The 259509-nt window shown below is 38.1% G+C and overlaps 1 protein-coding gene across 2 annotated transcripts; it reads right to left on the reverse strand.

Annotated features, from left to right (window-relative positions):
• Positions 1–123356: 123356 nt before the first annotated feature.
• On the reverse strand, positions 123357–241654 carry WDR72 (WD repeat domain 72). 2 transcript variants are annotated; one of them, XM_064456439.1, is made up of 19 exons: positions 241497–241654; positions 240307–240413; positions 237326–237404; positions 234207–234381; positions 233444–233520; positions 231657–231776; positions 229638–229783; positions 229189–229285; positions 226068–226209; positions 225342–225587; positions 224584–224804; positions 223030–223225; positions 201454–201659; positions 180906–181723; positions 176318–176409; positions 173273–173355; positions 166830–166941; positions 130794–130892; positions 123357–124974 (listed from the first exon to the last, which is right to left on the reverse strand). In XM_064456439.1, exons 1-19 carry the CDS (start codon positions 241647–241649, stop codon positions 124919–124921), a joined length of 3225 nt encoding a protein of 1074 aa, XP_064312509.1. In that variant the 5' UTR covers positions 241650–241654; the 3' UTR covers positions 123357–124918. The 2 variants fall into 2 exon arrangements, with proteins under 2 accessions (XP_064312509.1, XP_064312510.1); XM_064456440.1 differs by lacking the exon at positions 241497–241654 and having other exon boundaries at positions 240327–240413.
• Between the last annotated feature and the right edge of the window lie 17855 nt (positions 241655–259509).

Genomic DNA, 259509 nt, shown 5'->3' on the forward strand with positions numbered 1-259509 from the left:
CAACTGGATTTAGCTCCATCCACCACAACTCTCTGGACTTGGCCATCCAGCCAGTTTTTCACCCAGTGAAGAGTACATCTGTCCAAGCCATAAGCAGCCAGCTTTTGTCAAAACCTGCAAAGGATGATAAACTTCATCTGTTGCTTGAAGAAGAGACAGTAGAAATGTGAAAAATTCAAAAGCCTTGAAAGGAATAATGTCTAAGGGAAACTATCAAAACCTCAAAATTAGGTACTGCAGTCTATTCTCGGGTTTCTTTCCTACTCCTATATCACAAAACTATTATTAAGAACACTTGTTTCTCACTGTATAACCTTAACATCCTCTGTGTTGCTAAATGCCAGCCTTATAGTCAAATCTGAGCATTCTTTTACAGTAGGTTTTGTTCCAGGCACACCCTCTTTGAAATACTTTAGGAGACTGGCTCTTACAGGGAATAGAAATCAGTCAACCAGTGCATCCTACTTTGATAGACTTTGAAACACAAAAAGGAAGTTAGTCCCTGAGTATCTTACAGATATCCAGGATGAGGACAACCTCCATGAAATCCATTTTGACAAGTGACAAGAAGTTCTGAAGATCGTTCTATGGTTGGTCCAGATAAGAGACACAGCAACAGAAAGATTAAGAATTCTAAGTAAAAAAGACCTAGAGACTGGACTGCAGATGTAAGGAGTGTGAGAAGTCAGCCTTTCTTTTTCTTTTCTAAAGAATTCTCAGATGGTAATCAAGAAACATATGAAAACCTCTTAGATCACATGGAAACACAAGACTTTGAACCTGCAGCTGCAGTGAAGACCCAGTGTGTCACCCAGCAGATCATCTGTTTTCTAAACCATGAAGTGGTAAGCATTAAGGGCTTAGATGAAGCTCCCAATGAATCGTTGTACTACTGAGAAATGGAGACCAATAGGGTGAGAAGGTCTGATAAGTGCAGGCGGGTAAGAGCACGTGGACCTGTCTGCACTATCTTTTCTGTGGTGTGATGCATGGAGGAAGTTCAGCATTTAAAGGTGGGCAGAGGAACAGCTGCATCATCTTTTTTTTTATGTATTCAGTGTGGAAATTTACCTAGAGAGAAATTACCTACAACTGATTCCAACTCTTTCCCTGCATTTTCTAGCATCTCTTAACTTCTTAGGTTGCAAATGTTCACATTTACTTGTATAAAAGTGCTCATTCTAAAGGCAATATTCTAAAAGCATTTTAAAATTTTCACACAATATGGGAGAAGATGCTGACACAAATGTTGTTAGTAAAAACGTTTTGGTGTGGTTTTTTTTTTTTTTAATTTCAAAGACGATCAAGTAAGATTTATGTCCTGGTTTCAGCTTGGATTGAGTTAAATTTCTTTGTAGTAGCTAGTATGGGACTATGTTTTGGATTTTTGCTGGAAACAGCGGTGATAATGTGGAGATGTTTTAGTTGTTGCTAAGTAGCACTTACACTGGTCAAGGACTTTTTCAGCTCCCCGTGCTCTGCCAGGCACACAAGAAGCTGGGAGGGGACACAGCTGGGACAGCTGACCCCAAACTGACCAACGGGATATTCCATACCATATGACGTCATGCTCAGTATGTAAAGCTGGGGGAAGAAGAAGGAAGGGGGGACGTTTGGAGTGATGGTGTTTGTCTTCCCAAGTAACCGTTACACGAGATGGAGTCCTGCTTTCCTGGAGATGGCTGAACACCTGCCTACCCATGGGAAGGAGTGAATGAATTCCTTGTTTTGCTTTGCTTCTGTGTGCAGCTTTTGGTTTATGTATTAAACTGTCTTTATCTCAAACCATGAGTTGCCTCATTTTTACTCTTCTGATTCTCTCCCCTGTCCCACCAGGGGGGAGTGAGCAACTGGCTGTGTGGTGCTTGGTTGCTGACTGGGGGCTAAGCCACAACAATTTAACAAAATAATCAAGAGGTATGATACTCTAATGAAGAGTATCATCTACATGGTGTCATCTTCACAGAAATTTTTAACAATCTATGAACTTCTATCAATCAACAACTGGTATATAGATGTACTTGAACTTCTTGATATATTTTAATTGTCGAATATTTCAAGAGAAAAGTCTTAGATATGTTTGAGAACCATGCACATTTCATTCAGGTGGTAGGACAACAAGGGATTATTTCCTAGTCATGAAGAATATAAAAACTTAATTAAATTCTTGTCAGAGGTGAAAGAGCTCTTTTCAAATTAAAGATCGTTGGCAGCCAGCCTATACTTGCATAGTTAAAATGACAGTATATAAAAATAATTTATCAAAATAAGCACACAAATGCAGTCAAAGTTAACTGATTAAAAGTTCATTGATTAAACACATGCAAATTGTTGTTAATATAATAAAGAAGAAATATCACCACTTACAGAAAACCTGTATGTTGCCATTTAGGACATGTGAGCTTCTGTTGATAGATCATTTATACCTTTAATTATCTATTGTTGCTTTTGAAAGCTAGCTTTATGCTATGTCTGTAGAAAAACCATTATGAACCTTATCACCCAGACCTCTTTTTATTCTTCAATTTCCTTTCATTTTAAATTTCTCAGAGCATACCATTTGCTTCCATAACATTACCTCCCTCCCTGTCACTGATAGCGCCATGTTTTTAAATTAAAATTATTCTCCTTTTCTATTAGAAATATTCTTCACTTATACTGTGCTTAGAGTTATCTTTTAATAATGTCAATGTAAGTGTTATCAAAAAAAGAAGGGCATGATACAAAGCAAATCCCAAGTCTAAAAAAATTATAAACATGTCATTGTGACCAAACCCCGTCTCTGTTTGAATAGTGCAGATCCCTGGCAGTCTCAGCTCAGAGGGCAGAAATGCAGCTAAGGAAACATGAATATCAGTTATAACTTCTACCTGAAATAATCAAGATTTGAGGACCTAAACAACTCCAACATGTTCCTTTTGATAGGATTGACTGTGACTTCTGTGGTCAGCATGAAGCATTTGATAAGGTGGTTTGAAAAGGTTTTCTTTCTGTCTCGGGCAGATCTAAAGGGATACTGATCCTCAGTTACTTCCAATGAGATTTGGAGTCATCAGTCAAATACAAGCTCTGCATTCATCAGCCCACGAGCTATCAAGTTAGAAAGTCTATGCTCAAGCTTGTCTATTCTTCTAATCTGGCAATCTGAAGTCAGATATTGAATTGGAACTTTGCTAAGTACTTGTGTTGCTTGTATGCTATTTTTCTTTCCTATTTCTGGGAATGATCTACTCCTGGAATAACCTGTGGGGCAAGGACAGCTTTATATTTTCATGTGATCAAGCCTCATCCTGAAGGACAAGTGCATGAGGTGCAGCTTTAGTTGCATTCTTGCAGATTTTGTTTACAAAGAAACAGTCTCTATGTGGCTACAACTTTGCAGTGGCATTTAGCTGAGTTGTGTGTGGATAACTTCTCAGGTTAGCCATACAGAATTGCTCTGTGGTAAAATCTTAAGTATTTAATGGTGTTGCTTAAGGCTCAATAAAACTGCAGATTATCTTTTTTAAATTTAGGGAAATATCCTAGATTTAACCTAAACTAGGATCTTCTATCAAGAAGCAAGTTGGAAAATCTTATTCAAAGACTGATAAAAAGCAGAAGCTGCTTAGAACTTTCAGGTTGAAGCAGCAGTGCAAGATCTGATGCAAACACAGTTGTCTCTCTTTCAAAACATGGTATTTTATATATTTTTCATTTGTTGACTTGTCTGAATTATTTTATACGCTCATACCAACTGACAAAGAGAAAACACTAGATGAAATTGTTTAGATAGAAAGAATTCCATTTAAGCGTAATTCCCCTGATAGCACTAATTTGGTAAAAGCCCTGGTACATGACCCAATCCTAACCTTATATTGAGCAGTCAAAGATAGCAAAAAAAATTCATTGTCAATTCCAAGCTGCAATTGCACTTGTTTGCCACCAACAAAGGCACCTTATATCACATGGGCAAAGTAACTAATAAGTGCCTGATTGAAGTTTTGACTTCTATTAGTCTAGCAAGGCCAGAGCAATTTTCTGGGTTTGAATGTCCAGGGTTTAGTTGGATTTCCCTGAGGATGAGCAGGAAATACCACTAGACAAAAGATGCTCTGTGCCTGAACTGCTTCTTCTGCATTCAGTGCCATTGCACTGCTCCAGCTGCTCTAGCCTAGCTACTAATAATGTTTTTGTATGTCAGCCCTGGCTCCCGATAAAGACAAGGACATTATTCTTAAACAACATATGAAAGTGTGATAATCAAGACACTGCATTCAGTCCTGGTGCATTTTCATAAGGATTTTGATAGTACCGCTTCTCCAGATTATACCATAATCTTCTGTTCAGGTGCCACAGTAATACTTAAAAGAGTGTAACTTGCAAACAGGCAGATGAGGACTAAAAGTTAACATCTGTGATGCTACACTTTTATTGTATTGGGGAATCAGTGGAATTATAACCACACTAACACAGAATGATTGACAATTCTAGAAACCTTATGCTGACCAGTGAATGCACAAACTACCCACCTGATTCAAGTCTGTGTAACAAGCACAGACTTCAATAGGATTTGAATCAGACTTTCCAGGTTTACTATCTTAACTATGAATTGCCTGCACAACACTGGTATTGAAAAGTAGAGTAATTTTCAGCCAACCTTCTCTCTCCTTATTTCTTGCAGGGTTTATGCTGTGTTGCAGGTTACTACATGTTATTATTGAATCCATCCTGAAGCCCAGGGACTAAATCCTAAAGTCCTTGCCCAGCCTTTCCCTTCTTCCACCAGAAGAACATCCTGGGTATAAAGGAAAGGTAAGGCCTTTCATGTTTACAGTCCATGCTAAATGGAGGGGGAATGATGGAGGTTATTGCATAAAAGTTTGCCTCATACCTGCTGCAGTTACATCCAAACTGTAACAAGAGAATAGACACCCACTGACTCACAACTACCTACATGTTTTTGATGAATGCCAACACCTTCAGGGAAAATCAGAACATTTTAATAGACAAAACCTTTTCAGTCCAGTGTAGTTGCTATAGAAGTTCACCACTTGCACATCTATCACAGTGTTGGAAAGCTTTTTAAAGAAGCAGTGATAAGTGAAACCATGAATAAAATTGGTTAAAATTGAACCTTGTTGATCAGCTGACAGAACAGAAATATGCCAGTTCATTTCCAGAAGCCTTTAGGCATGTATTTATTACTTGATTTCTAATCAAAATTATATACAGAACAGGTAAAAATGAAATTACTGGTCTGTTGTAATACAAAGCAAATCCAAAAAGCTATGGATATTTGCAGCTGCACATTTATAAACTAATATACTTACATGCTGCCAAGACTAATACACTTTGATTTCTGGCTCCAAAAACCCAATGATATATGCTAACCTGGATATCTGATTTTCAGCGAGGATACCTAAGTACTATTTAACATTGACAGCTTAGCATTTAACTGGAGTCTCCCTTGACCTCAGTTACCACATTAAAAATTGTTAACAAATATAGAGTAAAATTGGTGTTTATTATACAAGATTAGGTTCACGCTGAGTAATTTACATATTGTCACCAGGGCTGCCAACTGCTTACATCTTCATGTAGTTTGGGGAAAGCAGCCAGTATTAATATTAGCAGGGCAGATGCAATGACAAATAATAAAGTTTTATGCCTATGGCAAAGCAGAATTTTCCCTTTGACAGCAATGGACAAGGATTTCACCCACACAAGCTATTACACTATACATTGCCTCCATCCTTTATGCCACAATTCTAAGAGTGCATATATATACAGAGGAAAATTTCCATAATTTTTGACCCATGTGAACTATTTTATGATAGTTTGAAGTGGTGCAGGTAGCACTGTATGCCTGATGCTTTTGTGGCACTGATTGTTGTGTTACTTATTTTGGTATTAGTATTTCATCAACATCAGTATTGCAGATGACATAACACTAAGTCTGTTTTCCATATTTTCGCATGCTTATGCATTCATGGTGACACATAAAAGATGAGAATGAAAATATGTGCAGGTTTACTCATGTATGAAATACATGAAAATACATATGCATATGTTTCACTTAAGCCTCTTAGATTAACAGGTTTTCCAATATTTTAGAATTTATGACTCTCTCCTGTTTCAACCTATTTTTGTGCCCTTTAAATTTTAGTCATAAGGGAATAAGTCACACAGCATTAGTAATCTAACTTTGATCAGCCGTCAGGGTCCCATGAGGAAAAGTCATGAAGCCCCTGGTCAGTTTACAGTTGATCCCTAATCAGACAAAATGCCTAATGATTTCAGTAATGATTTTATAAGGACTCTGGGATTTGTCGTACTGTTATTAAGCAATGAAGAAGAGGGATCATAGAGTACTTCCAGTTTACCCTCAATCTAAAAGGGCATTTAGTGCATTAGGGCAGATCTCATAAGAAATTCTTTCTTAAAGGCAGATTCGGTAGTGGAGGAGATTTCCAAGGTATGTAATCCCTTCAGCAGAAACATCAATTTATGTCAGCATGCTCTAAAAAACCATAATAGCAAACAAAACGACAAATCCAGAGATCAGTTTCTGCCTGATATTAAATCGTAAGTGCTTTCTGAGACCTGCAGATACTGACATTCTGTGCAATGCTTTGGTAGCTGCTAAAATATTATTTAGCTTAGTTTCACTGTAAATCTTTGGAACTGCATGCAACTATATGGCTAGTTCAGTCAAACCGCTTATTTTATTGGTGGCATATTTGCAATGCTTTCATTCTAGCTTGCCAAACTCTGTAGACCTACCATTCTTTCACCTTGCCTGTACGTTGGTTTTTTTTTGTGTTGTTGTTGTTGTCTTTTTTTTTTGAAGAGGGGAAAAAAGTTTTAGGGTAAACTAAAGAGATAAACTTTGTGTGGAAGTTCATAGAGGTTCTCAGAGAACTTAATCTGCCTGAAGACATTTTCTACATGCATCAGTCAGAATCTAACAGTCTTTTAGAAGCAGAGTTATCACAGAATTCCCTAAAGACCTTTCTACTTGCAAAAACCAAGACAATCCTCTTGCTCCTGAACTTCTACTGAAAACCAAAATAAGGCACATTTCAACTCCAAGTGAGGTTCTGACCCTAAAAGAGACTCTGTAAACTTAAGTAGGATCTTTGGATCTAGAACTGGAGTCATGTAGGAGTTTTGCTAAAACACACATACATTCGTCAAATCTAAAATACTTCTTGCACATAGATAGAGATAGGTCAAAATAACAGCTGTTGTGTTTTTTTGTTTGCCTTTTTTTTTAAATAAGGAAAACTAATAGATTTTGAAATAGCTATTCCTATATTACATGTTTAAAATTAGCAAGTTTTCACAAAAGACAGCTTACATGTGTGAAATCAGAAAAATATGCAGATTTATTATAAAAGGTGAGAAACTCTCCTTTTTATTTTAACAGCATATTCTGTTTATAAAGAGTTAGAATCCTACGACAACCTTGTCTCAAGAGGCTGTGCTAAAAGATATGCTGAGGAAAAAATCCGAAAAGATTCCAAGTAGTGAAAATTTATACTAGTGCACATTGCTAATTCTTGAGCAATATTTGACTGTTGAGAATTGCCTCAAGTCCTTCATGTCCATAAACCAAAAGAATTTCAGAGTCAGAATGAGTGACACTACCAGATTGGCCTTACAACTATATGTTTAGTCTTCCTTTATCTGAGTTTTATCTTTAATTGCTAATTTAACACCTCACTGCACTGTCTTTGTGTTTCCACCTTCCTCATGTTCCCATTCATATTTTATTGTGTAGCCTTAAATTTAAGGCAGGAAGCTAGAATATAGGACTCCCACGATTTAGATCCAAATATGCCTGTAACTACTATTTGGCCACTGGAAGTCACAGATTATTATGGAGATCAGTTTGCTCTTTCATTTTTGTTGTGAATGGCCTCCCATGACAAGGGCAAAATGCACAATCATATGATTATGATTTTGCTTAGAGATGTTACAAAATAGGTCCTAGGTCATGCTAAGTGTTGTCACAATGATTGTTTCCAGTGGTTGTGGTGAGGAACAGAGGAAGGCAGGAGCTTAACTGAACATCTGTTCCGCGAGGACCAGACTGGAAGTCTCTGCACAATTTTGAATTTCAACAAGAACAAGTATAAGGGCTTGCACCTGGGAAAACATAATCTGGGAGTGCAGCACAGACTAGGATCCACCTTGGCTGGAGAGCAGCTCTGTGGAAAGGGACCTGGGGGTCCTGGTGGACGGAAAGCTCAACATGAGCACAGAGTGTGGTGCTGCGTCCAAGAAGGCCAACAGGATCCTGGGTTGCATCAAAAAGGGCATCACCAGCAGAGAGAAAGAAGTCATTATCCCACTCTACTCAGCGCTTGTCAGGCCACACCTGGAGTACTGTGTACAGTTCTGGTCCCCGCTATACAAAAAGGATGTGGACAGGCTGGAAGAGGTCCAAAGAAGGGCCACCAAGATGATCAAAGGACTGGGAAGCCTGCCATATGAGGATAGGCTGGGATAACTGGGTTTGTTCAGCCTTGAGAAAAGGAGGCTCAGAGGGGATCTCATCACTGTATACCAGTACTTAAGGGGGAGCTGCAAAGAAGATGGAGGCTCCCTTTTTACATGGACTCACATGGAGAGGACAAGGGGGAATGGACACAAGTTGCTCTTGGGGAGATTCTGATTGGACATGAGAGGAAAATTTTTCACAGTGAGGACAGACAACCATTGGAATAATCTCCCCAGGGAAGTGGTTGACTGAGCCACGTTGGACACCTTCAAGAGTCATCTGGACAGGGTGCTGGGCCATCTTGTCTAGCCTGTGCTTTTCCTAGAAAGGTTGGCCTAGATGATCCCTGAGGTCCCTTCCAACCTGCGATTCTGTGATTTTTCACTATTACATTTAGAGCCAAGCAGAATGCCACTGAATTAATGGCTTGCTCCAGTCAGGAATGCCTAGTCTTCTGGAGCATGGGAGACTTTGATAACTTTGGATAATATGTTCTACATAGTGGCCTCTGTGCAAACACTGGCAAAAGGCACAAACAGATATACTTTTGTTTTAGATTACCTACAATGAGATAAACTGACGTACTACCCAGAATATAGCTTAGCTACCTATGAAAAAGAACAACAAAAATCTAACTGCTGTCCTGGAAATACTGCATACTGACTAATCACTGGTAACTAGACTGACACAGTAAATCTAGCAAAATGTATACCCATACATATGAAATGTACTCTACTGCTGAAATCCACTTAACAGACCTTAAAGTCAGGTCCACCTGGACTACTAGTGCGTTGCCAAGCCTATTACTAGCCTCATTGTGGAGACAGCAAATGCGATGGGAGAAAAATTGCTTCCTATGAGCTGAAATACCAACTATGGCACATTGTGAGGATGTGCTGCTCTAAAAAACCTTATTGGATGGATCTCCAACAGAAAGCACAAGACTTCCCTGGTGCTTTCAACACTTGCCGTCTTCTCTGGTGAGCAGAGAACTGAGTGACAGGTTCACAAGCTGCAGGTTTCTCTCCCTACAGCCTCATGATTTGGATTCTGTACAAATGAGCTCTCATCAGTTTGCTGTAGCACTCAAGTAAACCAGTTTACGGCATGGTTTGCCAGTGGATTAGTATTCAGCTGCTTTATCCTGGGCCCTCTGCTTCAGCTAGGCATTTTTCACAGATTCTTGATCTTTCTAGTCCTCAGAAAAGCAAGTGTCTTTATATGCATCCTGAGTTTTTCAATGGAACTTAATATGTTTGCTGAAAATCCTTACAATACAGAGCATAGGTGCCCAGTCACAACAACAATGGCTGCTGTAGCATTACAGTAAGATTTCTTGCTTGCCATTTGTAACGTGAATGTGTGCCTCCACACTGCCTCTGAGGAACCAGGCAGTTCTTATACAATTACAGTGCCATCCTATACACCTCAGAGTCAACCTTCCTGTAGATCAGCAACTCTCACTATAAAATGCCAGTAACCTAATAACAGTACATTAGACAGTTTATGAACATCCTCTCACTCTTCAAATATATCTTGCAAAAGGAAAAGGGTCCTAAAACAAGCCCATAACTTGACCATTTCAAGTCAGGCCTAGATGTCATTCCAGAGCCCAAGAGCCCTTATGGAGAAAGCTGTTGCAGCAATCTATGGACTGAAAGGAAGACAGATGATTTTTCTTACCTTTCTATTTAAAAGACTTCTCTGTGCATCACAGAAGCTTTTCAATTTTATTATAAAACCTCATTACTTCTTTTTATTGCAGACTTAGTGGAGCCTTGTTGTAGAAATTCATCATATGATTAACTGTGAGATGGTCTTTTAATACTGTATAGACCATATATTGTTAAATGTCCTTCTTGACCCTTTATTTGCAACTAGCGTATTCTCATAGGACAGAAAATGAGACAAATCAATGCAATAAGATATTTCATCCAGGGCTTCCTGCCCTACCCTAAACTCACATTATTTTAAATCTTATTATTCAAGGAAGGTATGGGATCAAATTCACAACTGTCAGAAACCATTAGAGTCAGTGGAGCACTACCTGCTTATTCTAACAGGGAATCTGGCCAACGTTATACATTTTATTCTTGATTACCTTAACTCAACACCTTAAACAGGGAAAGTTTTGCAATACAATGGTGACAGAGAAAAGAATCTCCAAATTTAAGACACTGTCCAAGACAAGATGCACAACTTTAATGGCAATGAGCCTTCATATAAGATTGCAGATAGAGGTTATCTAGAGCAGAGATATTCAGAATAGACAAAATGTGGGACACCGTGCTCCCCCAGGCTCTGTTACCCCAAAGGCTTGGGGAGACATTTCATGGAAATGGAACTCCTGTATCTATGTGTGAGTCTACAGCTGCACAGAAATAGCTCAATTTTTTCAGTTTGCCCTTTAAGTGGTGGAGCTACAGTTGTCATTTTTTCAGGAAATCCAACCTGCAAATTTAAAATGGAACAACAAATGCTTCCATCCAGTTGAGGTTTTTAAGAATTCATCCACCACTGATTTCTATCTGTCTCTTGGAGGAGTCACACTGAATGAGCAGATCCCATCCCACATTGCAGCAGCTATCCCAGGACTCTCTTCCTCCCTCAGTTCCGATCATTATCACAAGAGTTGGAGCATTTGTCAGCCCATTAATTGAAGCAAATGCCAGTCAAGTTTTCTATTACACCTGAGAGATTTTTTCACAGCTTGAAGTCACGGCACCTGAACTGTGCTGTGAAAGCTCTAGAGGCTTTTTGGGAAAGAGACTGCCTTTTTGTTGTGTATTCACACTACATCCTGGGTCCCAGGCAGTGATGCTGCAGCCCTGTCATTACAGCATCTTCTCTGTGCTCAAGGTAGACAGCTCTCACCTGAGCACCTGGGGCATGCGGTAGCTGAAATTCCCTTTGAGTTGGAGTAACATTCTCACCCAAGGTGAAACCAGTTCCACTAACCACCACAACCTCTGAGATTACTTTTCGTCATTTCACAGGTTGTACAAGAATCTACTTGTTTTGATCTGCAGGTGTCTTTAATGGCCAAAGCAGCACTCTGAGGGCAAGAAATGAAAGAGTTCTGAGAGCTGTTGAATACTTTTCAGACTTTTTCAGTGGGTCAGCACAAGGACTTTTAGTTTTTTAGTGCTTAGGGGTTTAGTTTTGAGTTTTAGTTATTTTTAAATAGAAATATTTAGTGAAAGACACATATGTTGTAACTGTAACTTTAGTTTATGCTGCTATCTTAAACATTTTTTAAAAAAATTTATATCCGGCATATTCAATCGAGGATTTATACTAACATATTTCAAATTATTCTTTTCTTTATCTCAGTTAATATATTTGTAGACTAGCCCCACTAATCGAAGGTATGCAAGTGCCTAAGAGTGCAGACAGGTGTCTGATTAAACATTTGCGCCAATCTACCATGGATTTTCCCTGACATCTTAAAAATGCCTAGTTTTGTAAACCTGCCCTGGAGAGTGGAGCTCATCACTGGTCAGTGCTGATTGTACCCGAGAAAAGCCTTTATAAGAAGTCCTTAATCTTTTAAGTCAGCTATCTTTGCTGTTGATGTAATGTTGTAATAGAATCTTTTGCATGCAAAGGTGCTTAGGAGTTTCAAAAGTGTATGGAAAAGTCAGCAACATTAATTATTTTACAACCAAGTAGAATACAAACTGCAGAATTAAAATACTGCCTGCTAATCTTCTACCACTTGTACATTTTCATAGGACTGCAGGATTAGGCAGGGCTGAAATGAAGAATTTGTAATGGGCTGGGTACTGCAGTGAGAGCTGAGATACCCCCAGAAGGGCTCATCACCTGGCCAGAACAACAATGTTCAGCATGTAGATGACGGGAAAAAATTTTCAGTCTGAAGAATGAGATTCTCTTCACACCACAAGTATAAATCAGGAATAACTCTTCTGAAATCAAGAGAGGTTGATCACAGAGAGAGGAAAATCAGACTTGGATGTATCTAAATATAAACCCAACATATACTACATTTACCAAAACCCAGCTACCATTACTTTTTACTCCCCAGAGAGTGTATCCAAATCTGCTGCTCACCCTTACTGCATATTATAGAGAAGTGAAAGCTGCAAGTGAATATGCATAGTGAATATGAATATGCATAGTTTTGGCAATCTTTAATTTATTTTGGTGCATTGCAAGACAGTCCAGTAATATGCAGTTCAGTATAAACTTGTCTTTTCAGCTTTTTCTACAGAGAACGAAATATGTGCCCTCTACTGCAGTTCTACTCAAATCCATCTATCATTTTATTGACCTGCTGGGAAAAAAAAATGTCACCTGTTTTCCAGCTCACAGATTAGGGTTCTTCATGACCACGGAGCAGAGACATTTCTAAAGGTTTTTAAAAAGCGGTAGATGCTTTCCCTTTGTGTAAATGTGTGATGCAAAAGAAAAAAAAAAGGGGGAATGACACACAAATAAGTCTCCTTACAGGAACTGGTCACAGAAAACAGTGACTTGGTTAACAAATCTTGAGTTCAACAATGATGAAATGCTTACTGTAGATTAAAAAAATACATAGAGGAATTCAGCACTGATAGAGAGCCCAACATAGGAGCTAAGCAGCACAGGATTTGCCAATCCTTTATTCTAGAGCACCTGAGCCTAGTTTGTCCCTGGAAGAAGGCACCATGTGAAGAGATGCCCCATTCTGTATTTGCCTGGTTTGTCCATGGCCATAGATCCCTGAAGCTCAGATTCACCCCATCTCTTTCCTGGCTCCTCCCCTCCATCCCAAGTCAGCTCAGACCTGCCTGGGAGAGGCTCTATGGCCAGGGACTCTCCAGGACAGTGCGGGACTTTCTTCTCATGGGAGGAAGACCCTCCTCTGTGGATAGGAGGGAAAAGGTAGAAGTTCCATAGGTCATACTGCAGCAAGGAGTCCAAATGCACATGCAGCTCATGAAGCTCTGCCATGCAGTGCCAAAGAATTGAGTGATCGGGGGACTTCGTGGCTTCAGGAGGTTTAGACGTTGTATTAACCCCAACCATCTCCTTTATTAAGGCAGTATAAGGAATATCAGTTGAATATAGAAGATAAAACACCACTTTACTATAGGCCAGTTAATTGGCAAAAGCTGACATGACGTTGCAATTTGTTAGCAATATAGGCCTTCCTTCAATTCGCTCTTTGTGCTCTTGCTACCCGGAACGCATTCAGATGTTTGCTCCCTGTTACAAATTCTGCACTACAGATGGTTTCATGAACTGAAACCATACCTCAGCTGCTGAAGTGTTTTCAGTGCCATTTATTCTCTCAGCGACTTCCAAGTTTGGTGATGTACGTTAAGTTTCTTGCCTATAAGCCAGCTGGTCCTCGTCTGCTTTGTTTGGTAGATGGATAGGAACACATGACAGAAAAAGCAGAATATGGTTCTTTGATGTTATCGGCATTAAACTTGTACCTGTGCTTTACCAGTCATGAAATCCCTAGCCCAAAATGATACATCAGCATTTTTCATAAGATGATGGTGACGGGAGACAGGATATTAGTCTGAGTAAGCTATACCATCTCTCACAATTTTTTGTGTGATTATGGTCGCACCATTTCATTTTTCCATCCACTTTTCCAGACAGCAAATAAGGAAAAATAGCATATCAATACTTCCCAGAGCTGGATATTCATGTTTGTAGGTCATTCAGATATTCTTGGAATGGGATAATTTTATTCCTAAGATTGATGAACATCAAATCAAGAAAAGGCTAGATATTTATATTGTCTATACTGATTTTGTTCCTCACATGAATGCAAGTATCCTTATAAAGTTCTGAAATTCCAGATTCTCACATGGCGTGAAAATGCTGTTCATCTCTTCAAAGCAGTGATCTTCCTTTAAAATTTAGGGACTGTTACTTAAAGTCCTTTTACACCTTTTGTTTGATCTCCCATTTTCACTCCCAGTACCTGTCTTTGTGCTTTTCCTAGCAATGCCTCTTTTCAGGCAGAGAGCAGGTAGCTTATGGCTGGGTGAGGAATTATATCACCACCCAGCGGCTCCTTGTACAACGGGGAAACTGGAGCTATCTTCTTACTACTGAGAGAGTGAGAAACCTCTGTTCTGGGTCATGCCTCTATCACTGTCTTTGCTATGTTTGTGTTTGAAAGAAAGCTACAATTTGGAACTTAGAAATCAATGGTAACTGGTCTTTGTACAAACTCACTTTAAGTGAAAGACTCAATTTCATGTGATATCATACCAATTAGAAATCAATTTTTACCAGCAAAAAATATTTTTACGCATCTCAAAAACTCATTCTTAAAGACCTGGATCATGACCATGTTACAGGGCAGGAGCTTTTGTCTCTATATACATAAATATTCAGACCTTAAAACTTCAGAAAAATCAAAAGTGAAATGTTGATGCAAATCACCAATCATTTGAAGCTCGTTTAGCATCAATCCTGTTGTAGGTTTGTGAAAACAGAACAAAAAATCATAAATGGAATTGTTTCGAAATTTTTCCCACTACAGATAATGTACAGCTGCAACACAATAAATACACTGTGTAATCTCACTCTGAGAGGAGCAATGGCGACATCACACATCTTTCAAGATCTAAAATGCATAGCTGGCTGCTACACACACCCATCCTTCCCTGCTGCACCAGTCTTTACAACTGGACAAGAGTTTAGGGAGCTGAACATACAAACCCATCAGTTCAGACTCTACTCTCCATTTAGCTGAAGTACAAGCAGCAAACAAATGAATCGTCCTGAACTCTTAGATTCTTAGCCAGTATTATGCTTCTTCACAGCAACATTCAAATAATGCTATACCTTCTGACTCTATCTATTTGGGATCCTACTTCAAGATCATTTTCCATGTCCTCTGACCCCCTCTAACACTCTTGGTTTGGCTCCACCTTCTCTGAAATAGAAAAGAAAACACACTTTTTCCTTTCATCTTTACAGGGCACATTTTATTTTCCCTACATCTACTGACTCTCACTGCCAGAAGTCAGTTCCTACCTCTCCATCTCATCCCATCCCATCACCCTCTTTTTGTCTATTTTTTTGAAAGAGCATGTCTTCTCCTGTGTTGTCCCTCTTAGCTGGGTTGGGCTTTCCCAGGAACCTCTGGAAAGGAGGATTTCATCACCCTCACTTAAATGTCTGTTGAAGTCACGTTCCCTATGATGCCAGCCAAGCCCTTGGTAAAATGAGTTCAGGCCCGTGCTGAGCTACTGCCTGATGTACGCCTGATATACCAATACTTTGGAGTGGAAGGAGAACAAGTTGAGAGCTTGTGGATAAAAATTAAGGGACAGCCAAATATGGGCGACACTGTTGTGGGTGTTTGCTACAGGCCACCTGATCAAGAAGAGGAAGTTGATGAAGCCTTCTACAGACAGCTGGAAGAAGCCTCGCAATTGCAGGCCCTGGTCCTCATGGGGGACCTCAACCATCCTAATATTTGCTGGAAAAGCAACACGGCGAGCCATGCATGATCCAGAAGGTTCCTGCAGAGCACTGAGGACAACTTTTTGATGTAGGTGGTGGAGAAGCCAATGATGTGAGATGTGCTGCTCAACCTTATCCTGACAAACATGGAAGGGCTGGTTGAGGATGTGAGAGTTGGGGGTACCCTTGGCTGCAGTGACCATGAGATGGGTGAGTTTAGGATACTGCGAAGTAGAAGCAGGGCTACGAGTCAGGTTACAACCTAGGACTTCAAGGGGGCCAACTTTGGCTTCTTCAAAGACCTGCTAGGAGGAATCCCATGGTCTAGGGCTCTGAAAGCCAGAGAGATGGACAGTAGTCAAGGACCACTACCTCCAAGCTCAAGATTGGTGCATCCCTGTGAGGAAGAAGTCAGGCAAAGGAGCAGAACATCCACATGGATGAGCAAAGAGCTTCTAGAGAAACTCAAATGGAAGAGGGCGGTTCACAGTATGTGGAAAAAGGGACTGGCCACTTGGGATGGGTATAGGAATGTTGTCAAGGTATGCAGAGGTGCGACAAGGAAGGCCAAGGCCCCCTTGGAATTACATCTGGCAAGGCATGTCAAAGGTAACAAGGACAGCTTCTTTAAATACATCAGCAGTAAAAGGAAGACTGGGGATACAGTCGGGCCCACTGCTGAACAAGGAAGGGGCCCTGGCACCGCAGGATGCAGAGAAGGTGGAGTTACTGAGTGCCTTCTTTGCCTCAGTCTTTACTGCTAAGGCTGGCCCTCAGGCATCTCAGCCCCCAGAGAAGAGAGGAAAAATCTGGAGAAAGGAAGGCTTACTATTGGTTGAGAAGGATTGGGTCAGAGATCACCTAGGCAAACTGGATCCTCGCAAATCCATGGGCCCCAATGGGATGCACTCGTGAGAGCTGAGGGAGATGGCGGATGTTCTTGCTGAGCCACTCTCCATCATCTTTGAAAGGTCGTGGAGGACAGGAGAGATGCCTGAGCACTGGAGGAAAGCAAATGTCACTCCAATTTTCAAGAATGGCAAGGAGGACTTGGGAAACTGTAGGCAAGTCAGCCTCACCTCCATCCCTGGAAAGGTGATGGAGCCATTCATCCTAGAGGTCATCTCCAGGCACGTAGAGGACAAGAAGGTTATCAGAAACAGTTAACATGGATTCACCAAGGGAAAGATCATGCTTGACCAACCTGGTAGCTTTCTATGATGGCGTGACTGGCTGGGTCGATGAAGGGAGAGCAGTGGATGTTGTCTATCTTGACTTCAGTAAGGCATTTGACACTGTCTCCCATAGCATCCTCACAGGCAAGCTAAGGAAGTGTGGGTTGGATGACTGTACAGTGAGGTGGATAGAGAACTGGCTCAACAACAGAACTCAGAGGGTCATGATCAATGGAACAGAATCTGGATGGAGGCCCATAACTAGTGGTGTTCCCCAGGGGTCTGTGCTGGGTCCAGTCCTGTTCAACATATTCATCAATGACCTGGACGATGGAATAGAGTGTAACCTCAGCAAGTTCGCTGATCATACCAACCTGCGAGGAGTGGCTGATACACCAGAAGGCTGCACTGCCATCCAACAAGACCTGGACAGGCCGGAGAGCTGGGCCCAGGGGAACCTGATGAAATTCAACAAGAGCAAGTGTAGGGTCCAGCATCTGGGGAGGAAGAACCCAATGCACCAGTACAGGCTGGGGGACGAACTACTGCAAAGCGGCTCTGTTGAGAGGGGCCTGGGAGTGCTGGTGGACGACAAGTTGAGCATGAGCCAGCAATGTGCCCTTGTGTCCAAGAAGACAAACAATATTCTGGGCTGCATTAAAAGGAGTGTGGCCAGCAGATCGAGAGAGGTTATCCTCCCCCTCTACTCTGCCCTGGTGAGACCACATTTGGAGTACTGTGTCCAGTTTTGGGCTCCCCAGTTTAAGAAGGATGTGGAACTGTTGAGCAAGTCCAGCTACCAGGATGATTGGGGACTGGAGCATCTCTCTTATGAGGAAAGGCTGAGAGACCTGGGTTTGTTTAGCCTGGAGAAGACTGAGGGGGGATTTCATCAATACCTATAAATATCTAAAGCGTGGGTGTCAAGGGGATGGGGCTGGACTCTTTTCAGTGGTGCCCAATGACAGAACAATAGGCAATGGGCACAATTTGGAACACAGAAAGTTCCACCTCAGTATGAGAAAAATTTCTTTACTGTGAGGGTGACAGAGCAGTGGAACAGGCTGCTCCGAGAGGTTGTGGATTCTCCTTCCCTGGAGACATTCAAAACCCGCCTGGACACATTCCTGTGCCCCCTGCTCTGGATGTACCTGCTCAAGCAGAGGGGTTGGAAAAGATGATCTCCAGAGGTCCCTTCCAACCCCTATCATTCTGTGATTCTGTTCTGGCCCAGGTGCTTCGCAGCCCCCATTCTCCTGCCTGCTCCCTGGCTGGGCACAGCACCAAGCACAGGGTCTTGGATCAGCAGTCATCCACCTTATGGTAATGCAGTTAATAGTGGTCTAAATTAACCTCAGACATGACATAAATTTGGTGATGCTGTATGATCTGTGTGGAGCTGTCTGTCTCCAGATGACTTCAGTATTTTTTTGCCCATACCAGTATTCTTCACACCTTCCAATCTTTTTTTCTCTAACTTACAGAATACAGGTTAGGTCAATTTTTCTTTATAAGTCATACTTTCAAAACCCTAAATCATGTGTTTGTTTGCTTTCCACTGCACTTTTACAAGCTCAGTCAGCAATGTCCTTCCTATAATACATTGCAGAATTGCAGATATTCCAAATGAAGTCTGACTAGTGATTTTCAAAGTGGCAGAGAAACTGTAGCAGTTGTAACACATGCTTGCTTGCATTTGTACGTCTGCCAACGTTTTCTGTTCAAGACCATATTTTGAATCTGGTTTCCCAGAGCAATATAGGAACTGGTGCATCTCTGAATGCAAAAGCAAATGGCCTAAGCCATAATGGTAGGGATTCCTTCCCAATGTATTTCTCTGAATGTGACAAAACCCCTTTCAGATTAATTCACGTGTCTAATACCCCTACAAGCAAGAATATATCCACTGAATATATCCACAGCAGTGATTTTAGGTGTTGTAAGAAGCATCAAAATTAAATCAGTAACATTCATATCCAGTTAATCAGCTGGGTATGAATCCAGAGCCAAAACCCCAGAGCACCTCGAAGGGCTTTCATCCTCTTTGATTTCCTATTCTTTGGATGAGACGCATGCTACAATCTCTTTAGTAAAAATCCCTTGGAGAACTTTGCAGCAACCCTTCGTTACAATACTCTGGCTCAGATCCATCTCCTACAATTATATTTCATTATCAATAGCCTCTTCTTCCCAGTCTTACCCTACCATCCTGAAATATATTCTAATATACAATGCCTAAGAACGGCTGCATTATACCTTGGAGGGGCATGATTTTAACACTGAAGATATTGATTGACATTTAAACTTTGTTTAAATTGATGCTTTAGGACAAAAGACACCACGTGGAATCACTGCTAATGATCGCCACCTCTCCCCCAACATCATATCCATTGATGGGTTACTGTTTGGATCTGTCAGAGCTTACTTACTCCCCATAACACCTAAACCTGATGCAACTAGGGGTCTTCACAGCCTGTGTATATTTACCTGTTGAGATGGTGTTGTGGTTTAGCCGGCAGCTCAGCCCTACACAGTCGCTCGCTCACTCCCCCACTGGTAGATGGGGGAGGGAATCAGAAGGGTAACGCTCGTGGGTTGGGATAAGAACAGTTTAATAATTAAAATTTAAAAAAACAACAACAGAAATGCAACGTAAGGGAGAACAACGAGAGGCACAAAACCCGGAGTGGGGTGGGGGAGGGAGGGGAATGAACCGCCGAAACAAACCGCACATGAAGCAGCCACTTACCGCCCGCCGACCCTACGCCGCGCCACTCCCGAGCCACAAACTGCCCCCCCCCAATATACCGGTCATGGTGTCACATGGTATGGAATGAACCTGCCATTGGCCAGTCGGGGTCAGCCGTCCCCACCATGGCCCTGCCCCTCCCAGCCCCTACCACACGGCAGAGCTCAGGAAGCTGGAAAGGTAGCCGACCCCCCACGGTGAGGAGAATTAACCCCTTCTCAGCCAAAACCAGCACATTCTCCACCCCTTATTCCATACCATTTACACCATGCCCAGGTCCCATACGATGCAACACAACCATACCAACCACCACCCCTCCCCTTCCCATCCTTTAACATAATACACAGACATCATCCCATTAGGTTATGGACCTTCCCTGTAAAATGTCCATTAAAATGTCCATTGAGTTCACCCAGTCCATGACTCTGGGCTCCATCTGTTGTATCAGTCCTTCCGGGTGGGAGAGATGGTGTGTGGCGGTGGGTTGCTGCATACCGAGTCAGTCATCGTTCCATGACTACTGCACGGCTTGTTTCATAGTTGATCTTCCATGGGTTGGGAGGCTCATACTCTGATATTATTGATACAACACAGAGGTGACATACAGTATTATATAGCGGTTCGCATCGTGCCATTCAGTTCATTGACTGTTTTCGCCCAAAATCAAATCCCCTTGAGGCACACATCAGATTTCTCCATCCTCCCGCATCACCCACCAAGTGCACCCAGGTCCTCGAGCAAAAGCAATCCCACAAATGGGTTTGCCTTTGCCGGAGGCAGGAAGAACCCAGACTGTTTTGCCCAGCATACTTTTTGTGTGCACTACAGGGACTCCATCCCCTTCCACAGCATGTAGGATTTCTGACTGGGTAGGACCAGCTCAGTTGGCAGATCCCCTTGTGTTGACTAACCACGTGGCTTTTGCTAGATGTGTATCCCAGTGCTTGAATGTTCCACCCCCCATTGCTCTCAGTGTAGTTTTTAACAGTCCATTGTACCGTTCAATTTTCCCAGAGGCTGGTGCGTGATGGGGATGTGATACACCCACTCAACACCATGCTCTTTGGCCCAGGTGTCTATGAGGCTATTTCGGAAATGAGTCCCATTGTCTGACTCAATCCTCTCTGGGGTGCCATGTCGCCACAGGACTTGTTTCTCAAGACCCAGGATAGTGTTCCGGGCAGTGGCGTGGGGGACAGAATATGTTTCCAGCCAGCCAGTCGTTGTTTCTACCATTGTAAGCACATGGCGCTTGCCTTGGCGGGTCTGTGGGAGTGTGATATAGTCAATTTGCCAGGCCTCCCCATATTTATATTTCAGCCATCGTCCCCCATACCACAGAGGCTTTACCCGCTTTGCTTGCTTGATTGCAGCGCGTGTGTCACATTCATGGATAACCTGTGCAATAACATCCATGGTCAAGTCCACCCCTCGATCACGAGCCCACCTGTATGTTGCATCTCTCCCTTGATGGCCTGAGGTGTCATGGGCCCACCGAGCTAGAAATAGTTCACCCTTGTGCTGCCAGTCCAGACCCACCTCAGCCAATTCAATCTTGGCAGCCTGATCCACCTGCTGGTTGTTTCGATGTTCTTCAGTGGCCCGACTCTTGGGGACGTGAGCATCCACATGCCGTACCTTCACAACCAGTTTCTCTACCCGGGCAGCAATATCTTGCCACAATGTGGCAGCCCAGATGGGTTTGCCTCTGCGCTGCCAGTTGCTTTGCTTCCACTGCTGCAGCCAGCCCCACAAGGCATTTGCCACCATCCAGGAGTCAGTATCGAGATAGAGCACTGGCCACTTTTCCCATTCAGCAATGTCTAAGGCCAGCTGGATGGCCTTTACCTCTGCAAACTGGCTCGATTCACCTTCTCCTTCAGCAGTTTCTGCTACTTGTCATGTAGGACTCCATACAGCAGCCTTCCATCTCCGGTGCTTTCCCACAAGGCAACAGGACCCATCAGTGAACAGGGCATATTGCTTCTCATCTTCTGGCAGTTTGTTATACAGTGGGGCTTCTTCAGCACATGTCACCTCCTCCTCTGGTGATAATCCAAAATCTTTGCCTTCTGGCCAGTCCATAATCACTTCCAAGATTCCTGGGCGACTGGGGTTTCCTACTCGAGCCTGCTGGGTGATCAGTGCAACCCATTTACTCCACGTAGCATCAGTTGCATGGTGTGTAGAGGGGATGTTTCCTTTGAACATCCAGCCCAGCACTGGCAGTCGGGGTGCCAGGAGCAACTGTGCTTCAGTACCAACCACTTCTGAAGCAGCTCGGACCCCTTCATATGCTGCCAATATCTCTTTTTCAGTTGGAGTATAGCGGGCTTCGGACCCTCTGTATCCCCGACTCCAAAACCCTAGGGGTCGACCCCGGGTCTCCCCATGTGCTTTCTGCCAGAGGCTCCAGGTAGGGCCATTCTCCCCGGCTGCAGTGTAGAGCACATTTTTTACATCTTGTCCTGCCCAGACTGGCCCAAGAGCTACTGCATGAACTATTTCTCATTTAATCTGTTCAAAGGCTTGTCGTTGCTCAGGGCCCCATTTGAAATCATTCTTTTTCCGGGTCACTTGATAGAGAGGGCTTACGATCAGACTGTAATTTGGATATGCATTCTCCAAAAACCCACAATGCCCAAGAAAGCTTGTGTTTCCTTTTTGCTAGTTGGTGGAGACATGGCTGCTATTTTGTTGATCACATCCATTGGGATCTGATGACATCCATCTTGCCATTTTATTCCTAAGAACTGGATCTCTTCTGTAGGTCCCTTCACTTTGTTTTATGGCAAAACCAGCTTTCAGAAGGATTTGGACTATTTTCTCTCCTTTCTCAAAAACTTTTTCTGCTGTGTTACCCCACACAATGATGTCATCAAAGTATTGAAGGTGTTCGGGACCTCCACCTTGTTCCAAAGCATTATGGATCAGTCCATGGCAAATGGTAGGGCTGTGTTTCCACCCCTGGGGCAGTTGATTCCAGGTGTACTGGACGCCCCTCCATGTGAAAGCAAACTGTGGCCTGCATTCTGCTGACAGAGGGATTGAGAAGAATGCATTAGCAATATCAATTGTGGCATACCACTTGGCTGCCTTTGACTCCAGTTCGTATTGAAGTTCTAGCATGTCTGGCACAGCAGCACTCAACGGTGGAGTGACTTCATTCAGGCCACGATAGTCTACTGTTAGTCTCCACTCTCCATTAGCCTTCCGCACTGGCCATATGGGACTGTTAAAGGGTGAGTGGGTCTTAACTGATGACTCCTTGGCTCCTCAGTTGGTGAATGAGTTTATGGATGGGGATCAGAGAGTCTCTGTTGGTGCGATATTGCTGCCGGTGCACTGTTGTGGTGGCGATTGGCACCTGTTGTTCTTCGACCTTCAGCAACCCCACCACAGAAGGGTCCTTTGAGAGACCAGGCAAGGTAGACAGCTGTTCAGTTTCCTCCGTCTCCAAGGCAGCTACACCAAAAGCCCACTTGTAACCTTTTGGGTCCTTGAAATACCCTCTCCTGAGGTAGTCTATGCCAAGAATGCACGGAGCCTCTGGGCCAGTCGCAATGGGGTGCTTCTGCCACTCATTGCCAGTTAGGCTCACTTCGGCCTCCAATACAGTTAGCTCTTGGGATCCCCCTGTCACTCCAGCAATGCTGATGGGTTCTGCCCCTATATAGGTTGATGGCATTGAGGTGCACTGTGCACCAGTGTCCACTAAAGCTTTATACTCCTGTGGGTCGGACGTGCCAGGCCATCGGATCCACACAGTCCAGTAAGCCCGGTTACCCCTTTCGTCCACCTGGCTGGAGGCAGGGCTCCTCTAGTCTTGATCATGGCAGTCACAACTCACTTCCTGTAAATGTGAATCAAGAGTCCCTCTATTACGCTTAGAAATAAAATCAGCACTTCTACTCCTCTGTCTCGGGGCTTGCTCGCTGGAAATTGGAGCAGCAGCTTTCCTGGAAGAGCCTCCCTGAGTGATTGTTCTTCCTTGCAGTTCACACACTTGTGCCTCTAGGGTTGAGGTAGGCTTGCCATCCCACCTCATCATGTCCTGTCCGTGGTCTCACAGGCAAAACCATAGGGTGGCCTGTGGTGTGTATCCTCTCCTTTGAGCCAAAGGACGCTTATTCCTAACAGCTGAGACACTACTCTGTAGAGGTGGGGAGCAGGACATATCTTCTTTGAGTTGCTGGACCTCTCGGGATAGTTTCTCCACAGCAGAGACTAGTGAGGAAGAGATATTTGTTTCATAATCCTGGAGTCTATCAATCACCTCCGCCACCGCTGGTGTCTCGTCATCTTTCCAGGACATTACAGCCAATGAGTTTGCATGCGAAGATGGTGCGCTCCATACAAACTTCCGCCGCATGGGTCGTGTGCACTCGGCTTCATCTGGATCTTTGGATGACCGTTGATCGTCCAGGTCACCATAAATCACCTCAAGCACAGCTAATTCCCTTAGGTACTGGATGCCTTTCTCCATAGTTGTCCATTTTCCTGGGCGATATGTAACATCTTCTTTAAAGGGATACCTTTCCTTCGCTCCAGACAGGAGTCGCCTCCAGAGGCTGAGGGCTTGTGTTTTTTTTCCCAATTGCTTTGTCAACGCCCCCTTCCCCAGAAAGGGATCCCAGTTGTCTGGCTTCTTTTCCCTCTAGTTCCAGGCTACTGGCCCCATTATCCCAGCATCAGAGCAGCCAGGTGACAATGTGCTCACCTGAACGACGGCTGAAATCTTTTCGCATATCTTGCGACTCACTCAAGGACAGGGATTGGGTGGTCTCTATTTCATTTATGACTTCTTCCTCCTCTCCCCACGATGGCCCTGGTTCTTCATCATCCCATTCTAAACAAGTTGACATCCGCTTCCAATATTTTGTCTTGTGTATGGGGGCAACTGATACTGGTACGGGTTTATTTTCTGAGCTAGCTCCGGTACTTGTTGTGGGGGTTTGAGTGGCTGCAGTGCCTGTTGTCAGGGCTGGATTGTCTACAGTGCCAGTCACTTTGCATTTCAATCCAGAGACCTTCTCTTCCCCTTGGGAGCACTGAATACTCTTGAGCAGGGCTCGGTATGCATGGGCCAGGCCCCAGCACGGTGCTGTTATCTGTGTCTCTCTGGAGTTCCCAGCGTAACAACATACTTTCTCCAAATATTCTACTAGATTTTTAGGATTCTGCACTTGTTCGGGGGTGAAACTCCAAAACACTGGGGGTGCCCACTGCCCTAGGTATTTGCCCATGCTATCCCACATGCCCTGCCACTCGTAACTGTCAAGCCTTGGGGCAGATTTCTGGGTAATATTCTTAAGTTGCTTAGTCAAAACCAAAACAACATGCCCAAAAACTAACAATAAGTGCACCGTAAGCACCCAAAGATGTTCGAGATACAAAAAGGTTGTTGTAACAAAGGCACAGACATTATAGAACAAAGTTGCAAAGATACTATTCTGTATTTCCTCCATATAAAATCTCTCAGAGGAGGAGGTATAATTGCTAATTGCCTCAACAAGGTGGTATCCCAAGTACAGTAACGGTTTCAGCAAAAACCCCAAATACCAGATAAAGCTGAAAACGAGTGTTTGTATAGAAATCTTGTAGGCAAAACATTACTAATCACAGCAGAACACAGCAGACTCAACAAACCAACACCGATTTTTAACACCAACTGCAAAAAGGACAACATGGTGCTGTGACCAGCAGCTGTTATTATCTCCAACCTTTGAGCCCCATGTTGGGCGCCAAAAAGACTGTCGTGGTTTAGCCGGCAGCTCAGCCCCACACAGTCGCTCGCTCACTCCCCACTGGTAGATGGGGGAGAGAATCAGAAGGGTAACGCTCGTGGGTTGGGATAAGAACAGTTTAATAATTAAAATTAAAAGAAACAACAGTAGAAATGCAATGTAAAGGAGAACAACGAGAGGCGCAAAGCCCCGGGGGAGGGGAGAGGGGGAACGAACCGCCAAAACAAACTGCGCGCGCCACAGACCCCCGACGCCGTGCCGCCTCCGCGCTGCCACTGCCCCCCCACCCCCACCCCCCAATATACTGGTCATGGTGTCACATGGTATGGAATGAACCTGCCATTGGCCAGTCGGGGTAAGCCGTCCCTACCATGGCCCTGCCCCTCCCAGCCCCCCCCGCCCCCCCCCCCCCCCCCCCCCGCCACGCGGCAGAGCTCAGGAAGCTGGAGAGGTAGCCAACCCCCACAGTGAGGAGAATTAACCCCTTCTCAGCCAAAACCAGCACAGACTTTCATGTCAAGAGCCTGTGAAAGTTCACTTTTATTGTAAGGATTTCTGTTTGCCTTACTTGGCTTAATACTTTAGATACAGACAGTTTTTCCTCACTACTTTAATTTTGGCTGTAGATGAATTGCCTCTTCCTAGAAAGAAATAAAGATGAAACGATAATCCTTCTGTCACAAAAGAATATAGTTTCTGGTGTTAATTCTTACAGACTGAATAGCCTATTTTTTTAAAAGAAAACAGATCATCAGCCCAGTGTATTAGCTTCACTTGACTCTACCATTCCATGGTATTCCTATAAAAGGCAGCAATATTAACTTTTCTGATTTTTCAGTTCTTAGTGTGCTGAATTACTTTTTTTTGGGGTGGATGGTTCTCTCTGGTTCTGGGTGTACTGGCTATTTGAGTCTACTGTTTCACAGGTGCTGTTCCTATAACAAATGGAGAACACTTTGCTGAAAATATTTTTTTTGTTTAATGCCCTAATTATGACTTTTAATGAAATTTGAGAAGCCTTGGTTGTTTTACTTTGTTAAAATTAAAACTGCTTTTCTACCTTTTCTGAGGTCTTGAGAAATGTGTCTAGTTGCTAACAGAACTGTTTCATTTCTCAAAAAAACCTTTCCTTCCCTGGAAAGCCAGTGTAATGGGGAGTGCTCTCTTTCATAGCGCCTGCTGTTTGAGCTTTGTACCCTAGCTGAGCTCATATCCTCCCTGGCATAATCTCCAGCCTCATGGGTAGGCTGGGGATATCTGCTGCATGATTCAAAGCAGTAAGCAAGGAATATTCCTTTTTCCCTCTGTAATGATCACGTTACTATTAGACAGATGAGAGATTTTAATTGGCTTAGTTTTTCAAGGTATGGCTTCTTCATCTGTTTTTATCATCTTCCTTGACAGTTACAAGCACCTCTCCATCAGGAAATGTAGTGATTACATAGTTCCTTTTTTAATGTCATACTTTCAGACAATGATACACCACTGTAAAGAGAGGGCTTGTAAAGAGGCAAGGGTGGCAATGTCTACAAAACAGGGAGGTGTCTGAACCCAGGAAGGACCAGCCCAATTAAGAGATCCTGTAGGGCAGCTATTGCTTAAGAATACAATGTGAAAGAAGCAAAAATTTAGACTGGAGCCAATGATGTACCAGGTCTGCCCATGTACCTATGATCTCCCTGCTTCTCGGTGGATGCTGTATATCCATGTAACGTCTCCCAGGAAAGAGAATTTTACAAGGAGAAAAGCCCCACTCACACTGCAGGACCCTACCAAGTTTGTCCTCAAGAAGCCTTATTTCATAATCTCAATCTGCAACTTTTGCAATGAATTCCAATACCATACTGATGAAAAGATGAACAGTGAAGTTCATCCCCATTTCTTCTTTGCATGTATTTGTTTGGAACATGGAATTTCAAGCATCTACGCATGTTCATTGTTGACCTCAATTTCAGATTAGTAAATCTTTGTTGATATTATCCTGTCTGAGCTACTGGCTGCAAAAATGATGCAGTCTTCATTTTGTTGAGCTTATTTATCATAATAGGGGGAAATGCAGTATTTTTTCCTTAGTTCCAACTTTATAAGCACATACAAGTCCTTCTTCAGCTCCATTTGAAATCAGTGTGAAGAAATTGATTTCAAAGCCCAGTGAATTCAGTAGGAGTTACTCCATTGACTTTTAATGTGCTTTCAGGTGTGCTCTGTAATAGTGGTATGATCACACGCGAAACAGGAAAAATTCAATTTAAAAATATACAATATGGAGATGAAATTCTTATTCGAATAAGAACTATCCTGCAAGGACTTTTGGGGTAGTGTTTGCCACAATTTTAAGCGTACACAGTCCCCACTGAGGAAATAGTCTATTTCAATCAGTTAGTGTAGAATCTGAATCCCCAAGGGCTGCGGTAGGCCTTCTATAAAATTGAAAAGCTAAAGAGAGTATTCCTGAACTTCCAATATTTTGTCTTGTGTATGGGGGCAACTGATACTGGTACGGGTTGATTCTCTGAGCCAGCTCCAGTACTTGCTGTGGAGGTTTGAGTGGCCGCAGTGCCAGTCACTTTGCATTTCAATCCAGAGACCTTCTCTTCCCCTTGGGAGCACTGAATACTCTTGAGCAGGGCTCGGTATGCATGGGCCAGGCCCCAGCACGGTGCTGTTATCTGTGTCTCTCTGGAGTTCCCAGCGTAACAACATACTTTCTCCAAATATTCTACTAGATTTTTAGGATTCTGCACTTGTTCGGGGGTGAAACTCCAAAACACTGGGGGTGCCCACTGCCCTAGGTATTTGCCCATGCTATCCCACATGCCCTGCCACTCGTAACTGTCAAGCCTTGGGGCAGATTTCTGGGTGATATTCTTAAGTTGCTTAGTCAAAACCAAAACAACATGCCCAAAAACTAACAATAAGCACATCTTAACCACCCAGGGATGTTCGAGATAAAAAAGGTTGTTGTAATAGAGGCAGACATCATAGAACAAAGTTGCAAAGATACTATTCTGTATTTCCTCCATATAAAATCTCTCAGAGGAGGAGGTATAATTGCTAATTGCCTCGACGAGGTGGTTTCAGCAAAAACCCCAAATACCAGATAAAGCTGAAAACCAGTGTCTGCCTAACAAATCTTGTAGGCAAAACATTACTAATCACAGCAGAACACAGCAGACTAAACAAACCAACACCAATCTTTAACACCAACTGCAAAAAGGACAACATGGTGCTGTGACCAGCATCTGTTGTTATCTCCAACCCTTGAGCCCCACGTTGGGTGTGTCGTGGTTTAGCCGGCAGCTCATCCCCACACAGTCGCTCACTCACTCCCCCACTGGTAGATGGGGGAGGGGATCAGAAGGGTAACGCTCGTGGTAATAATTAAAATTAAAATAAAACAACAACAGAAATGCAATGTAAAGGAGAACAACAAGAGGCACAAAACCCGGAGTGGGGGGGGGGGGGGGGGAGGGGGAGGGAGGGGAATGAACCGCCGAAACAAACCGCATGCGACACAGCCACTCACTGCCCACCGACCCGACGCTGTGCCGCAGACTGCCCCCCCCCCCAATATACTGGTCATGGTGTCACATGGTATGGAATGAACCAGCCATTGGCCAGTCGGGGTCAGCCGTCCCCACCATGGCCCTGCCCCTCCCAGCCCCTACCACACGGCAGAGCTCAGGAAGCTGGAAAGGTAGCTGATCCCCCACGGTGAGGAGAATTAACCCCTTCTCAGCCAAAACCAGCACAGATGGCACAATGCCTGGCTGCTCACAAATTGGTCAGACACTGCCTCTAAGACATAAGTTTCCAGGGAACGTGAAAGCTCAGACAGGAGGCCTAGATAACATTTAAGTGCCATCACTTTTACAGAAAATCCTTTCCACTGTGACAGTTCTGCCACACTGGTGTCACATCCCTCTTTACACTTCATCATTCCTGTTCACACTTTGGTGCATTGATGAATCAATTAAAGCATTTTCTTGGCTTTTCCTCTCTCCCTTTTGCATCAATATGGGACAGTTGGCTCACAGCATGACCAACTTTAACATCTAGATTTTCAAACTTTTCCTGGAAGCTAATGGGAATACATGTTCCACAGGTAAATCAACTAGTAGAGCAGGAAAAGAACAGAATATTACTCTGGCTTAGTTTTGGTGTTGTGGTTTTTTTTTCTTTTTTTTTTTTTTTTTCAAATTTACAAAATGGTGTCTCTGATCTCCCAGAGCTGGTAGACTGAAAAGGGGGATCTGGTTTACTTTTTATCAGTATAGGACTTGCAGCAACTACTGCTATGAAAGATATTATGTTTGGACTGTGTGCTAAAAATACCATATTCTTGGGATCTCACCAAAATTTCGAAATCTTAATAAATACATGTTACCCTCCGAACTTAATTTGGGTTCCTAATAGAAGTGACTTGAATTTCAGGAATGTTACATGCCCATGAATGCCACTGCCATTACTGGCACTTGACATCTTGGAAAATATAGATTCTTCCAGGTCGATGTGGGAATATGGATTAGAATCCACATTTAGGTACCCATGTTTAAAAATGTTTATATCATTGATGTTACCATGTACATACCAGTGTAATCCATGGGCAGCCTTTTTAATATCAAGTCTACAGAAAGCCTGATTTTCAGAAATACCAAGACATATTGCTGTATCTCCTTGAAAATCAGACCAAAAAAACCACCAAAAACAAAAAAACAACGCATTCTAAAGGTTTTCAAAGCTGCTTAAACAGAGTAACCACAGAGAGCTCACCTCCCACTTGAGTTTGCCCACTTTACAAATTGTGACGTGGAACGTCCCCAAAGGGAATTAAATGAGTTTTCAGACCTGCTGCTCCAGTCCTGGCCTCACACACTCTTACTGTAGAACCAACTCTGGAATTGGCAGGAGATGGAAGAGGAGTCTTCTTTTAGAGATTATACCTACGTAAATACACACATATATACACCTTTATATATATGTGTGTGTACACATAGACACACACATCAGAAAAATACAGTGTGAAAATAAAGATATTCTTCATAACTATAATTAAAGAAAATTTATCTCTACCCAGTTTAGGATAATGGAGGTCCACCCAAAATTATTTAAGCCCCAACCAAAGATTTACCAGTGTCACTCAAAGCTAGCATAGCAAACTACCACTGAGACCATGAAAGTACTTTCCTTAATATATGCAAAGTAATCCACTTAAATGGCTATTTGATTGTGAAATACTTTACTAAGTAAAAAAGCAAACTAACATGTTCTTTGAATCCTTTAAATAAAAGGATTTTTAGGCTATACTCCCCAACATACATGAAGTGTATGCTCTTCATAAAGATACAGCATTTAATCGTACGGTTTCTTTCTTATAAAAATAGCCCTTACTATCCACTAGTAATTTTTCTAAATATTCTAAATATTTTTTGCATGATGGGTGCAACCTCTGACATGCATTTTTATAACGTGGATGTTGAGATACAGGTTTTATCCTAAGCATGATTAAAACCATGTTATCGATTAAAACTTTCCTTAACCTGTTACAGCTGCAGAGGCATTCTGAGCCTTTCTCACAACACTTTTTCAAGAAGATAAGGTAAATTAAATTTGTGTTAAAGCTTCTGTAACTTTTAATTCACTGAATTAGGAATTTCCCAATTACAGAATAAAGTTCCAGGAAAAGTGACATGTGAGTATTTCTGTTTAAAGAGTTTTTGATTAAAAGATATTGGAACACATCACACAACAAAATTAGGTTTTGCTGTGATGGTGAGGTTAAGGTTTCTGCTGTTGCTAGGATATACTGCTCTATCGCAGCCAATCTTGATGGTGAAAATTGGTGCCTTAATTTCCCAGTGGTCCGTGCTACTTCTGACTTAGGCCTTATTCTGGTTAATCATGCTGTCATTCTCACTACAGATTGCCTTTTGACATCTTCATCTGCAAAAAAGAATCTACAGTCAAGCCTGACTATGGCAAGTCAATTCAGTGTTTCACTGGTGGTCAAGACTGAACTCGTGGTTGAGTTTCTTGTGAAAAGAAGAGCTCCACTAAAGGACAAAGAATAGAGTGATTGAAGAATTATTTTGCTTGGCAGAGGCAGGCATGGACCATGTCTGAGTAAAATCCAGTTGGAGCAGTGATCACATATGGCTCCCGGCACTGCAGTGTCAGGAGCCATTTACACTGTTACTGGAAGAGTCAGAAGACAAAGTCTTCCTCTGCTTGCTCTGGTTTAAATACCAAGCCAGGATAGAGCTGCTTCTGATTTACACTTGAGAACCGGAGTATGCATAACACTTGGTATTATCTTGTGTCAGATGACAGATCCTGTTGAAGACATGCGTTCAGACAGTTTAGACATCACTTTCCTAAAAAATAATTTCTCAGATTTTGCTGTGATTTCTGTTACACTGCTCATAATGTGTTATAGATTGTTCGTAATGTGTGATCCATTGGAACAATGGATCATCTGTATTAATTTCCTCACAAAGTTGCAATACATGCCCTCAGCTTCCTACACATTTGCCCCCTAGAAGGCAGTTTCATAGTGCAGTGAGATGTAATATATACCCAATAGACCATACCCTGCAAAGACACGGCTGCTGTCAAATACTGCTTAAAAAGCCTTTCTGAGGATGAGTGACAGGTTTCTGACTACAGGCTTCGCCTGAAGAGCAACATAAAAAACCTGTGAGATCCAAACAAGGTGACTTCTAGCAGTCTGAAAAGTGGGAATCTGTCTGAAAAATAAAGCTAACGTGTATGTTATACAAGGTAAGAAATTGTTAGAAAATTAGAGACTGTACTTTATATGCAATTATATCCAAACTACATGGGGTTTTTTCTAAAACATGTTATTGCTTCCACTGCTGTATTAGTTTAATGTGTCCTCAACTACATTAGATCCCAATTTCCACCAGAGTATAGATGCAGATGTCATCGAAGCTATACCAGTAGAGAAATGCAACAAAACACCATGCTGTTTTGCTACGGGTAGGAAGGAACAGGAAGCATTTTAGTATTTTGAATAATTTATTGATGCTTTTGAAAAGCAGATGTGCTCTCATTAACAGTGACTTTCTGATAACTTCTGCCCTTACTACCAAGATTTCTTCTGGTGCCAGTCATCTACTTTTTTCCCCACAATTATGAAAGAAGACCACTTACTACAGAAAACTACAAAGAAACAGCACAGCCAGTCTTGCAGAAGATTTTTCAATAATTACTATTACTTTAGAAAGGAGCAGAAAGAGCATCTGATGCTCTTAGCACCTTCCTTGCTACCCACAGGTATCTCAGCTGTGAAGGTATCAATTGAACTAATGGGGAAAAAAAAAAAAAATCCTTATTTCTAGAAAATCCAGTGAGCTAGACTGTTCTATTCCTGCTTACAGTGGCTAATAGTTTCACTAAGGGCACCTAAGTTTAAAACAGTATTTCTTAAAGAAAGATTAAGTAGAACTCCTAATAACCTAGTATAAGAACTTAAAGTTTCTAGAAGACAGGATAGTTCATAATGAATCTGGCTAATAAATCTAGCTAAATGGAAGTACATATAGTTGCAGGGCACTAGAACAGGGAAGCAAGCAAGGAGTCGATTGAAAGAGTGGCTAATGAAGTAACTCAAGTTGTTCAGAATATATAACCCAAACACAGAACGAAACCCAAATCTCTGTATAAACATTCTTCTTTGCAAAAACACAAAACAGCAAATAAAAGGCACATATTTTTAACAAAGCATAAAGATCTATTTGGGCAAAGAGTTTCCAGAAAGGGTTTCCACTTAATACCATTACAATTCCTCTGCTAATTCCTACCATCTTACTAGTAAAGACACCACCACTCCCCTTTACAGCAAGGCCAAAACCAGTATTATCACTCATATAAAATAATTCAATACACCATATATGCAGCAGTGACATACATGTACTAAACTCTGAAACCAAATGATAAATTGCATTCCTCCAGCACCTCTGACCGCCTCACCTGCGCTCTGCCCACTAATCCATCTTTGCCAGGGCTACCTCTAACCTTCCAAACCTATCAGCTGCTTGCAGACAACCATCATTTTTTTCAGATAATAACCTGCTAAAGAAAATGTTTTCTTCCTTCCTATAAATGAGGAATTTGCCCCCAAAATGCATTGGTCTGAGGTTCAGGGCACTCTTAGAGCACTGACAAGTGTAAAGTCCAATATCTCAGAACACTTGAAGGTTAGAAATGAGTACTTTATATCAATGGGGAAGAGCTACAAATCCACACCCCCTACATCCCCCCCATCCCCATTGTTCAGTATCAGCTTTACCAGATGTAAAAGTTTTTATATAAGTCCGTCCTAGTAGATCCTAAATGTCAAATTTACAAATTGCAGTGTTGTGAGGCACAGAAAGGCTCTCAGCTCACACTTAAATTTCTAAAGTTAATTACTCAGGTTCTCCGCCATGAAAGGCCTGTAAAACTAACTTCACAGCACTGAGGAAGGTTGGTACAAAGCAAGTAGACAGAAGGGTGCATACATACATGATCCTTAAAAATTGCAGTATACATCTACTGCTATGTGACTATATGCTTTACCAGTCTGAGTTTATTCACATCAAATCAGCGCCAAGTACAAAAGAAGTCCACACAGTCCGTCAGACCCTTGGATTTTTTCTTCCAGGGCGTAAACAAAATACCAGGAGATGCTGCCAACATTTCCAGTAGCTAGGTGCATGTATAGAGAACTAGTGAAATCAAGGTGTCAGCAGAAGTCAGGCATTTCTCATAGTGAATTTGGGCTGAGCAGCACATCCCTTCACTGTACACAGGTGTTTCAAGCAAAACACCAGTAAAACCATCACCTCCCTTCCACCTTTATGTAATGCACTGTGATGGAAGGATGTAGGACACTGTCGAGCATCAAAGTGCCTGTATTCCAGGAATTGGAATATTCTATTCCAAAGCTGTCATACACACTCTTAAGGAAAGCTCTCTTCATCTCATTTCCCTGATCTACGACTGGCAAGATAGCATGATCCAGCAAATTGTGAGACCTCAGGAAGGAGAAGGCCTTCCCATGCAGTGCTATCAGCAGGCTACTTGTCCTCCTTCCTTATTGCCCTATTGATTGCCCTTTTTCATTTACAAAGAGTGCAGCACTTGGGAAAGATGACAAATGGCCAATAGTCTGCCCTGACCCCTCCCCTCCTCCTAACAGAGCAGGAAACAGGAGCCTGCGGAACATGACTTTGGGTCAATGCTGAGCGCACCTGCCAATGAAAAGCACTGGCAGTGACCTGTACAGCAGCTGAGGAGGGAAAGGCAAATTTGCATGTGCTGTCCCTGCTGATGCAGCTCACTTCACAAGCACCTGATGTGCCTGTACTTCCTCTTTACTACCTCTTAGAAAACTCATGTTTTGTGGGGATATCACATCTTGTCCTTTTCCTTCATGGGAACTGACTTTTTTGTTTCTTTTAAATCCTAATACAACCAGGGATACTGTAAACAGAGCAAAATATTCTAGCCACTTTTGCAAAAGTCAGATAACTATCTAAATTATTTCCTCTGAATAGCTGTGTAATACTGAACTTGTAACAGCAAAAATGCAAGGATTCCTGTTTGAGAGTTTCCTTAAAGCCCTAATGTTTTCCTCCCTCTTTATGGTTTGTGAAAAATGAAGAAAATTATTCTTCCTTCTCCTTAGTAATATTTCAAAATGGCTTTGATGACACTTCAAAGTAATTAGGTAATTATTATAAACTCATTTGCATTCTAACAGCAGTAATCAGGGTGCACCAATGTGACATTAGTGTAATGCTGACAGGTTTCTAAAAAGAATTTAAAAAGACAAGATAAAGGAATAAAATTAATAGACTAACACTGAAGACTGGAAAGAAATACTTTTCCCATTAAAAAAGTTTCACTGTATCCTGGTTTCAGCTGGGATTGAGTTAAATTTCTTTGTAGTAGCTAGTATGGGACTATGTTTTAGATCTGTGCTGGAAACAGCGGTGATAATGTGGAGATGTTTTAGTTGTTGCTAAGTAGCACTTACACTGGTCAAGGACTTTTTCAGCTCCCCGTGCTCTGCCAGGCACACAAGAAGCAGGGAGGGGACACAGCTGGGACAGCTGACCCCAAACTGACCAACGGGATATTCCATACCATATGACGTCATGCTCAGTATGTAAAGCTGGGGGAAGAAGAAGGAAGGGGGGACGTTTGGAGTGATGGTGTTTGTCTTCCCAAGTAACCGTTACACGAGATGGAGTCCTGCTTTCCTGGAGATGGCTGAACACCTGCCTACCCATGGGAAGGAGTGAATGAATTCCTTGTTTTGTTTTGCTTTGCTTCCGCATGCAGCTTTTCCTTTACCTATTAAACTGTCTTTATCTCAAACCATGAGTTGCCTCACTTTTACTCTTCCAATTCTCTCCCCTGTCCCACCAGGGGGGGAGTGAGTGAGCAGCTGCATGGTGCTTGGTTGCTGACTGGGGCTAAACCGCGACACACTGTGACTGAAATATTTCAGTTAACTTCTATGCAGATTGTTCCTGGCTTTGAAATAAATACAATTAATTATCATCTACAATATATCAGTGTTATGTTATAATAAGTTATAATGTATGGATAGTCAAAATCCTACTTTCCAGTCAATTTCAAAGGCTGCTTCCAGCTAACTTCGTGTTTGTGACCAGAGCTGATTAGGTGTCCACAATTAGTTTTTCCACGTGTACTCTTGGATTCTTGCATAACAGGTTTTTGAAGGTGTGTATTTTTTTTTTAACCATTTGCAAACCACATGGTCTGAAAAGATTTGAAATCTTGATTTTCCAACTCAGTGATTCAAAAAAAGAGAAAAAGAGAGGTCATGTTCATTAGGTACCATCACAGATACTGTCCTTGGCTTGCTTTGTTTCAATGATCACAGATAACAAGATTGCAGTATAATATTAGCTTTGAGATTTAGCAACTAGGCTTTGCATGGATGCAGTGCAGAACACCTTCATCCCAAGAAGTTTCCAGAAAGCGTAGGATGGCTCCTTCCTAGGTTCCCCCGCACAACCACACTGTTAGGGACAATACCCCATTGCCATTTGTGCTTCTGGATTTATGGCCCCCACACTTTCCATTTTCCAGGTAAACCAAGGACCTTTGTGATACATAGAAATATTAAACTGAATATGAAAAAGCATGAAAGCAAACATAAGATCCAACCCTTAAACTATGTATTATGAATATATGTAAGCATCAGCTCGTTCACCACTGGTGACACAATCCCTTCTGGCAGTTCCTTAGACCCCTGGGACAACAGTAGTAAGGTTGAAGCAATTAACACCATTCAGACTGAAACATAAAAAAAAAACCTACATAGAAAAAACATTAAGTGCCAGAATCATGTTTTCTCATGACAGTATTTTAGGTTAGCATGTTTGAACCATACTTAGTTCTACAGAAGCTAAGGGTGGGAGTTAAATACAGATAAATACCTAGTGGGTCAATTCTAAACAGTTATTTGTTTTTGCATAGAGTTAATTAGAAACTAATGTAAACCTCAGAAGAATCTAAGGGTGTTGGTTGATATGATCCCTCCAGAAGGCCTGTATGTGGATGAATTCTAGAGTCCTCAGTCTCTGTGAAACAAATTTCCCTTCAATTTTGGTGAGAGTTACATTTCCATAAGACACTGCACACAGACCTTATTTTATTTTTATTGTAAGGGAGCATTTAACAGCTGGGATTCACACCTTGGGATCAAAGGAACATAAGTACTTGAAACCTGATGCTTACAACATTAAAATACCTGCTCTGCGACATGCTCTGTATGTTTTCCCACTTTCCTTTCACAAGATACATTCTGTAATAAAAACTTTATCTTCTCAAACTTTCTGAATGTCATAAATTTACCAGAAATCTCTGCTTTAAAAGCAAAAACCTAGTCTGATGAGCTTTGGATGACATGGATTGACTTTTAACAGCCTTTCCTGGACCTCCATGTGATAGCAGCATTAAGCTTAATCATAGGGACAAAGATATGTTTACGTTCTAAAAAAAATTAGTAAGTTCCTGTTGACAGACCTTAAGCCAAACTGGAGGAAGGGATGAGAAATCAGTGACAAATAAACATTTTATTTGTTAATTGTTTAACAGGAATTGCTTATAATTACCTAAGTTTTAATGGTTTTCTAAGGGAAATGGAACAATTCTTAGCTAACACTTCGCTTTGTTAGAAGTGAAGAGGGTTGTAAATGCACTGTACTATGACTGGTGCCTTCCTTCATATGTTGTGATTATGTGTTCAGTAAATAGCATCCAGACTAAAAAGACCTTGTGAAATCAAGCAACATTAACTCATTAAGTCAATAATTCATGGATTCTTTTATCTAAAGTGGCAACATCACACCATCAATTCACAAAACAGCCACTTCTCCAAAGTGTATGTGATGATAATAATGGATTTTCTAACAATACACTCTCAGAGCAAGGTCATTGCGCACAGATGCGGTGGATGCCATGATCTGACCTAGGTCAGCAAAACAAGCTTTATTATTGAACCTAATTATGAACTATCAAGATAATGGCCTAGACTAAACTGTTTCCTAGGGGATTATTTAGAAACTAGTCAGCCACTTTAGGTTCAAATCTACTGTACAACACTACCTTCAGAGGTAGAGCAATCACTGCTAATATGTACTGTGCATGCTAGGCACAGTATCTATACACACAATACACATCTGTTTAAGTATACCAAGAGTTGCCAAGGATAACTCATATTGCATAGCACATATCCAAATCAAACTGAACTGCATTTTTGATGAGAATAGTCTAGTCAAGTGAAAGCACAAGCAAAAGGAGGTGTACAAATAGCATGGACATCCACTAAGGGGTAATAATCCAAACTCTGCACTTGGCTTTGTTTAGGTCTAGACATAAAAAAACCTTTTAATACAACAATTTTTTAATAGAGTCTGATTGTAATACAATGCTAGTAAGTGAAGAGAAATGAAGCAAAAAATGTTTGGGACACCATTGGCTGCTTTCAGACCAACCACAGTAAAACTCATGATGTTCATAATGCATTTCAAATTTATTTCTTAATAGAGATCATGTAGGAAAAGTATTTAATGCTTCCTACATTTCCCTGATCAGTTAAAATTAATGCATGGGATCAAAACTGCCTAGCTGAGGGCAATTTTACTTTTTTCCTCCCCCTAGAAAGATAAAGCATTTCAATCAAGTTTACCTCTACAGCCAGAAGAGTCATTAAAATGTTTCCTTCAGTTGTGTGTCTCACACTATAATTCTCCCAGGTATATAGAACTGACTCATTATTATTTTATATTTCAAATCATGTAATTATATCCAAGTTTCAGAAAGGAATAGTTCCTTGAGATCAGAGTTCTTGTTGTGTTAGAAGTGGAGCCAACCTCTGGGTATTCCTGGCAGGGGAAGATTGATTCCCTGTATGATTCCCTCAATTATTTAAAATGATCTGTTTTTATTTAAGGTTTTGATTCATATGATAATTAGAGAGCTTTTTAAGAGATGTTTGTTCTTCTAAGATCAGAGTTCTGTTGCTGTTATAAACTTCTCACCTTTAATCCAGCTTCCAGTCCCAGTGAACCTGTATGAATTAACATGATGTGATTGACCCTGTACCTTGCCTGTGGGTTTGTAATGAGATCCAATCCATGGTAAAATACGGAGGGAGAAGGGAGGGGGCGGCTCAGCCTGCAACCTTTCCTTTAACTGGTTGGCCTGTGAACCCATATGAACTGGATCTCCCACAGAAGTTATGATTTGAAAGTAACCCTTTCAAATCACACTTGGAAAGGTTCACATAGCTCTTGTGCTAATACACTGAGGCAATTCGCAGAAAATTTTGTATTCCTTCACTCCATACTGACAAAGACTGAAGGTTCACGAGCTCTAGGCCAAAAGAAGCCATAAGGGAAATGCAGATTTTCACAAAAATCAAGATGAAAGAATGACTTAGTCATACATTGATGGGAAGAGTCTTTAGGAATAATGTAGAGGGAAGAAGGGGAGAAAAAGCCTACTTTGCAGGGCACTGCTGAAAAAGCTGTCTTTAAGAAATAGAGCTTTCTCCATTTCATGTCCTGAAGAGCCAGGCTGCATTTATTCTGTATCACACATACTTGTATAACAAGGCTTCTGATTTTTTGTGTAATCATTTAACAAAGTCTGGAGCAAATTGAGAGTTCTGTTAGAAGTTGCTGCTTAGGAAAACATTCCCAACCATGCGAGTTGAAGGATGTTTTAAAGTATCTTTGAAAATTTTGTGTAATAATTTATGTACTCCTTCTATTAATATGTCAAGGAGAAAGAGCAGAAACTTCCTGATTAGAATTAGAGGTGCTGGTAGCAACATTGTCACAAAGTACACTGTTAGACAGCAGAAAGGTATACCAGGTATACTATGTACCAACAAAGGCACAGAAAAAATATCAAGCATTCATTTTATCTAGCTCCTAAAGGACCCCAAATCATTATTTTAGAAGGAATTCAGAAGGAAAAACAAAAATCAGTTAAAAAAAATTTAAAAATACACAGGGAATTGGCACAAAACTGCCCCCCCCAAAAAAACCCAAGGCCCTGAAATCCAATGGAATAAGTTTGAAACAGCAGCAAAATATTCAACAACTGAAAACACAAAAGGGCAGAGAAACTTAGTGAGGAAAAAGTACAGTTGCACAAGGCTACAGTACAGTAAAGAAAACACTGATGAAACCAAATCTTTTGAAAGAAGTTTTGAGAAAACAATTATGAAAAAATGCCTAAATATAAGGACTAATTACTCCTCATCTGGAAATAAATGAAACTATGCTGATTTACAACAAAAAAAGGTCTGGCTTTCAAGTTAAAAACAGCCCTCAGAGGTATGTTGTTGTATTTTAATAGCCCGATAAACAGAAGAAACAGTCCTGCTGTGCTATAGTCCTGTTTCTTCCTTTGCAATACCAGCTCAGATACCTTTCAATGAGAGTTTGATCAGCATTGCTAAATTTGGAACTGAAGTCTGTCTAGGTCTCCAACCTACAAGATTACTTTTGTACATGCTGTACATTTACAGTTCTCATGGATCTCAGGGAAGCAGGGAGCTACCAGATAATGTCCATGTAGATACCTAAATATGGTTTTAGACATCTAGTCATAGGCAAATGCAGTTTGGAAGTGAATTTTCCCTGCAATTCAACCTTCTGGAGCAATCCTGCTAACAGTCCCACCCCTTACCCTCTTGCTTCTGCCCCTTTGCTCCCCACCTTGCCATGGCAGCACAGGCTGCCATGTGGCTTCACAGCAAACGACACCTCGAAATGACAGCAGCAGAAAGACAGGGAAAGGCACAGCAGGGAGCCAAAGCATCAGTGCTTAATAAAGTTTTGGAGCGAAAAAAATGCTATACTTCTATAGGAAACAGAATGCCCAGGTTCTGCATCCTTGCTCCTGCAAGCCATTGATACTTCAACTACGTTTTTAAGACAAGATGATAACGCTCATTCTTTTGCACAGTGTCCTACTTTTCAGCAAACTGTACACTGTTTCCCTGCCACAAGCAACAGGGAACAAGAGCTCTGATCAAAACATCACAGAAAAAAATAGCAAGAATGTTCTCATTCATTTAATTAGACTTCAGTGTGTGTTTGTGGAGCAACATTAAAACACTGAGCATGGAAGGTAATTAAGTTACTGTATTGCTAATTAAAATTTCAGGAATCTTTCTGTAGAAAGCTTTTAAAATTGAGCCAACTCCAAAAAGTATTGGGTGCAGTAAATTTCTAAGATATAAATGACAGTGGGAAATGTTGAGCAGGCTTGCATATTTTGCAAGAATTTTAGTAAATTCAATTTTCTCTTTTTTGTGTGTGCACCCACCAAGCTGGTTTTACATACACACACCCCTTTGGTAAACTGAATTAGCCTTTTCCATAACCTCACAATAGATATGTGCTGAATCAGGCCAACACATTGCTTCATACATAAGTGCAAACAACAAAATCAATTGTCTGGAGCATTATCTGATGTAGTCAGCCAGTGGAAGGCACTTTACATTTTGTTTATGCCTATTCATGTTCACTGTTGTAAAATAAAGCATCTCAAAATGGTGTTAGCTTTTCACTATAATTCTACTAGACTTCTAGATTCCAGATAAGGAAGGAAGTGCAGAACAGACATGATTACAAAATTTGAAGAGGCAGAATACTTTAAAACATTAAAAACTTAAGTGTTATTTAATTGCATTTCAAGGAATGTAAAATATCTCTCTCCTAGCTTATCTTGATTTCAATATTCAAAATACAGGTAAAATGTAAAGGCATCAGGCAATTCCTTTAACATTAGTAATGAGAAACTTCTTGACAGGCTGGATTATACTTCTAACATTACTGTTCTTGTCCTTTCTGCTTTCCTGTAGTCCTTAGTTATTCCCCAGCTCCTGGCTGTAATCAACTCTTTTCATCTGATTGTGACTGTAGATAAATATCAGAGTAGTAGAGTTACTAACTACAATAAGAGGATACACAGCTTTTGTGCTAATAAGCACTTCTTTTTAAATGCTAAGAGCAATTAGTCCTTTTGTCTCAACTATTGATTATGCAGACTGATAGACAAAAACTCCACACTGCCTCTTTCTTCTTTCTCCTCGATTTCTGAAGAGCAAAACTGGCTTAAAGCAATTGTAAAGCAGAGTGATACTCCATCTTTGGAAATCAAGAGCAGCTTAGCTGTTTTAGAGAGCAACAGTGATGGGTTTGACTATGAATAAAAAAAGAAATTTCTGATTTTTTTTTTCCCAGCACTATTTCATGAAAATATTAACTTTCTAATTAGCTTTCTAGACCAAGTAGGAAGAAGGTTCTTTGATAAACTTTTAACTATTAATTAGAAACTACTAAAATTATTAAAACTATTTTTTTAATTGACTTTTTGCACAGTTAATCTACCTGCATTCAATTTAAAATTTGCTTTCTAAAGAATAAACACTCATGGTTCAAAGTTTGTGCATTTAGAATCATCTTCTGACTTAATTATGCAACTCTGGTATGACTATGTCCTTAACTGCCATAATCCATGACCACATGCTTATGGACAACATTACATCTTGAAGTGCTTGGTTTATTTATAAAGCATGTAACTTCAATAAAATAACTTTAGAGTATCTTTTATTTAAAAAATTTAAATAATAAATTACTGGTATATTGCAACAGCACAAATGCATGTTCTTTCTAAAATGTAAAAATGCTCCTCTGTTTATAAAAAGATACTCCTTCAAAACAGCATTTGCATCTTATGACATCTTTCTTACATGGACACTGCTAAATCATCACCAGGTTCTTAATGCATTTAAGCTAGGTATACAGAAATAGTGAAAGACTACCTGGTTTAAGAGTCACCTAGTTTTCATTGGTAACAACACATAGTCAAGAGTTACAGGAGGTGTTACAAACCTATTATTGTATTAACTGACTCCAAGTGTTTAATAGTCCTATGAGTGTTCCTTTAGGCATATTTTCAGCAAAATACAGGAACCATTGAAATCCCAGAGCAAGTGAAAGGTGGAATTCAGTACCTCCAAATGTTCAGTTATTTGTTGAGGATTTCTTTTCAGGACAGAAATATAATACTTTCCTACACAGATTAATAGAAAAGCATAGCCTTTTATAATTTCATGTCAAAAGCAGCAAGGCATTTAATTTTGTATGCAACTGCAGCTACTTTTTCCTGTTTTTTATATTGCTGCACTGCTGCTTCACACAAGTGACTGTGAAGCTATTTCATGAACTACTCATTGACTCAATTTATTACAAACACTCTGAACCTTATTATAACAGCATCCTTGAAAGACAAGCATTTTGAATTTCACAAGGAGATGTTGCTATAATAAAGGAGAATGTAATAGGCCTTCATGCACAGTATTTGAGAGCCAGAATATTTTCAAAGACAATAACTTAAGTGCCTTATAAGGAAGGTGGGTCCTATACATACTGCAGTTTGAAGATTTCTTGATACAGCACACTAAATCCATAGAAGGATTCTATTTTCAGACATACACCTGAACATACTAACCTGTATCATAGTCATGTTTTGGAGAGAGTACGCAATTTGCCAAGAAAATTAATTTACTTTTATTACTATTTTCCCACCACAAAGATGAATACAGAGTACGAACATAAGGTACACCAAAACAAATGTGAGCATTAAGTTCCATGAATGTATTAAAAATTTGTACAAGTTGATCATAATTTAGATTTCAGAGGTAATTGTTTGATACTTCTGCTGCTAGACATGTGTAGGACCTCTGTTCTAAATACAATCTTGGGTGCCCCAAACCCCCAAGTGCTCTAACCAGCATTTGGGCCCATATCACAACCATCCATGCAAAGGAATTACAAGTATAAAAGCTAAATATCTATTCAGCTAACACATAAATGTCTTCAAGATTATGGATATCTGACACATGCAGAAGCACTGCAATATATTTTGTTAAGTGTCTATTAGCACATTCATTTTGAAGTTTGAATATTTAGTATTGGGTTATTCATATCTGCATTTAGAAACCAAGTATAGTATTTATATGAATCTGCCTTATCTGATTAATGTTTTGTTTTGCTAGGATTTCTTCAGATTGAGAATACCTTCCCTGTTGTTTTGCTCTCCACAAGCACTGTTGATCCCATTACTGAAATCTCTACTCAACCATTAGGTTACTTTTTGTAAGTGCACACATTGGTTTTGAAAGCTGTTGAACTTCCAGATTTATGACACACAAAGTCTAAGTCATTGATCCACTGCGCAAATACATTACAGAGAATGCTCGCAGCGTACAGTAGCTACTTTACTGAAGAGCTATTTCAACATGCTTCAGCACTGACCTAGCACCTGTCTCTGAAAGGGAGGAAAGTTAAGTCTTCTTGTGTCATTGAACTTCTCAGTCAGACCAAAAAATGCACAAATACTATATATTGCTATGGTGATGTTGACATTACTGAAAGCGTAGTATACCTCTGTCTGTAGTAGTCCTCCTGTTTCAAGTCTATGATCTATGGAAGAGAAGTTCTGCACCTCTTCCAAATTTCACTGTGGACTTTACAGCCTTTATGAAACAACTAGCAGCCTAAGCATCATTTAAATGACTAAAATACCATACAAGTCTATTGACGAAACCTTCTGAATTTCTAAGTAAGGTGATCTATAAAATTTATTTTAAAAAATCTTTTAAAAAAATCTATAAAAACCTTATTTACAGGGTTTCTTCAGGAAATGTTTGTGATCATGCCATCTACGTGGTCCTGCAATTTAAAAAAAAAGGGGCAATTTCAACCAAAACTGATACAAATATAAAAAATAGTAAGTCACTGGCAGTTCTGTGAAAGTCAGTGAGCAGATAGAGGATAGAAACCTGTATTACTGTTCCACCCTGAAGAAAAGGCATTCTTATTTCTATTCTGAGAATCAGCAGCCACTTATCTAATCCCCATACATATACTCTGGCTTTTTAAATCAATATGTATGCATGCAATTACAAATTAGACATAGCAATAACTTTCAATGGCCAAATAGGGAGAGAAAGCTGGGACTGTGGGGATACCCAATGTTGGGAGATGAATGCAACCAAACTTCACAAGAATTCAATCTTGATTCGTTTCACCATCAGTTCAAAAATACCTCATATATGTTAATGCTTCTTCATAGCTCATAGACTTGGGTTTCTGAAAATAATGTACTGGTGCAAAATAAGCCTTAAACTGGGGGTCTAGGACCTAGTTTCTAGATAAGGTGCAGGTAGAAAGGAATGTACTTATGTGATTTTTTTATTTAAATCTGGTAACTTGTGGGTTCACTTCTAAGATGATAGAGAACAGTTTAAGAAATTGCAGATCATGTTTACCCTTCTTCTACACTGTAAGTAATTTGAAAGCATATCTCATTAAAAAACCAGCAACAACACACAGGTATGCAAAACTGAGCCTAAGAACAAAAATCGTGATAGCAAAAGCCTCTGAATACTGAGTAAAAAGGCTGGATACTCAGTTTTCAGCACTGAAAAAATGAAATAGCTCAAAGAAAACTTTAGATTATTCCACTGTTTTTCTTCTGTCTATTCATGTGCATTAGACATGGTTTGTCTCACAAGTCAATCAAATACAATAATTCTTGCTGAACAATGATTTCTATGCACTCTGTGAAGTCCTGTTTCCTTTAGCTTCATTGGTCCATTTTAGAGGTCTCCTAAGCAACATGTTCAAACATCAAACTGGAGTTTAGTGTTCAATATAAGACCATGTCAGTGCCTCACTGGCTGCAAAGAACATTGTTCTGATCCATCTGTGTTGTTTGTCCTTATTACAAGCTTCCCAAAGGGCCTAAGAAACCAACTGAACTGACTAACTCCAGAGGTCAATCCTGGTTGAAATGCACCTTTCTTCATATTACAATTATTTCTTTTCCCCAGAAAAAAAAAGCACATTAGTAGCAATACTCCATTAGATTTAAAGGAAACGTTGACAAAAGTTGATTATATGTAGAACACAGTCTCATACACTATGTTTATGGCACAGCATAGTATTAGTTGCATGAAATTGGAGAGAAAAATCTAGACTTAAGTAGAGCTAACTTTAGATGCAGACATTTAGCTGCAGAAACACCACTAGCACAGATTTCCCAGAACCTGAACTTCACTTCCTAATGCCTTTAATCAACCCTTTAGTATTATTCTGACAGTCAAATTCTCAAAAGAGCAGTAGTGTACCCAGCTCATTATTAAGAAGGCTGGTTAGACCTTGGCATTTGATGCAGCTACGGCATGAAGGCTACACCTGCATAAGGAAGGCTACATTTGATGCATACATACAAAACACTGGACCTTAACTGGAAATACAGCAGTCCTTTTCCTGAAGATACACCACATACATAAAAGCTTGAGTAAGCTTTTAAATAACACACTATTGAGACATAAATCTGAAATCATACCATTTCTGGAAACAGATGCTGAATTGGATTGCCTGAAGCAAGTACTAATCTTTCAAGGACAACAAACAAATACGGTGGTTCTTGAAAAGCTTGACATCAAAAGTAATAACATAATATAGGACAATACAGCTAAGTAAGTCTTGGTCCTGCTGTCACTTTTCAGTGATATTTTTACATGAACAGTAATCTGAAATGCAACAGTTAGTTGAGCAGCCAACATACACTAACTGAAATATGAAGGTTTCTGAACAGATCCTAAAACATATGGAGAAAATTACATACAACTCGAGTTTTAGTAGTCCTCCATATTTTACCTAATGCATAATAGTTCCTGGAGGATACTTGCCTGTCAGATTTACTTTTATTCAGCTGTAACTCAGTGTTCAGAATGGTACACATTCACGTCTAAAGAAAATATTTCCTCCCAAAAATAAGTACTCCAGCATACACTAACTAAGCAAAAAGTATCGTACTTGATATCTTATATATATTACGTCATTACCTCTGACATAACAGAACAAGCTGTACTTAGTTGAATATACCCTGGGGATAGGAATAACACTTGTAAGCAACTTGCTTGAAAACTCACATCAGGCTTTTTTGTTGGCAGTGTCAGCTATGTTTGATATAGTGAAATAACTTCTGCTGGTGCAGAATTGTCTTAATCTTCCACAATAGATGTGTTTGCTTGCATAAACATATCCTGCAGGAAGAGACTATAGCCAAGAAATTACTCTAAGTCAATGGTACAAGAAAAAAGCAGGAACTTTACTCAAAGTATTTGCTTTTCCCAAGAACCACACAACTGAGGAAAAGGTATGTATCTCCATCTTTCTATTCTGGCAAATCAAGTAAGGAAGGGCTTGGACAAAGGATGAGATACAGCCATGAGGCGTATTTCTGATAATCTGGGAAGGGACTCGAGCCAAAAACTTAACTGCAGATTGACTTTTCAACACAGGTACCATTTAACAGTGTGGTTGGGAAAATGTAAAGTACAAGCAGATAACTGCTAAGAGCAGTTTTAAAATACATAAGTAAGCAAGCATATTTGTATGGCAAATGTTAGAAATGTCATGGGATATCTGTTTCTCAGGAGAGCCCTTCTTCAATAAAAGGAAAGCTTCAAACTTCAGAGAATGAAAGCCTCCCCCCCCACCCCCCCAAAACTCCCAATTGCATATCAAACATTTAAAATGCTATTTAACAAAAATTTATTTGCAGTGAATTCTTGCATTATCTTCATGACTTAACTGTTGGAAGGTGGTCAGAAAGAGGCAAGATATAACATTTAAATTAAATTTGCCACTTGAAAGAGTTGTGTATAAACATTAAGAAGTATGCATCTGTTATTTAATATTAGAGAGGAATACACTAATAATTTCCTGTAAACCCAGCAATTACAATGAATAACCACTATTGTGGGAAGCAGATAAATATATAGCCCAGATTAGATCATTCTTAGATTGGGGTATTTTTTTTTCTTGTGAAGTTTTCTAAATACCTAGTATTAGTTTCTTTTTTTCCCTGCCCCCCCCTGCATTAATGCAAGTGTTCTCTCTTGGTTTATGCAATTGGTTTACTAAAGAAAAATAGTAACTTCTATATAATGTAATTTAGGATAAATTAGAAACTTTGAAATATGCTTTTCTGTTGTGAGAGTCATCTTAATCAAGGTTTACCACTAATATATTGACAATAATAATGTCTGAAATGTCTTCCTGGAATGAAAGAGAAAAATTCTCATTTTCATAATGTATCATGTGACCAAAAAAAAAAAAAAAAAGAAAAAGATTTAATTGCACTACCATTTCTGACCATTACAGTTGCTGTAGTGACTTCTGGAGAAAGTCTTCTACATTCATTGGCTTTCTAGAGGCCCTAACTCCTGATCTCAGTAATGATTACAGTCCTGTTGCTGTGAGAGCGCTGATCACAGAATCATAGGGCTTGGAAGGGACCTCTGGAGATCATCTTGTCCAACCCCCCTGCGTGAGCAGGTACACCGGAACGCATCCAGGCAGGTTCTGAATACTTCCAGGGAAGGAGACTCCACAGCCTCTCTGGGCAGCCTGTTCCACTGCTCTGTCACCCTCACAGGAAAGTAGTTTTTCCTAATATTGAGGTAGAACTTCCTGTGTTCTGGGAAGTGTTATGGAGCTCACCTGGAAGTGTTAGGGTCCCTTCCCTGTCCTGCCAGCACATGCAGAGCCACTTGCACACTCTGAGGTTCTAGGTGCATGGTTTCAGAAAACCTTGTTCAACCTTTCAAATTGGTACAATTTATATAAGTGAGTTTCTACTCAGGGGCAGAAGAGACACTGTGTAGCTGTCTAGAAAACAAGAGCTAAGCTCAATCTTCTAAGCATTTTTTTCCTTAAGAATTAACTAACTTAAAACATTGTTCCTGCGGCCAAAACTTGATACACTGATGCAGAAAGATTAATACAGCTAAGCATCATAGAGATGAAGAATTTCCTTCTAATTAAAACTTTCTGGCAAGATAAATGAATGGCCCTCATATTAAAGATTAATGCTTTTGATAGGTTTGATGGCTCAATATCCCCTGTAAATCATAACATAAAGATGCTTAAAGAATTGATTCAAGCTTATTAATAGCAAAAATAAATATCACAGCATCTGCAGCAAATATAAAAAGCTGAGTACTAATAATTCTTAAGTTAATTTTTTTTTTAATGAACTGCTTTAGTGGAGTAACTAAAGCATTGCTGCCTCAAGGCTGCATTTTGCAGCTTCCCCTTAGGTATGAGACACACACTCACTGACCCATGTGGCATTATGGAAATGCTGTGTTTACAAGAATAAGCTTCTTCCCTTCCCTTTGGCAGATCTGCAGCTGGGCATTAACCTGTCCTTACCCAGCGCAGCTCTGATAGGGTATATGCCAACCGGAAAAAAACAGGTTCCAGCTAGTGGTGACACAGAATCTCTCCAATGCTAAAGCCCCGAGGAATTTTTTGTGCTCTCATTGCAGACTTTTCTCCTTGCTCTTATTTATTTTTGCATTTATGGACTTTTCTGCCACTTAACTGATAAAAGCAAACCCTTAATCCAGATAAAGACTTGTTCATTTGAAGGTGAGAAGTATAATTTATTTCAACATGAATTCAGATGTCGTTAGTTTTATGTACTGTTCTGCCAGAAGTCCCATGTTAGAAGTGCTTGAGTTTGTGTTTATGTTGAGTTTGACAATATTAATCTTGAACTCTAAGGGACTGTTGACTGAAAAATATTACACACTTTAGAGATTATCTTTTTTTATTCTTCAAGAGATGAATGACAAATCAGCTGAAGATCTGAGCATAATAAAATTCAGGCCAGAACTTGTTTAAAATTGCATATTGGTCCTTCCTAATTTCCTGCCTTTGACAGAGTTAGTTTAAGAAAGAATAGAAAGTGTAGAAATATCATCTACCTAGGCATATTTCCAGTTCACAGTCATTTAGAAACTTCCTAGAATTCAAACTTTTCAGCAAAACAAGTGGAAGCTTTGTCTTCTTGAGGCAGGTGGTACAGAACACTTCCAGTCTTCCTTTTGTGAGTGTCACTGGATAACAGTTTTTAGAAATTGAAATTTAATTTTAACAGGAAAAATTTTGGTATTCCCTCATACCTCTCATATTTGTTAAGTCTGCCCATGGAAGACTTACAGAAGCAATGCCAGAAATACAATAAAAGCAAGTCCATATTTCATTATGCAAACACTTCCTGGAGATGTAATTTTTTTATCTAACCTGCTTACCGTTTATCCAGGTTCGTTTTAGTACTCATTTTAATTTTCTATTCCAGTGTGCTATATGCTTGCAATCTTTTATATTAGTAGGTATTAGAGGTAAAATAGAGCACAATTTAATTATGTATGCTAAATAACAGTACAGGAGGCATTACAAAGTTCATTTTCTCCTGCAGGATTGGGAGAGATAGTACCTTCTTATGTGCATCAAGTCCAGTTCTGATTCCATGACTCATAAGGAAACTAAAGTTGATTGCATGTACAAGAACTAGCTCACCATTTTTACCTATAGAAAACCTTTCTAGTTTTTGTTACTGCTTCTCCAGTTAAATAAACACAAAATATCTCAGTTATTTGTCTGAAGAAATAGTTGCTTTCTTTCAAATCTAATCAGTAACATGGAAGATAGAAAGTATTCTTGGAGTCAAGTTTCTGGTCTCTTGTTAAGAGACCTGGGGGCCTGAGATAAAGGAAACCAATGAAAGTCTTCAGAGTTGAACCCAATAACAGGCACTGATATTTATTTGTACTCTTATTTGAGCACTTCATGTTCACAACCATTTTCACATCAGCTATTATAAATCTGAACTTGAAGGCTGTCTCTATGTAATTGCAGAAGGAACAATAACCTATAGCCTGATCCAATACAGATGACATTTGCCCTGTTCACTAGGAAGTATCTCTTTAGTGTTTGAAGCAGCAACTGCCTACTGCACTAATTTAATGGTTGCTTTGGAATAAATCTGCAGATACGGTTAGATACACCCTGATGCAGGAAAGAAAAAACCAGAAGTGGTTAACACTAAACACTGAGTACAGGAAATAACACAAGTATCTGTGTCACTGTGAAGCCAGTATGAACAGGTCCAGTTCCCTAAAAGCTGTGCTATAATGCTGTCTCTGCAAACAGCTCAAGGTCTTAAACATGTAAACACAAAAAAATATTGCTTTAACATTTCAATTTGCATCTCAAAAAGAGAGACTCCAAATAGCTTAGGGTGAATTTTTTCTTATGTTTTGTCTAAATACAGATGGGATTCAGCACAGCCCGCTTTGATAACAAAAAACCAACTCAGTCTTAATATTTTTTTTTCTAAATATTAATACTTGCTTTTACATACAGGCATCTCCAGGCACTTCAAAGGTACTGGAGCAACAGGCTACATAATTTAACTTTAAGTGAGGTAAAAACAGCTGAAAGAATCCAGAGTACTGTCCTCGCCTTTGAAGTTCAGGAATACTCTCTTTAGCTTTTCAATTTTATAGAAGGCCTACCGCAGCCCTTGGGGATTCAGATTCTACACTAACTGATTGAAATAGACTATTTCCTCAGTGGGGACTGTGTACGCTTAAAATTGTGGCAAACACTACCCCAAAAGTCCTTGCAGGATAGTTCTTATTCGAATAAGAATTTCATCTCCATATTGTATATTTTTAAATTGAATTTTTCCTGTTTCGCGTGTGATCATACCACTATTACAGAGCACACCTGAAAGCACATTAAAAGTCAATGGAGTAACTCCTACTGAATTCACTGGGCTTTGAAATCAATTTCTTCACACTGATTTCAAATGGAGCTGAAGAAGGACTTGTATGTGCTTATAAAGTTGGAACTAAGGAAAAAATACTGCATTTCCCCCTATTATGATAAATAAGCTCAACAAAATGAAGACTGCATCATTTTTGCAGCCAGTAGCTCAGACAGGATAATATCAACAAAGATTTACTAATCTGAAATTGAGGTCAACAATGAACATGCGTAGATGCTTGAAATTCCATGTTCCAAACAAATACATGCAAAGAAGAAATGGGGATGAACTTCACTGTTCATCTTTTCATCAGTATGGTATTGGAATTCATTGCAAAAGTTGCAGATTGAGATTATGAAATAAGGCTTCTTGAGGACAAACTTGGTAGGGTCCTGCAGTGTGAGTGGGGCTTTTCTCCTTGTAAAATTCTCTTTCCTGGGAGACGTTACATGGATATACAGCATCCACCGAGAAGCAGGGAGATCATAGGTACATGGGCAGACCTGGTACATCATTGGCTCCAGTCTAAATTTTTGCTTCTTTCACATTGTATTCTTAAGCAATAGCTGCCCTACAGGATCTCTTAATTGGGCTGGTCCTTCCTGGGTTCAGACACCTCCCTGTTTTGTAGACATTGCCACCCTTGCCTCTTTACAAGCCCTCTCTTTACAGTGGTGTATCATTGTCTGAAAGTATGACATTAAAAAAGGAACTATGTAATCACTACATTTCCTGATGGAGAGGTGCTTGTAACTGTCAAGGAAGATGATAAAAACAGATGAAGAAGCCATACCTTGAAAAACTAAGCCAATTAAAATCTCTCATCTGTCTAATAGTAACGTGATCATTACAGAGGGAAAAAGGAATATTCCTTGCTTACTGCTTTGAATCATGCAGCAGATATCCCCAGCCTACCCATGAGGCTGGAGATTATGCCAGGGAGGATATGAGCTCAGCTAGGGTACAAAGCTCAAACAGCAGGCGCTATGAAAGAGAGCACTCCCCATTACACTGGCTTTCCAGGGAAGGAAAGGTTTTTTTGAGAAATGAAACAGTTCTGTTAGCAACTAGACACATTTCTCAAGACCTCAGAAAAGGTAGAAAAGCAGTTTTAATTTTAACAAAGTAAAACAACCAAGGCTTCTCAAATTTCATTAAAAGTCATAATTAGGGCATTAAACAAAAAAATATTTTCAGCAAAGTGTTCTCCATTTGTTATAGGAACAGCACCTGTGAAACAGTAGACTCAAATAGCCAGTACACCCAGAACCAGAGAGAACCATCCACCCCAAAAAAAAGTAATTCAGCACACTAAGAACTGAAAAATCAGAAAAGTTAATATTGCTGCCTTTTATAGGAATACCATGGAATGGTAGAGTCAAGTGAAGCTAATACACTGGGCTGATGATCTGTTTTCTTTTAAAAAAATAGGCTATTCAGTCTGTAAGAATTAACACCAGAAACTATATTCTTTTGTGACAGAAGGATTATCGTTTCATCTTTATTTCTTTCTAGGAAGAGGCAATTCATCTACAGCCAAAATTAAAGTAGTGAGGAAAAACTGTCTGTATCTAAAGTATTAAGCCAAGTAAGGCAAACAGAAATCCTTACAATAAAAGTGAACTTTCACAGGCTCTTGACATGAAAGTCTGTGCTGGTTTTGGCTGAGAAGGGGTTAATTCTCCTCACTGTGGGGGTTGGCTACCTCTCCAGCTTCCTGAGCTCTGCCGCGTGGCGGGGGGGGGGGGGGGGGGGGGCGGGGGGGGCTGGGAGGGGCAGGGCCATGGTAGGGACGGCTTACCCCGACTGGCCAATGGCAGGTTCATTCCATACCATGTGACACCATGACCAGTATATTGGGGGGTGGGGGTGGGGGGGCAGTGGCAGCGCGGAGGCGGCACGGCGTCGGGGGTCTGTGGCGCGCGCAGTTTGTTTTGGCGGTTCGTTCCCCCTCTCCCCTCCCCCGGGGCTTTGCGCCTCTCGTTGTTCTCCTTTACATTGCATTTCTACTGTTGTTTCTTTTAATTTTAATTATTAAACTGTTCTTATCCCAACCCACGAGCGTTACCCTTCTGATTCTCTCCCCCATCTACCAGTGGGGAGTGAGCGAGCGACTGTGTGGGGCTGAGCTGCCGGCTAAACCACGACAGTCTTTTTGGCGCCCAACGTGGGGCTCAAAGGTTGGAGATAATAACAGCTGCTGGTCACAGCACCATGTTGTCCTTTTTGCAGTTGGTGTTAAAAATCGGTGTTGGTTTGTTGAGTCTGCTGTGTTCTGCTGTGATTAGTAATGTTTTGCCTACAAGATTTCTATACAAACACTCGTTTTCAGCTTTATCTGGTATTTGGGGTTTTTGCTGAAACCGTTACTGTACTTGGGATACCACCTTGTTGAGGCAATTAGCAATTATACCTCCTCCTCTGAGAGATTTTATATGGAGGAAATACAGAATAGTATCTTTGCAACTTTGTTCTATAATGTCTGTGCCTTTGTTACAACAACCTTTTTGTATCTCGAACATCTTTGGGTGCTTACGGTGCACTTATTGTTAGTTTTTGGGCATGTTGTTTTGGTTTTGACTAAGCAACTTAAGAATATTACCCAGAAATCTGCCCCAAGGCTTGACAGTTACGAGTGGCAGGGCATGTGGGATAGCATGGGCAAATACCTAGGGCAGTGGGCACCCCCAGTGTTTTGGAGTTTCACCCCCGAACAAGTGCAGAATCCTAAAAATCTAGTAGAATATTTGGAGAAAGTATGTTGTTACGCTGGGAACTCCAGAGAGACACAGATAACAGCACCGTGCTGGGGCCTGGCCCATGCATACCGAGCCCTGCTCAAGAGTATTCAGTGCTCCCAAGGGGAAGAGAAGGTCTCTGGATTGAAATGCAAAGTGACTGGCACTGTAGACAATCCAGCCCTGACAACAGGCACTGCAGCCACTCAAACCCCCACAACAAGTACCGGAGCTAGCTCAGAAAATAAACCCGTACCAGTATCAGTTGCCCCCATACACAAGACAAAATATTGGAAGCGGATGTCAACTTGTTTAGAATGGGATGATGAAGAACCAGGGCCATCGTGGGGAGAGGAGGAAGAAGTCATAAATGAAATAGAGACCACCCAATCCCTGTCCTTGAGTGAGTCGCAAGATATGCGAAAAGATTTCAGCCGTCGTTCAGGTGAGCACATTGTCACCTGGCTGCTCTGATGCTGGGATAATGGGGCCAGTAGCCTGGAACTAGAGGGAAAAGAAGCCAGACAACTGGGATCCCTTTCTGGGGAAGGGGGCGTTGACAAAGCAATTGGGAAAAAAAACACAAGCCCTCAGCCTCTGGAGGCGACTCCTGTCTGGAGTGAAGGAAAGGTATCCCTTTAAAGAAGATGTTACATATCGCCCAGGAAAATGGACAACTATGGAGAAAGGCATCCAGTACCTAAGGGAATTAGCTGTGCTTGAGGTGATTTATGGTGACCTGGACGATCAACGGTCATCCAAAGATCCAGATGAAGCCGAGTGCACACGACCCATGCGGCGGAAGTTTGTATGGAGCGCACCATCTTCGCATGCAAACTCATTGGCTGTAATGTCCTGGAAAGATGACGAGACACCAGCGGTGGCGGAGGTGATTGATAGACTCCAGGATTATGAAACAAATATCTCTTCCTCACTAGTCTCTGCTGTGGAGAAACTATCCCGAGAGGTCCAGCAACTCAAAGAAGATATGTCCTGCTCCCCACCTCTACAGAGTAGTGTCTCAGCTGTTAGGAATAAGCGTCCTTTGGCTCAAAGGAGAGGATACACACCACAGGCCACCCTATGGTTTTGCCTGTGAGACCACGGACAGGACATGATGAGGTGGGATGGCAAGCCTACCTCAACCCTAGAGGCACAAGTGTGTGAACTGCAAGGAAGAACAATCACTCAGGGAGGCTCTTCCAGGAAAGCTGCTGCTCCAATTTCCAGCGAGCAAGCCCCGAGACAGAGGAGTAGAAGTGCTGATTTTATTTCTAAGCGTAATAGAGGGACTCTTGATTCACATTTACAGGAAGTGAGTTGTGACTGCCATGATCAAGACTAGAGGAGCCCTGCCTCCAGCCAGGTGGACAAAAGGGGTAACCGGGCTTACTGGACTGTGTGGATCCGATGGCCTGGCACGTCCGACCCACAGGAGTATAAAGCTTTAGTGGACACTGGTGCACAGTGCACCTCAATGCCATCAACCTATATAGGGGCAGAACCCATCAGCATTGCTGGAGTGACAGGGGGATCCCAAGAGCTAACTGTATTGGAGGCCGAAGTGAGCCTAACTGGCAATGAGTGGCAGAAGCACCCCATTGCGACTGGCCCAGAGGCTCCGTGCATTCTTGGCATAGACTACCTCAGGAGAGGGTATTTCAAGGACCCAAAAGGTTACAAGTGGGCTTTTGGTGTAGCTGCCTTGGAGACGGAGGAAACTGAACAGCTGTCTACCTTGCCTGGTCTCTCAAAGGACCCTTCTGTGGTGGGGTTGCTGAAGGTCGAAGAACAACAGGTGCCAATCGCCACCACAACAGTGCACCGGCAGCAATATCGCACCAACAGAGACTCTCTGATCCCCATCCATAAACTCATTCACCAACTGAGGAGCCAAGGAGTCATCAGTTAAGACCCACTCACCCTTTAACAGTCCCATATGGCCAGTGCGGAAGGCTAATGGAGAGTGGAGACTAACAGTAGACTATCGTGGCCTGAATGAAGTCACTCCACCGTTGAGTGCTGCTGTGCCAGACATGCTAGAACTTCAATACGAACTGGAGTCAAAGGCAGCCAAGTGGTATGCCACAATTGATATTGCTAATGCATTCTTCTCAATCCCTCTGTCAGCAGAATGCAGGCCACAGTTTGCTTTCACATGGAGGGGCGTCCAGTACACCTGGAATCAACTGCCCCAGGGGTGGAAACACAGCCCTACCATTTGCCATGGACTGATCCATAATGCTTTGGAACAAGGTGGAGGTCCCGAACACCTTCAATACTTTGATGACATCATTGTGTGGGGTAACACAGCAGAAAAAGTTTTTGAGAAAGGAGAGAAAATAGTCCAAATCCTTCTGAAAGCTGGTTTTGCCATAAAACAAAGTGAAGGGACCTACAGAAGAGATCCAGTTCTTAGGAATAAAATGGCAAGATGGATGTCATCAGATCCCAATGGATGTGATCAACAAAATAGCAGCCATGTCTCCACCAACTAGCAAAAAGGAAACACAAGCTTTCTTGGGCATTGTGGGTTTTTGGAGAATGCATATCCAAATTACAGTCTGATCGTAAGCCCTCTCTATCAAGTGACCCGGAAAAAGAATGATTTCAAATGGGGCCCTGAGCAACGACAAGCCTTTGAACAGATTAAATGAGAAATAGTTCATGCAGTAGCTCTTGGGCCAGTCTGGGCAGGACAAGATGTAAAAAATGTGCTCTACACTGCAGCCGGGGAGAATGGCCCTACCTGGAGCCTCTGGCAGAAAGCACATGGGGAGACCCGGGGTCGACCCCTAGGGTTTTGGAGTCGGGGATACAGAGGGTCCGAAGCCCGCTATACTCCAACTGAAAAAGAGATATTGGCAGCATATGAAGGGGTCCGAGCTGCTTCAGAAGTGGTTGGTACTGAAGCACAGTTGCTCCTGGCACCCCGACTGCCAGTGCTGGGCTGGATGTTCAAAGGAAACATCCCCTCTACACACCATGCAACTGATGCTACGTGGAGTAAATGGGTTGCACTGATCACCCAGCGGGCTCGAGTAGGAAACCCCAGTCGCCCAGGAATCTTGGAAGTGATTATGGACTGGCCAGAAGGCAAAGATTTTGGATTATCACCAGAGGAGGAGGTGACATGTGCTGAAGAAGCCCCACTGTATAACAAACTGCCAGAAGATGAGAAGCAATATGCCCTGTTCACTGATGGGTCCTGTTGCCTTGTGGGAAAGCACCGGAGATGGAAGGCTGCTGTATGGAGTCCTACATGACAAGTAGCAGAAACTGCTGAAGGAGAAGGTGAATCGAGCCAGTTTGCAGAGGTAAAGGCCATCCAGCTGGCCTTAGACATTGCTGAATGGGAAAAGTGGCCAGTGCTCTATCTCGATACTGACTCCTGGATGGTGGCAAATGCCTTGTGGGGCTGGCTGCAGCAGTGGAAGCAAAGCAACTGGCAGCGCAGAGGCAAACCCATCTGGGCTGCCACATTGTGGCAAGATATTGCTGCCCGGGTAGAGAAACTGGTTGTGAAGGTACGGCATGTGGATGCTCACGTCCCCAAGAGTCGGGCCACTGAAGAACATCGAAACAACCAGCAGGTGGATCAGGCTGCCAAGATTGAATTGGCTGAGGTGGGTCTGGACTGGCAGCATAAGGGTGAACTATTTCTAGCTCGGTGGGCCCATGACACCTCAGGCCATCAAGGGAGAGATGCAACATACAGGTGGGCTCGTGATCGAGGGGTGGACTTGACCATGGATGTTATTGCACAGGTTATCCATGAATGTGACACACGCGCTGCAATCAAGCAAGCAAAGCGGGTAAAGCCTCTGTGGTATGGGGGACGATGGCTGAAATATAAATATGGGGAGGCCTGGCAAATTGACTATATCACACTCCCACAGACCCGCCAAGGCAAGCGCCATGTGCTTACAATGGTAGAAACAACGACTGGCTGGCTGGAAACATATTCTGTCCCCCACGCCACTGCCCGGAACACTATCCTGGGTCTTGAGAAACAAGTCCTGTGGCGACATGGCACCCCAGAGAGGATTGAGTCAGACAATGGGACTCATTTCCGAAATAGCCTCATAGACACCTGGGCCAAAGAGCATGGTGTTGAGTGGGTGTATCACATCCCCATCACGCACCAGCCTCTGGGAAAATTGAACGGTACAATGGACTGTTAAAAACTACACTGAGAGCAATGGGGGGTGGAACATTCAAGCACTGGGATACACATCTAGCAAAAGCCACGTGGTTAGTCAACACAAGGGGATCTGCCAACTGAGCTGGTCCTACCCAGTCAGAAATCCTACATGCTGTGGAAGGGGATGGAGTCCCTGTAGTGCACACAAAAAGTATGCTGGGCAAAACAGTCTGGGTTCTTCCTGCCTCCGGCAAAGGCAAACCCATTTGTGGGATTGCTTTTGCTCGAGGACCTGGGTGCACTTGGTGGGTGATGCGGGAGGATGGAGAAATCTGATGTGTGCCTCAAGGGGATTTGATTTTGGGCGAAAACAGTCAATGAACTGAATGGCACGATGCGAACCGCTATATAATACTGTATGTCACCTCTGTGTTGTATCAATAATATCAGAGTATGAGCCTCCCAACCCATGGAAGATCAACTATGAAACAAGCCGTGCAGTAGTCATGGAACGATGACTGACTCGGTACGCAGCAACCCACCGCCACACACCATCTCTCCCACCCGGAAGGACTGATACAACAGATGGAGCCCAGAGTCATGGACTGGGTGAACTCAATGGACATTTTAATGGACATTTTACAGGGAAGGTCCATAACCTAATGGGATGATGTCTGTGTATTATGTTAAAGGATGGGAAGGGGAGGGGTGGTGGTTGGTATGGTTGTGTTGCATCGTATGGGACCTGGGCATGGTGTAAATGGTATGGAATAAGGGGTGGAGAATGTGCTGGTTTTGGCTGAGAAGGGGTTAATTCTCCTCACCGTGGGGGGTCGGCTACCTTTCCAGCTTCCTGAGCTCTGCCGTGTGGTAGGGGCTGGGAGGGGCAGGGCCATGGTGGGGACGGCTGACCCCGACTGGCCAATGGCAGGTTCATTCCATACCATGTGACACCATGACCGGTATATTGGGGGGGGGCAGTTTGTGGCTCGGGAGTGGCGCGGCGTAGGGTCGGCGGGCGGTAAGTGGCTGCTTCATGTGCGGTTTGTTTCGGCGGTTCATTCCCCTCCCTCCCCCACCCCACTCCGGGTTTTGTGCCTCTCGTTGTTCTCCCTTACGTTGCATTTCTGTTGTTGTTTTTTTAAATTTTAATTATTAAACTGTTCTTATCCCAACCCACGAGCGTTACCCTTCTGATTCCCTCCCCCATCTACCAGTGGGGGAGTGAGCGAGCGACTGTGTAGGGCTGAGCTGCCGGCTAAACCACAACACCATCTCAACAGGTAAATATACACAGGCTGTGAAGACCCCTAGTTGCATCAGGTTTAGGTGTTATGGGGAGTAAGTAAGCTCTGACAGATCCAAACAGTAACCCATCAATGGATATGATGTTGGGGGAGAGGTGGCGATCATTAGCAGTGATTCCACGTGGTGTCTTTTGTCCTAAAGCATCAATTTAAACAAAGTTTAAATGTCAATCAATATCTTCAGTGTTAAAATCATGCCCCTCCAAGGTATAATGCAGCCGTTCTTAGGCATTGTATATTAGAATATATTTCAGGATGGTAGGGTAAGACTGGGAAGAAGAGGCTATTGATAATGAAATATAATTGTAGGAGATGGATCTGAGCCAGAGTATTGTAACGAAGGGTTGCTGCAAAGTTCTCCAAGGGATTTTTACTAAAGAGATTGTAGCATGCGTCTCATCCAAAGAATAGGAAATCAAAGAGGATGAAAGCCCTTCGAGGTGCTCTGGGGTTTTGGCTCTGGATTCATACCCAGCTGATTAACTGGATATGAATGTTACTGATTTAATTTTGATGCTTCTTACAACACCTAAAATCACTGCTGTGGATATATTCAGTGGATATATTCTTGCTTGTAGGGGTATTAGACACGTGAATTAATCTGAAAGGGGTTTTGTCACATTCAGAGAAATACATTGGGAAGGAATCCCTACCATTATGGCTTAGGCCATTTGCTTTTGCATTCAGAGATGCACCAGTTCCTATATTGCTCTGGGAAACCAGATTCAAAATATGGTCTTGAACAGAAAACGTTGGCAGACGTACAAATGCAAGCAAGCATGTGTTACAACTGCTACAGTTTCTCTGCCACTTTGAAAATCACTAGTCAGACTTCATTTGGAATATCTGCAATTCTGCAATGTATTATAGGAAGGACATTGCTGACTGAGCTTGTAAAAGTGCAGTGGAAAGCAAACAAACACATGATTTAGGGTTTTGAAAGTATGACTTATAAAGAAAAATTGACCTAACCTGTATTCTGTAAGTTAGAGAAAAAAAGATTGGAAGGTGTGAAGAATACTGGTATGGGCAAAAAAATACTGAAGTCATCTGGAGACAGACAGCTCCACACAGATCATACAGCATCACCAAATTTATGTCATGTCTGAGGTTAATTTAGACCACTATTAACTGCATTACCATAAGGTGGATGACTGCTGATCCAAGACCCTGTGCTTGGTGCTGTGCCCAGCCAGGGAGCAGGCAGGAGAATGGGGGCTGCGAAGCACCTGGGCCAGAACAGAATCACAGAATGATAGGGGTTGGAAGGGACCTCTGGAGATCATCTTTTCCAACCCCTCTGCTTGAGCAGGTACATCCAGAGCAGGGGGCACAGGAATGTGTCCAGGCGGGTTTTGAATGTCTCCAGGGAAGGAGAATCCACAACCTCTCGGAGCAGCCTGTTCCACTGCTCTGTCACCCACACAGTAAAGAAATTTTTCTCATACTGAGGTGGAACTTTCTGTGTTCCAAATTGTGCCCATTGCCTATTGTTCTGTTTTCCTAGTACTGGAGAACAATTCAGAGGCAGACAATAGCAAGGTTCACCAAACTCCCTGGATCTGCTCCAAGAATGTTTCTAGTAGGGTGCAGTTTGGTTGTTAGAAAAAACCTAAAATGTTTATGTTCAGGCAGACTCATTTCACTGATTAGAAAGCACATTTCATCTGGATTGAACACAGATTAAGAAATTCTGATTATTCACTAGTAATAGGTACACAGGGCCAAAATGCAACAAGGCAAATTCATGGAAGGAAAAATCCACTGAGAGCCTCTCTAAGCTACAAATCACAGCAGTATATATCAATTTGGTGAAGTATCACTACATTCTTGCCCTGTTCTGGTACTATTTCTTAGTTATCTGCTTTTGGTTCCTCTTAGAAGCCAGAAAATAGACTCAGAATCACCTCAAGGCAATCTTGGTATGGCCATTCTTACATTCACTGTGTCTCAGTTAATCTAAATTAAATACACAAGAAAACAGTATGTCTTTTATTTCCAAATTGCAAAGAACCATTTCTTCAGCACACAGTTGTGCAAATTAATCACTTTTGCTGGTAAAGCACTAACAAGTTCTTTAGTATTATTCACATGACTACTATCTAAGGTGAATAATTGTGGAATCGGGCCATCTGCCAGCTGAGAAATTCTGTCACTTTTACTGAGTATTACTTTACTTTGCAAGTTGACCTGTAATGAGATTCTGATGGGGATAGATAGAAGCTTTTCAGCCAGCATAATTCAACGATGAAAAATGATAGGTATGAAATTACATTTCCTTCATATCATTCTCCTGTTCCTTCTACCGCATCTCTGTAGCTTCTTTTTTAAGCTATAGATAAGTTTTATATTACTTAGGGTAATATCAAGCAGAAAAAATTGACCATCTGAACAGTAAGACTTGCTGTACTCAATAACACAGGAAGAGTGCTCTCAAAGCTTTACTAAAATGCATTTTATGAAAGGGTGTTGTGTTCCATTGCCTGGAATTTCACACAACTCAACATACCCAAAGTCCTGCTTGCCATCACTGCTCAGTGCACAAAGAGTAGAAGCACACAATGAAACTCAGGGAGTTTTTGGAGAAAGGCATGTGTTGATTGCTGCCTGCTCTGTTTCGGCTCAAGGTCTGGTGATTCTGGATGTACCCTAGCACCTGACACAGATCAGGATGAGCAATGTCAGATCTGCTCAGCACATGCTTCATGTTAGCAAGGAGTCGACTGAAGAAGCAGCCTGATACCACCATCACACTTGCTTTCCTAAGGCACAGCTGACTCAAAGGCCAGCTACATATTTATTGTCAAGGTGGCTTAAAATTGCAGAAGGAGATTAATTTCCAGTACTACCACAATGTTAAGTAATGCAGGAGAGAAATGTGATTATCAGCAAGAGGCCAAATTAATTTTCTTCTAACCATTACCAAGCTACAGAAGAAGTTGGCTTTGAAATGAACTGAGGTGAAAATGCATGGCAGGTAACTTATTTCCAGCTCTCTTCCAAAGCCTAAAATAATTATACGTACAAATCAGAAAACTTTATTTCCATAGATCTGAAACCACAAATTCTATTCTTTTTCTCCTCATCTGAAAGAAAGATGCACCATAGACCCTAACATACAGCAAGAGGTGAACCATCAGTTCTCAGAAAGTCCCTGCCACAATTAGTGGCTTTTGCTGCTTTGCTGGAGTAGTGCCCTTTTTCCTGGGCAGTGTTCTCAGTAGTAGAAGCAGTCTAGCATAAGAAGCCATATACCTTTCTCCTTAGAAGTTAGATTATAAAAAACACAATGAAAATAAGTGCAAGAAATGAATGTAGCTGGTAAGAGGAAACAGGCAAGATGTTATGGAAACAGGTTTACTTCAGGTACAATTTTTTGGAAGTACAAATACAGGCAATAGGTCAGTGAAATCGTAAGCATTTCCATTAATAGTTGTGCAAAAACCAGCTACAACTGCCTGGTTATATTATAGTTATGTTATAAAATAGTTATTAGCTTTTTGCTTCAGAGCAAAGTGAGGTCTCCAGAAAAAACAGAGTATGACAGCAGTGTGGCCTTCTGTAGGAAGGGAAAAACATAAGGAAGTTTTGGGGAGAAGAGCAATTTCTTACTATTTTTTTTAAAGCACAGATCAGTCATCTTGGGCCCCTTGGTTATTTCAGGGTAGTTCCCATATTCTTTGTCCAAAAGGAACATGTTGGGCTGGCTGCCTCTGTGTCTGTTCATCCTCAGCTGTGCCAAGAGTTAGTTTTATGCTGCAAGCAATTGACCACAGAGGCTATCAAATAAATGATTTCTCAGAGCTTGTGTGGCCTCAAAGAGGAGAGTGCTGAAGCAAGACAGAGTTTAAGGCTATCCCTAATTCTGCAGCTCAAGCCACGATGAGAGACAGCTTTATGGGCATTTACAAACGTATGGCTCTGCAAGCAGCCAAATGTGTGAGGACTCATAGTTGAGGCCTTGAAGAACATACTTGGTATTATCATTCTCCACCTGTGCTGGACACAGTTTATGGCATAACTTTTGTTGTCTGAGTGTTTTCTACTTCCTTTCAAATGTGAATAAACAGCAGGATTTCCCTAAAAAGTTTGATATTTTTTATTTTTAAAACGCTAACATAAAACACATTATCATTCTGTCTCTAAGACCATTGAGGCCTGTGACTGATTTTCATTGTCTCCAGGAAAACATGAAAGTCAGTTCTAAAGATTTCTCAGTGAAGGAAAGAAGATAGATTGCCTGACAAAGCAACTCTTAAAATTTACCAGTTTGTTTAGCAAAGTCCTTCAAAGTGTTCAGTTAAAAGCTCTGTGGCTTAGTTTTCTTGGAAAAAAAAAAAAATTTAAAAAATGCACCAATGACCTAAAGGTGCATTAGCTCTTAAGTTTGTCTTTGCTATTCTGCACAGCAGAGGAATGCTAAAGATTCACCCAGGAAAGCACTTCTGTGTCTATTGCTCAGAGGCATTTCAGAGTACCTATCTTAGTATCTCTAGGCTCTTTTTCAGCTCTTCATGATTTCAGTAAAACATGAAAAAAACCTCCTAGAGCTCAAGGCTCTCATGATTGATAGAATTTTGTTAATGTACAAATTAACTATACATATGGTTTTTAAATTCAATTTAAGCCTGAAAATCTAACCTTAGGGGTTTGAAATAATGGGACATTAACTTCACTGCCTTCTACAAACTACCATGAAACATAAGTAAATGACAAAGATGAATAAAATCAGAATGATAAATGTTTTATAGTTGGTATTTTTTTTTAATAATGTTATTGCCATTGAAAACCTAAGTGAAATGAATTCGGTCATTTCAGCTTAGTCCCTGGTGGACAATAGTCCACATTTCAAAAGCATCACACATAATTTGGCAAAATTGGCAGCTTTGGCTCAGATGTGGCTTAGGGCTGAGTAAGCATGCAATTCCCCTAGTGCAAGTGCCCCTTTCCTTCAGGGTTAAGGTCAATGGCTAGTCACTGTGGGGTAGAAAGGCTGATATTGTCTGCTTGTATTCATCTCAACTGCAGACACAGAATTTCAGCTGCCGGTGATGCATAGCCTTCCAGTGCCAGCAAATATATTATACTCTTCCCTTAAACATACATGCACCTTCATTCTCTTCTACTCTCCCAGATAAAACACACACCTTCCCTTCAGTCAGTTTTATAATCCTTGTCTTTCCCCTCCTCAGTCATATTTCACCTTATACTAGATTTAAAAGATTGCCCATTCTTGACCCAGAATACAGCCAGGCAATATACTAGTTTAATGGCAGGAAAACAGGGGCATCAATGGAAATTATAGAAAATCAAATTGAACAGATGTCAGGAAGCACATCAAGCATTGTAAATGTGAGGGATGCCCATCAGAGAAGGTTATGGAGGTGAAGAAACAGAACACACAAAAAAAACAGAGCAAGAACAAGAAAACCAGCCCTCCCCTGCAGCTGCCAGTGACATGTTTTAACTGATGCATTGGAAGGGCTATTCTGTGCCACACTTCAAAGTGATAATAAAATCTACTGGATTATATGGTTATAAAATAAGTGTTACAATAACATCAATATTACAAAAAATAGTTTTTTCAAACTTTAATCTCATTAAAAGTTAATGGAGAGTTATGTCCAGTCCTAAAAGTATTAAGACATATTTCACAGGAATTTTCCAATGATTGTAACCTACAGAAGGCCAGATATTTTCAAAAGGTATTCAGACATTTAACATAGTAGATTGTGTCCAGTGGTATTTTTAAAAGAGCCCAGAATTAGGTAATTCCCATTAGTGACAGTTTTGAAACACCCACTGTCATCTCACTGGCATTTAAATAACTTTACAGACCCGGGTCAGATTGGAGATTTTTCTGCCTTTATGGCTGCATTTAAGAAAGACTGTAGAATCAGTTTAAAATACTACCAGGACACAAGAACTTCTGCTTTTCTTTAGATCAAGTAACTCCATTCATTGAAATGGCATCACACTAGGACAAGTTTTGCTTTCCTTTATCCTACTAAGTCAAATTTAACTGGAACAGTAGTCATTTTAGGCCTTGAGAAAGAACAAATAAACCTTGATCTATCTTTTGAGATAACAAATGTCTCACTGAAAGTAGTGTGTAATTCACAAGGTGTGTTTTTTCCTAAGGTTGCCAAATCACATATTATTGTATAGAACTTTCTGTTAATACTTTTTATGCTTTTTAAAAGAGTATGCAATGCACATGAGAATACTTTGTTCAGTCTGTCAAGAACTGTATTAATACACATATATGACAGACAAATGGTTTAAAAGCTGCTTCAACAAGAAACAATATCTTGGCCAAGTAGCTTTAAAACATTCTTCGGTTTGTTCAGATATTTACTTTTTTTTTTTTTTAAAAAAGGTAATGTATTCTTACTTTGTGCCAACTATTAAAACCTGAACAAGCTGCTCCCTTAACAGTGGGCCATAAGGGAAAGGGAGGGCCAGCATGCCACCCCACCCATGAGCCACAGGGTGCCCAGCTAGAAGGCAGGTAGACACTCCAGACTGATGGCCCTAATGAGCTGAAAGCAAGAAGAGACAGGGCATATCTCTCTCTACACAGGTCAGGGCTGTCTAAATAACTCAGAAAAATATATGTTTATTTTAAACTGTAAATTTGTACCTGGAATCCATGGCATACAACTATCTGTTCTTGAAATGAAGTTCAGGCACAACAGTTTAGAAGGGTCTTGTGGCGCTGGGCACAGAATAAGACAGACTGTTTGACAGCACTGTCACTTATGTATTTTATTTTCTTAAAAACACACAAATCATACTTCTGCCCGTAAAGGTATTGCCTATTATCATCAGCCGCTCCAATATTACTATTGCTGAAAAGGATTGCACAAGGCATTTTAGTTTCTCCACATATTGAGCAGCACTGTGTGCTTGCTCCTTGCTTCTACTGCATATAGTCAGCTGCCCTTGACCATGACTCAGCCAGTTTTAATCAAGACAACAGTTCAACAAAATATGTAATTTCAGATGTTTCAGAGTAATGAGAGAAGGAAAATTAAAGGAAAATGGAAAACAACACAAGAAAACATGGCCAGCAGGCTCTGAAGCAGTTTCAAACTTTTTATTTAAAGCCAAAAATGCTAATAAATTTTTCCCTTAATTGAAGGTGTGAAGTCAAGTAGTGTGCAGCTCAGACCACGGTATGAAGTGATTGTGCAAAGAATTTCTGGGTTTAAGTGCACTAAGTTATCCCAGAACATTTCCCTTTCTACCTGCATACAGCCAAAACTAGTTTCTTGCTAGAAATGAGACTTGCCAAAACCGTGATACCTGAGAGCTCTTAGAGACCAGCATGAGGAAAAAAGTTGTCAGGAACCTAACTTTCTCCCCATCAGGTTGAAAATTTACAAAAATACCTGTTTACTATCACAAGGTTGAATGTTGCTATGAAACCACTTTGCCCATACTTTTGTTCATTACTTCCAGTTCTTAATTGCTTGGACCAAGCCAGGCCAGCTCATCTTTAATTGGAATAAAGAGTTAATCTTTTATACAAAGGATCCAGCTGAGTCTTTGCATGTGTTTCAGTGTGTAAAGGGCTTTTGGCAGTTTAGAGTGTGTGTGGTGTTAGTGGGATTTAGCTCATTAGCAAACCACAAAGGCTCTGCTGACACTGTACTCTAGGTAAAATACATGAGGCCAACCTACACCCTGTGGATATGTACAGCATAACTACATAATAAATAGGCATTTATTAATAATTTTATCTGTCACACATGCAGAAGGAGAGGGTGAGAAGTCAAAAGCTGTCATATGTTGCAACTAGAGAGGCATAATTAAAATGATAAGTGTCATGTGATTATAACCCTTGAGGAATTAATCTAGCATGAAACAACAATGGTATAAATACAACAGCATATGTTCCAAAAATTAATTTCACATAATAGGCAGCTGATGTAAGCACTTAGACCCAATTATGTATGGTCATACAATAGCAGCTGATGCATGGAAAATCCCTTCTATAGTGTACACTAGAATAATCCCATTACAAATGAATGAATAGAAAGACTCCTTTAAAGTCTTTGTACTGGTGTGTATTTACAGACAAATTAGAAATTATGGAAATATTATGTCGCATTAACTTCTCCACTAATGTGTTTTCAAGGTTTAACTTTTCAAACCAGATACTGCTTCCTCAGTATCTCAAACCATTAGCTGCTCTGCAGAAGCAGGATTTCTGGTGATAGTTATAACCTACATATTTGTTTAACCTCAATTTTTTAATCTAATGGTTGGATTTCATAATTTCTACTTCACTCAAATAGGACTTGATTCCTAGTATTGTTCTATCTGATTCTCCCTCTGATGTTAAATGAATCAGAATACTACATACTGCAGAGATCAGAATTGAAGAGGTTTATCTTATAACATTCATTGGTTGTTAATCTTTAATATTTTGGCTGTACTTATATTAACATTCATTTTAATACTCTGATTAATATTTTTCTCATAGTGAAAGCATGAATAGTTCATACATAACAAAGCATGCTGGTGTTTCAATTTACACCGATTGTGTGCACATGAGCTTTGCTGTCTATTGACCTCAACTCTGGTTGCGTGCAATGCAATGTCACATCCCAAGTTGCAGCTTGAGAGCACAATAATGTGGAAGCACTGATAAGAATCCAGATGCACACAGATTACCTCCTGACAATGACAGAAGTAAACTTTTTCTAGAGACAATCTGTATTTATCGATTAAGTTTTGGCCCTGAAATCACTTCAGATGCTTGGAAGGTCAATCAGAATGACCTACTATATGTTTTAATAGCCTTCTGTTCTCTTTCAAATTGTTCAACTTTTAGTTATGAAACTGTGAACATATCTACTACTCCCACTGACCAATGGCACTTCATGTGTTTCTGCTTAGAAAAACTAGAAACAAATTTCATTCACTGCGTCTCTAGAGTAGATGTAATAAACATGAGGAAAAACAATGGAAGAATTATAGCACTGTGACAAGAGAACAATGTTATTTACTTCCTAGAGTTAATGTTGTACTGTAAAACAACACTATTCTGGGTGCCATGCTAGGCAAAACAAATTTAGAGGTAGACGCAGACATGGAATTATCCATTCAGCTGGTCACATAAAGGTATATCTGACAATAAACATTTAATGAACAAAGTCTTCAGCAGAGAGAAAAAAAAAAGTATAATGTGTCTCCAAAAATTCACTTGCAATGTATGCTAGTAGTTCTTTTTATTTGGATACATATTTTATTCTTTCAGTGTGCTGAAGAATAAGAAGGAATACATACAGCTCATTAAACTGGTTACTAACACAGCTCTTATGGACTGAAGACACGTGTGGACTTTAAAAAGAAACAGCCAGAGGTGGCCAAGATTTTAACAGCAAACAATATTTGGTTAGTAGACAAACTATATTATTGTAGCAGTTAGCCAATGACCGAGTTACAAGTCCTTTTTGAGAAAGTAAATAAAGTGTTAACTCTGGAGAAGCAAAGTTTTGTTGTCATCTAATGAATTTCCATGTGGAAGCTGCAGCACACCCAGGTGTGCTTTCACCTGTTACCTAAGTAGAGCTAACCCTTAAAGTTTTACAAGGAGGAGGCAACAGCCCTTGCACTCAGGGGGTGTACTGCACCACAGGGGAGTGGCCTACTGGCTTAGGGACCAGTGAACTGCCTGAACCAGCAACTTAGGGAGAGTGAAATGAGCAAAATGAAATAAAACTTCACCAAAATACCATGACTTTCTTTTTTCAAAGTGTCGTGGTTCAGCCCCAGTTGGCAACTAAACACTACGCAGCCGCTCGCTCACTCCCCCCACCCCTGTGGGATGGGGGAGAGAATCACAAGAGCAAAAGCAAAAAAAACCAAACTTGTGGGTTGAGGTAAGAACAGCTTAATAATTAAAATAAAACAATTATAATTATAATAAAAACAGTAATGGTAATATTAAAAAGGGAAAAAACCAAACCACAAATGATACAACTGCTCACCACCCGCCAACCAACGCTGCCCGTCCCCGAGTGGCGATTGCTACCTCCCTCCCCCGGCCAGCCCCTCGCAGTTAACATACTGGGCATGATGTTATATGATATGGAATATAATTTTGGTCAGTCTGAATCTGCTGTCTTAGCTGTGCCCCCTCCCCTCACAGCATGGGAAGCTGCAAAAGTCCTTGACTAGTACAAGCACTACCAGCAACAACCAAAACATCTGTGTGTTATCTCAACATTGTTTTCAAACTAAGTCCAAAACACAGCACTATGCCAGCTGCAGTGAAGAAAATTAACTCTATCCCAGCTAAAATCATGACACAAAGCACAGTATATTCCTGATCAGTCAGAAGAGGAACAAAACATTTTAGGGGGGAATAAAGACACTTGAAGGAAAAACAAAATTAGAGAAGGCCAAACACTAATTGCTTACCTGAAATAGGAAAGGAGAGCTTCTGTTTAAAGTTAATGCATTTACCCAGATTTTGAAATTTCACTTGACATTTAATTCCAGCCATTTGTAAACTATTGATTAAATTAAGGTTCTGAAAACATTGACACACAGGCAAATGACAAAATACTACTTTAAGAGACTACTAGTTACAAAACAAGCCTTGCTTCCTGAAGGTAACTGCCAGCACTACATTCTTTCAGGAAAACACCCTATAAATGCCACTTGCTTCCATTATAAAAGTGTTCCAACATACTGCTTCTAACAAACTGTGCAAGTTACTCCAAGGCAAGAAGCCACACATAAGGTTTATACTCCAGGACAAGGTGTTCACAAAAGTAGCCCTATAAGACTTCATTTCTCTGCAGAGCAGGCTAGACCACCCCAGCCAGTTCAGTAACAGGGCTGGGCTCTGCAACCTCATAAAACACAAGAAGAGCCAGCTGATTGCTCTAATATAGGCCAACTGGATTGACCCCTTGGGGACCCATTCTGCCAGGAAGGGATTATTGGACTTTCCTAATGTCCTTTCTATGCCTGGACATGCCTTTAAAAAGCAGACCTCTACAAGGGCTTGTGTACCAATATGGCCTGCAGTCCATGAACTTGTCTTTGCACAGGAATAGTATGTCCCCATGAGTGTGATGCAAAAGTTAACTTCAGCTGAGGATCCATCACAAGTCCTTCAGTTTTCAGCTCATTTTAGTTCAAGAGACTCAAAATAGTTCATTACTAAAGGACAACAGGAATTTTTCCTATTCTACCCTGCCCTACTCAGGATTTAACATATACGATGGTGCACTGGATGGCTGCGTACACGTGGTGCATACAAGTGACCTGACTATTGGTTTGATCATTTAGTGCTTCAGCTACAAAGGTAAGGAGAAACTACACATAGGTTTTCCTGAATGAAGTCTTATCTTTATCAAATATTTTGGCCTGGAAGTAGTAACAGCTGTAAGTAAGCAAATGCTATTAAGAAAGGAAATAACAAATTGGGAATTATTTGAAGTTCTGGCCTTTCATCCCTAGCGCTATGATTCAAGCTAACCCTGAAGACCTGACTATGATCTATCATTTGTTTCTCTTTTAGATCCCCAATAGTTAATTTATTTCACACCGGGAGAAGTTGCTTGATATGGTTTAAAGGTGAGGCTGTTAGTAATGGCACATTACCTATTTGTGCCAAGTTATGCACACAAGCTTGCCTTAAGCACTGAATAAAATAGCAATATGTAAACATAGCACCGGATTCTGGAAACACTAAATGGAAACACAGATTTGAATTTTGAGAATATGAGTTATGCTAGATTATTTTTCTCTCAGTAGAAAAGTCTTGAGTGAATGAGCAAGATTATTACTGGACTTCATGCCATTAAAATTAAAATAATGTCAGATGAATTTACAAGTACTAGACACTTCAAAGGCCACTTTATTTTTCAAAAATATTGCTCTGTTAGAGATGCATTTCATCAGTTAGAAGGGTGACGTTACTCACTATTAATGAAATACAGCAGACACCTGAAGATGTACATATCCAGTTTTAAATGAAATAATTTTTTGTGTTTTCATGGATAATAAAGAACATTCCTTCCAAGTGGGGAAAAATCCTAAGGAGCCAGAGGTTACAGGAGGATCGTTCAGTGATGTGATAAAATCCTGGCAGCACCAAAGTGATACTAAGTGATGCAAGTTCCTTTCTTAATAATTGTAGAAAGGCTACACACCAGAGCTTTATTCATGCAGTTCACATGATCTTCATTTAAACTGAATAGATTTTCTTCCTTGCTTTTCCTCCAATTTTGGTGTCAAGTAAATATTAAAACTTCTCTTTGGCTATGTCATACAAAATTCACAAAAGATCTGAATACAGTAGCCAAGATGAAGGGATAATGTTTAATCAGCAGTTCCTCCCTATTAACTGTTGTTTGAGAACAATCCTGAGATAAAAAGGAAAGGTTATTGCACTCGAAGAACCTTAATTCTTTAGGGAGAGATGCACAGTTTAATAACAGCAGCCAGCCATCTGCTGCTCCTGAGGTCTGCATGCAGATGGAGCAGCCTTGCAATTGTATCACCCTCTGTGCCAGCTCTGAGGCAGAAGGTATCCTTTCTAGGGCTGTGAAAAAACCCTGCCAGGACATAATCTCTTCTCACCAGCTGCAGGGGCTCAAGAAGCAGTGGGACTCTGGGTACCACTGCTGTGAAACCCTAGTGTTCGCTTCACTACTGTGGCTGCATCCAGGCTGTAATCTAACACTTTAAAAGACAGAAAAAGCTGGATTTTCTTTTTAATGCCATGAGTTTAAAGATAAATTAACAAATTAAAGGTTATATTACATGCTTAAGTTTAGATTAGATGGTTACATGGCTGAGTGCATAGCGCATAGCACGACAGCTGGGCATGCAATGTTATACGAGACACAAGTACCTGTTTTCCTACAGTCTAATGGGTCACTACAAGGAAAGGACATGGCAGGCTGGGAGCCCAAACATGCTGTACAGGCATAGATCTTGGCCAAGGGTCCAGGAATTGACAAGTTAACACTGAGGAGAGACATGGACACATTGGAGATAGTCCAACAAAGGGCCACAAAGAGGATTTAGGGATTGGAACATCTCTCTCATGAGGGAAAGCTGGGAGAACTGGGATTGTTTAGCCTAGAGAAGAGAAGGCTCAGGGGGGAGCTTATCAATGTATATAAATACCTAAAGGGAAGGTACAAACAGGACTGAATCTGGCTCTTTCCAGTGATGCCAAGTGACAGGACAAGAGACAACACAATAAACAAAAGCACAGGACGTTCTGTCTGAATACCAGGAAACGCATTTTTACTGTGAGGGTGATCAAGCACTGGCACAGATTGCCTGGGGGGTTATGGAGTCTCCATTCTCAGAGATATTCAAAGCCATCTGGACAGTTGGCCTGGACAACTGGGTCTATGTGGCCCTGCTTGAGCCGGTGGGTTGGACCAGATGACCTCCAGAGGTCCCTTCCAAGCTCAGCCATTCTACGATTCTAAGAGTAACGTATCAAACTGTTAAGCAAGCTTTAAGTTTATATTCATTAAGAATTCAGTTCTTAGGAACAGAATTTTACACACTGGATGCCAGATTCAGAAACTGGTTATCCAATGAGGCATTGCATGTTTACCCATACCCAGAGACTTTTGATACCAACATTTCCAACCAGGTACACACAGCAAACAGATCATACACACTCAGTAGGTTTTAAGTAGAAAAAGGTTTAACTGTGGTTTTCCTAAAAGCTCTCAGCTAGAGTAAGTATGTGTTTCTGAGAACATAAGACCTAAGGATCACAGCCTTGCTGTATTTCCCCAACCCCTAGATTTCTTACAGACACACTGGAAACATTTTTTCTGCCAGGTTTACATGTAGTGTAAACTCTGCCAGGGCATCAGCTGAAGTGACCAGTGCAGTGTGGGAAAGCAGAGCTAAGCCTATCCCTTTGCTTATCCAGCAGCTACAGCAGCTGTTTTTTTTTCCCCACCAGCGGCAACACTGTTGAACATGGTAAAGGCATAAGACAAAATTTTCTGTTTCCTTACACTTTTGCATCAGTATGTATTACCCTGTGTACTATACCATTCAAAGGCAAAGAAACTCAGGAATGTCAAACTTCTGTGGACAACTCAAAGGAAAGGGGAGAATATAAGCTATTCTCATAATTAAGGGTTTTTTTATTAGCTAACATCAAATAAATATTACTATAACAATACCAAATTTGGATCTGAATTGACTGAGGTAACGATAAGAAACTGTGATACTTAAACTTGGGTTTTCCCGAGGTTTGCTCTAACCCTTACAGGTGTTTTATAGAGAAGATTTGGAACATGCTACTGTATTCTCACTTGCTGTTTGAAATAACAAGGTATAAGTGAGGGTCTCCTTTCAAAGTATGGATGCCAACATGAAATGTCACATTTCAACAGGTTAAAAACTAATTGCTGCATACAACACCAGACAGATCTATCTGTGAATATCAGGTCAGAAATTGTGAGCCTAGCCACTTACAGACTAGCAGGCACAGGGGTCCATGGGTAAAAACACTAGTGAAAAGTTGCAGTTAACTGCTTCCCTAAACCCATGACAAAGCACTGGAACAGCATCTTCCTGTAGAATCAGGAAAGGACTAAATAAAACCTCTCTTCATTTTGTGCTGTTGCTCTGCTATAAAGTGCTGATGATTACCATTGCCTCCTGTAGACTGGAGCGATATGAACTTCATCTGACATTCTGAGCTAGCTTTCTAAGTCAATATTATCATTGAATGGGACCGACTGATCAACCAAGTGAAGCACTGAAAAAATGGATTCCTGCTTGAGGAAAAATTCACTTGGGAAGCTGCAAGCCTGGCTTGGCAAAGCTGAATTCTTTCTGCTTTGACTGGGTTATAACTGCAGCCTGCACAGCCAGATAAACTCCAGGCAGTTACAGCCTAAATTTAGCAGCATGCTGCAGTTAAAGTAGCTTCCAGACCAAGATTTCACTTAGTGAGGTCAGCAGATGAAGCTTGACCTGGCTTGAGTAGACTGAGCCAATGACATAGTTTGACACAGTTATGTGGTCAAACAAAACCCTACTTAATTACAGCCTTGCCAGGAGCTTGACTTTCTAATGAGAGGTTGGTTGTAGCATTACTGTTTCCCTGACCTCTCTTGCCTTTTGGTTTATCACATTTTAATAGAGAAGAATAATAGATGAGAAGGGGAAGGAGTGTGAAGCAAAGGATGGGACTACATCCCAGCTGGACCAGCAGAGCTCACAGTGGTAGAAGTACCTTCTAAAACAAGAGCTGCTCTTTGTAATAACTGTCTAGATCTGTCTTGCAGACAACAAACACTGTAAAGCTTTTTATCATATCTTTGTGGTACACAGATGGCTTGTTCCTTCAAGCAGCAGGGAAAAAGGTCTACAACAAGTCATCACACAGGGTTCCTTTAAGGTCAGTATGTGATAAGTACAGCGAACTAAGGCTGAACCTGGATAACAAGCTGGGAAACAGAAATAATGGTTACATAGCTCAAATTACTGCATCCCCTTCTGTAACTGAAAGTGCACTATAATAATTCATTAGGAACATGGATATTTCTTTTTACCATTGTCGTGCTGTAACTAACCCTGAAGATGACTACTAATTATCAAGAGGTGTTCTCAGGTGAAGCTATTTATTCATATCCCACTGAAAAGCATTGTAGGCCATTTATTATCACTTAATCAAAGGAGCTTTTCTAAACCTTCTGTAACATTATCCTTAACTAAAAAAAAAACAACCCCAAAGTGTTCTATGTTCAGCTTTCATTTGGCTTGGATATACAGCAGAGGGAGATTTCAAGCGTTAGCAATACTGTGGGTCCCTAGCTATGACAAATAACTACCACCAAACCCACCTATTTTTATACAACAGACATGGGAGTAGAGATGTTTTCTCCATTTTGTATGGGTTACTATATTGCCTTCATTACCATAGCATCTAGGCAGTTTTCATTAATATGTTAAATGACACTAATAACTTGCAATATGCAGTTGGCTCCTCTGACCATCTCCCAGAGAAAACAGTATATTCAACATGTGCATGCAACATGATTTTTTCTTTGTTCATTATTGCCTCTCTTTTCCAAGAGGGTAAAAATTTTCTATTAGCCTGCAGTCTAAAATATTAATAAAGTGTTTTATCAAGATTACATCACATTAAAATCTTAGCAGTAGAACCACACTAAAAATTCAACCACATTTTCTAATCGTGCCCACTCTTTCAATGAAATTCCCCCCAAATCTAACTGGCTCCTCAGAGTCAGCTGAGGTATCCTAGATTCATGTTTAGATGTTTCTTGCACTGCAATAATTGCAGTAACAATCACTACAGAGAATAGAGTCCGTTATTCACATCTATAGGCTATTTAAGCATTGCCAACATTAGATAAATGACAGTGTGTGCTCACTGGTGTACAAGAGCCCCAACCCTATGTAAGGGGTCCAAGTCCCACTGTCTGATTTAGCTTCAAGGCAAAGCACTACTGCACTGACTTCATCCAGAAAAATATTTAACACACACATTTCAATTTTGGGCACTTTATTCAAATCTGAAGGCACCTAGTGACAGAAACACCCTGGAAGATTGATACAGTTTGAAGTACGTTATGTATGGCTCTGCTGTTCAACTTGCAAGTAATTTGTAAAGCGGGTCTGTCCTGACTATGAAACATTGTATCAGTGTGATTGGAATCAATAGTTCCTGCACTGTCATTTGTCACATATTTACAAGCCTGAAAAATAGTTCATTTTGTCCTGATCCTATAACTCAAAAGATTGAATCAGAACCCTGGAGGGATCTTCAAGTGCGACACATTCATTACTGGTCACTAGTCTTTGGTGATGCTACGATCACCGCTGCACCAAGAAGGGAATGCAACTTCAAATTAAAACAGAGGTGCTCTCATATGTGTTTTCTGCTCAAATATATTTAAAGCCTATTGGTAAGTTGTCTCAGCACTGGTTTATTTTAGCTAACTTAAAATAAATAGAAAACCAAAACCAACCTTTATTTGTATTGTAATTTACTTTTCAGTTTTAATTGCCCTTTTCAGAGGAGCTTTCAGAATTTTTGCCTCAGCTTTTTAACACATTCCAACTAGCACAATAGTTTTAAGGAACAAACTTGAGCTATGGAATAGTCAAACTCAGTTACATTTTCTATTAAAATTTCCCTTCCCCCCCTTCTCAAATTAACTTCTGTGGAAAAAATTTTAGTTTAAAGCCTTCTTTATTGAAAGACTTTTACTGCAAACTGTATGTCTCCTCCTAACACTGTACTCTGAAAGCATGGCCCAGCAGCTGAACTTCCCATTACATCTCCAATACCAAGAATCATTTATAGCCTTAAAGCAGACTGCAGTCCAAGTTAGCAGCTCATTGCCATGAGGTAACACTCACTTTCCCATAGGAACAACCTTAGATTCACTTTCACAGACCATCCCCATGCTCTATGAACGGCCAGGATCTCTCCATCATAACCTTGAACAGCAGGCAGAGAGATTCTGTACCAACCCTAGCTAAAGTGAAGCGCAATACCCTCTGGGATGTCTTGTCATCCTGGTGCTGTTCAGCCTGGAAGCCACCCTCTGCCCTCCTCTAGCCTCCAGAACTTGAGGGATCCATAAGTGGTGCCCCTTACAGGCGGGGACAGCTTTCCACAAGCTCCCACATTTATCCAGATAAACCAGCATCCAGCACAGAGGAGGCAGGACTCCGTTTCCCCCAGTCCTCTCTCACACTGCATATTTGGCAAAATATTGCTTATTTGGCAAAAAAGCCCTTAGCATGGTCAGTAATGTGAATACGAGTAATAAGGTTATAGAAGTATGAAAGGCAATGCGGAGAGCCTGTGCTCAATCACTGGATACCCATATGGTCTGCATATGCACATATGGCCTGGGGTGAAAATCCTTCACTGCTATGTAGTTTTCTGGTAAGCCACATTTTCTAATAAAATGATAATTACTTTTAAAACAATCAGTAAGACTTAGTAACTCAAGTATAATGCAGCAAGCAGAAGTGTCACCTATACCAAAGCAAAATGCAGAGTATTAGCTCTCAGATCAGCTCTAAAATAAGAACCCAACTCTGTATGAACTAAGAATTCAGTCACCATTCAAGCAAAAAGTTCCCTTGAAACTATTGTCTCCGCAAATTAACAAAAACATCAAAGTCACTTTTCAGGGTATGTAGCTTAAGACTCTAAGAATCTCAGTTACAAAAATTCTGTTTCTCAGCTAACATGTCACACAGGCATGAGGAGGTAATACCTGAAGAGGCTGGATTAACAGAACCAAAAGTACTTAATTTCTGACTCCCGATTGACAGTCTACAAAAATGAAGCAACATTTCCAATGGTGCCTCAGGAAAAAAAAAACAACCCGCTCTGATCAGCACTGTGAACCAGGACTCTCTGACAGTGACTGTGGAGGCCCTGCTTAATTAGGCTACACCAGGAGAGAAACCAGCCCTTTATTTTTCTGGCTATAACTGTTAGAATACATTGATAACTGCAGCACTTTAAACATTACCTTAAAAAGGTTTGTGAATTCAGTTGTAACAGTCACCCTGATTTTCAATTTTTATTTTTTGTAATCAAGGGCCGTAATAAGGCTGTATAACATTTTTACAGTATACTAGATCCCTGCAGTAGTATTTTGAGCACAAAAAGGAAAAAGCAAGCAGAAGTTTCAACATGAAAGCTACAAGACGAACAATACCCTTGACTGCTCACAGAAATTTCATTCACTTTGCATTTTCACAGATGCAAAAGGACTCATCAGGGATGGTGTGGAGGGGCACTGAGCAAAAGTGAAGGAGTCAGAAGAAACAAGGTTATGACTACGGTCATGATCAATGGCACAGAGTCTGGATGGAGGCCCATAACTGGTGGTGTCCCCCAGGGGTCTCTGCTGAGTCCAGTCCTGTTTAATATATTCATCAATGACCTGGATGAAAGGACAGAGCATACCCTCAGCAAGTTTGCTGTTGGCACAAAACTGGGAGGAGTGGCTGATACACCAGAAGGCTGCGCTGCCATTCAGTGAGACCTGGACAGGCTGGAGAGCTGGGCCAAGGGGAACCTGGTGAAATTCAACAAAAGCAAGTATAAGGTCCTGCACCTGGGGAGGAACAACCTCACACACCAGTACAGGTTGGGGGTTGACCTGCTGGAAAGGACCTGGGAGTGCTGGTGGACAGCAAGCTGACTACGAACCAGCACTGTGCCCTTGTGGCCAAGAAGGCCAACAGTATCCTGGGGTACATTAAAAGGAGCGTGGCCAGCAGGTCGAGGGAGGTTATCCTCCCCTCTACTATGCCCTAGTGAAGCCACATCTGGAGTGCTCTGTCCAGTTCCAGGCTCGCCAGCTCAATAAAGACAGGGAACTACTGGAGAGACTCCAGTGGAAAGCTACCAAGATGATCAGGGGACTGGAGCATCTCTCTTATGAGGAAAGGCTGAGACACCTGCGTTTGTTTAGCCCGGAGAAGAGAAGACTGAGGGGGGGATCCTGTCAATGCTTATAAATATGTAAAAGGGTGGGTTCTGGACGACAGGACTAGACTCTTCAGTGGTGCCCAATGACAGAACAAGGGGCAATGGGCACAATTTGGAACACAGGAAGTTCCACCTAAACATGAGGGAAAACTTCTTTGAGTGTAACAGAGCAGTGGAACAGGCTGCCCAGAGAGGCTGTGGAGTCTCCTTCCCTAGAAACATTCAAAACCCACCTGAACATGGTCCTGTGCCCCTTGCTTTGGGTGTACCTGCTCAAGCAAGGGGGCTGGACAAGATTATCTCCAGAGGTCCCTTCCAACCCCTACCATTCTGTGACTCCGTGACTAGAGAAAGGATGGAAAGAAGCCAGTGCAACTCTTGTGCTCTTATCAAGCAGGGCAGCCTTGGAAAGGAGGAGAGGAAAAGAACACATCAGGAAAAATGAGTTTGCCATTTTACTCCCCTTTTCCTCCCATAAGGATAGGGGAGAGTGACACCCACCACCACCATTTCCTCTCACATCAGCATTTCACCTTGCCTTGACATTGTTTATTCTCTCACTAAAACATCCCTCTCCATCATATCTCAATGTTTTTCATACAGTAGCCTAGAATTTACTGCATCCCCAGCCCTGCTATGGGACTTCTCCCCCTTTCCCTCTTCTCCACAATATTGCCAGACCAGTGCCAGCACTACTCTGGCACCAACTCCTTCCCACTTCCCTCACAATAGTTACCAGCTCACTACTTGCAGCTGCCTTTTTCTCTTACCCTTACAGACTTTATCTCCAGGCTTGGTGGGTGATAGATTAAATTCTTCTTGCCACATACCTTATATCTATTTCCTTCATTTCAGGCTTTTTATCTCCAAGCACACGTGTTTGCCTATCTTCCTCCCCAAAACTTCAGAAACCCTTTTTTCTTACAGTCTCTTTTATTTTTTGTCAAATTTCAATCAAGCTCCTCTTTGCACATACACACCCCCCGAGGTCATCCGTATGGTTGAACCTTCTCCTTTTGCTTTCTCCAGTAGTGCTAGAGTAGGACCCAGAAGAAAGGTGGGATGACTGTTACCAAATATTAGTTGTAAGAATTCTCTGATGCTGAAATGCTTCTAGCTCAATAGGTAAACGTGCCAAACATAGAAATCCTTATATTTCTGTTAGTTCTGTAAAACTTCTGCCATAATTTTATATTTTACACTGACAACAATGATTTCTTCAAAAACACATTACGTCCACATTATAAGTTCTTTTTGCTGCAGCTGAAGGAAGAATGGAGTGCCAGGACAGGGTCTATTTGTTATTTAGAAACCAGGTGACCCAGGTTTCCCTTTCAAGTCTGACTTTGTGCAGTCTTAGGCAACCAGGTAATACCCTGCAGGCCACAGACTGCTTCTCAACACTGTGCAACCAGCAGTAGACATATAATGAACAAATTCGGAGCTAATAGGTCACGGGAAGAGAAGAGAATAGAGGAAGGGCATCTACAGAGCAGGGAGTTTGTCAAAGTTAATTTTATCCTTGCAATGATGTTCAAGGCCCAGAATCAAACCAAGCGGTCCTAGCTCTGCCTGTTTCAGTGCCCCTTCCAACCACATTTGTGCATATCCTTTGTGTATTGCTTGTCATTTAGTCAGAAACATTAACAGGGTTTAAAGCCTGTAAGCTTTCTTTAGTCATTACTCATGTTAATCTGCACACTTCTAATTCTTCATCTGTTACCCTTAAACATCTGATGCAGTTTAAGTAAATCTCCACCATCTTCATTTGTAAAATGAGATGCAAAATAGTTAATATCTCTGCTCTTTAATATCTTAGCACTTAATCTGTACTACAGCATCAACTCCTAAGATGATCAGCTGTTTTAATATTTGTCTCCTGACTTTATAGTAAGCAATAACTCTAGCAACAGGTAAAATGCCTTACTTTATTTATACCCCATTGCTTCTGAATTCCCTAGCCTTTGCTTTCATAAACAAGCACCCAAGGAAGCAAAATGAAGAAACCAAAACTTGAGAATGGTACTGGAGCTAGAGAGATGTGGTAACAAAGTCCTGCTCCCTACATTTCCACTGGATTCTTAAATATTTTCTGTTGTCAGTTGCCTGACTACTTGTAGCTTTTCATCATGGTATTGCACACTCCTTCAGTCCAGGGGGATTCAATTATATGAACTGAAGCAGTAGTACCCAACATAGTACCCAACAGGTCTCTTACCTGTGTCTGAACTGCTCTCCCTGACAGCCCAGCAGGTACCATATGCCACTTCAGCTTTCAAGTGTCCTTAGGCAGTCTCCCATGGAAAGGCATAAGATGCCTTTTAGCTGTCCTCTTTTGTCAGTGCAGCTCCTTGAAGTATTCATTTTTCTGTTCCAGAGTCATTATGGCCACTATTGCAAGCTCCTCAGTTACACAAAGAGAGCTCTGTCGGCAGGACAGAGGAGAGAGGCTGCTGCTCACTTCAGTCATGATGGCCTCGCAGGGAGATGAATAGCCTGGGCCACCACGGAGCCCTGCAGCCCGGCAGGAACAAGCAGGAAAAGCTGGGTTTGCACAGCCCTCCAGCTTATTCACATAAGGGCAAAACAGCCACCCCCCACCTTGGGAAACTACCAAGGCAGGATCTACACAGTTGCAGCAGCCGTTCTGCAGCATGAGGCTGCTGCATGCTGTGCATGCAAGTAATTTTTCCACAGCACAAAACAGCTCCCTGAGGTGACTATCAGCCATCCTCTGGCAGCACAGCAACACCTCCACCCTCACAGGCTTTGGCAACCTCAGGAGCATACAGCTCTCCTCATCCCACTTCCAGTCTTCTACATCAGCCCCCTGACATTGCTTTTTCTTGTAGCCTCCCCCAGGTGCTTGGAGGAGGCTGACAAGGCCCATTAGCTCATTTGCACTTCCTAACAACTTTTGCAGAAGCAGGATATTACCCTAGTGCTAAGAGAGGGAAAGAAGAGGTTCCTGTCACTGAGAATGTTTTGGGTTTCTGTCACAGTTCAGACAGGATTTGATACTGTGCTTATGTAATCTTTCTTAAAATCAGCAGCTAGGATTCAGAGTACCTTTTCTTCCCCCCTCCACATCTGAGGTAACTTGCAGCCTGCGTGATATGCACACCAGGTAGGCTCCAGATCTACACACTTTACTGCAGCAGGTTGAAAATCCTGTCCCCCTCAGGCAAGGCTGTGGCGATGTGGCAGCCTGAGATTGAAGGGTGAAAGCAGGCCTGGGGCTGGGCAGGAGTCCTGCACAGCTGAGGCAGGGCCAGGCTGATGTGGAGCTGCAGGGCTCCCCAGCCAGGGTGTGGGGAGGCTCCGTTTCAGGCTGGTTGCTGCCACCAAGGCCTGATAATGCTGTGACACTGCTGTGCCCAAACCCCAGTCCCTAGACATCTCACAGGGCCTCATGGCATGTTCTGGGGTGGACGTGGGCCTCGGGGTGAGCCTGGGTCTTGGTTGTGTCCTTCCAGTAAGCTGTTTTAGTGGTGTGTTTGTATCATGTGCTGTTACAGCACATAAGCTCTGTCTTAGATGAAGCAGATATTTCATCAAATTAACACAGTTGATTCACCAGGGAAAAGTTTTCATATTTGTAATAGTGACAACATGTTCAGCTAACTCTAATAATTACATTTTTAAAAAAAATGTTGCTTTTAAGAAATTTGAAGTGTAAAAGTGTTAATGGGGCACTCCAGCTGCACCTACAGGTGAGGCTGATCAGCACTTAGCAAGTGCTGGCTGTTTCAGCAAGGCATACTTTATCCTGTATATAGCTTTCATGATATGAAATTTTCTGTTCCACCTTTGTTTAGAATGTGATTTTTTTTAAGGCACCATTTGTCATCATTATAGAACAGTATGAGCAGCTGTTGCAAAACCATTATAAAAATTGCTGAAGATGGCTGCTAATATCCTCTTTGCCCATTCAGAAACAATTTCCTTTGCTATAGACTCTTGTCTCATATTTGGGATCACTCAATAGTAAACTAAGCAAGTAGAAAAGAACATTAGATTTGACTGAAATTGCCAAGAAACATGGAGGTTCTTGACATGAGAATTAGTCTAATAGAGATGCACACATACACACGCTCACACACATACACACATACTCCCCCACAGAAAAATGTCACCAATTTTTGACACAGGAAAGGAAATATTAATACTGTGGATTATAAATAGCTTTTCAAAGTTATTACAGACATAGAAATCACCTACTAAATTTTTTTTCCAATTGAAATGTGTTTTCACTAATGTCTGCTCCAGTGTTTTGGACAGAAGAAGCTTGCACTGGAGGAACAGCCTAGCAATTATCTCCCATGGCACTGATGTATCTGCATAAAACTTCATTTTATGGAGAAGCAGAGCATTCACATAATTCATCAAATCACAAACAGCTGACAGGTCTTAACAATGGCAATCATATAGCCAGACAGCCAGAAAGTCAACACCCCCAAGCAAGCTAACACCACCCTGTGAGTTAGATGTATTATTTACATCAGTGCTTTCTCTCAGTGTGAACCATTTTTTTTTACTAGCTTTAACCATGATTTCCTGTACTTCACATCTGTGGAAGATTTCACAGAATATTAAATGATATCAGAACCAGTGGCATTGCTATCACCTTGCCACACTCAGTCTGGGAGGAGAGGGAGGTTTTGACTAGGCTGAGATGATGGGAGGAGGTTGTGACCACTCCTTCAGTCCATTGCCATCCTTCTTAACTTTAGATTCTGGACACAAGCAGCCCTTTAAGGGTGCCAGCAAGGGGCATTTTGTTGGCACTTACTGAACCTCCATTATTTTCTTGTGACCACAGTGATAAAGCCGTGATCACTGTCATCATGATGTAATTACAAATGGCATGATACATACAATGGGATGTCTAGTATTTGCAGAGGTAAAGAAAGGGTTGCCTTGAGATGACCAGATAGGCTAAAAACAGTCAGGTATTTTTTCTTTGCAACATCAGTAAAAACAGAACCAATGAGACTCAAAAGCTAAATTTTTAATATGGCCCAGTTAAATGACGTTTTAATGAGTAAAGGTCATTTTCAGTAACAAAGGTCAATGTGATCGAGTCGCTTATGGCCACCTGGGTAGATAAGGAGCTCTGGTCAAGGGCCATTGCCACAGTGTTAATGTTAAGATAAACCTTGAGGTTTGGAAAAAGGGATGGGCAGCTTCAAGGCTGCATCCACCTAAGGTCAGAATATTATGCTCTCAGTTCAACCAGCCTACAGGGAGGTGGTATCTGCTGAACTATGAGGAGCATTTTCTACATTTATCTGACTTCCAGACAAGGCCAAGTATCATGGCAAAGCCTTACACTGTAGATTGCATTAGCACTTAACAAATTCCTAATCACTGCTTCCAAACTGTGGATTTAGTTAGAGAACACAAGAATTCCAATGAAGGGAGCATTCTCTCTTGGGTTTTGGTAGCAGGAGAGGAGGTGACTAGGTATATGAATGTTGGGGCTCAGAAAGCAATTTTTCTTCACAAGGAGTAAAGGAGTAAAACGGGGCGGGGGGTGGGGGTGGAGGGTGGGTAAGCAGAGAACAAATCAAGCAGCAATGTACTCCACAGCAAGAACACATTTTACGAGGAGGAGCCCATAACACATTGGAAAGCAAAACAGGTATGCCACATCCGGATCATCACTCAGTCACACAAATACAATGTGTAAAGCTGGTGATAGACTTGACCCAACAGGACGCTGATCACTGACAGAGAAAGGGAAAGATGAGCCTGCCACAGACAAGGCAGAAAAAAGAATTTCACAGGTTGTTTTTGAGACTGGTATATATATGATACCATTCAGCTTCCATTTACCTATTAGTAAAACAGAGGTTTCCAGAGCTTAAACAGCTAGTTCTTAGGAAGGTTTTTTGATATGAAAAGCTCTCTAAAGGAAGTAAGCAGAAAACACAAGAAGATATGAAGAAAATGCCAAGCTCCATTACAAGAGCTGAATGAAAGCTGGACAAAGCTTTGTCAACTATAAAATTACTCCTACTCTTGTGGCTGTCATTCTTGTATTACCTAAGCATTGCTACATTGCAACCTGAAGCAGGAAAAAGTAACTCCCTGTGGTAGGTAGGTTTATTAACTCCAAGACCTCAGGAGTAAGTTGTGACAGAGCCAGGATTCACATCAAGGCTTGCTTAGCTCTCCAGCAATGGCTTTTTCTAAAGATTATGTTTCTAATGCCAGTGAAGGAAGCAAACCTGATACTTATCTTCCTGTTTCCCTCTGCTTCGCAGCCTTCTTTGGGAGTTTGTATTTCCCTTGCATGTCACTTGCACAGTAGCTTGCATTTTGTATGGCAGAGAGAGATTCAAACTCTTTTTCCAGTGCTGGCAGTCTGTAAGTCAAACTGCCTCTTTAAACCAGAGCTTTGGAAATGGTATGTCTGATGCTGATGAGACACTCGTCTCGTGACTAGGTCAATGATGAAGGTGAGAGACTGACCTTTGGATTGTAAAGTTAGTAATGTGAAAGAAGCCTTAGATGCAGGAGTCCATGGATTAGTTTCCACGCAGAGCTCATGCATCTGCAACACTGGGGTGTTCATTAATAACACATTATTGGGTTTCTCCTGAGTAAATAACTTAGAGGTGAGGTATATCTTTCCCCTACACTCCATTTAATATTCTCCAAACATGTTCAAAGGGGCCTAGCACTCCTGTTTATACACAGTTCCCCACTTTAATATTTGTCACTTGACTATTCACAGTGGGGATTTCGATACAAATAGCGATGCTAAACAACACGCATGTTTTAAATAGAGACATGTACTCCCAACAGAGTTGCAGCTAGGAAACTGCAGAAGGCATGTTAAGTGAATTTTTATAAGCATATATCTCAGCTGAACAAAAAATACAAGATCAGTTATCTACTGTTTCTGAATGTCCTCAGTCTTCAAGTTAACCACTTACTGTTTGGATCACAAATGCAGTTTCAGCATCTGTATGCACCATAGCCGTCTCTCTCCTCATGTGTATCAGACTTCAAGCACACCTATACTCTGCCAACTATATCTTTCCACATGAAATCAGACTAAGCATTCTAATAAAAAAATTATTTCCCCCCAAAATGTGTGAAGCATTTAATGAATTTGTAACAATTTTAGCAAATTAATTGGAAAGGAAAAAAATAGTTTTTGTAAAAATGAAAATGTTAAATTTGAAAGCCAATTACTTCAGTTTAGATCAAAAAAGAAATCTTCAATGTGCAGAAAAGTGGCAAAAGCCTGCAAATGTGCTGAATAAAAAAATGCTTCCACATTTTCACTGAAAAATATGTCCGAAGCAGTATATCTTTTTCATCCCATTCCTTGTTTTGTTGTCTCCAGTCTGCAATGATGTAACGCTTCAGTGTACTAGCTCAGTCCCGGACCTCTCCTAATAGCAACTGCCAAATATGCCAAATAGTGGCAATTACATAATGGCTTTGTGATGTGGACCATTGCCCATTAAGGACTCATCTTTGACAACCAAACTGATTTAACTTAGGACCTGAGGACGGATTATACAGAGCTTCCAAATACAAAGGCCTCTACTATTAACATAGTTTAATTGCTACTATTAACATAAATACAGGCTTAGAATTTGTTGTATCTTCTTACGGTTGATATACAGGATGCAAAATACCTTGAGTATCATGACTACTGGCTTAAACTTGCAAAAAAAACCCACCTGACTTTTAATGTTAAAATTTTTATTACATTAAAATGTTTGTTAAATTGGAAAATTAATTAAAAAAATAAATGGGTGAGGTATTTACTACTTGTTCTCTTTATTCAACCTGTTATTTTAACTATAGACTTTTTTTTTTTTTTTTCTCACTTGCAAAACCTCTGAACATCCCAGAACTTAGCCATGGACTGCTAGACTCATGTTCCTCACAGAATGCACCCTGGGTTTTCTAGTTGTCGCATATATTTAATTTAATGACAATTAATGAGTTACAATTTACCCTAAGGGAAAACTAGCTTTTGTTGACAAAGAGGTGTTTAGTGAATGGCATTCAGATTCATGACCTAGACCTCAAATTAACAGGCTGTCCATTAAGAATGCATGAGTAGCTTTAAAGACTACATTTATCTGTCATGGTCCTTTAAGTCCTCTGTGATGTCTTAAAAAAGACAATCAAAACTGTGCAATACTATAAAAAAAAGATTCAAACACTACTTTTGATGATATTTTTTTCACCGCAAAATATTATTGAGTTCTACTGGATTATAGTCCCTAAAGAGACCACAGTGAAGTAAGGTCTTACTTTTAAACCCCGTTCTGCTTCTAATGCAGCACACCTAAATACTGATGCCACCTTCCTTCATACAAGATATAAAATACTAGGACTCCAATGAAGTAAATTATCAGATACACTCTTCCCTGTTACCTAAGCAGTAGGGAACTGCACTGATATATTTGGAAAAGGAAGTGTGGGCTCACACAAATTTCACACCTAAGTTAAGCAAACAATTAAAATAACATGTCCTTGGAGGCTCTCATTCTAACTACTGTACCACAGAACTATTTTCAGATCTACTTTTTTAGATGTTAACCGGGTACGAAAGTTACGAATACCAATTCCAAATGACATGGAAAAATGGTTTCTATGGTATTTCAGAAATCCCTATGATCAAATAGCAATGTCCAGGAACCTTTATATGATGCAGTAGAAGATACAGTCTAGTTTTGAGAGTTCAGCTTACATTTAGCTAACCAATGCCTGTGTCATTCAAATATTATTTTATTAATTCAGGACTGGGTGAACAACCTGTAGGATCACATTCAGCCTACGAAAAGCAAGCAAAGCTGGAGGTACCCTAAGACTGTGTAGATAAGGTTCCAAAATATTTTGAATTAAATTGTTATAAACACTAGATTAAGGTTATTAAAATGTAGATTTATATGCACAAAATCAGTGCAAAATGGCCACTCATGTGCCATTGGTGTTTTTATCCCTCTAAATCAAAGTCTAGGGCTGGCATATACCTTGAAGTTTCTCAGAAACGCTTATGTGTTTCCGATATTTTTTTTTAAATATTAGTTTATTAGCTTGTGCTATTCAGTGGTTTCACAATTTCAGAGCCACAATTTCTGACAGATTTCTGCTTCATTCTGCATCTATTTCTCAGTCAAATATGGTAGTAATCTGTAGAAATAAACACATCATTAACACAACACAAACACCTACATAGATTCAAGCTGCTAATGTACTATGGCAAATTAATATTTCAAAGGGTTGCTGAATTTGTCCAAATTTGCCTGAATTTCCGTGACAGAACATCCCAGACCCTGTTGATGGGGTTCTCTGTTGTTTATTAGAATACTAGGAAATTAAATAGTGTCATGAGTAAAGGCTTGCAGGGAACAGCCATGGATCATTATTAGCACAAGTGGGAAGCATCCCTTTCCTATAGCATGCTACAAAACTGCCACAAGGACAGGTCCTACCTGGTTGAACTGAGAATGAGTTTGCTTTTTGTTTCTGCTCTTTCAAAGGATTCAGGTTTATCTGATGCTGGGTACTTGTGTGTGCCTGCTGTCTAGGACAGGTGTGAGAAGGGCTGAGGGCAGTAGGCATCACAAGAAGGTGGTGTGCTGACACCTCTTCTCTCAGAGTGGTGCTCTGGATAGGCACTGCCCTTGCTACAACTTATCATCTAGACAGACATTATCACAGAGTCTTGACTTGCAAGTTATTTATTCATTTGGATCAGGGGTATTTCTGGGATTCAGTGACAGTAGATGTACATGTGACATAATATGCTTGATTGTGACAAGTATAAAGTTGATCCTATATTTAAAAAAAAAAGAAAAAACCACTTTGGGAAGCAGATGGATTCAGTAGTATTAAAGTTCCTTTCAACGTGACTACTTTCAAAGTGTTTTACAATTTAAAAAGTTAATAATTAAACAAATATATTCAAGTCAAACTTTCCATATAAGGAAATCTGAGATGCTTCTATATCAAGTGATCAACAAAAGGTATTTTTGCCCTGATATTTATCCACAAGTATCCATAATTTTCCTTTACTTTGAGATTACTGTAAGTTAACAGCATTAACTGTAAGTTAATTTTTGGTGATAAAAATCAGGCTAATGATGGATGAAAGTAAGAATCCAAAAACCGAGACACTTTTGAAAAATATGGTGAAGTGTAAACCCTTAAGAGTAGAATACAGATCTTCTGTCAATATGTAGACAACAAGTACTTTGTTAAGCCAAGTTAACTTTGTTAACGCCAGATAATAACGCTGCAGGAAAATGGAATTATAATCACCCTGGGCTGACTGGAAAGAACCAGGCAAGAAAACAGAGCAAATTGTGATGCACAGCATCCAGGCATTTAAGTTCAGCAAACTCCTATACCTAAGATATGTCAAATCTTTCCCACTTTTGTTAAGTGGAATTTACCTCAGTTTTTAATAGCTTCTTAAAATACGTTCCCTGATTTGGATATTGCAGAATATTTGGTAAAAGAGGTCTAGGGAACATGATTCCATCAGTTCACTCGTATTTCCTATGTAATCTTGTTTAGAGTACTACAAATGAAAAAGACAGTTCAGAAATTGTTCAGTGTAAATTCAACTAATCTGTAAGAGTGCATTTTGTTTTAAGTTTACACATGTACAAAGCTGCTGTCTATACTGAGGAACCATTCCAAGAAAGCTCAGGTTAACTGTTCTCTCAAGATATCCACTAAGAATCTGTAAGTGTCTGAATGGGAGTCCTCCGCTATTTAGATAGCGAGAGATAAGATTTCTTTTTAAAATATTAGCTGTCAAACTGTGTTATGTCTTATTATGTTTCATCAGATTGGCATTCAGCATGATGAGGTTTAACAGCACATGCTGATAACGCACAAATAGTGTAACATAACTTAGGAATAAAATTAAAGGGCAGCAGACTATTTTCAGCTCAGATACCTGCTTATCAATGTTTTGAGAGAGAACACAATTCAACCACAACAGGAAATGTAATTCATGTTGACAAAACTGGCAAGTTTTATTTTCACCAGCTAGCTAAATTAGAACAGCAGCTGTGCAGACTGCAGTGGGGTTTGTGACTGTTTTCAATCGCCATAATATTTGCACAGTACTTTCAAGGTAACTATGTTTTGTAGTTCCCAGAAGAAAAAACCTGCCATTTGAGATGTATTCTTTAGGTTATATGTTTCGGATGAGTGTATAAGGGACATGTGTTCTGTGTCCACTACAAATACCATCAGCTTGAGAAGCAGCAAAGTGCAGTTTCTAAACAGTTCAACCAGCCTACTGAATCTCTCTTTTTTAGACATGCTGAGTTCATTCTATGCATCACAGATTATATACCTTTAAACCCCTTTCATCAAGAAGAAATTTTAGCACTCCATTGAGATAACTCATGGAAGTGAAAAAGAGACTGACTGCTGATTTTAATAGGTTACTCAAGTCTGTAGTCAAATTCTGTCACCTAGACTTGGGTTCCAGAGTTGTAAGATCTCAGCTGGACACAATTTTTAGTACATTTCTTCCATGCAAAGTTCTATTTTCTCCCAGTTGTGACTGCTAATGTATTAATGTCAGATAATTTTTCATCTCCCTCCCTTTCTCCCCTAAACCTCAATTACAGGTTGCATTCCAAAAGATGAATATTTGTGCATGGTTGGGAATTAAAACACTGACCTTCTGTAGACATTGTTTTTCCTCAGTGTTTTTCTATCTGCTCTGTACCTGACAAATGAGGCAGTGAGGTCCCTCCATATTCTGTTTGGGGTCTATTGGCTGAGGAACTCTTGGTCATCCTACCTGCCTGATGTCTAGGATCATGATGAATTGTCTCCAACTCTAGCCTCAGATTGTTTTTTAACATTTAATTTAGTTTCTTCCTGTGCTTGGATGAACATGGCCATGTTATGGATTTCTGCTCTAATGTACACCAGCAGGTTGGAAGAACAAGCCTCAGCAAGCTGTGGAAATAAGAGAAGCTGGATCAATAGTCAAGGTCACAACCCTGGCTCTGATTTTGTACACTGTCCTGAGATTTTCTCCCCTTAAAAGCCTTCGACTGCTTCTAATGTGGATCCAAGTGCATATTGAGAGAGAAATTCTTAACAATCAACCCCCCAAAATCGTAGGTGTAGCTGGATCCTCTTACCTTTTGCATCTTACATACAGAGCTGACAAGGAATGTGCCTCTCTGCATTTGGTCTAAAAAAATAACTTAGTTTAAACATTGTTCCAGGCAACCTTGTTGATAAAGAGATAGGACACGGTAAATTTTGTCATCTTGTGCTGTAAAACCATTCATTCATTCAGTCAGAGAGTAATTCAGACACTACTAGAAACAATTTCAGATAGATATTAACTGCAATATCCAATTTTAATGAAGATGCACAATTGTTAGATAGCTAAAGAGCAAAAAATATTCATTTCACAAGTATACCTTGATTATAATGATTAGAAAATGCTGCCATAAAGTATTGTGATAAAGGAACAAGGATGCTACGTCATTTGCTGAGCTTGCCTTTGTGCTGCAGATAGAGCTTTGTGTCTTCAAATATATGACTGTAATGCAACAAGGCACATTTCTGAATGGGTAGTAATTTTCCACTGCAGGATACAGTCATGCTGAGATTTAGTGCTCAAAAAAAAGAAAGAAAGAAAAAATTATTTCAAAGGTATTTAATGTATCAAAACAGCACACACACACACCCCACCCCACCCCCCAATCCTTGATACAGGTCATAGTTGTTAAAACCCAGCCCACAATGATGTGCAGTTAATACAATAAACAATTCAGTCTCCAGTAGAGATGAGCAAAAGAATTTCTCACATAAAGAAGTAATCTTTTTGTTGTTTCTGCAAAAGAGTGAAAAAAATCACTTTTCACTTGGCCCCTGTTTCTGATTTTCACTTAGCAGAACAGAAAGCTGTATATCACAAGGGAGGGAGAGAGCTCAAGGTCAGTCAAGAAATTCAGCTTGTTGCATCACACTGTCCTGATCTGAATCTGATCTGCATGCTCAGCAGCAGGATGGCTGCAGAGAACCGCAACAAATATTAAAATAAAAAGAAAGCATTGCTTACAAAGGTTTCCCACAATAGCTGAAAATTGTTTACATGTAAAATTGGCCTCCTAATCAACGGAACAGGAACTTGGAGTGTTTCACATGGTAAAAATCAGGAGTTTGGACAATGTGAGAAAGAGGAAGATAAGTGAGCTTTATAAGTTGACACAGTAAGGTTGTCCAGAGATATTTAGGTGTCTCATGGGATCTTCAGTCAATGCAAATTAGATGTGTAGTGGTTTTGAAAAATCTCACTATACCTATTGCCTGTTGAGGTGCCAAACCACTTCTAATAATAGTCACTGAGCCCTGTTACCCATTAAAAAGGAAAGGTAGAGGACTTTGCTTTAGCTTTGAAATTGTCCTTTTGGTTCCAACCTGCAGCTTTGAATTTAGGTATTTCTATTCTATATGGTGAGGACTAAGCAATCAGACTCCTCTCTTGTACAAAAATTTGTACCTACATACCTGATGGTAGGACGACCACTCTAATCTCCTTCAGCAATAATGTCGCATTTTACTTGCCCCAAATACACCATCTCTATCTGTAATCTTCAGGAACAATATGCAGTAATATTTCACCAAATCTGGTGCTACAGAATTATCAGATATGGCTGGATGAGATGACTGAGAGGAATCCGTTAAAATTCATGAAAGAAATAACACCTTATTATAAAAGCTACCAAATTCTGCACCTTTTAAAATAGATAAACAAGAAACAGTATACAGTCTGTAGTACTATAACAGGATACAGAGACATAGGTATAACATTATTACTGCTGTGGGGTTAAATTTTCTCTTCCATTATGTCCCATTTACACTGCTCCATCAGCAGAAAGGGCTTAGTAACCTAATAGATATGATTAGCTGAGATACAAAGGAAATCATTTACATGGATGTGCAACACAGTCTACTGCATTGGTCCACATTTACTGGATAGCCCCATGACATTCCAGAACTTCCAAGAGAAGGAGGAGAGGGAGGGGACCTGTGTCACAGGTGGAGTACTCTACCGCAGTAAAGTACACCCCTGCAAGAGATCTAGAAAAAGCTTTGCCCTAGTCTTTGGAATATTTTCTGACGTTTTTCTTGATTCTTACCTTGGCTGTGCCAACCACTTCTCCACTGTTGTTCAGGGTAGCCGTTGTGTTGCCTGATGGTTTGTTTCTCATTTGACAATGTATTTTGTTTCAGTGATTCACTTGGCTACTAAGAGAAATAATATTTTCTAGTAACATTATCTCATGCTGGCAAACTGCCCACAGAGAAATATATCTGGAAGAACTGAGCATAAAACACAGAACTAGGAAATTCTGTTCCTTGATTCTGGCTTCTTGAGCGATGTTTTAGTCAGACCCAAACTTTCAAAAGCAACCTTGTTGGGTGGGCCTTCTTTTACCATCTACTGTGTTTGATTTTCAGCACTTAATTTCCAAAAGGAGAGAATACCGTGGCAACAGCCACAGTTACGTATCTGGAAATTATATACTGCTCTCTTTTTCTAAATATGTTATTTTCCATTATATAAGTTTCATTTAGGGAAGTAAGCCTTGCAAATAAAAAGACTTTTGGAAAAAAATTCTATCATATCAGCTGAAATTTTTATTGTAAATAGGTCTCTGAAAGTCTATGCTATTTGCAAAACAATGATCTAATACACAAAACTTTCAAGTTATCAAATTTATATGATGAAAGGGTTGTTTTTACTAATCTCTCTGTTTACAATTAACCCTCACTTATCATAACTTTCTGGGTAAAATCCACCTCTGTATGGTGAACTGCAAGGGCACAAGAATTATTTGCATCCCAAATAGAATTGTTTCTATTTGGGGTACTGCCTAGCTAGGTTTTTAGTGAAAAGCTGTTAAGATCTGCCATTTTCTGCCATTCTTGAAAACCTGAAAATCTCTGCAGATGTTAGTTAGGCAGTATCAGCTGTGTCTGCTCATGGGATTCTCAAACTGTCACCATGTAGGTGGGGATTTGATCCTTAATAAATAGTATTTTTTTTATTTTGATGATGGAAAAATGTCTGAGAGAGAACGCAGGATCTACCAAATTCTAAATCTGTAGAGATCCAGGGAAATAAACAGGAAAGGAAAGGAAAAGGAAGGACAAAAAACCGTAGCCTAGTAGAAATGATCCAGGATTTAAGAGTGCAAATTCTCTGAGGAAAACCAGGCAAATATTAAGGATGACAATGGCAAATATTTTTACTTTCCTTTATGGACATGGCATAAGATATGAATGGAAGCGTTGGAAAACAGCACTTTCACAAATATTTTTTGCATAACTATGTAGCAAATTTTTATTTTTCCAGAACATCAGTTTCTTACCCTTCCACTTCAGACTTTTATTTCAATGCAGTTGTCCTATTTTGACTATGAATGCCAGCTACTTATATGACAGTTATATTCAAAGAAACAATGCCTTTTGTAAAACATTTGCTAGTTGAAAATTTGCTCCCCCCTAAGGGCTGTTGGCCAGACAAATCTAGGACGTAGGTGACTTTAGGTGGTAAATTTGAGCTGAATTAGGAAGAACCAAAAACCTTATTAGCATTTAATAAGGTACATATTCATCAGCTTTTTTTTTTTTTTTTAAATCTGTCTGCTGGGTGAAACTGGATAGTCTCCAGTGCTCCAAGGAACCCTGAAGAACTGCACTTTGACAACCACATTCCCTGTCTTTTGGAAAAATCCCTAGGAAATTGTTTCATGTAGAAATGATCTGTTAAAGAGCCAGAGTCCAACTGGATCGCAAGCACGTTTATTGATTTCCATACACAAGCCGGACCAGGTTCCATTCTCAGTTACATGTGTGTGAGCTTGCTGAAGTGAACAGAATTGCTCAGATGCAACTGATGGTAGAACCTGGTCTACTCAGTACCGAAAATAATTTCACAGTGCTATCCACTATCCCCATATGGTTTTCCATTTACACAATAGAAGATACTGCAGGTGTCTCCCTTAAAAATTTGGGGAATAGGAGGATAGAGAGTGTGGACTACGCATAACCATGTAATCTTAAGTTTTCCAAGCATCCCTGGCTCCTGTGTACTCTTTTTCTGGATGATTTCAGCATCCCAGTAGACACTCTCTGCTCCCTTTTGCCATCTCATTTCCCATCATCCACACTCTGCTGTAATGGGTGATTGCTCCCAGCATAGCATATACCAAACTCCAATTCACATTTCCAAACAGTCAACAGAGTGGCAAAACACAGTCCACGTAAAACACGTTCATCAGGCTCCAAGATCAACTTAGGCTTCTATTGGCTATCCAGGAACATTTCAGTGTGTTTGTGTCTTTCCTTTCTCTGAGGGAGAACAGCAAAAGTCACCAATATTGCCACTGCTGGTATCGTTGTCACCTCAGAGCCAAACTTTTTCTTTCTTATACAGTTTGCTGCAGTAACAGTCAAGAGGAGAGCTCAAGAGTGTGTCTATTCTAGGAAGAAAAGGAAAAGCCTCATTCTAGCATCTGTTTCTGCCTCTCAAGTGCCTTCTTTTTATGCTACAGAGCTTGCTCTATCTGATGAGACATAATGTCATGTCTACCTCTCTTTTGCTCACTCCGCCAGAAAGCGTTTCTTGCTTTTGATTGCACATGCTCTTTCCATTTTTATTGGCAACTCTTTCCCAACACTTCTAAACACAGTACAGAATTCCTTTTGTCCTTAAGATGTACTTGCCTTGACTTTGTATTTTCTCCACTAGTTCAGCATGTGAAAATCATGCACAGGGGAACCTGTGTGTTGTACCTCAATAAAAAAGCAAGAATTAGCAGTAACTCAGACAACTGGTCCCATCTATTCTCTCATACACCAAGCAGAGAACACAAAATGAAAAAGTCCTCTTGTAACTAAGCCTTCCCAACACTAGCTATGTAAAAGATACAGCCTTTCTTCTTTTTCAGTGCTTGCTGCAATCTAATACACTGACATTAAAGAAAATGATGAGAACTCTGATTTTATTTATATGATATTAATCAAAAAGTACCTTCCAAGTCAAAAAGAAAGAAGAACTCCTTTTCTTGGCTCTGTGAAAATTTCTGTCTCAAAAACAGTTCTTGTGATTTTTTTCAGCATTACCCTTGTTCCATGACTTACTGCCTCCTGTTTATGTCTGTGGTGAAATGATCACAACCTACCTGTCTGAACTGACCTCCATCTCTCTTCCCTCTGAGTACAGATGAAATAAGCAAAGAAATCACAAGATTAACTCTTCTGCCAAATACACATCTTCTGGATGTTGTGAACAGTGGATATATAACATGCAAGGAATGGCCAGACTTTCAAACCACTATTGTCTTTAAATGTTAGCAGCACCTCAGCATCTTAATTAACCTTTGCACTCCTGTGTTACTTTTATGCTGGATTCTTGCATGTATTGTCCTTATCTATAAGCAGAGGAAAGTCTGAAAAATATCTGATTTAAAGAATATCAACCATTTCAGTTTCAACCAGCCTTTGAAAACATGGAGTATCATAAATTTATGAAGAAATGCAGCCAAGTAAAAACCATCAAGCCATCAAACAGACTAAACTGTCTCACTTACTTGAAAGCAAGAGAAAACTTCATACTTACATGATACTGTGTTTCAGTCAAAATAATGGCTATTCTTTAGTCCAGGTACTAGACTTAGGTCAGACTCATAGTGGAAGGATTGTTCACGCTTTGTCTCTTTTTCAAACACTCTTGTTCAGTGTAAATTCTGGAAACACAACTTTGATTGGGCACAATTCCCTTGCCACTCCACAAACCAAACTGAGATGAGGCCAATTGTGGGAATCTTTCATCTGGTAGAAGTGAGGAATCAAAGAGTGTAGTTTTACAGAGGCAAAAACTTCTAGTGAGACAATATCATGTGTGTTACACTCACACGTGGGAATATGGACATAAAAGATCAATATAGAAGAGTACCAAAAGGTCAATTTTCAGGATTTCCTGAATATTCAAGGATTTAGCACATATTTTAGTCATGCTGTTGAACAACCCCCATTCATATGAAAAAACCCTGCTTGCAGATTTCCATGTCAACTTCCCAGACCTTCTCCACTTGCCAATGTAGACAGTCAAAGAAGAATAAACATTTAAAAAATGTCTATTATATATCTAAATAATTTTTAACAGAAGACTCGGCCTTAAGTAGCTTAAGCCTATAGCTCCTGTATTTTCCCAGAAATGGAAATATAATAAATAGAGCTACAGGATTGGTTAAGGATAGAAGAGATCCTCCTTCAGAAAAAAATAGTTTCTTTAATTTTCTTTTTCATTGGTGTACTGTGATTAGAGTCTCTAAAGAAATGTAATTTTTTAGAATTTTATTTATATAAACAATTTCCAAAACTATTGTTTAAAATCATACCAGAAAGTTAGAGAATCATGTCTAAAAACAGGTGATTGAGAACTAGGGCTTTAACTATGGTCATTTTTGAAAAGAAGCAGCTTGACTGAAAGCTACCAATAGAGTCCTAAATTTTCCCTGAGAAAACAAACATTTGTGTCCAGGAAGAATTTGTAGATTTGCAGAACTTCTTAAAGTAACTTCAGTCTTTCCAAAAGCTGTTTTTTGCCTCCTTTCTCTCTCCTTTTCCCAGAAATACACATACGCACAGAACAGATAGGAGAGATGTTTGTAAAAACTGCAGTTTCCACAATCAAAAGTACAACATTTACTATGGCTTTTATCAAAGATTTCAATTCCCTCATCGTAAGGAAAATGACCCTTTTATTTTGTTGTGGACATAAAATTATGGCCCAGGGAAAATTGGAAGCATTTCTGTTGAGGGAAATCAATTTTCTCACTGCCATTTATGATCAACATGTCACAGCCATCACCTAGATAATAATAGTAAAGTGCAAGTAAAATGGCTGGTAATACTGGCTTCAGGAAAAAAAAAAAAAAAAGAGCAAGATAACACCTTTTTCCCCAAACAAGTTTGCAATAAGAAAGAAAGAATGCAAAGGTTTCTTCTGTGATCATAGCCTTTTAGAACAAGAGTGTTTTATTTTGTATATTGATAGTCTGAATTGTTTGTTGATGAAGCTGATGAGAAATTTCGTCTTCCTGGAAAATAGTCAGCGCTTTGTGTAAGCTGTGCTGGGTCCTTTCAATCACCTTGTTAATGGGTGGCTAATAGTAAGGAGATGTGACCAGCCTTAGATTACCCAGGAGTATGTTTAGGTAGAGGCAACACTCAGAACACAGAAGCGTCTTCTTAATTTGGATACTATAAACAAAGGAAACATCAAATCTGACCTTGCTGGGGAAATGTTAATGGCTTCTACTCATCCTCCTTCTACCACTTAGCATCTCTTGTGCCCCACCTTGGGAAGCTTCCTGGCAGAATTGTGCATTAGCAGAACTCTACCCTTACAAAACCCTGGCCCAGACAAGGAGAAAACATTACATGCGATTAAATGGTCTTTTGATGTTCACTTCAACAGATAGAGTACATCACCACAGTTAAGCGCATCTCCAGTGATGCCACGGTAGTGTATACAAGGTAAATCAGAATTCTGTTAAACAAAAGGAAATAATTTATTTTTTCAGGTTAAAATTCAGATGGTGCCAAGTAAAAATCAAAAACCTACAGCTGAAAAGGCTAAGGACTGCAACACTGGAAATACCAATGCCCATTTTAATTAATTAAAGAAATCTAAATGGGATAGAATTCCTCAAGCCCTGGTGGTAAATGATAATAAGTAGTTTCTAGGAAATAAAATTATAATATTCTCCAGCTCTTCTATCTCTGTTGCACTTTGAACTTTACAAAAATTTATAGAGGAGATGGTGTCGTTCACATCATGCTGCAAGAATGGCAGTGGGTTACAGAACAAGCTGAGAAATTACTGTAATAAGGTTTGTCTTAAGTCAGGAAAAGGACAAAAAAGAAAATTAGGGTTTCTCAATCTCCCATAGTTTTTGCTGATGCTTTTGGATTTTGCCACTGTTCCTAACTGGCAAATCCTGAAAGGTCATTCTTATTAATGGGTTGCCATAACATCCACACAGTTTTTACCTTTGCAAATCTTGTAGGTTGTGCACTCCTACGAGCTTACATGGGATTCAAGAGCAAAAGCAGTGGTATCAGATCATTAGATGAATTAGACTTTTTGAAGGAAGATATCATCAGATTGTCCCCAGAGTTTCAGGGCTAGGTTTTTAGAACCAGTTAAGCACTGTTCAGTGTAGTACATGGATGAATAGTACGGAAAGATTTTCCATGGTTGTGCTTGACCGATACCCTAAAACTACCCCCTCCAAATATGTTCCGAGTGGCATAATTATGTAAGGTGATGTAAACTGGCATGATTGTATAACAGGATATGAGAAAGAAATGACAGCACCAGATTGTGGTCACTTAAAAGTGTAGCTTTTCCAGGCTGTCTGTGCCTATAATTTCTTTTGGAGAAGCCCCCATTTTTTCTGCAAATGGAATGCTACTGTCCAAAAATAAACAGTGATCTGCAGGCCTGGGGAGTAATGCCATCAGTGTAAATCCAAGTACTACATTATCAAACAGCCATTCTTTTATATGCTTTATAATAATAATAATAATAAAAAATAAAAAAGACCCAAACCAACCAAAAAATAAAAAAACTTCCATAAAACGAACTCTGGCAGGTGACAGGCATTTTATGCCTTTGAGCTTCTGTAATACAAAAGTATACTGGAGGTTTCCTCACAGTCTATAATACAATTACCATAAATACAATTCAAACAGACATGGTGATTCTTGGCAAGTAAATTATAAATTCTGCATTATGTTGTTAAAGGAAATAACCTTTTCTGAAAGTAAGGTGTCTGTATCAGCACATTTTTGGGATCAGAGCTCTGGTATTATTGGATTGACATGCATTATAATAAATCATATCAAATATATCTTGGTCAAATCTTGAGGTAAGAACATTTATTTGAATATTAGTAGTTTAGAAAAACATAGGAGCTGAGCTCAGCCACCAGTTATAGACCCTGTGACTTTAATATTTGCTTGAAAAACAGGATGGAAGTTTATCAGTTCTTCAAAATACAGCTTAAGCAACAATGGTCAAGCATATTTCTCATCATATATTTAATTATGGAAATCAACTAATCATGCCTGGAAATAACATGCTTCCTGGGTAAGTTAAGCCATTTCCACACCGCAGGATAAAATGGTACAATTACTGACAGTTTTAATCCTTGCTATTGCAGCATGAAGACTCTGAGCAAGAAGTCAGTACATTGCTGATGAGGATGACAGAAGACAGCCAATATTAACAAGTTCAATTAACAACAGAGCTATCACTTCCTTCTTGCTGTACTACTGAGGTTTCCCCTAATATAAGAAGTAGAAGCAGATAAACACTGCAAAACCCCATTATTCTTTTTTATTTCTTTTTGGCTGAAGAGGGGTGATGTTTTCTTAAAGCCTCAAAACTACCCTCCCCCTGTGTAAGACAAGCCCATGCTCCATGTGCAGAGCACTTCACAGTAACAAGGCCCTATTCACAAACACTCAACACAAGTGGAACTTGTGCTTTGACTGTCAGATTCCCATGAGAATTCCTGTGAGAGGCAGTGAGAGAAAGGACCCGATTTGTGTTCTTACTGATGACAAAAGTGAGGAAGAGACTTTCTACTTATGTTGTGAGGCAGCAAAAGCATCTAATTTACACACTCTGGTGGTCACATTCATTACTAATATGAATAAAACAAAGAATATCTTTTTTGCAGGACTTACCGTGGATTTCATGAAAGTCCACTATGTCCTCAGTTTGGCAAAGTGTTTAAGAATAAAACTAGTGTGGCTACTAGCATGCTTTCAAGCATCTGCTTTATTAGATGAGGAGCATTACTGTGTTTCTCAGAGTATAGACTTATTCATTCAAAAACACTTCATCTGATTTATATCAAAATACCTGCTCCTGGCTACAAAGACTAAGTAAATGTCCAGCTCAGACAGCAAACACTGCTGTCTTGAAATCTTTCATTCTGGTGTATTATCATTCATTTATCATTATGGTGTTTCATACCACATACCCATAAATATTTGGGTTTGGTTGTAGGTAGACCCGAGTGTCATGGAAAACTGACCTGCAAGTAAGTTAGAGGAAAATCTTATCTGTGGCCTTGGAGAAAAAGAGATAAAAATGAAGGGAAAGTTTGAGTAGTGTGAGCAAAACTTTTTTTAAAGCTAAATTAAGTAAATGTCCTGTAGTCAGTTATTAACTTCACATGGTTAATGTGGCTGTTTGGTCTAGAAAGGTTATCTGCTGTAACATTTCTTAACATTTTCATAATGTTATCAAGAATTAAAAAGGTAACACTTATCAAACATTCACAGTGTCTGTGAGTCAGAACAAAGAACAGCCACACAGTTGTGATAATGTCCATGCTGTCAGTTAGAAGCAAGTCCAAATACCTTGGAGATATTTGCTTTTGGATGATGCATTCTTTGTATGTAAAAATGTAACTTTTCAAAGTAATCTTATTTCCTTCTAATTATCCCTAAAGCCCTATGCAAAAGATGGAGAAGGATAATCAACGGGATGATCCAGATAAGAGAGCGCCTTAGCATGAAGAGAAATCAAAGGTCCCAATCCCCCAAATCCTTCTATGATTGGTCTTTAATCTGCAGTGAGACTGCTCATGTGAAACAGAATTTACAGGATCAGATCTTAAATCTCCCGGCTGCATTTTTTCCTAAGAAAAGAGGTGGATTAAAATCCAGACCTAATGTCTCATTGTGTCTGGCAATGTCAGAGAAACAATGGCAGCAGCCATTGAGTCTAAAAGACTCATACTGTTCCAGTAGGCTTCAATTTGATCAGCTAGGACTAATCCTCAATGTGGTGAGCGGAAAATTTTTGGTTATAGCACTTTATGTTAGTTCCCTTGCCCACAAAACAAGTGAATCCATACAAGTGACCATGCTAAAGGCAGCCAAGAAGCTAGGAATTCCCAAACCTTTCCTCTACACCAAACAGCATAACCTCTGATTGAAAAGCTTACTATTGTTTCAAAATAATAGAAGGCAGCTAGCTTTGCCTTCTCTTTCTAACCTTTCCAGCAACGGCTATCATTACTGCCAGGGTATTAGAAGTGGCTTGGGTCTAAGACTTTGTGTTCTGATTTACATTTGAACAATTGCACTTATGCGGAGACCAATCCAAGAAACTGCAATGTGCAAGTTTGGAAATGGAGAGGCTTGGAAAAGGTGGAAGTAAACAGCCTCACTAAAACCCAGATCTGCTTTAGGTTCACCTCCAACCATTCACTCCCCAATTTAGATCTAGGCACAGCTCTCATCCAGTCCTATTTCTGGTCAATAATAAACAACTTGTGAAGAATAAATAGGTGAATAGAATTGCTAGTTACAATCAAAAACAAATTAAAAAGCATCAAATCAATATCAATATGTTTCACTGAGACTCCACACTTTCCAATTCACTCAATACTTCCCAAAATTATCATTTCACTAGTTAATCAGGGATTATTTAAATTATGTGTTAGCTATGGCTTTGCTGTCATTGTGTCTTCCATTAAGTCCAGTAAAACCTGCATCAGGAAGTGGGACTGGAAGGATGAGAGACACCTGCTCAGATTCCTTTGTGTTGTAGGTGCATACAAAGGCCACAGACTGGATTCTGCACTTCTCTCCTTGGCTTGCAGCCCCTCTTACCAGAGGAATGAACGGACAGGCTGGCTTTGCTTCTGTGTAAATGGGACAGGAGGCATGAAAAAATGGAGCAGCATCTGAGATCTCCCCTTACTTCTAGGTGTAGATCTCCCTAGGACTCACAAATACCCCCATTTCTCAGGAAGGAGAATGTACTTCTGTTATGTGTTTTTATTCTTTCCCAGACTTGCTAATATCTTAATGTAAAATAGATAAAAAATGATAGATGGCTTGTTGTCTTCATTCTGCTTTGGAGATCATGTTACTTTGCTTTCTGATGTCCTGACTCTTCTGTACAATAGAACAGGTCTTAGAATAAACCTACTAATCAGATCTGTACCCATTACTGATTCTGCTTCCCTTCCTGATAAGCATTACACAAATCCCTTTTCAAAATATGTTGTGGGCTTTGTAGCAAAATGCAAAAGTAGTGAAACAGCACTGTTAATTCATTAGGGTTTTTTAATTATGCACTTGAAAATATTTTATACTTTATGTAATAATTGATACTAATTACAACCACTGGTGTCTCCTTAGAGAGCTGTGATTACTATTACCAGGGCTAGTCCAAGATGAATAACCGATTCCAGGCCAAATTCTGATCCAGGTTATAACCAACAAGTACAGGATGATCTTTTTATTTCAGTAATGTTGCTCTAGATTTACTCTAGACTAACTAAGATCATTATCAAGCTTTCTTTAAAGACATTGTTCTCTCAGATGCCTTTACAGATTAATTGGAACAATTACATCCTCCTTCCCTCTTCCCCCTCAGGTCAATCTATATGTCAGAGGCTTACAAGCTCTGTTGATTCAGAGCTGAATGAGTGCTGTACAGAAATGAGTTACAGTGGTCCCCCTCGTCTCTAAAGGTCCAAACTCTTTTGGTTTTGATGTAGAAGTCACAAAAATACACTAACTTTTCATTCAATTAGACTTCCTTTTCTTCATTTGAAGGGTAAGAGACGCTTCCAGAATGCAATGGGCTGTCTCCCTTCACCTGTGAAGCACTTCATGAAACCCTTATATGCACTTATTACTTCTTCAGCTACCAGAATAAAGAGACTATTGGCATTCACAGTCAGAAAGTAATTTTTCAACTGGAGAATTGCTAAGCCAGAGGGGATAGCTTAGTCATCTAAACATCTAGGATCAAATTAAGCCTTGGTGCAAGAGAAAGCAACCTGGCTGACTTCAATGGACTGTGCTTATTTACATCAGAGGTGAATTTGTCCCACAAGACTGTATGGAAACACAGGTTCAAACCCGAGAACCCAGGAATGAGTTAAGAGTGGTTTGTCAACTCAGCAATATGAGAGAAGGTTTCTTATGAATGCTAGGTTAGGAAGGGCTATTATGAATAAAAGTGGAATCCTTATTTTCCTGAAAGATATGGCACACCCAGAAATGAAGAAAGCTTGAGGTGGCAATGTGTTTGCGAATATACAGCATTTCATAGGGGGGGAGGGGGAATCCCTCTCCCTTTCCTTTCAAAAATTCTAATTTCTTTGCTTATTTCCTCCAAATATTATTTGCTCTTCAAGACATCTTACCAAAATATGCTCAAACAGTGGTTTTCTTTAAATAAAAAGTTATTTCATCTAGTAAAAAACCCCAACAATTAAACAACATGAAATATAAAGAGAAGATTACAGTTTGCCATGTGTTTACCTAAGATCTAAATGGTAGCAGCCAGCAAGATGCTTCTGTTAACTTTTTCTGGAATCTGTTAGTAACGTTCTAGTGATAATAGTGTTTTGTCCTGCTCTATTTTATCTTTCAAAATCATTTGCTCAAGTAGCTGACAAATTTTCATCAGAACAGAAAATGCTTCTAGACACATTTCAATTGGCTACCCCATATGCAGTATGAATAATTTAACTTAAAAATCCATTAAATAAGAATTTTCCCCACTTTTCTGCACTGTTTCAGTTCTTATTTCCATTGTGTTAAAAAAGAATCCTTTTAGACCACAGGGGAGAAGTTAATACTGCATTTTCTTTTTTCCACTGCACTTTAACTGTATATTTTCATTATTCATCAAGGCTAAGTAATCAATATTTTCATTTAAAAATAAAGAAAAGATATTACTATTAATAACATAAATGTAATTTTCAGGCATGCTGTATCACAGTTTCACAGGGTAAGTGGAAGGGGGAATGAACAGCAGCTCCTATTTTCTCCTTTCCTGCTTAGCCTTCCAGGGGAAAAGGCTGTGGATTAGTAGCGTGCAAAGACAATGTTCCAATATTAGAAATCTCCCAACCAGAAAGTTGTATTTTGGGCTTGTGTTTCCCAGACCTCTGCAATAGCAAAGTCCCTAAGTGCTGTTAGATGGCAATTACACCTTAAGCAAAAAGATATTGCAGATCATTGATTCCTGCAAATCTCCTCTCCTTTGAAGTAGTAGCGCTTGCTTATGAATGAAGTTACACACGCTTTCACCTTGAAATCACACTAACCTATTTTCTCTATTTAGTCCAGGAAGCGCATGAATTAAATGTCCAAATTGGATACATCTTATCTTAGAAAAGAGGTTTGATCCTGAAAGCCTCACTTTAAGCAGGCAAGATACTTGTGTGAGTAGTCTCAGCAACGTGACTGAGACTATTTGTGGGACTGAGAGTTAAGAATATGAAGTTTACAGAACACAGATCATGTTTGTCTTGGACCTAAACACTTGGATCTTACTCACTTGAGTGGAACTACAAGTCATGCTGCTGCCTCCCATCTGAATGGTTGCAGGTGCAAGGATTCCTTCAGGGAGGAAGGCGTGCAGAACTGCGCTGTGTGAAACTACACAGTTGATTGGCGGAGAAAAAAATTGTAGAATTAAGCTCTTCTTTGATTTTATGGAACATTGACTTTTGTAAATGTGACCCTAAATTCAAATTGATTTGATCTTAAATGCAGGAGATTTCATCTACCTTCCAGGCAAATGTGCTCCATAAGTTAAATACCAGTAAATATAGCTAAGTTCTTCATTGGATATGAATGGAATACAGAACAGCTTTTCTGTGAAGACCAGATTCTCCCTTGGCAGCAGAGGATTTCAAAGGTCAGAACTAGTAATGATCAGCTGAAAACAAGGGCTTGCCTGAAAGCTGTTGGAGGGTTTACATTTCCAGTAGGTCCTAAAGCCTACTACTTGACAGTCATTACAGAAAAATTCAGGTTGTTTTTTTTTTTTTTTGCTGGTGATACTTCTTTCCTTCTTTTGTTTCTCATCATCAGAAGCTAAACTGGAGTGTTATTTTTAGGAAATATAATCAGAAGTCAGATAATTCCTCAGAGTTATCCTGGGAAAACTGCCCCAGCTTCAGGATTTAAACTGACCACTATTAGGTGGGGTGAGGAAAAAAATATTTCTTTTTATTAATTATCTCACAATTCTCACTCTAAGATTTTGTATTTTTCCTTAAGTATATTGTACTGCTTACCACCTGAAGAAGATTTTTTCAATAATTTTGGCTACTTATTTGTTATGCAGCCCTCTGATATTGTTCTGGATAGCCTTTAGCTTTAGTTCTTGGATCATACATCTTGGGGAAGAAAAGCAATGCTATTCTCTCTCCCAGAGACAGATTGTCCCTGAGTGCCAAAAGCTGGCAAAGGAAAAAAACAAAAACAGCAAAGTGCTCATGGCAGAAGGCTTGATGGAAGCTTTAGGGGACTAATTCTGATATGTTTACTTTATTTTCTTTTTAATGGGTTGTCAGATGTGGAGAACAAACAGCTCTTCCTGCATCCAGAAGCATAAGCATTTATTGGTCCAGATAAAGCACAGAGGAGAAATATTATTCAGGATGTACTATAAGTCATCACCATGCCTCTTCAGGTAAAATGCCGAAGTATTTCTGTTGTAGAGTTTTCACTGTGCTGCTCTGTGCAACACAGATTGGTAGTAAAATGTACTCGTGGCCACTGGAACACTGCATAGTTTAATACTGAACATATCCTCTTCATATTACCCTGTAATAGTCTCTCAGGTAAAAGTATTTCTGATATCATTAACAGAAAAAGCCGTTCCCTTGGGAATGATACATATGTACTTTCAGCAGAAGGCTGCACACTCATACACATGCTCTGAGCCCTCCAGAAGCTAGGAGGTGTTTGGGAAGGCTTGAAGAGCTAAGGATTGCAGGGTCCCAGCTCTGATAAACGTACACTGTGAATCTCTATTGTCATGATGCTGCTTAACCAGTCCTTCTTCCTGGGCAAAAGGAGCTCGCTATGTTTTCCTCTTGTCAATCCATATCACAAGAAAAGCCTTATTTTTTTTTACATTGGCATTGGATTAAGCAAATGATATACATGGAAATCACTTTCCCAGCTTTTCAGGATATGGACCTTAGCACAAACATATGGGATTATTTTCAAAGTGTCTGGGAAAGGAAAACACATTAATACTGTTTAGATATGTTTCAGAATGTTGTCAGCATAAAGTGCACAAATACATCTCCCCGTGCTCCCACTAAAGTTGGCTGGTAAATGTACTACTGAGCTGACATTCAGTGTCCTTGTAATGAATCAACTCTATGTCTTTACAGAAATTGGGGTTTACAGAGGTGCGCTCTGGGTTTATAGCAGAGAGTAGTCTTACAGATCCATGTTTCCTTCATGTATTTCAAATTGCTTTAAACCATAAGCCTTTCTTTGCAAAGGATTCTTTAGAAAGTAAACGTCCTAATCGCCTTGTATGTTCTGGATCTGCTCCTGAGCTCTCACACTACGTTTCATTATGACTACATCTGTGTTGCTGTGTAAAATTGCCCAGAGGGAGACCAGAATGGCAAATAAATCTTATTTCTCAAAATGAATATTCTTCTGGTCAACTTTGGTGTGACTCAGTTGAATTGGCCAGGAAGAAAACTTGTGGGCGCTGGTCCTTTTTATAATCTTCACTATCTATACCCTTGGCGTGTTAATGAGTCAAACACTCTGAGCAGCCTTTGGCTATCTCATGTGCCTTTGTGGTGACAATGACATTACCCTCAAAGGCAACCCAAGTACATCCCCAGATTGTCACTAGTTGAGCAAATAGGTTTTGATGGTAGCCTAAACACATGCTGGTGCCAGGCTCCCAGAAGAAACAATAGAGATGCCAGGTGTTAGCTCTCAGAGGTGCTCTGGAATACAGGGAATTGCTGGAGCCCTGTCAGACACAGTGGGAATACAGCCAACAGGGATCCACAAAACCAAAAACCAGCTGGATAACTCTTACGTTCCGCTCTTTTATGGATGTGAGAAAGCTACGGTTGCCATTTTATCAACAATATCTAATTGAGAAACTGGCAACTTACTTTAAGCCAATTATTAATGGCACCATTTATACTTTTGAAGAATCTGTGCCACTGTTGTATAAATAATTCCAATCCCAGACTCTGCTCAGGCATAATCATTCATATCTATCAGCTAATGACAATTTAATTGCATATCCTTGTATATAATGATATGTGCTAAAGAACACACCGAATTTCAGTTTGCCATTAATTTCAGTTTGCCATTAATTTCAGTTTGCTATTTGTATACAGCATATGGATTTCAACTTTTCCCTTGACACTGGCATTGTTGAAACAACCACTTGATCTGTTAAATTTTTTGAGTAGCTCTTTAAATTATAAATAATGCCCAGTTGTTTATTTCAAGTGCTTTCAGTACTCCAAATGTAGTTTAATTGTATTTGAAAACTGCCAAATATCAATGGAGATCAATCCTGTCCCATTGATCTGTTTATGCAGTTAAACATGTAGAATATCAGATTCAGGCTCTAACATATTTAAATACTCCTCTATTGATCAGCTGCTGCCATGATCCTGCACAGATGATGGCATAGATGATTACAGGAAACTCCTGCTCTGGTTTGCTCAACTGAGGCCTTCATCTTTCAAAAGGCATAATGGAAAAACTGATCCGCAGCTCAAAAGCAGAGGGTGAGTCAGACAGACATACAAGCTTGCTATACAAAAATGTTCAATCCATGGAAAGATTTTAGCATCTGATGTAGGAAACTACAAAAACACACACTGAAAAGTGTGGGAAAGTACATTAAAATCCGGCATCTTATTACCTGAATGTGACAAGAGGCGAGTTAAGGCGCTCAATTTTTCTCCTTCACAAAAGTAACCATCTACTCCCCGCAGCTGTTTGCCCAGCTAAAGGATAAAGGTCTAAACTTATGACACATAACTGTCTTCTGTAGAATATTATGGGACAAAATGCAGAAATGCCAGATCTTGCAATGATGTTACTTCTGTGTTTTGGATTAGTATGTGATCCTGGTTAGGTAGCTCTACAAACAAGCGAAAAATACTTTTTTTCAACCCAAAACACCTATGAACAGATTTTCTAGAGCTAAATGAAAGTTCCTTTTATTTGTTACATGTTTGAACATCCATGAAAAAGCTGACTGAAAAAATACAACTTACTGTATTTGTAGTTCAGAACAAATTGGGCTCAGACAGAGTGCGTGGGGAAGGATAAAGTGTTTGTTCCCAATACTATATACAGATCAGGGCCAGATATCAAAGGAAAATCACTCTCTTGCCAGTGATGAGGTTTCAAGGAGCAGTTCTGTGTTGGCACCTCCCAGAGAGCAGAGGGGAAAGCACCTCTTATATCCCTCAGACATCCACAGCTATGTGAATGCAGCAAAAGGCAGAAGGAGATGAGGGTTTGTATCTTGGGAAAAGAGAAGGAGTGGGATGGATTAAAAAGAAAAACTGCTCTAGAGGATTGGCTGAGCCTTTCTAGGTAAGGAAATAAAGGAAATCCATGTATAGTTCCAAAAAGCACCCAATGCATGTGACAATGTTGCAGAGAGAGAAGTGATGCAATGAAGTGCCAGGAGTGTGGTCTTCCTACTCCTAAGCACAGGGTCTCAGAACAACTCAGCATTGGTGTGGATGAATATGCATAGCTTTATCCAGTTTAATAACTCTTTCTGAGAGCTGAACGCTTTATTTCTTGGGGTTCTTTGAAAATCCCACCTAGCTGTGTAATACTACGGTGAAAGCAAAGAAGAAATACATATAAATTGCTCTGTGGTGTTTTAGGTGAGTGAAAGCTTGGAATGCAACCACCCATCATTATCATTACTGTGCTTTGTCAGCTAGTAAAGGTAAGTAAGAAATTGTCCTTGTCAAGTTTTCTTCAGAATTGAACCTTGCTTCAGGCCTTAAGTAAACAGCCTTCTCTGGGAACGGGTTCATGTGGTGCAGTCATTATGTTATCAGATATGTACATTTTCCTGAACTGTACACAAGACAGTCTTTGAACAAAGTCTAAATGTTTTTAAACTTTTCTTCGCATGCTAAAATAAGACTAAATCTATAGTTTAATATAACTTACATACATGCTATTCGGTCATATTAACTGCTTCTGAAATGAGTTCATATGATACTGGGTTAAAAGAAAAAGACTTTTTCAATATTAGTGATAATTATTGTAACTATATTTACTTACAATAATTTCTGAGGAGGATACTGCATCTGCTTTGGACTCAGGACTCGCTTTATAGTTGACGACTGTCTTTGGCAGGACTTGAAGATTTTAGCAGCTGCTGAAAATGAATTTTGACAGAGATATAATAATAACAATATTTTACACATACAAATATGAAATAAGGAAAAGTAAGATTGTGTTGAGTGTAGAAGACTTCCTTCTTAGCAGGAGTCAAGCATTGCGAGTAATACTCTACTGGTAACAGCAACTTGAACTAGCATTCATCAACATTTCTGAATTACTAAGAAGAATCTAGCTAATCATTAGTTTCTTTACACCTGCTGTCAACCTTGTAAAGGTTTCTATGAGTTAATATAAATCCCATAAAGTTAACAAAATGTCCTATGACTACTGGAACTTTGTGGGAACCACTAATTTAATAACCAACCAAGAGGTTACAATACAAAACGTTTGTTGAAGGTACCTTGGTATCTGAGTGTGACTGACAGTGTGATGAATGATGTTTGCTGGGCTAGCTTTGAACAAGCGTTCTTCCTCCAGCAAAGTCAAACAGACCTTGCAGAGGAAGTTATGGAACTTGGTTTTTGTTAAGGCAACTCAGAGATCAAAATCCATTTGCCAAATCTTTAAAACTCTGAATCCAACCTCAGAAGTGATGATTCCTCTCAAAAGAATCTCTCTGGAGTGCTCATGTCATTGCTACGTATTGCCTAAGGACTCTGATACCCCTGTGCTCACAATAGCAGAGGCTTCACCAGCAAAGCCCAGCGCCACATTCAGGGGACGGTGTGCTGCCTGTCCTGTCCACCAGGCAAACTGCAACATGTCTGTCCAGGATTGGTCTAAAAAATATTTTGTCTACTCGGCAGATTCTTTGCTGAGTGCTTCAAAGCAGGCAAAGAGGGCAGTAAATGCTGTCTTTGTATGTGTGAATTTGAAAGCCTCTGTTAAACTTCATCATCTATGTTTAAAGGCTTAACATTCACAGTATCCCTTTTCTTACCACAGACAATACACACCATAGCATTCATTCACAAATAGAAACCAGACTCACATAAAGTAGAAAAATAAGATGGAAGGGGGTAAAATATGCAGGAAGCTATTTTATCCCCATATGGCCTGAAATTTGCTCAGGGTATTATACATATGATTAGCAACTGTCTGTCAACTACGGGAAAAAAAACGGAAAATTTAAGGAGGATATGGCTTTTACTGAAGATGCAGTAGTCAAATGATAATTAAATATAAAAAGCAGAATTATAAATTTCTGCCTTAAAGATGAAGTCTTTGAAGACAGGGACAATAAGTGGTAAGATTCTCCTCTTTTTTGTTTGTTGGTATATTTTCTAAGACCTGCCTGGTAACGGGTTACCATTTCAAATGTGGAGCCAAATCTATCAATTGTATTGTTCTGGTCCAATTGTCAGGACCAAAATTAGACCCATTTATCTTTAAAATATCTTTAAAAGTACTAAACATATGTGTATATAAAAGTAGAGAAGAGTTTGATGAGGCAATATTATTGATTATGAATGGACATGGGCTAATACACATAAAGATTGGTGTGTAATACATACGTGCAGTGGGAAGAGTTAAGCTCTGCCACATCCATTCTTTCTGCAGTCCTACAGCTGACGTTTCACAATGTAACTGCAATCTTCACATTCACTTTTAAAATAGGACTCATTATGGAATATACAATAGTGGATATAAATAAATACATATTCATACACACACACAAAAATATATATACATACATACAAGACTTGACTCAAAATACTTTAGAATTGGTGAGCCTGCTTCAGTGGGGTCACAGCAAATAAATGTGATGCTTTTAATAGAATTTTACAACTTTAAATTTTGATGCATTTTAAAACCTACTAAATATTTTCATTTAGCATCTCTAATAGGAGATATTTTACATACTAACATATATATTTCAGAGACCAAGCATTCATCATAAGCATATATAATTTTGTTTCTCTGGCTATAGAATTTTTTTGATTTATGCGCAAGATAAATGCCAATAGCATATTCACATGGTGCTTTCTGAAGACGCCACTCAGATATCTAATAGTGGATTCAGAGTTATTGCTGTCACTTTAGAATTCACTCTACAGTTTGTCTCTATTTTAAAAGTATGATGAAGCTTCCTGAGAGAAGAAAAATTACACTTAAGCACTTAATATAATGTTTCTCTTACTTTTACAGTAGTAAGTGGTTGACAGCATCTAACTCTGACATTTTATTTATCTACATAGTTACCTAGCTCCCCACACTATAGTATCTAGCTGATTCACAAGCCTTAATGAACTTACACTCACAAAACTCCCATGAAGCTGGAAATTATTCCTGAGTTTACGTGGGAACAGAGACTTAAAGAGATTCACATGGCTTGCCCACAAGCAGATGAGAAGTTTGACCTTGAATCAAACTCAAGTCTTCTAAATTTTGGTTCAGAAGAACAGCATGTCTTTATAAATGGCTCTTATACTCAGGTTACATATAAAGTGACTTGTTACTGCATATTTCATTCACTTCAGTTTGTCTCTTTTATTGCTATATAGCTACCAAGTAAAAGCTGTAACAAACACGCATAACTTCCTCATCTGTTATTTACATAACCATATCAAGAATAAAAGCTACCTTTATCGTTATGCATCATGTCCTATCAAATACAGTACTTATATTTTGTCTACATTTATGTACAGAATGAGAACTTATCTGAATCAGTTTACCTGCATTTGTCCTATTAAAGAAATATCACAGCTTGATTTAGAAAGGTCAGTAACTTCTTCTGAAACAACACTTTTGATTCTCTTTCTTGTCTGTAGCTGTGGAAGAGCAGAGATCACCATATTCTCAGTGGTAAAATGGTTCTGTCTGCTTGGCCAGCTTCACCAACACACTCTGTAGGCTCAGTGGTGACATGTCCAATGTTTCCCCGGGCCTGAAAGGAACTTTCGTTCTGCCAAAGAACAGCCAAGACCAGAGAGGAGATTAAATATAAGATAAAGTAGTAACACTGCAGTGGAATGAGCCCATATGGGACCTTGATTTTTTAAAGTGACATATTACAGATATAAACCTGAGTTGGAGGGATCAAATCTGTATCAGTAGCAAGAGCTAAGCTTTCCAAAATTCAGCATGGTTCAGATCTCCTGCCTGGGCTTGCTCCCATCCTTCTGTGAGATGAAAATGTAGTAGGACATTCTAGCAAGAACCTGTATTTTCAGCTCCATGATTTGATTAATATTGGTGGAGCACTTTCAAGATGACTCATACTGCATACCATGTGCTTCTCTTGAAGATGATTCAATCCACTTTTATACTAACTTTTATCACATCCAGGAATACACAAATACTACACTTAACATACACCCTATTATTCTGTACATACCCTTTGTGTATGTATCTGTATTAGCAAGTTAAATGTGCCTAGGAGTGTTTTCTGACAATGAAGCCAACTGGTAGAAGAGCTGAAAGAAACACTGAGTGAAAAACTCTTTTACCCTCCAGAAGAGTATGGACATGTTCAAACATTTCCTAGCAGGTATGGTCATCAGGAGTGTATCAGTTGCTGTAGATCAAGAACATGGCAATTGTCCCATCATTTTATCAATATACATGAGTTCTCATACCTGAGAATGTTCCCTTACTCTAATTTACCAGTACAGATACAGCATCTGTTTCTACAGTCACCTTACTGTGAGGGTTCAGGCATACCTGCTCATATAAATACATAGATATAGTACTAAGACTGTGAAAAAGAATATAAATACCTCATAAGGAAAAACATATTAGTACTTAATTTTACAGAGTTGGGCTCAGACCAAAGTTGTCAGAGAAGAACAGTCTTTATTAGTTATGCCCATTTTTTCCTATGAAATTTTAAGCATTCTGTTTTCATTATTACATACTTTCTAAGGATAACTCTAGGCACCCTGGCTTACCAGTGTGATTTCATTAGTAGAACTTCATTCATTAGTAGAATTTCAACTGATAGTCATTGCTGGTAAAAGGTAAGAGAAGCAAAGTCAGACTTGGGCACTGTCAGTATATTTGCAGCTGCTCTTCTCATCACGGGCACAATGTTCTGAGAAGAGCAGAAACAGAACAGGAGTGTGTTGGTTGGGAAGGTAGCATGTGAGGGCAGAGGAGGATAAAGTATCTGCTGGTTTTGGGTCTAGATGCCAAACCAAATCTTTAACTGCTGGCTGTCACTGAGGAACCTATGATAGCTTTCACAAGAACAGTTCAATGCATTTCATTTAGTTGTCACTTTTTTTCAAAAACACTGTTGCACAATGGCAATGCTGTGGAATAAAAGTTGAATTTCATCATGGAGATAGCTACATTTCAGTGGTGGGTGAAGTGATCCCAGCAGACTTTGTGAAGCACTTTGGGATTCTTACAGATGAAAGGTGTCAGGTATTGTTCTACACCACTTAGGAGAAATGTTTCCTTTTAGTCCTCTGTATTTACTGTTGAACATTCAGAGGTAATCATCATTGCTGATAATAACAGTAAGAATAGCATCTTGAACACTGCAGACTGAATAGATCATTCTGTATTCTGCTTGTCTGTAACAGGACATCGCATACTGATAAGTAGGAGGAATTTTTTGACAATGGAATTATGGAGAACTAGCTGTTTTTCATATTATATGGTCAAAGTGCAACTGTGCAGTTATTTACATGGCTGCATCATTTACAGCCCAGGATTATCGAAGAGATTCAGCAAAAACATAAGCTGCTTTCATGAGATATAGAAAACAGCATAGTACAACATCTTCCTGTGGTAGGGCCACTTCTTTATTACTTCTCTATATTTGTCTAATTTCTACTTGTTCATTTTATTAATAGGTTTCATTGAAATGCATGACAGATATTTCTAACAATGCTTACCCAAGCACTAGTTAGAATTTGTTAGAGACTGTTTATACTAACATGAGTGCCTCTGGATTTTGGTGTTTTGTTTGGGGTTCGGGGTTCGGGAGCACGTTTCTTTTAGCATAACAGAGCTCCGAACGTAGTCTAAAATGATTTTTATAGGAGTGTAAAGGCAGACTATTTTTGCCAGGTAGATAAGTAATTTCAGCTATGCTCTAACAAATCAAATAGTCTTTATAATACTGGAAAACAATTCTGCCCCAGCAATTCTCCCAACTGAGTAACACCTGAATATAAAGACCCTCACATTCCCCCTTCCTCTCCTGCTTCTCCTCTCAGATTTCTGCCTTCCAGTGGGGGTGTTTCATTAACCTGCAGCCTCTACCCCTGACTCTTTATCTTCTCCTGAACATCTGAGAGAGGCAGAAGCCAGGCTGATTTAACCCAGTGATTACTGCTGACCAAGTGAAGCCCCTGAGCTCTCTTGGAAGCAGCTTTGGCTGAATGAAAGCTGCTAGAGGATGTAGCCTGGGACTGAATATTGGATAAGAAAATAGGAGCAACCTACTGTGGGGATTCATTCTGTCAAAACCTTTGTGTGCAAGGGAGCTGAATCTACCGCTAAGGAAGCCATGCAAGCTTCCCTCTTATACCCAGCATCTTTTAGTACAGAAGCTGTAAAAGTATTAAAATGTACAGAACCACCTCCTCTGCTCCCTGCTAGCCAGCAAGGGCACTTTCCTGGCTAATCCAGAAAGATTACTCCCAGGAAAAAGGACTACATGCTTAAGAAAATTTAATGTTACTGAGATTAATTTCCTAGTCCCATCCCTCTTTCACGAAAGCCACATGTGAGCTCAGTACAGTGGGTACTGTACCCAACACCTGCAGGATTGTGGTTACGACTGTACATACCCTATGCAAATTGCCAGAAATTCCCAGTCTTCCTAGAGTATTGACATTTATATCTACCTTCAGCAGCTCTGTTCAGAATTACCATAAAAGATCAGAGTGCAGCTTAGAGGTCAGCATGGTCATAATTTGGCCATGCTAGTATATTTACTCTTGCTAATAGAGTTTACTTCTCTTTATTTTTCGTTATTGCTGCTTTTACCTTGTTCTCTCTGTGGAAGTTTAACCACTGCCTATCATGGGAGGAAGAAAAAACTCAAAATTCTGGAAAGAGTGTGATAGAGTTATCCCACACACGTGGAAGAAAAGAAACGGACAAATAGCAGAAACACAGTTGAGCCTCTACAGATTTAGGCATTGTAAAAAGTGGAGGCACACAGGGTGCTACGTGTTTTGTGGGTTAAGCAAAAAGACAATACCAATAATATCTGCTTAAAGGGCTTAAATATCAGAGAAGGCAATTTTTAATAAAAAAAATCTAGAATGAAACCAATGACGTACTCATGCAGTTAGTCAGATATGTGACTTAGGACATGATGAAAGACATTTCTGAAATCTCTAAAAAAAAAAAAAGCTAAAAGTTTACCACAACAGTATCATAAATTCTCCTCATGTACAGGGTTAGTACAGAAGAAACCAAAAGCATGAAATGTCTTTCAAATATCAACTTTTCTCAAGCGCCATAATATTCTTAAGTATTTACTTGAATAAACATGTAAATATAACAAGACACATCATATGATAGATGGTGGATCCACCTAACCCTTCCCAGAGATTTCTTTATGGAAACCACCAAAGAACCTCTGTAATTTAATCACTAGCCACTGCCTGACTGCCTGTTAATTGCTTGGACAATACCCAAACTGTCAGACCAAAAGACCACCCAGTGATTCATTGGACTGTCACTCCATATAATGAAAGCAACAAATATTAGAAACAGTGCCTGGAACAAGTCTTCGCTTGTGATGTCTTCTCTGATGTTTTTCTCAGTATCCAATCCATTAAAATTGTTCATCACCTTCTTTAAAAGCTTGAGATCTTATTGCCGCAAATCTCAAGTTCCTAAGGAGCAGTTACACTCCAAGGTGAGTCTGCAAAAATATCTCTAAGGAAAGCCATGTTTGGTAGTTCTCAGAGTTTCTATATCATATTGCTCAGGTAGTTTTGTTGATTCAGCCTACCAAGTTTGGGCAGGGATAACATTAATCTATCAAGCTTTTTATTATATATTTTTTGTTGTGTATTTTATTTACAAAATGCCATGACCACCCACATAGCCCTTACTGTATCATTACTAAACTTGGAGATAGGGTCTTGCAAGTATTTCCATTCCACAGACAAAATCCTAACACATAGAAAGTTAGTTAAAGTTTCCAAGAGCTTTTAAAATATGTATTCCTTACAGGTCATGAACAATCAGCATTAATATGAACTTTGTTTCAATTTAAATGCATTTTGGTTGCAAGGCACAGAAGTCCCCAATAACTACTTTGAGTGTACTACCAGCATGACAGAGAAAAAATGAAACAATATTTTTATTTCTTAAGTAATGGCATAATTTTGAAAATACAAAAAGAAAAAAACACCAAACCGTGTGGATTTGGGAGACAGAGGAAGCTGCTTTCTGACAAATATCTGCTCACTGGAATGGAATCTAAGATTGATTTAATTGATGCAATGAAGTGGAGAGTACAAACCCCCAAATCTCCAAAACATGCCCTATAAGCAGTTAAACTATATTTGCTCTAGACATGTATTTATGTGGAAGAGATTTAAGAAGGGAAGTGTGTTTCCTGTTAGCACTGTCCAATGTAGCAGCTGTAGCATTGTACTCAACAGCATGCAGGACAGACTAAAGCTGGCTATCCCACTGTGTTGATTTGACAGGTAACCTGTTGCTGCTCTTTATGATACTTACCATCATTAATTCTACTTTTACTGTTGTCACAAATTTTATCAGCCACGAATTCATACTTTCCCTTTGTTAGTCCTTTACCTGAACCACTCGTTAAGCAGGAGGAATGCTATCGCTGCAGGACATGTATCACGACACCTGTAACGGCATTTTGGTCATAGCCCCTTTAGGCATTAGGAGCCTGTTTGGTCGCAGATCATCCGCTGACTGCAGCTTGAAGCTGTAGTGGACCCTCCAGTGTGGAATTCTGTCCTCTGAAGACCATCTGCCTGACTACAAATGGCTAGATGATACACTGGGCCGAGGGTTTCTACTTCATACCACATAACAAAGGTATCAGAGGAATACTGGTTCCTGTTTATCTCCCAGCATCTGCATAAGGCTAGAACAGACCTGTCCAAATCTGCAGCTGTGGCAGTTGGATGAGGATGGTTAAGTGCCACAGTCTGCCCACTTTCCCAGTTACCTTAGCTGATTCCATGCTCAGCATGGATTAAACCTCCACCAAATACATCTCCAGACAGGATCCTATGGAATGAGAAACACTGTTCACTAGGTATTTAATCTCCCTGTTACTTCAGCTGCTACTGGTAAAAAAGCATTGAGGGAATTACTGCTGATCTACTTCATATCACAGGTTACTAAAGCACTACCATTTGCCTCCAGCATTTAAACTGTATTTCTTAGTTCAAGGACTACCATCATTATGCTTTTTTTTGTGCTAGTGTTTTTCCTTGGTGCACAGCCACGTGTGAAACACCTGCTTTTATCTCCCAGGGCCTGGAGATGATCCCACAAAGCCTCCCTGAAGTTTCAGCTAATTCTGCAGAGACTGAGGCTGCCAGACAGCTTTGATTCTGGTTCTTCGGTTTGTTGCTTCTCTTTCAAAACCTCTCTCTATTTCTTAGCCAAAGTAAATGTCAGAGTGCAGACAATCCCACTCTAGGCCAAGCTAAAGATATTTGGACCTTAAAAATGTTTTTTTCCAGGATAATGAATGATATTTTTTATAAAGCACTATGAATAGTACAGCCCATAGCACAGAATCCTACACTCTGTATACCACTACCTTTCTCTGTCCTTCCTTTTTGTATCATCAAGGATGCCCACAGACAACAGCTTTCCTGCCCAAGCACCTGCTAGCTGCTTCTCATTCTGCAAGGAAACAAATGTGGGGACTATACTAGTAAATGTTAACATTTTTGAACTTTCAGAAACACCCTGTGTGTCCTGAAACCTACTGAAACAGTAGAAAAAATACTAGCAATTTAATTTACAGAAAGAAAATACATCATAATGCACAAGAAATAGTAGCATCTATATTCGTACAGACAGATATGACACATTGCCTTTTAAACATGGATATTACAAAGTTACAGGCTTCTTTAAAGGTACATATAGCTAAACTGATATCCAGCTTTAAAGTAATCATACTTTCAGTTCATTCTCAACAATAATATTCTTAAAACATGGTGTTTCATAATAAACTCAAGAAAAAGCTGGAATTAATTTCAAGGCTTGAGTGCTGCTGCCACCTACATGGCAGGAAGACTATAAACCAAAACAAACAACAAAAATATATATGTTGCATTTACTGGCCAGAGCTGGAAGTCTGTTTGCCAGTGTGATTATAGAAAATCAAGTTCTGAAACTGAACAGAATCTTTTATTATCCCGAGTTTCTGTGTGGAAACTCATAATGATTTAGAGTACAACCTCCCTAGGTTCTTAATGCCAAGAAGTTTACACATTATTTAGCTCAAATTTAAGAAGAAATAAGGAAAATATTATCTCCCTAGCATTGGATAGTCTTAATATTTTTCTGCTGCATATTAAGCTTTCACATGCTAAAAAAAAAGGGGGGGGGGTAATGTACTTAATGTACATATACTCCTTACTCCAGGGATGCTATTTTTCACAGATATTTTATTGAGAGTATTGCTAGAGGAAGAAAAACAGCCTTTATCCCTATGTTTGCAGGACAAAATGTAAATTCAGGCTGCAAAATTCTGTCTTCTCAATCTAAAGTTTCTATAAATAAATGACAGAAAAAGGTAAGTGCAATTAAATTGATACTGTGCAACAATTTTATCAAATGCACAGTCCACTCAAAAAATTCTGCAGGTGTTTATTACATTTCATAATGTTTAATATTGTTTAACAACTTGCACTGCTTCACCTTGACAGCTATATTTGCACTTACCCATCATCCAGCATATCCTGGACACTCAGATTCATGGGAAGATGGGGAAAGTAGTCTTTACATGATGTGTCTCTACCCTGCAGCACAGCTCTTGGACACGCTTTAGACTTCCCAGCAGGTGTCATTCAAGAAACAAACTTCCCATTGTCCCCAGTAAGACAATCCTGGGTTATTGTGTGAATTTTATGTTGAAAAAGGGGAAGACCAGCCCTTTTAAATTCCTCTGCATCCTTTTCGCATGCAAGAAGAATGGCCTGCCAAAATTCAGCAGAAATATCCATTGCAAGAAGCAGGACTTTGTCTTCACAGATCCCCCATCAGGATTGTGCATGCTTGCTAGCTATTCAGCATTGGCACACTGACTTTAGATTTGTGCTCCAGCTCACTGCCCTAGTCTGCCCTCAGAGAACATGCTCCTTCAAAAGGAGTAAAAGCCTGGAGAGAAGTGATGCTGCTTATTGCACCTGCACATTCTTTTCCAAATTTTCAACACTTCAGGTCAGTCCAACTTGCAAAATCATTTCCCTTGCTAGATTTCTAGTGCTGTCTGGAGCTTGTAGCCCTATTACATAGTGTTTTGTTAAAGTGCCTCTTTTTTTTTTTTAAAAGAAAACTGAATCATATATATATATTTCAAGTTCTATGCCAATTTGCTTTCAGAACATCTTTCACTGGATTGGGGTAGAGCATTGCTGAACAAGATACAACCCAGAAATGGAAGTAGTTTATTTCAATGATCAAATTTAAAATATCTAAATAGCAGAAGAGATTTCAAATTATAATGTTTGGATTTGGAGCCATAAATGAACAGTTCAAAGTTCAGGGATGTTTCCAGGGAGGAATCAAGGTCAGTGACCATTTAGCAAGTATGAATCATTTGGAAAACTCAAAATCCCACAAATCAAAGAGACATCAATGAGTTTTGGTTTGGTCTTATGCTAAAGGACCGGTAACTTCCCCTTTTAATTTTTTTGTAATGATATAATGAATTATACACATAATGTAAAAAATGCCTATGGGATTTGAAAGCTGCAAATCTATTTCAAAGAAAGCCCCCTGCATATAACACCCTAAAACTCCAATTTCATGCTGAGATAATGCTGAAGTATGTGTGGGTTGTCCCACACCTACATGATATCTCTTGTCTTCTTTCTACCCTGGCTTGCTTGTTCCTCCTCTGCTCTTTGCACTGAGGCCAGTGCTTGTCTTGACATGTCCTCATCATACAAGCACTAGCACAAACATAAGTGAAGAGACATAGAAGCATATGGCTGGAGTGGGGAGAAATTGCCCTGTTTAGTGGCAGGCTGTCCTAATACTGCTTAAAACTATGAAACCACAACTTGAGCCATACGGTTTATTGGACCCAGTGATTTCTGGATGGAAGTAAAAAAAATAAAAAGACCTTGCTCCTTATGCAGTTTAGGCATTCATTAATTTTCACCTCATATCTAAAAATTAGACAAATACTATTAGCATATTTTGACAGGATTCCTTCAGTGCAACACAAAAGAAAAATATATTCTTAATTACCTTGCAACTTTGTTGTCAAATCAGTCTCTATAAGCATGTGGTACATCACACTGCATTAGTACGGAAATGTTTCTTCAGTTATGGCTTACAAGAAACAATTGCAGGAGTTTAATATGTATTTTTGTGTATAGCTCTAAAATTATCACTTTGATGCAAAAAGATTGTTCTAAGCAAGAGTTCATCTTGAGCATATACTGTAAAGTTAGTTGTTTGAAAGACATCCAAAACCACATGGGAAATACATTTTCTTTACTGGGAAATAAATGTACCTAATAAAAAAAGTTCCTGTCTTACCTTACTGATATTGTAATTACAATTAGCACAAAGCACGCATAAGCATGCACCAAACACCAATCATCACTGCCCAAACCATTCTAAAGGGCTGTCTGTATTGGCAGTCTGCTAAAGTGCACTGCTTTGCAGAATTAAAGGCAAGCAATCAAATATTGTGTTGCACAAATGTAATTGCTACTACAGCAGTAGGCTGTTATGGATAATGCCAATTCCTTGAGCTATGAGACCTCTTTGAACACATTGGTTTTTAAAATACCTAGCAGAAATAGTTTTAAGGAGATTTGTTACCCTGACACTAAGAACAGAGCTGGCTCAAGTGAGCAGATGCTGATGCAAAGCAGTAATATTTGTCGTGAAGGGAAATGGACTTTTCAATGCCAATGGATGACTACTGCAGCAAACTAGAGGTGACTTTTGACAAGGATGTGTGGCAAAGGAGATAGCAAGGTCCATCCTTCATTTTCCATTTGTTTCACTGTCTGCAAGGTTACTGTGTGTTACTAGGTTCCTGTAGTTATATTTGCCATTTTATTTTTACCTTCTTGATGTTTGCAACTGATTTAACCATAGAAGAAGAGAATATATTGTAGCTGTACGCTTCTACGGGAGAACTTATCTTGGGCCGCATACCTCCGGGACACAGGGCTCTGCCCGCCCTGGGGACAGTGATGCACAGACATCAACATGATGGATACAAAATGTCCGTTTATTTGGCTGCGTCACACGCTTATATAGCTCTTGCGGTTCCTGTTCCTGCCACTCCTATGGGGAGGAGTCTATCTTTCCGTTACATCCCGTGATCTTCCGGTCGCCGATCCCTGTCTATTCCCCTACAATATATGTCATAGAAGAATAGAAGACATGTTTTGCTCTCAGTTGTGCTGTACAAGTATAAATAAGTCAATGAAAATATTCCAGACATCCAACACAATAAGTGAAAGAATGAAGCTATAACACTCAACATCCACACTGTTCAGTCACTGCATTTCAAATACAAGCTTATATAGAGAAAAGATAAGTTTTAGATAGGAAATTGTCTTCTAAGAATAAGGAAAGTTCTGAAAAATACCAAATGTGTAAAAACCAGTGACTTTGCTGTTAAAAGATGTCATTTTCTTCTGCATGGTATTTACAATTACAGAAGAATAATATTGAACACCTTTATCTTCTCTAGATTGCAGCCTATTTTCATGAGACATTCTTTAGTTGAACAAAAACTGAAATAATACTCTGAAGCTTGGCTGCCATTCACTGCACTTAGATATGGACTATTAAAAAAGCAGAAGAAAGGTTTCACGCCTAATCAAATTCAAGCCATAGTATGGGAACAGAAACCTGTTTTGTCACTCCTGCAGCCATGACATTTCTCCACAAGTAAGACAGACATTCATTGCCAGAGACTCTTTCTCCACACTGAAGAAGTCTTTAGTCTCCTAATAAAGGCAGCTTATGGCAAATTGACAATCAGGAAGGATAACATCAGATCATGATTTCCAGATACAGATCCAGAAAAGCACATCCTCAAGTCCCTTTGCCATAGCACTCCAACTATTGGTAATATAGAAAGTGAGCTTACTGCTCTGAGTGGCCATTCTTTGTCAAACCAGAACAAATCCCCCAGAATGTTAGGCAACAAATGAGCCTAATAAGCTGCAAATATTCTCCAAACATAATGACATATTTTTTAAAACACAAAAACGTATAGCTGTTTTTCCCAATGAGCACAAATCCAATGAAGTATGTGATTTCAGAAGAGGACTCCACTGGGCTTCTCCAACTACATATTGGTACCTCATTTCTACAGATGACAGTATTTGCAGTTTTTATAGAAAATGAACATTTACATCCTAGACATGACCAGTTTTATAATCAATTTTCCATGCTGCCCTGTGCACACAGCATTCTTTATATTTTAGTAGTTTCTAAATATTCCATGTTTAATACAAAATGTGCATTTTCCTTTAAACGCAAATTTTCTAATTATTTCAAATGCACTTAGTTTTGCTCAGTCTTAAAATGTTATTTCTAATAAAAGTCAGAAACAAAGAGAAAGAAAAAATTAAATTTGATATATGTAAAAGAATATTAAAATTGACAAAAATGTTTTATGGTCAAAGATGTAAGATTAGGGATCGCTGCCTAAACTAGTGAAAAACATCTAAAAGTTTATATTTTCTATATTAGAACTATCTAAATTTAATTGATAAAATGTAAATCCATTTGTGATAGAAGTGTGAATTGAAGTCAATAAATCAGCAAAAAGAAGCTGATCTCACGGTAGGTAGCTTCTGCAAATGAATTGTTAAAGGTATACAATAATAAATACAACAAGCCATTTCATGTCCATGCCACACATGTCCTATTTCTTGGCTGTTCTTGTGCATCTTCTAATTCTTCCGGCTAGCAGGGTTTTTTAACACACCTTACAGGAGCACACCTTAGATATCCAGGGATGTGGCTTCATGTCATCTGGAAAAGAAATGGGAAAAGAATCTGGCTTAGTGATTTTACAGTTTGAGGTAATAGGCAAGATTTTGTTTTTAAAAAATAAGTTATTTTACTATCTTTTTATAGAATAATAAACTCTATTATTTTTGTAATGGAATGAAAACTTTTAGCACCAACATGCTAGTGTTAAAAAATATCACAAATCTACCTCCAGAAGTCTGTTTACGTTATCATTGCTATACTACAAGAAACAACATGGAACCCAAAACAGCTCAAGAGAATGACGGCATTCCTCAAAACTTTTCTCCTGAACAGCCTTGTCTTTCTTCTTCCTTTTTTGTTTTAAAGGAAAACATTCCGGTGGATCAGCAGAAAGATAATGTCTGATTTAAATTAACAGGTTGTTTATGTTTCCTCTACAAATATTATTTTCAAATTATATATATTTCCTTTTAGCGGAACTAATCCTACAATAGCTATAAACAGAAGCAATAGGAAGTTATGCTAATAAGGTGTTATATTTTAATTCTGTCATGGCTTATTAGAATTCCACAGAAAAGCTCTCTCAATCATCAGTTTTTACATTCATGATTTCTTCTTATTTGATGTATGGTAATAGTTACAACCTGAATTTTAAATATGACTTTTATTAGAAACACTGCTTAAACAGATACAACACCTTTCATGAGTACAGAACATCGAGAAAGAAGCACACACTATTCTTTCCCAGTCTAATGGATATCTTGCATATTTATCATACCTATCATCTTCCTATCTGTGTCATAGACACCAAGAGATACACACTTTCTTGATGTCCACTATGTAGTCTTCTGGTTTTAGAGTTTGATTTACTATTTAAAAAAAAAAACCAAAACAAAAACTACAGGTCATGATAATAGTAACCCAGAATGCTGACAGGATGCAAGACTACATCTACTGCAGTGAAATTCTTACAGATTCATGTGTGCCTACATTAGAAATTCCAGAAAATCTTCCTGGAATAATTCCTTGGCACTAACATTTTATACACAGTTGCTGAGCAGTATGGGCTATCAGTGCCTGTGATGACTGGCTGTGCCTACATTGCATCCTCTTCCTGCCTCATGCATCATCATCATAAACAATCTCCAGCACTCCATTCCTGAATCAGTCCTCATTTACTGCTACCTACTTTTCATGATGATGCAAATACAGAAAATCATGCTTTTCTAGGGTGCCTCATAATTGGAAATTTACTGAATATTTACAATTACATTCTGTCTGTTTACTGATCAACAGCCACATAGGTGACACAGTGCTGATATTTAAATAACACACTCTCCAGTGGATGGAACTCAGAGCTGATAAGTGAATATTCGATAGAATAATTAGAACTTGCCTGATAATAAGATAGTCACAATTTTAGTGCTGTATTTTTAACCACATTGTGGATAATAAGAATCTGTTGTTCTTGATACATGTGCTTATTCTCATTTCTATTTGCTGCAGCTCTGTCTCTCACAGACTGTGTTTCAGGGACAGTCAGAGGTCTTTCCTATCTCTGTGCCAAAGTCTATCCAGGACAAGCAACTAAGCAAGACTGTGAAAACTGCTCAGATTTTCACTATTATCTGTTATACACCCAGAATACACATCCTGTCCTGAAAAATCAAAAAATGAAGTGGGAGGAATTTAATATGGATAATGTCTTTGGGAGAGAGATCATGAGCTGCAGAAGGAACCAATTGACTCAGGCAGAGACTGTCTGGCTACTGAAGACCATGTAGGGTTCTTACCATTTACACAGTTCTCATTCAAAAGATAAAAACCACCCTGTAGTTTCCATCTACAGCTTCCAACTTAAGCTTCCATTAGTGAGGCTCAATTTTCCTCTATTAACAAGTAAAGGAATAGACTATTGACGAAGCTACTGCCATATCTCTGTTGGGGGAAATAAGAGGCAAGGGGCATCTATGCCTACACAACTTCTTGTGACTTCAGCCCAAATCTACTCCTTTTTCTCATAAGAGCTATACTGCAGAGCCCTCCTTAGTGGGACTGCACCACATATGAAAGCTAAGACACCTCAAATTGTGTCAAGTCCTGCTACATTCCTCTTAGATTTTGACTGACAAAATTCAGAGCATTTTCAATCCCCTTAAAACTCATGTCAAGCAACTCCATTTGGACAAGATGATATGCCCTCTGGAGGTGTGAATTTTCCACTACTGTTTGTACAAGAGAACTTGTGTGAATAGCTCAGACCTAGAAGTCTAACTTACACATCCATTTTTCACTCAGCTTCAGCCTTTTTCTCAGTTTCTCTAAATGTGGGAAATTTGTCTGATAAAATGGAAAACAGTGCTGGGAATATTTATTTATATTAAAGAAGCACTCTAAGGGATAGTGAATTCTTTACGGGGGGTTGATATGATTAAAAGTCAAGTTCTACAAAAAGCTGTTGTAACTCTCATCTGATTATGATGTTCAAGGCTAGAGCAGAGGCAAGTTTGAAAAGCCAAGGCTTTGCATGTCAAAAAGAAGTAGTCCTCAGCACGTGGGGAAAATGGCAGTGATAAACCTACTATTAGGCATCTGGGAGAGAAGACAGCATATCCCCTGTGTGTGGGCTAAAATAGACACAAGCCACTATCACAGATAATGGCAGCTTGTAGGCACATGAAGGGAGCAACTAAAATCCATTTCACTTAGACAAGAGACTGCAGTCTGATATTTACCTGTGTCCATCACATGTGAAAAGCATTTGCTGTGAATTATCCAAGAGAAAAGTGCAGGTTGTGGGGTTTCATTACCTATCTGAAAGTAGTTCAGACCACACATTGAACACAAGGAATCACAGGTAAATCTCAGATTGGTGTCTTGGGTAGTCAAATGGATTCCTGCTATTCATCTGAGTATATGCCTTTTTCTACAGTTGCTGGAGGCCCACATCCAGAGCAGTGAGAACATGTACAAACACACAGAAAATGCGAAAGCAAAATAAGCAGAGTAAGCTTTACATGATTTTGGAAAATTAAGATCACTTTGAAAATAAGTCTCAGTCTAAAGTCAAGGTTAGAGGCAGCATCTTTTACCATTAGAAAATGCAATGCACAGATATGCCTGTTAACTGTTATAGCCTTCTGATTCTGGTAGAAGTTGTAATAAAGAACCCTTTCTGGGAAAGCAGGAATTCCTTGCAGGTGTATTGTCATATTTTCACCTTTTCCTCATCAGAAGAGACAATAAAATCAATATATTTCTTAACATCACTTTTGCACAGATGACAACATGTTGTAAGTGAAGTGCAAGATGCTGTGCAAAACACATATACAGACTTTTTAATAAAAACTTATAAATGAAGTTTGTAAGTTTGCCCAGACTTTGAATACATGTGAGAGACTCTAAAGTCATGGGTCTCACCAAACCAAATGTTGACCTCCCAGGCACTCTCAGATCCAAAATACAATTCAGAGTTAAAGCACCTGAGAAATACTAGAGAAAATCATAGCCAACTGAATGTCATATTATCGTTTCAATGTTTGCTACTAAAAAGAAGTTTTAAGTAAACGTATTGTGTTACCAAATCTTTCCTTTCAAACAAGCACTTCTGTCAGAAGTGTCTTAATTTCTTATCACAGAATTTCATCCACACAAGGAGCAATAAATAATTCATGTTCCTAGCTCTTTGTTGTGTGTCCCTGAACTGCACAGAGCTGGAAGGCTGACAGCTGTGTCAGGACAAGCACCAAAGATCTGACATGACAAGTGACTAACAAGTTTCTTTCAGTCTATAGTGAAAGAAGACAATGGCATAAAGTGCAAAACCGAAATCCTGAAACAAAATAAAACTGTTTCTTTCTCTTTACCTAAGTGTCTGCTATGAGCTTATTTCCGACCCATAACCTCTGGTCATTTTATACTACTGCCCAACCCCCTTTACTCCTCACATTCGCCTGGCCATTTACGCCTGTCCACGGATCAATATGAGCAATTCTTGGAGAAATACGATGTCTCCATGACAACCAAGCCACAAATTCTCAGTGGAAAGCAGTGAGACCAGTAGTGAAATCTCCTGAGGTTTTCAGACCTATAAGACAAGATGTCTTAAAATGCAGGAATGGCGAGAAACAAAAGCCAGAGTAATTCATTGTTTATTACTAGTTTAATGATGTCAGATGGACCAAATGGAACTCAGTTTTTAAGTTTAGATGCTTTATCAACATGTACTTTTGCCAGTCAATATTCACCTCCTGACAGGCATTTTTCTTTCCAGTACTTCATATAGATACGCAGAGGGCAAAATTGGATATTCAAGTTCCTGTCCGAACACGTACACTTTGCCACACAGAATTAATATAAGATGAAAATTAATGTTATTTTTAAGGTACATTAATTCTCACCTGAACACTTTAGTGCCACCTTTTTCTTTTCTCACTTCAGAACAGATCAGAACTTGGACAATCCACATTTTTGCCCATAATCATTGTTGAAGGGACTATAGCCAGTTTCTGAAGGAGGTGCCATGAACCACAAATTGCAGGTGCCATAAGGAATTAAACTTGGCTCCTTCTCAAGTAGATTATCTATTTCTTTTTAAATCTCATGCTGGTTTCTGCCATAGAGCATTGAGTCCAAGACTTCGTGGCTTTAAAATTAATATGGATTACAATTCATTGGTTTCAATTATTCTAACATATACTGGTGTTCATTTCTGTGGAAAAGATGAAAAGAGAATGTAGTTCAAATGGGGTATATGACAGCAGTTGTACTCCCAAGGAATCTTGGAGGAGTGAAGTGTGCTGAAATATAATCCTCCAGACATGGGTCCTATCTGGGTTCTGAGATGACTTAGGGGACCTGACATGGATTTCATACTGCACCCTTTGACTGAAAATTAAATCTCAGCAGTGTTCCTTGGGGAAAGATCAGGGGACTGTTGGCAGCTGACCCTGTCAGCACAGGCTGCAAGATTTGGAAATCTCTTAACTAAGCTGACAGGCCACAGAGACGATGAATCAAAAATATGATACACGGATGAGCACACAAAGATGCAAGAGGGTACGTAGAAACCAGATAAAGCAGGGAAGGAAAATACCAAGTGAAGAAAGATGTTTAACTCTTTCACTAATGAGGACTATGCGCAGGTTACGTATATGGTGTACATGGGTCAAGCTCACAGTTTGCTTAAAAGATCTTAGTACTTAGTCGCACAGAAAGTTTTTAATTAGCTGTGACTTGATACACTTTATATTTGTTTCCCTTTGGGATTAATTTAATAAATTTTGTAGATGTTCCATAACGAGAAAGATAATGAAACTACATGAAGATAAATATTTTAGTCACCAAAAAGAATACACTTTATGGATGTTCCTGTATTTAGCTGAATCAATGTTAAGAGCCATTAAAATGAAATGATTGTGAGCTGATTTAAAGAAAAGAATCAAGCTATTTAATGCTACCAATTTGCTTTCCTCCAGAGATACAGTGTTTGAATGTCCACTGCTACATTCGACTGCAGTATATACAGTCCTTCTAATTTTTCATAATATTATGCTACCTTCAAAGGGTCAGACACTGTACATATATTAAGTAAGCCGCATAGTCCAAAACTAATTATAATGAACCAGTAGTGTCAGCTTTCTTTTTGGTCATAAAGCCTTTATCCTTTCTAAGACCTGAATTCTTGATGAAAGGGGAAAGGATAACAGCTCCACACTGTGACCCCTGGAGGTGACCATTAATTTGACATTGCAGCTGCTAAAAAGAAAACAGCATTACAATGTGCTTTCTTTACAGACCCAAAAGCTGTGTCAGATTTATCACTTGATACTTGGTGACTGTCTTTAAATGCCTCTCACCTGGACTCTCAGACTCTTCCAAGACACATCTGTCAGGCGTATCCTCCACATCTTGGAAGTTTGCCGAGTTTGAGCTCTTGTCATGCTTCAGCGCACTGACTGGAGCAATAAAGAATAAAGACAGGGGGAGGGAGAAATGTAATGTATTCAGAAACAAACACTTCCTGATTTCTCTGCAGAGCTTTCAATGTGGAAGACATAATTTGTAAACACAAATAATAGATTGAAATAAAAGAGAAACTCAAAGTACTTATATGCAACCATAGCATAGTTGAAAAATCTATAGATAAGAATTCATTCAGGGAGAAGTTTGAGGTATTGGCTTACATGTGATTCCTCTGAAGCAAAAAAATAGTTTTTTCTTCTAGAATCCTAAAATACTAAAATAATTTAGAAGCCATAAAACACACTTGTCTGTTTCACCAAAGAAGCCAGTAAACAATATAAAAGATCAATTAGGTGGTTTTGTAATTACTAGAGTCATTCACCATGGAGAGAAATAGTTTTTGTTTTAAGATGAAAATATGTTGTATATAACAAGCTGTAATAAAATCAGCGATAATTCCAAAGTGCAGTAAAAACCAGGGTGAATTGCAGTTTAGAGATTACCAAATTTGATTTCTCCTTTTACTTAGTTGCTAAAAACACTTTCATTTCAGAGAAGGAAAATATTTTCATGGAAACAATTATTTGTCTGCATATGACTTTTGAATTCATTTGGCTTTTGAACAAATCCCACCTAAGTTTTCCTGAAAAAAAGAGAGGCATTTCCCTTGTCAATGTCCATTTCCCTCTCTTCTGCTCCATATCTCCATATGGAGCCACAAATACAGTTAGAAGATAAAGTACAATTGTTAAACTATATGTTATAGAATAGCACAGTAAACTAGATCTCAATTTTTCAGTCCCATTAAAACTCCTAGCTGATCCCATTTCTTAGGAAAATAGTGGTGACTGGAAAAGAATTTTTTCTAATATCTAGAAAACCAAGCAAGTCTCCAAACTTCTATGTGGATAGGGATACCAATGGCTATATACAATGTCAGCGTAGATTTCTCCTGCTTTCAAAACAAGAAATTTGTCCCCTTATAGCTTTTGATGTTTTTTTTTCCCCCCAAATGAGTATTTGCTGAAGGATTACCTAATTTAAACACCCATTTAAATTTTCCAAAATTATGAGTGAATCAACAAGGCCTCAGGGCATTATTCAGATGGGAATAGCTCAAAAGACACATATTCCACTTCAGTGGTCTTCTTCACTTTCTATCGGTTTGCAGCTATTGATCCCAGGTCACCAAAAGGTTCCATCATCTTGCATCTACACAGAGTCTGTTTGAAGCAATCAGGGCTTCAGTACAACTGTGGAATTAGATCCTTGAAAATGCAATATTAAAGCATAATAAATAATGAAATCTATGACAGTGACACCATGCATTTCACCTGGAAAAAAATAAAAGCCGGTAAATTTTACTTAAAAAATCTGCCTTGGATGACAACTAATCAGTATATAAAATCCTGCCCAGGCAGAGCAGGGACACTAGTTAAAATTTTTTAGCTTACAAAAAGCCAGTAGACTTGTATCAGTGGTCAATTTATCCACATGAAGAGGAGTTTTAGTTCTTGTCTCTGCCATGGAAATTTTGACATGATAATCTGCATGAGGTTAGTTGACACTGAAAAACAGCTTACAATAAACAACAAAAGTTATTGTTCACCCATGAAAATGCTATGATATGTGCAGGAAAAAATGTCTTCAGATACATTTGTGCTTTTCTCTGATTTTTACAATATTTTAATAATTTTCAGGTACATTAATTGAAGGCCAAAATTCCCACTTCAAAAAATAAAAATTGGAAAAAGAAGCGTGCATATTATATTTTCAAAACACATTGGTTTGTGCCAAATTTATTAGAACATTCTTTCTAAAACAGCTCTTCCCAACAAGCAGTCAGCTTCACTGTGCTGAGTGATAGTCATTACAGCTGCATGAATTTAAAAGTCAGAACCACTCTGAAGTAGAGCAATAGGAAAATTATGAACAGAATATACAGTGATAAAAAGGAGAAAACAAAAAGTACGGCTATGTCTCTGCAGAGAAAGAGAAAAATCACAAAAGCTGTCCTCTTTAAAAGACACAGCAGTTACCAAAAATTCATAATCAGCTTTTCAAAATGAATGGTGTATTGTCACCCAGTAAAGAACTCATAGTGAATCAAGGAGGGGAGATGCATTCACAGCACCAAGCGTCAGTCCCAGTTAGGAGATGGCAGGTACTTCCCTTGCTGGAAGTCTGTGCTGTAATTGCTCTTGAACGGGACTAAGACAAGCCTGTTCAAGTGCACTCCCTCTGTCCAGGTCATGTCAGCATAAGTCATATAATTTAAACTAACCTGCTTGATTTTACAACAAAGCAGAGCTGAGCAGTAGTTTTAGTGATGGTAGCAGAGTCAGCCGAGAACTGAATTAACTCAGAACATAATGAATAAAAGACAGCTAGAAGCAGGTCCATACACAGATGAGAGACATCAGAAGGAAGGTGTGAAGTGAACAAGAAAGAAACCGAGACAGGCTGCCAAGGTCCTTGGACAAAGCAGGAGGATGTCCAGTTGATGTGCTTGGGTAAAGCTTGCAGAGATTTGGGAGAGAATGGAGAAATTGAATGTCAAGAAAGACAAAAATGAGAAAAAGGGGATCACAGGCAGAGCTGATATGGCTGACAAATGACAAAAACCAATGAAGAAACACTTGCACTAAGAGTTGGTGGCAAGGAGTCATTGGGAACTGTTTAAAGGGAGAGGAAAGCGATGGAAAGGGTTTTCACAGGGACAGAGAAGGCAACCTCTAGACAACTTGCATAAAAAGCTGTCAGAAAATGAGGTTCAGCAGGAAAGTGTGAAGGGAGGAAAGTGCATATTTCAGAAAACCATGAGACAGGCTGGGACAGACTCGGATCGGGTCACTGGTGTGAGCGAGGGATGTGTATCAGCCTTGTCACTTTCTCAGAAGTGCACACACCTCCCTAGACAAAACTCAGGCAAATAAATTTCACAATACCCTAGTTTATGAAGTTACGTAAGAAGTGCATGCAGTGAGCAAGAAAGGGACCTGGGCAGAGACCTTTAGCTCTTTCTTTTTTAAAACATCATGTTATATGCTCAATTTGAAGAGGAAGAACAAAGGGAACTGAAAAGTTAAAAATAAGGAAAGCACAGTCTGGCCCAAATAAAGAGTGAAAGTGAAAAAATGGCATTATGTAATCACATGCACAAAAAAATTCTTAACGCTTTACTGTATTTTCCCTTAGGGGTATAGGATTTTATGTTCAAACGTCAATAGAGGAAATATTGTTCTGAATTGCTTATACCTAGGATGCTGATGGAATTTAAGTTATTTAAACATAAACAGTGTGATCTTTATTCATTCTGAGGATACTCTGTTGTACTTTGGGTTTAAATGGACCTTAAAATTACTTTTGCTTCCATTTGAAAGCTAATTTGTGTAGCCAAAGTGATGTAAATGTCTAGAGTATAATTGAGCCCCAAATCTACCAGAGAAAAAGTTAAGAAACAACAATTTCTGATATAGTAACTTCAATCATATTTTCATTCTATTCAGTGCAATGTAATTTCAATTATTACATAGGCAGTAGAAATTACATTTGTTAGCATGAAAGTAAGGTAAAAGGACAGATTTCATTGAGGCAAATGACCCTGAACTTAGCATATAAAAATGACATAAATCTTCATTGTACAGGATCCATCTTGAGAATTGTAGTAATTTTTTCTGCTACATCTTAATAAGATCTTAAAGTTGTTTACTGAAGTTGATACCCATTCTCTTACATTGTTGAAACAGAAAAAGATGTTAAAAATAGGTATGGAATTTAGAATAGCAAGAGAATGTCATACGATCATAGTATTCAATGCAACATTTATGTAAATAATTTCAAAATATTTCAAATTCTACAAAACAAAAACAAATTATTTCCAAAAGAGTTCACAGACTGATCTATGATCAGTCTATGAAAGAACAGTCTTTGTGTGAGCGAACTGTGAAATGATAGGCTGTTCTTTGTGAATATACACTAATCACTAATTACAGCAACAACTCATCACTATAATTTAATTCTACAAATTCTGTTTAAACTGTGAAAAACCTTGTTACACCCTGGAAATATCACACACTAAAGTCTGAATAACCTGCTCTGCATAGCAATTTTCAGAGGGCAGACACATTGGAGGAAGAAGCTTGCATAACCTAGGTGAATAAACCAGTTAGTGTTTTCTGATAAAATGCTTTTGTCATTGATAAAGTGGATTAGTAACTTAAAGACAGTCTGTCTGTAGAGAAAACAAGAACTTATTTGTCATTCAAAACAAGCGGATAGGGCAACAAAAATAATTTTTCAGTCAAAAATATTAGCCAAGATAGGCTATAGGTGATAAATATATTTAAGGTCCAATACAGAACACAAAGCAACCAGAATCTAAATAAAACGGCATGAAAAAACCTGTAAAGGAAAACAAAACACTGTGGGTTGTTTTTTTTTTAATTTTCGTAACTGGATAAAACAATTGTGCTCCAGTGCCACTTCTGGGGTTTATGGGATCTACAGGCACTTACTGCATTATACCTAAGACGCCTGATGGAGAGCTGGGCAATAAATATCTTGAGTACTATTTTGACAAGCACATTTCATAGTTATCATAAAAAGCATATGAACAGCTCTACTTGCTGAGACCAAATATCATCAGAGTCCAACAACCATCCAGTAATACTTCTCTAGAAGTTTCTCCTAAACTCCAATTTGAAACTCATGCAATTCCAAAAAATTTTTCTTTTTACATTTAATAACTGACAGTGGATTTCTGTTCCACAAACTTCTCCAGTTTTCCCTTAAACATGTAGAATTTTTGCATCCTTAACATCCCACACTGTAATTTGCCTTAACATGGCAAGCTCCCTTGTTTTACTGCATAGGGAGGCATCTCCTTTTGTTTGTTTGCACAAGTCCCTATCAGCTTAATATGAAACTTGTTCTTGTATGAGAAAAGGCATATGTGTGAGCCCTGCACAGTCTCTCCATGATGCTTGTGATTGAACAGTCCTTTGTTTCATCCCCTTTCAGCCATCTCTCTTCCAGATTGAGGATTACTATCCTACTTAGCTTTTTCCATATATTTTGATGCCAACCAAAAATGATACGATTAGATCACTAACATTATAGGAAATGCAGAAAACATTCAGAAATTGGCAAGTGAAATATTAGCAGGACTCACCACAATCATCTAGAAAGAGAAAAATCAGATAATAAAGTTACACCAACCAGTATGAAGCACGCATCATGCCACTACAGTGATAGCACTCCCCGCTTAGCTGCGTGCCAGCAGGCACGGAGTCAGGTAGGCTGGGGATGTGCCCTTGATGGCACCAGTGTTGAGTACAGCACAATGATTACTTCACAGGTTTTGCAGGTGATACTCCTATTTACAGAGCCTGGCATGGTGTTTGCCTTTGTTGCCACAGCATGAACACTGTTGACTCACGCTCAGCTTGTGATCCAGATTCTTTTCTGAGAAACTGTTACCTTGCTATTCCTTCCCCATCCTGCCTCTTTTCAGAAGATTAATCCTACCTCAGTCTAGATCCTTGCTCTTGTCCTTATTGAATTGAGCCCTATTTTTTTTCCCAGACCATTTCTCAGGCCATATAAACCACCAATTCATCTCACTGACAGAAGACATCAGTTGCTGGCCATTTCATAATTTTTAGTGTAATTTAAAAAAACCTGCACTGATGTACGTAGTTGCCATTTAATTGAGAATAGTTAGTTGTTATCTTTTGATGATTAAATATCACATTGGCCCACTTTTCATTACATTTTAATTTTAAAAAGAGATATTAAGAAATTAACCTGGAGAAGTGTATTATTATTCTAAAGTGAATGCTGCAGCATGTGGAAGTTGGAACTGCCCTTGAAATAAGCTGGTATGGAACATGTCAAACTGGAAGCTACAGTAATTTAAATCCATTACATTGAATGCAGAAGTAGGACCTAATATTACATTGCAGAGCTCAGTTTGCAGAAATACAAACCCCATGCACCTGGGGAAGCCTGAGCTTGCTCTTACCCTCTGTGAAGTCACATGGAAATGAAGCTCATTCTACTTGCTACGTGAATTGCAATTGAAGAACATTTTTCCTTCTATAAGTGTGAAATTTCTTTTAAGATTTTTACATATTTTAATTTAAAAAGCTCCTGAAACTCCATTTTCCTTCCTCCCAATACCTATGAGGACAGCATTACTCCAGACAGGAAAACTGAAAAATTCAGTTATTCTTTTCCCAATATACCTTGAAGTTTTATTCACCCAGAGGGACTTCCCTACTTCTCTGAACTAAAATATAATGGCATGTAACAAATTATGCTCTCAAAGGACATCCCATTTTTGTTTCATTAGTGCAATGAAACATTCACTCAATTTTAAAGCAGTTGTCTTGATCTTAGTTATGATTTATATCAGAATCTGTCCATGTATTCTGTGTAGTATATATAATAAAACACCTAACTAGTTAAATTTGTCTCAGTGGGTTCTGCTGCAACAAATAAAACACTTTCCCATAAAATCCCACACGATGTTTACTGCACAGCTCTGAAGCATATGCTTCTGTAAAACTTAGGAGGATTTAAAAAAGGAAAAAGTAACCCCAAACTGCCTTTAATTAATTCTTCTATCATAATACACTGTTTTTTCTTCTTGATGTCCTCTCTGGCTTGATGTTCTCTTTTTTCCAATTTCCCTAAATGTGTGGTAGTATATGTTTCAATGAAACATGGGGTAAGACTCGATAATTTGATCACATTTGATCAACATTATTTATCCCTCTCTCATTTTTTTTCAGCCAGTAACTGGGAGGCAACAGAAAAACAATTTTTACAGGAATTAGTAAAGAAGGCCAAATTTCAGTTCTGGTAGTTACTAGATAATTTGTTTCTTTTTCTAATTAAAGTATATAGAATCTCCTCACCTGTCCAATTTTCTAAAAATATTTAGCAAATTCCCCCTGGTTTCTGCACATTGGATCAACGGTGTGGGAGAGTACATATTGCAGATACAACCACATATCAGTGTGTCAGTAGCTTCTAAAAAAACAACAAAGAAAGAATGTTTTGTATTTTAAAAATTGCATTGTTGACAGTATTGACACTAATTTCTTGACAGTAGATTGATTTGGTATTTGAGTCTAAAATAATTAATCAGGGAACTTTCAGAGGATTCTGGTTCAGTCCATTTCTACAGAGGAATTCTAGCTGTAGATTGCCTCAATTTGCTTTTAAAACCAAAATGAAACAAAAGTGTGCAGCACAGTTATGACACTGACATATCCCTTTGCCTAACGTGAATGTTACAGCTTGCCTACTCTTCCCTTCTCTCGATCAAAGCTGTCCAAATAGCTTAATCCATGGGAAAAAAATATACACAGAGCCTATTTATTAACCTCTTCTGGCTAGATTATTGTTATTATTTGCATTATTGCCTTGAAGGTGTATTACTGATAAGGAGGTAAAGCCAACTGCAGCACAGCATGACTCTGCTGAATGGCCGCTGTACCAAAGTGGAAGTACTTATTTCCAAGACATTTCTGTGATGCTCCCTACTGTTAAAATGTTATCTGACTTTAAAAGATTTTCAGTTCAATTGTAAGCAATAAGTAAACCCAGGAAGTACAGTACTATATACTGAAGAGTTTCACTAGCTGGTCAAACAGGCATTCTTCCAAGAAACTAATGTTGAATAGGACTGCTTCCTGGTGTCTGAGACCTCTGATCGGCAAAAAGACAGTGGACTTTTCAGTCAGCAAGCTAGTTACCCGTGGATGTGGCTCAAGGCTGACACACAGATTGACTGGTTCACACTAATTTACTTCACACAGATTCCATTTATCTCCTAGAAGATCCCCTGGCAGCAGCTTATAATGGCATATCCTAGGATGCCTGCCTGCATGAGTTTTTAAAGCAGCAGAGCTTGATGAATCTAACTCCAGAAAACAGTTCACAGATTGAGGACTAGGTGCAATCAAAAAACATCAAGTAGCACAGCTGGGACGTGCTAGCTTGCTTGACTGGTTTGAGCAGCTGAGCATTAACTATGCTTGCTTTCCTGCTGGCAGCCCTGTGTCACTAGGACAAATCGGAGTACTACCCGACAAAGGAAGGGAAAAGGAGAGAAGAGGGGAGAAAAAAAGAAAAAAATAAAAGAAGGGAAAAGGAGGGGAGGGGTGAGAGAAAAAGAAAACAATAAAAGACGGGAAAAGGAGGGGAGAGGGGAGAGGGACTGAGGAGAAGAGTTATTGCATTGCATGGATACTGTTAACAGATGCAGGAAAAACTCATTAGAACATTTAATCTATATGCAACTCCAGGATTATCAAACTAAATAATGCTCTGGTTAGCAAGTTTTGAGGCTAGGAATCTGGAAAACTTCTTTTGGTGAAAAAGACTTGAATAAATCTAAAGCTGTTGCCATTTCTTTCCTATTGAAAATAAAACTATATTCAATCTAGTAATACATGTACAATAAAAAATAGTTACCGACACACTGGGTTTTATGTTACAACAAGGTGAGGTACAGGTCAATGCAATTCCTCACCTCCATAGAGAATAACAGACTTCAATAGGTGCAAGCTTATAAATTGTATTTTTAAAAGAACTCAAAATACAGGCTTACACTATAGCTCTCCAAATTCAGATAGACAGAGACTATTCTTTAAAGTCCTTCTCAGAAAGGAAGCAAAAATTAATATTATTAGACAATATTTGACAGCAAATGTATTGTGAGAGATCCAAAGCACATTTAGTACTTAGGAGGTTAAAGACTGAGCTGTAGTTGATGAAAAAGTAGGATTAAGGCTTTAGTGTGAGTCTTGACATGATCATGTTGTCTGCCTGCTGTCTTAAGCTTTGAAAAACAGCTGGGATCATCTTCTTATAAGCTCCAACTCAAAGATGTTTAAGCAGTTCCCAATCCAATTAAACAGAGGCAAATATAAGGAAAGGCCCTACTGAGCCCAATCATCTTATTTTTTTAACGAAAAACAGCATAATTGCAGGTTACACAACTCCTTAATCTCACTTTAAACCTAACAGACTGCTGCCTTCTAGTGCACATGGCAGGCCCAGTTAACCCATTCTGTGTTGGTGTGCTTAATTTTTGATCATTATCCTTTATTATGTTACTTTGTAATCCTAAAAGCCTACAATTGTGACCAGATATCTAGCAAGGATTGTACCTGGATATATAGGGATTCCTCTTCTAAGAGTAATGGATTAATTGGATAGTACTGTATGACTAGTAGACTGTTTGCAGTGAAACTGCCATGCAGTTTTTAATTTGTGAAGTCCACTTCCTCCTTCCTCTGTCTGTGTCCTTTAAACAAATTGCCTTTTTGAACATTAGCAGTGCAAATGTAGTAACCTATCCATTCTCACTGCTAACATGACAGTACTATAGAAAAAACACTGTCCTACAGAGTGGGCTGCTTACTAAAATCCTCTTCATAAAAGTTTATAGAAAATACGGAAATCCTATTTTTCAGATTAAATTGCATGTTGAATTTAAAAGTGTCTATCTCATGCACATGGCCCAATCATAGTATTATTACTTGAAGGCTTAGAGCATTAGGCCACTTATTTTCCATACAGTCAGAAGATTTTTGAGGTGCGCATATGTGATCATAAAGTGCCAAGGTATGTATTTTTTAAATTATTACAGATAATACATACAATAAAAGAAAAAAAATGCTTATGTAATCCTTCTAATTTGTCCTATAAATATGCACAAGAACATTCTCCAAGGATGTAAAAGCAAAATCTCATCAGGAACTACTTCAAATACAGGCTCCTCATGTCAGTAAGAGCAAGAAGGAAATTTAAATGATCAGGAGCGAACTGTTTGCAGTAGCTGTCTTACATTATGCATGATTCTTGACTGCACAGGATTTAATTAATAATTTTCAGTTACATTGTTAAGATTTGTAGTGACTTGGTGTTTAGGGCAGCAAACTAGCATCTGAAAAATTTATATAATTTTGTATTTTCTTCCAAAACACCAGTTACTAGGAGTTGCTGCCCTTTTTTGTGTAGCAAGAAATCTATGGGCAATGATTCTGGGCTGTGATACAGAAGTATAATTCTAGATTAATTTTAAGGCACCTGATGCAATTGAGAACAAAATCTGAATTTTGCTATTCTGTGAATTAATAAGCAATATTTATTGATATGTATAAGTATCAGAAAGATGCACTGTGGAACTGATGAGTGATACATAATTATACTGTAATGAACTTGGACCATCTGTTTCAGTTACGACAAAACAGACACAGGTTTGGGAAACAGACTCTCCCCCCTTAAGCACCACAGGATATTTCTCCACAAAAAGAATGTGACACTCCCTCAACTGAGTAGATAAGCATGGAGCTGTGAAGTACTTAGTGGGTAAAAGATCGCCCCTGTCTAATACTGCACCTTCACTCCATTCGCCTATGCTCGACTTTATTCTTCAGGCCATCAGCAAGATGTAGCTGTAAGTGGACAAAAAAGCCTGGACCCTCCACTTTGAGATGGGTAATAAACAGGTAAAAGACACTACAGGGACTTCGAAGAAGATGAGCATCGAAGGAGGTGGCTGACAAGTATCTCTCTGGTTCAGAGGCTGTGTGACACCATATATGTGAGGAACTAAAAAACATAGTTCCAAAAGATGCAGACGATCTGCTGTTGATAGGTGAACATGGTAAAAGACCACCTTCTTACCTGAGTTGAGCACCATTGAGGGGATGAAGACCCATGGAGTAACACAAGTGTAAGTTCTTCCATGCTCTCTTTGGTGCATTCAAATGCTACATAAGAGTATGAGGCAGAAAATCTAGATAGAGAAGTGGCAGGATTTTTTAAAATGTCAAATTGACTGCATTTTGCTTAAATAAGGTTGGTCAAATGTAACAGGAGCATGCTGCTGAATGAAGTCAAACTTTAAAAGTAGTTTGCCATCAGTTTTGGTACTGCCCACTTTCAACATAAGACTCAAGTCTTCAGAAGTATGACGTTTCAAAAAAAAACAACCCAGGTATATTTAGGTTCTTTTTCACTTGTTTTTTTAAGTGTTAGTCTTTTTTTGGGTGTTGAGCCTTTATTCCTCAGGAAGACATCATTTTCTCTGGCTTTCTTTTGCTTTTAATAACAGTTAATACTTCAATATTATAATTTTGCCATAAGAACTGGGAGTTTCAAAAAATAAACACTCAAGATACTGTAAGATTTGCCACAAAATTATGAAGGTTGGTAAAACAAGATTACATTCACGAGCTGTAGTATCGTGGCAGCCAAGTCACTGGTTAGAATTTGATTTTTCATTGATGTCTGGTGATTAATTTCTTGTTAATTCTGAAAGCAAAATTTCTATTGCTTTTTACAATATACCTGGTCAAAAGTATGTGGAATATCTTTATTTAGGTATTCTGAAATCTACCTGTTCCAGGTTATTGGTTTTTTTGTACACATCCATTCATGCATAGAAAAGGTAGGCATACACTGACTATTTGGAAATGATGCAGTCCTCAACAAGAAATTCCATATGGAAGTGTCCTACCTGTCTCCTGCAGGTACTTCAAATTGTATTCTTGTTATTCTTCTCTTTTAGTGGTTGATTCATTTCTGCCTCTATGCGCTTTCAACTACCAGCTTGTCTGTACAATCAGAGGTGAATCTAGGGACAGTCATATACATCCCTCTACATATAGAAGCATAAAAACAAATTTAGTGTTTCAGGAAACAAAACTGCCAGTTCAGGAGGTTGCGCTCCAGCTTGTGAGATGAGTGAAGTAGAAATGGGCTCCCGTACAAAAAAGGTACAAATGTGCAGCAGAACCTTGACTGTAGTTTCAAAAGCACAGTGCAATGACTGTAGCATAAGTAACAGAGAACACAGCATTCTTGTAAAATAAATCACAGAATGCTTACTGCCTGCTCAGGGCACCGAGGGCATCTCTGTGTTAACTAGGTGCATTTTTATAAATAGCAATAGAGCTGCTCTTGATTTACCACAACCTGAGTTTGGCCAAGGTGGCTGAGATGAAGCAAGCAGTGTAGAAATTCTAATGGATATGTAAAAAAGATTAGAACAGATAATGCAGAAGTAAGATGACTTTCCATAACTACATTCAAAAGAGCAGAAGACAAGGTCAATTTCACCAGAATATAACCGGCGATCTAGAACCTGCCTAACCTTTTCCAAAATAAACCAAATAAACTCTCAGCTCCAAAATGAAGCCTCAGCCTTCTTAGTCCAATGATTCAAGACTACATAGCTGCAGCACAGCAGTATACCTGATTTCAATGATTAATTATATGCACAAAGCCCACAGAGGCTCATAGGCACCCGAGTCTTTGCACATCCTTTATCACAGCCAAACGACAAATGTAGGTGAGCTTCTAGCTATAAACTGCTCCCATAGCCCAATGCTTTTTCCAGAGGGGAATAGCCTGCCTGTGCCAAGAGAGCTCCACTTCACATTTTTACATTGCTACAGAACTGTAAGAATTCTTGTGGCAGTATATGAAAGAATAGCTACGCTGCATGCAGCCTATTGACTTCAAGAGTATTCAAACAAATTTACTCTTTGTGTAAGGCATTTATTACATAGGTTTGTTAATTTACTTAGAGACACTCTTTGGCCCTAGGAAAAAACAGAAAGGCTAAAGATAGTTCTATCAATGTGAAGAGTTAAATTCAGATTTACAAAATTAGGATCACAGCAGTGTTAACATATTGTATTATTATAAAACACATTATCTGTATCTATCTGACACTTTTATAGTTGCATTCACAGCTGCCAGTTCAGGCTCCATTCCAAGGGAATCACTCAGTCATTCAGAGCGAAAGCAGAGTGAAAATGTAGTTAAGAATAACCAATCACTTGGTTTGTTTTAGCTCGTGAAGACAGCTCTTGAGTGCAAATGCATAGTCATAGCTTGCTTTCCTTGTTGTCTTATTTTTTATTTTTACAATGCACCCACAAAAGAGCAGAATTTTTATTAGTTTCTTTGGGACTACGCACTCTTTTGGATGCATATTAATTTCCCTTCCTTTACTCTTCACTTCTTAAAGAAGTTTCACTTAACACTCAATGTAAAGACAACAGAGGGATTGTCCTTTCTCTTTTGTTCGTTTAGTTCTAGCACTTTACTTAAGGATAGGAATAATGATGAACAGTGTAAAGATATGTCAGTCTCTGAGCAGTTAAATATTTGTTAAAAGAGGAAGATAAAGCTTTTTTCATTAATCTTACTACTGTTTTCTACATGTTTTACTTCTCATTTAATCTCTGCAGTATTATTGGCTATTTGCTTTTGACTTCTAACTAACAGTCTTAGTTTCCTTCATCTACAGCAGCAGCATGCCATTCCAAACATTTCTCCAAACTAAATTTTAGAACCTTTGAAACATTTTTAAGATACTATGAAACGTATCCTTTATCTCTCCTGCAAAGTGTCTTTCACGGACACATGATGTTCATAATATGCGAAGGAAGAATGACAAATACCTTTTTTCACTTCATAAAGTGCACTAGGATATGTGCTAGGATGTTTTGTAAGTGTTAAGATGGAAGGTGTTTCTCAAACTTTCACATATGGTGAATATTTATTGTACCATGATTATAACAGAGTTTGTGTAATAATAAAGGCTGGAGCAGGACCTGTGGTTAACTCACGTAACAGTACATAGAGATGTCTCTAAAAGATTCAGAAAGAATACTGAGAAATCTCAACACAGCTCAAGAAATAGATTACTTGTTTGAGAGCATGGTGTATAGTTAAAAGCAAATGAAAAATATGTATTAAATTACAGGATACATGCAAGATACATACATTACTTATGGACAAGAAGAACCCTGTACTTCAAACTTCAAACAGGGACAAATACTATCCTATAATATTAGCCTACATTTCATTAATATCCAATAGATTTGTTTAATTTTCAGTTTAAAAACTTCAACCACAAAACACATTAATGTGGCATCAAGAGGGCTATAAAGAGTACACAAATGTTCATAAAGCTAAGAAGTTTGCAAAGACTACTGCACCATGTTATAATTCTCCCCACAAAAACTGGACTCCCAGCTTCCCACACTTAGAAGAAAATACCTGGTTCCAACCAAACATTATGTACACCTTGATATCTTACCAGTCCACAATCATTTTCTTCTGCTACTGGAAATACCAAAAAAGAATAACTAAATACTGATTTATGACAGAGCTACACTTAGAAATATGATTGACTACAGGTATTTGAAACACTAAAAATGAACTATTCACAACAGTTTCACTACCTCTATGAGTACACATATTCAGAGTTTGGGTTTCTTTCCCCAGAATTTTAATTCAGTGCTTGTTTAAAGTACTTAGTTTATGTATATATGGTTGACCATATTTCAGATATGTATACTTTATTCTGTTACTTAAAGCATATGCATTTTACAGCAACATTTAACAAACTGTAAATTTACTACAAATTACTAGAGGAAATCAGTTTCTATGAAAGCTGTATATTCACAATATATTGTTGAAATATATATCACATTAACACTTCACTGTGCTTATAAACGATAATATAGGTTATTTGTTTATTACTATGTCAAGGTTATTAATCATATGCAGTGTCAGAAAGCACAAGCTGGCATCTCATATTATCTGCTTCAAGGGCAAGGCTAATGTGACCTTTAGCTCCTTCTTTTAAAAAGGATGAAATCATTCCAGAGGAATAATGCTGGACTGCACAGGTCCCTTTAAGAATCAATCTGCCATTTACAGTTTACAATTTTCCATACTGTAGTATGGCTTGTTAAGATCTGATGGCTAATTTATCTTCAAAGCTTAGTGTTCTAAAATTCCAAAAATATGTTTCTTATTGTGATGTTATTTATGCTTCCTATTTATTCACCATAAAACAAAAATTTCAAACCATCAGTTCTTTGTTATTTTTGCCAGGGTCCTTCTTGATTCTGTTTGGGACTGGAATCATGCTGGCCAGTGATCTCCTAGCTCCAGATCACACCTGTAATCAGAAAATACTTTAAAAGTATTCTAGACTGTCAGTGTTTTTTCTTTCCAGAATCTGTTACAATCTCCAAGAAAACCATCTTCATATTTATTAGCTTTTCTTGCGTCACAATTCTTGTAAGTTCACCTATATTCAACGGTTACATGTGTGCAGCTGAAAGGGAGATATAGTTCCTACTGAAAATGTATTGAATATGTATATTGAATATATAAATAGTGAAAATGAATCTATTCAAAGGAATGGGAGCGGTGAAAATGGGAGATTGTCTGTTAACTGTGGAAATCTGCTCTGCCTTTAGCTGTTTCAGCACCACAACAGTGGAAAGTAGATGCACAATTTGAAGCATGAATTAGACGTGAAGCTACATGTGTTATTTCACAAGGATGACAAGGTATACACATAGTCTTGAAGCATACATGCATTTGTACAAGCAACTCTTCGAACTTCATCAACCTCAAAGTGAGTACATTTTTGGAGAGGGATGAGATTCACACAAATTCGTAATTATATTATCTGTGCATGATACTGATTTCACTATAAAATTCAACCAAGGAGAATGCAGCATTCTTTGACCTAGCTGATAAAAGGTCAGAAAGCAATTTTGAATAATAAATGAGACCTGCTGACCTCATGACCCAAGTCTGGCAGGGTCAGCAGCAGACCTCTCACCAGATGCTGATGGCAGATATACAGACACAGACAGCTCAACTAATGAGCTTCCTAGATAAGGGTTTTAGATCCAGTGACATTTATTTTATACACTGCATAGCAGTTAAACTTACAAATAATCTCTGCCATAAAAAATTAAAGTGATATTTACTGTGAAGTATAATATGACATACTTTGTAATCCTCACTACAGCAATTATTTTACTGTTTCTCCTAGATGGCCTTTCACCACAAAATATAATACGCAACTAACATTTCCTTTAAGGTCTTTTCTTACCACATTTATATGGTTCCCATTCAGTGGATGTACTTCAAAGTTATATACTTTGATAGTGCATTTGTTTGGCACCTCATTTAATACAAATCAAAAAAAATTTCTTTTAAGATAAGTTCACATTTATTTTAAATACAAGCTAATGTATCCCTTCCTCAGTGAGTAAAAGACAAGCCTAGAGCATGCAAGACCAAGAACTATTTTATCCTGATCATTCATCAACAGTTTCACTCAGAGTTACAAAGTAGATGGTTCAGGACAAGGAAACGGCAGCATACTAGAACTAATTCTCTCACCCACAGTTAGATTTCACTGTGCAAGTGGCCTAGGGTCGCTACTCCATTCCAGACCTTGGAAATGCTGTGTTTTGTCTTCACCCTGGGTGCTGGGTCTGAGCTCCATAAACTGCCATCTCATTCCTCATGTATGCTACAGCTGCTTGTATCCACATGTTTGCTTACATTCTGCATGAATTAGAAATGTAAGGCCAAATTTCTAAATACCATTTTTGGCGATGTTTTGAGATCTAATTTGTAAGGAGCGGTAACTGCTCAGGTTCTCCTGATATCTAAATACTCCCCTGTGGATACAATTAGCTACAGCAACTACAAAAGCTGTAGGACCTTTTCTATGACTTTTTAAAGCCACCATAATTACTTTTATAGAGGATGACCTCTAGACACTGAAGTCTGAAGGGTACATTAAAAACTCCACAGAAAAGTTATTGTGTTCTATTTAATTCTGTATTACTTTGCATAAGTTAATTTTAACTTACATAGCAACTGGTGTTTAAGAACTCAAACTTCCAACATTTGATGGAGTTGGAAGAAAAATGCTGCCTAATTTCATTGAAGGGCAATATAGGTATTGTTAGGTATCATGAAGAAACATTTTCTTTTAAGCTTTTTAAGGCATCACACTTTCAGTTTAACTGCATGTCTGCATGTTCTTGAATTATGAGAAAGGATAAGGAATGAGTGGTTGATTTACTTTTGCCAAACAATTTGTAATTTTATATACCACTACAACAACCTTTCCTATTTATCTCCCCTTTAAACTAACTAAATTTTAAAATAAAACTTATACAGAAGAGTGTTAATTTTTCTTGCCTATTTTTAAGCTCACTTCTATTTATGCCATATCTTTTCAAAGGGAGTCAACAGAAGAGAAAAAGATCTCCCCAAAAGGCCCCACAATCAATCTACATAATAACTTTGTAATATTTGCAGTGCTATTTACATTCTTCTATCTTCACAGTGTACCAGCTTTTCTAAGTGCCACTGTACAACTTTTGACTGAAATGTTACCCCTGACATTGATAGGTAGAATTTACCTCCACAGTGGTAACTAGCATACCACTAGGCAGAGAGCATCCGTATCCTTCTGATCCAGGGGCTGCCAGGAGCCATTTAGATCTTTTTAATCAGTACTGATTAAGGCAAGTCAGATGACTACTCTCAAATTTATCACTGCCTCTAAAAACCTTGCAGCAGCCAATAGCTAGGGTAGCTAGAGTAAGGGATTGCCTTGACCACACATCCCCCCTCTGCACTTGTGAGGACTTTGCAAGGGGAATTACACATTGCCTCTACATAATCTGTCCCAATTTTTCTCTGAGTCAAGCATGTGCCTGGAATACAATTTTGGGACTTCAGTACTGTGTGTAGAAACCAATTAAACTCATTGTTAGTGAACCCAGCTTCTAAATCTTAGTGCATTCATTTAGGGAACCAGGAACAGTAACCAGCTCCTGCACTCCCAGCCTGCATGTAATTGCAATAAAATTTGATTATAAATAGATTAGATTATAAAAGTTGCTCAGAAATCTGCCTGCAGCTTTGCTTTGTGTATTTAAGACAGCAGTAGCCTCCACAAGAGAATTTCTTACTGCATCATTAAAATGTAGTCTTGTTTGATTTCTTTCCTGCTACTAGATATTATATGTATTTTTATGAGTCTGCCAGATTTCCTTAAAAACATTGCATTCACTGTGCTTTACAATCGACATGACCTCTATAGTGGGCAACCAGTGTCTAATATACAGTTGTGCTCCTAATTTAACCCCTTCCCTGCTCCCTCCACCCCCAAACTGTGCCTTGGTATTCCAGACGCACATCTGTCTCCAAAAAGGAATATACCTGGGATCTTTGGAAAATGCCATAAAATGAAAAAAAAAAAACAAAACCCCAGCCAGATTATTTTAGGGCTGCTCTATTTTTCAGCTATGAGAGTACAAGCCATTTTGGAAGTCAACAAAGAGTTGTTCACAATAGCTTCATACCCATTTTCCCCTGAGAAGACCCTACAAGGCTGTGCACCAGCAGAAGCTTCTGCCTAGCAAAGTAAATCTTCCATTAATAAATCTGCTGGACTTATATTAATTGTTTACTGGTAAAACAGTGCAAAGCAGAACAGTGCAGTATGGAATTAGATTCACCATTTTGAGATACATCTCTTAACCAACATCTGAAAATGCTTTAATTAGAGAGAAGAGGAGCTCAAGAGATTCACCTAGTGGGATCACCTATAAGCAGAAATTCTATTTGGCTTTACTCAGCAGGAGCAAAAAATGCATACTACAGAGTGGCTTTCATTATGGGCTTGAAAGGGTGTAAGTATGGGAAGAAGTCAGAAAGGTTACTGAACACACCTGGCACTGGAATACCAGGAAATAATTCTCTTAGAGAAAATAATCCCAGATAGGTCCTATATACTAAATTTGTTAAATAAATCTCCTAGCTGTGCTCTGATGCACCCTCTGCCCCTACACCACTGTAGTGACAGCTAATGCATGGTGGGCTGCTGTTTTCTACTACTTCTCCTGCTTTTCATGCAGTACAACACCATTCCATTTTATATTTTATTCTGCACATTTATGCAGTGACACGGACAATGAGAATTGTCCCAATATATGTATTTTTTGCTGCACCCATCAAATGATCCATTTTTTAGTATTACCTCTGTGCTCTAAATGGGGAATGTGTAAATTAGTACTGTCCACTAAAAATCAACATGCTTTCCAGAGTGTGTAATATTTATTCTTCTTAACCTGGAACAGCGTATTCCCAAAAGCAATTAACATGCCTTATGCCCTTTCTTCTTCTGCTAAAACCACTACAGAGAAAAGTAGAAAACTAGTTCTTTATTTTCGTACGTTTTATCGAACTTTGGGCCAAATTTAAGTCCTAGGTGCCAGTCTTTAGCACAATTATGCTTGATAGGAGCCACATTCACGTATCCCAGAACAGATTCTGCCATCTGTGGCTTTTATTTTCTATTAAGAAGTAATTTCATATGCCATTTCTCCCCTGAAAATATGTTTTACTTTGATGCTGAATGCATACTACAGTTTTGCAAGTTGCATGAACTAAACAGCTGAGAACTTTTTAAGTAGAACTTGCATATTATCACAGTGATAAACATACTGCAATAATTATTTTTTTTACTTCAAAGGAACAGTTTCTCTGCGCATAAGGTCCAAGATGTCTAACAACCTAAAACATAAGGCTTTTATTTGCATTCCTTGTTAGGACCTTAATTTACTACAACACACTTTACATGCTTCTTTGACAAAAATCATCATGCTTTCTCAGTCATTAAACTGCACTTAATTTCAGTCTTCTCTTTAAGATTTTGTAAGACCATAACTTAAGTGTTAAAAAGGTAAGAGCTACCCAATTCCCTCTGGAGTTAGTGTTCAACTATGAAACCTCTTCTACCTCCCCATATTTTACATATTTGTCCCCATATCCAATTTTTAACACTTACCAACCTTGAAGTCCTTTTTATATTGTATCAGGAGTGAAGCTCATTTGGTGACAGGTGCGATATGAGTTTCCTCACCCTGCCCTGACATTGACCTACAACCTGATCTAAAAGAACCACCTTCTTTCAGAGTGAGAAGTTATTCATTTGCTGTAATAGCTCTATTTTGGGCCTCCTCAGCAAAAACAGACAATTGTGCCCAAATAGTATGAGGTTTTGTGATACCAGCCCTGTTTTATACATACTGTTTTATATACACACTGAAAAAAACCCACACACTTAGGAATGACTTGCAAAACAGAAGTAAGAAAATTTAGATTTAAAAATGGGTTTAATACATACTTTGCTAAAAAAAGTATTAGAAATTTATCCTTCTGGTTCATACAGGTTCACTTTAATTGTATTCTTTATACTATGCAGGCTGTTCAGTGAGTAAAATCTAGTTTTCTAGCAGTCCATTGTATGCCGGCCAGCTTTCAAATGTTACCATTGCCAAAGAATAAATGAAAAACAGAGATAATCAGGGACTATGGAATAATAATTGGAAATAAATAAAATGTTTCTGATTATAACAATTAGTCACAACCACTACAAGCTGAAATTCAGCTCAGTGTTAAAGAGACAGTTTAGAAGCACATGGTACATTTATCACAGCTCCACAGACAAGTTATTGAGCTGTCTGTGAAAAACAGAACCAAACAGGAAAGCTTTCAGCAGAAAGCAGTGGTTGAGGTCCTTGATTGATAGAGTTAGATGATGCAAAGCTGTCTGATGGCCTTTCTGAAAATAAAGTGAAGGAACTCAAGGTCTTTCATGACGATCTCTGACCACAGATGAACAGCTACTTTATTACAGCACAGATTGAGGTTGCACCTTAGTCTATATTCTGCCACTTTTGGATGCACACGGTTAACTTTACCAACAATCCACTGTGTTTAACATAAGTGTCTGCCATCTTTACAGGATTTTAAAAGGGACAGCAGATTGCAGTAGCTTCACCTGCTTTCTGTTTAACTGCAGTGACTGAAAAAATATAATAATCACAGGCTTCTTATTGCAATGATAGGGCTGATTGTTCAGGGAGAAGTGCCTCATTTAAAAGATACAGAAGAAAACTCATTTTGCATAAAAGCCAAAATCTACCCACGGTGCTGCTTCCCCCAGAAATGAAGTTATTTACTTTTTCCAAAATGTAATCTCTATCTTCCTAATGACTTAGATGTAGTTACATTCTTTACCAACACGATGCTGCTGATTTCACAAAATACATATTTGCAAAACCTGTGGATTATTACACTGCATTTGCTTTTAGCAGAAATTGAATGCTTATCTCTGTGCTTGTGATATCTAGGAAACATTCATTAAAAAAAAAAAAAAGCCAACACTGCCTGAACAATATAAAGCGTTTACAGTCGCCTAAACAGTCCTGACTTGTGGGCCACTATTAAATTCTGGTGAGAGCTGTGACTTCTCTTTTCATTAGTAATTGAGGGTATTTTGTTCAGATTTTAAATAGTATTTAGCTGCCTGTGATTCACACTTGTTGAAGCTGTACTACCTTTTTAGTTTGAAAGTCTCAACTTTGAGCCAAATGCTATGACCCAGTCACTTCCAGACTTCTTACATGCAGGGCATGGGTTCTCCCACTCCGGCCCGTCCTTGTTGCTATTCTGACGTAACAGTCATGATGTGAAGCAAACATAGACCACAACATTTAAGATCAATGCATGTGCTTGAGCCCCATGTTATTCTCTGATATTAACACAAGTATAAAAGGCTAATGAGATTTTCTTCACTGCTCAAATACCTAAATTCTGTTTATAGGGATTCTGTCCCTCTGTCTCCACAAATTTCATTCTGGATACCTCAATGCTGTTTTAGGCGCTGTTTTTAACTTCTACAGGCTACTTTCAAATGAAGATGACTATACTTTCACAGTTATCCAAGTCAGAATAGTTGGAAAGAAGAAAGAAAAGATGTTGGGACTATAACTGTTTCTCCTGTAGACATTTTCACATTGACTGACACTTCTGATTTTAGAAAAGCAAAGAATGCCACAAAGAATTTTTCAGAGTATATGAGTTTGACTGATTGTGCCCTATTTTGGTTAAAGTTCCTATCGCATACCTGGCTTATGGGGTTGCTAAAGCAACCTTCCAGAAGTTGCTCTCATTTGGTCTCATCAACTCTCCTTTGAAGAAAAATGTGTTTGCAGACATTTAAAGTTCTTTTTACTGAGTTATAGGTGTTTCTCTCATTAACAAGGCCAAGTAGTGGCCTGAGCTAGATGATTGGTGTAGGTCCCTTCCAACTAAACTATTCTAGTCTAGTGCATTCTATATTTGAAATGCTTTCATTCATCCTTGCATTTATTTATATACTTCAATTTGTGTTGATATCTCAGCTGTAGTGCTCTAGTGTGAGGGCAAAGGTTTAAGTGGGAGCATCCTCATTTCGGAACAAGTTATAGTAAACTTACCTCTCTCCAGGAGGTGTCCCAGTAGGCAACCAAAGTGTCAGAGACTGCAAAAGCACAGTTCTAACATGGACAGGTTCATGTATTCAGGCCGTGTCTAAAAGAATTATTCTTATTCAGCTTTCTAAAAATTTCTACTGTGCAGTTAAGTGATGAGCCTTACTAATATCAACACATTTCCTCCCCACCTCTTTGACAGCCTTGGTTTTAAGGTCAGTGTTAATCACCGCTCCCCAAACTCTCTGCCTCAGAATAGCTTTTTCTTTCCATTACCTTAGTTTAATATTTACTTTAGAGGTTGCTGCCTAAATTGTCTCTGGTTATGGAATTCAGTGTCTCAGCTATTAAAGGACAGACAAGAGGAAGCCTGCCTTGAAATTCTGACTTTGGAGTGGCTAGTTTTCAAATGGTATTTAAACTATTTACTAGCACTTCTCATTAACTGCTCACTTCAAATACAAAAAATATTTATTTTGGTGTTAGGGTACAGTCACCTAACTAGGTTAATGTAATAACTGTGAAACCAGTAACTGATCAAGTAAGGCAAACAAGTTGAGACAAAATTTAAAAATAACATCAGAATAGCTGCCAGAATTTAGTGTTCAAAATAAGCTATGTCTATTACTTCAGGAAAACATCCTGTAAGTCTATGACCTCTTTAACAAAAGTGCATGCAGTAGCTATGCTCATGAATTAAAAAATGCATACACAAAAATATGTTCATTAGTGACAGGCTATATGAGCATTTTACAGAGTTTAAATTCACAGAACTGCCTAGCTCCTTTTTCATGGTTGATGTGGCACACAGATACTTTGACCTATGTACTCAGTTTTCCACCAAGTTATTTTACAACAACAAAAAGACCCATTTGTACAACAACATACACCCAGAGCAGTTTTAAATGATAACATTTTGAACACCTCACTTGATATTATTTGGTTGGATTTATTCTGACTGATAGCATACAAGCTGCAAGTCTTGCAGGGTTCTTATGCAAAATGAGATTTAGAGTATCATCTAGGATTCTCTTCCTGTATCATATAAAAGACTCCTCACCACAGTACAACCTGACAAAAAAGAACATGTTCTCAATTGCCTGGGTTAGATATGGGTCCAATGGAGTTGGGGAAATTGACTGTTATCAGTTGAGACAGGCATTGGGAAAAAAAGATTTTTGTCTTAGACTTTAAACTGATATTATGTGTTTCTAACTACAAAATTTAAAACTTCTAAAGCATTAAAAATTATTTCAAGTAGCATTACTCTCCGATTAATATTGGGAATGCTATATTTTGACATCCTAAAGGCTGAACTACGAGAAGGATTGCATTATTATATCTTTCTGTTCCATAAGTTCAATCTTGGAATAAAAACACTTTAAAAACAAAACACCATGACTGGTTCATATAAATAAAGGTGTTTTAAAAACCTGTATTGACTTTTCCATGTTATTAAGCTTTTTAGATGAATCCAGTTGCTAAATGGTTGTTCTAGTAACTTGCCTGTCATCTGGAAATGTTCTTAGATTGTTTTTTTGACACAATGTCCCTGCAGAAAGTTGGGCAGTGTGACATAAAGAGCACAGGTTTGCCTATCACACTGATTACTTGAGGTAATAGTAAGCAAGCTTAAGTGAACTGTGTGTCTTCAATCTTTCCAATCACTTAGGGATGGGCACCAGAGGATACCATCCATCATCCATGGCCTGAAACATATGGTGCATCAGCAATCTTAGGCTGACCTAAACGATAGTAAAAGCTGCTATGCTGTTCACAATAAGAAATTGTTGTCCACTGAATTACAGGTTTGTGATTAGATTGCTAACATGGCCAACTTGATGTATAAGTGAAGCGTCCAGGAAAGATATTCCCTAGGATCCTTTGAAGATTAATTTATACCCTTGAAACATGCACCAATCACAAAATGAAAAAAATATGTCAAGATATTTTTCTTGTGAACAAAAAGAGCACAGCAGTGGTAACAGCTATTAATTTATTTTTGGCAGTTTTAGACAACAGAATTCAATAAACAAGATTCTTAAGGGTTTTTGTTTTATTGCAAGGCTTTTACTGCTTGACTCCTAAAAGCACTGCACACTACAATATCTTTTATAAGAGGGACAGCTCCCCCTCACATTCTACCCTAAAATCTCATATATAATTGCAAATATCGCACAAAGACAGCTGGAAAAATACAGAAAATTCTTTATTTTGTATTATTATATTCCTAATGGATATATAAATATAATACAGTATTACAGATCTATTTTTAAGATAGAAAATATACTGTAATATATCTGACCATCCATTCCAAAATTATCAATCTTGCTTCCCCATAAAGTAGATAATGCTTGCCATGTTATTCATTCATCAATTTAGGTGAAATTCATCCACATCACACAGTTAAGGTTCAAACTGCAGTATCAACTTTGGTGGGACTTGGCAGGGGGCGGGCAGTGAGGGAAGGAGGGTTATTATTCCAGAGTAGCCCTAACTCCTTAAATCCACTTTAGGTACTAGAACCAAATGGTGAAAGGCACATTTTAAGAGACACAAAGAGTGGAAAACAATACTGCCCTATAATATCTGTGAGCTATATTAGAGCATAACCGAAAAACAGCATACATTTGTGCTGACCATTCAAGACCCTTCACAAAAACCAGCTTCCTCCAGGCTGAGGGAAATTACTCCCTTATAAGCCATAGAACATTAGAGAAATTGTTTTACAAATATGGCTGCTACCTACAATTATCACAAGAAGACTGGAAACAATGGTTCTCTCTGCCATGTCCGTCAGTCTATTCTTGTTTATGACATGTCTTCCTGTCCCCATACACATGAGGTAGATCTGCATGCTATGCTTGTTGGATTGGACCTTCTACTGATGCTTTAGCTTTATTTCTAGCATGCTTGTCACTGAAATAAGTCCTTAAGCACATACAACCCCTATTTTAAAACATTCCTAACCATGCATCCAAACCACTGTATTTCATTACAGAAAAGCACTAGTTTACACTCATGATCTTTTTAAATTATTCCTTAATATAGTCTATTGCTGCAGTGTAATTCATGTCATTCCTTGAGATGGATAACAATGGTCTCTAGTGAAAGGGGCTCCTTTCAAACCTTTCAAACCAAGAGGCACATACTAATTAAATAACAAATTCTTTCCTGTGGGTTAAGGGTGGCCTTAATCTGCTAAGATTATCTGGGACACACCTGTTTGAAAGATCTCCCTAATTTGCATAAAATTGCTACTTTTTCCTGAAAATACAAATTAAAACCAGTGACTGGTTAACTTACATAAAAATAAAGAAAATAAATTATATTTTCAGTTAAGACAGATTTACATTCATTGTCAGCATTAACGTCTTGTCTGATGAGATGCAAAACCTTGACAGTACTCCATTTCCAAAAGGAACAGAAAATTTAGCAATAGAACAACATGATTGGTACAGAAAACTGAGCAGGCATGCTTTACTTAAGTCAGATACGTTTTGTTTCTTTCTTTTTAAATTTGCCTCTGTAGCTAAAGGAAAAAAGGAAAAGAAAAAGGTAACCCCAAACCTATCCTGATGTAAGGGTGGTAGAGAAGAAAAGTATACACAGACCAGCTATTCTAAAAAAAAAACCAACTTCTGGATTTGGGTTCCTACTTCACGCTCTTCACTAGGCTATCTGAGCATCTTCTAGTAGTGCACAAGGTGATGTGACTAACATCCATCATATGAGAACAGAGGCACCTGGTCTTTACAGAATTAGCGATAGATATCTTAAGTGTGACACAAGCTGAATTTTTTCAAGAGTAGGGGGAGGGGAAAAAAAAATCTTCTGGTGATAATACTTCGAATTTGAGAAAAAAATTTCTTATATGTACTGGAAGCATTTCTGTATTCATTAACATTTGAAGTGCCATCTTTATTAATAAGTACAACTGAAGAACTAAAATGTAATCCTAGAGCAAGATAGAATACTTGGTGGATCTAGCTTTGGGCCTTAAAATAAAGCATATGCTGAAACACTGAATATGAACCAGGCATGAGAGAAGAAAATACAGAACAATATACTTATTAAACTTCAGAATTTGGAAGTAATCTTGTGCACATTAGTTCTATGTACCCTCCAAATATGAAATACTATTTCTATTAATACTGTTTACCTACTTTAAAACAACAGTGAGCTCATCTTTATATATAAAAAAATAGATTCTGGATTACCTAAGAGACATGAAATACAAATGGACGTACTAAGACTTCTAAAAATGTGTGAAGGCACGGAAGTGCACACAGTTCTGTTGATATACTTTCTACATACTAATGGATATACGCGTACCTACAACTGGTTCAGTTTTGGTTTGTTTTCTTTCTTTGTTTTTTTTTTTTCAATAAGCTTGATAGGCAAAAAAGGCTGCTTTTGAGTTATTTCTGATTTTTGTTTGCTAGGGCAGATGTGTTGCTCTCTTATTATTAGAGACAAGCACTGTTCTGTTGTGTTGCTCTGCTGGGTGAGTGTTAGCTAGACTCTCAACTTTGATACTAATAATGAAGACTTGTATAAATAAAGTAGTTCTACCTTTCAGTGTGTTTTTCACAAAATACAGAATGGAAAATTTCCATCTAGTTTAAAGTAATTTCTCTCTTTCTGCAAGGACATTTATTAAACAAACAATACTATTAAAGCATTTAACTTGTCGTATGGCCAGATAATTACTGCACTACTGATTAGTTCAATATTTGAGTTGACTTAATTTTATAATTTCCCTTCATATAAGTTAGGGAGTCAGATATTCTGAAATTCAAGGACAAAAACATTTCAAATATAGTTATAGACTAGGTTCAGGAACCAATTCCATATCTTCTAAAAGATTCAAAAATACAATATTCAAAATCAGGAGGTATGTAATAACTTGCTTCACATATCCTAAAAAAATTTAAATAAATGCTATTCTGATCACATAAGAGAAGATTAACAAAAACATGGGAAAAATTGTTAGCTGCACACTGCGGATTGGTCTGGCTTCTCAACAGCCCAAGACAATACAAGCCACAGCTAACCACAATCAAAACCTCTCAGCAAGATTTTATTCCCCATAATAAGCAAAAGCCAGGCAACAGAGCCCGGAAAGGAAAAACACTGCCAAACTCTTGCAAAACTTTTTCAAGCAGGGCAACAGTATAATCACATAATACAGAGAACACACTTCTACCTGGGGATCATCCCACTTATCCATCCTTTTCTGAACCACTCCTTTCTCTGAAAGGCATCCAGCTTGCCAGGCGTTCTAGGGTAGGACCTATTTAAATCTTTCCTGACCTTCGTGTACCTGTAACACTGTATATAAGCAAATAGCAAAGAAATTTTACAGGAAGAAATTTATAAAAATTGTATCAGGAGGCTGGAGATTACAGAACATCAAATACAACCCAGAAAAAATCTAGATGGAGTGTTGTTATAAACAAGGCATTCTGTTATTGTGTTGTTCTCCTCTATGGCTATTAGCAAAGGGCTAAGTTTCAGTACTAATAATGGACTATACATAGAGGTACTTCCCCCCAGCCTGCTTCTCATAACAGATCCGTAATAGAAAATCTTCAGCTTTGCAAGAGCTGTTAGCACAACAAATTTTGGAAGAAGTGTAACACTTAGAACTAAAGTATTCTCTTTTTTTTTGCTGTTTTATTTACAAGCTTTTACAGAAGCTGGGTGAGTGAAAGGACAAATAAAGAGTGAGGCAGGGAAGAACCATTAAGGCCTGCGAGTTACTTTAACTGCCCAGATTCTTTCACGCTGTTAAGACTGAGTATTGCCAAGTTAAAATAGTAGAAGGACAAACTTCAAAACATAATCAAACAGGGTGAAAAACAATAGGTTTTTTTTCTCTCTACCTTTCTGGATGGAATTAAGACTCATGTTATACAGACGCAACTTGATGAAAAGAAAGTATGACACACAAGAAATTAAAACATCACAACATAACTTACATTCTTATTTTCCATGGTATATTTACATGTCTTCCAGCTCTAAAGGAACATTTTGAGACTTGACCCATGGCTTTGCATACTAAATTAGTCATAAAACCAGGGTTCCAACTAAACTATAAGGGTAACAAATTATATACTATTAGCAAGTCTGAAGACTGTGTTTGATGAAGAACAACAATATAGGCAAAGAGGCATTCAGAACAAGGAAGTAAGATGTGACAAGGTGTGGTTCATAAAAAAAATCCACAAAAAAACCCCAAACAAAAAAAAAATCCAAAAAAACCCCCAACAAAACCACAAACCAAAACAAAAAAAAAAACACAAACCAACAAAAATCCCCCCAACAAACCCAAACAGTAGAAGACAGAGGCTTGCTTAAAAAAATCTGGGGACGCTACTTTAAACACAGAGTACTTGCAGTTCCTTCACTTGTTATTCTGAAGCCCCAACTCAGAACCAGCTCTCAAATCTCTGAAAGACTTGTGTTGTACTTTGCCTTTACCAAATGAACTTCTAAATAATCAGTAGAGACTGAAAATGAACCAATGATAATTTTATAGGTCTATATTAGTAGCCCAAAAAAAGTGTTTAAAGATCTAAACAGAAGGTATATTAGAGGTTCTTCCCATTCAGTAAACACTGAAAAGCACACAGAAAACGATTGTCCAAACTATAGTGCGCATTTGAATTTAGAACACATGTCATCCTTACTGCCTCCTTGACCAGTGAATCCTATCCTTCCTAATGTTTTGGAGGAGTCTGAGATGGCGCCTGCACAATTTGATTTTGTGTAAAAATACACACCAAATCTGATTTCTGCTACATTAAGGAGTTCTCTGGTAAAATATATGATGCCTGGAATGAAATAAGCTGTAGTTCTAGAACAAGTCTTTAAGCTTACTTCCTTTAGTATTTGACCACTAGTATTAAAGACTACTGGATCAAAATACAGTTTTAATTGGATATATAAGACATGATACAGTGATATAGTCAAACCACAGGTTAAATGCTAAAATATAACATTGATTTGTATTCTTTTACTGGAAATATTTGTAATATGAAGCTAGGATATAATACACTCATTTTTAATGCATATTCAGTGCAGAGGAAAGCTACTGCTGTCACCAGCTTACACTCAAAGTCCGTTCATCAAACAAATGCTAGATTAATTGGTTTGCTGTTTCACAGACTAAAATGAGATTATAGATGAAACTAATTCTCATTAATAGTGATGCAATGTTGATTACAGAATCATTTCTTATACTGCTTATTGTTAATGCATGCGCACACAAAATTGGCCTGCCAGAAAATTGTTTTAAAACAGCCTGAAGTAAGTCTAATAGTTTAGTGAATTTTTATGTGCATGAACTTGTCCAAGAGCAGAAAATTTCAGTTCCATCTAAAAGACTTTCTGATCTTACTGGCTGAAATGTTTGCACTAATAAGAACAGAGTGGACAGAGAAAGGGAATTTCATTTTGCAGCTAATTTTTAACATTCTTGTTTCTCAGGAAAAAGAGGAAATGGAAAATGGGAATGTAAAGGAATAAAAGAGCCTGGAAGAATCCAGATGGAACATGGAACATGCAACAGGAAAAGGTAGTTAAACTGGAAAAATGTGAAATATGCCAGACAGGAAGATATCTGAAGCAAGAAGTCAAAAAGTCAAACCAGCTGAAAAGTTACAACTGCAAGACAACACGATCATAGTGTTTGGTTCAGATGTTACTCTAGAACTAAAACTAAAGTTTGGAAATACTTCAGAGCACAGAGAGACTACATAGGAAGAGGAACAGTTTGATTTCATTTGAAATAGTATGTGTTTTACTCACAGATACTGTAAGGCTCAAAAGGACATTTCAGTTTATGCATTTTGGAGGATCCATGTATGAAAAGAATTCTTGAACTGTAAAGAATCCTTCACATTAACACTGTCACTCATTTTTACCAAAACCTATGCTTACCTCATGACAACAGTGGCCTGATTCAGATTTCAACTTAGATGAAAGGACTCTACAGTGACCTAACCAGATCAGCTATCACCACCTTTTGTAAATAGAATTTTGATACAGTGTAGAAATGCTGTTCTTGAAGAAAATTTAGGGAGGGTTCATGTAAACATAATTTCATCACTACTAAGTGCAATCTATTAGTCCTATTGAGCTTACTTTTTGGCCAGTGGAAACGTAAGCTCTGGAGCCATAGTTAATCTCAATGCCCTTGAAAAATTGAACTAGTCTGAGAAAGCATCAGGAAGTACTGTTGGTTCCTCTAAAGCAATAAAATCTTTAAACAGCCTGCACAGGGTAAATCACCTTAAGTTCCTTCAAATATCTGCATATATATATATATATATTTATAAAAGAGTAAAATCTGTGTGTTTGACAAATAAGTTATAAAAACTAACACAAACTCTTTACATGCTTTCCTTTAGGATATCTGTCATAATGAAAGATTCTTCTTATTGCCTTTTGTTTTCTCCCAGATGACTCAATTGTCATCTTTGATGCGATTTGAATGTGCTAAAAAAGGAGTATTTTCTCTTATGGTCTTCAAAAGCCATGCTGCTGGGATACACGGACTCTTAACTGCTTGTTCATTTAATGATCTCATTTCTCAATTTCTTTCAATCCAAAATCATGCACACTGTCAAAATTTCCTCATTTCCTAGTTCCAATTTCATCGTAACCTTTATCATACCAGAAATGGGATCAAATTATATTCTTAAATTTTATTAATCAGCAACCTGGTTGTGATTTCCATTGGAAAACTAGTAACCTTTTGTACATGTTTTATTGCCAGACTTATAATTATTGTTCCCCATTTTCCTAGACTTTTTTCTTTTTACCTCCAGTTCCTTTGTATCCCATTTTTCTTTTCTCTTTAGCCTTTTCTTCTTTTGTTTGTCAGAAATCCTCCCATGATTTGCTGTTCCTGCCACGCCCCCTGCAACTTAATCCCTGATTGTACAAGTAGTCAATCCACAAGAGCTGCACTGATACCTTTTATTTTCTGGTTATGTGCATTTCTAGGACTCCAACACATTTTGTCTGGACACCCTTTTTCCAGATTTTGCTTGATTACTTGATTCACATTGGATATGGATATGAAACCCAGCCACAGCAAGGCAAGCAGCTGCACTTTCAAAGCCTGAATACATTACATACATCACAAGCTCAAATCCAAATTTGAAACTAAACACAGTAAGGGAAATGTAAGGATATGAATGTAAAACATTAAGCCAGAAATTGATTCCTCAGAGTTTTCTGGAGTTTCCTCAAGTCTTCTGGGCATGTGGTGTTTCACAAGAACACAAACAATACAAATTACATTAATGTGATTACAGTAAATAAGAGTATCAATGGGTTTAACACCCTTAAAAGTTATTTCCCCAGCAATCAGGCAACCAAGGACAAGTTTTCATTGAAATCCTATATAATCTTTGTGATATCAATGTTCCAAACAGACCCAAAAGGCAACTGTGGCTCTGGGCATTAGTCTTTTTTGTTTGTTTAAATAATGTGTCAGAACATATATTTGACTAATATGAAAAGGCAGTAGGTTGTAACAAGATGACAATATGAAAGAAAATATCAGAGAAAGAATAACCCTTCTCCTTACTTGTACTTGACAAAACCTTAAGACTTTGCAGGCAGGCAAGAAGATTCTGTTGCTATGCAGAAAGATGCAGTCACAGAATGACTTCCTAAGAGTTGTTACAGAAAAAGTTGCCAGCAACTGGACAGATTTCTGAAACCCAGACAACGGAAGTGTTTGAAACCCTCTGATGCAGGTCACTATGCTTTTCCAGTGAACAGAAGCTGTTATATCCCGCCTTTCATTGATTTGCCATTACTGAATGGACTCCTCATTTTAACAAAACATATTGTTATATTCTAGATAAATCTTTGACAATTCCAACATATGGAATTCAGTTGCCACCATTAATTTCAGTCTGGTACTTATCAGCAGAAGCTTTTTTCCCCTGCAAGAACCAATTTATTTAATTGAATAGTTTAGAGAGCTCCAAAACCACATACAAAAGACGGGTTATAGCTAATAGCGTTCAAATATACTTAAAAGCTTGAATCATTAGCAGTTTCTCAAACTAGGAATTTATAAGCGCAAACCAAAATTTATTGCAAGCTAGTCTTAGCGGTGTGATTTTTCACAAATCTAGGAAGCAGTTAAGATAATATTCTGTGTGTAGGAATAAAGCTTGCACTTCATGCTTTCCTTTCACTTCCCCAGTTTTTGGTGTTCCTGGAATATCACACACATCAGTTCCTCAATTCAGTATCTGAGTATGAACATCTTAAGCACATTTATTATCATAATTTTCTTAAAAGGTAAATAAATCCAGTCCTTCACATTTTACAAAAAATTGAGGCATACAATTCCAGAAGAACATGTATGCTATCATGGGGTCCCTGTGCATTAGAAGAAATAGGCCTCCAAGGATGGCACGTAGGAAAATGCTTCAGTGACATAGCTATAAGGAGATCACAGTCCTACACGCAACACACACCTGGAGGTTAGGGAATCTCATTTATAACTCTCACCCTTGCAAATATTTTGAGATTTCCATGAAAAGTAAAACAATTTCTGTAGATGACTCACTGCAGAATTCCTTGAGGATAAGCAATGAATTACTTTCAAATCAACTACAGGGGGGACTATCCAATTTCTTTAAATCCAACCACTGAGCTACTGAATGAGAACACTGGTATTACCACCACTTTTCCTCTGATCAAAGAAGTTCTGCACATGGGTGGGTGGGGACTAGGTATGTATGTATGTCATAAGATCAAATACTACAAATGAGAAATGAATGAAGAATATCAGCAAACTTAGTTCCTCTTAGATTATGCAAAAAGAAGTGGATAAACTGATTCTTAAGATTTTAAAATCGCTGCCTCTGACTCACATGGCAGTGGAAAGCAATATCATACTGACCTGTTAAATGGTACCATTAACCTGAGATTATCAGTGTTCAGAAAAAAGGCAAGAAGGAATTAAGTGCAATATACTTCTTCAGAATTATGACAAATGTAAAAAAAAAAATTAGGGAAAACCTCAGTTTTTCTGAAGAACTGAAGCAAAGCTTGCAGAAATCAATGGTAAGATTGCTATCAATATGTTTGGAACAGGTCCAAAATTATTCTCTCTGACATTAACATAAAGAAATTGCAGCTGTTTGCATTTACATTTCCATTTAGCAACAATGGAAGAATGTACTAAACAGAACACAGTTAACCCTTTCTCTGGCATGCTTTACATGAATAGCTTTTTTAATTCCTTATCTTTGTTTCTGGAAAAGTATATCTATACAATTAATAACAAATTGTCTGTATGGAACCACAGGGAAATACGGCATTTTAAATTATTCAACAAGTGAAGCTGTTGTCTAAATGCTATCACCCTTAACTATGAAGTAAGGATGCAGGAGCTTCCTAAGAAGTCAGGAGCTTTCTAAAAAGACAAGTATATAATGTACTATAAACTTTAAGGATAATAAAAACTGAAGGTCAAATCCTGAAAGTTCTGTTTGTCTTTTTAAAGAAAACTTCTATTGACTTCAGTGAAAATTTCTTGAGTTAAACAAGGTTAAGCATCTCCAGATCGAATCTATTAATTCCAGTTAAACGTAAATGCAATACGGTACAATGGTGATGGCAGCCAAGATCCAGATACCTTTACTTCAGGTGAGAGTGTGTGATCCCAGTCCTGAATTATGACTGAAAAACCTAAAACAATATTTAGCCTTTACCTTGATGTTGCACAAGATGACAGCTACTGTACAACCCATAGATACAGTGTATTTAATAAGATATAAGATGACATACCTATCAGATGGATGACTAAAACTAGACATAATTACTTGTCTTAGTATTTACACTGGTTGCAGACTTACTCCTGGATGGGTTTTTAATAATTTCTGCATATCGTTACGTGCCACAAATAGTTATACTCTAACATAATAGAAATCACCAAAAAAAATATTTGTTGAATTCTGAATAAACCCATCAAGCTTTGTAGTGACTGTTAGAAAACCATACAAACCAAAACAGGAATATTTGTCCTATTTACATACTGTGATACATAATGCAAGCTAAAACATGAATGGAAACAAGAACAAAAAGAAAGCTAATATGATATTAAATACTCATAGTGTAACATCTCTTTCCCATTCTTTCTGTATGTTTTCTATTCCAGAATATATTAAACTGCTGAACATATGTCAAAAAATCCACTCTGCTTTACAGGATATATTTATGTAGTTCAGATCATGAAGTATGAAAAAGAGTCCTAACCAGTGTAAATGCATATGAATACTGTGCTCATTCTAGCACAGCAACTTTCTAGTTGTTTGTTGAATAACCCTTCAAATAATAGGGCTAAAATAAAACGACAGTAAAATTCTTTTACTAGACATAGAAACAACCAAATCCTCCTCTGAGAGAGTGGAAAGCTTAAGCAACTCACCTGAATTCATAACTTGTGTGAGCCTTAATATTTAATTAAACAATTGACTACTAGACTCTTAATTATTCCAGCGCACTTCACATAACAGATGTTTTTTCATCTACTATAGAAGGTTTTGAAACAAACCCAAAGACCAAAACACATCTGGAGTTTGCAGATATCTGCATTTGCAACTTCCAGTTAGTCCCATTTTTGTTGTAAGCCACGTCAAAACACCACAGTGATATACACCCTGAAAACTCAGGAAATTTGAAATTAAATCCATATATAAAAAATTTACAGCTGCAAGTGTTTTTGTTACAATGTATCTTGTCCCAAAGCACATAAAATTATTCAAAGCAATCTTTAGTATAAGCAAAGCGTAAACTCATATATGACAATTATTCAAAGGGTTTTGATTTTCACTGTATTCCAACAGTCCAAATTATAGAGACAGCAAGTATCACTGATTATTTTTAGTATCCTGGAACCAGCCGATCAGCAACAAGTTTTCGTGGCAGGCACACACATGCAATGAGATTATAAATTATTTTCCCCAAGAGAAGGGTCACTAATAAGACTGGATCTAAAATTTAGGTCACTTAATTTTAAGACTCAGATAATGGGCTAAAAAAAAAAAAAAAAAGAGAGCATAACTTCATAACATAAATTCAATCTTTTTTTACCACAAACATTAGCACCACTGTAAGGTTGCAAAGAGTAAGCTGCTTGTAAAATGAAATGATCTAATTGTAAAACGCATTTGATATCTCCTTGCAGGGAGGTTATTTCTAAAAGAAAAATAAAATGTTCTGTATTGCATTATGAAGTTATAAAATTTCAGCAATTAATTTTTAGTGCTGTGTGAGTTCTGATGTCATTGAAAATATAAATTTGTAAAATTTCTTTTAAGTATGACTTACTGATTCTATTTCAAACACACTGCCTGCCTTTATTTGCAAATGTATTTGCAATACCAGAACTATCATACAATCAAAGAAACTTTTCTTCTTTAATGTTCACAGATTATGAGAGAGTGGGAAAGTCCTTTAACTCTTTGACAATCATATGAGAAAATGCATAGCCTGATAAGGTCAGAAATACGCCGTTTGGCTTGTCTTACACAGAAATAATGTATTATGAACTCATACTCCTAACTTTTTCTAAGTACTAGAGAAGGTTCTCCTAAAAGAATATACCAATAAATTTTCCACCCACATGGCAAAGAAATATTTTTTTAATGTATTGGAAATCCCTCCCCTCAGTCTTTGGCAGGGTCTGTAACTTACCATTTCCATTCTCTACTGCGGCCAATGGCTCTCTGCAGATTGCTGTCTTTCTCAAGGTATTCATAATCCTTTGAACTTCTGCCAGCAGCACCGCTTGCATTGCCTCAATAATCTGTCATAAATTCAAGTTATTATTTGGATTATATCAGTACTTCAATTATTTGTCTAAGCATTTGACAGTTTTAACTAGTACAAAGTTTTAAGATTGTTTCAGTGAATGTCATTAGAAAGTCAACACTTAATATCTTTCAGACAGTGATAATCGTGTCTCTACATACATATTAAGAAATAAATGGTAATTGGATAGCAATAAAATGGTGCAAGTTGTCAATCATGACTGCCTCCCACTAATTAAACACTCATTTTCTTTAATCTCAAAACCAGAATCATTCATCTACTGCTTCCTTGATTTCCAGGGCTTATGACAATTTACATTAGTAACGTATGTGGTGATAACAACTAATAAGACGTATCTTAATTTTTTTTCTATGATGTGGGCAAAAATGCTTCATAGACTCAGTCAGGACCTTGTATTTTGACTTTTTTAGATTTTTTTTTGTCTAGCCTCTCCCTGAAAAGCTTAAAGAATGTTTTATTCGTGGTGATCCTCTATTCGTCTAGCTCAAATACAGTAATACAATACGTTTTTTTGTCTAACACAAAGAGAAATACCATTCCTCAAACTCCTTTTATCCAAAAGGAACATCTGCCAGAATTATGAACAGCCTATAAATGTCACTTGCAATAGCTGATGCACCACATAGGGGTGTTAAGACAATGCAGTGTGGAGACAGTATGATGGAGTTATTACTTTCCTTTACTTTAGCAGCGAAGCCCGAGGAAAACTGGGAAAGTCTGAAGACCTAAGATGTTTCCAAAGCATGTGAAGACCTTACACAATGGACCCAAACTTTTCCTATCCTTACTCAGTCTAAATTTCAGCATGGTGCAGAATGGAAGCATGCATACCTTCTCCTCGTTTGGTATTTCCTTCAGAAAATAAATACAATTTTTTCCCCCTCAGGAAGGTATTAATTCTCAAGTACAAGAAATTTCCTGAAAGACAGAATCTAAAGTTTTCAGGACAGCGTATTCCACCTCAACTTAAATATGAATTTAAATATGTTTATATTATAAACATTTTCTGTTTATATGATAAACAATCTATTGAAAAGTATTTAAGTTTAATATGAGTTGAAGTTGATATGCAGACTCCCTCAAACTGCCTGGAAGAGAGACAGTTTCATCTCACTAATCAAGTACAGTGAATTTGTGGGCTGTCCTCGGTCACATATCTAGCTGCCCTTGTAAATTCAAATGATTAAGCAGAACAAAGGCTGTAGGTGTCCTTTGTGACAAAATCCTTTATTGTAGATAAGTATACCATCGTCAGGTCCACAGTGTGAAAGTTCACAACAAGTGAACCCAGCCCTGTGTGTTTTAACACAGCACAAACCTTCATCTTGTTATAATAGCACTTTATTTTACAGGGGAAGCCAAAGGCAGTTTCCAATTCCTCACATCCATATAACCCTGAGCTTTGGGGATTACAGAACCTGACTTCACAGCAGACTCTGGCAGTATATCTACAATAATTAAGAAAAAGGGAATCACAGACATGCTGTCATTGTCCCAGGAAAATTTTTGAAAAAAAACCTCAGTTCTTACAGAGGTACAAAAAATAACTCCATACACCATGTGCTTTTCATGGTGTTCTGATCTGCTAAGAACCTGTCACTAATCTGGATCAGATATTTATTACCTGTACCACTGCTGTGTATGCTAGCCAGGCAGCGTTTGTAACATGTAATTTCCTCTAACATCTTAAAATGAAATAAACAACTGTAGCAAATGGCACATATTGTAGAGGCACCTGTACATCTCTGTATGCTACTTGTCTACCACTTTTTTGAATCTGCATTTCCACAGTGCTCAGTGTAGTTTCACATGTTTAATTTTGTCCTTTCACTGCACCTTCCCCAAGAATTCCTGTACCACATCTATCATTATCACAGAGTTTAAAAATCTCCAGCAGCTTTGCTTGTTTCTAACACGAATCTACATGAGCACCTTTCATTTTCTCGGATAGTTTCTACTTTAGCGTCCTTCTGGATTACATATATATTGGCTGTCTTGTTGACTGCTAATATGTGTGTTCATTTTTTCCCCCCCCATAATTATAATCACTATTGTAGAGCTGCTTTTTAGTTAGGATTGTGAAATATGACAGAAATTATGCTTCTGCTATGCCTGAGAAAGTGTAAATAGCACATGTCTAACTATAAATACAGATATTAAGGAGCAAAAGGTAATTTTGACTCTGCAGTAGCCATACTAGAGAACTATTCAAAAGGACAAGTGAACAAAAGTTTAGGCAAGCTGTACTGTTACACCTATACTGAGTTATATGGGCTTTCCTTTCTATGCTTTATCAGTTATTTCCAAGGATTACTATTCTCTTTATAATGAGTGGGTCTAAGGAGAGAAGACAACACACATCACTCCTGGTTATTGTTCAGGCCATAACCTCTACAGGGCTGCGCCTTGCAGAAACTGCCTCCCAGATGCCTCCATAACAGTCCCATTGGGGAGCAAAAACATACAGATCAAAACACCAGACTTGTATTATCCAGTTTGCTCTCCTCTAATTCTGGATACTACCTGTAAAGAGAGTCATCTAGACACTTGTACTGAAGTCAGTTGGCTTCAGATAGCGTCAAACACTGTAAAAGCAAATGCATTCAGAGCTTGTTAGAGAAATTACTGTAAACTTAGGCATTAATAAAGAAGGTACTAGTTAATCATTACTACTCTCCACAATAGCCTTAACCTGAAGTGGTTTATTCTTTAGAAGTAAAGCCCTTTGTAATATATCTCAGGTTCATCCCATCTTATTTTAGGTATTAATGTAAATGAAGTAACTGAAAGGAAAAAAATACAGGTGCACTGCAGGAATCAACAGAAAGAGAAGAGAAAGTCCTGAGATGATTAATTCCTCCTAAAATCTCAGCAGTCCCTTCACAGTGTTTAGCATTTTCCACCGGTGGAAGAGGGAGGCTAAAGCAACTACATTCTTCATCCAGATGTTTATGTCAGAAATCTAAGTATGGCATCAACAGTTTTCCAAGGGGAGACTTTGTTAAATTGGTAGCTGATAATAGAGGGTACAGACTTTCTTGTACAGAAAAGGAATACTGCAACATCAGGATGGCAGTGGAGGACTTCCAAATCAGGACCTAAGCGTATGCTGAATTTCTGATGATGCTCCTAAATTAATACATCCAAATTCTAACAAGGTCTTATTACTTGGGATTATACACCAGGACCAGTGCAAGTTTAGAGCTGGCTCATGTCCAGATAGCTCAGGACTAGGAGGAACAGATGTATGACTCCAACAGATTGTGAAGGCATTAGTAATAAATCTGATGAAGCTCAGCTATTTCTATACAGGTATGTCACACCACAGAACCATGATACTGCTGTACATAACAGAGGAGCAAACTGCCGAAGCCCCATAGACTGATAGGCACCCTCTGAGTATGAGAGACTGCCCGAGTGTCGTCACGTAACTAAAATCCTTGACTACAGATATGAAGACTATACACTTAACATTTTGTTAGTGGAACTACTGACTACTTTGTCGAGATTAGCACTGAAAACGGGAAGGCATCTATGGAGACACGGTCATTTACTCTTTTTTACAACTGGTTGTCCAGCTCAGGGAGTAAGAAATATTGTAGAAGGAAGCTTACTTGGTCTATAGTCATTTTGTGAAGAGATAAAGGACTTCAGTCTTCAGGAAAGTCAACCCAACAAGAACTAACTTCAATCAATGAGATTTAAAAAAAGATCTTAGAGCAGGAAAAAAGGAAGTAACTTATTTCATATTGTATTCTTCCTCTTGAAATGCCTGAATATAGGAAGTACAGGGAGAAGGCATTTCAATGCCTATCATTTGAAGACTAAGGAGGCATGAAGAGCAAGGAAGTAATTATCAAAGAAGTCCTTCTAGTGGAAAAAATATCCTTATATCTGCTAGAGTCAGCAACAGACAACACATTTTGATTACACTACAGTTGGGACTATTCTGTTAACTTTTAAAGTTTTATTTTAACATTCACCCTTTCAACCAAAAAGGTTCCCTAAAACAGCAATAAATATAGCAGTAGTATTCAAAAAAAACTGAAATCTAACCGAATACCTACCACAGATATAACTGAAGAACAGGCAATTTTAAATAGAGAGTAAGGAGAATTAAGGGCAGAAATGTAACTACTTTTTCATTATATTAAATGTTTCAGGGCATTTTTTTTTTTAATCTATCTGAAAAGATGAGAAGGCTTAAGTAATTTCTGGGTGGGATGGGAGTGTGGCAACAACAAGCTATATTTTATCTGAAAGAATAGCAAAACACATGAAGATGACCTTTCTTTCAGAATCATCTGGGGGAAAGAAACCTAGAAAAATATTTTTAAATATATGCATTTTTAAATTTTAAGACAGAAAAAGACCTTCCTCAGCCCTTCAACAAGTTGGTAGACCCCTGATCAATCATTTGCAGCAGGTTTTTTCAGTTTCCTTGTTTGCACAGAATCTGTTACAGTACTGTAAGGAGAGGAGGTATTAATAAATGGCAAGTCCTTTGGGTCTGAGACTCAGTATCCTCCACTGAAGATAACAACAACAAAAATGTTTTTAAAGTGGGTATCTAGCGATGTTTTGGGTTAATGTACATGAGTGCTTAATCTGGCTGCTTGTGATCAATAAATTGGCCATAAATCTGTGTTTGGATAAAGAAAGGTTTAACAAAGCCACCCTACTATCAACAAAACCTATAATTTTGTATAAATCACTGGTTGCTGAATACCCACACCTATTGTCAACATCACAAATTACTTGAATGTTAAAACGTTTATGGCAGTTTGGCTGCAACAACCCGAAATCTTTACTACATAAGAGGTTAACCAAGCTTATTGCAACTACAAAGCTGTGTCTGAATAGTGACAACATTTGAGAAACATTGACTGCATGGTATTTGCAGTACTTGACAATTCAGTATCTTAAATTTCAAGTCTTTTGAGATTAAGAAAGGTGTGAGGCAGCTTGTTCCACACCTTACCTTCCTGCACACTACCCTCCTGTGGTAGATAAGACCATTATCATGGTATAAACTGATCAGTCACTACATTCATTGGAAAATACAAATACATAGATCTCACATAATCAGCTATGCTACAAATACAAATTTCATGGCTATACAACTCTACTCCTATGAAAAGTTTCAGTGGCTGACCATGTGAGCAAGGGATTATATGGATTTCACATGACAATGGCAGCTATTGAAACTGAGGTCCTATATTCATTTTTTTTATTAAAAGGATTCAAAAAAGGAAAAAAATCATATTGTAAGAGAAAGGGGAACAGTTTGTGAGGGAAGAATGCTGAAATCATACGGAAGATGTGCAGACATGGGTATATGATAAACCACTATAATAAGCTCAAGATAAAATGTTGACTTCAATTGAATATGAACACTTGCAGAAACCATTACTGTCTGTCTAATAGAAGAGGGGACTATCACTGAAGTACCGCTGTACACCTCAGCTCTGGAAAATATTCTTCGCACTTGAAAGGCAGCACAGGGTTGTGGTCAATTTTAAAAGTAACATCATAAAATAAACTTGTAACAGCTATTTCCCTTTTCTGGAGTAGAATCCCTTGCGGTCATGGTATACTGTCTTGAGTTTTGTCCTCCCTAACATTAAGTCACTCAAGCAACCGCACAACTTCATTTAAATGCATATTTCCAAAATGAAAAATGGTCTCTAGGTTTCACTGTTCAGACTACTTCACAGTTACCTGTCATCTCTCAAGAAACAGTAATTTATCTCTGAAGATATCAGATTCTTCACTAATAAGAGGCATGAGCTTCATCTAATCTAGGAACCCTTAGCAACTTCTCTAAATTATTCTTGAAGAGTGTTCTAATAAATAAGCACTTGGGATTAATTATTTATCCCTTTAAGAAGGCATTTTCTGTTTCTTTGATAATAATTTATTGGTATATGACACCACCCTTATTTTGGTCTTTATTTTCCTGGAGCATAAAACAGCATTTGCAATTTAAGTAACATCTGTTTGTTAGAGAACTGGTAACTCATTTTTTAAACACATACTATGAACAAGATCACCTAGATTAAAGACTAGTAGGACAGTTACTTTTCTGTATCTAAACATGTACTTTAAGGCAAAATAGCTTCATGAGTAGCATAGTTCATACTGAAATAATAACCTGCTTTCCATAGATCTGAATGGCATGATTTATGTAATAATTTCATCATAAATCCATAACTAGTATGTGACATTATAGATTCCAAATACTACATTATAGCCAATGTTATGTAAGAATTACATTTCAACAACTGACACAGGCTATTTCCTACCTTTATAGATTGGTCACTCCAACAACAAATGAGTTTCAGCAATGAAACACTCCCAAAGTCCGGGGAATAATATCTACTTTCACCTGAAAAACACATACGTAAGTTATGAGCTGATAATATACATAGGACACTGCAAAGAGATATTTAAAATTTTAAATTTTTCACTTCAGCAACATACCTGAAAAGACCTGAAAAAGCATAATTTCTTAGAATGTGTTTTCGTCAATATGCAATAAGCATAAAGTGTTCAGGAAATATATTGTTTGAACACTTATTCTAAACTGGATTAGTCTTTTTTTTTTTTTTTTTAAACAGAGCTCTGGTATCCCACAGAGTATGTTTTCATAGTAATTTTCTAAAGGTATTGAGAATACTTTCCGATTTGGACTACTTAACTGTGGATTTTGTTATGTAAATTTAAAGCTACACGAATATGTGTTTCTTCACCTTTAAAACAATAGTACAGTCTATGCAAAAATACATTTAATAACATTTTGTATAGTTACAGTTCTATCTGATTTACTTTTCTGCTACGGGGCAACAATACTGGTGTGTGGTCAAGATGTCAAATAGCTAGTGACTCACCAGTTACGGTTGCAGTCAAAAGAGATGTTGCATTTATGGATTTGCACGTGAATTTTATTACTACCCATCCTGATTTTTTCAGATTATTTTCATAGCAAGGCACAGTTTGAACTGCCAGCTGTGCCGGTTTAGTCCACTACTACTCATTTGGACTTCAATAGACAAATTTGACATCTCAGTACTTTACTAAAATGTTTGTTGCAGACATGTAAGTTGGGTAAATTGGTTGCACAATCCTTTGAATTGACGCAAGAATCTGATTACCAGTACCATAACATGTCTTGAGAAGAGGAAACTGAATTGTAAGTAGCAGCTATAAGTGTTTCAGTAACACCAAAGTTCACAAGTATCCTGATCACGCAATGCATAGTCATTCACTTAAATATTGGATTCCTGCAGCAAAGACTAAAGCTTGAAAAACAAACAAAAAAACTCAACCCAAAAATCACATAAGTACCTGCACATTGCCAGGTGAAGAGGGCACACTAGTGTAGTCTGAATGGGAGCAGTATGCTATTCATTAAGTGACCATAAAAATGTAACTATGTCGATATCTAATGTTATGTATAAACATGTATACAAACATACACATAAGTATGATCAGAAAAGGGAGAATGAAAAAGGAAAAAGGAAAAAAGAAAACTAGAGCATTTAATATCATTTTAGAGAAAGACGGGGTAAGAGCCAATATTTTATCCTCTCTCATAGCTGACATGACACATACCATAAAACAAAATGTAAAGGCTAATATGAAAACATAAAAAGGGATGGCAAAATGAAAGAGGCAGAACTGATGATAATGAGGTAAACCTCTCACATTTTAATTCACATTTTATGTGATTTCTTTATATATCAGGACAAATTTTGCTTTTTTCCTTTTTTCTGCCATAAATGGAAACTTCGCTGTGTCAAAACTCAGTGTTATTATTTCAAACCTTCCTCTCCAGTTTACAACTAATTTCTTTAGTATGAACCTACTTAGTTTGCAGTTGAAATTCCCCTGAGGGGAAATCCTGTGGAATAGAACCAGCTCTTCAAAATTTTGGACGTGAGGAAAGACTTAAGCAATGCCAACTTGAATTAATAGCCTTTATAGTTCTTAGTGACTCAAGACCTAAGGTGAGACTATTTGGGTCTAATCACAAAATGGTCTTTCAGCATGCGTCCCCATTGATCAAGTGTAGTACAGCCAATACAGTACCTATCATCTAGCCTTGTCCTCTGTTGCAGTACTTCAGTTTCATGTCCATGTATGCAAAAAAGCATTAAAGACTCCTGTTTTAATTTGGTTTTGTTCCCATATCTCTGCACACATGTAAACGTATATAGAAAGTCCAGAAATGTCAGCAGAATCAAGATTTAGCATTGCTTATTCTGCTGTCCAGTGCGTCTTTGATGCTAAAGAAAAGGTCATTCATAAAATGTCTGAGATATCTGCAATTCTCAGACAAGATTTTAATTTGCAGATCCAAACAACAGTGTGAACTAGGAGATATTCGATATAACTTTACCTGAGAAGTTTTAGGTTACTCAGTAAAACTATTTTTATGTCCACAAATATTTTAGTCATCTTTTCACCATTTCCATGCCTTTCATCTACTTATTTACTATGGTCACTTGATTTAATGTTCCACCTCTTTCTTCCAACAGGCATTTCTCCTGTCATTGTAAGTTCTACACTTATGGCACATTTGTATGTGTCAGAGAAGGAAAGGTACACTACAAACCGATTTTAGAAGGGGATATTAAGGCTTATTTACATAGCAGAGGGCCAAGATTTAACTTGAAAGAATTTTTGTTACCTATCTAGAGAGGACTTAATCTGTAACAGGAACACTATTTTTGTTAGGGAATATATACTGACAAATATCCATATTCTATTTAGGTTTTTATTTAAACATTTTTTGGTTAGTTGCATCTGTAAAAATAGAGTGGCTTGCAAAGCCAATATTGGCAAACAACTGCCTGTGGGACATTAACATGAAGCGATTACCTTATTCCACCCCAAGCCAAAAGTCTAAGGACTTTATTGAACAGTCAAGGTGACTCTTGTATTACTAAGGCAACAGTTTGCTTGAAGGGTTGTATATATTATTGGGCACATACTGGTGATGAGGGAGTTGGGGGAGGGGGGAGACAACAGTGTTTGCCTTATTACGTTTCTGTTTTTAAGATTGCTAGAAAATATCTTTAGAAACTTGGCTGAATGTTTTGCCATCACAGGAAATAAATTCCTTGATTCCAGTATTACTTAACAGTCAACACTTTATTTACATGTTTTTATAACATTCACAGAAGAAAACAGAAAAACCCCATTTCTGTATTTGCAAAATAGACCTGTCTGAAGCAGAAAAGTATAATTTTTTTTTTCATTATTAAATGATTAATTTTAGCAACAAAAAGCATGCAAAACCACCCCCACACTTAAAAGTTAATATTGCCACTCCTCCATATACTTACTGCTTGGTAACTCTCCAGAAAAACTGGGAAATGAAGGTGTTACTCCTTCTATATTTCGCCATTTTTCATGTACAGTTTCTGATTTCTGTGGACTAAAAGAATATGAAACTATTGAACTAAACCTGAACAAACTAACAAAAATCTTATGTCTTAAGGTAGGTTTTTTTAAAGATGAATACTCTGTTATCAATTACTATCAACCATAATTTATTATCTCCTCAAAAGTTGCTTGTATTCTTTTGCCCATAACTTGGTATTGAAACATTCACATGAACACAAAGGTACTAAACAGTACACCTTCCATTTGGCTCAAAACTTACTATAGTTAACTTTTATGATGTATTAAAGAAACAAAGTCATATGCGAAGGACTGAATCAAAATACCATTTTCACAAAGGACTTATGCTGCTTTCTCTATTACATAGGAAAAAAGTTCAAGGGAAACCAAAAGCTTTATTTTATAGGTTTCCATTTTTCCAGTGTTAAATGATTTAGACTATTATTGCAATACTTGGGATTTCAGTAGATGGCTACAATTTAGGAGACTAGTGTGTATATCTACTGCTCTTCAGTACTTTGTTACTGACTCACTCAGTAATCTAACCCTTGAAGATAAAGGATATGGATAGAGGGGAAAGGAAGTGAAAAAGGTCTCCAAACCCATGCACTATTTCTTTTAAATAAATTGGCTATAGTGACCCCGCACAAAGTATGTTTAGGTGTAATTTTAAAATAATATATTTCACCTTTAAAGTTCACTACAATCAACAGTAAGTGAGAATATTTCAAAAGCTTTGCAATACTAAACTCTGTAAGCTTTCAGCTTGAGAGCTTTTAGTTACAGACACAAAGCTCAAAAGGCAGGAGGAAACAAATTCTTTGAAGATCTTTTCTTAGTAGCTTCTTCCTGCTTCTGTCTTACTTTTATAACCTGACATATTTTACTGCAGGTGCCTTTATTTTCACAGACCAGGTCAAGTTGCAAAAAACTATAACCTGAAAGAGATCAAAACACAAGCTGAAAACTTATGATAGCAACTAGTCAACAGGTTTTTTTCAACCAAATGTTTTTCAGTGGGGAATGATGATCTGTCAAACCCATGGCTTAAGCAGAAGCATATATATACACACACAGAGACAAAGACAGAATTTCTACTCAAAATGAGAATAACAGTCTTATCCAAAAATACCCAATAGTCTATGAATTGACCAAATGCATTTCTCCAGTTCTGACTCTCCAGATTAGCAGTATGTATATGTTTGTGTGTACCATATTTAAAAAAAAAGAAATTCTTTTAACTCTCCCATAACAGCAAAATCATCTTATGCGCCAAAGAACAGGGATCTAAACTTTATTATCACATTCCCCAGATCAAGGCCATAGTTAATGGACATTAAAATAATTCTCCTTACACACCAATGAATATTTCATTGCTATATGCAAACTGGGCCAACATTAACAGAAGAAAGCTGGAATCCCAAAATCATTACTGAACCAGTAGTTAGACACTACACTGCATTGCAAGGAATAAATATACAAGTCCAGTCTCCAGCATCAAAATAAGTAGAACTATGAATATCACCTGAATACACATTAAGCAAGTGTCCTAATCCCAAAATAATCTGTTCAGATAGTCTTTCTCCTATTTTTAATTTAAAAATTTAAAAGCATTGGAGCTTGTGCCAGTGCACTAATAGAAAGTAAGCTTTCACAGGATAGAGGAACACTCATGGCTCTGCTGACAGATAAGCTACTGAAGGGAAATCAGAATGCATTTTCTCTTTCATATTAGTAACTGAATTAGTAAGTGTTTTTTGTACTGCAGTAATACTTAAGAGAACAGGACTCTCGCAAGCTGTGAAAGCTGTCCTACTAACGCCTGCAAATGCTGTGGCGAATTAGAAATCAATACATAGGGTTTTTTTGTAGTTTAGCTAAACCAACTGCTCAAAAAGGTGTGGCTACATACTGTACTTTTAGAAAGTAAACTAGACAAAACAGCATTTGCTTGGTTTCTTTCAAACCTTTAATTAGGCAAAAGTATATTATTTTAATAGCTCATCATAACAAAGAAAACTCCTTCCAACCCTGAATACAGATGAAATTATGAATAACGATAAATCATAAACACATTTAATGAATGAACACAGATTACAATAGTTCATTCAGACGCCGATTATTTGCAAGAGGAAGAGGTGAAATGAAGGCTGAATCCTAAGATCATGGCAAATAGGCCAAGTCCTATTCATGCTATGCTTATTACAAGGGAGAGGGAAGGGAAACTTCACAGGAAAGGTGCTTTTCTCTAGTTGGAGAGGGGGAGATAACTTTGCATACATGTAACTGGTTTTGATGCAATACAGAAAGTATAGATAGATTCAGTTAGCAATTTCAGACAGCAAAACTATGCCTTCAATACTCAGACACAAAGATAACATTACTACACCAAAGTACATAATTTATGGAATCAGTTGGGTTTGGTTTGGTTTTGTTTGGTATTTTTTCTTTAAAAAGAAGTATCTGAAGTGTGAAATTCTTTCCTGTGGCTCTAATCCACTTATCATACTAATGCTGACACAGTAACCTTGTCTCATTGTTTCTACCCTCACAACTTTGAGTATATGTTAAAATGATGGTTCTTGACTGCGGTGGGACATCATTTGCAGCTTTACAGAGGTTAGGAAACAGGATGAAATCCTTTACTTATCTCAGTTGTTCTTATCGTTATTAATCCGGGGGGGGGGGGGGGGGGGGAGGAGGCAGGGGGGAGGCAATTATGACTGATGTGTAAAGTTATGAAACTGTTGTTGGAAGGTAGCCACAATGAGAAAAAAACTTCCTGCACCATCAGTAAAGAAGAAAATGTCCAGGTGTGTGAGAGATGAAGAACAAAGAAAGTACAGCCTCAAAAGTAGGCAAGAGTGTGCAAGTACATCCAGGAAAAAGAATTGTGTGTTGTCTCTGTACAGACCCATAGTACTTTCAGTTGCTGCTTAGGAACTCAAGGGAAATATGGAGCTCAGGAAAAACACCAAACCCACCCCAAACAAAAGAAATCCAAGAAAAAATTAAATGGATACAACTCAAATGCTCTTATCCAGATGAGGTCATAGGGAGGCAATAGCACATGTTAGAGCATCACAAATGGTACCAAACTAAAACTTAGCTACAAGACAGCTATAAATAGGTATACTATTAATCTCTGGAAGAAGAGGTAATCCAAAACAAACCATGTCAAAATCCCAAATAAAGCATTTCAGAGTCTTTGAATATAATCCATAACTTTTTTGTTACCAAAATTTATGGCAATTTTTCTTCCTATGTTTTGTACAAAAATTTGTATGCTTTTATGTAAAAATGTAAAGCTTTTATGGCTTTACATTTCCTGGAGAAAACTTTATATAGTACAGTCTCCACCAAAAATTTGTGCATTTTTTCTTGCAACAACTTTAATACCTATAATTTTATGGGAGAGATGTTCCAAAGCCAGAACGTGTATGTCTAGAAAAACTGATTCTGGTATGATGACTAACTTCAGTTACACAACATCTTTCTTACTATATGACTCAATACAAACATAAAGTCCTTTCTTCCATGGAAAGGAATTCACATTCAAGTTGCAATTCTGGAAACAACCTTTCATATAAGAGCTCGTGTTGAATATGGACCAGTAGGCAGTGTGATTAGCAGTAAAAGTAACTGAGAAATGTGCGTCCTCTGGGATGGTGCATATCTCTTGTGATATGATGAATGTCTACAGCTTTATAGGATGCACAGATATTTGCAGCATCAGGATCAGTAAGTTGTCCCCCTTCTTGGCCCTGGGCCATAGCATCACCAACACTGAAGTTAAAAGTCCTTGAAATACTAAATACAGACCAACCTAGGTTTGCTGCACAACTGAAGTCTGTAGACAATATCCATTGCCTGATTAGTATGCTGCATTTGGCTTGGTCAAATAATGTCGACCATGTTATTTTTCCTTTAATGCTGAAAAAGCATTTAGTCAATAAATTTGTTTTGAGTAACATAAATATTACTTGGAATGGTTCTCACAACAGAAGGGCTGATGAGGTATTCATGCCCAGTAGCTACCGCTATTAGTTGGGGGTGCTGTACTTCAAATAGCGTAACTAGGACAGACTGTTCTTGTCTCTCATGTTTTATTTATCTGTGGAGCCAAGGGTTTTATGGTAAAGAAATTATACTGCTCAGAGAGTGGAAGTTAAAACAGAACAAATGTGCTAATGCATGTCTCAAAATGTGCCTGAAAAGACCTCATTATTCTACTTAGTTTAAACTGCAAGGAAAAGAGCAACCTCTGGAAAAACAGGGTGTGAAGCTGGATAATTCAAGTTCCTGTTCTGTTGAAAAAAATTTCTTGTATCAGTTCTCATCTGCTAAATACAAAAATATAAGGATACTTAACTTTATTCTGATCTCCTCTAGTTCAAATAATGTCCTATTAAAAAAGCTCTAGAGAAAGAATGTAAATGTTACTGCAAAAGTCCATATTTAAGAAAAGTGTATTTTTCACTTTTTAACCACTATAAAAGAAGAAAAGACTCATAATGCAAAGGTTCTTACCTTTCAGTTTCACCTGTAACTGCTGAAGGTATGTTAACTATCCTGTTGATTAAAGCTATTCTGCTAAATAAGAATAGCGTTTCCAATTCCTTTGTTCCATAAATATTCTTCTCAGGTCCATCCTTCTTTCCAGTTTGTCCCTCAGTTGCAGCAAGGTACTTGTTTGATAAATCAAGCACTCTTTTTGAAAGCAAGTTGATTAGTGCATGTTCTTCTAGCACACCACAATCAGTACATTTCCATCCCGGCAACATTAGTGATAGGTGGTTTTCATTTCTCACAAGTCCAAAAGAAACAGGACACTGAAGCCTCAAAATATCTAAGTGCCTAACACAAAGATTGTCAATATCTTTATCTACACCCCATGGTAAGAGACATGACAAAAGCAGTTTAGCTATATCAGTGGTGATGTTCACATCAATGTTTCCTGATGGCTGCATTCTAATCTTTCTCGAACTCTTAATTTTTTTCTGTCTTTTCATGCCACCACTTTCTTCCAAAGGCCTAGGTGCATTGTTATCCCTACAGACCTGGCTTGAACAAAGAGCATCTATTTGCCCATCTGCTGGGGATATGGAGCCAGCAGTTTTATTTCTTTTTAATGTCAGTAGCCTTTTCTCAGTAGTACTTTTGGCTCTTTCTAGAGTGTCATAGGTGTGAAACGAATTCGATGACTTCAATCCACTGAGTCGAGATGACAGCAGAAGTTCCGCAAGTTTTTCCAGATCAAATAAGAGAATATGAAAATTTGCATTGTTCCATTTTGTCTTAACTGGTAAAATCATAAAGGGCTGTTGGTTTCGGCTGGTATCAGCTGACTGAAAGAAAAATATTAAATGTCCAAACAAATCCATAGTATTCTGTCATTTTCAGGTTATCAACACAGAATTTCATATGGAATAGACCAAACCTATTACCTCCATTAAGTTCAACTGATTTATTCAGTCTTACTAAGGAAAAAGGATTTTCTTCTAAATAGCTTAAGATACACAGAGACATATGAATGTAAATACAGTAATACAGGCTCCCTAACATCTTCAATTATACAGCCATGCTGTAGATTGCATACACCTTTGCGAAAACTCCAGGCTGGTATTTCTTCTGCTAGGTCTCATTTCACGCTGAAAGGCTTTTAGGAAAGTTTTAAAGAAAACACCTTTTTTAAAAAAATAAAGCTATGGAAACACAAATCCTACAATATTGCAAAATTCTCGCAAACCTTGAGAATGTGCATGCCTTCTAGAAATTTGAAATACGTCTGAGGTAAAGACTACGCCTCTTGCCATTTCAAAACATGCAAAACTCTCTTAAAGTTACTTCACTCTGAGTTGTGTCACACAGACTTTATCAGCAACAATAAAGAACTTATGTAATTAGATCTCCAGTTATAAAATTAGTTACCCTAGATGAAAGTATTTGAGAGAAAAAGGCTACAGAGCTACTACAATGTTTGTGAACATCTGACTTCATCTTGTGCCACCCTATTTCCAACATGGATCTTTCTAAAATTCCCCATACTTTTTTTTGCCAGCTTTAAAGGCCATTCGCGGCAACAGATTTGCAGAGCATCATTGTGGTTCCACATATTAACTTGACAATTATGCTGGTATAAATACACATCTGATTACTGCTGTTAATAAATACCCAAAGAAAATATTTTATGAATCCTCGTAAAATCTGGCAGAAATGAAGATTTGAGAACAGCTACAGTTACTCACAACTTTAGACTGATATAGTAAACTATGATAAGAGTATCCTAATGATAATGAACTGTAATGCAGTTTCTGCTGAACAACATGAGGAAATGTTCAAAATAATCTTAAAAAAAATGTTTTTAAACTCAGTTTTAATCCTGTAGTTTCATTATTTAAATGATAAATCATCATTAAGAACTAAAGTTTACATCTTTTAAAATTAGAATTTTTTTTTTTTTTTTTGCCAGTGTCTTGGCATAGGGTAGATGCTATGCCGTGAGAGATTTCTGAGGAGGGGATGCCTTTGAACACATTAAAAATCAGCTCCTTATACAGCTATCAGAGAAACACTTACCTGCACAAATGCCTGTCAAAACCAATCTGTCCTGGATGTTAGAATGTTAGACAGAATGCAGTCTAAGCACACAGAAAGAATACAATATTTGAGAAGATAAACTGAGATAATAAAGGCTTCTCTATTAGGACAGACTATCTAATCTATAGAATTTATAAGCAGAACCTGTGGAAAGAAGGAAAGATCATGAATAAACACAAGAAGGAAGAAAAATATTCATATAAGGCCATGTGAAAGGAGGATACTTGCAGGCCGGAAAGATCCTAAGGATGAACAAGTCAAGAAGGGGAAATTCCAAAAATCTGTCCTTTAGTCCTTGGGATATTTCTATATATTGAAAACATTCCATACTTGCTTTTCCCCCACTCCCAGTTTGCCATGAATACTTCAGGAGAGATGCTCTGCCTTGGCCTTCTGCACCAGCTGATTTCTGAGAGTCTTTAAGGAAAGGAAACGCAGCAAGTTACCTCAGATCCCATATTCCAATAAAGATCAGCTTACATGAGTGGATTTCATGCCTGACACACCTGCAGATTCAGAAGATAAACATTTCATATTCCTGCTGCCCTTTTCCCCACACAACTTTCTGTGCCTGTGTGTTGCCAGCATGACAGAATTTTTATGACAGACCTTCTGCAGGCTTTGGAAAGTAGAAAAAATTCTACTGTGCCTCCACTAATAAGTATCAGTCTCTTCTGCTGCTTCCTTACTCCTTTTTTTATTAATAAAAGGACTGAACATACACAACACCCAATGAAGAGTCTGCAGTAATAATACTACTGGAGACAGTTAGTGATGAATATTCAAATTTTAAGAGGATGATCTTAATGTTTCAATAAAACCAATTTTCCTCCTCAATTTTAACTTTTAGCTGCATCTTAAAACATAAAATAAAGTATGAAACAATAATTCTCTTGAAGCAAAAAATAACTATTTTGTAAATATCAACACTGGGCATTATGAATTTTTCAAAAGATTTTTTTCATAGGAAACAATATTACACTGAATCATAGAACTCACAGAGATGTTTACTGGAAGGGATGTTTGTAGATCGTCTCATCAAACCTCCTGCTCTACAGACTTTTATGTCACTGGTATTTTTATGAAACTGCTGGTATTTCAGAATTCATTTTCTGAGGAAAAAACCCATGACAAATATCCAATTGCAGTTTTCTAACAAAAATCGTATTGCTTCCACATGCAACTAAAAAACACATCAGAAACTGAACTAAATGACAGAGTTTAATCTTAAGAATACTCCAATAAATTTCAATTTTGAAGACAGAAATCTAAAAACTTCTCTGAGAGAGAGAGACTCCAGATGAGTTTGCAGAACAGCAACTACTTTCTTTCATAGGAATCATCATGCTGCACTACGAAGCAGGATTCCATGAAGGTACTGGGAGGGTCATCTAATGGTTAAGCTATAAGATTGTGACACAACATCTTATATCAGAATCCTGTTGTATCTATTAAAGAGGTATCTTTTACCCTCAAAGGAACAGCAGACGTGAGGGAGTATAAATTCCTTGTTGATGCTTTTGCCCTTTTCTTTAAGCGCTTATGTCTTGTATGCTTTTATTGTCCTGCACAAGCCTATGCTCTCAGTACTGCATTCAGTCTAACTATTTCAGCTTTACAACAAGCATGTACAAGCAGAAAGATAGCATCAAGAAGCAACTTTTCAACCTAGCAATACCTTTGCAAACAATCATGCTAGCTTCCATATCACAAGTGACGTAGGCTTTTCTAGATCACGTTAGCTTTAATTTTCTTGTGATAATTAGAAATATTCCACTAATGCAAAGAACTGTTTCTGTTGAAAATAGCTGTATCTTAAAAGAAACCATCAAGTGTCAGTCAACAGGGCAACAGCTGGCTTTAACTTGAAAGCAATGCTGATTAACTCATCTTTCTCAAGACTACTCTTTACCTAACTCCTTTTACATTACAACCTATGATTTTTATAGGATTAGCTATTTTTAAACTGTTAACATTGTAGTTATGAACAACACAAGGAGAAAATTTTACTTTCTGTAGCCTATAAATTGACTTTTTTTGGGTAATAATATTATTTGGCTTTCTGTTTCTTAGAGAATGATGCTCCCACCAGATGAGGATGCACTCTAAATACATGATCTTATTTAAAGATTTCCATAGGGAGCCATAAGAAAGAGATAACTGCTTGTTCAGGTTTCTTTTTATCCCTTCCCTTTTTCCTTTTTGAAAAAATAATACATTGTAGTTAAGCACTAGAATTATTTTGATCTTTAATTATGCTTTTCCTAATACATAGGGGGAACCCCATGGAATGTAAACACTGAAGTTCACCAGTTAGCTTCGACATTAATAGAAGCTACTATTATTTGGCCTATCATTTTCATTTTATCTGTTTTATACATTTATATTTGATTAACATTTAGAAACCTTTAGGAAAATCATTATCCAAACAAAGGAAAATACTGTGACAATGTCAATCTGTTGAGGCATCTGGTGATGCTACTGTGTGTGAAGTCACGATAAATGTTTATTGGCAATATTAAAGCTTATTGGCATTGATCCTAAAAGCATCTACCAAGTTATCTTAGCTCTCTGCCATAGGTGTTTCATTCCAATGAAAGAAGGTAGACATCTAAAGCTTTAGACATGATACACTATTTAGGAAATATGGACAAGCTATTCTTTGTAACAGAAGATGACAGAAAATGGAAGAAACCCATAAAACTAACTATGAACTAGAGAGCTGGGAATAGCATTTGGTGATGGATATTGAGAATCAGATTAAGAGACATTTACATTCTGTACTGTGGTTTCCTGAAGTTCTGGAAGTATTTCACAAAAATAAATCCTACTACATTTAGATAAATACTGCCATTCTCTTTAATTTTCTTCAAACGTACACATCAAGAGTTTAGTAACTGAGTATCAAAAAAATAGGCTAATAACAATAGCAACAACAAAGCATGACTTGTCTCTGAACACCACAGTCCAGCTTTGAGGCCTCCTTGTTGTGAACACACAGGCTTCAGGAGTGAAAAGATCCCTTTTTCCTTCTTTTCTGACAACTTTTCTCAACTTGGACTCAGTTATCACAGGATTGTCTTTCAAACCCAAACAGCTTAAGTAGATAGCACTGTATATACCCAAATATCAAGCCATTCAAGCCTTACTGTTGTCCCAGTGAATTTCAAATGATCATGCCCCCCCCCCCCCCCCCCCAAGTTAATTTAGCAATACAGGGGCTTTCTTCAATACTTCATGTTAAATACCACCACAGTATTATGTACTAAACACAGCCTACAGAATTTGATAATCATTATTTTGAAACACACTACAAAGGCATCTTTTCTAGTTTACCATTGCTAGTTTAAAATTATTTTAGACATGGCCAACTTGCTGATTCCCTAGTTACAGGTCTCCTCTGACCACCAATATTCCATCTACTTTTATTTAGATGAAAAGTTAGGAAGGTTGGGGGTTTTTTTCATTATTTATTTAAAAAGTCTTCTAGAAGCTATTACAGAAAGGGCAAACATGACTTTTCGCAGCTTCAGTTATTTTATCCAGATTTGGAAGCTGATCTTTGTCCTCTTTGTTGTTTTCCAAGGTATGAATATAAAATAACTATAAATGTTAATGTCCCCTGCTGTAGTTCAGTTGTGGAAAATAGCAGAATGTTCTACCTCTTTTTTGTTTATCACTAGCGGTAAGTCTAACAAGGAGTAACTCCAAAGGTGGTGTATGGTAGTGAAGAAAGAAAACTTCAGTAATAAGAAAAGTCATGATCACATGAAGTGTAAAAATTGTCATGCTCTGGACTAAAACTGGGTGTTTAACATCATGATACTGCTTACCACTTTTTTTGTTAGAAACTGAGAAGTAGGGAGCACTTTATGCATGCACAAAATTAATCTAATCACATCAGCCATTTCAGTTAAAATATTGGCTAGTCCCTAACAAAAACTGATGAATAAGTATCTCATGAAGCTTCTATAATTAACTATTAGATCTTAATTTAAACATTTCCAAATGCCAAACTAAAATAGCCTACTTTTAAAACTTTTTAATAGAATTAACAAATCACTGTTTGAAGCTGAATACTTCAGTAATGAGGCTAGACCTCATTTGTTCAAAATAATGCCATTTGTGTGCTGATAACATTCCTTCTTAACAACTGGAACTTGGAACATTTTTACTGCTTGAAGAGACCTGCACTGCTTGATAAGGTTCCCTCCAACATGCTCACTTAGAAGCTTTAAAACAGCAAGAAGTCTGGCTACTGACCAAAATTCTATCCTAAGACTTCTTGAGTAATATTCTTGTGCATAATCTTTGACTGACCCAGAACAGAACAAACTTTCTACATCCGGGAAAGAGCAGGATTCAGGGAAGCTTTGAAATGGCAAACTATATTCCATGCATGGCAACTATCACCTATATAACAGCTTCTTAGTTTGCCACTGAAAATATCCGAACCAGGGCAAGACAAGAGCTAGAACAGGATAGACTAGACTAATTCAGTTGGAAGGGATTTGCAATGATCATCTAGTCCAACTGCCTGACCAATTCAGCGGTGACCAAAAGTTAAAGCATGTTGTCTTAAGAGCATTGTCCAAGTGCCCCAAACACTAACAGGCTTGGGGCACTGACCACCTCTCTAGGGAGCCTGTTCCAGTGTTTGACCACCCCTCGCTTAATAAATACTTCCTAATGTCCCATATAAACCTCCCCTGACAGAGCTTTGAACCATTCCCACGTGTCCTACCACTGGATACCAGGGAGAAGAGCTTAACACCTCCCTCTCCAGCTCCCCTCCTCAAGAAGCTACAGAGAGCCATGAGGTGACCCCTTAGCCTCCTTTTCTCCAAACTAGACAAGCCCAAATTCCTTAGCTGTTCCTCATAGGACGTTCCTTCCAGCCCTTTCACCAGCTTTGTTGCCCTCCCTCTGGATGCATTCAAGGACCTTCACATCCTTCTTAAAGGATGGGGCAACAAACTTTGAAGACTCACTTTAATTTGTTTCTTCTGGCATGGAATCCATTCCTGCTCCACAACTTACAAGCCTGTTGTTCTACCTCTTTTCTTCTCCATTTGCAGATCTTTACCAATCTACCTTAGCACCCAAGGAAAAACTTGCCAATGTCTATGGGAAGGGGGAGGCAGGGGGCTATGCTTTCTGTGGCCCCCAAATACATAAATACACACCATTATCTTCAACAGGTTTAAGACAGACATACCACATAAAAATTTCATGGGAAGTACAATTCAAGTGTTATTTTACCTAGCTGCCTTCTCATCTCTAAAGGCCTTTTTCCACTGGGATCCAACTTGTTCTAGGAATGCTATTCCACTTAAAATATACACTTCCATTAGCTGTCAGGGATTCCCATACTGTTTCAGCTCCTCATATATATGTACTTTCTCCGCACACCAGCTTTCTTTAAAAATGCATTCTATTGTGGGTTTTGTGCTAAAAACAGATTTGACAAGAATGGTCTTGGCGTTCATTTTATATAAAGGAAATAAAGTGGCAAATTCACATGATAGATTTTTAGAAGGCAAACCAGACTCAAAATATACTTAGACATCCCTTTGATACCACTGAAAAGAAATTGCTCAGTTCTTATAGCATAGGTAATATCAACTTCTACATAAAAGAAGTCCTGAAGTATTAAACATGACTTTTTCTTACAGAGTTTATCCCAAATGTAACAGGATAAAAGTGGCATAGAGTTGGCCCCAAAGTTCCCAGTGCCCATAGAATGAATCATGCTGTATAAAGCATAAATGTGAACTATTCTGCTGATTCTAATCGGGTTTTTTAAATTATGTAATATTCAAGGGGTTTAATTATTTTCCTTTGAGCTTTCTCTTGTGAGAGAGTATATTTTGATCCATTAACGTTAAACAACTCAGAAAAAGATCAGTCCCCTCCTGTATCCACTACTTGCTGCCTGAAAAGGCTCAAGAAAATATTAGACAGAAATTGAGTGACTTTTTTTAAGTTGAAATTTGAGTTAGACTTTGGGGGGTGAATGTGTGAGAGCTTAACTGAAGTAGTGTCAAAGACTCTTTCATTAACAGAAACTGCACTGCTTCTGAATTTTTTTTTCTTTTTTTTGAGCAGGGGATTTTCTCTCTCTTATTTGTCTGAGACTTTTTGGCAGATTTACACTTTTCTATTTTGACAGTCATTAGACTACTGGCTCTTAATACAGGCCCAATACAACAGCCTGCTTCAGTACATGATAAAAGACTGCCAGACAAGCAAGGTTTCCTCTTTAAAAAAGTAATTAGTTCATTATTAAATATACTTACTATAAAGTAATCTGCTAATTTAATCAGTAAAATACCACCATCCTACTGTCTGCTCATGTGTATACAATGAAGAAATCCTGTGAAAAAAGTATATGTACCTCATCCTTTCAAACAACTATTTTTAAGCAAAACTCAATATGGAATCATTAAAACCACTACATCTTATAGTCTTTAAGAAGTTTCTTGATATGATAATTTCTGAAATATCACAACAATATCAATATGCATATTTCAATGAAAACAACACTTATTTTTGTCATCTGTCTTCGCTGTAACCTGACCTTTAATTACACTGTAAAGACAACAGAAACTTTAAAGAACATTTATATGTTCAAATCACTTACTGTTCATTAATTCTATGGCAATCAATAACATTGACAATAAATAGGATTATTTGTTTTTTAAAAACTGTGAAGAACCTCAGTTACAGAAATTATAAAGGAGGGTGGGGCAGTAGAGTTTGCCAATGAAAATGTATTGAGGGCTAAGAATTTTTGTGTCATGATCATGCCAGACACGTCAATAGAAGTTCAGAGCTCCTAACCTTTCTTAGTATCACATTTCATCATTGGTCTGGCTCTAGGCTCACAAAAAATAAGCATGCCACACAGCTGCTTGTAAGAATTATTTAGCTACTCCTACCCTGTCTGTTACATTTGTACTTCGTGGAGCTGGAGGAAATGTTTTAACTGAAGCATGTCTACCATACCTAGAGGTCTTAAACATTAACTTATACTGCCAATGACAACTCTGTTCTATTCTACATGCTTTATCCTTGATGGTAAGAAGCAGTGTTTGGTTTTTGTTTGTGTTTGCTTTTTTTTTTTTTAAATACAGAATAGCTTCGTAAATATCCTTACCCACATAGACATTTTTTCTCTTTAACCTTTTTAAAGAAACTATTAGCATTACATATTGTATTCATAAAACAAATAATTATGTTTTGGGGACACATTTGCAGGTGTTAGACATAGTTTTTCAAAATAGGAAACCTGTAATTGTCTCAGAAAACAAATATATAAACAATGCACAAAATGGCTGGCACAGTGTAAATTAAAGCATTAAATTAATTCCTAAATCCTCTGAGCCCTTGGTTGCTAGAGATGGTAGTCGATAGTAGTAAAAAAATTGCCTCCTTGAAATATGCTTGGTGGACAGCAGCTTGATGATTGGCAGCACAAATAGAAGATAAACGTGAAAGCCTTCAATCTGCAGCTGATGCACAGGAAGAACATGGGGAGCTGAGTTTACAATAGAGAAAACATTACCAAGCTAATGGCACAGGCAATCATTTGACCACCATGCATCTCTGATAGCAGCAGGGCATCCATTTTCAGTTAAGTGTTAGAGTACCTTTTTGCTTTCTCTGACCACTGCAGGGGTAAAACAACCTACTGCGTGAAACCCACTGACTGGTAATAAATTACTATATTGGATACTTTTTGTTTTCTTTCAGCAATGACTTTACTGTGTATTCCTGCTATCATTACCAATTAAAGTGGAGATCACGTTAGCAAGCTATATCTAACTGTATATCAGTCCCTACGCTCCAATTGCTTTGGCAAGTATCACAGGGTCAAGAGGCTCCTTTGACCTTTATCAGCTAAGTCTCTCTGACCAGTCACTATGTGAAGCAATCTCAGCTGAACAGATGGACACTTTTGCAGACTCTATAAAGCTTAGAATATAGAGATAAATGAAATTGTGTTTGGGGCTTCAAATTGGTTTATGAGCATAAAATACTGTTAGCAAGTTCCACAAAAATCTCAGATTTCAAATAGCACATCTTAAACCTATACCGTGAACACAACACCTCTTTATCCACTAGGAAATTGTGGTTTGTTTGGGGTTTTTTTTGTAGCTTCTACAGATGACACTAAAAACTTGATATAACTTACACGTCTGGCTAGTGCAAAGTCAATTCTGATTTTAGAAAGTCTAATTTAATTGCATTAATCATTAAAAGACAAAATTAAAAGAAAAATATTTAATATAGCCTTTTACCATGACAGTCAATTAGAGTGGCATACAGCACGACAGAACAGATTATTCAGTGGAAGAATACTAAAACAGTTAGATGCTACAGAGCATTCAGAGAAGGCTTGGACCTTCATTTCAAATTTCCCTATCTTAAATGTCTTAAAAGCCCTTACTCTTTAAATTACTCCATCAAAATTTTAGTCATACAACACATAAAGGAGAGCTTCAAATTCCTTAGGTGGTGCTTGAAGAACTGGTAATAATTAGACATAAATGTGGTATTGCAATCATATTTATGTATTTGTAATAAAAAAATAATTCATTGTTCAACAATAACATTGAAAAGTCTTTTGTTTGAGCTAAATAACATCAGCAAACCTGCCTTGTTAAGTTCATAACCTTAAGTAACAACTGTTGTACAGGCTTTACTAGATTTAACACTGAAAATTTCTTAAATTGGATAAAACCAAGGGATTGAGGTAAAATTCTGATCTGCATCTTTCTGCAGGATGTCATGGATGTTCCATAGCAACACTGCCCCAGAACATTCTTTATTCCTTCATTCTAGTAGCATCCCAATTCAACCAACATTTCAAAACAGTCTTACTAACAGTGAAACCACTGTCATTTGCAAATACACAGCTGTCTTATTTTCGTGCTCAGATAAAAGGGTTAACAATCCAGGATATGTACAAAAATGCATTTAGTTAAAAATAGTTACAAACAGCAGGTATATAATTGAAATAGCTCTAAAACATACACCATACAGTGTCTCTAAAAGAACCTGCATAGGAAGAAAGGATGCAAACTATCAGCTACACTTTCATCTCTGTGTAAATCCATGTGCACCTTCAAATCCAATATAGCTCCTATTGGCAATCCACACATGCACGCTTCAATGTCTAACCCTGCCTACCTTCTGAAGCTTCAAATTTAGGAAGCATATGAACAGTTTCTGTCACTAAAAGTATTCATAGCCTCCCAAAGTGGGCAGACAGGTCAGGCCTACCCTCTCCAAAGCAAAGCTGGCCTTATGCACAGGGTGAGGATCATACAGAATGAAGATGTTACTGTACCAAGGTCATTCATATTCCTTACCTTCAGACATAGGACAGAGGATCCTCCTGAGGGGGGCATTCAGAACTTTTTTTTTTGTTATTCATTCACCCTTTAAACCTCAGTACCCGCATATAAAGAACTACACGTAAAAAGCCTGCCCCAGTTTGCTTTCACATGCAATCTATGCTTGACCTGAGACTTCATCATTTGGACATTGCAGTACCTAACAAAGGTGTCAATTCATGATTAATATTCCCGTATGAACTAGCTTAAAGAAACTGCTTTGAACTTGCCTTACATACTTTTATTATATTATTCATTACAGCAGCTCTCGTTATATTACTGAGGATGCCCAGGTCCTCCTGAGATCCCATCTCCCACACAGAAAAGGCTGTATTTTTTGAGCTTCTGGCAGCACTCCTGATGAGTCTGTGGCACAACGTAGGCAATTAAGCCAAGGACTCTTCAAGCTCAAGCTGTGTGATGAATAGAATAAGCAACTGGATAAATCCTGCTTTTTAGCATGTATGGAAGACCACAATCAGGCAGATTGCTGGCCAGATGGACCTACAAGGCACAACAAATTTTTAATTGTTCAGGGAGAATTGGTAGGACATCTACTGCTCAACTGAGAGACCCAGTATGAAAGTTAAATGTTTCTCCTATTTTGTTTTCATGTCTACACTGTCTGCCCCTCTCTCCCCCACAAATACTGAACTTAAATTTTTCATTGTATTTAATGCAAGTGTACATATAAAAGTGATCCTGAGACAAATCATAACATGATATCAAAGAACAACTGGTAAGTGAAGCTAATATACAGAATATTCTTCACATTAGTTTTCAACAGCAGGAAACAAGCCTACATTTTGTTTTTCAGTAAAATATTTCAGGAAATACATATGATATATAGACAACTTTATACAGACAACTTTTGCTTTGCTCTACAATTCATATCACTACCTGTCTGGGCACACACTATCACAAAGGCAATTACAAACACAATACCTTTGAAAAAGTCTCTTCTAAGATTTTTATTATAGAAAGAATATAAAAATGAACTGGAGATCTTCCAATCTCAAAATAAGACCCATCTCTGCACCATGAAAAGTTTAGATAGAAGGGAAGGATAAGGTGTTTTTAAAAGAAGCCTTAATAATTTGTATACTCTGTATTCAAATACTCTGTCTATATCTGACCATATTAACTTATCTTGAATGTAGAAGTAAATTCTCTAACCATATCTTTAGAAATATATAGGGCTCAGCAACGGGTGGTAGCCAAAACATTTCCAGCCTTACTCAGCACTTAGAAAGAAAAGCCAGAAGATGAAACATCTCCCATGTTTCCTAGATAATCAACTGGACAAACAATGCTACAGCAATCCACAAAACACAGACTACTGACTTATGGATCTAGGAATTATTATACTGAACAATTTACTGGATGAATGAACATCCAAATATCTGTGAGAATAATGCTGAACACAGAGATACTGCCAACATGACCTTAGAAGGAGGGTAAAAGCATGAGAATATTGCTTTGTCCTAAGAAGGATTGATGTATACAAAAATTAAGTTACCAACCCATGGCTGGCTGCTGACTCCAACTGAAATAACGTATTTGCCCTGGGCTGCCCTGATAGTGCATTTCCCATATTGGATTAGAAGAGTCCCACCCATAAAATTTATCTACGTAAAAAGTACTAGATCAAATCCTAAGCAAGTTACTTTCTACTAAAGAAGAACAAAAAAAAATTGTGGGATTGAATTCTTAAATATTAAAATGTCATTTGTAAAAACTGAGGAATAGACAAGCTGGACTTTCTTCAGATCCTTTAGGATGCTAGGATGTATCAGGACAGCAGATAAGTCTCTCTACCCAGAAATTTCTTACTGTTCTTTCCTTGAGAGTTGTTCAATCTTACTAGAAGGCAGAAGAACTACCTAGGCCTCCAGGAAAACAATACCTGCAAACAAACATTCTCAGACATAACTGGTTGTCTTAGTCATCCTTTCCCATAAGTATTGCAAGAACCAAATCTGACCACCAGAACAAATTAAGGTTTGAGTATTAATATGTAGAAAAACATGCCAAGAGAATGGAAATGTAACCACTGTTGTTGCTTTGCTTTAAACTGAACCACAGTTTAGCTTAGTATTTTATTTCTGCTATTTAACTGAAACAAGAGATCAATTAGTTATCAGAAGTAAGCTAGCATGTAATAAGCCTTTCTTTTGCAGAGTACGGACTTGGTGTTGCAAGTCCTGGTTCTATAATTGCATTTAAGGTGCCAATGTATTTCTGAAAAAGTCACTGCTGTTTTTTTTAATAGGTGTGTGAGGCAGAAACCTAGGGAAATCTCACAGATCTGAATTCCTATTGATACTTTCCTTTGTTAAAATAATACTAATTGAACTACAAGAGGCCAGGAACCTAATGTTTCTACTAGAAAAGATGGTTGTCACAAGTGTAAAGATTCCACCACCCTCCTGTCATGAATGGTGAAGAATTCTCAAGAACATCAACAGACAAAATTAAAATGTATATGAAAACAACAAAGATTATATAATTCATTTTAGAATTATTAGAAATAGAGCACTTACAAGGAAAATCAATTAGGCTGATCTACAGAAGACATGGCATCTAGAAAGTAGTAAGGGAAAAATATAAGATAAAATTCAAACTGTATATGACTCCACATCCAGAACTAAAAGAAACCATTGTAAGTGAAGAGTAAGATATCATGAACAGCACTTCAGTAGGATAGAAACTGTATGTTTCTAGCCGTAAAGATATGTCCCTAAAAAACAAAATACAAACTTTGCTACAGTTCTCAAAGGACAGAGAAGGTAGCTGCAGCGTGACAGCTGAGGTATGGGAGATGACAAAGAAGAGGAAGACAGCAACAGCTAGGTTAGCTTCAGAAAATGGTCCTTCAATGTGAAATACTTCACAAAGACCATTGATATTGACCTTTAGAATTATTTCTAGTAGGACACTGTAGCACCTTCTTTAGCTTTAGCACAGGGTCCAATCAGTTGTCTCAGCAGGGAAAACAAAAAATTTAAGTCAGTCATCTTCAGTATAAGTACAGAGGACGAAAAGTTTTTAGAAGTATATAGAAACTGTGTCCAAAGCATTGAAATAGTTAAGCCTTATTCTCAGATTTCTGTCAGCCTGTTTTACTTACCATCCACATCTGCAAGAGTAAAGTATGCTACAGTATCATAATGGCAGCTTTTTGTTTTCATTTCTCTTTGAGGCAATTAATGAAGAAAACACTGAAATCAACAAATTATTGACTTGGTGAACCAATACAGAAAACTGCAGTAACTTTCAGCAAAGCTGAGATGTGGTCCAAGCTACCAATATATCTCAGGATTATGATGCCTTTTAACTGGTACCAATCTAATCTCATAACTCTAAGGTTATTGCTTCAATGTAGTTATGGTGCTACTTTTGTTCCTTAATAAAATACTTAACTGTGAAATTTCACAGGAAATGTAGTACTGAAATTACAGGAGATATAAATATATACACATGCCTACCTTTTTTCTTCACTTGTTTTCCCATTTCACTTAATTAATACACTACTAAATATAGCTTCTGAATACCAGTCCCAGCAAAAAAATAGAGATACCATGGCAGCAAAGGTCACCAACTTCAAGGAGAAATATTCTACTACTTTCTGTTTCACTTTGTTCTTAATAATCCACTTCATACAAGTGATCAAGATCTGTAATTCCTCATAATACTCTAAACATCACAAAAGGAAAGAAATAAAAGGAAGCTGTGTCTAAGATACCATTGTTCATGGTACCGTTCCTGATTTCATATTTGATAAAATTATTTGGTATTTATGCTTGTAGCTTATTTCCATTTTTCTATCAATTTTTCCATCAGTAACATTTAGCTAGTAGTGACTTTCCAGGCTTCCAGTAACAATTTTATTTTCAAATTGCATCCTTCACTACGCTAAAACAAATAACTGCTATTATCCTACAGTCTTCATTTGTCTTTTATTTATTCTGTGCAGCAACATAACAAAATAGGTATTTCTATTATTATTTATAATTTCTGTACATTCTTGTTTTAAGCAACTATTAAAATATGAACTTTGTCTTTCCTATTAAGAAAATACCTCTTTTTAAGAAGCATCTTGCCTTTACATATTTCGTTTAGAGCAGAATATATATGCTACTACACAAGTGAATAATAATTTCTTTAGAACAACTAATACTAGGCATGTAAATTTAAAATGTTTAAAATGCATCTACAAGCCTTATGGTAACTGGTACTTAACTATTCTAGACATAATTATTTCTCGTAACAATAAAGCAAAATTAAATTTTACAGATCTTGTGTAAACCCTTAGATATTTTTACTCTACTTTCTGCACCATACATTAATGCTCAAGGAACAATATTTTAAGAAATCGTTGAGTGACTATAAATATGTCAAGCAATAAATACACCTAACATTCCTATAAAAGTTCATATGTAAATAAATACTTTTTTCCCCTCCTCATCTGTCTTGTTTATGTTATACACACAGTAAAAAATTCCCTTTTCTGGTCTAGCTCTTCAGTAGTATAATTCAGTAGTCCATGGTTTAGCAGTTATGGCACAAATTTTAGAAGCTGTTCTTCCTCCAACATTTTTACCCAGAAGCAGCTCTAATTACGTTATTGAAATCACTAGACATATCAATGAATGATAAACACAGCTTTATATCCAAATAATTTAAGCTGAAAAGCTAGGAAACTTTCTAACATGCAAGGTTTCTAGAATATCAGGAAAACAATTCCCAGACATATCCAGCTTTTTATGCACATCAGTGAAATCTTCATGTGATGCACTGAAGCATTTTAGGTTTGTTTTTTTTAAACCAGCTTTTCACACAACTCCGATTTTCAAATATAGCTATGACTTAAAGGTATAATGAGAGCTAGTTCCATATAAACACCATGAGCACACAATCTAGTGTGTAGTCTATTGTAATTAAGACCAGTGATTCAATACCTATTGCTACCGGCCAGGTATCATAGCAACCTTGTGTCACTGAATACTGCTGGAAAACTGTTCAGCTCCAGCAAGACTGCTTCAGGAAAATCGACAAGGGCACTACAGATTGTCAACATCTGTGGGGGTTGTTATAGGGAAAACAACAAAGAAATCTGCTTTTGAAACCCAATGCTTAGAAAATTGACAGGGATGCTACAGTAGCACTACAAAAAGGAAGAAATACAGAGAGGAAGGAAAGACCATTTTTTGTCATTAGTTATATGACTTACACACCCACATCAGCTGAGAGTTGAAATAATGCTACGTTACCACATCGTTTATGTATATCCACAAAGTACTGTCATTTTTTTTTTTTTTTTAACTAAACACAAGCATCATTCATCACCAACATTAATCTGAAAATAAAACAGACCCACTTTTAAAACAATATTTAAACTTTCACATAAGAACTCTAGTCTTGTATAAATCTGCAAAAAAAGAAAAAAAGATTACTATGAGCAAGAACCCAATATTGATTTTTCTGCAGTGCAGTAAAGCATCTCCATTCTATTTGGCTGCTGTCAAAGCCACTCTTTAACAGCTGGAGTCAAATTGCACTATTTACAGCAAGAGCCCTTGTCAAGTGGACCATAAGTATTCTAACAATACACTATTCAAATGGCACTTTGCCACACAAATTGCTGACTTGATGAATACCCTATGTCAATGGCTAAGGCCAATATAAAAGTTTCATTTTTATGACAGGTTTTACATTCACATATTGAGAAAAGCTTTCTTGAAGAACTATTAAGCTATATATTTTTGGTCTTTGGACATTGAAAATAATTAAAATCTGTTTAAATATATCAAGGGTATTTGACAACATTAATATGGATCTTGTGTTAACTGCATTTGTCACACTCATCTGTTATTGGTACTCCCACTGGCACGTGCAGCACAATAAAAGAATTAAAATGGTCAAAACACCATGAAATCAAAGCATTTTGCTTTTGTATCTGTGATTTACATGATGACAAATGTTTTGATAGAAGGGCTTTGATGCTGGACTGCTATGTGAGGAAATTCTTTCTTCTTAGATGGAGTAAAAAGAGACCATTACTTTGCAAATGATATTTTGTCTTAAATGTAATCTTAATGCTAAAACAATGTAATAATAAATCTGAAGAAAAAATACTGAATCTTACTTGCAATCTTCATGTGGTTCATCTCATTGTACAAAACAAGGTTCACAAGTGTAATACCAACAGGACAGAATAGCTACCCCTCATTTTTTTCTGTTACATAAATCTTCTGACATTTAATTCTTAAAAAGAAAGGCTAAAATTGACCGCATTAGGGTTGGTTGGGTTTGTTTGGGTTTTTTCGGTCTGTGTTTTTTGTTTCACCTTTTTTTTTAATAGAACTGTTATCAACAATTTAATGTGTTGTAAAATTTCCAATACAGAATTTGCCAAAGAAGCAAATTGATAATGAAGCACTCATTGTATACATACAGACTAAAAACTTTTTGATAACCTGAAAGTTTCACAATAGTTTCATCTCTGTGGTCATTATACACCTGTTAATATGGTGTAAAATATTGAACACAGAGCTCTCGTTGATTTTATGGGATTTCATGGGATCTGAATTTCAGGACACTATTTTTAAGATGCTAAAATACAATGACCCAAAAAATCCAATACAGCACTTTTTGAAAAAACTAAAAAAATAGTTTCCTGCATAAAACCCAAGAAAAAACAGCAGACTTCATAACAAGCCTTCATTTCAGCACAACAAAACAGTGTTAAAAAAAGCCACAGAGCTTCTTTTGTGTGTCCTCCACTGGGATTCTGGAATACCATTAAGGGGACGTCCATTGTTATATTCGTCCCAGGTTCAGCTACACCATATACATTTAGCCTCCAGCATCTCCCTCACCAATCTACAGAACCTGCTCTAACGGGGATGGAGATGGGAAGAAGCACTCGATGTAATGGATTACAGATTTTTGATTAATGAAAGTGGTTTCCCAAGTACAGAACTTCATTTGTTAGGAAATTAGACTAAAATAACATGACTCTAATGACAGAAAGGTTAAAAAAAGAGATATTTTGACAGTCATAGGGAAGTCTAAGAGACATCAACAATATTCTCTCAATAAAAAGTTTTCATTGGGACAAGGTAACTAATGAAGAAAGTTAAACAAGAAAATTGAATATTTTGTTGAGGAAATCAGAGCAGCCAAGATACATGTCTTTCCAAGAAAAGCACTATAAATTATTACAACTCCACTGCCACCTATTGTGATATTACTTCCAATTTAAGATCATGATAATCCCCCAAAGCTTGTTAAACTCCACACTTCAAAATTTACTAAAAACTATTTTCCAGTATACCATGAGCTGCACATTTTCTTTCCAGCCACTTGCTAAATCAATGCAATTTTCAGTTTAATAGGTATGACCAAAACTACAGTCCAAACATAACTACTATAACTTTTTTCTGTTGTTCCTCTTTAAAAAGGCAAGAAAAAACTATTCCTTTTAATAAACTAACAGTGAGATCAGATTCTGTGTCAATGGCCAACGAGTGCACCATCTGCCCCACAACATGCTCAGCAGGATTACGCTCTAATCAGACTTTTCAGAAAATGGGATCAAAAAGAACTTGAGAAATCAGACTAAGGTTAGTTAAAGGTCAAAGATAGATATTAAGAGTTAAACAACAGTCATTATAAACTCAAAGTTATATGTAAATTTGTAGGTACAATAAAGAAAGACCAGAAAAGAAAATTCAAGAATGAGGACTTGGATTAAGCTGTACTTTACCAGACAATTTTGAAATATCCAGTATTTAATTTGCCATTATTACCAGTGCTAGAAAAAGGCCAGAGACCATTCTGAAGGCTGTTTCCATAAGTGAGTTGAGGGAAAGCATTTTTTGTCTTCCCATACTTGTGGGAAGATATTTTTTATCTACATTCAGGGTTGGGGAACAGCAGACATGACTTCCTCAGTTTATTGCAGAGAATAGAATTCTCCAAACCCATTAATTAAAAAGTGGTAAACATGAACAAACAACATTGAGGCCCTATTTTTAAGATAGACCTGTATCAAGAGCTCAGTGAACATATTCACTCCTGAAGCACAATCAGGGTTTTCAGAAAGATACACATACCATTATCTCCCAACCCGAATAGGGTAATACCTATGTCATTGAATTAGAGATTGTATTCAATCTGAGACAGTTTTAATGATTGGCTCTACTTCTAGTAAACACAGGCTTTTTAAATATCTACAAATAGCTGATAAAAATATAGAGCTATCTAGGCCAGAAACAAATAGAATGACTAGTGCATTTTCAACCTTCATTCTCATTATACAGTGTCTCTGTACTCTTTCTTTCAGGTTTAACAGCACATTAACACTCGTTTCAGTATGGTATTTCTATTACTTTTTTGAAAACAAAAAGAAAGAGTACATCTTTTCTATCAGTTGCAATAATTTGGTTTAATCACTTCTGTAAAAAAAAAATAAAATATATTTTTTAGATAAAGCTAAGAACAGTGCCTGGCCAAATCTCTCCTAAAGACTGTTATACCTATTTGCAGCACAGTATCTTGCAAGAAATATCACCATCCCCTTTTTAACCAATAAAGTGCCAAATTTAATCCCATTAATACAAATGCAAAGTGCTTGCACTCTGTTCTGTGATAATATTAACAGCAAACAAACACCCAATAAAAACTAGCATTGAAACACAACAGGAATCTGTGGTTTCACAGAAAAGCAATAATGGAAAGGCCAGGTACCATGATGTGCTTTTTCTCAAGGCATATACATCTGAACTGGTGGGTTCAGTTGTTCCAAGGGTACCGCTAATAGGTATGGTCTTAAGTCAGAGGCATAAGGAAATTAGATCTAACTATGGGTGCTAAGTCTCTGAGAAAATCCTTGTGAGATGATCTACTGGGTTGAAGGCATAAAAACTGAGCCAGTCGGAACAAGGCTTTATAAACTTAAAACCAAACCTCCATACCACTTACACAGGGCTACACATCAGTGAAAGGTGAAGGGTAAAGAATTTGGATCACAACTCATTGCTCTTGAAAAATGCTCTACTCTTTATTCTTACCTTATCTGAAGATTTTTCTCTATGAGTAAGATTGTAAGAGACCATGCCATGTTTATAACAGCTAGAGGGTTTGTATCCAGCATTTTTATTTCTTTTTGACTCTTGAGGTAGAGGAAGTAGAGCACCTGCCACTAAGTATTCTGAATCTTCAATGGAAGTAAGAATTGCTTTTGCTGTTTCACCTGTTTCATGTCTTTCCAATGTGCCTAGAGAAATACAACAGAAGCTGTAATTTTTTTCAAGGACCTACACTATTTCATATTTCAGCATAAGTAGCATAGAATTAACATAGTACATTTCACGTGAGCATATAAGTTATGAAACATTTACAGATGAGCCAACTAATCCCTCATTTCTAGACCTTGAAAATGTGATTTTACACAAGTATATTCTACAGCATTGCTATGTTAATACAGTAAAGCTTAATTTCTAAAGAAATCACTACAGCAAATACCTCAGATTCAGACTGCAGGAAACTTAATGTATTTTGTATAATGTGTGAAGTCAGATGCAGTTTTCAAAAGGAGCAAAGGAAATTCAAAAGGATACCACTTGCCCTAACTGTTCAAGTGTCGTTTGTTTTCTTTTCACATAGCATCCATATCATTAACAGTGTAAACACTAACACATTTATGTAATATTTTAGTGCTGTCCTCTAGCGTCCTAGGTTACAAACAGCAAGGGAAAGCTCAAATTTTTCCTTCCATTCCTAAAACCCATCTTTACCTCCAACACTTTTTAAATACCTGAATATACCAGACATAGCTTAGTAGTCAGGAATATGAATACAATGTTTCAGAGACTATTTCATCAGCTATGTGTCTCTAGGCAATCCAATTCTGTTCTACCCAAAACTGTTATACCCAGTTAGATTATTTTAGTAATAATTTTATTTAGTAATAATTTTAGTAATAGTACTTAATGTATAACTAGCATTAAAGTTATCTAAACTGAGCTTAAATGTATTTGAAATGAGCTCCTATTATATACTACACATTGCCTATAGGAATTAAACGCACAAGAAATTGCCAAAATGGCATGTTGCCTATAAATATCGGGATAAAAGACATTAAGGATTTTAAACATAGTAAATATCTGCTATAACGTGAAAAGTTTTTTCCCTTAAGTTTGAATTCTTTGCAGCCTGAAGTAATACAATATGAATTTCCCCTTCCACTGCTACCAGGAAAAGATGTGTAACACTCAAACTCTATCAGTAACACCCACTAAAAATATTGGACTGGGATTGAGGGATCTCGTATAAGTATTTGTGTATGTATAAAATCTCTTTATCTGAAACTATTTCTCTGAAACCCATCTATTTCTATTCACTGTAGTATCACCTCTGTTACTTATATGGCCAAGAGTCTTTGAATTCAAAACAGAAGAAAGTAATGGAACTGATTCTTTGTCCCCTACAAAATCAATTTAATACCATAGATTATTATAATATTGCACTGAAAAAATAAGGATCAGCCCAGGTTGTTTTAGTATATCATTTTCTTCATCCATTCCCAGGATTTGCATCCAGTGTCAGGGATCATTACAGAACTGAATATTTACGGGCACAAAAGCAGGTTGCCCAAAGATCTTTACAGTTAGACTGTCTACAAACACTTCAAAACAACACTGGCTACAAAGCTCCCGACAGTGAAACACTTAAATATTTCAGGAACACAAAAACTGTATTAATAGATGCCTACAAGGAGGCCTCACACAATTCGCACTAGACATGTAAGTAAACACACATTCTTAAGAGTATTATGGAGTTTGCAAAATTAAGAAGTTTCTAAATAATACAATCACCTAGCTAATATTATTTTGGCCTCTTTATAAATGCAATGTAGTCTTTTAAACTATTAGCATGTCTTATTTTCTCACAGAGCTCCCTCCATCATTCAGAGCACGAGATGAACAAAAGTCACAAAGGAAATAGTCGTTCTACCTTATTAAGTGTAAAGGACTATGTTTTCTCTATTACCTTCTGCAGCAAGTCCAGTATGCAGGGAATTTTTTTATGTATACACATGTATATATCCATCCTTGTTTTCTGTATCACTTTTGTCTGTGCACTTCACTACTAGAGTACTCAAGTGCTTCAGGAAGACTATTATCATAATATCCCTGTTAAATTATTTTTATGGGCAACGAACAAAGGCAGAGGTTACAATAAACTTGTAATAAATCCAAGAATTTTGGAGGCATTGTATTAAGTTTCAAAGACCTGATCGTACACACTTCTCAGTGTTAGACAGAACTTCAAAAATTCAAAACGGGTTTTGTTAGCTCCAGATGCATCTATGAGTGCGTCATCACCAGTCATCCCTCAGAGCCAGCCTATTCTGTGCAATAATCTTGGGCATACATAACAGAATACAATCATTTAATTAAAGCTATCATACTACAGTGGCAAAAGAGGATAAAACAAAAATAAAGATCTGAGTTGCCTGACTTTTTATCTTCTTGTATATGCATATAAACTTAGGAGTAAAAATGAGAATATATTTAAGACTTTGTCCTGGTTTCAGCTGGGATAGAGTTAAATTTCTTCATAGTAGCTAGTATGAGACTATGTTTTGGATTTTTGCTGGAAACAGCAGTGATAATGTGGAGATGTTTTGGTTGTTGCTAGGTAACACTTACTTACACTGGTCAAGGGCTTTTTCATCTCCCCGTGCTCTGCCAGGTGCACAAGAATCTGGGAAGGGACATAGCCAGGACAGCTGACCCAAACTGACCAACGGGATATTCCATACCATATGACATCATGCTCAGTATATAAAGCTGGGGGAAGGAGGAGGAAGGGGGGACATTTGGAGTAATGGCGTTTGTCTTCCCAAGTAACGGTTATGCGTGATGGAGCCCTGCTTTCCTGGGGATGGCTGAACACCTGCCTGCCCATGGGAAGGAGTGAATGAATTCCTTGTTTTGCTTTGCTTCCACACGCAGTTTAATAGGTAAAGGAAAAGCTGTCTTTATCTCAAACCATGAGTTGCCTCACTTTTACTCTTCCGATTCTCTCCCCCTTCCCACCAGGGGGGAAGTGAGCAAGCGGCTGCGTGGTGCTTCGTTGCTGACTGGGGCTAAACCACGACAGACTTGCATTATTTTCCATAGATCAGAGCTTCTTCCCTGGCAACAGCTTCAGAGTCAAGCTTTCAACTTCTGATCGAAGAAAAAATTTCTAGTTGAAAGAAAAAGAAACAGACTGGAAGTGGTAAAGGTTACAGAAGGGAGGGACAGTGCATTTCACATTTGTAGACCATAGCCTGAATGGAATAAACAGGTAATCTTTATGTACTACTGATATATAAAATATCAGTTTTGCTATTTTACACACACATGTATATTTTATTTTCAACCGCTGACAGATGTCCTTCTACATTTTACAGTCTTTATGGATGCAAACTGAGAAACAACTGAACAGGTTGTTGGGTTACTGACCACTTCTGCGACCTACCAAACTTTTCTAAACATCAGTGTCAGGATCACGCCATATCAAGTACACTATTTTGTACATGTAGTTTGGAAAAGATAAAATTAACTTCTTATCAACCAGAAAAATTCTGGATTCACACTATGCAAGAAATACGACTTGGCCTCTCACATAGTTACAGGTTTGTGGGGAGTTTTTAATTTGTGGTTTTTTTCTTTTTTTTTTTTTTTTAAAGCGCACATTTATAGACAGGAACATTGAATAGAAAACAGTGCCCTGGACAACCAGCTTAGTTTATTACTGACAGAAGGCTATGATATCACAAAATCAATTTCAGAAGCTTACAGTTCCATCTTTAAGTCATTTATATATCATTCATAACAGCTATCTCAAATCCTTTATAAGTAGCACCTACAAGATGGTTCCTTTCTTAAAAATAGGCTTGCTTGCATATACTTCTTAATCATGGATCTCTGTATGTGCAGATGTATATATATATGTACAAATTTGTGTGTACATCTGGAACAGCAACAAAAGGACATAAAGTGCATAGGAAAATGAGTGTGATGAGAGGGCATGGGTGATCATGAAGTCTTACAAAGCATTGATTTTATCCAGTGGACTTTACATTTCTGAAGAGCCCGAAATACTAATTTGCAAATTGAGTAGGTTACAGAGAGAAAATAAAGGAAAGGATCTGTATTCTGTGATTCCTGAATACATCTTTAAGTGAAACAAATGCGGGGGGGGGGGGGGGGGGGGGAAGAGGGGGAAGAATGTATATGCGACAAAAATATTTTGACCACTACAAACTGCTAAAAGAATACTGGGGCAAGGTGGTTTTTGTTCCAGAAAGAGTTATTTTTTAAGAATACTTTGTCTCTGATTTTAAAGTAAAATAACCCTAAAAAGAGTAATAGAAGACACAACCTGTACATGGGAATACAGGAAAAATGACAGAAATAAAGACAACTCTCGACCCTGACGTATTTTAAACACAAATGAGCCCAAAAGCTTTTGATTGGTGAGCATAAATTAACAATGGATGAAAGAGAAAAGATGGGGGTCATAGCAGTGGTGTTTCTGCTACCTAGAAAACCCTTAGTATCCACACAAAATATACAAGAAAAGAAAGTCTTTATCTCTCCAAAGCTGTGACCATGGCAACCAAGTCTCAGGAACAGACAGGAGTGGAGTATTTCACTCTCCTGGGCAGCTTTGGACCACAAGATGTAACTGGCTACAGACTGTTACAACATCTTATTCTTCTGGACCAAGTACTACAAATTGTGTCTCTTGGTGTTAGCACTGTCCACACAGTTCTGCAGGTTCTGCTCTTACTGAATGATGCATTTTTACTGGGGAGGTCACGCATATTATTCTGCCTCAAGACGAGATAGTCGCTGACATCACATGACCTATCATCAGGCTCCAGTGCTTTCTGTTTGCTGTCACAGCTAAAGTATTGAAAATCCTCAATATTGTAGTGCTGCTGTGACCTAGTAACTCAGCTGAATCTTACAACATAACAGTGATCTGTGAAGGAAAAATGGTTTCAGAATTGATTTTATTTGAAAAGAGTACATGGTCAAGAATAAGTCCTTTTCTTTACTAGTAGCCAAAACAACAACAAAAAAAGAAACCCTCACCTTCCAGAACAAGTATCATCTCTAATATTAGCTGGTTTATTTTCTGTCAAGATCTTCCCGTAAATACCTATTTCATCTGACAAGAAACTCCCATCTGCTTTCTTCTATGCTGGCACAGTCAGGCAAACAACAATTTTACGTTCTTCACCAGAAGGTGTTTGAATTTTACAAGTCTACCATCCTACTCTAAGACAATGGTCAAGCACTTTGCTTGAAAAATTTCTCCTAACTGCTAGTGTTACCACTTTAATATCAAATTGCCCAAAACAGATGGAACAAGCATTGCATTAAGTAAGCATATGTATTTCCAACAAATATAAAGACAAAAGTAAATGCAATCTAACAAACAGAAATGCAACAGATCAAACAAAACCCAGCCTATTGAAATCTAATAATCTTAAAAAGTATATTTCACATATAGGAATAGATTAACCATGGAGATGCCCAGTGACTACAGCACTGTATACAGGAGCATGTAGTGTGTCTTGGCAGACACTCCATAATGATTTTTGCATTTGAAAGATTTCTGTCATGTAGTCCAACTGCTGTACATTATTGACATTCTTCCGAATATACATTTTCAGAATAACATTAGAAAACTATCATCAGAATATCCTTCAGCTAAAGAAAGCTATGAAGAACAATACAAAGAAAACTACTGAAATACCATATATAACACAGGTTTACATATGTAGGCAAGAAAAGCAGTTCTCCAATGTAGTCAGTCCTCATATCAGGATTTCTGCTGTAGACACAACACCCCAAAAGAAGGGGCATTAAAACTCCTGTTCTCCCCCTAACTTCACCTAAGCTATTCTAAACAGTAAACGACAATAATACTGTAACAGGAATTGTTGAGATGTGCTAAACTGGGCTGAATGGAAGAAATGGCCAGCTCTGAACTTGGAAGAGATGTGAGTAGTAAATGTGAGTAAATGTTGTAATGTGAGTAAATGATATTTATTATCATTTGAAACATGGAATGAGGATGAGAATCTATCCCTTAATGTCTGGAATTAAAGCCCTCCCTGATATGAGCTCATCTGTTTGACTACACTAACCATGTAAATCAGTTCTCATTTCCACTGGGTTTTGGTGGTGGTTTGTTGGGTTTTTTTGTTTGGGGTTTTTGTTTTTTTTTTTTTAAATATATATAATCTTACTGAATATCAACTGTAATAAATACATCCTTTTAAACAGATGCATACTTATAAATTCCACACATGTTCTACCTAGTATAAAGTACATAAAAGTATGTGTGTGTATGTATACATAGGAATATAAAGATACCTGACTATTCCCAGTATAAAAAAGTGTGTTGTTACCTTCTGCAGATGGGGCAAAAGATTACATTGCCTTTTTTTTTTTTTTCCCTCTGAGACAGACTTTTCTAGGCTCCACTACCTTTTATTATTCTACATCAGTTAGTAGTTACTGAACAATGACTCAAATCTAGATAACTATGAAGTAGTCAAGTACAAGCTTCAGACTGACCTGAAGCTTACCTGTATAAAATGAGATGTCATTTTAAAAAAATATCAAAATATCAGTTAAGGCTTAACTTAAGGCTGACTAATTAAAACAAACAAAAAACCCTGAACACTGAACTTCCACAAAGCATATATATTTGTGCTTAGGACTTATTTAGAATAATTCATATTTTTAAAGTATGTAAACCAGTGTTTCCTTATCCTTTACATCTTTTAGAAAGAGATCTAAGAGACAGCATAGGATGTGCAGAGAAACTACAGTAAAATGGCAACCTTTCACCTTATTGCATGTTATCACTTCCATCATACATGTTACCTTTAACATACCTTGGATTTCTTCAGAGCTGCTTTCTTAGAAAAATCTAAACCAGAAACTGTTTAATGTTGCATTAAGTACTCTTGGCCCAAGAAGTTATCTTGTCTCAGTTCAATCATGCACAGCTGGGTTAACTCACACCCTGTAGGTTCTCCCTTCCTCTAAGGATGCCTCTTAAGCATGAAAGTGGAGGGGAGTGAGAAATCAAGATCTCAACCCATGTGGCGTCTGCCCTAACTATTAACATTGGAGGTCAGACCATAACCTAAGTACAGAAGAGCTAAAGCACTGAAGCCTTTTTCCAAATACAAAAAGCTCCCTTCAGGGAAGATACAAGCCTTTCACAGTCTTTAATTAACTCCTCCTAGTAATGCAACAGGGTAGTTAATATTTGAGCCATAGTTTTGTAAAGGCTATTATTTATAGTTTCACAAGGGATTATGAAAATCGGTGCAATATAACTCTTTGAGAGATCACTGTTAGGAATACCAAATGAGACCTATTTGTCCTAATATCAGAGAGAGTATGCACAAGAGTGTTTTTTGTATAACCAAGCAGACTTTAGGGCCCTATATTCTGGATACAGTCACAGATGTACCTGATTTAAGACAAAACTGTTATTTAAACAAATTGCTAACAACTATTATATTGTGTAATTCTAAAATGAAGGAAAGCAAAGATATTGTGTGGGTGTGAATTGAGCATTTGTAGAATTTGATTGTGTGTACAAGACTGATAGGACTTTTTTTAAAGCACATGGTTAGACTGAAACAAAAGAAATTTTACTCAAACTTCAGAGTGTCTTGGAGAAAAACAACAACAACAAAAAAGAAGCAATTGGCCATACACTGCCTTTTCCTGGAAAACTTATATTTCTTCAAGAAAAGCCTTGAATGTTTTCATTCACACAGATTATGGCAATTTTATCAAAAGTTTAATTTTACTATCCAAATGTCTAACAAGAGTTCACTAAAACAACTCTGTAGGCATTTCTTTCAAGTAATACTTCTCACAATTTGACCATTTAGCACTTCTGAAGATTTATAGTTTATCATCAGTTAAAGATGAAGTTCATTGCCCTACTCACATGAACTGCATAGAGATCAACCTGGTGCCCCTTCCTAATAAAACACTTTCACAGTTACTGCATCTTACTCCTACAAATGTAGAAATGACTTGGATTTCTTGACTGGGGCACAGGACCCTACAGGCAAACTTTGTTACCCACAGGCTTTTTTTTGATCTCAAGCATGTAAAAAATACACATGTAGTATGCATATAGTGATGTATTGTGTTTCACAAAAGACTTACCAGACATAGTTATCAAGGACTCTAAAACTGAGTTTTGCACCAGCCCAGACCTTTAGGCTATGCATAGTTCATCGGGGGCGGGGGGGAGGGGGGCAGGAACAAAAAAGGTACTGACTGCTATGACTTTGACCCTAACTATACCACAGGCTCCAGCATATGAAACACATCTACAGGATTTATCAGCTAGGCCACACTCAGCCACTCAAATCTAATTCTGGCCAATGACCTGAAGAGAAAAAGAGAGAAAGATGGACAGAGGGACAGAAAGGAAAATGGAAAAATGAAAAAGATACCAAAAGAGACCGTAAATTACTAAAGTTTGCAAGGAGAGAAGGGTCACAGGAGTGTAATTATTGTTGCTTCTACAATTATCTAGGTATAAATGTCTAGTAAATTAATGACCAAGATTACTTTGATACAGTTCTAAGAGTTTCATTAAAACTGTACTTCTCACAGCCACCTCAAGAAACCTAAACCCTTAGTTTTCAAACAGTTTAACCACTAATTTGAGATGAGAAAAGCTGTCAGATTTATTAAGTGAGGATCTACTTAAAAAAAAAACACCAAACAAACCAAAACGAACAAAACCCCATATATTCTGCAACTCATACTTGCAGAGTTTACCAGAGGTTTAGAAGACTTAGTATTGTTGGCACCAATTATAAAAATATTGGAGCACATATAACTACATTCAAATTATCTTTAAACAGTGTTTGAAAGTGATCCAGCACGTTTAACCATCAATATGATCAAAGGTTTGATCTATATATAACACCACTACATGCAGAGTAATTTCATTTTCTCCACAGCAATACACATTAAACAGTGTCGATAAAAGAAAATATCTACATAGATATTTTAGTAATCGTTCTCAAGAGTTCAGAGGCACATGAAAAGAAAACTAAAGGTAGAATTGCACAAATGAGATTTGTGCAATTAGATTTGCACAAATGGTCTTAACCTTAACAACTCAGAGCTTTTCAAAGCTTACCTTCATAAACAACTTCTCCTTCAAACACGTCTCTTAAACATAGAGTTACATAACTGGACTTTAATAAAGATTAAAAGAGATTATTTTATGATCTAGTGCAATTCAATTTTATGTAGAATACTTTAGTTAAGTTCTTTATTTTTAATTTAATTGTCCTGTATGTAATTAAATGGTACAGAATGTTAACAAGTAAAAGATAAGGCTCCATAAACAATTCAGAAGTCAGGACAGTCATCAAAAAAAAGAAAATAAAGGTCAAGCTGGTACTTAAGAAAAAGCTTATAAAATTTACCATCAAATATCATCTTATGAATTATATTTCTCAGCAGTGCACATTTCAAGCAGATAGAGTAAAATCACCACTTCCATTAACAGAAATACAGATTACATACTAAAAATCACTATGGTCCCCACAGTTCTTATACAGCTAGCAAGCACAATGTGAAAAAAAAATACTGTATTGAATTTTAAATTGATATATGAATAATTTATCCAAAGCATTTTGAAAAAATGTGTTAGATATTTTCAATCAGTAACATTAATGGAGCTTCTTGTTCCTGAAGGACTGGATCATGCTTCAGTTATTTGGTACTTTTGCAAAACTAAGAAATCAGGTTTTGTGTATAAAAAATAATTGTCTTTTTGTTTGTAAAAAGACTCCCCCAGGCTAGGGGCTTAGAAGACGACATGAAGTCTTCTGAACTTTGGTTTTAGAGCTCACAAAACATTTTTAAAAAAAAGCTTCTAAACAAGTAGTGAAAAATTATAATGGCACTACTACAAGAACATGTGAAAGCACCCTCACTGGTCCTCTGAAAAAAAGATCAAAGGAGGAGGTTTTTTGCATTTTGGACCAATTTCCCTCCTCACATGGGGTACTGTTTACACTGATTCTATTAATGCAAATGGTCCATATCTGTACTTGAATTTATTCAAATATAGCATATTAGCAAGAACAGTAGTGACAGTGTCATAGACAACAATGCAATAAGACAATCCTCAGTGTATTCAGAAGCCTGTAAGATAACTAAGCCACTACATCTTCTCAAACCGAAGTGCAGTAATGCCCCAACACATCTCATAATCCCTTTGCCTTAGTATTTTACATACTGTCTATTCAATTTCATCTGCCATCTGAATGACTTAACTGGACACAATCTTCCAAAAACATGGTTAACTACACAAATCCAAACTATTATTTATTGATGATTTTGACCTTTTCTAGTAAGGAATGTAAATATACACTTAATTTTCACTCTACAGGAGATCTGATCTCAGCAGAAATACTATTTAAGCATATGTTTAAATTTTTTTCTGTGTTGGGGCTAGCATCATGCAAGAAAGTTCTCTAAATCTGCATTCCCTGGGTGAGGGTGAAAAGTACATTGTAGCCAGTGTAAAGTTACTGTGTGTTATTACGATAAGTGGACAAAAATTTTTATTAAGTGATGTTATTCTATTTTTTAAATTCACACTAAGCATGTCATAAAACAATAAAACAGAAGACTTGCAATGCAAAAGAAAACATTAGAAGTTGATTCATTCTGCAAGCGTGATGAACTTCAAGGAATAAATTAATATTAACCTAGTATTAATTGAAAGACTGACTTTATCTTTGATAAATGAAGATTGCTACCTCTAAGCAAGGAAGATGGCTCTTTAAAGTTTACCCATTCTTTCCTCACTCTCAATACATATTGCATAGAAATGTAGCTTAGTAGACATGCTGCCATATGCTGTATACAGCAAGAAAAAACCCACACTGATCCTTTTATTACTACACCTTATCACACTGATATTTACCTTTTTTTAAAAAAAGGAAAGATACCAACTACTTAGGAAAATGTAAAAGCAATATAGATAACAGCTAATTTCCTTATTGAAGTGGATTTCAACTGGTGGTTATTGGAAGAAATATTCTGCACTTTAATTAGAATAAAATTTATTATTGATTTTCATATTTGTCTTCTAGCACAAATAAGTTTGGAACATATCCTGTACACATGCTATATTAATATTCCAAATGTATTATTAGATCAATATTTATTGTCATGGAAAGATATTCCACTGTAATGGAAAGTTGCTGTATCCATCTATTAAAATTTAGGCAAAATACATTAAACTACACAGATAGTAGTTCATGGCTTCTGTACTGTTTTCTGTATCACTACCCACATGCAGGTGCAATGACAGCATTTAAACTTAGAATACAATAAACTTACTTTGTTCTGTAAACCAAAGGACTAAAAAGATGAGATTCAATTTATCTTATTCTAGACCTGTAATAGCAGCAGGCAATTAGTTTTGCTTCCACCACTCCCCAAGTGCCTCTTTAGACTCCACTTGTCATCAACGGGGAAAAGATACAGACTTATGTATTTTATTTATTCCTACTTTCTCCTGCTCATTAAAAAAAACAATATGAACTACTAGCTTATAGGTCTTAAGTACAGGTAGAAGTGTCAAGTTAGACAACTCCACTTGAAGTCAACTATACTCTTGGTATTTAACATATTTCAGCATAAAGTATGCTGAAATGCTTAGTCATTTGGAACAAAGACAGCCCATTGTACTTGGGCAACTTCCCATTGACCGTGTAAACTAAGGTATCTTTGCCAATCTCATGGTGAGCGTACAACAAGTTGTACATGAAGTAGTACTAGCTTAGATTTTAATCCATGAGACAATGCTTCTCCCACCTCATAAAGTGTAAGAAGCCTATTATGAAAGCCTGCTAAGAGACAACAAATGTTTTAAAATCTTCAGAATGTTTTTTGAAAAAGTGTGTCAGCCTCTGTCATAGGAAATCGGACTATGAACTGTTATGCATAATGAAGTCTTTCATCTGCTTAAGGGGTCATCCTCTTAATTACCTGGTGGAAAGAGTTTTGGAGCTAAAATAGTATAACTGAAAGATGGTCATAGGTACTAGAAGCCCCTAAACTCTTGTAAAGTCATCTGTCAAATTCAACCGAATTATTGCTGACTCCACAACAGTGTAAATATTGAAATATTCATGGAAATTCCTTAATCCACAGCCTGAAATTATAAACAGACTGGCTGTTTTCCCAGTAACCCATTAACTCTAGTACAGTAACACTGTTCAGATTTTTTAAACTACAAACAGTGATACATAAGTCTGACACAAAATCAGGTCCTCCACTGACTTTAAGTGAAAGAGGCAAAGCCTCACTCATGAAGCTAACTGCATAGCTGGAAAAAAAATAAAGAAAAACATTTTTTGACTACAGATAAAATAAAAACTTTATGTCCATTTCCATAATGGAATCCAAGCACAAGGCTACCACTTAAACTTTATCCTATTTAACTGAGTCAGGGAACATGCTCGCAGAATCACAGAATGGTAGGGGTTGGAAAGGACCACCGGAGATCATCTTGTCCAACCCCCCTACTTAAGCAGGTACACCCAGAGCAGGGGGCACAGGACCATGTCCCTGGATAAGTATACAGACAAGTGGTACTATGCATGGCTGCCTGTTCATCTGCCAGCAAATGAAAATCATAATGTCTGCTGTGTTTCTGCAGAGGTTTATCTGTGATGCTGTATACATCTTTCCCATACATCTGAACCATGCTTTGTCTCCTGAGTGGCACTGATGTATCTACATAGCTCTTAATCCCAGTCAGGCCAATTTCAAGACCAATGCCATGACCCCTTGTGTTCTCCTGCAATAGATCTAATTCACATTAAATGAACTACAGTATATCCTAGCAGGCTTTCCCAGGCATTCACCCTAGATAGCATCTTTTAGTTACCAATGCATAACAGCAATGGAAAAAAAATTAGTTTTTTAATTGCTAATGTAGTAGATAACTGTATCCCTTCTTGTGTTCCAGCTATTCCTCAAGTAGTGATTGTAGCTTATTCTTGCCTGATACTAGTAACAAAAGATACAGAAACAGCAATTAAAACCCACACTTTCAACTACCTGCACCCTTTCTGAAGGTGCAATATACATGAGCAGTGGTATCAATTTTACTTCACCTGTAATTTTGAAATAGGCAGCGTTTTCACAGGTAATGGAGAGACAGTTAAAAATATACTCCGATTTTTGTCTCTATGGTACCATTATAGTTTTATACTATTACAGCTCACTCATTTACAAAGAATTCACTATACTTTAGAGCGTGAAGTTGTCTAGCTGTACTACCTAAAGTTGCTTCTGAGATGTAATTCTGTCTCCAGACCCTTAACTTCTTTGGGCTACCTCAGGCATTGTATGGTCATAGAAATTATTAGTTCTTATATTGTTGAGTGCAGCAATTTTAATTTTGGCCTAGCATCTTTGTAGAATTAATGAGTCAAAGTCATTTTCTGTGTTAAGCACACAGAGCAACAGCACTGAATTCACTCACGCAATACTTACTGTCCAGAAATTGAGGACAGAAGTGATTGATTGGGGTTTTTTTGGGGGGGTGGGGGTGCTTTTTTTTGTTTGGTGGTTTTGTTTTGTTTTAAACTAAGGAAGAACCACGTTGCACCACACTGCAGGCATAAAAGTATCCCCACTGTCAGGAGTTAATTCAAAGGCATACACTGCCAAAGTACCATTTCATCCTGCAAGATACCTTTCCGAGCAGTGCAGACCTGGCCCTCTCCAACACCACACATGGTACGGTCTTTTCTCAGGCCTATACAGATGACCTTCTTTCAATCAACAGCCTAAAATTTCAATTTAAAAATGACAGAGTGAATTATATTTAGGAATTATTTATTTAGGCCCAGAAGTTTGGAATACCTATGCCCTGTCAGCACTATTTCTAGTTAATGGTATATATTCCATGAAGTAATAAGAATTCTGAAAGGCTGAAAAAGTAAAAAGCTAGGAATGTGCACAATTTTAAGATGCGGGCTACATTTAATACACAATTTCCATGAAAAATCTAAAACAAAGAAAATAAAGATGCTGTTTATCTTAGAAGTGTGAAAGTTAAGTACAAAACGTAACCTGCCTTCTTAGTGCACAACAAGAACTATTCTGTTGTACACTGCTATCATCCTGCAATACTAGTGTGCAACACAAGTCCTACTACAAGTACGCCTTGATATGAACTAGTGCATTTCTTCATGATGCCTCTAATGCTCTAGAAATAAGCTTTGTTAAAAATTCAGCTTTTCCATTAACTTCTTGTGCTATGGCAGATTAAATTATACTCTTTCTCATGTCATTAACAGTTATTTTGGCCTAAAGTTTGGGGACTGGTGGTGGTGGTGTTGGTTGGTTTGAGGGGGTTTATTTTGGTTTGGGTTTTGGTTTTCTTTGTTTGGTTGAATTCCCCTCTTTAAAAAGGGAATTAAGTGTTGCATTGACATACTACGATATCCGAGTCCCCTTAGAATCCAATGTCTTGTCAAGAGGCATGTTAAGACTTGCCACCTTGTGAGCTTGAACCTTAATTCACATCATAGGAACACCTGAGGAGCTGTTACACTGTATCCTACAAATATATATATACATATATATACAAATGTATCCTACAAATATACTGTATCCTACAAATATAACAACAGCACACACTATGATGGATCCATAACAAATACATTGTAAAAGTATGTATGAGCAAGCAATGATTATTTTCTAAATGTCAGCATTTTTGTGCTTTTACATCTCATGTATTTCATTTTTTTAAGGAAAGTTATTAAGTTCTGATGGAAAATAACTGATGCAAATCAGTTAAAAATTATAGCTTGTCGTGCTGGGTTTCCTACTTGAGCCTGCTGGGTGATCAGTGCAACCCATTTACTCCACATAGCATCAGTTGCATGGTGTGTAGAGAGGACATTTCCTTTGAACATCCAGCCCAGCACTGGCAGTCGGGGTGCCAGGAGCAACTGTGCTTCAGTACCAACCACTTCTGAAGCAGATCAAACCCCTTCATATGCTGCCAATATCTCTTTTTCAGTTGGAGTATAGCGGGCTTCAGACCCTCTGTATCCACGACTCCAAAACCCTAGGGGTCAACCTCAGGTCTCCCCTGGTGTTTTCTGCCAGAGGCTCCAGGTAGGGCCATTCTCCCCGGCTGCGGTATAGAGCACATTTTTCACATCTTGTTCTGCCCGGACTGGCCCAAGGCCTACTGCATGAACTATTTCTTGTTTAATTTGTTCAAAGGCTTGTCATTGCTCAGGACCCCATTTGAAATTCTTTTTCTGGGTCACTTGATAGAGAGGGCTTACAACCAGACTGTAGTTTGGAACATGCATTCTCCAAAAACCCACAATGCCCAAGAAAGCTTGTGTTTCCTTTTTGCTAGTTGGTGGAGACATGGCTGCTATTTTATTGATCACATCCATTGGGATCTGATGATGTCTATCTTGCCATTTGATTCCTAAGAACTGGATCTCTTCTGCAGGTCCCTTAACTTCACTTTGTTTTACGGCAAAACCAGCTTTCAGAAGGATTTGGACTATTTCCTCTCCTTTCTCAAAAACTTCTTCCGCTGTGTTCCCCCCACGATGATGTCATCAATGTATTGAAGGTGTTCGGGACCTCCACCTTGTTCCAAAGCATTATGGATCAGTCCATGGCAAATGGTAGGTCTGTGTTTCCACCCCTGGGGCAGTCGATTCCAGGTGTACTGGACGCCCCTCCATGTGAAAGCAAACTGTGGCCTGCACTCTGCTGACAGAGGGATTAAGAATGCATTAGCGATATCAGTTGTGGCATACCACTTGGCTGCCTTTGACTCCAGTTCATATTGAAGTTCTAGCATGTCTGGCACAGCAGCACTCAACGGTGGAGTGACTTCATTCAGGCCATGATAGTCTACTGTTAGCCTTCACTCTACATTAGACTTCCGCACTGGCCATATGGGACTGTTAAAGGGTGAGTGGGTCTTACTGATGACTCCTTGGCTCCTCAGTTGGTGAATGAGCTCACGGATGGGGATCAGAGTCTTGGTTGGTGTGATATTGCTGCCAGTGCACTGTTGCGGTGGCGATCAGCACCTGCTGTTCTTCGACCTTCAGCAACCCCACCACAGAAGGGTCCTTTGAGAGACCGGGCAAGGTAGACAGCTGTTTAATTTCCTCCGTCTCCAAGGCAGCTACACCAAAAGCCCACCTGTAACCTTTTGGGTCCTTGAAATAACCTCTCCTGATGTAGCCTATGCCAAGGATGCACGGAGCCTCTGGGCCAGTCACAATGGGGTGCTTTTGCCACTCATTCCCAGCTAGGCTCACTTCGGCCTCCAATACAGTTAGCTCTTGGGATCCCCCTGTCACTCCAGCAATGCTGATGGGTTCTGCCCCTATATAGGTTGATGGCATTGAGATGCACTGTGCACCAGTGTCCACTAAAGCTTTATACTCCTGTGGGTCGGGCGTGCCAGGCCATCGGATCCACACAGTCCAGTAAGCCCGGTTACCCCTTTCGTCCACCTGGCTGGAGGCAGGGCCCCTCTGTTCCTGATCATAGTATTCATCACTCACTTCCTGTAAATACGAATCACAAGTGTCTCTATTAAGATCAGAAAGAAAATCAGCGCTTCTGTTGCTCTGTCTGGGGTATTGCTTACTGGAAACCGGAGCAGCAGCTTTCCTGGAGAAACTCCCCTGAGTGATTGTTTTCCCTTGCAGGTCACGTACCCCTCCCTCTAGGGTTGAGGTAGGTTTTCCATCCCACCTCATCATGTCCTTTCCGTTGTCACGCAGGCAAAACCATGGGGTGCCCCGTTGTGTGTATCCTTTCTCTTGAGCAAAGGGACGCTTACTCCTAATGGCTGAGATACTGGTTCGTACTGGTGGGGAGCAGGACCTATCTTCTTTGAGTTGCTGGACCTCTCGGGACAGTTTCTCCACAGCAGAGACGAGCGAGGAAGAGATATTTGTGTCATAATCCCAGAGTTTATCAATCAACTCCACCACTGTTGGTGTCTCGTCATCTTTCCAGGATATTACTGCCAATGAGTTCCCATGCATCGATGGTGTGCTCCCTACAAATTTCTGCCACATGGGTTGTGTGCACTTGGCTTCATCACCATAAATCACCTCAAGCATGGCTAGTTGCCTCAGGTACTGGTTACCTTTTCTCCATGGTCATCCATTTTCCTAGGCGAAATACAATATCTTCTTTGAAGGGGTACCTTTCTCTTACACCTGACAGGAGCCGCCTCCAGAGGCTGAGGGCTTGTGTTCCTTTTCCAATTGCTTTATCAATGCCCCCTTCCCCAGAAAGGGATCCCAGTTGTTTGGCTTCCTTCCCCTCTAATTCCAGACTACTGGCCCCATTATCCCAGCATCAGAGCAGCCAGGTGATAATGTGTTCACCTGAACAACACCCGAAATCTTTCCGTATATCCCACAACTCTTTCAAGAATAGGGATTGAGTAGTTTGTTTCTTGTACACATTCTTCCTCTTCCTCCTCCTCTTCTTGTGATGGCCCTGTTTCTTCATAATCTTTTTCTAAATGAGTTGACTTTCTCTTCCAAGATTTCTTGAGTATAGGGGCAACTGATACTGGCACAGGTTGGTCCTCTGATTTAGCTGCAACACTTGTCACTGGGGTTGGAGTAGCTGCAGTGTCTGTCATGGGGGTTTGAGTGGCCACAGTGCTTGTTTCTTTCCTTGTCTTGGTCGTTTTAGATCCAGAGGCCTTCTCTCCCCCTTAGGGGTACTGAATAGTGGTAAATAGGGCTTGATAGGCATGAGCCAGGCCCCAGCACATTGCAGTGATTTGTATCTCTCTGGAATTGCCAGGGTGACAACATACTTCCTCCAAATATTCTAATAATTTTGGGGGATTCTACGCTTGTTCAGGGGTAAAGTCCCATGACACTGGGGGTGCCCACCGTCTTAGGCATTTGCCCATACTATCCCACATACCCTGCCACCCATAGCTATCAAGCCTTGGGGCAGATCTCTGGATTATATTCTTAAATTGCTTATTAACCTTCAACAGAACTGACACTGTCTGCCAAAGCAATACCACCAAATGTACCTCAACTACCCAAGGATGTTCAAGATACTGAAAAGTTGTTGTAATGAAGGAGGAGACTTTATATATAAAGGAGGTAGCTAATGTGCCATTCTGTATTCCCTCCATAAAAAAGCCTCTCAGAGGAGGAGGTATAATTGCTAATTGTCTCCATGAGGTGGTAGCTGAAGTACAGTAACGGCTTCCATGCAAGACCTAAATAACCGATAATGGTCAAGACTAGTGTTTTAATAACAAATCTCCTAGGCAAAACACCTCTAATCACTGCAGAGCACAGCAAACTACAAAAACCAACAGCAATTTCTAACATGTACTTTACAATCAGCACAGTAGAGACTGGACAAACTAATATTAAGAACAGATGAATCAATGCTGTGACCAGCAACTGTTATTATCTCAAGCCCTTCAAGCCCCTCGTTGGTCCCCAAAATGGACTGCCGTGGTTCAGCCTCAGTTGGCAACTAAACACCATTCAGCTGCTCACTCACTCCCCCATCCCTGCGCAATGGGGGAGAGAATCGGAAGAGCAAAAGAACTTGTGGGTTGAGATAAGCAGTTTAATAATTACAATAAAATAATAATTATAATAATATTGATTATGATAATAACAACAATAATGATAATATAATAAAATAGAAAAGGAAAAAAACAGAAACACAAACGATACAACTGCTCACCACCCGCCAACCGACACTGCCCCTCCCCAAGCCACAACTGTGGCCTCCCTCCCCCAGCCAGCCCCTCCCAGTTAACATACTTGGCATGACATTACATGATATGGAATATCCCTTTGGTCAGTTTGAATCCACTCTCTTCGCTGTGCCACCTCCCCTCCTGGCTTCTTGTGCACCCGGCAGAGCATGGGAATCTGAAAAAGTCCTTGACTAGTACAAGCATTACCCAGCAACAGCCAAAACATCTGTGTGTTACCTCAGCATTGTTTTCATGCTAAGTTCAAAGCACAGCACTATGCCAGCTGCAGTGAAGAAAATTAACTCTATCCCAGCTAAAACCATGACAAGCTACAACAACAGATTTAGGGAAACAAAATATTCTGTGGTCCTTTATTACATTTATTTGCTCAATTTTATTGCAGAGTTTCAAGTGCACACTAATCCTTGGGTTAAAAGATGACTCTACAAGAAATGCTAACAAACATTTAGGCATAATGACCTTCAAGGATGTCTCACTCTCCAACTGGTAAGTACTTAGGAGACAGCCTATCTACAGTTACATGTATTTGAGAAATGTCTATGAAATAAAAGTAAGTGTTCTATATCAAGGTTTTCCCCACCTAAATTTCTCAATTATTTTCAACATTACTTTTAAAAGAGCAATGAAGATGTAGCTAGAAGAGCTATAGACTGGTAGCATCTTTAGAAGCTTCTCTATAAAACTGCGTATTTCTTAAGGATTGTTGAACATTCAGATGCCTGCTTTAGTTTCTCTTAGTTACAACAGGGGTCTACTACACTATCTTTCCATTCTACCTTGAATAATTTAGCACTAGTAAAGATGACTTTCTGGCAATTGCTACAAAAAAGCATTTAGGCAATGATACGAAAAAAGTTAATTTCTCATTTTTGCTGTTTTATTTACTTTATGCTAAAGTCTGGGGCAGATATAGCTTACAGCTTTTACTGTTAACAGAAATACTATTTGCATAGACAAAGTCCATGCTGCCATTACAGGGAGGAGATAGTAATGAGATCCAGTAATACTCTCTGGAAGAGAAAAGAACATACTGGAGGAAAAAAACATTCGTCCTTTTACAGGAAGGAGAAAAGAGGAGAGGAAAGTAACAATTTTCAATATTGCAAACGTGCCCACAGAGACTAGTAAAATGAAAGGATTAGAGCAATAACAAGACAGGAAGAAGGATCCCAAAACAGTACTATTCCTCAAACCTTCCAGAAAGATGATTGAGCAGAAGGGTAGATCCCATGCCCTGTCCTGACTGGAGAAAATGCACTGAAAACTAACATCATGCATCTGCATGAATAGCAGAACACATATAAGAAGACTTATAGATATTTACCAGAAAACAGAATTTAAAGTTACACAGGAAACAAGAACAAATAAAAGCAAGGTAACAAGTTTAGAGTACCCCAACTCAGAGTCTAGTATTTACTTTTGAAAATTTGACCTTGTATTGTATTTCCCAGCAGTGCAACTAAAGCTAAAATTCTAAGCAAAACCATCATATGGTCTTCAGCAAAAATAAGACAGCAAAGAAAAACAAGTACAACACTATATACAATCTAACAGATTCCAAAGGTCACACCTTCTCAAATTTTTTTGATGTTTTTGAACTAAGATTTAAAAGAATTTTTAAATCTCAAAACACAATTCAAAAATATGATAACTTCATAAGAGAACTTCATATTTTTGAGTAGCTGCAGGAAAAACACACCAGTGTAAAGCCAGGGCTTTTAATGGACTATAATGGTTAGTTCAATTTAAAGAAGCAACTCAGTACATTTGGGAAAAGAATAAATACCAGAAGGTATTTCCTTAATAATATTAAAGAGCTTACTAACACAACAGCGTTATAATTTATGCTGAACTCATTTTGCCAAATCCTTCATTAAACACAGATATTTTGTACTTCAAAACACGGGACTTTTTTGTCCAAAGTAGACAGCCTAGACAGTGTGTTGTAATAACTTGTAAACTGTGATCCCAGTGTACATAGGTAAAACTATATTTTTCATACAGTATTAACATGCTGCGCATTTCAGTGGTTCTAGACCCATCATACTCTTCCCCTCTTCCAGGACACATAGCTCTGAATTGCATGGAAACACTGTATTGTAAAGTCTAGTCCCGTTACAACCATTATCTAATAGTTCTGCCTGTCAAAGTTCAAATAACTACATTTATTACCCTTGTGAAACAGTATTACGCTCTCAAATCTCCTGGGAATCTACAGTCTAAAGTGAAACACCCAGCTTTAGTTTTCCTGTCTACACAGTTTTGAGCTTTGCAGTTATCTTCCACTATTAACTGATTACCAATTAACTCAAAAGGTTTCCCAGATTACGATTTTGCTGAAAAAAGCGCAGAACTTTGTGCTCTAACTTGGGGTTGTTAGGACTGAAAATTTTTTTTTTTTTTTTTAAGAGAATAACTTACATTCTATTTATAGCTTCTAGAAAGATTATACTCTATTCACTGCAATGCCAGCTAATCATCTGATTGTCAGGATCTGACTTATGCGACGATTTTATTAGTGACATACTTTGAACCATATGAAAATTTTATTTCTTGCTTTTTTATATAAATGTTTAGACACTCTAATGAATATATTCAATGTGTTAGTGTTTCTGCACTTGTCTTCTATAAGTTAGGTTTGTATAACACCACATTACAGACAAGCAAAACTTAAGGATAAGTGAACCAAAAAACCTCCTCTGTGTTATTACCTGTTTCAACTTCCCAAATATAAACTGAATCATCTTCACATCCAACCATCAGCATATTTTCAACAGGGTCAAATTTTATCTTCTTCACAGGAGACAAATGCTTTCTGGCATGTAAGAGACATACTCTCTTCTGAAGGTGTAGAATTGCTACTGAGTGATCACTGCACACACAGAACACTATGCTGTGATCTTTTAACTGCAAAACAGAAAAAACTTCTATTTTAACACTGTAGCCACAGTCATAACCATATCATTTTAACAAGCCTGGTTAAAGTTGCCCAGTGACTTCTTTCCCAGAACATAATCATTTTAGAAAATAATGTTTTATTTCAGCCTACATGTCCAACTTGTTTTTAACAGGCTAGCTACACAACTGATCTCCTGACAGGAAAACATACAATATCCTCTGATTTTTCAATTAAGAAATAATTTAAATACCATTTATTCACAACACTTAACCTATCAAAGCAGTAATTCTATAACCAAATATACAGTAGCAGTTGTCCTAGAAGAGAAAGTAGTAAAAAATTACGTCAAACCAAACTGCTGCTTGTGTGATATAAAATTATGTCAGGTCTTATGACACAAAAGCCAAGGGCAATGCATTTCTAACAAAAATTTGGGTATGTTACAATTTCATTTCACACTGTATGGATCTGATTCTGAAAAGCCTTCCCTTCCTGCAGCTAGTTGTTGGTGACACACAAAGGAATTCATCCTATGGAAAGATTCAGCCTTGTACAGAGACCCGAAACACCATCCAAGCAGGTATGAAATCCTACCTAGTTTTCAGAAAAAGGGCTAAAGGGAGCCTTACAAGCATCAAGAACTTATGCCACTGCAAAACATCTTTTGGGCTATTTAATATGGCACATAAGTGAACTCTGAGCCAACCATTAGTATCAAATATGCCTCCACAAGCATTTTAGGAGGAGGAAGATGAAATTCCAGCCTCATGGAATACAATGGGGACAGAATTTGTTCAACAAAATTTCATGGAGTGTTCAGTACAGTAAACCTTCTAAATTTTAACTTTAAGTCAACTTTGAAGAGAAACATACAAAATTATTCTAAATCTCATAAAACACAAAAGCATACATGCAGAAGACCACAAGAATGTGTCAGGAACAAAAGAAAAAAATCAAGCATATACATTTAAATTAACATACTACTGGTCCAAATCTTTTCTTGCTCTGCTCATACCCCTAGTCTTTCTGATTACACTTTTTAACTACAGACATTAGGAGATGATCAGATTAACATACAGATTGACAATCATGCTATTAAAAATGGTGAATAGAAAGTTAAGAGCTTGAATTTAATATGTCACTGGTTTAGGATAATCTTTTGAATCACTGAAAATACCAACTAACAAGAACTCAACCCTCTGAAATTAAAAGCAACTTTCAAACAAGACAAATGAATGTAAATTAAGGATAAAGTGCTGTAGAATAAAAGTACTGCCAGATGTTTTTTAATCTATATACACACACACACACACATATATAGAGATACTTTTTTTTTTTAGACCTCATTTATTATGCTTTTACTTACTTGGTAGTTTTCTGGAGATTGCAAGAGCTCTGCAACTGGACCAGACTGCAGGCTAAATTGGTGTAAGATGCCTCCAGTAAATATATCCCAGCATATCACGATAGAATCCTGGCCCCCTGATAATAGCCAGCTTGGATCAAATCTTACTGATTTATCATGTGGGTAAAGTAAACAAGTGACTCTGCTACTATGACCATTCAGAACCTTATAAGGTAGATTTTCTGAAATAAGATGGTACATAAGTTAGTTCTGTTCTTTATAATAGAGGTTCCATATTTTACAGTACATTTTCTAACAGTTAGGGGATTCAAAATACTAAATATAATATTCCTTTGCATGGGATCAAAGAATTCTGGATGTGTTCCTCAAAGGGAGGATGAAGGTCTGCACTCCAAGCTTCATTTACAGAGATATACCATTTTTATACCTTCAGTGGAATGATGTTTTAGAGGGAAAATGACAAAGATGACTGCTGCCTATATCATTACATCCCACATATCTCACTTCCAGGTGAATCCATCCCCACAGCCATTCCAAGAGTCCTAACAGTGCAAAGCACCTTGGTAGTACTAAGCTGTGATCTGATAGATCAGCTACAGAGGGAGAAAGATCATAATCTTCCATTTTCCTCATTCTATTCCTGACCATCACCCCTGTTTTTCAGAAAAATTTTACAGGGATAACTGGAGGGGATGTCAGAAGTATGCTGTCTTCTATGCTTGACTGAGATGAATTCAGTCAAAATTGTTAAAACTTACCCTTCAGCAAAGATGTGTTTTCTAAAAGTCTTGCTCTTGCAGTTTTTAAACCTAGTGTTACAAAAATTTTCCCATTTTCACATCCACACACAAGCTTATCGAGACTGGGTATGTATACAGAGGTACTGACAACTGCATTTTCAGTTCCATCTTTTGCTACACAAAGATGATCAATAATGCCCTCTGACATCAAATGGTGTTTATCAAAATTATCCTGAAGAGTCCATGTTGCTGTAATTGAGATCTCTAGAGGGTGGGGGAAACAAGTCAGGCATTTTTTTTTTTTATTCATTCAAAACAAAATAAGAGTCAAAAAGCAAAATACACATTTTCATCTCCTCATCACTTCCCCTAACTTACGCTTTCTGCAGCCTAGCAATGGGAAGTCAGCAGCTGCTATTTCAATACTAGATCAGATCTCACCAAATCCTTTCTTTATACCTGCCTATGAAACAACCATAAGCAGGACCAACTAAGTAAGTTTTCATGACATTTAGTAAAGAAGTATTTATGGGCAGATGGTAAGGAAATGTTCAGTTCCATTAAAAATTTATAGACACTCATCTTTTAGTGTCTTGCTCCTTCTAACTACAGCGAATCATCACACAACGAATAAATGAGCATCACTTTCTAGTGTGAAAATATTTTCATGAGAATTCAAGTTTTCATTAAAATTGACTTTGACACAATTAAAAAGACTGTATCAAGAGCACAGAATGGCCAAACCTTTTGGTGAACCATCAAATGTTGACACAGGGACATCAGGAACATGCCACAAAGTGATCCTTCCTGAAGCTTCACCAGAAAAAAGAACCTTATAGAAAGGCTCCTTTCTTTCATTCATAAAGCCCATGACAAAAGGAAAACTCTGTCAAAAATAACAGTCAATCAATATTCTGATACACAAGAGCTGATAAAACAATGTAATTAATTGCAAATTCAAAGGTTTTGTACATTACAAGCTGTAGAAATAGAAAATAAATAATGATTGAACCCTCCCCTGTCACTAAGTTCTGTTGAGACTGGGTCTACTCTGCCTAGTGCAAAGCCTTCAAAGATCATTTCTGCTTTGCCAGTATCCTTGGCTAAACCTACACCCCACATGGAAAAGTGGAATGCGAGGGCTTCCTAGGTTTACTGTCTCTAAATGGAGAATTTACTAATAGTATCACCACCATATAAAAAAAAAAATTGGCAGCATAAGCACCAAGATCAGGCTGAAAAAAAATGCAGTGAAACATTGGTAATATTCACTTCAAACTAAATTCAGTAAAACTTTGATCATAATAACCTGAATTACTACAAATAATGAAAGGCAAGTATTATGGTTCTACATAGATAAGTAATAGCCTATAACACCATTGTGCAGTCATCTGGAAAAAGTTAGATACTACAGAGGTGTAATATAATTGATAAACAGACTTACTGACATATACCTAGTTTCATTTAGTCAACACTAAAATTTATTGCAGTACATGTATCTCTGATAACATCAGGTTTTTATTCTCCTATGAAGACCAGAAGTATGTAGGTTTTCTTTGTCTGCAGGTATAGAATTATCTGTGGTGTTATATCACCACGTCAGTCACACCCAAACTATGTGATGATCTACTGGTGTCTTGCCAAGAACACCCTGTTTAGCTGTTACATAAACTTCCTTCTCAAGTATCAAACCCTTGCAAAAGTCAAGAAAACTAGGAATCTCCAGGTATGTCTACATTAGTATGTTCAAGTTTACACCAGGTGTGTACTTTGGAAGTGAATGCTTAGGTTTGTGTTGTGGACCTGTCCTGAAGCATCAAATCAGGATTTTTTTGCATGGAAGTAAACCAGGAGATGCGTGCAGGAGCACACAAAAAACCCACACCAAAACACCTCAGAAGTACACCCTGTACTGTGGATAGTGTGGATGAAAGGTCATCAGCACAAACCTTTTTTCCACCTATCACCTTTACCTAGATAGTGCAGGCGCAGCTTGACTGTTTGCTCCTTCAAGGCATTTTAATAACATCCCCATATCTTGGATGTGTTTTATTTACAGCATTGACATTTGGGAGTAAATTCCACAATAAGCAACTGTACTTATTGTGAATGTGGTTCACAATGGTTCACAAATGTGGTTCACTTTATAGTATAAGAATGGAGATCAAAACAACACAAGCAGTTTTGTTGTCTCACAAATCTGCTGTAAAGCTTATTCGGGTAGTAAGATAAATATTAAAGCAGAAATATCAGAAGAGGGCAGGGGACATTACTTTAAAAATTCATACACTTTGGGGGAAGCATTTATGAGCTTCCTACCCACCACTGTAACCCTATTATTTACTAAGCCATGTGTTTTGGTTATTTCTTTTCCCTCACGATAGCTGACCTTTTGGCATCCTTCAGCAGTTATCTGATTTTAAACCACAGCATTTGGGGGAAAAGCTGAATGGCCCTTCAACTGAAAATTAAATCTGTCAGGCTTTGCAAAAGTATGCAAAAAAATGCTTTCTAAGAGCCTATAGCTGTCAAGAGAAAGACAAAAACCCACTGGAAAACCTCACATAGGTGTATATGTATTTGACAGTGTTTCTAGTCAGGTACAAATAAAAATATGTCTCCCTTACATATCTTCAGAAACTGCAAAAATGCAACTGCAGGCAGGAATTAAATCCACATCTTCCAACACCTGCCATTTCATAAACAGTATTAGCAATAAGACTTAGAAACAAACCAGAAAAGTCTGTTATATTTGTTTTGGTTTAATTTTTGCCAGGTAAGAACCTCTGCCACATGTTTTCCCCCATTCCCTACTTCCTAATTCTAATTTATTTTTCACTTTTTCAATCAACTGTTTTTTCTTACCTATTTCTTTATGGTCACACAAAGCACTACTCAAAAAGTGAGTCAAGATGCAGGTTTTCCAACATAGCTGAGTCCACTTGAGCTACTTTGTTTAAGCAGTAACTTCTAAATTTGAAATTGGTGGGAGAATTCATGTTTAGCAGAGCACGTCAGTCAGTATAAAAATTACCTACTTTTTTAGCTTCCTCTTTTCTTAACCATAGAGGCTTCTTCAAGCAGAGACCATGGTTCTGAAGAGAGTCACATGTCCAATTTTATGCACTGTGGGTACTGTCAGTCTGCTCACAGTGTAAGAAAGTCAGGCATGTGGTTATGCCTCTGAAGGCTCAACAGTATTCTGGATAAAATGTCACAGATTCAAACCCCTTCAATTCAGGATGGATACACGCGGGAAACAACTTATGTAGTTAAACTGAAACATGCATACATTTCTTAATAAAACAAGAACTAATTAACTTCCTTACATTTTGCTTATGGGCAGGTGTTTTTTTTTGTTGTTAGGGTGTTTTTTTTGGTGGGGTTTTGTTTGGTATTTGTTTTGGCTTTTCTGTGTTGGTTTTTGTTGTTTTGGGGTTTTTTGCCCTTTTTTTTAAACATAATATGATAGTAAAAGCTAAAGCTATTTTAAACCACCTTTACTTAGCCTAATTGTTAAAGTTATTTTTTTCTAATTTTGGCAAAAAGTGGAGAGTTGTTCTATCTATAGCTGAAAATACAGAAGGTGTCATCGTTGTCTCCACACACCCCACCCCCCACCCCCCCGTGAAAAAAAGTAAGTATTGCCAGAATTTAAGAAAAAAATATGCTTTAAGCATCTCCAGGTTTGTAAGTTAAATATGTTAAATATTAAAAATGAAGGAATAAGTTCAATTCATTGTTTTCATAGAACAATTAAGTCTCTTGATGAAATCAACTTTTTTTTTTTAAAAGGTTATTCAGGTAATTGCAAACAAGTAATGAATGAACTTTTGAAGCCCACTGTCAATCTTTATGAGTTTACCTTATTTTCCTTCACACCGGTAAAGCAGAGTAAATGAGGATAAACAGTTTCTTTCAGCACCTTCCCATCAGCAGGATATATGCTTTTAGAAAGTCCACTGCATAATTAAAAAAAAAATTAAAAGCTTTAGAAAGTCATATATTTTAGAAAGCAGAACAGTAACATCCAAGATTCACAAGTTCAATTAAAAATTACCGAATAAGTAATTACAAGTGACTTTTTAAAAATCACAGCACCAGCTGCCCAAATTCTACATGGCTAATCTTACTCCTGTGTCCCCTGCTGTGTCAAAGACTGAGAGCTGTCAAATTCAGGGTAAATCTTTGAATGCCAAAGTGGGTTTGTTCTGGTTTTTGATCATTTGCAACATGCAGAGATTTTCCATAATAAACCTCCCGAAGTTCATCTTGTACCTGAACTTTGTGTGTGAATTTCCCATCTGGGCCCACCTGTTTAGCAGCTGGTAGATGTAACTGTGGCCATCTTCTGTCCAGATGATAAGTCTGTAAGCTGCTAGTACTTCTCCACCAGCAAAGCACTGACCACTTTTACAGAACTCAGTACAAAGCAATGAGAAATCACAATAATCATAAACCTAAGCTCAGAAAAACAATACAATATAAACAAACAGTACTGGCACACTCATTTTAATTCAAGCTGGTTTTGGGCGAAGGATCAATAAGTAGAACATTGGCTTAACTCTCTGTAGTTTGACTACCTCTTCTAGAGCCAAAGCAGTTTGCCTACTATCAAACTACTGCAAAGTAAAGAATCAAACAATATATTTCAAACAGAGAAACAGACAATGAAAAAAGCAGCATTAGGGCCTTCTGTTCTATTAGGGGATTTTTGGATGGGATTTACTTTGTTTTGCCTTGCATTCATTATTAATATTTACTGGACTGTTAATTTCTTACAAATATGACATTGAAGACTTTAATAGAAGCCATAAATTCTTCTCTCTGTATTCTTTAAAAGATGATCTGCTGGCATAATGACAGCACATATCTTAAAGCAGATTTTCTTCTTTTCTTCTTTTGGGAGAAACAGAGATTTTTCCTTTTCACAAATTAATTGAAAGCAAAACACATATAATACCTTTTGCTTACAAGAATTATTCTCTTTTCCATTTCTAGAGCTGGTAAGGAGTTATATGACTTGTTTGCTTCCTCTGACCTTCCCACTTTAAACCAGAACAGGATATGACTAGGGCAACCTAGGGTATTGTCTGCTTGTTCACATTCCTAGTGGCTTCATGGAGAGAGTACTCATAGCCACATTCTTTTAATTTATTCCAGTAGTGTGAGGAAATAGATTTCAGTACAAAAATTTCTACTAATTATTTACCGCTGATTTCTATTCATTATCTAATTTCTAGCTAATTTGTTCTTATTTTTGTTACTATAGAAGTGGGTTATGGAGCCACTCTAAACACACATGTGAATCTCTCCTATGCCTGTCTAATTAAGGAGTAAGATCACCATCATTTAAAGTTGTATATTCACTAAAACATAAAAGTTTAAAATCCAACATGACTTATCTATATTTTAACGCTTAAAGTAGTGTTATAGATAAGTATTCAAATACATAATGCAGATATTACAAGAAACATGCACCTCTTGTGGAAAAACATTACAGATATCAATAGGAAAAAATGCACTTTACACAGATATTTTCACGATAAGCCTATCCATTCCATACATGGAATTTCTTTATATATGCTCTTGTACAGACATTAAAATAGCCCAAGACAAGCCTCAGGAATACCCTACAATTGTATTATTCAAAGTTGACGCAAATATATGTAAAATTTCTGCCCCGCCCCCGCAACAGCACTGGTGCTTGGATCAGGTACATATGTTGCACTGAAAGCTCAGGATTATTTTAAAAGCAATGTCATAACACTGGGGAAAAATAGAGAGTTATTACAAGTTCAGTTTAACTAAAATTTAAAATAAACTAATAACAGTTTGAGTAATTACATGATGCATTTGTTTTGTTACAGCTACAAGAGAAAGTGATATAATCTGGGGTCTTTATGTTTGCTGGTTTCTATTAGTGGAACCCAGGCTATTGGCCCTGATGGAACAGAGGCCCCAGGTTACCAAGGACTTGCCAACTGCAATTACTTCTGTCATAAACAGTTTTTGTGCATCTTTGTCTCCTTTTGAAATGCACTGTGAAGGGGACTATAACGCACCCAGTGCTCTAAATGACTAATACATAATGCAAGCCCCTTTCCACCCAGCCAATTTCATGTTAAACTTTTAAAGCAGAAATATATTAATAAAAATAAACATTTAATATCAGTCAGGCAGTTAAGTAGAGAAGGGATACAGCACACTTATACCTGACAACTAGTGAGCACTTATTCTTTAAGCAGAGGAGAAAAGCAAGTATCTGCAGCTAAAAACATTAATTTTCTTAATAATTTTGAAAAGCTAAAAGTAAAACACTCAGTAATGTACCTGCCAGCATGTGGAGGACACGACTAGAAGGAGCCTTTCTGTGTAAGTACAAAACTGTACTGCTTGACAATTTATACAGTCCAGAGATTTTGATTCCTTCTCGTACACACTTTGTCTCTCCTTTACAGCACATGGGGAAAAAAGCCATAAGATTTATTCTAGATAGCTGAGCTTTTACTGTTAGGATAGAAACAAACCACTGAAAATAATTTTGTCAACATACACTTTCAAAATGCAAAGCAACATATAATTCTTAATTAAAGTCAGAAAGACAGCTACAACCACCTATAAACTGACAGTTTCAGATTCAGAATAGCTGATGAATATTCTGCTTTCCCACTCATCCTTGTAACCAGGACAGTCTGAGACACATGGTGTTGTCATATGTCTTGTTTTAATTTAACCCTTCCAAAAAGTAGTGGAAAAGTAATTAATTTTCTCAGCTTTGTACTGCTGAATTTACAGATGGTTTGAAAAATATATGTATTTTCAACCTTTTTGTGTGAATATCGGACTTATCAATGCCATCATTGTTATATTGGAATTATTTTTATGAATTATTGATTAAATCACTGAAAAGTGATGTTTTCTGTTTTGAAAGATACCATCAGTATCAAAACTTCTCTGAGAAGGGGTATGCTGGTCATGGAATCATGGCTATCAAACTGCAAACCATTCTCTCACTGCACCTTGAAGCTCCAATTCATTCCAATTAAATACAACAATATTTCTTAAAATACTACTCTAAGGTATGAAGAAGCTGGATTGTTACTAACTCTGCACTCCTCCCTTCACAAAAGAAGGCCCCAGGCAGTAACAGCATGGCACCATACCATATATATGGTTCTCTAATGTCTGTAATCAGTTGTTGCAGTTTCCAGAATTTCTACAGCATTACAGTATTTTTTGCCCTCAGAATGTTGAAAAGATCCCCTTCAAAACATTTCAGATAAACCAAAAACACATCAGAAAAACACTGGTATGGTATCAAACTTGACAGTCTTTCCTGAGGAGTCTGATTCTACCTACTAATAAGCAGGGCTGCAGCATGCTCTGCAGTTTGTCAAGTAAGGCAATAATGTATTAAGGATGTTCAGAGAAGACTGTCGACATTTTGCCATTTCTATTGATGATTCTAGTACTTAGCTGTAATATTGAAGTCCCTTTGTGAAACTAGCTCACAGAGTTTAATTCAAACACAAAACATTGCATTCCAGTTCTACACTTGTGCATGTCAGGTGACAGCTACTGAGAATATTAACACAGAAAAGTTACACAGAATAAGTGAGTTTGAAGATGGAGAAATGGGGCGCTTGACCCAGCAAGAGTGTTTTCCAAGTGAAGACAGCATTGTGGGAGGCAGACAGAGGAAAACAAAGTCTAAAGGACCATTTTGAAGAAAGTAACAAGGGTGAACAGGGAGTACAAAGGCCAATTTTGAAGAGCTTTGAGGTTAAAGGAAAGAGTGAAGAGGTTCAAAGAATGGAGTGACATTACCAGGACAGAAGGAAAGTGTTACAACTTTAGCATCATGGAATATGGTAAGATATGAGGCCTGGGCAAAAGACATTGCAGTTGTCAAGACAAGAGGTGTCCAATGGCCCAACTGATTTTAAATATTATGCGAGGGTGCGTTTTCAGAATTTTGTGACAAAATTCATCAATTCTGTTTAATACATATCCAGAAGATTCCAATTTATTAATATTCTGCTTCAATACATCCTTTACTTGAGAATATTACTACCTTCACGTTATTCAAATCACTTTCTCTAGTCATACAAACTGACCTGTATGCTGTTCAAAGACAAAGACAGGTCCCACACTTTAAGGACTCCCGTTACAGACACTGCAACCAATGAGTCTTCTGTGAAAAGTTAAGAGTGAGATAATCAACCTGAAACCGAGTTCAAACAGTCCCTAACACCAAAAGAGAACATCAGCATAAACACTGGCATTCTATACAGAACTAGAACAAGGATTCTGCAGGACACTGTTTAGATGAAATATTAATTTTACACAAAAATAACTTATTGGTATACAGAAATACAAAACATGCAAGCCAACTGTGAATAATTATTTTGTCTAATCTGATATATTTCAATAGAAGGCACAGAATAGTGGTTTTGTGCCCTTAATTTCCCTCATATTACAAAATTAATTTCACACAGAATCACAGGTTGGAAGGGACCTCAGGGATTATATAGTCCAACCTTTCTAGGAAGAGCGCAGTCTAGACAAGGTGGACCAGCGCCCTGTCCAGACAACTCGAAGGTGTCCAACGTAGCCGAGTCAACAACTTTGTACATATATCCAAGAAATAAGCTGATTACAACCAGTGTAAAGGCTGCTTATTTTTCTCTTTAAGAAACATATGAAATGAAATGTGACCAACATTAGGAGTATTAAAAAGACGTTCTTAGATGCTGTCAATGACACGTTAACATCTTGTACTTACACCTCAGTAAAATATTAAATCTAGTAGAATAGTACTATCTATACAAAGATATTTTATCATTATTTACTTGGCCTAAATACATCTAAAATGTATACCTTGAATTCTTGCAGAGTGTACAATACACATACAATTTATCCAATCAGAAGACTGAGATGATGACAAAGTGTGAAGAACACCCAAAGTCTTAGCATCAATAATAAGAACATCTTGATATTCTCCACAACAAAGCAGCCAGCCTTCACCTGTTATTCGGAACGAGCAATGGTAATACTGTACAAGTGGAAAGAAGAGAGTCAGCATGCTACACAAATGGGCACATGCATTTTTCACATTCAGCATGTCATACTTGGATTTGTAATCAATGCTTGTAGCATTATTAAAAGTGTACTGTATATGTGAGACCATACACAATTTTGCTAGTGACACAAGTGTTTCACATACATTTATAACAATTTAATACAGGCATACAGCTTAGTAAGAGGTGCTTTGTACTGAAAGCAGTATCTGCCCTGCCTAAATATTAGGATTTTTTTAAAACAATCAAGGTGCTAATTTTCATTATAAATGGCTAAACATTTTGGGATTTGTTTCTCTGAGAGGCCTAATATCTCTCCAAACTTTTTATAAAGCTCCAGTTAACAAGAATTACATAAAGATGAAAAAGTCAGGTGAAAACGCAGAAGATTCATAATGAATTTTCCATTATTTTCCAGGAAGACTTTCTACTCCATAAGATATTCCTCATTATGAATCTAAATGCCCTAGTCTTCAGAAGATAAATTCTTTCTCAACAATCACGCAAAGAAAGAGACATATAAAGTACTAAGGAACAGAGATGACAGACGTTCAGAAAGACCATGAAGATTTCTTTTCTGTTGGGTGTTTTATATGTGCAAGTACAGTTGCATTTTGTGTAATATGTATCTGTAATCGTACAGATAATTGCTATAAATGCATAAGCAGCCACCTCAGATACAATTTACAAGTAAATAGGATCCTTAAAGTAAGGATCATGTACAACAATCATGTAATCAGACAAAAATATCAGATAGACCCACAAAATTGTGCCTCTTTTACTACAAGTTGTCCATACATTCAGTTCTGCTTAGATAATAATTCTTCATCTAGGAGTTAACTAACTGAAGTCTGGGCGGCGGAAGAAGCGTAAGTAACTGGGAACAGGATAGGTGTTACCACAGATACTATAAATGATCAGAGGCAGAAATGCTTAGCAGTAGAAACCATTTGTAATTACTGATACTCTTTAATTAGGCTTGAACTGGAAGATTTGTATAGTCAGTCAGTCCTCTGAGAAAATCCCACTCTGGTTAAGAGCCACAAATGGTTAATAGTTGACCCTGGTGTTAAACTTCATTTCAAATCACAAAAATTCAGTATGCATTACTTGACATCTGCCATTTATAACTGAATCATCTCTGCTGAACAAAAGGCCAGAAAAGTTAGTAGTTTAATTAAAACTTACTAAAACATTAGCTAAAAATAACACAACTATTTTAAATGGTGATGCTATCAAAATCAGTGTGCACTAAACCTCCCAGACAATAATATTCTGTAGGATATTAGAGTCTTTCAGATACTATTATGCCACAAGCAATCATTCCCCATGGAACAACAACAAAACCTACAACAAAACAAAAAGCCTACCACAACAAAAAACCCAACCCCAAAAAAACCCGCACAAAACCCCCCATCAATTACATATCTCTCTGAAGGTCACAGTTTCCCCTCCTAGCAAGATATATTATTCTTCCTAATAAAGTTGTCCTGTTAGATGTTCCTATTTTCCTTTAGCCAAGTTATAGAGCAAAAAACATTATCTAGCCGAAATTAGGCTTAGCTCACTTCCCCTAATAGAGAAGTAACAACCTTTAAAAAAGTATTTGCTTCTTCTACTTGAAATGTAAGAATGAAGATTCTGCCTCTGATCTCCACAAAATTCTCCACAATGCAGATCTGTCTACTTCTCTGCAGAACTCCTCCATAACTTAAACTGTTAAAACCTAATTAAGCAATACCACAAAGCAGATCATATTGCAGCGCTATTACATTATAACTGAGGCATTGTATTGTGCATGTAAAAATACGTAAAAAAGAATGTGTGCTTTAAAGATATATTCTTCTATAATTTTTATTTGTGTAACTTCTTAAAAATCTATGCTTTTTATGTATATATACACACACATTAAAAGCATAGACTTTAAATAAAAATTATAGAAGAATAACTTCTTAAGTGATTAACAACTGTCTTTGAATTCATCATGTCAACCAAAACAATGCCATGAAAACCAGCATTTCTTCTGGAAGCTTTAAAACATTTGGATTCTGAATTTGGCCTTAGTATGAGTCACACAAGGTGTCAGACGACTTCCATCATTTGGAGGTGTGGTTCCACCCTAGACTTCCTGACTGAAGAAAACCAGAAAAACAGCATTTTAATTAACCTACGAGCCCTGAGCTGCTCTTCTACTAATATAACCAGAAATAAGCCATCTCTGCACCAAATCCATACATGTTGGGCTCCTCAACACCCTCACACTCCAACATCTAGATACTTAGTGTACCTGAACAGAGTTCAAAGCAGACGCTTTAAATTATTGGAAGTAACATTTAAAGCAATCTGGCCTCTGAAAATAAGTGTTCTGTCCCAAGTTCTGCAATAAATGAAAGTGTATTTTTGGAAATGGGACAGGGCAGTCTTTTGTAGGTCAGCAGTTAAGCATCAAAACCTTTCAAACATTTAAAAATAAGGTCTTTAGCAGACTGTATCTCACATTTGGCTAGATTGTTTATACTTCCAAAATAAATCATCAAAAAAAACATTAAACTGTAAGGTTCCACACATTTTTAACACAGACAAGAATTAAGATTAAGACAGTTACACTTTGCTACCCAGTGCCCAAACTTTACAATAAGTTAATTGATACTGGATTCCAGACATTGGTGGCTTAGAAAGAATCAATTTGATTTAAGAGGTTCAGAGGAACATAAAAATCTCAGTTTTGTTCTTAGAAGGAAGCCAAAAAAGGAAAAATAACAGATATGAAGCTACTTATATTGCAACAGGGTTTTTTTCCTCCTATAAGTATGTTATGACCTATACATTTAGAATTTTATGTTTCTGAGAAATATCATGTTAACAAAGCAAAATTCTGAGTAATGAGCAGAGATATTCCATGAAAGTTGCTATACTTACATAGATTGCTGTATGCCTATAAGGAAGCTTTGTGTTCTCAATGCATTGTCCACTAGTGACATTCCAAACACACATCTCCCTGCCAAAGATAAATGTATATTATTCTCTGTCATTTCCACTCAGCTGGAATAATTTTGTGCCACCAAGTTTTTCTTTAGTGCTGTACCTAAGCGCAGTCTGGTCGTTTATGTGGCTTTTTGTTACAGATTACTGAGGAAGAAAATAATGTCATTAGCAGGGGATGACATACAGTATCTGTTTCTTTTTGTTTTGGTAATTATACCCTGCCACCTTGCAGCAAACCAGACTTTAAGGCCAACTCTGGCCTACAACAAACCGTAGGTATACTGCCATTACAGCTCGTCAACACGTCACTGTAACTATCTGTCGTTGGAACTACCTCCTCCTGAAAATGATTCATTTCACTGAACTTAAACCACATGTTTTGAAAAACACAACGCATCTTTGCCGCATCAGACTTCAGCTCTTGAGAGGAACCGCAACGTCTGTTAAGAAGAAACAGTGCCACCATGAGGCTACTCCTGAAATCTGTTAATACAGCACTCGCCTCCAGGCAACGTAAACGTCTGTGCAATATTCTAGCTCCACTTAATTACAATTAAAGTTAATGTTCGAGAAAGATGCTTTAGCGGGTCTTCCTCATCTAGATATTATTCAACATGCTAGGGGACTGGAGTACAACAGAAAGGCACTCAAATTAAATTTTGCAAATGAGGTATGTTGTCATAGCTCAGCAACTGAATGTGGAACTTTGATGCTTTTAGTTTTTACTTAAACAGCAAGCATTATTTCCACAGTTGAAACAATTACCTTACAATTCCTGAAATTACATTTAAGGCATTTTCTGTATGAGGACTTAAAGAACACATTGTGAAAAAATATTATATCAAAAATACTACTTAGTGACTTACATTTCAATCTACACACTTCCACATTTTGTGATAATCTAAAAACATTACTTGGATTATATTTTTCAGCTGAGCAAGAGCAGTGAAATCTGCACATCTGTAGTGTAGCATCAGAGTTGACCGACCAAAAGTCATAACTTAAACAGAACAGTTATGCTGTTTGTTAAACACTTCAAGTCAGTGAATTTCTCCTTGTTTACATCAGAATAACAATTACAGTAACATAGCTAAAGCAGTAAAGTCAATACATGCATGCAAACATGCACAAATGAGACCAGAGTATAACTTCAGCTTCTGCACATTGCACTTAAATTACTGTGTCTACTAACAAGGAGTGAGTGATACCACACGTTGATAAACCTGTCCTATAGCATACGCTATATCCATGCACAGGACACCATCGAGAACTTCTGAATCACTACAGATTTATTTACAGATTTCCATGTAAAAGTACAAAAATACTGTTCAATACTCATCCTTCTGGGTAAGTCAAACAAGAGATTCTGGGTAATACAAACAAGAGATTCTGAAGTGGGATCTCCTGAAGATGAGGCTTCCTATTTGTAATTATCTCAACTTCATGTTGCAGCCTTCCAGGGATCAGTGATGGATGCTTTGCCCTTATGTAATATAGATGAGAAGTCAGCAGTAATTTGGTAAAAGCGAACATTTAAAGGGGCCAGAAGACTATTCAGTCCTACCTATACACATTCCAGCAAGCCCGATGATCCTTTCAGAAGCACAAGCTTTAGGACGTGAACATCTCCCTGTATGGTATATCTATAGCAAAATACTCATATGTTTCTTAATGCTTTTCACCACAGTTTTTTGAAAATACGGTATCTTTTCCTCCCAGTATGATCTGGAGACAGTACTGCACTAACAAAACTTCAGAATGAAGATAAAAACAGTTTCACCTCTGAACCCTTGAGTAGAATCATTGAAGGCCCATACAAAAGTAGTTCTGTAGACTTTTAACCCTCCTTCCTGCACATAACAACCAGAACTATTTACCACTGTCTGTCCAGTGTGGCAGCCTAGCCTTTGAAGATTAAGAAGCCTGAACCAGTTTGTTCAAGTTATCCCTCTGTTGTATTGAGTGAAAGAATCAGAGATCCTAACAGCTAGAAAGGATAAACAAGCTCCTCAGTGAGAAAGTAGTAGCATTATGACACTGGAAGGTATAGCATGAAAAAGGGCAATTGACAGGAATGCTTCATGGGAAGACGTTTTAAACAGAGCTGTCTTTTAATTAGAAAAGATAAACTCAGAATGAGAGAAGAATGTAATTAAGCAACAGGACAAAATTGTTCAAGGAAAGCCCTTAAGGAAGAAGCTAGCCCTAACTACTTTCAACAGCTGAAATCCTGAACAGATGGGCTTCAGACCCCAGCTGAAAAGATTATCAAATATTCAGAGAGAAACAAGTTCTTGAATGCTAACCTAGCACAAGCGCGGAAATTAGTTTGACTCAAGTGATGGGCCAAGTCACAACAAACACATAGGATAAAAACTGCAAGGTCAGGACCCTCTAAAAGAATGTACTCCAAAAGAGCAAGACCACTTTAAACAAAAGCAAGGAACATATACGCCTTTTATTCAAGCATAGTCTTTCCTGTGCTTCTGTACCTACCCACTGAGCAAGCATAACCTGGATCAGAGTACATTAGCCTCTTATACCAATTCAATTCTCCAGACTGAGCACAGGAAGGAACAGAAGAAAAGCACCATAATGCCGAAATGCTTCTGAACCTGCTGGTTCCCTCCAACAGCCAGTTATTCTCCCTTTCAATGGGGCTTAGCTGACCATCTGAACAAGTCATTCTCCTGACTACTAACAGGATATCTGAATCTGCCAAACCCTTCTGTTGTCCAAGAGATGAGCTCTTAGACTATAGTGTATAAGCAATATAGTCATTACCATAAGTAGCTGTTATACTTTTCATATGGAAGAAGTGGATTAAAAACCTTCTGCCAAATGCAGAGTCTAACCTACACTTGTCATACATTTAATGATTTAAGAAATTAATAATTGAATATTCAGTTACCTACCCATTTTCAGTAGCACTTACTACATATGGCTGTTTCTCAAACTCTCTTGCTTTTGCCAAACAAGTTACAGAAGCAGTATGGCCAAAGAGAATTTCTTTAGATGAAATCTAGAAGAATAATACAGTGATTTAACTTAAACATAACATTTCTGTATAAACTAAGGAGATCTAAAAGCTAGAGAATATTACTTGTAGATGTTATTATTAATGAGTAATTGTCAATCTGCTTTATATTCTTATGTTCTTCAATCATGTTTCTGGAATGTACAAAGATGTGAATGGATTATGCAGTTTGTGTGAAGTACAGTCTTTGTATTCACCATAGTCTAAAAATTGCACCTTCTGAAGAAATTAGCGTTTCAAGTGTTATAAAACAGGCAATGTGCTGAATATCTCTGGCCTTCACCCCACAGCATGCATCAAAAGTGGCAGAGTGAAGTAGGGAATTGATACAGCAAAGGTCTTAAGCATGATTTTCATACATGTTTAAGTAATTGCTTTGATTAGCTTCACTCATGTAAAGACCTTAATGGAAAAAAGGTAGCCCCATAGAAGTGCAAAATAAAGTTTCAAGCTATATTTGAGCACAGCTGGGGCAGCCAAATCCAAAAAGAACAGAACCATCATGCAGAATAAAAATTGGAACTGCTTTGAGACTGTTCCATTCTCAGGAAAATAAATATGAAATAGTCAAACCAATACCAATAACATGCCAGGAGGTTTGCAGCTTCATTATACCAAAAAATATATATTTCATCATACTAATTCCATCTTTCTACAGTTTTTTTCCATTGTTAACCTGGTAAAGACAGAGGTCTTTAAAAATAGATATTTTTTTTCCTTAAATGGCAGGCCATGCTCAGCAACTGATTTAAAAAAATAAAAAAGAAAAAAGACTTTGCAAGATTGGAATTGTGATAATTGTATACGTTTACTTGCTGTCATTACAGCACAATCTCAAATTATAATCCACAGGTCATCATGATCTATGAAAAAATATTTCTGTCTGCAAATAATTGGTTGCACATACAGGCATTTCAACTTTTTCTTCATAGTCTTTCTATAACAAATATCACACTGTCTTTAACACTTAATCTAAATAACTCCAAGTCTGAATAATCCTACTGTTAATAATAAAAGATAAAACCCCCACCTGTGTATTTGGCAGACTGTAGCACAGTGGACACAAACCTTTAATTCTGATGAAAGATCCCAGAGACATATTTGTCCTTCTTCACTTCCTGTAACTATAGTCTGCTGGTCATCTGTAATCATAATAGCAGTGATGCTGTGAGAGGGAGCTATTTTCCCCCACACTGCCACAGCCTGTACTGATAGGTTCATAGTCAGCACCTGAGAACAGAAAAAAGTCATGATGATCTGTAATTAACATGAAATGTAAGAAAAAAAACAACCTTAAAGACAATTTAATCAACATCTGTAAAGGGGAGCTACAAAATACTGCTGCAAAAAACAGTTCATAAGGCATTGAAACATTTTTCTAGCTGATGCCAACATCTCACTAGCACTTTCATTAAGATAGCTGTCCACTAATAGCTTAAATATATAGCAGGACAGCGACATGCCACAATTTTACATGCAGGCAGTATCAAACAGGACAAGAGTTACCAGGGACCAGTACAACCACAATACTGAAATATCAGCAACAGGAGTCATTTGCTGCCTCACACAACCCGGCTTAACTCTGATGGGCCCATGTCACACTGTCTTCTTCCTAATTTTGGTTGGTGGAGTATACCATGCCTCCCCATTCCCTCTAACCAGCAGTTCTCCTCTTTCTCAGCAGCTAACTGCTGGTGCACGAAGATGGCATGGGAGCAGGATGTCAATAAAGAGTCTGTGGTTCCTAGGAGAATAGGCAAGAGAGAGATAATAAGGCTGAAAGGAGAGAACAGGTGATGGGTCAGGGATGAAGAGAAAAACGAGGCCCAGGACCACAAAGCACTATACCCTCAACCATTCAGTGGCATCTCCTAGATATAATACCCAAAAGAAAGGTGGAGGCAGAGTTTCAAGCTGGGAAATAGGGAGAACAAACTGGGTCTTTCTGCTGCTCATGAGTCCCTTGTCAAAAAAAAAGTTCTATAATAGATTAGTCACTACTGTGAAAATTTGATTTAAAGGAATTGTCTGAATTGACTACTGGTCATTAGATAACTCAACATAGATTCTTACGAACTGCATTTCCAGGAAAATAGTTCAGTGCCTGTTCAAACACCACTACTTACAAAATATCCTAAAATCCTCCTTATTAAAAAAGTTCTTATTTGCTTGTTTTTAAGTTTGATGCCTGTTCCTTTTAAAACCACCTCTGCTTGCTAGCTGAATTCTGTACTTGTTTTGCTTCAAACAAAAGCTTTGAGAAAACTGCTCTCAAGTCACTTCACAAGCCTTCTGTTGCATTGTTTGCATTTTCCATTGCAGATTCCCATGTCATAAGCATCTAACATATTTCTAGAGTATCCCCAACAGTACCTTCAAAATGAAATAACAGAAAGTATCTGACTATAAATAATTTGGCACTTAACTGGTCAACTCACCTAAAAAATTCATGTATGTCCTGTTGTTAGACTTTTCAGGGGGCTTAGTAACACATCCAACAAGTATGGCTCCTTTGGGTCAACTTATATGAAGCCGTTGATTGCTAAAAACAGACACAGATGAGTAACATCTTTAGCATCAGTCTCTTCACATGAAAGAGTCCTACACTAAGCTGCCAGCATCTACCATAGCCAAGCGCAAACAATTCCCATATATAAGGGTCAGTTGTATCAAAACTCCCAAATTATTAACTTCAGTATACAACAGCCTCCAGCACTACTTCCCTGTATCCTATGATGGTTCTTCTCTCCTTTTTTCCAGAAAGCCTGTACAGATTCTTCTGAAGCAACTCTTTACCTCCCTTCCCTTTTACCTTCTAAATATTGTCAGGGATGGAGAAGGGTATGAAGTTGACTTGTGCCTGTGAAGTGAGTCCTCTGAAAACTGAAATCCTCTTCAACTTTACTGAGGGTAGTTTTGACTACCACTAGCATGCAGACAATGGACAGACAGCTGACTGATATTGAGCAATGTAGAAAAACGTTTGTACATCCGGATGTTATTCCCAAGCATGAGTGAAAAAGAAGAAACAGAATTTAAGCTCTTCAGGTGCACCATTGTCTAGGGTCACTTAAATATTTTAGTTATTCTTTTCAAAATATTGTGTGTCACCTACTTTTTATCCAAACAGCATTGAAGAGATCATTCAGAGCAGGCACTTCGCAGCCACTATGCCAAATTCACCTCTCAGAGGTTTGCTCCTATTTGTCCTGGAGAAAGGAGAGACAGAGCCCACAGCACATCCTTAGCAAAGATATTTAAAATTAAACGGGTGCAAGGTGTTAGAACAGTGCACCTGGGAGAGGTCAGCCAAAGGACATGACATTAAAGCTGAAATCTTGTGAGAACAAACAGGAACTGGGTAGAAAAAAATGCATGGCAGCAGATAACAGCCACAAAGTGACACAAAGAGCAGTTCCTATGATAATTCAGAAAATACCACAGGACAGAAACAGAGGACAAGAGCAGCCTTTTAAGCTGTGTTTACAGAAACTGTAATACAAGTTACCACCAAATCCAGCACAGTCGGAGCTGAAAGCAGGGACACAGATGAGAGGTATTTTTGTTAATACTAATAAAAGCCTTAAGTGACACAGAACTAGAGGAATGGTCTTGCGTCCTGACATGAACATAAGATGAAGGGGCCAGTTACCGAGAAGAAGGGCTGAAAAGACTGGTATGTCAGACTATCAAGGTCCTGCGATACAACCTCAGCCAGGACATCAAAGGCAGAGGAAGAGGATTCCAAGAGAAAATTAACTGAGGTCAAGAGTCTATTAGGCTAAATCACATTTAGTTTCATTTTAAAGCTCTTTGTGGGCATATCACAAAATACTGAGAGAAGTTATTGATCTCAGCTTTAGAATTTGACTTTTCTAAAACTTATTTTTTAAATCTCTAGACATATGAAGTCTTATGCTTAGTGGTGAACATTGAAGTCCTTTTCTCTTCCAGTTTATGCCCTGAAATGAAAGTTGTTCCAGCCAAACTCTAATGATATGTTTTTAGGTGTCAGCCTTGCAAAGAAAATTCACCATTTTCATTGGTCTTATAAAATGGTGGCTGCCAAGTTAACAGTTTCATAAACCACATCTTGAGTCTTTAAAATGCATGTTCTTGCGTATCATACTGGTGCCATGGGAGTGTTCAACTAGTATAAAACACCATATGGCAGCAGAATTCAGGTTTGTACTGCACTGAATATGAAGTAATAAATTACGTTTCCTTGATTCTATGCTTCTTTTACAAGATCAATATTCTTAGCAGAAGACCTACTGCTGAGCAGGTGATGAGTAACAAAGAACTCAGAAAAAGGATCAAGAGAAGTTAAAAACTACACAAATTGCTGGAATTCGATAATATGTAAGTGATCTATTTGCATGCAACATTTGTTGTAGATGTCCATGAGTATCATGAATTAAGAGCTACTACTATAGACAAAACATTGGTTATATAAAATAATTAATTTAGCCTGAAACGTTACAAGAACATTCTGTATTCTTTCCTTTATTACAACTGCAGCATAAGAGATATAGAAGGTATATGAACTTCCATGTTAATAAAACAGTCCTTAACTTTTATTCTCTTGCTTCTTGGTTAACTTCTCTTTTGGATTAATATATTTTGACACACAAAGTAAGCATTTTGCAGGAAAGCTTTGCTTCTAAGAACACCATGACTTCACTGGAACTATTGCATACTCGTGCACACATGCACATATCCACATTTTGTCTGACAATGTGTACTTTTATCAAAGCTATTTAGTGATGCTGATAGCACCTAGAGCAAACTTTAATAAAATCAGATATTTATCAGACTGTTCCTTTAAAAAAAAGGTTAAAAACTGTTTTCACAAAGTCAAATATTGCCCAAGGCATATCTGAGCTGCATGTAGCTTATCAGCACATGTCAAATTCCTCCAGCTCTGCCCACCCAAGCATGTCTGATATCCCCTGTTTACCCATAATTCAACCTTAAATCAAGTTCCTCAGTCCTACTCCCCATTTCTCCTTCTTACAACCCAATAATCATCTTTGCTTGTCCTGCCCTTACAATCACAGTCAAAAAACTCCCTCCTGACTAAAAAAGATCCCCTGTTCTTATTTAAAACCATACCTGCTCATTCCACCACTAACTTGTCATATCTCTACCATCCTGCCTCTAGTTCCAGGAAAACTTTTCACACTGAAACTGGACCACAATCCTCTGCTAACTTGGAAGATTATCCCCATTTTCACAGCTTCAGGAACTCTTGCTGTACTACTGCAGCAACTTAGGACCATTTCCATAATATTGAAGTTTCATTTGAAAAGCTGAGTATGCCACATTTATTCTACTGAAGCTGTCAGGTATTGAAGTCTAGTCAAAAGCTTTAAGGGGTGTGAGAGAGCAGAAGGTCTGACCTTGAATGCCTTTCCAAGCACATATTAATGCAAGGGCTTTTCCTCATCACTCAGCTTTTTAAACTGGGACTCATCATGAGCTGAGTAGAATGAAAAAGGTCAGATTATACCATAAAAAAACAGTGCCATAACAACTCAATATATGCTTTGCCCATAGACCCCCTAATTCCAATACAGTAAGCATATCTTGACTATCTCCTCTACTGACCCTAAAAAAAAGAAGTGTATTTGTTAGCTTCTCTATTAGGTGCATCTCAAACCTTCCAATGACTGCCACATAATTACTGCCTAAACCCAGGCACACATCCCTGTGCTGCATTTTCTCAAGATAAAAAGTATAATTCTAAGGTGAGTAGTTTGGGAACATATAGGTTAGAACGGAAGAGTTGCTTAGGGCTTCAAAGCAGATGTGTTCACAGTGATTTTAAGCAAAAAATGAGAGTTCTGTTTTGCCCCCAATGAGGTCTGCGGCTCACATTCCCTATAGGTCCTTGCGTTTACACACAGGGTTTGCTCAAAAGCATAAAAGAAGCTTTCCAGTATGAAACATCCAGAACAATTTTAAGCTATTAACTTAGAAGAATCATATTTCTTGAAGAAAATACTTACCCTGATTTTTAAATTAATTCAGAATTCATCAGTTCTCACATACAACAAGGTCCTTAAACTAGGAACTGAACTTGCCAGAGGTCTAATATTAAACAGTTCACATAATAAAACACTGGCTTTGACAGAAGCCTCCTTCCCATAGCTACAGACTATAACAAAAGCTATCAAATAGGATTTTATAACTTATTTATAAGGAGAAAAGACTTTGTGGAACAAAAGATTGCTATACAGGTAACAGTCAACCTTCAAAAAATCTCTTCTAAATTTATATTCATATTTACTTCATGTTTCCTACACATCCTAAACTATCAATACAAGACCGGTTTCTTCAAAGTCCAGTTAAATGTGTGGCAATCAGTGTAGGCACGAAAAAGATGCAGAAATTGGCTTACAGTCCTGAAAAATATTAAGAGATTGGCAGCAGCATAGAACTGTACTGGACTAAAAATACAAACATTTGGGGCTGGGACACGACCAGAACAGGATAGATGGGCCAAAATGATTAAAAACAATTATAGACAATTTTATAAGAACAGCTTTTGCCTTCTCAGTCTAGCAAAATTCTATTTGCCCAGGCTTCAATATTCTTGATAGTCAAGCAAAATAATATAAATTCCACACACAGAGCTCTTTAACTCATCATTGCAGTAAACTGATAAGAGAGTTTTAGGCACAGCCTGGTAGGTTCTCGTGAGATATTCCTAAGGTTTGTGTGTTCCTATCCTATCTCATTCTCCTATTCCTGTCTATTCGTCAGATATATTCTCTCATACTGTCCAGGTAAGAAAAGTTCTATCAATATTTTTGTAATGTTAGGAAAAGACAAGTTATTTTCCTTAAAAATAGCTTTGACTTGCAGTCTACTGATCCATTTATATTGCTGTCACAACTTTCACAATTTACTTTATGATGTAAATGTTGCACTCTCCTTAAGGATGTTGTATACTATCTCTAGTAATCAAAGACATAGCCTTTCCTGGACTAAAAAGTTATATTCACCAACTGTCCACAATATATAGCAAGTCCATCTAAAAGGCATAAATAATAAAATATATTTCATTTACAAATGACTCAATTAAAGCATCTAAAGTACAAAATCTAAAGATACAGGAGTGACATACAGTGAGGTCTTTGTAAGCCTGCAGACATACCACATTGATGCTCATGATGCTGCTCACAGATTTGCTATTTATGTAAGTTGCTATTCAGAAGCCTATTGTGACCATGAATCTGAAAATACAGGTCAATAATACTTTGTAATTTGTGAAGCAGCGGGGTACGTGTGCATTTGTATATGTGTGAGCAATGGAATAAATTAGGAAAGATAAATACAATGCTGAGAATTATGCTTAACAGAGAAATGGAAATACAATGGGGATATAGAGGCTACAGGGCAGAAGGCACAGCATTTAATGTAGGAAAAGGAAGATATATGAGCCTAGGTAAGTGAAAAGGGAATGACAACCAAAGAAATGACACTAAACACAGCCAGACAAGACAAAGGTAACAAAAAAATATTTGAAGTAATTAATAGCAAAAAGTAACATAAAAGATTTATCAAGAGATTTAAAGAGATAATTAAAAACTAGTTTGTATTTAGCACATGATAAAATAGAACAAATAACTGGCTCCTTTAAGATACAGAGTCTGCTCTATGTGGGTATAGCAGCAAAAATATCTCTATATTCCAAATATTTTAGTTAATGTATCTAACCAGATAGTGGGCAACAAGTAAAATGCTCCAGTAATCCACATTTCTATCCTATATCCCACTTGTTCATGTTTTAATATCTTCTTTCAGAACCCTCAGTATTCCACACCTTTTCCTCTACTTTGCTTTTTGCTGCTCCATCCTGGAGACCCTTTGCAATTACGGTTTAAGATTTAATGGGACATCCCTCAAGACCTGTCAGGGCTACACCCTAATCGGCCAGAGGAGTCACTATTGAGCGACACCCAGATCTCCCCTGGGGTGTGAACATACTGCTTTTGCAGTCCAAGGGAGCAAGAGACCAGTGGGACCAGGAATCAATACAACCCATTTTAACAAGCAAGAACCACCTAGTAATACCTTGTTTGTATTTCTTGAACAAGTGACACAAGAAACACTTATTTCATTCCACACAATAATTCACCGCAATCAGAAGGAGCACAGTAAGGGCAACACCATCTCCCAGCTGCTGATTACATCAAAGGTTTGCAGCACAAATTCAATTTTATGATGTTAATCTCAGCCTGCCACTCAGAAATTTTCTCTGAGGGATATGATTTTTCTCTGGATTTCATTTTAAGAATGATTTTCTTCTTCTACAATCAATAAAGATATGTTTTCATCAAAATACTCTATCTTGGCAGAATTCAGTTGGCCATCTCAGAAACTTTGGTGACACAATATTAATTAAAATAGCTTATGTTGCACCTAAGCTGGAAAATGAGGCTGTGAAAACATCAACAACTCAGAACACTTGTGCTTTACACACTGTCACAAAGTACACTAGACTAATCTTCACCTCCTTGAAGTTACTGTTTTACCCCACAAACTGTTACATTATCTTAAGCTTGACAAAAAAGTCCTGAGATGCTCTTTTGCTAAGTAGAAATATTTTAAAAGCCACAAAAATATAAATTCCAACTTTCTTTCACTGACACTAAAGGCTTCGACAACAACATTTAACTTATAGACAACAATTAATGCATGTGGGCTAGCTAACTTGGCTTTAAATCATATACATCAAGGATCCTGTATATATACAAAGTTTATTTGAAAAAGAAATATATTATACAATTGCATTGGGAGCCATAAAAGATGTCTTTAAAGAAAAGGCAACCATGTTTGTTTTTACTGTCTGAAATATAGTGTCTTAATGTCCTATCAACTACCAGATTAGTTATCCACAAGAACTGAAATATTGCTTAAGCACTAGACAGAACTACATATATGTGAATTATTTACTACTTCCAAAGCCTGAAGCATACAAATAGTATCACTTAAGTCATCTTCAGTGGTATTACGCATATTCAAATGGTGAAATGCTTTGCTGAAGCAGAGCTTTAATGTCTTAGGACATTGACTCATCAGTTCTTACAGGAAAGCACAGATTGACAAGAAGAGACATTAGTTTCTGCAGAATGTAAGATTTCATTTCTACAAAATTGCATCTTACTGACTTAAAGAGAGGTTTTAACTTCAGTTTTATACACATTGAGTCATTCCTACTTCTACTGAAACTAACAGCTTTCCGTGTGAGAAAGTACTGCTTCCTTACGCTAGTAGAGAGACAGGTCCTTACACTTTCTTAATTATAAATTGTCATATAAGCAGAGAGACATTTATGTCCTTTAAAAAGTCAATGATCCCAACATAATCCCACATTAATCAGAAAGCTTAAGGTGGTGTCAACTCCAAGTTTACGGCCTACATAACTTGGAAAGTGTAGAGAGTAATAACTTTAAGTCTGTGTCAAGAATTCCCATAGACGTACACGAAAGTCACATATAATTTACAAGAACTTTGATCAACTTTCATTTTTATGAAATATCAGATTCTGTAATTATGCCTAGAGAATTAATTCTTATTTACACTGCTTTAACACAAAAGATCTGGTAAGGTCAAGACACATGAAACCTAAAAAAAAAAACCTTACAAAAATCTCAAACTGAGAAGCAGTGAGTATGCATCAAGGCTGTAAGTGACCTTGAACTCATTTACGATTTAAAAACCCGTTGATCAGAGAGGTGATGTTTTTGGTTCAGCTACACAGTACTCTGGAAAGTTTAAATAACAAACAACTTTGGAGTCAGATGGTGGAAATAAGACAACTAAAACACTTCATCAGCCTTTAGTTTTTACATAGTGATGTAATAATCACTAATCCGTGGTGTAATCAATTGCATCATAATGAGGATTTCCAAACTCTGACAACAAGAACTCCTTATTTTCCTGTTTTGCTCTTTGAATTATCTTAATTACCAAACAGGCCTCTATGCAGTGTTCTTTGCTATGGGGCACACAACTGTTTAGTGTAAACAGCTCAGAATGATTTATTATATACACACAGTCAAATCTATTTAAATAAAAAGACACTGTTTATTATGAAGCAGATTCAAAGTCCAAAACTGATTCAATGCATGGATTACAGTTTTCAATTTTAACACTGAAAATTTTAATCAGAAAAAACCTGCTCTGGTCACAGAATCTATCCTACTAACTGACACAAACCTTTTGAGCAGAACTAGCTCACCACAACAGCTACTTTTGCAATGAGTATGCCTGAAAGATCATGGTTCCATTCTAGTGGCATTACCGATATGCTAAAATTTCACGATATTTTCAGAAAAACACTACTACTCTTCCTAGCAGTAACTAGAAAAGTAATCATAACAGAAACACCACAAGGCTGTAAGTGAGCCATCCTGATTAACTTCATAATTGAGAAAGTCACAAAAAAACATCTGACCACAACTATTTTCCAGAGAAAACAGAACTGCTGTAAAGCATATATAAGTATTTCTACTCTAAGGTTTTGCATTTACTCAGTAAGGCATCACTAAAATAACACAAAAGCGCTCCCCTATTTCAAGGAGCTAATATTTTGAACTTTGTTGTGTCCTCACATTACTCTCTTTCTTCAGGAGGTCCAGTGAATAAGTATACTCTAAAACAATTGATGGAATATATAAGATTCACTAGATTATCTCAGAATCAGAAGTTTCAGACTTCCAATGTCAGATACCAAAATTGAAATACAACAAAGTTACATAGTTGACGCTAAACATACAGGGGCCCAAACAAAATTCCCAGAAACTTGGACGAAATTTGCCCCAGTAAGAAAGAAAAAACACTACAGCAGTCAAAAAGGCTCAGCACCATCAGAAGAGCTCTGGTACCCAACATTATTGCTCTTTTTGGCCACGGCGAGACCCAAAGCCACCCTCAGTGGCCTTCCTGAGGCACACGAGGAAGCAGAGCCTGACAGCGGCAGACCCGCTGCCCCCAAGGACGCACAAGGACAGTCCCAGCAAACGGCCCCAGCTTTCCCACCTAGGTTTCTCGTGCCGCGGCGCCAGCTCAGCTCCCACCTCCGGGGCACCAGCGCGGTACCGGAGCCGCCGGTACCGGCCACCACCGCCCCCGACCAGCCCGGCCCTGCTGGCGGGACGGGGAGGTCAGCACCAGGCTGGAAGCCTGCGGGGAGGAGGACTGGCGGGAGCAGGTACCCGAGAGGAGCCGTGCCTGGAGCGAGCGGCGCAGGCGACGCGGCGGCACAGCCCCTTACCTCCAGCAGCTCCCAGACACCGCGAGCGCGGGAGGACCGGCCGGTAGCGGCGAAAGCACTGAAGGGAGAGGGAGAGAGCTGGGATGGGTTTTATACCCCGCGGGAGCGGCTACACACAGCCCTGATCCTGATCCCGCTCCCGCCGCGGGCGGGCAGCCGCTCCTCGGCCCCGGGCGGCGCGGGCCGGCACCAGCTCGCGCTCCGCAGCGCCGCCCGCAGCTCTGTCAGCGCTCAGCAGCGCCCGACGAAGGAAAAAGCTTACGCAATAGTTTTCTGTCCCGACAGCTCGGGATGAATTACTGAGGGAAAACACGGGCTCTGCGGAGCCGGGCGCGGCCGTACCCACCGATTCCCCCAAGGTGTGTCGGACGGGTGAGGGCCTAGGCTGCCCCTCAGAGACGACCCCTTATTCAGCGTAAGAGGCACAAGAAACTTTTCAAATACTCGTCCTATTTGAAGTATGGTGAAAAGAATATTTCCGCTTGCGGGATCCGGGCGGAGGCGCAACTGCAGGTGGTGTCGTTTCTCCTAACGAGAGAGTGACCAGGTGCACACCGGTGTTTGCAAGCCTCCAGCCAGGTGCTCCGAGGGTGGAACTTGATTTCTCACAGGTGTGGGAATCAGCAGCAGCTGCGGTGTTAGTGTTTAAAGGTAGTAAACAATTAAGCTGGGCATTTCATAGTGAGAGGAGTATGTGTTGTTGAAGATGTGAGTGTTTTAACTGCAAGTATTTCTGTTTGACAGTAGTAAATACAGTGAACACCTAGAGTAAGAAAAAGGAATGCGATGTCTACTTGTTCATTAATTTGTCTCTGTTTTGTTCAAAGGTCATTTGTAGGGAAGCTGTGGTCCATGGAAGATCCTTGTGCGGAGCTAAGCCAAAGTGGTTCTATGGTATACACGTGAGTTCATCTTAACTGTTGAAATAATTGGAGCCACGTCTATAGGGCTGTAAACAAAGCTGTGGGACTCATGGTTAGAAAAGAGGTTTTTGTCTTTAAAATAATTACTTCCTAAATTTGTTTGCCTGATAACTTTTTTAAAATGATGTTGAAATACAGGAGTTGGAAAGATGTGAAGAGATTTAAGTGTGGTTTTAGTGCCTATGGGTCTTGTATTTTCATATTTTAAGTATAGTAGCTAAAGTATGGGGTGTTTTTATTTTAGTATTATTGAGTTCATATTTAACCTAAGACTATTTCTCAGAGGTATCTGTCAGCCTTGAGATAAATAGTAATATTCTAAAACGTGTTAATGTAACACAGGCTACATTTTAAAGCTAAGTGAATGCAATTTTTTTAAAAAAGCAAGTAAAGTCTATAACATTTTCAAACCTCTTTCTCCTGAACCTTCATTTTTATTTGTTCTAGCAGTTCTGTAGTTCAGACTTAATGAGATTTTTATTGCATTACTCAATATTACTCAAATAAATACTCATCTTTAAAGGTGAGATTTCTTGAACCAATTTGTCTTATGAATTATTTTATGTAGGCAAGCTATAAACCCTGGAAATAAAACTTTAATGGAAACGGTTGTGTTTGGTTAGACTGCACTAGGCTAAGTGAAGAACACTGAAATATGGTATCTTAAGTGAAACCTTACAAAGATACCTCTTTTCTGGGCTTGCTTCTGGGGACTTTAGTAGTAAGCATAATGAAAGTAAAATGAGATGATACAAGCTGACTTGCTTTAAGAACCAAAATATTAATTTTCTTGGAAAACATGAACACTGGCCCTTTAAAATCTATAGTCATAACTGGAGCCTCAGCTAAAGCTTTTGTAATCGAAAGACGCTTATCAAGAAAGTGAAAGAATTATATGAGACCAAGTAACATAACGGATAAACTAGATATTGCTTGTGTTTTTTGGCACTATGTGTGAATTGTGAATTCTGCCTGTGACCCTAAATAAATAACGTTGGCAGCCTCTCCTTAATCATTGATAGATGAAGGTTTCCCTAAGAAAAATCTTCACATACATTTTAGCTTGACACAAAGGGAAGGTTACTCCAAAGACCTTAATTGTATCTTATGCTTAGAGACAGTCATAAAACTGTGACTTCTATTTTGTCTTTCAACACCGTATTTGTTACCTTAGTAAAATAAATCATTCCATGAAAGTAGTTATGCATATTAATACCATACCATTGAAATGTATTTACAGATGCACAATAAAAATACTGGTTGTGAAAGCTATATGTGTCATATATACTACTTACGCTTCCAGTTATTAAGAACTATCCCCTAAAACCAAGTGGTTTTATTTCATTCCTAGTCTCTACAATATGGAGCATTGTGTTTAAATATACATAGCTTTTCATCTGTTGTAAATGATAAAAGTTTTAATACAAGGTGGATGTAGTAACATCCCAAATATTTTTTTTTTTTAAAAGCACTGGTCCTACCTAAAAATAAAACATCCCATACCTTGTGCAGTCTTTGTGTAAAGTTTTCATTTTAATAATTAGTTTTGGAAAGGGTGAGTTAACTGCTACAGAGCTAAAATAGGTAAATCATTAAAATAGCACTTTTACAGTAGTGGCTTGTTTGTAATTTTTTTATATATAACTGTAACAGAAGGGGTAAAATGAGGTTTTTTGAAGTATTTTTCAGATTCTTTTCTTCAAGAGGCTTTATTTTGGCTTGGTGAGCAGTGCTAGATTCAGAAATGCCATGTTGCACTGCAGACGTGGATGCTGGCCTACTTGGAGATATTGGGTGGCTAATTTCCCCTGTTAGTGTTTTATTTTCATCATCTGTAACAATGATGAAATTTACTTACATTAATAGATTTCAAGGCTTTTCATAATGAAAAGCACTTCAAAAAGAACTTTGAAAAAACATTTATAAATGTAAAAATTTGGGCCTGTTTCTTGTGGTCTGGGGTTATGTAGGTATCTACATTCCTATTTCTCATGAAAAACAATGTTGGCTTACTAATTTATTAATTATTCAGACCATATAATGATTTCAGTCTCTGTTGTGATTATTGCCATCCAGTAACTAATTTCCCCAGCTTTCTTCTCTTCTGCGCCTTTTAAGTAGTTTGTCTCCATATGAACTGGCAGTAAAGTAACTTCAATAAACTAATATACTTCTCTGGCCTCAGCTAGCAATCAAGGCATGTTTTTGAGATGAATAAGAGCAATTAGTGGTTAACAAGATCGTTGACAGATGTCACATACTGAAATATAAAACAGCATTAGCATAGATTATGTTAGGGGACAGTTGTCAAGCACTGAGAATTTATTGTATGATCTTATGTATAGTGTGGTGAAATAATGCTGAAAAAATGTCACATTTCATGTCAATGGGGCAAAGATAAGCTATGGGTATGTTCAACATTGAAAAAACTTCTGGAGCCTTAAGAATGCTGTTGATTAAATCAGTGCCTTTATGAGAATAAATGCAATTTCACAAATTGTTGTCGGATAAAAGGGCGAGTTAAGTCTATACTTGCTACGTTCTGGAATTCTAACACACCGCCTTACTTTAATCTCTTAATGTCTTTCTTACTGGATTTACAAACTGTACTTTACTGTTTTGTTTTTTTTCCCAGAAAATAATAATGCTGTAGCCGCTATGCCCAACAGCAGGGTAGTTTGACAATATTATTAGTTTTAAAATATGAGTAACGAGTACGTTTTGGTTTATTTATTGTAATGATAAAGTGATGTAATATACCCTTTGAGACGCTAGAGGGAGCAAAGTGAAAACAAGAAGGAAACTTAAACCCTTAAACTGCTTCGTTTTGCTCAGAATGCGAAAACATGGTTTGTTATTGCTGAATTGCAGTTTAACTACGTTTGAAGCTTCTAGAAGTAACCTTCTTGGTTTTTTCTTCTCGTAAATATATTTAAAGGCTTTTTCCATGCTATAATTACTCACTTCACACTTTTGCCTTGTAAGATTATCTGCATAAAATGGGTTTCATTTTTGTTGTGTTTTTCTGAGGAAAAGTATGGAATACTAAATGATATTTTTAAGTGGAAAAAGATAAAGTGATTTTTGTAACATTTTTCCCCAGTTTTAAAATCCCTTATAATAAACATCACCACACCTTTACCAGTATTCTTGCACCTGTAAGACCATATAATGTAGGCAATTATGGCAGCTATATTTGTTTGTAGGAGTTCCTCACTTCTTACTTCTGTGGGACATGAGAAGCCAGGAGAAAGAAATTACCTATTTTGTCTTTCTATAGAAGCAGGATAAGGAAATATTTGGGTGTCTGGTATATAATGCATTTGATGTGGCATTAGGGTATAAAGTGATTTTTTTTAAAAAAAAAAAGGCTGAAAGTTCTGAACTATTAAATGAATATTTCTAAAATATCTAAGTGTTTCCTGTATGTTCATTAAACAGAAATACAGGAAATAAAGATATCTCATTTTTCTGGATTTCCACTATGGTTCCATGGATTTTCTTGAATATAAATATTTTACAGTGAGCTGAATAGAAGATTACAACTTTTAAAATATGGCTACAGAGCTCACACAGATTACATGCAATCGTTGAGTGTCCCAGGAATGGAGAATTTTGGAAAGCATTAAGAAAAGACACAATAAATTTGTAGCATATATAACTAATTATAGACTCATAAGATTACCAGGGCTGAATGGGTTAGAAAACATTATGCTAAAACAGAGTAGTCAAACTAAGACTGGTAGTCTGTTTGCTTAGAAACATATTTTTAATTTAGGAGTGGAGATGAAAGAATTACTGAGCCTTATCTACTTTCTTGATTGGGGTGTTATTCTGCCACCTTTTTTGTCAGTGGAATTGCTCTACATGCACCAAGAAAGCCAGCTATGTCTAAGCACTCCACTAAATCACAAATTCAGAGGTATGTGTACAAACATACATGAAATAATGAAAAATTACATCTGTTTGAGATTTGTGGTTAGGAAGATAAACAGGCCAAAGTAACAGATCTGGTGCATAAGATGAATAAAATTCAATGTTTTGAAGGAAAAACCAAGGTATGTTTTTATGGCAATATTTTTTTTTTTTTTAAAAAGTACTAGATACGATTACTCTTCAGGTGTGTATGTAAATCAAAAAGAGGACAAAATATTTTGTGCGGTGTCAAAGTTTTCATGTGTACTATGAAATCCAATCCTATATTTTAGGGTAGTTTTTTTGTAAAGTCAAATGCTTACTGTGCTGTATTTTAAGAGATAAATAAGATCTGAAAATGTCTGAATTTCATTTGGCAATGAGACAGCATTACTGTTTTCCAGAGCAAATCAGTCTCGAGCCACTAGGTGTCTCTAAATGCAAAATAAAAGTAGTCAAGAAGGCAGCTAAGGCTACATAAGAACACATTGAGCAGAGGTGCAAGAGACTGGAAAACGTGTCCTTTCATAGGGAGCAAACCTGCCTTTTTAACAATCAGTTTCTGAGTGGAAATGTATGATTTAGCCTCTGACGAGCTAAGTTTCTTTTGAAACTTATTTCTCTTCAATTATAATGAGTGCAGTTTAATTTTTGTGTGGCAGCAAGCAATTCTAAAGAAATCGTATCAATGAGCAGAGCTACTAACAATGGAGTAAAAACTGTAGAAAATCTTGGTTAACTTAAAATAGATTCTAAAAAGAAAACACATTTTTCTTAGAGATCTGTATTTCTTTGTGTTGTTTAAGGTAGCTTTTCCTGATCTGTCTTGCTATACCAAGGTGGCATGCTTTCTGGGGTGTGTGACTTCAGTGGTCCAAATGACTCCACCACTGAAGAGGATGAGGTCACAGTAAGGGCAGAATTGGACCCAGACTTAAGGACCATAATCAGAAGTATGTGATCCTTGTCCCAGTGTAGTGGTACAGTGACTGGTTTGTACATATTCATTTTCTATTTATGTAAAATCGTAAAACTATTTCTCTTTTTTTATAGCATGCTTAATGAGAAGATCCCAAAGCACTGTGCAGATGTTAATCCCAACACTATTTTCATGAGACAGGTAAGGGATAGTTTTTTTCAATCTTTACGAAGTTGGAGTCAAGGAAGGAGAGATGTGAAGTGATATGCAAAATTTGTACACAAAAACCTTAAGGTTAATCTGGATTGAATAATCTGTTTTTTCTAAAGCTTAGGACCAAATAAAACAAAAGATAGTTTTCTCATTGTTATGGTTTTAGCTGGGATAGAGTTGATTTTCTTCACTGTAGTTGGTACAGTGAAGAAAATCAACTCTATCCCAGCTAAAACCATGATACTCATTGACTCCAGGCATTCAGTTAGTCAAAACTTAAAAATTTGTGGCACTTAATTGTAGTTTAAATACCACTTTCCAGTAATAGAATAAGTCTATTTTTAGTATAGTAACCTATTAGGTTCTGTGATTATCACAAATATGACAGGTGGAACATGAATCTATGACAAGTTGTTGCATTTTTCTTTGTGATTAAACTTCAGGATTTATTTATTGCTGTGGCTTGACTTTTTGTTATTAATCTCCAAAACTGTAGTGAGCAGATATTTCATTAAAATTTGGATCTATACATTTGGTGGTTAATAACACACAATACTTTTTTGAAGGAAAGTCCTTCCTTTCTTTTTCCTGTTGGAAACAGGTAAATGGAGTACATTGAACTCATTTATCAAGATGATCCTTGTGAAGTCCAGGACACACCACCCATTATCCCTAGCCATAGTTGTGGCTATCTTTTGGAAGCAAGGACAAAACTGATCTAATTCAATATTGCTTCAATATTGCTCATAGTTTCTCAGGGTTAGAAATCAGCTGTTTGACTTTCGCTTATCTGGTCACTTTGATGTATCTCTTGATAGCATATTTTGTTAGTTGATTAGTTCTATCTTTTATCACTTATGGAGTCTACTGAAAGTTATAGTGTACACATGGGGATGCAGAATCTGTATTTCTGAAAGGTAGAAATGAACTGGCTGAAAAACTGGCAGGGTTTTTTGCTTGCTTTCCTGGTTAAATTCCTTCTCATTCATTTCAGCTTTCTGTGTTGTGATCATGATAACGATAATATCGCTGTTTATCTTTGAATTTGATCTGAAGAGTGTGTAAATTTTTTTCCATAATAGACAAAAATCTTCTTTTCCCACTAGCTCTCATTTTAAGCCAATGATTGACTTCAAGGGAAAGACAAAAAAACTATTTTATCTCCTAGTCTTCTGAGGTGGCTGGCATATTTCTTCATGTGCTAGTGTAAGGAGATACTAATGAATGCTGAGCAGCTGAAAATTTCACTCCCTATATTAATTTGCCAAGGAGCAAATTACCTCTCCTCTCAAAGGGAGAACTTCAGAAGAAATACAGTTAGAATGTTGGGGTTCCAAGGTATATTTGCAGTAACAGTTGAAAACTTGGGGGGGGGGGGGGGGGGAAATAAGACAAATTATTTTTTAATATTCCCTTCTATAGCAAAGATATTATTAAAAAGCAATAGGCTGTGGTTTCATTTTCCTGTGAAAGGTGAGAGGTTATCTTCCACGGTCTTGGAATCAGTATTTGAATGTGCTCTGTTCTTCGTTTTCCTTACACAACATACTATATTAAAATCTGAGTTCATGACCATGGTTGTTGCATTGCAAGTATCCTGTAGAGGAAGAACTTCCTGAGAAGAAAAATATGTAGTTTTAATACCAGGTATGTAAATCATCAGACTGAAATTTCCTTGTTTTTGATGAATTAACTGAAAGATGCTGGCAGACTTCAATTTGATAATGTGTGCTATATAAATTCATATAAAAAAAGATAAGTTAAAAAAAGGCAGATTCTCACTTTAAAAAAAAGTTAAGCTCACAAATGAAAAGAATAATATCC

This window comes from Phalacrocorax carbo, chromosome 7, assembly GCF_963921805.1.
Source record: "Phalacrocorax carbo chromosome 7, bPhaCar2.1, whole genome shotgun sequence".
NCBI classification, from domain to species: Eukaryota; Metazoa; Chordata; class Aves; order Suliformes; family Phalacrocoracidae; genus Phalacrocorax; species Phalacrocorax carbo.

What these genes read in the sequence shown, in the direction of transcription:
- WDR72 (XM_064456439.1), bottom strand. Translation starts at nt 241,649, where the DNA reads ATGAACCTATCAGTACAGGCTGTGGCAGTGTGGGGGAAAATAGCTCCC. An exon ending in TATTTGGGAAGTTGAAACAG is followed by an intron (nt 201,660 to 223,029) that starts GTAATAACACAG and finishes GTATTTCTCTAG; the next exon opens with GCACATTGGAAAGACATGAA. An exon ending in GTTACAGGTGAAACTGAAAG is followed by an intron (nt 176,410 to 180,905) that starts GTAAGAACCTTT and finishes ATATTCTTTTAG; the next exon opens with TCCACAGAAATCAGAAACTG.